General features: G+C 39.7%; 4 protein-coding genes across 12 annotated transcripts in view; 3 read left to right on the top strand and 1 right to left on the bottom strand.

Moving 5' to 3' along the window:
• LOC115837294 (mucin-20-like) overlaps positions 1-568 on the top strand; it is a 12,390-nt gene extending 11,822 nt beyond the window's left edge. Inside the window, 2 exon segments of the mRNA XM_030822804.1 lie at positions 219-341; positions 563-568. Of these exon segments, the coding sequence (XP_030678664.1) occupies positions 219-341; positions 563-568 (129 nt within the window).
• Positions 10-39,233, top strand: LOC115837314 (probable cation-transporting ATPase 13A4). Of its 5 annotated transcripts, none has more exons than XR_004032362.1 (13): positions 10-341; positions 814-870; positions 1,120-1,199; positions 2,676-2,718; positions 3,160-3,269; positions 5,961-6,057; positions 7,788-7,860; positions 23,468-23,639; positions 25,815-26,008; positions 26,308-26,518; positions 27,111-27,199; positions 30,785-30,865; positions 35,320-36,137. XR_004032362.1 is itself a non-coding variant. In XM_030822992.1 (13 exons), exons 2-12 carry the CDS (start codon positions 859-861, stop codon positions 31,365-31,367), a joined length of 1,056 nt encoding a protein of 351 aa, XP_030678852.1. In that variant the 5' UTR covers positions 10-341; positions 814-858; the 3' UTR covers positions 31,368-31,399; positions 35,320-35,391. The 5 variants fall into 5 exon arrangements, 4 of the variants coding, with proteins under 4 accessions (XP_030678852.1, XP_030678849.1, XP_030678851.1 ...); XM_030822992.1 differs by lacking the exon at positions 26,308-26,518 and adding an exon at positions 31,263-31,399 and having other exon boundaries at positions 35,320-35,391; XM_030822989.1 differs by lacking the exon at positions 26,308-26,518.
• Positions 39,234-59,265: 20,032 nt separating this feature from the next.
• ATP13A5 (ATPase 13A5) lies at positions 59,266-185,380 on the top strand. The gene is made up of 30 exons (XM_003256667.3): positions 59,266-59,524; positions 80,091-80,264; positions 81,009-81,155; positions 81,694-81,764; positions 81,870-81,950; positions 90,170-90,239; positions 93,157-93,291; positions 99,345-99,417; positions 100,355-100,483; positions 109,304-109,474; positions 110,500-110,657; positions 113,170-113,358; positions 123,629-123,690; positions 125,656-125,806; positions 128,092-128,172; positions 128,824-128,980; positions 131,561-131,678; positions 135,574-135,698; positions 136,477-136,637; positions 138,727-138,852; positions 139,958-140,037; positions 143,793-143,835; positions 145,486-145,595; positions 150,925-151,021; positions 153,027-153,099; positions 162,259-162,433; positions 175,040-175,242; positions 180,714-180,802; positions 183,350-183,430; positions 184,878-185,380. The coding sequence occupies exons 1-30, from the start codon at positions 59,462-59,464 to the stop codon at positions 185,136-185,138; spliced, it is 3,654 nt and encodes a 1,217-aa protein (XP_003256715.2). The 5' UTR covers positions 59,266-59,461; the 3' UTR covers positions 185,139-185,380.
• On the bottom strand, positions 182,281-225,319 carry PLAAT1 (phospholipase A and acyltransferase 1). 5 transcript variants are annotated; one of them, XR_004032363.1, is made up of 6 exons: positions 224,822-225,319; positions 204,399-204,537; positions 196,931-197,196; positions 189,425-189,585; positions 182,923-183,219; positions 182,281-182,543 (listed from the first exon to the last, which is right to left on the bottom strand). XR_004032363.1 is itself a non-coding variant. In XM_030822993.1 (4 exons), the coding sequence occupies exons 1-4, from the start codon at positions 225,221-225,223 to the stop codon at positions 189,484-189,486; spliced, it is 909 nt and encodes a 302-aa protein (XP_030678853.1). In that variant the 5' UTR covers positions 225,224-225,319; the 3' UTR covers positions 189,302-189,483. The 5 variants fall into 5 exon arrangements, 3 of the variants coding, with proteins under 3 accessions (XP_030678853.1, XP_003256714.2, XP_030678854.1); XR_004032364.1 differs by having other exon boundaries at positions 182,923-182,965; XM_030822993.1 differs by lacking the exons at positions 182,281-182,543; positions 182,923-183,219 and having other exon boundaries at positions 189,302-189,585.
• Positions 225,320-264,846: the final 39,527 nt, after the last annotated feature.

Here is a 264,846-nt window from a genome sequence, read left to right as displayed (position 1 = left end):
CGATGAAAACAGGACATGAGTAAGTGTTATGCTCCTATTCACTAGTTGTCTGTGATGTGCAAAGATTGATCCAGCAAAAACAATGCTTCTCTGAGGAATCAGAGTGACTTTTACAGATAGATCCTGGTCTGTGTTCATTATCTTCTCTCAGATATGCTTGTGGTTCTAACCACTCTGTCAAATGAAAGAGTCTAAAATAACTGTGTCTTGCTTTGTAGGACAGTTACATTAACATCAGGGATGAAGTCTCTGATAATGGCAGAGAAGGAAGTTACCATTTTGCCCTAACTGGAAAATCCTTTCATGTTATAAGTCAGCATTTCAGCAGCCTACTGCCAAAGGTAAGTTCTAAGAGGGTGACAATCTCCCTGTGAAAATGCTGATGATGTCATTTACAGAGCATGATCCTAAATTATTTCAAATCTTGAGACAGGTAAAATATACTCAGTGAGTTTTCTGTATCTTAAGAGAGACAGATATTATTGCAGAGGATACTATTGTCTCATTTCCTACTAGGTTTGAAATAAATAAACTTGATTAGTCAATTTTCCACCATCTATAGGATTGAAGTATCAGTGATTTCTTGAATTATGCTGATGATTTTGGGTGGCTGTCACTATATTGCCATGGTAAGGGGTCTCAAAGTATAGTGGAAACCCTGCAATTATACTGGAAGGCAGACCAAGAATAAAGGAATGCCATTAGTTTTTTGATAGAAGACCTCTGTACTCAAGAGGGTCAAACTTAAAGCTTTAGTGGGGGAAGGTAAGTTTTAGATATATAGTTGTCCCTCAACCTCTTGCTGTTTTGCAGTTCAAGGTTCCGTTAAGCTCAAGATTTTTCAGGACCACATTCCCCATGACAGTTGAGGTAAATTCCTGTAGGCCATTTTCTAAAATATTTTTTGTTAAGTAATTATCTTTACTGATTTTGTGTTTTTCACTGATCACTTATCTGATGACCAAACCCTCAATGTTTGTCTTAGAATCCAAAGGAAGGCCCATTGGAAACTTTTTTTTTCTTCATCATAAGTGTCATGATGCAGTCAACGTTCTGTTATTATTTCGTGTACAACCAGCTGACTTGATAAAACATATCCCCATTTTGCGTTCCTTACAGATACTGATCAATGGGACCATCTTTGCAAGAATGTCTCCTGGGCAGAAGGCCAGTCTGGTGGAAGAATTTCAGAAACTGGAGTAGGTTCTTTGCCAGTGCAGGTGGCATGAACTGCATGGAGGCATAACAGTCAGGGGGAGTGGAAGAGGTACAGGGAGTCACTCAGTTTGGCAAGGGCAGTGGTCCTTCCTCTGGCTGCATGAGATAATCACTTGGGAGCTTTGGAAAAAATAGCAATACCAGGGGATCTCACCATTCAGAGATCCTGATTCAGTTGTTTATATGGGGCTTGAAAAATCAGTATCTTTTTTCACGTAAGTCAATTTTGCATTCAATGTTGAGAATCACTGGACTAGAATCTAAGGGGAGAAATAAGAATGGAAAGGTGGCTTGAGCACAGCTCCTGGAGGGACAATGAGAATTTAGACTTTATTTGTATATGCTGTCATCACAATGATGATATAGGGACATTCATGTGACAAGAGATTCATGTAACACTAAAAATACTAAAATATTTGTGTTTCAAATCATTTTTCCACCCTAAGTCAGAAAAATTATTCTCTTCTAACACAAAGGGTCTCCATTCCTAGACAGAATGGGCAGTCCAAATGAAGTGCCCATCATTTGGGACCCTTTGTTTCCTGTTAATAGAACCCCACGGAGTACCAGAAGCTTTCTCCACCTTGGTCACCGGGTCACAACAACATGACTCCGACTCCTACTCATTTCTACTCTGCCCTCCTATTCATTTGATTCCGTTATCAGGCTAGCTTCTTGGCTCAGAAAACCCTGTCTTTTCAACGTGGCTGAAACCTAGGAAGTCAACGAGTTCCCTCCACATGGCAGTGTGGAAGAAAAGTATAGCATGTTCTATGAATGCTGTCAGAATGCTCATAATTTAAAAAGCTGGCTCTCCATAATCCTTGTCAGTGATTCAAGAGAGTATTCACCCAGCCTCAAAAAGCCATTCTGAGACAGGGATGTGTTTTCTTTCTTCAACTTCTAGGCCTGGCATTACATACTTGAGTTGAGTGACTGTTGACAGGGTGGATTTCCTCTCATGCTAGTATTAACAGCACACACAAGTATGACTTGTTATCATTTTAGACTTTATAAGTACTTTCCCATACAGCACCTCATTTAATACTCATAGCCCTTTGTAGGCAAAATAATAATAATGATGGGAATAATAATAGTGAAAATGGTAAGATGACCAGATCAAAATCTACATCTGGTTTCAAATACTGTGCCCTCTCTGCCATGCCATACTTACATCATAGAATTGCGAGCATCTCTGTCTCACAGTTGAGAAAGCTCTCCCTGCGCAGTGACGTGCGGTGTCTACATGAAACACAGTCAGGAATCACGTTCTGAATTTCTAAATCCATTGTATAAACTGCTGAATCACACTTTTTTCAGTCAAACTAGACTCTTAGGAAAATTCCCTTAAATAATGAGTTTGAACCCCAAGTAATGATGGTCACTTTGTTTTTTTAATTAGAGAAATTAGCAAGATAGCTTGGATCTCATCTACAATTAATGTGGTTCCCTCTTAGTTACTTTGTAGGTATGTGTGGTGATGGAGCCAATGACTGTGGGGTAAGTAGCTACCAGTTTGTGTGGCCATAATCTCACATTCGATTACACTTAAGCCCTTTAGAGTAGCTGCCAGTGTGTGTAGTCATAATCTCACATTCATTTATCCTCAAGCCCTTTAGAGGTATACTCCTGGCATATATACCATTTACATTCCTCTTGATGGATAAACTGTTGCATTGGGAGGCTTTTGACCAAAGTCACATGTTGATTCAATGGTTAGTTTAGGCTACATGGGGTAGAATTTTGTTCTGGAGTTCTCATTTCTTTGGCTAGGTATCCTAATGCCACCTTTTTCTTATGTTCCAGGCAGGGTTAAGTCTCTTGGTTAGAGTTTGGGCACACAAACCACCTTGTGGCCAGCTTAACTGGCCTTTTCTTATGAGGCTTTAGTAGAGATGTACATGAGTCTATGTGAGGAGTAAGCTGATTCTTTGCTTTCAGGCTCTGAAAATGGCTCATGTGGGCATCTCATTATCAGAGCAGGAGGCATCTGTGGCCTCACCTTTCACTTCCAAAACTCCAAACATTGAGTGCGTACCTCATCTTATCAGGTAAGTAGGCGCTTCCTCAAACCTCGTTTTCTCTCTCTTGACTTCTGGTGCAAATCACATTGTTCTGCCTGGGAAAGACTAGAGAAACTTGGTGTCCCTGGGTGTGGAGGGCGCTTTGTGGAAGAATGCTGTCAAGATTCTGCTTCCAGATGGATTTTCCAGAAGTTAAAAATAACACTGGGAGAGCAGTGGCATTTCTAGTGAATTCACTGATTACATTATTCTTAGAAGATTGGAATCTGGAACTTGTCATTGCTTTGAAAGTGTCAGTCATCCTCATTTTTCAAATGTATCTATCTCCTTTTCAATTTTTATTTGAAAAATAAAGTTTTCAAAATCTTTGGCCGGGCGCGGTGGCTCACGCCTGTAATCCCAGCACTTTGGGAGGCCGAGGTGGGCAGATCACGAGGTCAGGAGATCGAGACCATCCTGGCTAACATGGTGAAACCCCATTTCTACTAAAAATACAAAAAAATTAGCTGGGCATGGTGGCAGGCGCCTACAGTCCCAGCTACTGGGAGGCTGAGGCAGGAGAATGGCGTGAACCTGGGAGGCGGAGCTTACAGTGAGCCAAGATCGTGCCACTGCACTCCAGCCTAGGCAACAAAGCAAATCTCTGTCTCAAAAAAAAAAAACAAAAAAAAAAACTTTATTGGCTTTTGCTGCTCTCACTAAAATTTGCTTTGATGCCCCCCACCACCCTGCCGAAAATGTACTTCTGCTCCATTATATTTGAATGATAGAGATAGTGAGCATGGTGGCTGCTCTTGGTTATTGTAACTGACATGTGTTTCTAGTTTAAAAATGCTATAATGCCTACTATCTCACACTTCAAAACAGCCTGGAGATGCAGAAATGGCTATTTTTTTTTTAACAAACAAAAAAATTGAAGTTCAGAAAATTTAATTGATGTGCCCAAGCTCATACAACCATATGAGGTTAGAGATTGTTTTAGAATTAATTTTATTCAGGCCGGGCGCGGTGGCTCACGCTTGTAATCCCAGCACTTTGGGAGGCCGAGGCGGGCGGATCACGAGGTCAGGAGATCGAGACCACGGTGAAACCCCGTCTCTATTAAAAATACAAAAAAAATTAGCCGGGCGTGGTGGCGGGCGCCTGTAGTCCCAGCTACTCCGAGAGGCTGAGGCAGGAGAATGGCGTGAACCCGGGAGGCGGAGCTTGCAGTGAGCCGAGATTGCGCCACTGCACTCCAGCCTGGGCGACAAGCGAGACTCCGTCTCAAAAAAAAAAAAAAAAAAAAAAAGAATTAATTTTATTCAAATGTATTTTATCTACAGATATACTATTTCCACCACATGAAAATAGTAATTTGGCTAGGTCCTCCCAATTTTTTATTTATTCATGCATTTGACAAATATTTAGTGAGTAGGCATTAAGTGCCAGAAACTAAGGGAGATAAGGATGATACCTACTGATTTTGATAGGTGCTGTCCAGGAAATAAAAAGGGCAAAAGGGAATAAGATGGCTATATAGGTAGAAGCAGCTGCTTCAGATGGGGTGGTGTGAGAAAACCTCTCTAAGGAGAAACTACCTCTGGGCAGAGGAAATGTCACAGCAAAACTCTGATACAGAAAAAAACCTGGTTTGAGGATCAGGTTTTAACACCCCAGGACATCATAATGGGCATGAGTTTAAACTTAAAGAAGTATGATCTAGGCTGGGCGCGGTGACTCATGGCTGTAATCCCAGCACTTTGGGAGGCCGAGGTGGGTGGATCACTGAGGTCAGGAGTTCGAGACCAGCCTGGCCAACATGGTGAAACCCAGTCTCTATTAAAAATACAAAAAAAAAAATTTAGCTAGACCTGGTGGCACATGCCTGTTGTCCCAGCTACTCAGGAGGCTGAGGCGGGAGAATCACTTGAACCTGGGAGGCGGAGGTTGCAGTGAGCTGACATCATGCCACTGTACTCCAGCCTGGGTGACTAAGCAAGACTCTGCCAAAAAAAAAAAAAGTATAATTTAAATTTAAAAAGTGTAACTTAAACTCTATTTTTCCCCGAATGAAATAGAAGATAAAAGTGACATTTCATATGTCATCTGTTTCATGCTTTAAATGTGTACTATTTATTCAAATCAATCAACAGTAACACAAATGAAAATGCTCATCCTTTCCAGCCTATTTCAATTTGATATATGACTAATTTGAGTGTGTATACTGTTTTGGTCCAGTTTTAGAAAAAGTTGGGACTGCCAAAATGAAATTTGAATCAAATGTTTGCCAAGCTCCTGAAGCTCCTGTATGAAAATAACCCCTGAATCTGGAATTTTATTTAAATCTGTTAGTTCACAGATGAAGAAACTGAGACAAGGGAAATGATCTTCTGCATCACATTAGTGAATAGGTAGAAGATCTGGCACTAGCTCCACTGATCTGAGTTGAGGAGCTAAAACAATGCCTGCTGAAAGGACAAGAGCAACTGTAAATCTGGACTCCATCACCAGATCAAGGCCCTTGGACCTTGGCCTGGAATTGGCCTTTCTTGAAAATTGGGTTGTTTAGTTTACTGACAGCCAGCATCCACGAGCTCGGGGCTGTCCATTTTCAGACAAACAGTCGTATAATGACTTTTGATTTTTTTTCTCCTGAGCTTAGCTGAACAGTACAGAATGACTGACCTTGTGTCTCTTCATTACTTTCATGTCTTTATCATTTCTTTTCTTACACAGGGAAGGACGTGCAGCTCTCGTTACCTCCTTTTGCATGTTTAAGTACATGGCTCTGTACAGCATGATTCAGTATGTTGGCGTTCTGCTGCTCTACTGGGTATGACTTGGGACTTAGCCTCTTGGTTAGTGTGAACTAAAACAAGAGCGGTGCACTCTCAATTTACAATGCCTCTCAAATAGAGTGCAAATAGGATATCTGAGCAACAATAGCCCCTCCAAAAATATCCTTAAGAATTTTTAAAGTAAATCACAAATAGACAGATTTGTACAGGAAAAGTTGCTGATGTCAATTCTCTGATATAGAAACCTTTTATCTAGTAATAGCTGAGATCATAACTGAATATATTGCTTTTTCTCTTGCTGCTACTTTTACCTGATTGGACAAGGTCTTTGTCTTCTTAATTCCAATGTGGCTGTACCCTAGTCTACCACTCACTAAAGAATTGGTTCTCTGCATTGGGGTGCTGCTAAATGCTTCATTTAGCATGAAAAAGGAAAGACCTGATTATTAATGTTTGCCCATTTCAGTGGTGTAAATACTCCTACCATAACCAGTTTCAAGCTATCTGCCCATTGTCACTGAACATGAAGTGGGGAAAGACGTACAGTAGCATATGATTCTATAGTACTTGCCCCATATAGATGCAAGAGTTGTAAATAACCTTAAGGGTACAGACAGAAGTAAAATGTAGAAAAATATTTAGAAAGTGCTGAGCTTTGAATATTAACTTTGGTTTTAGTGTAACTTATTTAATGGTACACTTGTATAATTTAAGTTTTTATATTGGCTTTGTTTAACAACCAGCTCACAACATCTCTGAAAATTTAGCAATTGACTTTTAAGTGTTAGTATAAGCCAGCATGCCACTGGTTCCCTGAATATAGGGATGTGAAAACTGGCATATCATACCACAAAAAATACATAGGTCTTGTGATCACTTTTGTTATTTAACAAGATATAAAAAGAGAAAAAAACATGCACATCGTCTGTGAACTCAACATGTGAGATTGCCCTATTAACCAACACCAAGAAAAGAAAGTTCATGTGGGTATCTGTGTGGCAGATACCCAGATTCATCTTTATATACTGCCTTCTTTTTCCTGGGTTAAAGGTTTTAGTTCTGTTTCTCTCAGATAAACTATATCTTTTCCTACTCACTGATAAATGGGCTAGAGAAGGATAGGCTATTTCTGGAAATTGGGCTCTATTTTAGAATTCCCAAATTATACTCAAACGTAGAATTAAACATTGAACATTATCTCCTTTCCACTAAGGGGTGGGGAGCAAGAAAGTGAGTTTCTTAAAATCAGTAAGATCTGAGCACTTTTTCCTCTAGAGTATTAAGATGCTTTGCTAGAATTTTCTAACATTTTGTCTAAAAACATTCAAGAATGCAAATAGTGAGTTTACTTATTCTTATTTTCCATTAGTAAAATTTATGTAAGGTTACCACACATTTGTCACTTGGGGATGTATTTTTTTATTGTGTGAAATGAAATCCTAAATTTTCTGTTAACAAGTAGAAAAGAGAGCAGAGATGAATCTGGTAGGGGAAGATGTCCTCCTCAACAAAGTGATAAGGATGCACAAACAATCCCACCCTGAAAGCACATGATGATAGGCTGGATAGAGAGGGTTTCACAGGTTTGGCTCTGATTACTTCAACCAACACCATCACTCACAAACTCAACCAGACCCCGACCACGGCATCTCCACAGTAATTTACTTGAAAAACCCTATGTCACAGTGAGAAAACAAATGTAATCAATATCTAATTTCATCCAGAAGGTCACAACTTTTTTGATCTGCTTTCTTTTTATTTTCAGGAGACAAACAGCCTTTCAAATTACCAGTTTCTGTTCCAGGATCTGGCCATTACAACTCTTATTGGTGTAACAAGTAAGACATTTTAAAACTTTCTTACCAGAGGTGCTACCCTCAGCTGCCCTCCCTCTGCCTTGGAAAGATTTGTCTACCGTGAGGAACAGCAGCTGCAACAGCAGCAATGATCTGGAACTTATTCCCAAATATATACACAGAGAGGAAATAGAATCCTCATTTTTAAGTATTGCAAGAAAGTATTAGCAAAAGAAAAGCTTGCTCGTTATTTTGCTGTTTTCTGCAAAATGTGGAACTTCTATAAATGGTCACTAAACACTTAAAATGAAAAAAGCAGCTTGAAAATCAGGAACACTAACTCCAGAGTGCTTTTAGATACAGTTATAGTTAAAATGTACCCAATTTATAGAAGCCAAATGGCTTTTATATTTCTCATACCTAAATCTTAGCCTCTCAGGATTTAGAATGAAGCTTGAAGGTAATCTTGCCATTATACCTCTCTTACCCTCCACCTTCTAATGAATAAATTGTCTCCCTAATGTCCCTGCAATGGAAAACTTTTTTATTTTTCACTTTGTTCTTTTTTAGGGCTGTCTTAGATTCACAACAAAAATGAGAGGAAGGTACAGAGATTTCCCATGTACTTCCTTCCCAAACACATGCATAGCCTCTGCTGCTATCAACATTCCTCACAAAGTGGTATATTTGTTGTAACTGATGAACTTCCATTGATGAATGATTGAAGTTTTGGCATGTCTTTGTTGTTTTGCTTTTGTCTTACTAGCTCAGCTAAGGAAAATCTCAACCAACATTCATATTGAAACTAATTCAGTCATCAATTGCAATCATAGGTTGATTACGGACACAAGAGTTTGGCAAAACTCAATGAAAGCATTTCGTGAGAAACAATTAATAATAACATCATTATTATCCAAAGTCCATAGTTTACATTACAGTTCATTCCTGGTCTTGCACATTTTATGGGTTTGAACATATGTATAATGACATATATCCATCATATTATCACACAGAGTATTTTCACTGCCCTAAAAATCCTCTTTGCTCTGCCTAGCCATCTTCCCCTCTTCCCCAAAGCTCCTGGCACCCACTGTGATCTTTTACAGTCTCAGTAGTTTTGGCCTTTCTTTTCTTTCTTTTTTTTTTTGTATTATACTTTCAGTTCTAGGGTACATGTGCACAACGTGCAGGTTTGTTTGGCTTTTCTAGAATGTTATATAGTTGGAATTATATGTAGGCTTTTCAGGTGGGCTTTTCTTCACTTAGTAATATGCATTTAAGGTTCCACTATGGCTTTTCATAGTTTGATAGTTCATTTCTTTTTAGTGCTGAATAATACTCCATTGTCTGGGTGTACCACAGTTTATTTATTCATTCGCCTACCGAAGGATATCTTAGTTGCTTCCAAGTTTGGGCAACTGTAAATAAAGCTGCTATAAACATCCATGTGCAGATTTTTAAGTGTAAATAAGTTTTCATTTCCACTGGGTAAAGGATTATGTAGTAAGAATAAGTTTTGTTTTTTAAGAAACCTCTAAACTGTCTTTCCAAACAGCTATACTAGTTTGCATTTCTACTACCAATGATTTAGAGTCCTTGTTGCTTCACATACTCACCAGCATTTAGTTTTGTTAGTGTTCTGGATTTTGGCCATTCTAATAGGTTAGTAGTGGTCCATTTATGCTTTTACTCCTACTTCCTCCAACCTTCTCAAGGATTTTATTCCTCTAATAATCTATTTCTCCATTATTATCAACCATTCTCTTGTTTACTAGATCATTCCCAGTGATGACATATAATACATTCTCATATCTTCTTTCTTTTAAAAATTCTTATTTGACCCTGAATCTACCACTAGCTACTGCCTCCTTTATTCTTAAACTTCCCAAACAGTTATGTGTACCCACTTTCTCCATTCTCATCCCTAATTCTACTACCATTCCATTTCCATTAGCCAGATTCTAACATCCGGGCATGAATTTGAATTTTGGGCTTATGCGGTTGTTCAGTGGGCGGCAGTGGTATACTTGCAAATGTTTAACATGTTGCTCTCCAAAAAAGTTTGAATATACATATAATATATATTTACTTGTTTTCATATATATAATGGAAACATATATATATGGGAAACATATATGTGTGTATATATAAATATATATATATACATATACACACACCCCTATATATTTGGAAACATATTTATATATAGTAAATATACACACACACACACACACACACACACAGGCATATATGGAAACAAGTAACTTTACTGAAAAGAAATGTGTAGTGAGCAATTTGCAAATAATAGTAAAATATACAATACTCTTTTTTTTTTTTTTTTTTTTTTTTTTGAGACAGAGTCTCACTCCATCACCAAGGCTGGAGTGCAGTGGCATGATCTCAGCCCAATGCAACATCTAGCTCCCAGGTACAAGTGATTCTCATACCTCAGCCTCCCGAGTACATGGAATTACAGGTTCATGCCACCATGCCTGGCTAATTTTTGTACTTTTAGTAGAGACGGGGTTTCGCCATGTTGAGCAGGCTGGTCTCAAACTCCCAGCCTCAAGTGATCCACCCGCCTCGGCCTCCCAAAGTGTTGAGATTACAGGTGTGAGCCACTGTGATCGGCCAAATATAAAATACTCTTTATTGCAAATTTCATTTAGCCAATTGATTGTCACGAAATGCTTTCTTTGAGTTTTGCCAAACACTTGTGTCCATAATCAGTCTATGGTTACAATTGATAACTGAATTAGTTCCAACATGAATGTTGGTTGAGATTTTCCTTTAGCTGGACTAGTAGACAAAGGCAAAACAACAAACACTTACATCAAAGCTTCAATCATTCATCAGTGGTATGGGAAACTTACCTGTTGAATCATATTTCCTCAGTTTAAAAAATATCCACAATGTAACGGCTACAGATGTGGCACATTTTTAAGTCTATTAACCTCAAGGACATAGATAATACTAAAATGTACAAGATAATGAGAGCATTATCAGTTTTGAGTATTCATTTTCTTTGGTTTAATACATATATTATTAATTGCACATTTATAAAATTTACTTTTAATAATGGCTGTTTTGAATAACTGCCTTGAAATTTAGCAGCAATTTGCCCTTATGAGCCAATATGAACCAGCTACAGCCACCATTGTCTGACTGTACATTACTGACACATTACAAAGATGCAAGTCTTTAATTGCCTCTTCTACTTGCCTCACGGTCTTTATATCTTCTCATCATAATCTTTATATCTTGTCATCATAATCTTAACAGCTATCATGTCAATTTATTTTAAAAACTTGTGTAAACACTCAAAAGAACTTGCTAAGTGGAGCAACCCCTCTATATTCTTCAACAGCACCTCCCTGACACTGCTCTATCAGGGTCCACCAATGACTTCCTTGCTATCAGCAACAGGAGCCCCTTCTCTCTGTTATCTTTGACTTTCTCAACAGCACTGTCTTTCCTCTGGAGGTTTCTTTTGACGTTCATGCTACACACATTCCTGGATTACCTACCACCTTAATGAATACAGCTTCCCCATCTCTTTTGCTGATCCCTGCTCCTTTACTTGTTCTCTAACTTTTAGAATATTTCAAGTCTTGTTCTTGGATCTGCTGTCTTTTCAGCCTATACCATCTCCATAAGTAATCTCAACCAACCCCATGACTTTAATATTATCTATCTGCTGATGAATTTCAAATTTATATCTCCAGCCTTGATGTCTATCCAAAGCTCTGGAAATGTAGCTACTCTGCGTCTAACCATGGATATTTAATAGGAATTAAACTTCACATTCTTAAACAGAACTCTTAATTCCCCCAGATCTGATATTCAGTATAATCATTACGTACTTACTGGGTCCCTAGTTTGTGCTACTTAGTGATCTAGGAACTTGGGATAATACATCAGTGAAACAAAACAAGGTTTCTTTCCTTATGGAGCTTACATTCTACTGGAATTGCACTATTATCTACCTAGTTGTTCAAGTCAAAGAACTAGAGTCATCCTTTATTTTTCCCGTTTCTTCACCCATCGCATCCTATACATTTGAAATTTCTGTTGGCACTGCCGCCAAAACATACTCTGATTCCCCCCCTCCATTTTCAATGTAGCTGCCATCATTAGTCACTAAGCAATGCCAGCTCTCTTGTGCATTACTGTAACAACTTTATAGCTGATCTTGCTTCCACTGTTGCTGCCCTCTCCTCACTCCCATTTACACAATAGTAAGAGTGTTGTTTTTAAATATAAATTTTATTATTCATTCTATTGCTTAAAATGCTCCAATGGCTTCCCATTTTGACTCAGTTCAAGTCCTACATGATTGGGCTCCTGACTACTTCACCAACTTCACCTCTACCCGCATTGCCACTCACTGATGTGACTACTGCACTGGTCTTACTGTCTCTAGTACATTGTCAAGCTGTGGTCAACTCAAGTACCCTTGCATTGGCTATTCCTTTTGCCTAAAATACTCTCCCCTTGGATCTTTATATGTCTTTGACTTTTTTTCATTATTCATATTTGAGCTCAAATGTCACTTCTTCAGAAAGATCACTTTAATAGTGAACAAGCCAGTTCTCTATCACACAACTCTGCTTTATGTTTTCACAGTACTTTCCACAATCCGAAGTTACTATATTTATCTTTGTTTTCATTAGCTTTTTGCCTGCTTCTCCTCATCCAGAATGTGTGTTTCATGAGAACAACATTTAGTCTGTATTGATCCATGCTGTAATCCCAATACTTCTGACATATTAAAGGAGCTTGTTAAATATTTGTTAAATCTATTGAAAGAACAACCTCGTACAGGCTTTGTTAACTTTGTTAGCAGAGTTCCCCTTCACACGAAGCCAAATTTATCTCTAAATGTGTAACTTTCATCCATCCCAGTTTTGCCATTTGAGGTGTCACAGAAGAGTTTAATTTTTTCTCCAGAACAGTCCTTCTGTTTGAAATTTATTTTGAACAGAAAATTCTATTTGAAAGAATTTGGAAACAGCTCTCATTTATTCTGTGATTGTTCTCTTCTCCATAACAAGTACCTTTAGGATTTTCTCTATTTTTTGTTAAACAACTTGATTCTTTTCTGTTTAACATATATTAAGTGTATATGTTGTTAACATATATTCACTGTGAAAGATGGAAAACATTTCAAGATATAACAGAGAAAAACCTATTTTTATCTTACTATCCAGAGCTAACCAATTAAAGCATTTTGATGTATTTCTGTCCAGTGTTTTCTCTATATAAATTAAGAAATTAGAATTATGTCTTCTATATAGTGCATCTTATTTTCATTTTCATTTTTTTCTTGTGGTAAAATTATATAACATAAAATTTGTCATTTTTATTTTTTTATGTGTATAATTTAGGGACATGAATTACATTCACAGTGTTTGCAATCATCACCACTATATATTTTCAAAAGTTTTTCATCACCTCAAACAGATACTCTATCCATTAAGCAATAACTCCCCATCCTTTCTCCCTCCAACCCATGGTTAACTCTAATCTATTTTTTGTCTCTATGAATTTGCCTATTCAATATATTTCATATAAATGAAGTCAGGCAGTTTGTACCATTGTATCTGGTTTCTTTAGTATAATCCATTTTGTAACATGCATCAGAACTTAATTCGTTTTTATAGCTGAATAATATTCCATTATATGTATATATCACATTTTACCTATCCATTTATTTGTTGATGGACTTGGGTGCTCCTACCCACAGGTTGTTGTGAATAATGCTGCAATGAACATTTGCATAAAATAACATTTTAAGTCCCTGTTTTCAACTCTTTTGGGTATAAAGTGGAATCTGGGTCGTATGTTAATCATATATTTAACTTTTCAAGGAACCACCAAACTATTTTCCTAATGACTGCATCATTTCACATTCTCACTAGCAATATATAAGGGATCTAATTGCTTCACAGCCTCATCAGCTCTTGTTATTTAATGGTCAAAGATTATTTTAACCATCCTAATAGGTTTGGAGTGATATCTTATTATGATTTTGACTTGCATTTCTCTAATGACTAATAATAGTGAACATATAGTCATGTGCTCATCAGCCATTTACATGTCTTCTTCGGAGAAATGTTTATTCAGGTCCTTTGACCATTTGCTAATTGAATTTTTGTCTTCTGGGGTTTTTTTTATTATTATTATACCTTAAGTTCTAGGGTACATATGCACAACGTGCAGGTTTGTTACATATGTATACATGTGCCATGTTGGTGTGCTGCCCCCATTAACTCATCATTTACATTAGGTATATCTCCTAATGCTATCCCTCCCCACTCCCCCCACCCCATGACAGGCCCCGGTGTGTGATGTTCCCCTTCCTGTGTCCAAGAGTCCTCATTGTTCAATTCCCACCTATGAGTGAGAACACGCGGTGTTTGGTTTTTTGTCCCTGCAATAGTTTGCTGAGAATGATGGTTTCCAGCTTCATCCATGGCCCTACGAAGGACATGAACTCATCCTTTTTTATGGCTGCATAGTATTCTATGGTATATTTGTGCCACATTTTGTTAATCCAGTCTATCATTGATGGACATTTGGGTTGGTTCCAAGTCTTTGCTATTGTGAATAGTGCCACAATAAACATATGTGTGCATGTGTCTTTATAGCAGCGTGATTTATAATCCTTTGGGTATATACCCAGTAATGGGATGGCTGGGTCAAATGGTATTTCTAGTTCTAGATCCTTGAGGAATCGCCACACTGTCTTCCACAATGGTTGAACCAGTTTACAGTCCCACCAACAGTGTAAAAGTGTTCCTATTTCTCCACATCCTCTCCAGCACCTGTTGTTTCCTGACTTTTTAATGATGGCCATTCTAACTGGTGTGAGATGATATATCTCATTGTGGTTTTGATTTGCATTTCTCTGATGGCCAGTGATGATGAGCCAGTCTGTTGGCTGCATAAATGTCTTCTTTTGAGAAGTGTCTGCTCATGTCCTTTGCCCACTTTTTAATGGGGTTGTTTGTTTTTTTCTTGTAAATTTGTTGGAGTTCTTTGTAGATTCTGGATATTATCCCTTTGTCAGATGAGTAGATTGGAAAAATTTTCTCCCATTCTGTAGGTTGCCTGTTCATTCTGATGGTAGTTTCTTTTGCTGTGCAGAAGCTCTTTAGTTTAATTAGATCCCATTTGTCAGTTTTGGCTTTTGTTGCCATTGCTTTTGGTGTTTTAGACATGAAGTCCTTGCCCATGCCTATGTCCTGAATGGTATTGCCTAGGTTTTCTTCTAGAGTTTTTATGGTTTTAGGTCTAACATTTAAGTCTTTAATCCATCGTGAATTAAATTTTGTATAAGGTGTAAGGAAGGGATCTAATTTCAGCTTTCTATCTATGGCTAGCCAGTTTTCCCAGCACCATTTATTCAATAGGGAATCCTTTCCCCATTTCTTGTTTTTGTCAAGTTTGCCAAAGATCAGATGGTTGTAGATGTGTGGTATTCTTTCTGAGGGCTCTGTTCTGTTCCATTGGTCTATATCTCTGTTTTGGTACCAGTACCATGCTGTTTTGGTTACTGTAGCCTTGTAGTATAGTTTGAAGTCAGATAGTGTGATGCCTCCAGCTTTGTTCTTTTGGCTTAAGATTGTCTTGGCAATGCAGGCTCTTTTTTGGTTACATATGAACTTTAAAGTAGTTTCTTCCAATTCTATGAGAGTCATTGGTAGCTTGGTCGGGATGGCATTAAATCTATAAATTACCTTGGGCAGTATGGCCATTTTCACGATATTGATTCTTCCTATCCATGACCATGGAATGTTTTCCATTTGTTTGTGTCCTCTTTTATTTCATTGAGCAGTGGTTTGTAGTTCTTCTTGAAGAGATCCTTCACATCCCTTGTAAGCTGGATTCCTAGGTATTTTATTCTCTTTGAAGCAATTGTGAATGGGAGTTCACTCATGATTTGGCTGTTTCTCTGTTATTGGTGTATAAGAATGCTTGTGATTTTTGCACACTGAGTTCTAGCAGTTCTTCATATATCGTGGATATTAAACCCTTATGAGACATAAAATCACAAATATTTTCTCCTATGTTATCTTTTCACTTTTTAAGTAATGTCCAAGTTTTTAATTTTAATGGAGTTCTATTTATTTATTTATATATTTGTTTGTTCATGTATTTGGTGCTATATCTAAGAATCCAATGCCAAATTCAAGGTTATGAATATTTCTCCCTAAGTTTCTTCTAAGTATTTTATGTTGTTAACTCTTACATTTAGGTCATTGATCCATTTTTTGTGTTAATTTTTACATGTGGTATGAAGTAGAGGTCGAACTTCCTTACTTTGTATGTGGAAATCTGGTTGTCCCAGCTTGTTGAAGAGACTATTCTTTCCTTCATGAAATGGTATTAATATGCATTTTGAAATCAATTGGCCATAGATGTATGGGCTTATTTCTGGACCCTCAATTCTATTCCATTGGTCTACATGTATTTCTTCATGTTAGCACCAAACTGGTTTGGTTACTGAGTTTGGGTTTGGGAAGTGTGAGTCCTTCAATGCTATTTTTCTTTTCGAGATTTTTAGAAACGATTTAGGGACCCTTATAATTTCATATAAATTTGAGGACTGACTCCATTTCTCTAAAAATAACTATTTAAATTTTGATAGAGATTGCATCAAATCTGTAGATCACTTTGGATAGTACAGACATCTTAATATTGAGTCTTCCAATCCATTAACATGAGATTTTAATGGGTTTTTCCATTTGTTTATGTCATCTTTAATTTCTTTCAACAAAGTTTTGTAGTTTTCAATGTGGAAGCCTTTCTCTTTCTTGGTTAAGTTTATCTCTAGGTATTTCATTTTTTGGAAATAGAATTGTTTTTTTAAGTTTATCTTTGAATTGTTCATTGCTGGTGTATAGAAACACAATGATTGTTTTTGTGTTGATCTTCTGCCCTGAAACATTGCTGTATTCAATTATTAATTTTATCAGCTTTCTTGTGAGTTTCTTAAGATTTTCAGTATGGGGGCTCTTGTCATCAGTGCATAGAGATGGTTTTACTTCTTTCTTCCAATTGGATGATTTTATTTCCTTTTTCTTTTTAAAAGTTACAACTTATTTTTAATTAACACGTTATTTGTACATATTTATGAGGTACAATGTGATGTTTCAATACATGTATACATTGTGTAATAATAAAATCATGGTAATTAGCATATTTATCACTTTGCACATTTATCATTTTTGTAATGAGAACATTCAGAATTCTCTTTTTTAGCAATTTTGGAATATAAAGCGTGCTATTGTTAATGATAATCATCCTACTGTGCAATGGAACAATAGAACTTATTCCTCCTATTGAACTATAACTTTGTACGTAGTGACAACCTTCTCTCCATCCCCTTCTCCTCTCTATCTCTGTTATTTCCACCCTTAAGAAACCACTATTCTACTCTCTACTTCTATGAGATCAACTTTTTTTGATTCTACAAATGAGTGAGGTCATGTGGAATTTGTCCTTCTGTGTCTGGCTTCTTTCACTTAGCACAATGTCCTCAAGCTTCATTCATGTTGTTGCAATTGACAAGACTTCCTTCTTTTTTAAGGCTGAATAGTATTCCATCGTGTATACCACATGTTCATTATTCATTTACCTGTTGATATATCCTTAGGGCAATTCCATGTTTTGGCTATTATGAATAGGGCTGCAATAAACACGGGAGTGCAGATATTTCTTTGACATACTGATGTTATTTTCTTTGGATATATACCCAGTAGTGGGATTGCTAGATCATATGGTAGTTCTATTTTTAATTTTTAAGGGAACCTCCATGCTATTTTCTTTAATGGCTGTATTAATCTGCATTTTGACCAACAGTATGTAAGGGTTCTCTTTTCTTTACATTCTCACTAATATTTATTATTTTTTGTCTTTTTGATAATAGCTGTTCTACCTGGAGTGAGATTATATCTCACTGTGGTTTTGATTTGCATTTCCCTGATAGTAATGATGTTGAACATTTTTTCATACATCTGTTGGCATATGGCATACCTATTTCTATGGTATTTTTTGGAGAAATGTCTAGTCAGGTATTTTGTCCATTTTTTAATTGAATTATTTTATTATTATTTTTTGCTGTTGAGTTTTTTTTGAGTTCCTGATATAATCTGGATATTAACCCCTTGTCAGGGGCTATTATATTATATTGCATAGTTTAGAAATATTTTCTTCCATTATGTAGGTTGTCTCTTTAATCTGTTAACTGTTTCCTTTGTTGTGCAGAATGTTTTTAGTTTTATGTAATCCCCATTTGTCTATTTTTACTTTTGTTGCCTATGCTTTTAGGGTTTTAGCAAAAAAAATTCTTGCCCAAATCAAAACCATGAAGCATTTTTCACATGTTTTTGTTTAGTAGTTTCATAGTTTCGAGTTTTACATTTAAGTTTTTAATCCACTTTGAGTTAATTTTCATATTTGGTGAGAGATAGGGGTCTAGTTCATTCTTCTGCATCGATAACCAATTTTCTCAGCACTATTCATTGAGGAGACAGTGCTTTCCCTAATGTGTGTTCTTTGCACCTTTGCCCAAAATCAATTGACTGTAGATGTTTTTATTTATTTCTGGAATCTCTATTCTGTCCCATTGGTCTATGTGTCTATTTTATACCAATACCAAGCTGTTTTAGTTACTGTAGTTTTGCAGTATATTTTAAAGTCAAGGATATGTGAGGCCTCTGGCATTATTCTTTTTGCTGAAGAGTCCTTTGGTTATTCAAGGTCTTCTGTGGTCCCTATACATTTTAGGATTTTTTTTCTATTTCTGTGAAAAATTTCTTTGGTGTTTTGATAGAGATTGGATTGAATCTGTAGATTGTTTTAGGTAGCAGGGATATTTCAACAATATTAATTCTTCCAATCAATTAACATGGGATGTCTTTTCATGTATGTGTGTTAGCTTCCATTTTTTTTTCACCAGTGTTTTATAGTTTCCAGTATAGAGATTTTTCACCTCCTTGGTTAAATTTATTTCTAGGCATCTTACTTTTTGTGGTGTAGCTATTGAAAGTGGCATTGTCTTCTTTATTTCTTTTATAGATAATTCACTATTAGCCTATATAAAAGCTACTGATTTTTCTATGTTGATTTTGGGTTCTAAAAATTTACTGAATTTATTTGTTAGTTCTATTAGTTTTCTGGTGGAGTCTTTAGGGTTATCTATGTATAAGAGCATACCACCACCAAACAGGGACAATTTGACTTTCTCCTTCCCAATTTGAATGTCTCTTTTTTTTCTCTTGCCTAGTTGCTCTGGCTAGGACTTCCAGTACTATGTTGAACAGAAGTGGCAAAAGTGGGCATCCTTTTCTTGTCCCAGATTTTAAAGGAAAAGCTTTTAACTTTTCCCCATTTAGTATGATTTTAGTTGTGGATTTGTCATACATGGCCTTTATTGCATTTAGGTGCATTTCTTCTATGCTTAATTTGTTCAGAGTTTTTAGCAGAAGAGAATTTTGAATACTGTTAAATGCTTTTTCTGAATCTGTTGAAATGATTATATGGTTTTTGTCCTTCGTCCTATTGATGTAATGTATCATGTTTATTGATTTGATATGTTGAACCATCCTTGCATCTTGGGGTGAATCCCACTTGATCATGGTGAATTACCTTTTTAACATGTTGTTAAATTCAGTTTGCTAGTATTTTGCTGAGGATTTTGTTTTTTACATCTATATTTACTAGAAATATTAGCCCTTTTTTATTGTGTCCTTGTAGTGGGGGACTCATAGAATGAGTTTGGAAGTATTTGCTCCTTTACAATGTTTAGGGATAGTTTGAATAGAATTGATATTAGTTCTTCATTAAATGTTTGGTAGAATTCAGTGGAGAAGCCATCAGGTACTGAACATTTTTTGATTGGAAAAGTTTTATTACTAATTCAATCTTGTTACTAATTATTGGTCTGTTCATGTTTTCTGTTTCTTCATGATTCATTCTTGGTAAGTTGTATGTGTCCAGGAATTTATCCATTTATTCTAGATTTTCTAATTTGTTGGCATACAGTTATTCATAATAATCTCTTATGATACTTTGCATTTCTGTGTTATTAGTTGTGATGTATCCTTTACCTCTGATTTTATTTATTTTAGTCTTCTCTCTTTTTTTCTTAGTCTGGCTATGGTTTGTTGATTTTGTTTATCTCCTCAGAAAACCAACTCTGTTTTGCTTATCTTTTATATTGCTTTTAGGTCGATTTCATTTGTTACTGCTTTATCTTTATTATTTCTTTCTTTCTACTAATATTGGGTTTAGTTTGTTGTTGTTCTTCTACTTCCTTGAGGTTCAACATTAGGTTGTTGTTTGTTATTTCTTCTTTATTCATGTAGGCATTTATTGCTGTAAACTTTCCTTTGAGTACTTTGAGTACTGCTTTTGCTGTATCCCAAAGGTTTTGCTGTGTTTGTTTCAATTTTCATTTTCTCTAAAAATTTTTTAACTTCTCTTCTAATTTCTTCATTGACTCATTTGTTGTTCAGTAGCACCTTGTTTAATTACCATATACTTGTATAGTTTCTGAAGGTCCTCCTGTCATTGATTTATAGTTTCATATTATTGTGGTTGGAAACAATACTTGATAGGATATTGATTTTTAAAAAATGTTTTAATACTTGTTTTGTGACCTACCATATGATCTAAACTGGAGAATGTTCCATGTGCATTAGAAAATAATGTGCATTCTTCTGTTATTGAATAGAAAGTTTTGTATATATCTATTAGGTCTACTTTGTCTAATGTACAGTTCAGTTCCCATATTTTCTAATTTTATGTCTAGTTGATGTGTCTCTTGTTGAAAGTGGGTTATTGAAGTCCCCTACTGTTATCGTCTTGCTATTTCTCCTTTTGTGCTCATTAACATTTGCTTTATGTATTTTCATGCTTCAATGTTGGGTGCATTGTCTCTTGTGACAGTTTTTGACTTGAAGTCTACTTTATCTGACCTAAGTATAGCCAATCTTGCTCTCTTTTGATTACCATTTGCATAGATGTAACATCTTTTTCCATTGTGTACTAAATAATATGGATATATAAAGTGAAATTGCAAACCAAAAATACACAAATATCAGCATTTATACTTGCTGATAGCTGATATAGTTACCTTTACTAGACATCATTATTTCTACATAAGTGTTTGAGTAGCTATCTTGTATTCTTTCATTTCAATCTGAGCCCTTTAGCGTTTCTTTTAGGGTAGGGTTACTGGTAACAAACTCTTTCAGCTTTTGTTTATCTGGGATGTCTTAATTTCTCTCTCGATTTTTGAAGGACAGGTATACAATTCTTAGTCAATAGTTCTTTCTTTTTCTTTCAGCATCTTAAATGTTATCCCTTGACTTCTGGCTTCCATGGTTTCTAATGAGAAATTGGCTGCTAATCTTACTGAAGATCCTTCATAGGTGATGTGTCACTTCTCCCTCATTGCTTTCAAGATTCTTTGTCTTTGTTTTGTTTCGTTTTTTAATAGCTCAAATATGATGTCTTGATGTGAATCTCATTGGGTTTGACCTATTATAATTACTTGTACTTCTTGGATATGCAGATTTATGCCTTTCATCAAATTTGGGAAGTTTTCTGCCATTATTTCTTCAAATATTCTTTTTGTCTCTTTCTCTTCTCTCCTTCTGATACTCCCACAATGTACATGTTGGTCTGCTTGTTTGTGTTATACATGCCCCTTAGGCTCTGTTCATTTTTCTTTATTATTTTTTTTCTGTTCCTCAGGTTGGATATTTTCAACTGTCCTACCTTCAAGTTCACTGATTCTTTCTTCTGCCTGCTCAAGTTTGCTGTTGAACCCACTTAATAAATTTTTCACTTAACTTACAGTACTTTTCAGCTTCAGAATTTCTTTTGACTCCTTTTTATAATTTTTATCTCTTTACTGACATTCTCATTTTGATCATACATTGTTTTCTTAATTTCCTTTAGCTCTTTGCCTGTGGTTTCCCTTAGTTATTTCAGCATATTTAAGATAGTTGTTTTAAAGTCTTTACCTAATAAGTCTAATATCTGTGCTGCCTCAGGGACAAATTCTGTCCATTTATTTTGTTCTGTTGAATATTATAATGCTCTAACTCTGAAAATTAGATTCTTTTCCTATTTTAGGGTTTGAATTTTTTGTTTTACTCTTTGTTGAAGGCTGTAATAGTCCATTTGTTTAGTGACTTTCCAAAGCTTTTTTTGGAAAGACTGTACTAGTTTTCATGTGAGATCGCATATGTCTCTGTTCCTTCAGCTTTTGTTCAGCTAATGTTTTGATAGAGATTTACTTGACCTCTAGGAGTGAAAAAACAAACAAACAAAACCTTCTCCAGTCCTTACAGATTATTTCTGTGCTGGAGTACTTATTCAACACTTTGCCAGGCTTACATTGAGTCTGGAGATAATCCAAAGCTGCAGGCTTTGGGTCTTCTCTGGTCTTTACTGAGCATGTTCTATAACCTGGGATGCGCATAGCTTTTGCCCTGGGCATTTACATAGCATTCTACATTTCCCAGCATACACAGATGCTTTAGACTGCCCTAATTCCTCCAAGGAAATTTCCTTAGCTTTTCTTCCAGGCTTTAGATGGTTATTTTATGTATCAACTGTAATTTTTTTGCCCTAGGCAACTGCATTTGTTAGCCTAATAATGTTTTCAAGCAATGTGCACTGCTTTTCTGCCCAGAGTGAGTTCTGTGTTAGGTGGAACAGAGATGAGTGCCTGCATCAATCCTTCAGGTAGTTCCCAGACAGGTTGGAACAGACATATGTAACAATTTGTAAATAAGGCCTGCTATGCTCCTTTTGTAACCAGAGACCAGGGTCTCCCACTGGGAATGCAGGCTATCTTCAGGATTGTCACTAAGCTGAGCAGGGGGTGGATCAAGTGCAAGTAGAAATGCCGCAAAACTTTCCTGTGATCCTAAAGTTGTCTTTTTCTTGATTCAATGTTCACTTGGTTGCAGTAAACTTTTCTGTTGTTCAGATTTTCAGTTTTCTGACAGTTTCTGCTTGTATTTTGATATTTCTGTGGAGATGTGGGAACTTGGAGCTGCCTACTTCACCATTTTGCTGGATATCACCTATTATTTGTCATTAACTGTTTTAAAGCATTGCTTTTTAGTGACTACATGTTGTTCCATTGTATAGATGTACCATAACTTATTGTGAATGATGCCGTAATGAACATTTTTTCACATCTCTGATTAACTTTTTTAGCTTAGGATAAATTTCCAAAAGTAGAATAACTAAGTCAAAAGCTATGAACATATTTCAGTCTCTTCACATTTATTGCCAAATTGCCCTGCAGAAGGTTTGCATCAATTTATTTTCCCACAAGCAGTATATGAGAGAGTATATTTCATCCCTTCCTTCCCTGTAATTTAATAGTTTTTCCCTATTTATTAGGCCAAAAATCTCATCTTGTGGCTCTGTCTGCTCTTTTAAGAATTCTTTACAGGACTTGAATTTGAGTTCATTAATTGTTTTATTCCCTCAGTTTGTGATGTACTCCAGTTTGTCCATTTCCTCAAATGTATGGGCCAATGAACTTACGCCATTCTTCTGATCAAGAATACATTTTCCCGCTCTCATAAATATCAAATTTGAATTTATTTTATAGTGAATCTGAATGGTGCCTACCCTAAGCTGGTGCCTTTCAGACCTGCAGGACGGCTGATCTCTCCACCTCTGCTACTCTCTGTGATTTTCAACATTCTTCTCAGCCTGGCCATGCATATTGCAGGCTTCGTCCTGGTTCAGAGGCAGCCTTGGTATTCCGTGGAGATACACAGGTATGAGTACAGTCTCAACTTCTGCTTCTCACATTCTAATTTCTATCAAACATCCTCTGGCCAATATGACGGGAGGCAAACGGGTCTTCATTCTGCCAAAAGTTTTGGCTTTTTAAAGTCCCTTGGGCAAATTTTCAGTGATTATTTCTTCTCTGTAGTACAATTTAATGCTAATGAATGTATCTTTCATTCATTAGCACTTATCTTTGTCTGTCTTATATGATAATGATCTATGACCATCTTTGATATCTAGGGTGGCCATGGATTATAGTTTGCCTGAGCAGCCCCAGTTTAAGTAGCCCAGTTTAAATTAAGTGATGTCCCAGTGAAATTATTAACATCTTTCCTTTTCACCTTCAAAACTATCCTTGTTATTTAAGTTATATATTCAACTCACAAATTATCAGAGATTTGTTGTTGTTGTTTATCGGGGGAACCTGCCCCCAATATTTCAACATAGGTTCTTTCTAATTTCCCTAAGTGTCTGCCGGCTGAGAAATAAAGAGAAAGAATACAAAGAGAGGAATTTTGCAGCTGGGCCTCCGGGGTGACATCACATATCGGTAGGACCGTGATGCCCACCTGAGCTGAAAAACCAGCAGGTTTTTATTAAGGACTCCAGAAGGGGAGGGGGTGTGTGAACAGGGAGTAGGTCACAAAGATCACATGCTTCTGAGGCCAATAAAGATCACAAGGCAAAGGGTAAAGCAAAGATCATAAGGCAAAGGGTGAAATCAAAAGCTCCTGATAAGGGTCTATGTTCAGCTGTGCATGTATTGTCTTGACAAACATCTTAAGCAACAGAAAACAGGGTTCAAGAGCAGAGAATCTGTCTGACCTCAAATTCACCAGGGTGGGGTTTTTTCCCCACCCTAATAAGCCTGAGGGTACTGCAGGAGATCGGGGTGTATTTCAGTCCTTATCTCAACCACATAAGACAGACACTCCCAGAGCAGCCATTTGTAGACCTCCCCCCAGGAATGCATTCCTTCCCCCCAGGATATTAATTATTAATATTCCTTGCTAGAAAAAGAATTCAACGATATCTTCCCTACTTGTGTGTCCATTTATAGGCTCTCTGCAAGAAGAAAAACATGGCTCTATTCTGCCCGACCCTGTAGGCCGTCAGACCTTATGGTTGTCTTCCCTTGTTCCCTAAAATTGCTGTTATTCTGTTCTTTTTCAAGGTGCACTGATTTCATATTGTTCAAACACACGTGTTTTACAATCAATTTGTACAATAGTGGTCCTGAGGTGACATACATTCTCAGCTTATGAAGATAACAGGATTAAGAGATTAAAGTAAAACAGGCATAAGAAATTATAAGAGTATTATTTGGGAACTGATAAATGTCCATGAAATCTTCACAATTTATGTTCAGAGATTGCAGTAAAGACAGGCATAAGAAATTATAAAAGTATTAATTTTGGGAACTGATATATGTCCATATTAAAATGAAATCTTCACAATTTATGTTCCTCTGCCACAGCTCCAGCCAGTCCCACTGTTCGAGGTCCCTGACTTCCTGCAACAGTTGTTGTTGTTGCTGTTATAGAGATGGAGTCTCTCTCTGCTGCCCAAGGTGGAGTGCAGTGGTGTGTTCTAGGCTCACTGCAACCTCTGCCTCTGGGTTCAAGCAATTATCCTGCCTCAGCCTCCCCAGTAGCTGAGATTATAGGCACATGTTGCCATGTGTGGCTAATTTTTTTGTATTTTTAGTAGAGATGGTGTTTCACCATGTTGTCCAGGCTGGTCTCAAACTTGTGGCCTCAAGTGAACCACCCATCTCGGCCTCCTAGGGATTACAGGTGTGAGCCACCACACTCGGCCAAATTATCAGAGATATTATGCCACTTGAGGGAGGAATTGTGATTTACCAATCTCTTTCCCATATAGCCTTAATGAATGTGCATAATTTGTTGAATACGTAGTTGTCTGAATCTGTCTCTCTCTCTCTGTCTCTCTCAATGTATCCAAAATATGGGTCTATCTGTGTTTGTTGTTTTTTTCCCTATTTTTCAGTGTGTGTGTGTGTGTGTTTTCCAAAGCACAGGCAATTATAGAAGCATTGAGTGCCTGCTCTGGACACTGTTTGGTATGGAATCTTCTGGATACAAATGCTCCATAAAGCCTTGTCATCTTACTTCATTAGCTTCTTTGGTTTTCCCTTTTAGTGCCTGCACAGTACAAAATGAAAGCATCTCAGAGTTAACCATGTCTCCAACTGCTCCAGAAAAAATGGAAAGTAGTAGTGCCTTCACAAGTTTTGAGAACACTACAATCTGGTTCTTGGGAACAATCAACTGTATCATTGTGGCTGTTGTGTTCTCTAAAGGAAAACCATTTAGACAGCCAACTTATACAAACTGTGAGTAGAACTGTACTGGATCAGAGGTGAGAAGTCATCAGAGAGTAGAACAGACATGTCCAGGTCACTTAGGGAACAGCTGTAGAGTTGATTCTTATCTAGCATCTCTTGACTTCCACTCTAGGGCTCTGCAAAACACATCGTACAGCCTCATTTTCATGGTTCTTTGCTCTTTCCTTCAAAGCTACATTAACTACTAGGGCTTCTTTCTCCCTTTCCTTCACCAGAAGTTTGCCTCTGGGTGTCTTTCTTGGGATCACTCCAAATTGAAAAGACCAATTTATTTCTCTACTTGTCAGTACTTGTCAGAATTCACTCTGGAAACAATGGAGAGAAGCGTAACAGAACTCAAGTGGATCCTGTCTCTTGCCATGAAGGCAATAGTCAGGGTGGCATTGTTGGTGGCAGGCTGCTAGTGGGTCCAGCCTGGAGGAACCTGACTAGAGAGGGTTATGGAGGCTCTCGGCCAGAGTACCTCCCTCCTACTTCCTTACATTTTGGAGTGGGAAGGTATGTTTGGATGAGAAATGAGTGACCTGTTTAATCTTGGAGACATTTATTTGTATATCATCACTACTCTTCTTATTGAAAAAATTCAAAGCCCAAATTGAGTTCCTTTGTGAATATTTTCATAAACATTTATTTGTTCAGAGAAGATTATTTAGCTTTTCTTCTTCCTGGGATGAGGAAGCAGCTAAATACCTCTACATGATACCAATTTAAAAATTGGTTTATTGACAGGCTTCCTTTTTACCAGAAAATGATTTGAGGCAGATAATTTGCATTAAAGTGACTCAGATACTTGAATGTCTTCAAGGCATTTATTGAACACGTATTTTGTCAATGTTACCCTATGTAGATCTACTACCTTTATTAATTGAAACTTAAAATGTGCATGTGAAAATTTTCACTTGCTTCAAGGACATGCATAGAAATTATAGAAGTAAGACCCATTGCTTAGAAATGAATACCTTCCATCTAGTATTTGGATGTAGAAATCAAGTAAATTAAATCAGTGTTAATCTAGAATACATCCGTCAATATATGTGACATTTTTCACTCTGATTTCTCAAAATAATACCTTGTGTTCTTATTTCCTCAGATATATTTGTCCTTGTGCTGATAACACAGCTTGGTGTGTGTCTATTCATTCTATTTGCTGATATACCAGAATTATATAGACGTTTGGATGTAAGTCTAATCTTTGGGATATGATGATGCTTTACAGTTATGTAACAGTTTAACTTTAAAAAGCAGATCACAATTTCAATTGACCTGATTTTTGGCACAAATTATTCTTTTGGGATGGCAGAGCTAAAAAAAAAAAAAAGTTAAATTTATCTATGTTTTTATTTAAACTGGTGAAGAAATAAAATTCTACCCAGTTTTGATTTCATGAGACTAAAGATAGCCTTTAAGTATTGAATACTTTAATTTTATTTTCCTCTTATTATTTAAGAGACAGGATCTCACTTTTTTGCCCAGTCTGGAGTGCCATGGTGCAGTCGTAGCTCACTATAGCCTCAAACTTCTGAGCTCAAGCAGTTCTCCCACTTCAGCCTCCCGAGTAGCTAGGACTGCAGAAGTGTGCCATGATGCCCAGCTAATTTTTTTAAAACAATTTTTGTAGAGATGGGGGCTTGCTATGTTGCCCAGGCTGGTCTCAAACTCCTGGCCTCAAGCTAGCCTCCTGCCTTGGCCTCCCAATGCGCTAGGCTTACAGGCTTGAGCCACCGCATCTGACCAAAAATTTTTATTTTAAAAGATCTCCTATAAGATGAGAAAACGTTCTTCTATATTTTCTCTTTCAAATATGAGAGAATTTTTTCCTAATTGCTTCTTTTTTTTGAAGTTGTTTAAAACTGTTTTGCCTGTAGCTTTTTTTTTGGTTATCATATATTTATGTATTTTTTTACGGCTTTAAAAATGTTTTCTGTGTTCATACTTAGTGTCTGTAAAACTTACTTTCCAAGAGCCACACTTTTCCTCATAAACTCTCTTATATTTTATAATATTGATACAGCTATAAAAACCCACAAGATACCAAAATTTTACATATCCAAGCCAGGGAAAAACATATTTTGATCCCCTTAACCTATCCTACTTTTATTACAATTTAATCATGGCTAAATGATCTTCAGATCAAGAAATGCAATATTGAAGAGATGACTAAAGAAACAGTTCTTTTAATTGAGTGCTTTGTATATCTGGTTGCCTCTCCATCTCAAAGATGAGTTTCATGAGGTCCAACAGTGTATCTTTTTCATCCTTGTATTACCAGTGCCTTCCATAAAGAATGGCAAAAAATGACAAAGGAACGACTGACGGATCATTGCGTATCAGACTCCTAAATATAAACAAGCACTTAGAGCATACAGTGCGTTCCCAACCAGCAACACCTGCACAAACCCACAGTGACATTTGGCATACTAACTAATATCTTTAGTTTGACATACTAATATATTTAGCATGAGTCTTTTTATTTTTGTAACTACATTACTGTGGTTAGCAGTGTAATTACCACTGTTGTTAAGTGCCTTCGTGAATTAAATTAAGTATTCATGGAAATAAGTGGGCTTTGCCCACTGGTCTTCTAAGTCAGTTAAAACTTCTTAATCCTACAGAAGTTAAGGATGAGATGTGATGAGTTGAATGTCACTTTTTAATAGAAGAAGATTCTTACAGAAAGACTGGGTCGTCTGGTATAACAAAATAGGGAACATATCTAATTTGGAGAGAACCTGGGTAGGGTCATTGCCAGCATGACTGCAAAGGATTCTGCAAAGAATTATTGTTCACTTTATTATTACATAAAAATATATGTTCTTTTTAGAAAATGTAGAATGTGCAGGCAAGGAAAATTATAACATTATTCACTATATTCTTCCTTCTTTTACAATTCGTATATTATAAACGTGTTGATTAATTTTTAGTTTTTTTTAAAAAGGATGGAATCATGTTGTTTTGCAACCTAGAAACTGTTTACTTAAAAATTTATAAATTATTTAAATAGAGAACATATTCATTTGGTTCACAATTCAAATGTTTAAAAAGCCATATAGTGACAATCCCCATCCCATCTTAGATTCCCAGTTACCAGTTCCCCTCCCTGGAGGTAACCAATGACACCAGTTTATTTTACACACTTTGGGACATATTTTGTACATTCTTCTTCCACGTTTTTACATAAATAGTAGACAACTATTATATTTGTTCAGGTCTTCTGAGATGTAGATGTCAAGTTGAGTTTAGTTATGCAAGAGATTTATTGGAGGAAATTCCCGGGGTGGGGGTAAGGGAATAGAAAGCCAGAGGAAGTGAGGAGAGGCATCACACTGTGATGTGGGTTTATCCTCAAAAAAGAAGGGAGGGAAGAAGGAGGGCTGGATGTGTAGCATCTCAGACTGCAGTACACTTCTAAGAAAGTCAGGCCAAAGTTGCCCATCAGGAGTTTCTACGTCTCGTAAGAATGAGTCTGATTAGAATACGTGCTGTCCTCATTTCTTGGCTATGTGCAGCTTATGACTTTAGATATGCTTTACAGTGGATGTGGTGGTGGATTCTGAGCATTACAGTTGGGGTATCCACCATTTATCCTCCCAGCAGCAGAAGATCTGAGTGGAAAATTTTCATGGCTGCTGCAACACATACATTGTCCTGCACCTTGCTTCTTTCATATAACAGTATTAATTGTTCCATATCAATACATACATTTTCCTCATTCTTTTTAACGCTAATATAATATTTTATTTTATATAAATGCATATTATGTATATGTCATTTGTATACCATGCTTCATATGTAGTCCCATATTGATAGACATTTAAGATGTTTCCAAGTTTTTATTATTGCAAACAAAGCTGCAATAAAAATATTATTGTGCATATATCATTTTAGCCATATACAAGTATATTTCTCAGATAAATTCCTAGAAGTGGATTTGAATTTTTAACTTTGAGAACACTGTCCTCTATGGAACTGTTTCAGTTTTTACTCTCACTAATGTATGAGGCAATGCGTAAGTCAGTGCCAGGTACAATGGGATGCCCTTGGCACTTTTTCATTCATTAATTCACCCACTGATTCACTCATTCACCATACGTATATATCAGGCATGTGCCTGGAAGGGGTTGGGGAAGACACAGAGAAAATGGGCAAAGGGACAGGTCATGACAAGCTTGATTTCAGCTCCATTTGCTCCTTTGGCAAGTGCCCTTGTGAGGGTACACTGTGCAGCTGGATGCACAGTCCTGAGGGTGAAGCCCTGAGCCAGTGCTAAAGGCAGGGCTTGGCTGGGGAGAGACGTGACACCAGGGAGAAGAGGGCAATGCTGCCCAGTTGTGAAGGTTTGACATGTGTACCCTCAGGCCTCCTGGGGATAAAGCCACATTCCTGCCTCCCTTCTGAAAACAAAACAAAGCAAGCAAACAAAAAGTGATTTTACTATTTTTTTCTAATCGCAAAGTGACCAAAGTTGTTTTAGGAAATTTAGAAATTATAGAGAAACACACACGTCACAAGAAAAAAAAAAAGATAAAAGAAGAAAAGCAACACTCATAACCCCCAAATCATTAGCATCATGAGTTTAAACTTTCCGTACTTTTTCTGTGCATACAAGCATAGAAGTTCTTTATATATATAAGATTTATATAACATACACACATATATATTACATATGAGATTTATAACTTATGAAAATGTATACTGTGAACGTGTGAACATGTTTCCAGCATCTGCCTGTCTTCAGACTAACTGTGCTTCATCATCTCCCTCCAGCTGCTCTGCACTCCCATCCTGTGGAGGGTCTCCATTGTCATCATGCTCAGCTTGAATTTCATTGTGTCCCTTGTGGCCGAGGTAAGTGTGCTGATCTTGGGCTGCTGGTCTTGTGTGTGTGCACGCATGTGTGTAGGGGGACTTCTTTGGGACTCTGAAAACAACAACTTTAGCTGACATGGACTCAGCAGTGCAGGGGCTCCCTTCCTTCACAGTATAAGCAATGGTGCCTTCCTCTGATGAGTCCCAAGCAGGACATTAGTTTTCCCATCTGTCAAGTAGGGCGAGGAAGAATGGAATTATGATCTCTAAGGTCCTATTCATTTCTACAGTTTCCAAATAAAGACCCAACACAATTTACTTTTTAAAATTGAGATATGATTCACGCACCATAAAATTCACCCTTTTAAAGTACACAATTCAGTGGTTTTTAGTACACTCACTGAGTTGTACAACCATTAACACTACTTAATTGCAGAACATTTTCATCATCGCTAAAGAAATCCTGTACCTACTAGCCGTTGCTCTTCATTGCCCCTTCCGCCTTCTCCTGGGCCTTGGTAATCACTATTCTACTTTCTGACTGTGTAGATTTGACTTCTCTGGACATTTCATGTAAGTGAAACCATACAATATGTGGCCTTTTGCGTGTGGCTTCTTTCACTTAACTCGTATCATTTTTGCCTTACAGATGGGAAATGACATTCATAGTGAGCTTTTCTGGCTTTCATTCTCCAGCTTCCTTCCATTTGCTCCATTTTCCAGCTTTTATTCTTCAGCTCCCCTGTGCTCCATTTCCTCAGTGAAATGAACTTGTGCTCCTGCTTGCCTTCTCCACGTGATTCACGCTCTCCCCACTCAGTACTACCAGACACCATCTCCATTCTTCAAAGCCTGTTGTTAGGCAGGGGTGCCCTGGAAAGGCATTTATGAACAAAGGAGAGGTGAGATGCAGAATTCCATCTGTCTCTATTTCTGCTCTGAGTTACAGAACTAGAATTGTTCCAGCAAATGGAGTGTTCATGGTGAGCTGTGAGAACCTACAGCCTGACTTCCCTGCAGTATTGTGCAGGCAGCACCTTAAAGAGCCCTCCTGCTTACTCCTATGCAGAGTGAAGGCTGCACAGGAGCTGGTGGCAGAACAGGACATAGAATTTCAGTACTGGACCTTCTCTCTATATGCTAAACAAGAGCTTCTCAAACTTGAGTGGGCATCAGAATCACCCGGGAGGCTTGTTAAAACACACATTGCCAAGCCCTACCCGCAGTGTGTCTGATTCAGTAGGCCTAGAAGAAGTGCAGAAGTTAGCATTTCTAACAGGTTGTCAGGGGATTTTAATGTGACTAGTTCAGAGATCACACTTTGAGAAGCAATATGCTAAACCGTATGGTCTCTAAAGCAACCAGATTAATAAAAGAGCATTATCACGGGTGTCCTCAGACCCAATGGCAGAATGATGGTCTTTGCCCTTTAAAGGAGAATCTAATGTGTACATCTTATTCCTGTTCATGATCACAGGATTTCCTCTGTCTGGTGTATCTTTCCTCCATTTCTGCATATTAAAGTGCTATTCCATCCTCTACAGCACAGCTGTGGTAGTCTCTTCATGTATCTTTCCTGATCTCTGGATCAGGTAGGCAAGTAACGACTTAACTAACAGTGGCTTAAATAATAAAGATGTTTATTGACTCAAGAAGATTGAAGGTAGGTGGCTTCAGGACTGGCTTAGTAACTCAGTAGTGTCACTGGGAATCCACACGCTTTCACCTTTCTGTTCTACTATCCTTCCATGTGGTCTTTCATGTTTGTGCTTGTGATTATGGTGCCCAGATAGCTTCCACAGAGCTGGACTTTACATCTGTTTTCAGTGCAGGAAGAAAACGGAAGGAGAGGCCACAGCAAGCCAATTTCCATCAAGTCTGAACTTTTTCTTGGGAAACAAACTTTTCCTGAAGCTCACCAGCAGATTTCCTTTTATGCTTTATCGATTAGACTTGTGTCTCATGGTCATCATGAGTAGAAAAAGATTCTGGGAAAGTGGATCCATGTCAAAAGTTACACAGTTTGGCTTAGACCATTTATTATCATTATTTTTCCCTTTTAGGTGGGCAGGGAAGAGTTGGGAGGGAATGGGCTGTATGGTAATTAAGTATCAAAGTCTTCCTTAAAATCCTCTAGCAGGAAGTTCTTCCTTTTTCAGCATATTTGCAGTTAAGAGCACAAGCTCAGGGGTAATCTACGTGGGTGGGTTCGAATCCTGGCTCTACCACTTTCTTGCTCTCTGACTTTGGGCAAATTATTCCACTTATCTAATCTCTGATCAGCCCTGAAAACAAACAGGTTTGAGTAGGACCTTATCATTACTATGCCAGTGCTCATGATCGAACCTCCAGCTGAGAGGCATGAGAGCTAGTGTGGATAGCTTTAATTGCCCCCACCTTTAAAACAATTATTGATGTGTTTATATAGGTATGCTTGTGTGTATGAGTTATTTGAGTAGCCAGTCAGAAGAGCTCATGTGGTGAAATTTTTTTAAAGAAATGTCTCACCAAGGCTTTTTTTCTAGTTGTATTTTAGTCCATTCTCCCACTGCTGTGAACAAATACCTGAAACGGGGTAATTTATGAAGGAAAGAGGTTTAACTGGCTCATGGTTTTGCAGGCTGTACAGGAAGCATGGCTGGGGAGGCCTCAGGAAACTTTCAATCATGGCAGAAAGCAAAGGGGAAGCAGGCAGTTCCCGAGCAGGAGGAAGAGAGAGAAGGGGAAGGTGCTACACACTTTTAAACAATCAGATCTCATGAGAACTCACTCACTATCACAAGAACAACAAGGAGGAAATCCACCCCTATGATCCAGTCACCTCCCACTCAGCCCTTCCTGCAACATTGGGGATTATAATTCAGCATGAGATTTGGGTGGAGACACAAATTCAAATCATGTCACTAATTCTGCCTTGTATTTATAATGTGCAGTAATAGGACAGATCACCTCTCTATAGTTTCCTCTTCCAGAGCAGCAAGGTGATACAGGTCATCATAGCTCCAGAACTAAAAAACACTCAAGGCAAGACATAGAGATGGAGAGCACTAAAGTTTCTTTCTCTCTCTCTCTCTCTCTCTCCTCTGTGTGTGTGTGTGTGTGGTTTCATCTATTTTGTTTTAAGGCTTGCTAAGGTTTCCTGGAAGTAAGATTTTAAAACCTTTGCTTGATGCTCCTGCCTTATCCCAGCTCTAAGAACTACTGTTTTCATGTTAATGAAGGAGGACAAGAAACCCTTGCTGCAGGAAAGTAGAATAACTCATCTGGCTAAGTTTCCAAGAGGCTGAGATGGCTATATGGATCTTTAACAGCCCGGCAGCCAGCAGATGGTCAGTTATCACAGGAATAATTCAGACCAGCTATTCTCTATCCTTTCATGGGCAGTGGAACCCAAATGGCAAACATGGGTAGATTTTAGGAAAACTACTATCTCTGGAAAAGTTTCTTATAGAATCTCGCAGAATTAACTCTTTCAAATTAGCAAAGATGGACACGAAAATCAGTTCTAATTCTGTGGGACAGTTTCACGTCCCATATTTTTTCTTCGTTTCTTTCACAATAACCTCTAAGATGGTCAATCTTTGTGAGCAAACATGATAAAAGTGGAAAATTAATATGATAACCTCTCATGAGTTATAAGTTATAACTTGGGCTCTATTCAAGGCTCACTCTAACTCATGAAATAAAATGGCATTGCAAAATGTTTTCAAAGAGACGTATCTTTTGTAATCTTAAAATTGTATTTCAGTGAAGGTGAAGGTTAGAGGCATGTGTGAACAGGACCACAGTGCAGAGCCATTTGTTAAATGAGTAGTTCTGAAGGGTAGGCAAAGGGAGAGAGCTATGCCCTGCCGTGCCCTACATTGTAAAGGGAGTTATATAAGCCTTACAACAAACATAAGGAAGGGATTATTCTAATCACTGAGACGTGGATAGAGTGACTAATTTGCTCATAATAGGTGTCAGAGCTGGGACCCAAATCCAGATCTGTTCAACTCGAAGACTGGCCTGTGTGAAATTAAATATGCAGTGATATGTCAGGGTATATCAAAAACATGTCATATATGGGCCACATCTTTATATAGGGTCAATTGTGTTTAGTATTTAGTAGTAAGTAATTTTAAATGTCATTTTATATTAAATAAAATATAGATGTGCTATAGAGTGAAACATAGAATTTGAATGATTTTAAATTTAGTTTAGATGTGAGATTCAAAAGAAACTTCATTTTTGAGGCAAGCCATTTCAAGTTATGTTCCCAGAGTCTTGAAATGTTGTACCTCTTACTTCTCCCACAGAAGTTACTTCAGTAGAAACATTTGAGAAACCAATACCTGTCCAATGAAACCACCTTAGATTGGTCCAGTGGTCAAGCTCTTTGTCAAGCTGAATCTAAGCAACCATTGCAGTAGTGACTTATGATGGCCTGTGGAGGGCTGTAGCCTCAAAACACTCAACCCTTGGTGGTAAAAAGTAATTCTTTTATTTTGCAGGAGGCCATTATTGAAAATCGAGCCCTGTGGATGATGATTAAAAGATGTTTTGGCTATCAGTCAAAAAGCCAGTATCGGATATGGCAGAGGGACTTGGCAAATGACTCTAGTTGGCCCCCACTAAACCAAACCTCCCACTCTGACAGGCCAGAGTGTGGCAGAGGAGTGTCTTATAGCAATCCAGTATTTGAGAGCAATGAAGAACAACTTTAAAGGACATGTGATATCCAAGTTGATATTACAGAGAAAAACAACGACGAAAGGGACCAGTTTCATTGATTTTAAGAAATGAGACTCTTGTAACATCAGCTGGAGTTTTGGGGCTACCTATCAAATCATGGTGACAAACTAAAGTCTATTTGATAAAATGCTTTCTACAGAGAAGAACATTGACCCAGAAAAGTGCTCTCCTCTTGGCTTCTGAAGGTATTGGAGGCATTCAGTGAAGGCAAAAGTGGGCCAAGAATTGCTATGGGCCAAGAGACAAGCAGGCTAAAGGGGAAATGTATGTGATCTTTCCTCTTAGGACAGGACAATACTTTCCTTTTTATAAAAATGAATTGAGGGGAAGTAGTACTGTGTATACTCTTGGAGTTGTAATATGTTAAAGATCATTTTTGAGTTTTTACTTCATCGATGGAAAAACTAATGCATGGGAAACATTACACCAATCTTCACTGTCTGGGTTCCTTTTCTCTGTAGTACTTTTCAGATTTGAGGCTTTTTCTTCTGTTTCTGACCTTACCCAACATATTATTAAGGATAAGCTTAGCCTATGCTGCAATAAAAAACAACTCTCAGATATCAGTGCCTTAACACACAAGTGCTTCTTTCATGATCCAGGTGACACTCTGGAACTGCCATTCTTACAGCAGTGACTGCTTCAACCTGATGGCTCCATCAACTCGATGCAAGGATTCTGTGTTGACTGTGATAGGGGAAGGAATAGGCTGGAGATCACATGTGGGCTCTTCACTGCCTCACCCCAAAAGTGGCACACATTGCTTTCCCTACTCATATCTTGTTAGTCAAGGATTTGGCCAGGGAGCTGGAAAGTGCAGTCTCCTGTGTTTAGGGATGCTTCATGGGCTTATGAGCTGTCACTACACAGGGCCCCATGCTTAGAAGGGCCCCACACTTGCTTTAACACTCTGCTGCTTCCTTCTTAAAATTCTTAATTTTTGAACAAGGGTCCCCATATTTTCATTTTATACCAGGCCCCACAAATGATAGAGTTGGTCTGGAACGTAGTCCTGGGAAGGAGAGGAAAATAACAGATCAGAAAGCATGAGTGCTGTCCACTACAGTCCGCTTCTCCTAACACCAGTAACTTATCCTACGTTTTAGGAATCTCTCATGTCACATGGCCAACTCCAGAAATTTTCACTCCTGTGCTTGATTATTTTTGAGAAACATTAGTTTCATGCTACAGCATTATATGGCACTATAGATGGAAGTTCTTACACAACCAGTACCTTGTTTTTTAAAGTTTGTGGCTTCAGATTCCAGAAAACTAAAATGTTCCTTATTTTATCACTATTACAATTTGGTTATATTTGATTTGTTCAGCACAAGGAAGACTCAGGTTTCTGTTAGCTCAGGAGACAACACTGAAGTCTAGGAGCACACCTACACATGATATTTTAAGGCAAAAGCAAAATTTTTATTATGAGCATCAAATCCTAGGTGAATGTTCTGATCAGGGGATAAGTGGCCTGGCCCAGGCTGGCTTTGGAACTTATCAGTAGCATTTGCAAGCATTCCTTCCCCACAACTGAGCCCTTGAGCAGGGTTGATGGCTCTATGATTGCAGCTGATTCTAGGAACATGGTGTCTCCCAGCCATGAGGGTACCCTGTTACTTCTGGTTTTAAAATAGGGCATGAAGATATTTTAGTGTTTCAAGACTGCAGAATCACTGTCTTTTTTGGTACAGAAAGAAATGTTTCCTTTTGCAAAGCCAGCCTCAGCAATGATATGGCAGTTCTGAATGTCCTTCTCTTAAAGTGTTTCTCATTTTCCGAAAGTAGAGGGTTATAGGCAGGGGCAAGCTAGAGATGGTCTGTGACCTAGTCACGAGCAAGATCCGCCTGCACAGTTCATACTTAAATGTGCCCTTTGCTAAGTGCGTTCACCTCCACTAACTCACCTGAATTGTACAATTGTCCCATGACTCAACAAGGAAGGGCTTATCATCTCCACCGTACGGATGAGAAAGCTGAGATTCAGTAATGGCAAGAGCAGATCTAGGCCTCAAATACAGATCTTCTGAGCAAACCTTATATTGCTTCCAAATACTTCCAAATTCCGGAGTTCCAGCAGGGCAGGTTGCTTAGTGTGATCTCACAGTCAAGCAAAGAATGGGCAGCCCTTTGCTAATACCAGGCCCTCTGTTCAAATGAATGCCAGGCATCCTGCCAGGCCTGGGCTACAGGTGTATTAAAAACCAAACAAAACCAAACAAAACCGAAAAATGATTGTCTTTCTGAGACTTTGAGTTGCTCTTGCCTTGATCCTAAGTGATTCTATCCCTAGCAAAGGCTGGCAGGGAACAGGAATAAAAGAATCTAGTCCACTAGTCAAGGAGCCATAAAATCTTTGGGAAAAGAGACTTGTTTTGAAGACTGTATTCCTGGGATTAACTACATCTTAGAAGCAGTAATTGAAGGAACAGGGAGTGCCTAGCCTGGAAAAAAAACAGTCAGGGGACTGTGAAGGGTTTTCCTGAGAAAGAAGGATCCGACTTGTGCCAGGTGGCATGAGAAGGCAAAATCAGGACAAGTGGGTAAAGATCACAGTGGGGATGGCTTCAGGCCATCTGCCCTAGCCACTGTCCTAACAGCCAGCACTGATAGCAGTGGAATGTACTCTATGACATTGGAGGAACAAGTGGCTATTCAAAGGCCAAGTAGAGAAGGAAGTCAGGTATCAGATGAAACTCAATTACCTGCAAAATCTCTTTCAAGTTTGATACACCCAGTGTCTCAGTCTTATGCTGTAATGTGAACCTTTTTTTTTTTTTTTTTTTTTTTTGAGATGGAGTCTCGCTCTGTCACCCAAGCTAGAGTGCAGTGACACGATCTCGGCTCACTGCCAGCTCCGCCTCCCAGATTCACACCATTCTCCTGCCTCAGCCTCCCAAGTAGCTGGGACTACAGGTGCCCGCCACCATGCCCAGCTAATTTTTTGTATTTTTAGTAGAGACGGGGTTTCACCGTGTTAGCCAGGGTGGTTTCGATCTCCTGACCTCGTGATCCACCTGCCTCGGCCTCCCAAAGTGCTGGGATTACAGGCATGAGCCACCGGATGTGAACTATTTTCTACTGCTACCCACACAGAATACCAGACCGACACTCATGGGAGGATGGGCTCTGGAGGGAGGGCTCCCAGCCTTGTCAGATCCGATTGTGTGGACATATAGACTCAATTGCCCTGTACCTTGAAAGGGGACCCCTGATGGAGATAAGATCCTAGGAAAGAGGTGCAGAGTGGGGGTCCTGATTGTCAGATTGAAGCTGGGGGAATACTTCTGATTTGTGAATTTTCTTAAAGAGAGGTGTTAAAAAACTTTGCATGAAAGAGCATGGGAGAGTGCCCTAAACTTGAGGGCGGAGCAACCTGTTATCAATACACTTTCTTGACCAGAGTCTGAAGGAGAAAAGAACACAGTCACATAGTCCAAATCATTTGAGACGGTGCCCTGTAGGTTCATCCCAAGGCATCTAGCTCTTACCCACAGAGAACCCTGACTCTGGGCTTCCCTCACTAAATATGTCCATGACATCTGTATCCTTATGTGCTTATGGAAATGTTCACATACACACCTGCAGATGTGATGACTGAAAAAAACGATTATTTATTCAGCGCTTTGTATTTAGTTTATGCTATAATAAATTCAGTTGTTATAAAAATCAATCTCTCTCTCTGCAGTGGAGTCTTTCACTTTGTCTAATGGTGTGGTTTACTCCAGTAATGTTGAATCAAACAACATCTTTACAAAGTTCCAGGCATTTTCTAACACCACAGATGCTATTATTCTCTGCTTTATACACAGGGCATTAGAGTTTACAAAATACTTTCATCTTGTTCTCTCATTTAAGCCTTGTTAACAACCTTAGGAGGAAAGAAAGGCAAGGATTACTGCCTTTCTTCTTTTGATGAGGTACAACGCTCTCCAGACGGCTCAGCGACTAGGACACACGGCCCATGGATGGAGGAGCTGGATTCAGATGCAGGTCCTTTATCAGCGAGATCCCTGCTGTGTCACTCTCCTACGTTGTTTTTCCTGAATGAAAAAAAGAAGAAAAAAACCGTAGCATTGAAAAACAAGACGACAGCAAGGCAAATGTCCAGTGTAATTGCCATCATGAGCACAATTTCTTCCAGAAAGAGATTTTGGTGTCTCGTGGAAGTTCTCTTGAACCTGACCATCAATCACAGAAAAGGCCAACTCCCACAGCTGAGGGAGGAAAATCATAACACCAGAGCCCTGTGAGCCCATTTCATGTGATCGGATAAATGTTTCTGACTTTGGTCTCCAGAAACAGAAGCCTATGTCCCTGCTTGATCTCTATTCAGACTTGCTTGGCACAGCTTTTCAGGTTCCTGTAGATTTTCTTTTGGCTTTGGACTGTGCTCACTTCTCTGTGCATAAACACTTGGAACACTGCTGCCCCATAATATTCTGTCTGCCCTTTGGTTTCCATTAGACTTGTTAACAATGGCCTTTAAACTTTATTAGTAAAATGAGTTTCTCCAAAATTAAACAAAGATAAAATTAACAACAAAACACAACTCTCCCGGAGTTGATGAAAGAGCCTTAGGAGCCACATGGCTTTGTCAAACACTCTGAGCTTGCTCTATCCTCAGGAAGACTGCATTTGCCATCCTCTCCGCCTTGAATGCTGCCTGCCACCAACCCCGTTTCCATTCCTGATTCCTTCTCCTTCAGATTTCAGCCCACTCGTCACTTCTTCCAAGAAGCCTTCCCTGACCACTCTGTCTAATGTTGCTCTTGCTCTACTACCATGGTTTGTTTTCTGCATAATGCCTGTGCCACCCTTCAGATGACTGAGGCTGAACGAGTACTACTTGTTCAAGATCACATAATGGGGAAATGAATGAGCTGAGTCTATAATCTAGAAATCAAGGTTCTTTACATTCTTCACATCTAGCCAGATTCTGCTAATTAAATTAGCTAATCTGTCGAGGAAAAGAATGCAGGATGCTGCAGAGCTTTGTCCCTGGTTGGATGAAAGAGTCATCCAGACTCACCCAGCTCTTTTCCTTGCTGTCTTGACTTCGAAGTATTTCAGTGCCATGAAAAATCTGATAAGTCACTGACCTGTGATAAAGGCTGCACACATAGTTGCTATGGAAACTCTGCTGAGTTTAAAATTGTGGTTAAAAGGGGTTACACTGCAGAGAGGTCTCACATGTGTTGTATGTATTTCACACTATACAATCCTAGGAGGCACCATTCACATTGTGCTGCAAGCCCAGGGTGATGGTTTTGCATCATATCAAGGAAGATTTGTGGGTAAATGATGGCTTTTACCTTTGTAATTACAAACACATATATGCAATGAAAAGTCCCACCTGTGCCTGCTACAAGCATTTCCTAAGTCCTAGACCCTCTCTTGGCAGTGTCTCTCATGCAGAACTTCCCCTCCTCTAAGCCCTTAGTTGTCACCACCTGCCTGATTACAAAAGCCTCTTAACTAGTCTCCCTGACTGAGATCTTTCTTCTATTTTTTCTTCTCAAAGTCTCTATCTATTCTATTGCACAACTCTGATGATGTCATGTCCATGACCAGAAACCCTTAATGGTCTGAAATGTCTACCAGATAAAGTACACATTGCTTACTAAGGATTTCAAGTCCTTCTCCACTGGCCACATCTGGTTTCATCTCAGATCTTTTCCCTTATTGCATTCTCTACTTCAGCAAACTGAATTTCCTATTACTCTCAGCATTCAGTCCTCACTTTCCCACCTCAATAGCTGATATCGTTTGGCTCTGTGTCCCCACCCAAATCTCACCTTGAAGTGTAATCCTCATGTGTCAAGAATGTGACCACGTAGAGGTAATTGGATCATGGGGGCAGTTTCCCTCGTGCTGTTCTTGTGACAGTGAGTCTTATGAGATCTGATGGTTTTATAAGTGTCTGGCATTTCCCCTGCTGGCACTCACTCCATCCTGCTGCCCTGTGAAGAAGGTGCCTGCAGCTGGGTGTGGTGGCTTACACCTGTAATCCCAGCACTTTAGGAGGCCAAGGCGGGTGGATCACCTGAGCTCAGGAGTTCAAAACCAGCCTGGCCAATATGGCGAAACCCCGTCTCTACTAAAAATACAAAAACTAGCTGGGCATGAAGGCACCTGTAGTCCCAGATGCTTGGGAGGCTGGGACAGGAGAATTGCTTCAACCCAGGAGGCAGAGGTTGCAGTGAGCTGAGATTCTGCCACTGCGTTCCAGCCTGGGCAACAGAGTGAGACTCTGTCTCAAAAAAAAAAAAAAAAAAAAAAAAAAGTGCATCCTTTACCTTCCACCATGATTGTAAGTTTCCTGAGGCCTCCCAAGCAATGTAGAACTGTAAGTCAGTTAAATCCCTTTCCTTTATAAATTACCCAGTCTCAGGTATTTCTTCATAGCAGTGTGAGAACAAACTACTAGAGTAAATTTGTACCGAAATGGTAGGGCGCTACTATAAGGATACCTGAAAATGTGGAAGCAATTTTGGAACTGAGTAACAGGCAGAGAGGTTGGAACAGTTTAGAGGGCTCAGAAGAAGAGAGCAAGATATGGGAAAGTTTGGAACTTTCTAGAGACCTGTTGAATGGTTGTCACCAAAATGATGATAGTAATATGGACAATGAAGTCCAGGGTGAGGTGGTCTCAGGTGGAGGTGAGGAACTTCTTGGGAACTGGAGCAAAGGTGACTGTTGCTATGCTTTAGCAAAGAGACTGGTTGGCATTTTGCCCCTGCCTTAGAGAACTGTGGAGCTTTGAACTTGAGACAGATGACTTAGGATATCTGGCAGAAGAAATGTGTAAGCAGCAAAACATTCAAGAGAAAGCAGAATGTAAAAGTTTGGAAAATTTGAAGCCTGATGATGCAATAGAAAACAAAAACCAATTTTCTGTGTAGAAATTCAAGCCCACTACAGCAATTTGCCGTAAGTAACAAGGAGCTGAATGTTAATCACCAAGACAATGGGGAAAATGTCTCCATGGCATGTCCGTGGGGAAAATGTCGTTCATGGCAGCCCCTGCCATCACAGGCCCAGAGGCCTAAGAGGGAAAAATGGTTTCCTGGTCTGGTTTCAGGGCCCCCTTCTTCTGTGCAGCCTCCAGACGTGGTGCCCTGATTCCCAGCTGCTTCAGTCCCAGCTGTGGCTAAAAGAGGCCAATGTACAGCTCAGGCTGTTGCTTCAGAAGGTGCAAGCCCCAAACCCTTGCGGCTTACACATGGTATTGGGTCTGTGGGTGCACAGAAGACAAGAATTGAGGTTTGGGAACCTCCACCTAAATTTCAGAGGATGTATGGAAACACCTGGATGTCCAGGCAGATGTTTGCTGCAGGGGCAGAGCCCCCATGGAGAACCTCTGCTATAGCAGTGTGGAAGGGAAATGTGGGGTTGGAGCCTTCACAAAGAGTCCCCTCTGGGGCACTGTCTGGTGGATCTGCGAGAAGAATGCCAACATCCTCCAGACCTCAGAAGGGTAGATCCACTGACAACTTGCACTATGAGCCTGGAAAAGCCACAGGCACTCAACACCAGCCTATGAAAGCAGTCGGGAGGGGGCCTGTACCCTACAAAGCCACAGGGAGCTTGGACAGAGCTGCCCAAGGCTGTGGGAACTCACCTTTCGCATCAGCATGACCTGGATGTGAGACATGGAGCCAAAGGAGATCATTTTGGAATTTTAAGGTTTAATGACTGCCCTTTTGGATTTTGGACTTGCGTGGGGCCTGCAGCCCCTTTGTCTTGGTCCAATTTCTCCCATTTGGAATGGGTGTATTTACCCAGTACTTGTACCCACCTTGTATCTAGGAAGTAGCTAATTTGGTTTTGATTTTACAGGCTCATACCTGGAAGGGACTTGCCTTGTCTCAGGTGAGACTTTGGACTTGAACTTTGGGTTAATGCTAGAATGAACTAAGACTTTGGGGGACCATTGGAAGGGTGTGATTGTGTTTTGCAATGTGAGGACACGAGATTTTGGAGGGCCCAGGGGCATCATGATGTGGTTTGGCTCTGTGTCCCCACCCAAATCTCACCTTGAAGTGTAATCCCCATAATCCCCATGTGTTAAGAGTGGGACCAGGTGGAGGTAATTGGATCATGGGGGCAGTTCCCCCGATGCTGTTCTCATGATAGTGAGTGAGTCTCACAAAATCTGATGATTTTATACATGTCTGTCATTTCCCCTGCTGCCACTCACTCCATCCTGCTGCCCTGTGAAGAAGCTGCCTGCTTCTCCTTTACCTTCCACCATGATTGTAAGTTTCCTGAGGCCTCCTTAGCAATGCAGAACTGTGAGTCAATTAAACCTCTTTCCTTTATAAATTACCCAGTGTCAGGTATTTCTTCATAGCAGTGTGAGAATGGACTAATATAATACCTTGGCTCATGTTCTTTCTTTTGGGGCATCAGTAATTCTTACTTTCATCTTGACACATCCAAATCCCACTCATTTCTCAGTAATAATATCCCATTAGAATACCACCTGACCTGTCAAGCCAGAAAGAAGCTCTCTTTTTCTACACAACCATCACATTCTACATATCTATCCTTTGTGTGGCATGCAGGTTTTTTTTTTTTGCTTGTTTGTTTTTTGCCTTGCATCATGGTCCTGTAGTGCCTTAACTTACCGTATCTCCCACCCACCCAACCCCACTTCAACTAGAGAGTACATTCTCTGAGGTTAGGGGCCAGGCCTGAGTTGTCTCATCTTCCCATCCTTCACCTAGCACAGAGCTATGGTTAGGGGCTCAGCAAGCAGCTGTCACATGATTGCATAAAAAATGTAATCATTGGGATATTTTGTTGATTTATTTCTCATCCTTTGTCTGTGAACATCTGTTTTTCATCCAGTACATTGAAGCTTAACTCAACAATAGGGCTATGAATAAAAACAACTAGAAGTATAAAGTATAGTGATTTCAATGTTGTGCTGAATAAGTTTGGCTATGTATATAGTGAGGATGTAGCAGTGTGGTGTGGAATTGTAAGAGTTAGGCGTGTGCTACAAAGACTATCTCAATGTGCAGAAGACACTACAGGCTTATTTGCATGACAGTGCAAGGGCCCACACAGGCAGATACTAAACCCCAAAGAAGATAAAGAGTTGAGCCAAACAAACTTGTTGAAACCCAAACACTGGATTTAAGGGAACAGGCAAAGTTTGAGGACAACAGGGTAAGAATTTTTCCATCTGTGGCCTGGTTTCACCCTATCTTTAGAACTCTTACAAGGACCAATGGAAAAGAAAGCTATGACAAAAAAAGCTATGTAGAGATAGAGACAGACAGACACACACACATACATGTATGTGTGTGTGTGTGTGTGTGTGTATGTATATATGAAGCATGCGTGAGAGAGATCCACTCTGTGATCTGTGGTCTGTGTGTCAGAGTGTAATAAAAGCAAGGTGGAGAAAATTCCCCTGTGGCCTCTGTCACCTGGCAGTGATATGACTGTGGGAAAACAAGTGAAAGATGTGTGTTTCTTTTTTCTTTCTTTCTTTCTTTCTTTCTTTCTTTTTTTTTTTTTTTTTTTTTTTTTTTTTTTTTTTTTGAGGCAGAGTTTTACTTTTATTTCCCAGGCTGGAATGCAATGGCACAATCTGGGCTCACTGCAACATCTGCTGGGTTCAAGCAATTCGCCTGCCTCAGCCCCCCGAGTAGCTGGGATTACAGGCACCGGCCACCACGCCTGGCTAATTTTGTATTTTTAGTAGAGACGGGGTTTCACCATGTTGGTCAGGCTGATCTCGAACTCCTGACCTCAGGTGATCCACCCACCTTGGCCTCCCAAAGTGCTGGGATTACAGGCGTGAGCCACCACACCAGAGATGCATGTTTCCAGTGGCGGATGCTATCACACACAGAAGTACAGGTGACATAAAGAGTCTTTGCATATCTATCAGTGGCTAAAGGAGAAAGCGGTTAAGAGAGATAGAGAAGAGCCAAGGGTGATACAGGGTATCTGTGCACATCATGGAGGCCTGGGGTCCCCTGCCACCAACCTCAGGGTCAGGCAAGGCCCCCAGGAAGGCTGACCATGGAAGCAGCCACGATAATCTCGAAGCAGTGGCCACGCAGACTGGGAGAGGGAAGGGCAGGCTGTCACAGGAGCACTGCACGCTGTGCGGCACATGCGGAGGATCTCTGTGAACCTCTCAATGACTCAGGAGCGACTCCAGAGCAGCGGGGTTTCCAGGATCCCATTTTTGACTACGGTCCCGGGTTTATATGGCCACGGAAACATAGGTTATAAGATAGGAAAGAAATCTCCCCACAAGGTGAATGCCCATTTGGTGAAAGTCCGCACAAGGACACTCACAGGGAGAATCCTCTCAGAAAGCATCGCAGAGCCTCAGGGCCACCATTTGTTCCTGGTGTGCTCAGGAACTAAACACAATACAAGGTGGAGTGACTCTCAGCTGGCTGAATGCTCTTTCCTGAAAGCCGAGCCAGTTTTCTCTCGACCCAGCCCAAGGTTAGCCTTGAGAATTTCATAAAGGCTTAAATAGCCTCAGGAATTCAGTCACAATGCATAACTAATTGGTAACTTGATCTGGGGATAATTTCGTAGGCTTGGATCCTCCCTAGATGGATCCTGGAATCCAGGTGGTCTGGATGCCAAGAGTTATACATGGGAAAATCCAAATCGTTGTGTCTGCCCACGTCTTAGTCTCATGCAGCAGTCAGGGAGGTTCACAGGTGGCCCAGGGCACCGTGGGTGGCTCAAGGCAGCAGGAGTCTAGCTGTATGTAGGCCTGTGTGAGGGCAGAACTGGCCTTGGGGGCATTGGATGCCATGCTAGCCAAAGCCTCAGGCGTTGACCAGTGTCCCAAGTCTGACCTTATCATTAGAGGCCACATAGTTCTTAAACAAAGTTCATCTCAAAGGTGACTCTTTTGGGGCAGCGGCATATGGCAGGTTAAAGGCACAAGTTTAGGAATCAGACAGATTTGAGTTCTAATCCAGACTTCTCGGAGTTGCTGTTTTGAGCAAATTAGTCACTATCTCTGTGTCTTAGTTTCCTTCACTGTGAAATAGTAAGAAATACTATATTGATGCGCGACCCCAGTCTCTGTCACAGAGCTCCTAAAACCCTTGTAATTTCCTGAGCAACAAGCACGCCAGGAGAACCTTTTGTTCTAATGTTTAGTCTCTGCTCAGGTTCTGAGAAAGAGCTCCTCACACCCGTGCAGGTATGGGTGGCAGGGGAATCCTTTGTTCTAGTATTTGGCTTTTGACCTCGATTCCTAATAAAGAGCCCCTAAATTCCTAGAAATTTCCTGGTGATAGGAACATCTTTTGTTCTAATGAGGCAACTCTTAGTGGGCTCCTGGATAGGAACTGGCCACCAGAAAGACCAAGCCATAGTTAGAAGCTTGGAGCTTTCGGTCTACTCTCCACTCACCAGAGAGAAGAAAAGGGCTGGAAGTGGACCTAATAATTCGTCATGTTTACATGATAAACCCTCCATACAAATGTCTGAACTATGGGGCTCAGAGAGCTTCCAGCTGGCAAACACATCCACATGCAGGGAGGGTGGCGCACCCCAACTCCACAGGGACAAGCTCCTGGGCTCGGGACCCTGCCAGACCTTGCCTGTGTATGTCTTTGTCTGGCGGTTCACCTGTATCCTTTATTATAGTTCTTAATAAACTGGTAAACACAAGTAAAGCAGTTCCCGAGTTCCGTGAGTCATCTTAGCAAATTAATCAAACCCATAGAGAGGGTAATGGGACTCCCAATTTATACCCAGTTGGCTAGAAGTATAGGCGACAACCTACAACTTGCAATGGATGTCTGAGGTGGGGACAGTCTTTTGAGACTGAGCCCTTAATCTGTGGGATTTCATACTATCTGCAGGTAGATAGGGTCAGAATTAAATTGTATCATAGGACATCCAGCTGGTGTCCACTGGAGAACTGCTTGGCTTACATCTGGTGTCAAAAGTGTCATGTTGAGTGGTGTGTGAGAGTAGGAAAAACAATTTGTTTTTTCCTATATCTCCAATTGGCTATTGGTATGAAAATATTGTTTATGATCTCATTCATAATAGCAAAAATCAAAGGAGATTAAATGTGATACGTAATTTCTTTTTCTTCATCTCTCAAACTTCAAGGAAGCTTCTTAAGTCTTGGCTTTACACATGATATAGCTATTTATTGTGTTGTGGGAGTCAGTAAAAGAACAGATTGAAGAATGCATGAATGAAGAATGAGTGAAAGAGTGAACACACTAGCGACTTCCATGAATTGAACGCATTTAATTCTATTTTAATGCAAATGTAATTATCCATGTTTTACTGTTTGCTTAAATTATGTTTTACTTAGAGTATTTATTCTTATTTTTTTAAATAACATACAGAGCAACCTCCCTCTAGCCTTTGTTTACAGATTTAACTACTTATGCTTTGAACGAGTCAACTTTCTTTTGCAGCCCTTCTTATCCCATCATCTGACTATTCTGAATGGTTTTTAAATTGGCAGTTTCTGGATAATTTCCGAATCTATGAGATCTCCCTTGAGATGCAAAGACCTGTGCAGAACAGCCCAGATTTGGACATATTTGTAGGTTATGTTTAGTTTGTTTTTTTTTTTTTGCTATCACGCCCTGTGTTAGCTGACTTTCTCCGTAGAACAGTCCAGAAACAGAAATTCATAGGCTTCTTTTTGGAACATGACTCTCCAACTTGACCCATCATGAAAATCCTCAAGGAGCTTATTAGAAATAAATTCCTGAGCCCGATGAGACATATATTGAATCATAATCTCTAGGATTGGTCTTGGGGAGCTATATCTTTATCAAGCTCTCCAGGTGATCTAACGATGGATCAGGTTTAGAAACCATAGTCCTAAAAGAACAACTTAGATTATTTTCTTTCAAATGTGCTGTCTTGCACTTGTCCCTATGGAGACTCATCTACGATTTTTTTCTGCCACTCACTCTGCATTGAGAGAACTTTCTGTGGTACATTTCCTTTGTAAATTCTGTTTGTCACTGTGCATTCTCTACCTTACACTACAAAAGCAGTCCCTGGTGAAAGGAAATCCTGCTGACAGACTTCTCTCCCTTGAGGTGAGCCCATTTATCCCTGCTCTTTGTTAGAGCTCTAAGTACTGACTTATTGACAAAACAATCACCCGGTGGCTAAGTTCAATGGGGAAAAGCATTGCCATGATTCATGGGCAAAAGCACAGAATGGGGTTTAGTTACTTGTATTCTTCAAATTAGTTGAAAATTTATGCAAAAACTCCACAATTTTTTTTGTTTGTTTTTCAGATGGAGTCTCGCTCTGTCACCCAGGCTAGAGTGCAGTGGTGCAATCCTGGCTTACTGCAACCTCCGCCTCCCGGGTTTAGTCAATTCTTTGCAGCCTCCCAAGTAGCTAGGATCACAGGTGTGTGCCACCATGCCCAGCTAATTATTGTATTTTTAGTAGAGATGCAGTTTCACCATCTTGGCCAGGCTGGTCTTGAACTCCTGACCTCGTGATACACCTGCCTCAGCCTCCGAAAGTGCTAGAATTACAGGCTTGAGCCACTGCGCCCAGCCAAAAACTCCAGTTTCTGAGATACACAAACTAATCCACCCTCCAGATGAGGGAGGAAAAGAATAACTGATCCTGAACCATTCTCTGGTTTGAATATTTTAATGAAATCCTCATCTCTCCAACTAGGTTAGATCATCTGCAATTGAGTAGTAACAAATCAATTTGCCTTGCGACATCAGTTTAGAGATTATTCTCCTTAAGATAGATCTTGTGATCTGACTCATTCTGGAAGGCCTCTGTCCATTCTCCATCTTTGTAACCACCGCACCTCATCACAGCTGTTTTCTTCCTTCTTTTGAATCCACAAATGCAATTGAACTCTTGTTCTTTCAGTAGCCACAACACCAGTTTCAGAAATGCTATTGTCCTCTGCCCTGCACCGTTTACTGGTCTCAATGGTTGTGAGCGTTTTTAGCAGCAGTTAGGGGAGAAGAGGTGGGAGTTTAGTCTTCACCAAGGCATTGACCCGACTACACTGGGGCACCTTTTTGGCCACTGGTCTGACTCAGGTTGGTGACTTAACTGACAAACACAGTTAACACTTGACAGTCTTTCTCACTGGCACTTACTGTTCTCATCATACAAGTCATACAACTGGGAGTTTGTGTGGATTTGTTCTTGTGGCCAGTCATGTGGAAGGCCTTCCAGAATATTAAATTAAGCAGACATTCTGTTCCTCTGCAGCTAATACACAGAGCACGGGGGCAACATGGCATATGCTTTGACAAGCTTAAAATCCTTGACAATAGTGAACAGATTTCCAGGAACAGAAAGTGACCTGTTGAATTATCCTGGAACAATTCTAACACCTTAAGGAGAAAGAATGATCAGACCAAACTCAGCATGGTTACATGGACAATTTTAAATTAAGGAGAAAGACACTGGAGATTTTGAAGTGAGAGAATTGAGTAAGAGGTGAGAGAATGGGACGATACAGGTGGTTTTCCTCCCCAGAGAAAGAATGGGTTGTTGGTACCTACAGATGTAGTGAGTACAAACATTAGACACGCTTAGTTCCTTTCTTAAGTTGAGTTCCCCAGAAGCAGACATCAAGACCTGGATTTATATATAAATATTTTATGAAGGAAGTGTTTCTAGGAGAAGCTGGTAACAGAGTGAAAGACAATAAAAGTAAGAATGTGATTTTGGGCAGAGTCTTTATTTCAATCTGATGCTGCCAGGGAGCTTTGGAATGTAAACATTTCTTCACTCTGTCCCAACTATTGGCAAGGAAACAGCTTCAGACTTCTGCCTTGTCAGTCACTGGCTCAGGGCTGCCTGGGCAGGGTGGGGGTGGGGAGCAAACTTTGGGTCTCTGGTAGAACAGTCAAAGGGGCTCAAGGGCAACCCTCTGAAGAGAGTCAGAAGAATAGGTCATTAGAAGAAAAGCACATAAATGCCTGTGAAGGCATCAAAGACATCCAAGAAGATCTGAGCAGACTGCAGACAGTATCTGTCATTGAGTAACACAGGAAAAGCATATTCCCTAGGCAGGAGAAGAGTCATTTATTCATCACACAATATTTTTTGCACACCTAATCATATATGCCTCTCCCTATGCTAAGTGCTTGGATTTGAAGATGAATGGTTCTTTTCCTTGAATGTGTTAAGAACTATTCTTTACTTATTTATCAAATGTTATGGGAATAGTCCCCAAAGCAAAGTTGTTGGACTCAAGGACAGTGAGGGTGACCCAACCTGGGACATATGAAGCATTTGGAAAATATGATTGACTCCATGAGAAAGTAAATCAATTAATATTTATTTGATGACTGAAAAGGCAGTTTTTTTAAAAATCCAAAACACAAGGAATTAAATTTTAAAAATTGCTTCAGTAATCCACAACATATTAACAGTATTTGTAACATATCAAGCCTCATTTTACAATAAAAACCAAGCAGAACATAGAATTTAGTTCAAGTTCTGGTTCTTGACTCCCATGAGGGGCATGGAAGAGCTAGCTCAGTTACCTAAGCTTGTGTCTCTGCCCCTGTGGAGGGTAGCTATAGCCATTCCTAGAAAAAGAGTAGAAATGAGGTTGGGTGTGGTGGCTCACGCCTGTAATCCTGGCACTTTGGGAGGCCGAGGTGGGTGGATCACCTGAAGTCAGGAATTTGAGACCAGCCTGGCCAACATGGTGAAACTAATTTTAGTCTCTACTAAAACTACACAAATTAGCCAGGTGTGGTGGCAGGCACCTGTAATCCCAGCTACTCGGGAGGCTGAGGTAGGAGAATCGCTGGAACCCAGGAGGCAGAGGTTGTAGTGAGCCGACATTGCCCCACTGCACTCCAGCCTGGGTAACAGAACAAGACTCCAACTCAAAAAAAAAAAAAAAAAAAAAAAAAAGAGTAGAAATGAGAGATCCAGAGAAAACTTACTAGCAGAGGTGGGGGAGTCATTTCTTCACTGATGAGGAGTCAGCTATGAGTTGGTAAAAGGGAATTTTTTTTTCTTTAGCTTCACCTGCTGTAATCAGAAGTCCCTGGGCTGTCTTGCTTTCTAATAGAAGCTGCATATATTCCAAGAATCAATCTCTTTCAAACATCGTAACTTCTGCCAACAGATTCCGAATCATCCAGTTTCTATCAGAGGAATTTACCTGAAAGGATCCTGCTAAACAATGAATGGTCATACCTATATGGGTGGTACCTACATATATCAGTAACAAGCCACGCCTGAACCTGGCAAGGAGAGATGAGCTTGCCAAAGATTCTTTTGTAAAACAGGACACAAGAGCAGCTGGAGGAAGAGTAGAGAATACATAAGACTTGGACTTGAGAGCATGGCTCCTGTAGACTGAGCTCAAGGGCAAGGTTTTACCTTATTCGTCTATGGATCCTCATTTTAGGACCTAGAATAGTGTTTTGCATATGGCAGTTTTCCACAGTTATGGGCAGAATGTAACTGAGGAGAGCTGACTAAGTTGAAAAACTACTATTGAACCTCCAGTGGTTGCTTTTTGGCAATAATATAAAATCTAATTCCCTCTCCACACTGTTCAGACTTCCATTCCCTGGCTCCAATTCAGTCTAGTTGTCTTAGAGGTTCTTCTTCCAAGGCTCTTCTTCACAAATAGAAGAAGACAGAGTGCACATTCTAAGTTGTCATTTTTTTATGGTAACTGCGCATTTTAGTTTGTACTTGAAATATATTTCTGAATTTGAATAATATCTGGGTGGATCACCTGAGGTCGGGAGTTCAAGTCCAGCCTGATCAACATGGAGAAACCGCGTCTCTACTAAAAATACAAAATTAGCCGGGCGTGGTGGTGCATGCCTCTAATCCCAGCTACTCGGGAGGCTGAGACACGAGAATCGCTTGAACCCGGGAGGAGGAGGTTGCAGTGAGCTGAGATCGCGCCATTGCGCTCCAGCCTGAGCAACAAGAGCGAGACTCCATCTCAAAAATAATATCTTTAAAATTGAGATTTATTTTGCTTTTCAAATTTTTGTTCACTTTTTGAAAAAAGTATGGGTCAAGAAAATAAAATGTTCCATGAGTGAAATGATTTAATAATTGCCCAAATTTTACCTTTTGCCTCTGTTTTCATTACATTAAAATTCATTTATTAGTTGCTATAATGTTATTAATTAAAATGTATACCTTTTTCTCCTTTAGTAAAAAATATCTTAGTATAGTTAAAAAGTATTACTTCTTTATATACAGTAATCTTTATATTATTTTTAAAAATCATTTTTACTGGCATAATGACATATACAAAATTCAATAAAAGACCATTTTACTGTCTATGTTTATTTTCTGGCCATTGCTATTAATTCTATCTCACACTTAAAAAATTTATCACCTAGACAAGGGGGACGTAAAGAACGATCTTCTTTGAGTGCCAAATATGTCCACAACGTCGCTTTGCTTCCTGGGATCCTATGACTCTGTTCACTGTGCACACTGCCCTAGGCAGTCTGGCTTCCTTCCTGGCCACCAACTTCGGGGTTTTGACACGTGATATTCCTTTTACTCAGAACCCTCTTTGCCCAGGTAGCCACATGCCCTTAGCGCCTCACATCTTTGTAGTGTCTTCCCTGACCACCTTGTTATTATTAATATTTTTACAAAGTATTTGTATCTTTATTCAATTAAATTAAAACAGACCTGCCAGGTATATTATATAACATTCACTATATACATATGACTTAGGCAATGCAAGATAATTCTAGATATGTTGATTACTTAAGTATGAGTAAAACATGAACAGTGTCAGTGATGCCCGGCGAATGCTCCTTTTCACGTTGGGTGCCTGCATTTCCATGATATGGTTAGAAGGATAGCTACGAGCCACGACATGGATTCCCAGTCAACTTCTGTGGGAGAAGGAGGGAAAATGACAATCTAGCATAGATGAACAGTCTCCTAAATGCAAATAGAATACTTGACAATTAGTTTTTAAAAAAGTTCTTCCATCATGTTAATGACACAAAAATTCTCTTTTTGGAAGACACCACCACCACCTTTTGTTTGGGTCTGTGGGGACAGGTGGGGGAATGCTTTTAAAATCGGTATAATTATCCCTAAAACAGCAACGGGCTGGGTGCGGTGGCTCATGCCTGTAATCCCAGCACTTTGGGAGGCTGAGGTGGGCAGATCATATGAGGTCAGGAGTTTGAAACCAGCCTGGCCAACGTGGTGAAACCCCATCTCTACTAAAAGTACAAAAATTAGCTGGGCGTGCTGGCGGGTGCCTATAATCTCAGCTACTTGGGAGGCTAATGCAGGAGAATCGCTTGAGCCCGGGAAGTGGAGGTTGCAGTGAGCAGAGATTGCGCCATTGCACTCCAGCCTGGGGGACAGGGCAAGACTCTGTCTCAAACGAACAAACAAAAACCAAAAAAGTAGGTCTTTGGTGAAGCCTCAGTACCCATTCAGTTCACGGTAATAATCTGTAATAAAACAGGACTGTAGCACAGCGCTGGGCCTTGATTTCAACAAGCGGACCACCTTACTTAACATGCAGCTCCACATGCCTTTCCACTCCCCACTCCCCTCACTTCTGACCCCCACCAGCATTGCCTCTTCACATTCTTAACCTGATTTCTCTCCATGGCAATATCACTATCTGTCAGACTGTGGGTTTTGCTTATTTACTTGCTTTGTCAGTCAGTTCCTGCTCCCTGAAAAGTCAGCATTATCTGCTTTGATCACTGCTGTCCTCTCAACACCTTGAACAATGTCTAATAGGAAGTAAGTCCTCAATACATATTTGTTCAAGAAATTAATGAAGAAGCATAAAATGAAGAGACCTTTGAACCATCTAAAGCGTAAGGCAAATTTGACGTAAGTAAAATGTTCTGCACATGTGCATATGTGCATTATTCTTGGGGAGGGGGGAAACCTACACATTTCCTCAGATTCTCAAAGTTCTCTGTGACCCCAAGCAGGTAAATAAGCTGCTAGGCTAGACACACTTGTTAGTCCTTTGAGCAGCTAGACTCTATGCCTCTCTCTCTCTTCTCGCCTTTTCTCTGGCCACCCTCTCTGGCCCATTCCATTATTCTTCCTATAGTGGAGTTGTGTTCTTTTATTCTTTGTTTACTGGCCTATCAACTCATTAACAGCAGGATTGTCATCTGATTCATTTCTGCCCACCCCCGCTTCAGTCTTAACACTTGTCTGATAAGCTTAGAAGCTGTTTGTTAAATGAATTAACAGGACAAGTAGAGGTTAAGGAATAATACAGGAAGGCTCCATTTACAGTTTGGGATTTTTGTGTGTGTATACCCAGATAAGATATAATTTTATTTCTACTCATCTAAGGCTTGCTACACATCATCAAATTCTCAATTTGCTGATCCCCAAAATAAAAATTTGAGGTAGGGAGTGGGAAAGGTCACAATCATACTTTCACCTTGAACAGCTCATATTTGTGTTTCTAAAGGGAGCTCCTTCTATTTTGTTCTAATCTGTAGAGAATGTGTGAGTTATTTTGATTCAGTGATGGTTAGGGGTGAAAGAAGCAAGGGTTGGTTGGCTCTGCTTATGAATAGACTGAGTGCAATTAAAGAGAGGGCATGTGATTCCATATTTCAGATAGAGGATAAGTTGTGTATCAAAATTCAAGTATTTTCTTAACCTTTGTGGTTCTTGCAAAGAGCTTATGGCATTGTCACTCAGTTAGGTATCACAGGCCACTCCATACCCTGTTACCAGATGTAGAACCTCTCAGATTTCCACGGATGCTCTTTATTTCAGCAGTAATGCAGGCCTTCATCACTTCTGCCATGTGTGGCAGTCACCTCTGCTTGGTTTTCTTCTCTCACCAGACTCACCAGAGTCCCTTGAGATCTAGGCTGATCTATCTCTTTACCCATCTCTAGGATGACCACTGGGGCTGTGTGACTAGGTAACCCCAAACCCACTTTCTATTCTGCCTGCCACACTGGTGGAGCACATTCCTAGTCAACTTTGCAAGTAGATGTTGTCACCTAACTGAGTTCTAATCAATCTTCTAGTGTAAGTTCAGAGTAACTCTTCCAGGATGAGTCCATGGAAACGTTTATTTACTATCCTCCATGAAGTCCCCCTTTATATAATCAAGGCAGACTTGGAAGCCACGTGTTGAAGATAGTGGAGCCACAGATGGAAGGAGCCTGGATCTCCAAGATAGAATGTTCCAGTAGGACTCCAATTGGTGGGTGGAGAAAAATATCAAGAGAGCTTGAAAATCTAGAGAAGACATCCAAATCTGGATAAGTTTCCCCCTTACTTCATGGGAAAATAGGGAATGAGAATCTTGTCTCTGCCAAATAGGAGGGTGAGGTATGGTTCTGACCAACCTCACCACGTCCATTGTGTCTTCGTTGAAGAAGCCTCATGGACTAGAGGTGGTGACACACCCTGTCTCCCTAATCCATGTCATCCCCATGTCCCTCACCTCTCTAGCATTCAGAGCAGAGTTCTAGAGAAAATACAGCAGCAGAGCAGGTAGCCTTTCTTGGTGGAAATACGCTGGCCTGTGAGGCAGGGAACCAGGCTTGAGCCCTGGATCTGCCATTATCTCACTGTGCCTCCTTAAGCAAACTTTTGCCCATCTCTGTTTCTTTTTGTTTTCTGGAAATTGTGTTCCAGGTCAGGGATTGTGGAAGAAGATGAAACACTCTCTCAGTCATTTACTTCCTCTGGCTTCACTCTGATAGGAAAGCTGTTCAGCGATCTATGACTTGGCTTCTTGAGGAATGAGCAGTTCTTCAGGCCCCTGTGTGAAGTGGACATTTTGTTCCTTTCTGAGTCTCTTCATTGGTCTCTTCCCTCCCTTCTTGTCTCTGAAGGCCTCTGCTCTTATGCTGTATGGTGCTGACAACTTCCTTCTTATTAGGACAGAGTTTGCCTTTGTGGTTCATCAGGATGCACTGTTTTGCTTCTAGTCATAGGCAACAGGGAATCTGACCTCTTCAGATGGAAAAGATCTAAAGAATTCCAGCTTAAGTTATGACCTCCTGAACTCTATGGCTAGAAATACTAGTGTGATCCGGAAGAGGCCACTGCCACCATTCCTGAGGCTGCTTCTCCCAGAAGAGATGCCCTCAACCCTCCAGCACGTGTATAAACACAAAAGGTGACTCTTCCACCCATGTGCCTACAAGGGACTGGCTAAGCCATTGAGGCATGACTGGATCTTCACGTTGCTTATGGGGGTCTGGCATTAGGTCCTATAAGCTATAATGTCTGTTGCAGACCTTCCAGGAGGCAGGGTTTAATGCCATGTGATTACTTTCTTCACAGAGCTTGTCCTCTGGTGGCTAAAGCAAGTGCTCAGTACTTAAAGACCCTCAAGATTATCTAATGCAAACTTTGCCCTGATGAATCCATCATATGGTGAATGGGCCTAATGTCAGCATTCACATCTCTGGGACCTGGAAGCTCAGTGCCTCCAAGATATTTATGAGCATTGGGATTATTCAAAGACTTTAATTTGAAGTGGGTATTTTGTGCTTGTACAGGGCAAAGAGTGCTTGTTCCTCAGTGGGAAGGAGCTGAGGCCTTGGGTCTCGGTTGGTGGAGAGACAAGAGTCCAGCTCGCCATGGTTGACAAGCTCTTCTTGACAGAGCACACCTTTGTTTGCATCTCCATCATAATTATTACTCATCACTTCCCATCTTTCTAGTCTCAAGTCTTACTTTTATTTCCCTTAATGCTCTGAATAGGTGCTCCTTTCCCACCTCTCTTGACCCTTTCCACACATTTTGCTCCCGGCCTAGACTGTGCTCACCAGATGCCACTATCCCCCATTCTTTCTATCTGTTAACTTCTGCTTATCTTTGAGATGTCAGAATAAATGTCACTTCCTTTGGGAACCTGTTTGTATTCCATTAAATCTGAGTTTAGTATATTTCCCAATTAAGAGGCTGCTTAGTTATCTGTCATTCCCAAGTAACTGTAAACTCTCTCAGGATAGGGGCTCTTTCCTTTACACCATTGTATTCGAGGGCCTATCACAATGTCTGGAACATCTGTTTTCCAGTACACAATTGTTGAGTAAAAATGGAATGGAGTCAAGACCAGTGCTATGTATATCTCTGGGCTATATGTAACAGAAAACCCAAGCAAGAGTGGCTTTATGAGAATGTTTAATTGTGTATTTAATGTGGTGTTTAGGGGTAGGTAGGTCCATGAATCAGTGGTGTTATAAGCATACAATTTCTTTTGTCCTTTTCTCACCATAATTTTCATGGTGATTTTCATCCTCCTCACCACCTAAAGATGGCTACCGTGCTCCAAGCATTGCATTCTCATGGATCACTTTCAAAGAAAGGCAGAAAGGAGAAGACAGAAAAAAATGTTCTTCTTTCTGTTTCATCAATAAGATAACCTTTCCCACAAGACCATGTCTTTCTCTTATATTTCATTGTTTAGAACTGTGCCACACGCCCACCTATAGACAAATCATTGACTCATCCTTCAGCTTTTAGCTGAAGTCATGCTGCACAAAGTTGGGGTTCTTTCAGCAAGAAATACAAGTAAATAGCTGATGGGTAAGAAGTGAATGATAGCCACCACTCATGTCTTTAATGAAGTTTTACTAAAATCCAGAACTCCTTTCTTCAAATATGCATTTTACCTTAGATTGGTACTACTTACAAGGCAACATTCACACCGACACATTATACTTCAGTATGGGTACCTCAGGAGCCTCTGGCATGAAGAGCTGTAGTTGTCTTTCTGTTTATTCTCATCAGCCACTTTCTCCTGGGCAGAGAGCATGTTGACCTCTCCTGAACACCAGGTTGGACACTTATGCCTGCTCAAGGCAATCAATGACTATTTCAGTCAGCAGAAACAGCCAAGTATCATCCCTAATAGTTTTCATTCCCAGCAAATTTTCTTCCATAGTCAAAGTGCAAGGATACAATAAGAGCCAATAAAATGACAAGAGTTTTCATCACAAACAAATTAACTGACTCTGGAATGGATCACAGTATACCTATTTTCTAATCAAAATATCAAATTCAGTGGTGTTGAAATTTGGGCTATATCCTTAATCCTCAGTGTTTCTAGCATCTCTTCCCTCCACATACTTTACTCATTTGAAAACTTTTGTAAACTCTAAAGAGAAAATGAAAAGAATCAAGTTATTAATACAGTTTACTTTTTAAAGCCTCTTTCTTCTTGGTTAGTGTAATGATTGTGATGATGATTACTTCTCTCTTAGTGAGTGTGGTGGGTGCTATTGTTGGCCTTTTATGAATATCATCTTAAATCTTTATATAACCGTATAGTTATTATTGACATTTTACGTACTAGAAACCGAAATTCCAGATTTTAAGTGATTTGTCCAGGGTCATCAGTGAAGCAGGGATTAGAACTCAGATTTTTCTAATTCCAAAATGATTCCTACATTCTCTATCATGAGCCTACATCCCTTCCTTCAATTCTCATTGTCACCCCCAATATATTCATTACTTTTTCAGTCTGCAGGGTTTTTATACATCTCCCACTGGCTAATCCTTTTATCTTAGGTTTTTAGCAAAGTGACTATTCTCATTCCTTGGCTGAGACATTTATGGATCGCATACAAAATTATTTATCTTTCTAGTTCGCCAACTTCTTCCCCCTTCATTCCTCAGGTCTTGAGGCACTCATATCAAGCTCAATAAACAAACACTAGGAAAAAAAAACCCACAACAACCAGATTAACAGACCAATCCTGTTCCTGGGAAGATTTTCTCCCTTTCCTTTGTTAGTCTAATAGGCAAGGTGTGTACTAAGAGATTTTAAAAGCGCCTGAGAAGAGCAATCAGAAGTCGTGACGATTCCAAGTTCACAGAAGCCCAAGGGATTTTGACATTTCTCCAAGGAGTTAGCCAGAAGAGATCCTCGCTGGTTGATTTAAGATGGAGGAGAACGGTAAGAAGGACCATCGGGCTTTGCTCAACCAGGGAGAGGAGGATGAACTGGTGAGTCTTCCCTTTATTTTATTAGTCTTCTCAAAGTGCCCAAGGCTGTGAGTACGGGCTACAGCTAAATTAGAAGATAGAGTGTAGCGTTTATGCTTCAGGCTTTAGGACCTTGAAAGGTTTCAGTCTGGTAAGGTTGCTTAAGGGCTGCAAAGCGCCATTTTATTGTGGGGAAACCTGCAGGGGCTGAGAAACTTGTGACCTCTGGATGATAGAATTTTTGCCATCTTCATATACAATGAACCTGTGATGTTTCCTCGGACATTTACAGTATTTGCAGAGCCCCGCATGGTGCTCAATGGGGTGTCTCCCCCTTATTATCTGGATTGCTATGTGATTGAACAAACTCTAGTGAAAACAAGAATTCCTTTTTTATTCTCATGCTTTGGGTATGTATGCATAATCTAGGCTTAGGGGGCTCTGGGCTGAAGTCATACTTTTTATAAGCGCAGAGAGAAGTTTTAAGCATCAATTACTAAAGAAGGAGTAGAATGTGGCCTGGGATTTTTAACACATATTTTAAACATTTCTCATGTCTCCAATTTTTTCCCCATTGCTGTTTTCATCACACACACACACACACACACACACACATTTAAAAATAATAATTAAAAAGTTGAAAACTATAGTGTTTATTTGGTGCTGAGGTGTTTATATTTATGATTTTATATAATCCTCAGAACTCAGTGATGAAAGAACTAATCCTATTTTATTGAAAAGAAATCTGAGACCAGGGAGGTTAAATAACTTGCCCAAGGTCATTAGCCTACAAGGGCTGGGAATCCAGCCCACTCCTTCTCCACATCCTGTGCTGTTCACCATACAACAGTGGCTCCAGTTAGACAATGGATAAAGGAGACAGAGACAGACGGGGGAAGGGTCAGAGTGAGGGCACATTTGGGGGCCCCAAAGAACTTGGAGAACATGGTTTGTAGATTAGAATGATGTCAGTTTCCTGGCTGGCCTCCTGGTTCCCTGTGAGATCTGGGGCAAATCCATACCGGCTCTCCCTCCACCTATCCTTGTTTGCTAATCTAAGGAAAACATACGATTTCATCTACATCTGTGTTGTTCAATAAGGCAGCCATGGGCCACATGTAGTTTCTGAGCACTAGAAAAGTAACTAGTCCACACAAAATATGCTTTATGTGTAAAATACGCACCAGATTTTGAAGAATTTAGTAAAAAAAAGTAAAACATCTTATTAATAATTTTTATATTGTTTACACATTGAAATGACAATATTTTAGATAGGTTAAGTAAAAATTTCACCTGCTTCTCTTTACATCTTTAATGTGTCTGCTAGGAAAGTTAATATTATGAAGGCAGCTCATATTTGTGGCTTGCATTATTGTAGCACGCTAAGCTTGACAATAGCACAGCACTTTAAAATCTTCAGAATTAAGGCTTTTAAAGAATGAAAATCTATTCACCTGTGTTCACTGCTGAACAATTCTGTTAGCTCTGATGTTTTCAACATGTAGATAAGAGTGCAGGAAAAATTACATTGCTCTTTATTCTTCTCTAACTAGTTGCTGTATTTGTAAAGTTTATAGCCTGATACTTTAATTCTCTTACTCACAAAAAAGACATTGGTATCATAGGATTAAATAATGAGCCAGGTGCCCCAATTTTCTTCATTTTTGCAGGTGATCAAACACTTTTACAGACACTCACCAGAAACGTCTATTAGGAATCCAAGTAAGCTTAACTCATTCTGGGGAAGGGGAGATGGTTGTAGATTTCTTTTACAGAATTCTGGGGCGTACAGCACAGATGCAAATCCTACTCTGGTTGATCAGGTAATCCACGGACTCCGGTAGGTCTGAGGGAGCTGGGGTGACCGAACTGTGGAAGCTGTGACTTAGCTCCAGGCAATTGCTGTCCTGATCTTGCAATTGCTGGCCTTTTAGAAGGAAGCCAGATGGGGAACAACACACACTGGGGCCTATCAGAAGGTGGGAGGTGGGAGAAGGGAGAGCATCAGGAAGAATAGCTAATGGATGCTGGGCTTAACACCTAGGTGATGGGTCAATCTGTGCAGCAAACCACTATGGCACACTTTTACCTATGTAACAAACCTGCACATCCTGCACATGTACCCCTGAACTTAAAATAACAATTGGAAATTAAGAAAAGAGACCCCTGGCCAGGCATGGTGGCTCATGCCTGTAATCCCAGCACTTTGGGAGGCTAAGGTGGGAAGATCTCTTGAGGCCAGAAGTTCAAGACCAGCCTGGTTAACATAGCAAAAGCCCATTTTTATTACAAATAAAAGAAAAGAGACCCTAGAGATCTCTCTTGTCCCTTCTACCATGTGAAGGCACGGAGAAAAGATGGCCGTCTATGTACCAGAAGGAGGGTCCTCATCAGACACTGGATCTGCCAGCACCTTGATCTTGGACTTCCCAGACTCTAGAAATAGAGGTTTTCAAAGCTAAAAGGTAAAAAATAAATAAATCGAGGGAAGCCAGAAATCTGACTTTTTATGTGATGTAGCCTGATGATAAATTTTGAAAACAAATTCATCTCTTGAAAACAATCAGTAGGTCAAAGTAAACCTGGGCACGGTTTAGTCCCAGCCTTGGGGGCTGTCACTCTGTGATGTCGACAGCCTCGCCCCACTTGCTCTTCCTTCCCTGAAGATTCCCTGTGGCCCAGTCTAGCTTCTACTTGCATTCATTATTTCAAGTGAACAATCCGTTGTGATCGCGAGAATCACTGTGGTAAAAATTAGAGACAGTCGAGGCAAATAATGAACTCCTTCAATCAAACACCCATGAAGAGCCTAAGTGGACGGAGGGGCGATGCTGTGAGATTATGCAAGCTCAGTCTTGCGTGATTCTGCTGAGCTCAGCATGGATATAAGGCCTTGCACTGGCCTCTAGAGTTGAACCCTGTTATCATTCCCATCTCGCGTTCTCATCCTGCTAGTGCTTACCGGCCCGGGCCTGGTGCGGTGCTAGGTGCCTGACACACAGGTTTGCATCTTACCCAAAACTTTACAACAGCCCTGCAATCGATATTCTCACTGTACAGGTCTTTATCGTTTTTTCCAACCTACTCCCATCCACTTCCCACCCTCCTCACTACTATCTAGCTCTAATAGGTTCCTTTTCTTCACCTGCCTTTTTCCTAAACATCTGCCCTGCCCAGGGGTTTCCCTCAGCCTCTCCATTTGCAGTCAGCTTTTCTTGTCTTCTCTAGAGGTCTCACGACCCATAGCCTCACTAAGAGCCCACAGGAGCCTTCAAAACACAAGACCCTAAATAGATCTGAAGCCTCCAGGTTATATAGCTCCATACTTAATGGAATGGGATTTGGCTTCAGGCTGACCTGGGTTGAATTCTAGTTCTGTTATGCAAGTTATTTGACCTCTCTAATACCTACCATTTGGGATTGTGGTGAGGATTAAATGAGGTAATACAGCTTTTCTAAACATATCTTCTGCAGTAGGTATTATATAAGAAGTTTCCCTGTTCTCCTTCCCCATTAGGTTTGAGAAATACTGGGTGAAACGGGTACGCGGGTAACTGCAGGGCTTCTCAGATCTTGAGTATATTTGTCTTGGTCTGCTTTGTGCTGCTGTAACAGAAGACCACAGACTGGGTGATTCATAATGAAAATAAGTGTATTTATTATGGTTCTGGAGGGGGGGGGAAGTTCAAGGTCAAGGGACCACACCTGGTGAGGGCCTTCTTGCTGTGTCATCCCATGGTGGAAGGTAAAAGGGCAAGAGAGCACGAGAGAGCAGGAGAGAAAGAGGGGGCCCAACTTGCTTTTGTAATGAGCCCACTTTGCAATAACTAACCCACTAGAGTGAAAACAACATTCACAAGGGCAGAGCCTTGTAATCTAATCACCTCTTATTCGCCCCACCTCCCAGCACAAGAACCTTGGAGGACACATTCAAACCATATCAATATTATGGCTTTTTGTGATCTCTTAAGGGGGCATTACAGTGCACTATATAGCACTATGTACGTGTGTGTGTGTGTGTGTGTGTGTGTGTCACGGTCTTACTCTGCCACACAGGCTGGAGTGCAGTGGTGTGATCATAGCTCACTGCAGCCTCAATCTTCCAGGCACAAGCAATACAAGCAATCCTCCTGCCTCAGCCTCCCATATAGCTGGGACCACAGGCATGTGCTACACCAGCTGGCTAATTTTTTTAAATTTTCAGTAGAGATGAGGTCTCCCTGTGTTTTCCAGGCTGGTCTCAAACTCCTGGGCTCAAGTGATGTTCCTGCCTCGACCTCCTGAAGTGCTGGGATTATAGGCGTGAGCCGCCTCACCTAGCCACAGTGCACCATATTTCCCACACTTACGCACCCGTGGAATCTTTCCTCTCTCTCTCTTTCTGTGTGTGTGTGTGTGTGTTGCTGTGTACAAATACATGCACAGATTATCTCCTGGCCACTGTTTCATGGATCCTCCATGGGAAGGTTGGAATGTTCTCAATGACTGATAGGTATTATTTTATCATTATACCTTGCTGGGAGGAAAAATAATCATGATGGCTCTTCTCAGCCTGGTTTGTCTGGGGGCACACTGTGTGCATATCAGCCTCTGTTTCAGCAGCTCCTGTGACCACGGGCTGCATTTGCTTTCTGAAGATGACTTTGATTCTGACCCCACTGCAGCCACAAGTGCTGCTTCATTCATACCAGTTGCAAAGCCCAACAGTTCCATCTGTGTTCCCCTTCTGCACAGACACCCACCAACAAAACGTCAAAATTACAAATCAGAGCAGCCCCAGAAGGCAAAATGGCTGCTTGGTATGGACAAAACAGAACTGACAAAGGTGCATTTTGCTTCTAAGTAATTTTCTTCTGCTGAACAGTGGAGGAGCCCTGGACTCTGAGAGAGCAAACCTGGGCTTTAGTCAAGGCTCTGCTGCTGACCATGTGGTTGTGAACACCTCTTTGGCCTTGACTCTTTACCTAAGAACAATACCACTAGCTCTCCTGACTCACAAGTTTTGTGAGGGTCACATGCGAGATATGGAAAGTGCTATGAAAAATAAGTGGTTCATTTACGTACAAGGGATCAAGAGTTACAAAGTGCAAAAATAATTAGAAAATGCAGGAATACATATATTAAGTGAGATTGGTGTTGAGGATATTTCCCTTTATTCTGGTTAAAATGTAAAGAATGATCATTGTTTGAGGCTATCATTGAGAAAACAAGTAATATGTGATGAGTTGTTAAAAAAAAATCAAGAATTGGCCGGGCGCAGTGGCTCACGCCTGTTATCCCAGCACTTTGAGAGGCCGAGGCAGGTGGATCACCTGAGGTCAGGAGTTTGAGACCAGGCTGGCCAACATGATGAAATCCCATCTCTACTAAAAATTAAAAAAAAAAAAATTAGCTGGGCGTGGTGGCAGGTGCCTTTAATCCCAGCTACTTGGGAGGCTAAGGCAGGAGAATTGCTTGAACCTGGGAGGCAGAGGTTGCAGTGAGCCGAGATCACGTCATTGCAATCCAGCCTGGGCAGTGGAGCGAGACTCTGTCTCAAAGAAAGAAGAAAAAGAAAAATCAGGGATTTTAAACATGTAGATTATTTTACATATACAATGTAATGTATCTTTACATACACAAGGTCGTCCTCCAGTAAAGAACTTCCCCCCAAAAAAACCACTCAAAGGATTAAAACTGAAAAGTAAAAATTGAAACTGAAAGTCAGCCCTGTTGGCTCTCTCCCGTTTTCAGTCAACGTGTATATTATCAGGTTGAATGAGGTAAAGGTAAGCTTATCAATCTTCAACTGACACCTAGCTATCAGGGAAGAACAATAATATAGGTGACAGAATCAAGATTCAAAAATTCCTCTAGGCTGGATTGTAGGTGAGAAATTGGCAAGATGCAATGTAACAGACCTCATTATTGAGTTTTTGTTTTAAGTTATTTTCAAAAAACAAGGTGACGGTATCAGTGACTTGGGTTTGGTAGTTGTACAAGAAAAAGTAATTGAAGTGCTTTATTCGATGTGCTGAATTTTATTTGCCAATGTGATGTAGCTATAAAAAATTAGCCCTGGAATGCCTTAGTAGAAGCCTGTTCTGCAGAACAGAAGAAATAAATAAAAGTTCTGCCATAATCTGTATTTTTTTAGGAAAAATCTAGGAAGTTATATTTAATTCTAAAACTCATACTTAGAGAGAAATTTCAAGAAGTATAGTGTATTTGGAGGAATATCTGCATATTACAAGTAAGAACTGTGTAAAAGAAATTAGAAACAATTTCCCAAAGAACAGTCACAATGTTTGTCTTCCAAGAGTTGAGAGGCTGATGTGGACAACAAAAGTAGGAGTTGGTAGATTCCAGCCATATTTATTTTCCTTATGGCAGAACTTCCCTTTTTTTTTTTGAGATGGAATCTTGCTCTGTTGCCCAGGCTGGAGTGAAATGGCACGATCTCGGCTCACTGCAATGTCTGCCTCCCAGGTTCAAGCTATTTTCCTGCCTCAGTCTACTGAGTAGTTGGGACTACAGGAGCACACCACCACACCCAGCTAATTTTTGTATTTCTAGTAGAGACAGGGTTTCACCATGTTGTCCAGGCTAGTCTGAATCCCCTGACCTCGTGATCTGCCCGCCTCAGCCTCCCAAAGTGCTGATTACAAGTGTGAGCCACCGCACCTGCCAGAACTTCCTAATCATCTGTGGTGGCAGAAACTTAACATACCCCTGTGATCACCGTTCCTTTTGTATAATCCCCTCTAGCTGAGTGTGGGCAGAACCTGTAAATATGAGAAGCTAGGACTCCTATTATTATATTATGTTCTATGGAAAAAGGGACTTTACAAATCCCCGTGAACTCAACGGAGTTAATAAAAACGGAGATTGGGTACACCTGACCTAATCAGGTGACTCATTAAAAGAGACCGGGCCTTTCCTGAAGTCAGAGCTAGTTAAAGCACGAGAGAGGTCTGACGCGAGGGAGGTTCTATGTTGCATTTTTGAAGATGGAAGATGCCGTGTGGTAAGGAGTGGTTGCTAAGACTGAGAGTCGCTTCCAGCTGACTACCAGCAAGAAAATGGGGGCCCCCATCTTAAGGCTGCAAGGAACCGAATTCTGCTAACAACGGTATGAGTGTGAAGAGGTCTCAGCTCCAGAAGGAGCACAGCTCAGGTGACGCCTTGATTTTAGTCTTGTAAGATGCTCAGCATAGGACCCAGCTAACTGAATACCCAACCCATAAAAACTGAGACAATAAATCTGTGTTGTATTAAGACACTGAGTTTGCTACGCAGCAACAGAAAACTAATACACCATCACAGCTGTCCAACAAAAGAGTATGCAGCCCCGTAAGGCAATGAAAAGCCCCTCTTAAGCGGACGATAGGTGCTCATCTGCGAAGAATGCTGTATAGCTGTTTTTTCCTAGAGAGAAATTTGAACCAAATAATCTCTGAGACTCCCTCCCTGGTTAACAATGCTCTTATTTTACAAATGACTTTTAACCGAACTTGCCATGTTGTCCCATGCCCTTGATCTAGGGCAAATTCTGTTTTCAGAAATTGTTTTTGCTAATAGGGCCAGGCATCTCATTATCTTTTGACCCACACTGGCTGCTGTCTGCTGTTAGCCTCACCGAACAAAGGTCCTTAGTTGCACTTTCACTTGCAGGAGGACGATATGTTAGCACTCTTGTGGTAGTAGTGCCAGCTGAAATTATGGGAATACCTGTAGCCAAGAGTGGGATATGTTCATCTCTTTTGTATTGGGTTTCGAATCACACTGCTAGATAGTGAAAAGTTTTTCTTACTCCAGACTGAATGATTTAGTATTTATTTTGAACATACATTTCCAAGACTGTTTTTGTTCTACAAATAATACTTATTTTAGTAAATAATAATGCCTATTTCATAGGGTTGTGGTGAGAATTAAATAACACCTAAGTAAGTACTCAGGAGGATCTTATTATCAAATAGACTCAATTAGTTCTTATTGTCAAATATAGATAAAAGTAAAAGGGATTCAAGACATCATGTCTTATTAGTTTCTAACAATAACCCTAGACAATAGTGACTGTTATTATTCTCATCTGTGGAGGAGGAAATTAAGGCATCAGAAGTAAAGTGGGTCGCCAAAGTCTTATATATGGTTACATGGTAGAGGTATGATTTGAACTTGGTTTTCCCATGCCATATCCTCAGCTTTTAACTGCGACGCCAAACTACTTCTGATGCATTTTACAACCAGTCACATTTTTCACATGGAAAATCTGAAGTTCAGCAAGTTTAAATCACATCTGGTAAATAGTGGAGCAAAGGACAGAAGTGAGAGCTTCTAGAAGGCAACGGGGTGGGGTATAAAGAAAAGAGGTTCTGGTGTCAGACCTGGAAGGGAAGCCTGGCTCTAAGTTGTGATTTACGGCAATAACCTCTGTGAAAAAACGCATGCGTATTTCACTGTTATTCCTAATCCAGACCGCTTCCTTTGTATTCTGGGCCTAGAAAAAGACTGTTAGGGCTGTGGTACCTCTTTCAGAATTCTATAGGAAACAAAAATGTAAAGGAACACCACTGCTTAGACAGAATACAAATCAAGCCTGTGTGAAGATGAGCACGATTTCTGTGCTATTCAACTCAACTAATAGGTGGCAGATCTGGGTTCCTGGCCTCATGGAACACAGGCTGTTTCTATTACCAGTCTTGATCCAGTATATTGCAACTAAAAGCTGAAATAGTCACCTCTTTCCTGCTGTGACTGAACCTATTATAAAATCACCTGTTATCATTGACTGAGCTGCTTTTTCTCTCAACATCTTACACCTGTCTTTAAGCCGCACTGTTTTTCCGGGTGTATGCTATTAATATTCCTTTAAGTACAGAGCTGGAAACTGAGACTTAAAGAAGTTAAATCCTGAGCTCACAGGTAATAGGTGGCAAAACTCACCTTACTACAAGGAACCACGTATAATGGGTTTGGGATTCGGACACTTTCATCCCATTTCCAGTATCTTTACACTAACACCACCTCTGGATACTGTTAATTTTCCTTTTATGGTACAAACACTGCTCCTGGTTCTCTACCCTGCAGTTCTCAGTGGATTTTACTGGGGGTGTGTAAATATTCAGAAAAAATCTGAGTGACTCTGACTACATCAGAAGAATAATCATTTATACAATCTAATTTTCCTCTCGATTAGTTGGTCAAAATACAAACATATATTGTGTGATATAATTTGGCTGTGTCCCCACCAAATCTTAAATTGTCTTGAACTCCTGGGCTCAAACGATCCTCCCATCCTGGCTTCCCAAAGTGCTGGGATTACAGCGTGAGACACCATGCTTGGCCTCTTCAGAGACCTTTTAATCAACTGAAACTTTTAATTTTCTTTACCTTTAAAATTCATTTCTATATATTTTTTAAAAACTTAGAGACAGTAGAGACAGGGTCTTACTGTTGCCCGAGTGGAAGTGGTGCAATTATGGCTCACTAAAAGCCCTAAACTCCTGGGCTCAAGCAATCCTCCCACCTCTGCCTCCTGAGGAACTGGGACAACAGGTGTGCACCATCATTGCTGGCTACCTAAAAAAAAAAAAAAAAAAAAAAAAAAAAACTTGTAGAAACAGCATCTTTCTATGTTGCTCAGGCTGGTCTTGAACTCCTGGCCTCAAACAATCCTCCAGCCTCAGCTTCCCAAAGCACTGGGATTACAGGTGTGTGCCACTGTGCCCAGCCAGAAGCTTTTAATTTTAACAAAGTCAAATACATTTGTTTTGTCTTTCTTTTTATTTTCTGTTTAAGAAACATTTGCCTACTTGAGGTTCATAGAATAATTCATCCTATGGTTTCTTTCAGATGATTTATTGTTTCAGTTGTCACATTTACATATTTATGCCATCTCAAATGAATTTTTGTACAAGCTATAGATCAGTGGGGTGGGGCGGTGTGGGGGTTGTACTCATTTATCTTCCAGCACTATTCCTTTTGCTCCGGCACTATTAGTTGGGAAAATCACCCTTTCCCACACAGATTGCAGTGGCTCCTTCCTTGCAAGTGAAGAAATCATATATTTGAGTGTCTTTTTGGACGTTGTTTTGTTGCTCTTTTTGTTTATACTTGTGTGTATACCTCATTTTCTTAATTACTGCGGCTTTGTGGTAAGCCTTCACTTCTGGTGGCATAATTCTTCCACATTTATTCGTTTCAAAAATTGTCTTGACTATCCTACATCCTTTGCATTTCCATTCCAATTTTAGAACCAAGTTGTCAATTACCATACAAACACACAAAAGTCTGAGGAGATTTTAAATTGGATTACTAATGGCTAATCCCCAAACTTAATACAGCTCTTCATTTATTTAGGTCTTTACTTTCTCTTGGTGATGATATGCACTTTTCAGTTTAGATGTCTTGTACAACTTTGTTAGAATTATTACAAGGTAATCGATTTCTTTCTTTGAAGGTATTATACATGGTATTTAATTAATTTTCAAATTGTTTGTTACTAATATATACAAACACAGTTGGTTTTCCTCTATTGACCTGGTATCCAGCAATCTGAATAAATTCACTTATTAACTCTTATACTTTGTATATTCTTTTGGATATTTTTCCACATTATCTACACATAGAGTTTAGTTCTTGTTTTCAATTGTTATTCCCCTCCCCTCCCCTTCCCTCCCCTTCCCTCCCCTTCCCTTTCCTTCCCTTCCCTCTTTCTTTCTTTCTTGTATAGCATTGGTTAAGACTTCTAGTACTATACTGATAAATATTAGTAGTGATCGTTGACAATCTCATTTTGGTTGTAACTTAAGTGGGAAAATATTCAATATTTCATCACTACACATGATGTTGCTTAAAGATGTTCTCATCTATTTTTAACTTGTTGAGAATTTTTTAAATCATGTATTGGTGTAGAATTGTATAAGTCTTTTTCTCTATCTATTGAGATGGCCTTCTGACTTTCCTTCTGAATATTAAAGTGCATGGAATGGCAAAGTACACTGACTGATTTTTAAATCCTTGCATTTCTAGGACAAACATTATTTGGTAGTGATGTACTAAACTTTAAATATATCACTGATTTAGTTAGATAATCTATTTTAGAATTATTTTATCTACATTCATGACAGGGCTTAGCCTGTAATTTTCCTTGCTTGCGACATATTTATCAGAGTTTGGTGTCTGAGTATGCTGGCTTCATAAAACAAATTGGGAGAATTTTCATCTCTTCTACTTATAAAGAGGTTTGTAAAAGAATAGTATCATTTCTATCTTAAATATTTCAAAGGAATCACAAGTTCTCTGGGCTTGATGATTTCTTTGCAGGGAGCTTTTAAATTGCACATTAATTTTCTGTAATAAACATAAAATATTCGTATTTATTGATGAGTTTATCAATGTTATTAATCTTTTTTTTAAATTTTTTTTTAATTATACTTTAGGTTTTAGGGTACATGTGCACAATGTGCAGGTTTGTTACATAGGTATCCATGTGCCCTGTTGATTTCCTGCACCCATTAACTCGTCATTTAGCATTAGGTATATCTCCTAATGCTGTCCCTCCCCCCTCCCCCAACCCCACAACAGTCCCCGGAGTGTGATGTTCCCCTTCCTGTGTCCATGAGTTCTCATTGTTCAATTCCCACCTATGAGTGAGAACATGCGGTGTTTGGTTTTTTGTCCTTGTGATAGTTTACTGAGAATGATGTTTTCCAGTTTCATCCATGTCCCTACAAAGGACATGAACTCATCATTTTTTATGGCTGCATAGTATCCCATGGTGTATATGTGCCACATTTTCTTAATCCAGTCTATCGTTGTTGGACATTTGGGTTGGTTCCAAGTCTTTGCTATTGTGAATAGTGCCGCAATAAACATACGTGTGCATGTGTCTTTATAGCAGCATGATTTATAGTCCTTTGGGTATATACCCAGTAATGGGATGGCTGGGTCAAATGGTATTTCTAGTTCTAGATCTCTGAGGAATCGCCACACTGACTTCCACAATGGTTGAACTAGTTTACAGTCCCACAAACAGTGTAAAAGTGTTCCTGTTTCTCCACATCCTCTCCAGCACCTGTTGTTTCCTGATTTTTTAATGATGGTCATTCTAACTGGTGTGAGATGGTATCTCACTGTGGTTTTGATTTGCATTTCTCTGATGGCCAGTGATGATGAGCATTTCTTCATGTGTTTTTTGGTTGCATAAATGTCTTCTTTTGAGAAGTGTCTGTTCATGTCCTTTGTCCACTTTTTGGTGGGGTTGTTTGTTTTTTTCTTGTAAATTTGTTTGAGTTCATTGTAGATTCTGGATATTAGCCCTTTGTCAGATGAGTAGGTTGCAAAAATTTTCTCCCATTCTGTAGGTTGCCTGTTCACTCTGATGGTAGTTTCTTTTGCTGTGCAAAAGCTCTTTAGTTTAATTAGATCCCATTTGTCAATTTTGGCTTTTGTTGCCATTGCTTTTGGTGTTTTAGACATGAAGTCCTTGCCCACGCCTATGTCCTGAATGGTATTGCCTAGGTTTTCTTGTAGGATTTTAATGGTTTTAGGTCTAACATTTAAGTCTTTAATCCATCTTGAATTAGTGTATAAGGTGTAAGGAAGGGATCCAGTTTCAGCTTTCTACATATGGCTAGCCAGTTTTCCCAGCACCATTTATTAAATAGGGAATCCTTTCCCCATTTCTTGTTTTTGTCAGGTTTGTCAAAGATCAGATAGTTGTAGATATGCAGCATCATTTCTGAGGGCTCTGTTCTGTTCCATTGATCTATGTCTCTGTTGTGGTACCAGTACCATGCTGTTTTGGTTACTGTAGCCTTGTAGTATAGTTCGAAGTCAGGTAGCGTGATGCCTCCAGCTTTGTTCTTTTGGCTTAGGATTGACTTGGCGACGCAGGCTCTTTTTTGGTTCCATATGAACTTTAAAGTAGTTTTTTCTAATTCTGTGAAGAAAGTCATTGGTAGCTTGATGGGGATGGCATTGAATCTATAAATTACCTTGGGCAGTATGGCCATTTTCACAATATTGATTCTTCCAACCCATGAGCATGGAATGTTCTTCCATTTGTTTGTGTCCTCTTTTATTTCATTGAGCAGTGGTTTGTAGTTCTCCTTGAAGAGGTCCTGCACATCCCTTGTAAGTTGGATTCCTAGGTATTTTATTCTCTTTGAAGCAATTGTGAATGGGAGTTCACTCATGATTTGGCTCTCTGTTTGTCTGTTATTGGTGTACAAGAATGCTTGTGATTTTTGTACATTGATTTTCTATCCTGAGACTTTGCTGAAGTTGCTAATCAGCTTAAGGAGATTTTGGGCTGAGACAATGGGGTTTTCTAGATATACAATCATGTCATCTGCAAACAGGGACAATTTGACTTCCTCTTTTCCTAATTGAATACCCTTTATTTCCTTCTCCTGCCTAATTGCTCTGGCCAGAACTTCCAGCACTATGTTGAATAGGAGTGGTGAGAGAGGGCATCCCTGTCTTGTGCCAGTTTTCAGAGGGAATGCTTCCAGTTTTTGCCCATTCACTATGATATTGGCTGTGGGTTTGTCATAGATAGCTCTTATTATTTTGAGATACGTCCCATCAATACCTAATTTATTGAGAGTTTTTAGCATGAAGCGTTGTTGAATTTTGTCAAAGGCCTTTTCTGCTTCTATTGAGATAATCATGTGGTTTTTGTCTTTGGTTCTGTTTATATGCTGGATTACATTTATTGATTTGCATATGTTGAACCAGCCTTGCATCCCAGGGATGAAGCCCACTTGATTATGGTGGATAAGCTTTTTGATGTGCTGCTGGATTCGGGTTGCCAGTATTTTATTGAGGATTTTTGCATCAATGTTCATCAAGGATATTGGTCTGAAATTCTCTTTTCTGGTTATGTCTCTGCCAGGCTTTGGTATCAGGACGATGCTGGCTTCATAAAATGTGTTAGAGAGGATTCCCTCTTTTTCTATCCATTGGAATAGTTTCAGAAGGAATGGTACCAGTTCCTCCTTGTACCTCTGGTAGAATTCTGCTGTGAATCCATCAGGTCCTGGACTCTTTTTGGTTGGTAAGCTATTGATTATTGCCACAATTTCAGAGCCTGTTATTGGTCTATTCAGAGATTCAACTTCTTCCTGATTTAGTCTTGGGTGGGTGTATTTGTCAAGGAATTTATCCATTTCTTCTAGATTTTCTAGTTTATTTGCATAGAGGTGTTTGTAGTATTCTCTGATGGTAGATTGTATTTCTGTGGGATCAGTGGTGATATCCCCTTTTTCATTTTTTATTGCATCTATTTGATTCTTCTCTCTTTTCTTCTTTATTAGTCTTGCTAGCGGTCTATCAATTTTGTTGATCTTTTCAAAAAACCAGCTCCTGGATTCATTAATTTTTTGAAGGGTTTTTTGTGTCTCTATTTCCTTCAGTTCTGCTCTGATTTTAGTTATTTCTAGCCTTCTGCCAGCTTTTGAATGTGTTTGCTCTTGCTTTTCTAGTTCTTTTAATTGTGATGTTATGGTGTCAATTTTGGATCTTTCCTGCTTTCTCTTGTGGGCATTTAGTGCTATAAATTTCCCTCTACACACTGCTTTGAACGTGTCCCAGAGATTCTGGTATGTTGTGTCTTTGTTCTCGTTGGTTTCAAAGAACATCTTTATTTCTGCCTTCATTTCATTATGTGCCCAATAGTCATTCAGGAGCAGGTTGTTCAGTTTCCATGTAGTTGAGCGGTTTTGACTGAGTTTCTTAATCCTGAGTTCTAGTTTGATTGCACTGTGGTCTGAGAGACACTTCATTATAATTTCTGTTCTTTTACGTTTGCTGAGGAGAGCTTTACTTCCAACTATGTGGTCGATTTTGGAATAGGTGTGGTGTGGTGCTGAAAAAAATGTATATTCTGTTGATTTGGGGTGGAGAGTTCTGTAGATGTCTATTAGGTCCACTTTGTGCAGAGCTGAGTTCAATTCCTGGATATCCTTGTTAACTTTCTGTCTCGTTGATCTGTCTAATGCTGACAGTGGGGTGTTAAAATCTCCCATTATTATTGTGTGGGAGTTTAAGTCTCTTTGTAGGTCACTCAGGACTTGCTTTATGAATCTGGGTGCTCCTGTGTTGGGTGCATATATATTCAGGATAGTTAGCTCTTCTTGTTGAATTGATCCCTTTACCATTATGTAATGGCCTTCTTTGTCTCTTTTGATCTTTGTTGGTTTAAAGTCTATTTTATCAGAGAATAGGATTGCAACCCCTGCCTTTTTTTGTTTTCCATTTGCTTGATAGATCTTCCTCCATCCCTTTATTTTGAGTCTATGTGTGTCTCTGCACGTGAGATGGGTTTCCTGAATACAGCACACTGATGGGTCCTGACTCCTTATCCAGTTTGCCAATCTGTGTCTTTTAATTGGAGCATTTAGCCCATTTACATTTAAAGTTAATATTGTTATGTGTGAATCTGATCCTGCCATTATGATGTTAGTTGGTTATTTTGCTCGTTAGTTGATGCAGTTTCTTCCTAGCCTCGATGGTCTTTACAATTTGGCATGTTTTTGCAGTGGCTGGTACCGGTTGTTCCTTTCCATGTTTAGTGCTTCCTTCAGGAGCTCTTTTAGGGCAGGCCTGGTGGTGACAAAATCACTCAGCGTTTGCTTGTCTGTAAAGTATTTTATTTCTCCTTCACTTATGAAGCTTAGTTTGGCTGGATATGAAATTCTGGGTTGAAAATTCTTTTCTTTAAGAATGTTGAATATCAGCCCCCGCTCTCTTCTGGCTTGTAGAGTTTCTCCCAAGAGATCAGCTGTTAGTCTGATGGGCTTCCCTTTGTGGGTAACCCGACCTTTCTCTCTGGCTGCCCTTAACATTTTTTCCTTCATTTCAACTTTGGTGAATCTGACAATTATGTGTCTTGGAGTTGCTCTTCTCGAGGAGTATCTTTGTGGCGTTCTCTGTATTTCCTGAATCTGAATGTTGGCCTGCCTTGCTAGATTGGGGACATTCTCCTGGATAATATCTTGCAGAGTGTTTTCCAACTTGGTTCCATTCTCCCTGTCCTTTTCAGGTACACCAATCAGACGTAGGTTTGGTCTTTTCACATAGTCCCAAATTTCTTGGAGGCTTTGTTCATTTCTTTTTATTCTTTTTTCTCTAAACTTCCCTTCTCTCTTCATTTCATTCATTTCATCTTCCATCAGCGATACCCTTTCTTCCAGTTGATCGCATCTGCTACCGAGGCTTCTGCAATCTTCATGTAGTTTTCGAAACTTGGCTTTCAGCTCCATCAGCTCCTTTAAGCCCTTCTCTCCATTGGTTATTCTAGTTATCCATTCACCTAATTTTTTTTCAAAGTTTTTAACTTCTTTGCTATTGTTTTGAATTTCCTCCTGTAGCTCGGAGTAGTTTGATCATCTGAGGCCTTCTTCTCTCAACTCGTCAAAGTCATCCTCCATCCAGCTTTGTTCCGTTGCTGGTGAGGAACTGCGTTCCTTTGGAGGAGGAGAGGTGCTCTGTTTTTTAGAGTTTCCAGTATTTTTGGTCTGTTTTTTCCCCATCTTTGTGGTTTTATCTACTTTTTGTCTTTGATGATGGTGATGTACAGATGGGTTTTTGGTGTGGATGTCCTTTCTGTTTGTTAGTTTTCCTTCTACCAGACAGGACCCTCAGCTGCGGGTCTGTTGGAGTTTACTAGAGGTGCACTCCAGACCCTGTTTGGCTGGGTGTCAGCAGCGGTGGCTGCAGAACAGCGGATTTTCGTGAGACCACAAATTCAGCTGTCTGATAGTTCCTCTGAAAGTTTTGTCTCAGAGAAGTACCGGGTTGAATGAGGTGTCAGTCTGTCCCTACTGGGGGGATGCCTCCCAGTTAGGCTGCTCAGGGGTGAGGGACCCACTTTAGGAGGCAGTCTGTCCGTTCTCAGATCTCCAGCTGCATGCTGGGAGAACCACTACTCTCTTCAAAGCTGTCAGTCAGACAGGGACATTTAAGTCTGTGGAGGTTCCTGCTGACTTTTTGTTTGTCTGTGCCCTTCCCCCAGAGGTGGAGCCTACAGAGGCAGGCAGGCTTCCTTGAGCTGTGGTGGGCTCCACCCAGTTCGAGCTTCCTGGCTGCTTTGTTTACCCACGCAAGCCTGGGCAATGGCAGGCGCCCCTCCCCCAGCCTCACTGCCGCCTTGCAGCTTGACCTCAGACTGCTGTGCTAGCAATCAGCGAGACTCCGTGGGCATAGGACCCTCCGAGCCAGGTGCGGGACACAATCTCCTAGTGTGCCGTTTTCCAGGCCCATTGGAAAAGCGCAGTATTAGGGTGGGACTGACCCGATATTCCAGGTGCCCTCTGTTACCCCTTTCTTTGACTAGGAAAGGGAAGTCCCTGACCCCTTACGCTTCCCGAGTGAGGCAATGCCTCGCCCTGCTTTGGCTCGCGCACAGTGTGCTTCACCGACTGTCCTGCACCCACTGTTTGGCACTCCCTAGTGAGATGAAACCAGTACCTCAAACAGAAATGCAGAAATCACCCGTCTTCTGTGTGGCTCAGGCTGGGAGCTGGAGACCAGAGCTGTTCCTATTCGGCCATCTTGGCTCCACCCAATGTTATTAATCTTTTCAGGGTACCAATTTGGCTTTGCTGCTTTTATTTATTGTGTTGTATTTCTACTTTCTGTCTTATTTCTGCACTCATCTTAATAATTTTTTCCTTTTTTGGGGTTTAATTTGCTTGTTTTTCTAAAACTTCTTGAGTTGGAAGCTTAGTTTATTGATTTCAAACTTTTTTTCTTTACTAAGATATGCATCTAAAGCTGTATTGTCTTAATTGCATTCCATGGATTGTCTTAATTGCATTCCATGGATTGTCTTAATTGCATTCCATGAATTTTTATTTCTCAATTTTTATTTTCATTCAGTTCGAATGATTTCCTAATATTTATTGTAATTTTTTATTTGACTTACATGTGTTATTTCAAAATATGTTGTTTACTTTCCAAATATTTGGGAATTTTTAAGTTATTCTGTTTTTAATTTCTAGTTTAAATATAATGTCATCATACTTTATGTCTGAGAATGTGCTCAATTTAGGTAAGTATTTTATGTGTATTTGAAAAATATTTGAATTCCACAGTTGTTGGCTGTAATTTTCTGTATTTGTCAATTAGATCAATGTAGCTAGTGGAGTTGTTCAGAATTCTTGTATTCCTGCTGAATGTTTTGTCTGCTTATTCTGTTGGTTATTGAGATAGGGGGGTGTGCTAAAATCTCCAATGATGAGAGTAGATTTAAATTCCATCAATTTTTCTTTACAATTTTTAAAACTATGTTTTTTAGATGTGCAAAAATTTGGGATTGTTATGTCCTCCTCCTGAATTGATCTTTTAGATTATGAAATATCCTTCCTTTTCTCTCATAGTATTTTTTCCTTAACTATCCTTAAAGAAATATAATTTGTGTGATAGTAATATAGCGATATCAGCTTTCTTCCACTTTTTGCATGGTATATTTTCCCCTTCTTTTCCTTTTTAACCTATCCACTTATTTATGTTTAAAGTGTGTCTCTTGTAAATAGCATACAATAGGTCTTTTATTATCTAGTCTAATAATCTTTGCTTTTAATCATGGCATTAAGGCCATATGCATTTTATGTAATTACTAATATAGTTGGGTTAAATTTCATAATGTTGCTACTTGTTTTCCATTTATTCTACTTGTTCTTTGTTCTTTTCTCCATTGAACATTATGTCACAGTATGCTCCAGGTTTCTACATTAGCATCACAGATTTTGTTTTTAAGGGCTCTACCGTAGTCCATTGTTTTGATGTTTCACAACTTACTGAACCATTAGCTATCATTTGGTTTTTCCAATGATTTTGCTATTACAGATAATGCTGCACTGAACAGTGTATATGCAAAACTTTCTCATTTAGATATTATTTCATTAGGGCATATTTTCAAATGAAGAATTACTGATTCAAAGAGTAGAAATATCTTTACAATTCTTGATACAATTTGCCACCTTACTGTTCCTAAAAAATTATTCCAGTTCACAAGGCTATTAGCACTATATAGCTGTAGTGGTTTCACTGCAGTCTTACTAGCATCGTGAGTTTGTTTTTTAATTTAAAAACGTTGTATAGAAGAGAACTGAAGGGGTACCAGAATTATGATTTTCATTGCCATTACTGTATACAAATAAACAGAAAAAGAGAAAGTTATTTATGAATGAGCTCGTTTCATCTACAAGCTAGACTAAAATTCCAAGTTGTCCTGCTTCTATTTTTGCACACACTTTGACTTTGGCAGTAAGCCCCTGTAAATAACTCTTGGTAAAAGAATGTATATTTATGACACAATATGTAAAGTGGCATATACATTTTATTTGGTCCTAATAAAACTATAATTCACAAATAAAACTAAAGCAGGTTTATAGAATCAGAGGGAACAGAAAGAGAAAGAGGAGAACTAATAGAAAACATGCTTAAAAGCAGGGTGAATGCATATTTCTAATTCAAACCTTATTTGAATAATCTCAAAATAGAGTGGCTGCCTCACTGAACTGAATGAACTTTTTTCTCAGGTGGATGATAGTGTTGAGGGTGAGTGGAAAAAATCTTAAGCCAAGAGATGTTTTATAGCATGATCTAAACTGGCATAAAATGCAGGATATTCCCTCATCAAAAGTGTTCCAGACACTTAGTAGAAACTAAGTTTCTTGACATTATAGTCCTGTGATCTGGACCTGAAAATTCAGAGTTCAGTCATATTTTTAAAAAGCACAAAAACAACAACAGCAGAACCTGAAATAATAGTATAGTAGAGATATTATTCATAATCAGCATCCCTCAGGGGCTTCAAAATGCACTGAAAATTTAGTTTTTCAAATCTAAAAAACAATGCTATGAAATGTCACTGTAGAAGTTGGGAACTAGAAATTGGTGTTGAATAAGCAAATCTATTGTTTGGCAATTTTTCCTTCTAGAATCAAATCTCAAATCTGTATTCAGTTTATGACAAATATTAACTAACCTAGTAAAAGTCCAAATATTTTAGCATATTACTGTCAGGGTAAATAAATATAAGCTGCTTTTTGAAAGTCTTTCCTGTCCACAAGTAATTCCTTAATTTATATCATCATACTGTTTTAGAAAACAGTACAATTATTCACACTTTCAACCATCCTCAATCATGTTATTATAAGACAAAGCTGAATGGATAAAGCTAGATGTATGAGTGTAGATCACATCTGTCATAATTTTATCATCTTCCTACAATAAATTCATATTAACAACGTTTAAAATACCTAATGCCTAAAGAAAATAAATCTGCCTCAAAACATGAAGTATTTTATAAAAATCTGAGGTGACTTATGAATATATAGAAGCAAATAAATTTGCCCTTTCCATACTCTTTCTGTTTAATGTTTTAGTTCCATTTACCAGGGTAGTAAAATAAGTCCTTCTTTTTTGATTTGATCAGCGGACAGCTGCAAGCAGTCAACTTGATTTAACCACCTACAACGAGATTCCTCTCCCAACCAACATTCCTTCATCTAAAGTTTGGTTTATTGAAAGAAAATACTTTGTTTATGTGAAAAAAAGAAAAATAGAGTGATCTTTTAAATTTATTCTCCAGGAGGTGTTTGGTTACCGGGACCACAATGTACGGAAAGCCCTCTGCCTTGTTGCATCCGTGCTGACCTGTGGGGGCCTTCTGCTGGTGTTCTACTGGATACCCCAGTGGAGAGTGTGGGCCAACTGCATCCCATGCCCCTTGCAAGAAGCAGACACTGTTTTGCTGAGGACAACAGTGCGTGCCCTTCTGTTTTCTATTTCAAATGCCATGATCGTGTCTTCTGTATTGCCTCTGTGGCACAACTCTGTGGCTGGTATTATATTTCAGAGGGTAGATTTCCTCTATTTAAAGAGTTTCCATACATCAAAACAGGAGACGGCAAAATTATCTCTGAAATCCAGTTGCTATCTCCCATTTTGACCCAGGAATGAAGAGCATTTCTTCTGCTTCAGCTTGGGGAAATTTCGACCACATCAGGCTAACAGGGAGTGCTGTTGGCCATTACATGAGCAGTGGCTGTCAGTGTTACAGCTTTTAGAGACCATAACATGGGAATGGTTATTCAGTTTTTCAAAAATATGTATTTTGGAGGATATTACACATTTTAAACACCTAGATGTCACTTTAATATAGCTAGAAACTTTTCTGGATAGAAAGCTTTCCTGAAAAGTATTATCTTTCTTTTTATTATCTAGCACAGTGGTTATCAAATTTTAGTGCATATCAGAATCATCTGGAGGGCTCATTTTGAAACAAGGACGCCGGCCCCACCCAGAGTTTTTAATTCAGTAGGTCTGAAGTGGGGCTGAGAATCTGCATTTCTAGTAAGTTCTGAGATAAAGCTGATGTTCTTGTTTGGGTCGAAGTTTTGTACGAAACTTTGAAAACCACTTGTTTAGCACTTGGTAGGTACTTGGTTGATTGAGCACCTTACTGAATAACACTTGAGAATTTCATGAACTGGATTGTCTTTTCCAGGATGAATTTCAAAGATATATGAGGAAGAAGGTATTCTGCCTCTACTTATCCACACTGAAGTTTCTTGTAAGCAAGAAGTGGGAAGAATCCCTGGTGGCTGACCGCCACTCTGTCATAAACCAAGCCTTAATAAAGCCAGAGTTAAAAGTAAGTTACTTGAAGAGTATGGTGTTATGCATGTATGCAGAGAAAGCATAAAATAACTGTTTATTAAATGAAAGTTCCGAATATCACACTTTTGGAATGGGAATGACAGCTATGTATCAAAGAAAGTGAGACTGGCTGGGCATGGTGGTTCACGTCTGTAATCCCAGCACTTTTGGGAGGCCAATGTGGGTAGATCCCTTGAGCCCAGGAGTTTGAGACTAGCCTGGGAAACATGGCAAAACCTCATCTCTATTAAAAAATAAAAAATTAGCTGAGGGTGGTGGTGCTTGCCTGTATTCCCAGCTACTCAGGAGGTTGAGGCAAGAGGATCAATTGAGCCTGGGAGGTCAAGGCTACAGTGAGTGGTCATCACGCCACTGCACTCCAACCTGGGTGACAGAATGAGACCCTGTCTCAAAAAAAAAGAAAGAAAGTGAGACCCACAAGGGGATCTGCATCCTGCATTGAACACCACTCCCCTCTCCCAATGAACTTTATGTTATGAATGACACCTGTTTTATCACATTTGTAATCGTAGCTGCGATGCATCGAAGTGCAGAAAATCAGGTATGTTTGGAACAACCTGGAGAAGCGGTTTCAGAAAGTTGGGTAAGCACAATGTTTTGTCACCCCTAAGTCAGGATATAGGGGAAAAACACTGATTTGTTGAGTGCTATGAACTGAAGTGTGGTTCCTATCCTGACTACATCCTAGGTTGCTAGAAGACAGCAATTCCTGCTCTGACATCCATCAGACATTTGGATTGGGTCTGACCAGTGAAGAGCAAGAGGTCAGGTAAGACTTATTATATGCCTTAAGAGTAAACTCTGCCAGCAGAAAATGAAGTATCAAATCACTTATCATCAGTGCATTGTTGGCATAATGCTTCATCAGCGTGATATACTCCAAGTTCACTTACTGGCAGCAGAGATATCCTAAATTGTTCTCTTTTTAGGCAAACTTATTTTTACAAACACTAAAAGAACAATGCAATCATATAAAATTTGATTTTTTATCTCAGGCTTGTAGAGCAATCATCTTTGTGTTGTCTTTGTATTTTTCCTTTCTTAAAAAAATCTTGAGTCATTCCCTAAATGTCAGCTTAGTAATCCTCCATATCCTTGGAGAGATAGAAAGACAATACTATGATTGCATTTTATTCTGAAGAAATACCCCTGGAGATGAGGATTTTGCTTGCTCAGTTAGTTATGCTATTCACCACTATATCTGCAGCACCTAGAACAGTGCCTGATTCTTTGGTAGGAGCTCAATACATAGTTCTAGAGTAAATGAGTAAGTTAATACATTCATTGATTTGTTAAATAACAAATAGGTACTTCGCAAGGAACTAAGGATCTAAAGATAAAGGTTTAGTCATTGTCCCAGAGACACGGACTAGTGAGAAAGAGAGGCAAAAATGGTGGCACAATCATGAGATTGGTACCTATAGATGCACATAAATTAGGAAATGCTTATGCTATTATTAACTCACAGAGATACAGAGTCCCAGTTTTCTTCAGCTATTATTTGAAATGATGAATCCTGGCAAATCTGAAAGGAAATCATTACAAGTCTTCCCCCAGAATCTTATCATCACCTTTATTTCTCACCCATTTTTAGAGAGAGTGTCTGCTTAACCTTTACAGTCAGCCAGAAATACCTATTCTCAAGCTAAGAAGTAATCGGATACTTTAAAATATGGGTTTTAAGCTCCACCCTCATAATTCTGATAATTCTGTAGAAGCAAGGGGTACTTAGAAGATACACATTTTTAGCAAGCAACCCCCATAATTCTCACACACACCAAGTCTAAGAGTTACTGATCAGTTGTTTATAAGTTTTTCCTCTGTCAGACACTGTGAAAAATGAACCAGACATCTGGACTAGGGCAATATTGCAAAATGCCTTAGAAACGGTATTATTATGTCAGATTTCAGATGTAATGCTCAAAACATTGACACGCAAAAAAGTTTTTAAAGTTCTCAAAATATATTGGTTTAATAGCACTAAATACGAGACATGTAAAGGATTTATCTAGGACATTTAAGACCTCTAGTTGATAGATGTAGACATACTCTGCCTCAGTAACCACTTCCACAGGAAAGATTTCCTGTCAGTGCAGCTACCTCATGTTTTTTTCTTATTTATCAAGCACCAAACTTTAGTAAACATTGTACATAATCTGATAATTTAAATCTGATCCATGACTGGGCGCAGTGGCTCACACCTGTAATCCCAACACTATGGGAGGCCAAGGCGGGTGGATCACCTGAGGTCAAGAGTTCAAGACCAGCCTGGCCAACATGGTGAAACTCTGTCTTTACTAAAAATACAAAAATTAGCCAGGCGTGGTGGCCTGTGCCTGTAGTCCCAGCTACTCAGGAGGCTGAGGCAGGAGAATTGCTTGGACCCGGGAGGTGGAGGTTGCAGAGAGCTGAGATCGTGTCTCTGCACTTTAGCCTGGGCAAAGAGTGAGACTCTGTCACAAAAAAAAAAAAAAAAAAAAAAAAAAAAAAAAAAAAAAAAAAAAAAAAAAAAAATCTGATCCACACAGTATAGAACTTGACAATCTAATAAGCAAGACAAAGAGTATCATTTTCCAAATATGAAGAATGGAGCAGATAATCTACTTATAAACGTAGTCATATTTATGTTATTTGGGGAGTGAAAAGAGAATAAGTAGAATATGGAAGAGTTTTTCATTTCATTTTTTAGGGTAAGGCCGAGGCCTTTAAAACATTAAGTGTGACGGATGGTTGAGTAATATCTTACCAATTTCCTGGTGAATTTGAGCTTGCTTTCATTAAAAAGCAAATGCATAAAATGAGAAATGAACGAGGATACACAGGAATCTCTGATGATGAAAAGCTACAGAGTTTACATGCAAACTTTTTCTATGGGCTCCCTAGCAGCTGGGTAAAGAGAGAAAATGCAGATTTACATAGTTCTCACTTTTCAGTAGCGAAAGCATATCCAAACGTCAGGAGAAATAACTTTACTCTGGAGAGAAATTTCAGAAGGGATCAGGAAGAGGGCAAGTAAATTGTCCCAGGAGTTCCATGTTCCTTAGCTTCACCTGTCATGAACTGAACTCAAACTTCCATCTTAGTGTCTGTCCTAGACAGGTCAAAAGACATTCGAGGTAATTCTTTTACATCACAGAAGTGAGCCCATAAGGGAAAAATAAAAATAAAAAACCTACCTGATTCCTCAACTAGTCAAGTAGTCTTCCTATTAAGATTATCAGTTGAGCATCTCTTCACCTTATTTTTCACTCAGCCCACCCACCCTGCTTCTGTCCCTTTTGTTTAGGCTCCAGAAAATAAAAGGAGTAAATGACTTCCTGGCAGCAGAAATGGAAGGACTCTCTCCCAGCCCTCCTGCACCACCACACACACACACACACACACACACACACACACACACACACGAATACTTGAGGTTAAGTCCAGACCAATCACCTTGCTGGTGACCTAGCTCTCAGGAAGAAAAAAAGCTTTGATAGACAGGGTTTGCTGGTTTCTATGGTAGGAATATTCCATCCATGGCCAACTTAAGCCACCAAGGTGACATCACTGAATGTGAAGCTGGGAAGACAGGCTCCCCATTGATTTAGTGATTCTTCAAGGCCAAATTTAATTCTCAATGTTTACCACAGCCTTGAGAGAAAAGGCATGCTTGTCAGCACCAGAGGAAAGGAATCCGAGTGACAGACAGCAAGAGAAGGTAGGTTTGCCATTAATGCGTAGCTCCAAACTGACAGAATCTGTTCCATTAGAACACAGAACATCAGAAGAGAGAGAAAGAAGCAAAAAGAAGATGGGAGAGAGAGAGGGACAGAGAGAGGCTGCTGTGAGACCCTACTCTCTTACTCCTCAGTCTTGGGGAAAGGAAAAGTTAGAACCCATGCTTATATACCATGACCTCTATCCGCTTTGAAACCACCTCTAGAAAACAGCCCTGTAGTAGATACTCAGCCATCAGATCAGCATTTACAGAAGGATCAAGGAAGGGCTGGTTGGAGGAGAGGAAAGGGGCTTTGCTCATTCTTCTGGAAGCCAATAATATAGTCTTAACTATTAGAATTCAATTAGAAGTTAATGAGTTACTTAAAAATATAACATGTATATATCCTTTCTTTAAAATTTAATGCATAAGCTATTTAATAAAAATTAAATGAACTGAGATCATTTTCTTTTTTAATAAAGTGGAATTATCAGATCCACAGTTCTATGGATCTTGGCCCATTTAAAGTATAAAATCACTTAACTCTAATGCCTTATTTAGAGCAAAGCCTTACAGAGGAACCAGTAAAGCTAAGTCCAGAATCTCCCTGACAGGATCCTGCACTCAGTTTCTTTGTACCCCTATCTCCATTCCTGATGTCCTCCTGGTCCGTTTCCTTCTGCATCCCTATGCCTGGGAATGCTCAAGGCCTTTCCCCAGAAAAACTGACTGGAAGCGCCTCACTTAGCTCACATGGAGGGCTTGAAATCCTCTAAGAGCCCACCTTCTTGAGTTTTCCTGAGGCTATCTGAAAACATGCAATTTAGGCAATGAAAGAAATGGGCAGCTCATAGATGAGGACTAAAGTAAAAAACTAAAATAACTTTCACGTCATTTGTAGAATGGAGATACATTCTCTGTATAAGTGTTTCATTAAAGTACACAAGCAGGTTCAAGCTGTAATGAAAAAGAGATGTTTTCCTTCCATAAAGCAATTTCTCAAAATATACCAATCTTGTTTTTATTATTGTTTTTAGTGGAAGGGCTCGAAGGCCAGCACTCTTGTTGTACAATACAACCACATCCAAATCCCAGAAGTTGGATGCCATGTCCTGTGCATCTGTGAATATCTTAGGTCTTCCTCCCTTTATAAAACAAGAGTGTTAGGGAAGTCAAGAACTCGCTAACAGAATCACACGGGAACTTTCTCAACCTCTACATGTCTGCTTCCTAAAAATTCCTAAGTTCCTGGAAGTGGGTTATGCCAGAATCTCCTGGCTTGACATTGTGTGTATGGAAAACTATAGACGTCCCTGCCTGCCAGAGACCCTGTTGGAAACTTATCAGAATGGAAGCAGTGAGCAAAAAATAGGTGTAGTTTGAAAAAGCTCCACCATAATTCTAACATGCCCTTCCTTCCTCCTCGAGGGCTCCTTCAGTCTTTACGACCTAGAGCCTAAAATGGCTACCACACAGCAACACATTATTAACAATTATTGGTGAGTTAATTGAATGAATGAATGAATGAATAACAAATGAAAAGGGGCATGGATCTCCTCCAAGAGAAAGTCCTCCTAGTCATCTGCATTTTGTTTTCTCAGAAATAAATAAATTCTAACAGACTTCCTGATATCTCAGGGTTGGAGGAAACCTCAATGATTCCCCAAGTTTAGCCCATGGTCCCTGCAGAAATCCCCTCCACAGGTTTCCTGCTGAGAAACTGTTCAACTTCTGGAGAGGGACCATCTTCCTCCAAAGCAACTCTTCTTCTAATGGATAGTTAGAACTATTAGGCAGGCCTGCTTAATTTTATTTAGCCTATGTTGTTCTGTGAAGCTGCTGGGAACAATCTGGGGCCTGTTTTCCCTGCCAGCTGGTCAGAATGTCAGCTCCCTTGTTTCTTAGACCTTTCCTCATGTGAACCAGCTTCAAGTCTTATATTTCTTCCCATTGCTCTGCCATTAGTCAATACTCCTGAATATTCTGCTTGGCTTGTGCTGAAACTGAGATGGGTACATTATCTCTAAACATACAATATTTTTTGGCAAGAAGCAGTAGTAGAGATGAAGCAGGAAGGGGCATGCAAGGCTGTGATTTCAATATGGCTCAGATGAGCCGTAAAGAGGATGATCTACACGCAAATATTGATCCACTGGATCCCCGTCCTCATGGGATCTCTTCTCTTAATGGTAATGTTGCCAAACTTGGAGAGCCAAAGAGCATCAGACTCTAGGCTTGCTTTCTAAACTGCTTTCCATACCCCGTGTACTGCCTTGAACCTCATTAATTAATTCTAATATTTAGGGAATATCCTCTAGGTCAGACACTGTGCCCCTAGTGCTAGATTTTTAGACAGGATTTAAAAATCTCTGTTTCTGGGCTGGGCATGGTGGCTTATGCCTGTAATCCCAGCATTTTGGGAAGCCGAGTCAGGTGGATCACGAGGTCAGGGGTTTGAGACCAGCCTGGCCAACATGATGAAACCCCGTCTCTACTAAAAATACAAAAATTAGCCAGGTGTGGTTGTGTGGGCCTGTAATCCCAGCTACTCAGGAGGCTGAGGCCGAAGAATCGCTTGAAACTGGGAGGCGGAAGTTGAAGTGAGCCTAGACTGTGCCAATGCACTCCAGCCTGGGCCACAGAGCAAGACGCCATCTCAAAAAAGAAAAAGAAATATCTGTTTCTTCCTTTAAAGGGACTCTAGGAAACTTGAGGGAAAAGACATTTAAGTATACATTATAATTTAATGATGTAAGTGCTGTTGCTAAGGAAAGAAAGGTTGTTGGCAAGGAGAAAAATAGAGTTAATTGTGCCAGAGGGAGTAAGACTTCAAAGATAGTTGCCATTTATTGAGAACTAAATGCTTTATGTATTTTTCTCATATGCTACTGGTGGCATTTTTTTTTTTTTTTATATTAGGGTCTCCCTTTGTTGCCCAGGCTGGTCTCAAACTCCTGAGGTCAAGCAGTCCTCCTGCCTCAGCCTCCCAAGTAGCTGGCACTACAGGTGTGTGCCACACGACCACCCCAGCTTGATAGCAATTTTATGGTAGGTATGTTTTATAAAACCCCTTTTACAGATGAGAAGAGTGAGGCTGACCCCTCATTCAGCCATCAATTCATTCATTCAGCATATAATAGGCTCTGTTTTAGGCATTCGGAATATATCGATGTCCTCTGGAAGCTTACATTATAGTGGAGAATGCAGTTTGTTTTTTTTTTGCACGCTTATTAAAATGTAAAACATAACGTGTAATTTCAGATAATGATATGCACTATAATGAAAAATATGGCAGGACAAGGAGATGAAGAGAATCTGAATTGAGAGACAGGGTAGCTATTTTAAGGAGCATTGTTAGGGAAAGCCCAGAAAGGAGGTGCTATTTGAACAGAGAAAGAATGAAATTCATTCACAAGGGAACGCCCTTGTTTCGTTCAGGGGCTGAGCAAGTAAGACATACAAAGTTGCGGGGGAAATTAGTTCCAGGTGGAGGGAACAGCAAGCACAAAGTCTTAGCCGGATTCATATCCAGGTCTATCTGCTCCCACGTCTCTCAACCATTAGGCTTGTCAGATCTGGCTCTCAGAGGCTGAGTGGGCATTTGCAAACTGAAGAACGTGGGAAGGGCATTCAAAGCCGAGAGGGAGAGAGATTGGAGGACCGAGTTTGGGGTCCTAAGTTCTGACACTTGGCTTAACAACAGATTATTGCCCCAGACTGTGTAAAAGAGTCCTGAGTACTGAAATGGTTTGAGTTATGGGCTCTTTCCAGCGGGAGGTTTAGGGACTTAAGAAGTCAAAAAGCGTGACGGGCTGTTTGCCCTCTCTGATTCCCAACATCCTTGAACCTCAGTGTTTTCATGGCATGGAGTCAGAAGACCTCGCTTTGAGTCCTCTCTGTCCTTTGCAAACTACAATTGTACTTGGAAAAAAATATGGCTAAGAAGTCAGATAAACTTGGGCTCAGCTCTCTGTTATACCTCAGTGAGACCAAAGATCTCTCGTGCAGATTCTCCCCCTTGGTCCTTTCTGAGGCAGGTTTGTGAAGTGGAGTCATAGACCGTGCTACAAAGCCTACCTCTTTCTAGCTTTGCGACCCTGGAAAAGTTTCTTGGTTTATTGGAGCTTGAGTTTTTATTACAATAGGTGCTCATAACATGAAATCTCATGGGAATAATGTGGTGATTGAAGGAGTTAATGCACATGAAAGGCTAAGTGCAGTTTCTGACACTGTCAACTCTGTTTAAAAGTTACATTGTAGGCCGGGCGTGGTGGCTCACGCTGGTAATCTCAGCACTTTGGGAGGCTGAGGCGCGTGGATCACCTGAGGTAAGGAGTTCGAGATGAGCCTGACCAACATGGAGAAACCCCGTCTGTACTAAAAATACAAAATTAGCCTGGCATGATGGCACATGCCTGTAATCCCAGCTACTCGGGAGGCAGAGGCAGGAGAATCGCTTGAATCTGGGAGGCGGAGGTTGCGGTGAACCGAGATCGTGCCATTGCACTCCAGCTTGGGCAACAAGAGTGAAACTCCATCTCAAAAAAAAAAAAAAAAAAAAAAAAGTTACATTGTTGTGATTAATACTAGATGTGTGCACTTTTGGCTACATGCCGCACTGAATAATTTCTTCCATTGGCAAAAATAGGGATATTCTCCCTTTCCTTTGGACTATTGTGAGGATCAAATAAATCTTTTGTAAAAACTTTTTTAATGGTAAAATAGTATAGAAATATGCATTCTTGTTGTAATGCACATATGTATTACACCTTGTGTCTAAGGTACACATTTACCAAGTGTTAGCCATGAAGGCCATATCTTCCAGTTCATTTGCTCATTCATTTACATATTCATTCAGTTCATATACTAAGAGCCTTGTCCTAGGCGCTGGAGGTACCAAAGTAAGAGAGATACGACTTCTAACATCAAGGGCAATCTAGAATGCCTGACAAGTCTAGGAACATCTGCATAGCTATGTCTTTTTCGCTGCTTTTAGTATATAATAAAATTATTTTAAAAGTAACTCAAAATGAAAGTGTCTTTCCAACTTTTTTTTTTGAGTTGTACTACACTTAAGATATATTTGTATCAAGGACTACAACTCTGTCCGTCATATACTGACTTTCATTTCAAAAATAGTAGTTTAGAATTACGTTTCAAAAGAACTTGCACATTATTTTTTAATCAAAGTCACAAAATCTCCAAAGAGTAGAAAAATGACTTCTGTTTAGTTTGGCCTGTAGTCACTTATCACTGAGCATCACTAATGGATGATCAATCTCCCACAGAAGATTAGTGTGTGGCCCCAACGCCATTGAGGTTGAAATCCAACCCATATGGAAGCTGCTTGTTAAACAGGTAACTGTTTTCCTTTCTTTTTTTGAAAAAATAAATTTCTGCCCCTTACTTCTTACTTCCTAGAAGGAACGCATAAATACTTTGATGTGAATGACATCTTGTTTCATGCAACTTCTTTTTGTTACTGCTTATTTTAAACTCAGGTTTACTTTAAAATTCCTTTCCAGTGTGAGACAGATTCCTGCTTCATAATCTCCTGTTTGTTTTGTTTTGTTCTCTTTAGTTTGGATGGTGGTTGTGGTGGTGGTGGTGGTGGTGGGGTGGTTAGTCCACTGGGTTGCTGTAACAAAATGTCATGCACTGGGTGGTTTAAACGACAAACACTTATTTTCCCATAGTTTTAGAGGCTGGGAAGTCCAAGATCAAGGTGCTTGCATATTTGGTTCCCGGTGAGGACCCATTTCTGGGCTTGCAGACTACTGCGTTCTTTGTGTCTTCACATGGTGGATAGAGAGCTCTGGTCTCTTCCTCTTCTTACAAGGACACTAATCCCATCGTGGGACCTCTACCTTCATGACCTCATCTAAACCTAATTGCATCCCAAGGGACCCATCTCCAAATACCATCACATTGGGGGTTAGGGCTTCAACCTATGAATTTAGAGGGGACACAAATGTTCAGTCCACAGCATGGGGCAATGTTATTATTTCTATAGTTTTTGAGGATTTGAAATGTATTCTTTTGGTCTTTTTCAAATGGCTTTATTATTTTCATTTTCTTGAGAGTAACTTCTCCCTTTGTTATTGTTTTATTTTTGTTTTTGTTTTAAACAATATTTTCCTTGTGTGCTTGGATTTTTTTTTTTTAACACTTACCTTAAGTGGGACACTTTCCCCATCAATTTTTCTCTTTCTCTCTGTGCTTTCTGTGCTTCTTTGATGGCTTTGTTTGCTTCCAATTGGCCCCTATGTGGTCCCTGAAGGTTTGGGTACTTGTCCTTCGGGGATTTGTCACATGCATGCCCTTAGCCAGCTTGAGGCTTAGCCCAGTTCACAGTTGTCCCATGGACACTCCTCTCCCATTCCACCCTTGGGTGGAAAGCCTTCATTGGTTATGACTTTGTTCAACCTCTATTCTGGAACAGGAAGTATGGCCACCCTTGTTTTCCACCATAAGCCTCATTTCTATCCTCTGCCACCTGAGGGACATGTTCTGTCTCTATTCCTCTGAGAAAGGAGCTCCTAGATTTTGCTGTCTAGTCCTTATCTGGAGCCCATGAATCTGATGATGTGAGCCCCCACTCATTGCTGCATGTTTGTAGTCTATTTCTAACCCATAAAGATGGTCATTTTGTTTTGGAGCATGGACATATCTTTTTAATATTAAAAAAATTATTTACCATTATTCTGTGTCTGGAGCAGAAAACAGGTTGCTTTTTTTAACTTTATTTTTTAGACTAGTTTTCGGTTCACAGCAAGATTGGGTGGAACATACAAAGATTTCCCATATACGTCCTCCCTCGACATATGCATAGCTTCCCTAACTATCAAAAAGTAGGCAGCTTTTTAAACTTCAAGTACGTTTTCAAATTACCAAATATTCTCCAGGGGTCAATGTGTTCTATTTTGAAAGGAGTGCTAGTATTTTCTGGCACCTATTTACTAGCCCTTTAGTAGAAAGAAAAACAAAAACCAAATACAACAGTTTCTTTACATTTGGTTTCAAAAGAATATCAAATAAGAGAACTGAATTAATTAGAATAGTGTTGTTTCTTCTGCAAAAAGCATTTAACCAGTATTCTACTGGATTTGTTTAACTTCGAGATCATATTATCATTTGTACATAATCTACAATCAGAGCATTTTATAATAAGCAAACCAAAAATCTATAATTTGTAAGTAAAGCAGTGGGGATTGAAATAATAAGAAACACTAAGGAACAAAATCTTTTTTAATGGACAAAATATATCCAAGCCTTAAGATACAACGTACTAACTTATTTACCACATGTCAGTTCACTTTTAAGACTAAATTAGAATTGTATTTAGTACATAAGGGAATTATAGAAAACAGAGGTAAGAGAGAATAGCACTGGTTTTAACCAATATTTCATCCAATTCATAATGATTAGAAAGAACACTTTCTCAGAAAAATAATCCTTGCTTTGCTCTGATGGGCTCTTTAGTTCACTTTCTGCATGTATATCCTGTGACTTCTCTCTGGCTTCTCAGGTTTGCCCTCTCTGCTCTCATTATTAGCATGAGTTAGCAGGACCCAAATGGGAAAAATTGAGGGAAGAAAAACAGTTGTAGGTATTCTCATGAGACCAAAAATGTACATGTATGAGTGACCAGCTTTCAGGTTGGTAATACCTCCTGCTCATGATTTGCCCTGCAGCCTTGGGGAAGACATTTCTCTCCAGTCTTCCTCCTTGTTCAAGAGAAGAACTTGACTGACTCTCATGTGACCTTGCTAAGACCTGTGACATGAAAGTTATGCTATTTTTAAATGACCTGAATAAAAAAGTAGAATCTTTCATTTTCATTGCACAACTTGACTAAATCTGCAGCACGTGATTATATGAAAAATAAAACTGCAATTAAACTGTTCCAAGTGGAAGTACATTTTTAAAAGAGACTGAATCATGTACCTCCCCCATTATGAGTAAATCTGTTTAAGAAGGTGAATTGTTAAATTTTGTTATTGGTAAAATATTTTTGAAATACAAAATGAATAAGAATGATCAATTTGTGGGCATGGGTCTGAATGCATAAAATACTTTTGCTTCCACCATATCACATTCTAAGTGTTTGACATTTTCTCAACCCAAATCAATAGAGATCTAAGTAAATTCTTAAATATTAGAGGTTTGTGTATGTTGTAAAAAAAAGAGAAAAAAATTCAATAATGAAATGACATCTTCTTGATTACTGCTAAGGTTCATGCAAGTGACCCAAATGCCATTTTTGTACCTGCAGATTTTAAATCCATTCTACGTGTTCCAAGCCTTCACCCTAACTTTGTGGCTGTCTCAAGGTTACATAGAATACTCTGTGGCCATCATCATTTTGACTGTTATCTCCATTGTCTCAAGTGTGTATGATTTGCGACAGGTAAGACCTGAAATCACAGCCAGATTCTATTTAGCTTCTAGCTAAAGAAGTAAAGCCTATGGTATTTCTACTGAGAGCCAGGAGTTGCTTTGTCAGTCATAAGTCATAAAACAAAAAGTGAGGGCTTACCAAATATGGGATCACGGAAGGAGGACTTTGGAGAGGAGAATTAAATGTGTTTGCAAACCCTGATTATCATCTGAAGCCTTCATTGAATGCTTTGTTTAGAAGCACTCTGAGGCTCTATTTGAGTATGGTGGGAAAGAATGCTGTGATGGATTAATGATGCCAGCCATGGTTTTAGGAGGATGAAGGGTAACATCTCAACTGTGTGCATTAATCAAGATATTATGCCCCTTCAAACATTTCCATTTATTTCCCCTGACTGAAATATTGTATTTGTTCTATAGGTTTCCTATTTAATTGTCTTTGAAAAATTTTAGTCTCCCCCTTAGAAGTCCTTTATAATGTCTATGTGTTCATTTGATATTCGGGTATATCTTTAAGGAAATCCCAAAGAAATGCAGAAATTCCTGTGTGGGAGTTAGGGGATGGGTTGTAGAAAAAATTAGGTTTGATTCTATCCTCAATAAGACAGTGTTTCAGCAAGAGAATTCCCTGACATTTTTGAGCTTCTGGCTTCTTAAATCAAAATATCCAGGGTTGGAATCTTCACTTTTAAAAGTTTTATAACTAATGATTGTTATGCATTCTAAAAGCTTAAGAATGATTATTATAAGGGAACCCACTGAAGGATAAATTCAAACACCAAGATCCCAGATACACGTATTTATTTATTAATGCCATCATCATATTTTTCACTCATTTTTCTCTATTAAGTGCATATATATATTCCAGCTTATGTGGAGACTTATGTCTTTATTAATTTTTAAAATTAAAATAAGATCTTACTATGCACATTAATCTGGAACTTTCATTTTTCACTTTATATGTAACGGCAATTCACCAAGTAAATAAATAATTATAATTCATGTTTTTAAAATAATACTACACTATTGCATGATATATCATAATTTATTCAACTATTCCGTTACTTGTTGAAAGTAATTTCCCCTCAATCTTTTGCCACCACAAATAATGTTGAAGTAAAAGTCACTACTACAGTATGGGCATGTTCTTACATATTCGTGTTTGCATTTTTTAGCATAGCAACCAAAAGCCAGGTTACTGAATCAAGGCATATGTATATTTGGAATTTTAATAGATGCTGCTATATTATTTTCCACAAATGAAATAATTTTTTTAATCAGAAACATACAAGAGTATTTATTTCCCCTGGATTCATCAGTTTCTGGAGTTATATTGATATTTACAACATTTAAAATCTAACGTCTTCAAAAACCGGGTCTCATTGATGTTTTAAGGTACATTTTCCTGATTGCTGGTGAGACCAGACACTTTTTTTTGTCTAATAGTGTTTTGCATTTTCATTTTATATTAAGGACCTCTTTATATTCATCATATATGTGAAAAAGTTTTACTTTTTAGTCTATTTCTCTAGACTTTGACTCTAGCTATGGATGAACATTTATGTGGAGTCAAATATATTTCTGTTTTCCTTTATGGTTTATTGTTTTGCTTATAAGAACTCCCCTTCCAAACTTAGGTAATACCTGTTTTCTAATACTTGTAATTTGCTTATTTAAAAATCCTTGCTGGAACTTAAACATTCAGGTTCTGTATCTTAACAGAATCCCTACATTCCTTTGTTCAAAACAGCGGCTAATATGGGAACTTTAGACTTGGTGGCAGTATTGCAAAAGATTTCCTTAAAAAACAGAAAAGGAATTAGAGGACAAACACTAATCTCATTAGCAGCCAGTATTTACTAATAAAAGGGCACCTAACCCAACCTGTAAAGCACCTTGTAACACTCCACAAAATGAGCCAGTTTACAATTTGAATCGCAAGTCCTCATTCATCAACATCTGTTGAGCACTTTACGGTTTACAATAGGCGCCCACATTCATAATGTATGTGTTTGTATGGGACATGGCAAATTATGAAATAAAACATACATGATTTTTATGGCCTCCTACCACCTGAGAGGGAGGGACAGGGGCAATCCAGGAGGTGAAGGGACTTATTCACACTCACCCAGTAACAGTGGCCATAGACCTTAGCGCCCCAGGTTTTCTGATTCCAAGTCAAGTATTACATACACACTGTCCCATTGAGCACAATCTCAAAGTGACTCATGAATTTCCTTGCAGCAGTAAGATTTGGGGAAGGGCTTTGGCAGGATTGAAAGAAGGAGCATCTACTGCGATCTCCAAATCATTCTATTGAGCTACATTGAAGTTCATTATTTCACTGAATTAAAGACATAGGTAAACAAACACAGGCTTTGGAAAATTGTAAGAGAGTAAGTGCTTGCAGGAGTAGAAGAAGATGTTTTTCTGCATCTACCGGGGCCCCAAATCATGCTACACAAAGAAAGCTTACCTTTCCTAAGCCAAGAAACCCTCCCGCTTCAGTCCCTTTCTAACAAGTTTGGTGCAGGCATGAGTGCAAACCTTGGTACTCAGCTGTATTTACATTGAACTGTATGTGCATACTGTATTGCTGGGCTCCACGGGTGGCTGCTAGAAATAGCATTGGGAGTATCTGGCCCACAGTGCTTTGCCTTCAGTCATGACAGAGCCAAGCTCAAGAGGCACCTGAGTTAATACCCTCATTACTCATGTCTAGAGGAAATCCAGCCACAGCAAACACAAGGACGCACAGCAACAGATGCTGAATAATAACAATATGCAAATTCATCTTGGAAACTGATCCTGGTCCTGCTGAACAGGGACAGAAGAAACTAAAGAGGGGGCTAATGAAAATCAGGCAACAAGCTTTGCAGTCATGGCAAGCATTGCAGCTTTTGCCTCCTCCTAGCTAGTTGGTTGCCATAGAAACCCATGTTTGTAGATTTTCTGAGTGCATTAACTTAAACAGGAGGCTAACATTATCCCACTCCAGTGTTGTTGGGAGAAGTAGAATAATTTGGTTCTAATAAATACATATTTGATAAGGGCCTACTATGTGATAGGCTCTAGAGGAATCCACAGATGCATAATGTACATGGTGCCTTTCTTCTCTCTATTGCCTGACTCACGAGGGAGGCCTGACAAGACAGCAGATAGCTATAATGGAATGTGATCAGTACACTCATACAGGTGGAGAGAGCAGAACAATGAATTCTTCTTGAGAATTGTAGGGACTTGCAGAGTGGAGGTGACATTTGAGTAGGCCTTTATGTGAAGGATTAGACAGAGTTTGCTAGTAGAAAACTGGAGTGGACATTCCAGGGACTAGCTTGAGCAGAGGCATGGAAGCATGACAGGTTACACAGAACGCTAAGTCTAATAAACCAATCCAGCTCTACAGCATGATGAGTTTTGAGAATTACAGTCAAGTATTATTAACTCATACTTCACCACTTCCAAATGTGTTGATTATCATCCTCTTATGCTAAGCTGAATTTATCAGGGCATTATCTAAATGAGTTTGCTAAGCAAAAAAAAAAAAAAATTTGGAAGAAGGATTTTTATCTTCTTAAAGGAAAAAAATGCTATTTTTAAGCACTAGTAGAACAGATTCATCAACAGAAAAGGTTTTAGAGTCAAATGAACCTAGGTTTGATTTACTTAGTAAATGATGGTGAAAAAATTTAACATTTTCAACCCCTTTTTTTGGTTTTTACATGTATGTTAGAGATAACATTTTCATCATATAATTATTTTGAGAATCAAAAAAATTAAATACTGTTGTTCAAGTGCCCACAACAATGCCTGGCACATAATAACTGCTTAATGTTTTAAACTATTTAAAAATAATAAAAATTTGAGCCATTTTATATACCATGTGTATTTCTTCTATGATGCCTTGCAGGTTTTAGATAAATCTCTGACATGCAAAATAAATCAATGTCATATCATTTTAGAGCTTGAAGGTACAACTTCAAAGTGATCCAATTCAATGTTGTCTGTTTACACAGAAAACGACTAAATTCTAAGGCGCAATTTCTTACATACGCACATTACCTGACTGATTAGGGGGTATGCCTGACCTATAACTCAGAAATCCTGACTGACTCCAGTGTTCTTTGCCCACAGAACCACAGCTGACTTTCCCACTATTACACATCATTAAAATGCATGCCCCAACAGTTAAACCTCAGGAAGTCACTTTAGAGCAATGAATATGCACTAAACAGTACTATCGCTTCCACCACTCAATTGATCCAAATTACCGAAGTTTAACTTTTCACGCAAAACTGAAGTATATCATAAATTTTTCCCTATAAATGTGAATGCTGGGTTCATTATGTTTTCTTAAGGGGAAAGTTGCATAATTATGTGTAATGCTTGTCTTAGCCTGGTGACATTTGTAACATTAAATATCACCAACAGAACAGATCAAAACAATTTAACAGCTAAAAGAAAAAAAGTTTTATATTTGAATTAGGTGAAGGTGAATTAAGTATTGCTGACAGTATTCAAATCCACTTCTAGTTAGAGGCATCCAAGTCACTGACATCCAAACAGGAAGAGGCAGTACCTTCCAGGGCTGGCCCAGCATGTAACTTTCGCTGATGTTGCCCCAACAGTCCGTCTGGGGAACTGTATGGATGAAATCATCTCTCACCTCTGCCTTTCTGTCCCCTGTGTTACACTATGAGATGCTTCCTCCACTTCTCCGGGCTCCTTCCATATTCTCCACTTTTCACAGAGTGCTAACTCAATAAACTATCTCAAGCAAGTCTTTCCAGTTAACGTGCTCTCACAACTGTTTTTCCAACAACTTTCTTGTGAATCACGAACACTCATGAGCTCTTAGCGTACTATTGAGTACTACACAGAGAGCTCTATAAGAATAAAATACCTTAAAACTTAACCCTATTATATTCTGTTATAATCTCCCCTTTCTGATGAGCAAAAAGGAGTTAAACAGGCTAAATAACTGATAAACAGTAGCACAAGATTCACAACTGATCAGCATAACTCCCATCTGCAGACTTAACCAACATGAAAATCCCAGTTCATAAAGGAGAGGATGGCTGTCCCACATGCAATCAAAACACAACCCAAACATTCACAGACACTTACAAGCAGAGAGCCACTTACAGAGAACATTTAGCTTTGTTGTTTTACAGACAGGGAGACAGAGGCATAGAGAGGGAAGTAACCTGCTCACAGTCTAATTCTTTCTCATTCTGATTGTGCATCTTCAAGAAATGTAGCTTTGGCTTGTTAAAGTGAACTAAATATGGCCTGAGAAGGACTCCGTACTTCTATATTTGAGTCCTTGTGGACCAACCTTAACCTAACTTAATAGTTAGACAAGATTGAAAACCTAACTTACGAGTATGCGTCTGTTACAATACTTGAGTCTTGGCCAATCTTCAGCAACTCATACAGCAGCCATACTTCCACCACCCATACACTGCTGAGTGTTCAAACCGTTCAAGTAAGTCTTCAGCGACTCATTCAGCAGCCATACTTCAACCACTCATACACTGCTGAGTGCTCAAACTGTTCAAATAAGGCAAACGCCAACCTGTAACCAATCCTGCTGTATCTGTACCTCACTTCCGGGTTCTGTAGTCATTTCCCTTCTTTGTTCTATAAATTTATTCTGACCATCAGGCATCCCTGGAGTCTCTCCGAATCTGCTGTGATTCTGGCGGCTGCCTGATATGCGAATCGCTTTTTTTTTCTTCCTTAGTTAAACTCCCATTAAATTTAATTTGTCTGAAGTTTCTTTTGACAGATTCCTTTGCTTAGGTCCTTGAGGCAGTGGCTGTGCATTATTTTTTCTTGGGAGTGAGATAGCATTAAACTAATGAGCATATTTGCTGCTGCACATAGCGGGTCAGGTGAGGTAGGGGTTGGAGCAAGGAGGCTGAAGCATCAAAAGAAGTTGAGTCCTTTGCCCAGAGTCACTTTAGCTGTGACAGCTAGCCTGATATTTACTGTATTGAGATCATGTGGTTTTCAGAATATGAACTATCTAATGTTTAAATGTTAACTTTTACTTGGTAGCAATCAGTTAAGCTGCATAACCTCGTGGGGGACCACAACAAAGTCCAGGTTACAATCATTGTAAAAGACAAAGGTAAGTGATGTGTTAGGCCATCTTCAGCATCTTAATATTTCAGGGAGGAATTGGTCTCATTTGTCCTTAATTATTAGTCAAGGAGAAAAAGTCTTTTCTGATTGAACCCAGAACTGGGACGAGGGTGAGGCAAAGAAGGCCTCTAAGATAGAAAATTTAAAGAGGCAAGATCATGCCGGTGCTGACCCCACAGCTGCAGGGCCCTGAGAACAAGTGCCTCATTAAATTTTGTACACTAGACATCTTGCTTGCCTTACCCTCACCCAAGCCCTCATTCAATCATTCTTACCCAATGTCTGGGTTCCTTCAAATTCTCTCTCCCATTCATATGTCACTCATTTGAATAACACTGGGTAAACCTTCTTAAGATTCCTTTATTTCCCAATCTAACTATCCCAAACAGACCCTGCATCACACAATTTGAACTGCCATCTGGAACCTAGGCCTGAATGGGGCTTTTAGATAGCTGTCTGGACACTTGGCATCTGTTCTGAGCTAGCCAGAGGTGGGGTGGCTTTTTGCAAGGAGCGAGGAGCTGCACCCTGGGACAGCAGAAGTTATTTGGGCAATTTACGTAAGGCCTCAATCCAAGAAGACAAAGTGTACCACAGGACTCAGAAACCCAGACGAGAGCAAACAGCAGGAAGTTGTACTTCTGCTTTGCCCAGTGCCCTTGTGTATCTGCTGTGGGCAAAGCACACCAGGTACTAGGGTCAAGATGGGATCCTGCTGCTTACCTAATCCTTTTCTGAGTCCCAGGAACCAATTTCCTAATCCTGATTCTTTTGGAATTTTCAATTGACTAAAAAGGGGCTTCAACAGTTGAACAGGTAGGGTAGCTCTTGGCCAACAGGTTGATAAGGATTCTTAGTTGCCTTCATTCTTAAGTAAAAACAGGAAAAGGTCAGCTATTCATGGAAACTTTGCTTTGGTGTAGGTTTGGAGGAGCTGGAATCCCGTCTCTTGGTTCCCGGAGACATTCTTACTCTTCCAGGAAAATTTTCATTGCCATGTGATGCTGTTTTGATTGATGGAAGCTGCGTGGTGAATGAAGGCATGCTTACAGGTAGGCAGTTGTCATGGAGCTTCCTCTTCCCTGTCTGACATCTAATCAGATCAACATTTCCTTACCTACCTTATACCAGACCCTTGCGAAGATATTCAGAGATAGATGAGGGAGACACAGCCAGCCTTTGCATTTATATGGAGACACGATATACACAAACAGGAAATGTTTAACAATATAAGAGTTAAGTCACAATAAATGTGAAATGAAAACAAATGTTTCATATGACATGTGATTAATTGACCAATTAGTGGGGTGAATAGGGTGCTTTGGGTTCAGAGGAGGATGAGAGCAGTACACAGTTTGAAGCACAATCTCTTCATAAATATGAGAATGGTTTATACACATGTACAAAAGAGATACAACCTTGAAAACCATGACTCCAACAATTGGAAGGGCACAGAGGTTTTATCCAACCCTGCACTCTATAGATAGAAAACTACTGAGGCCGAGGTTTCACAGGAAAGGAGTTTGAGTTGAACCTTTGGGCAAAGACGATCTCACAGTTCTGTTCTTTAGATTTATATTCCTGTTGATCTCACTGAGCAGAAACTAATCTTCTGGTTATAGTTCAGGCAGTCCTAGTTCTCATTTGTACTTGTTAAGTCGACTTGAATTTGTGTAATTAGTAAGACACTACTTATAAAATATTCTTTAGGCAAAAAATTAAAATACACAGCACATTGTAATGAGAGAAGAAGAGACTATACAGCAACACAAAAATAGAAACTATTTGCCTTTCATGCTTACGGACGGTTTAGTTTTTTCTGTTTCCAAATGGTATAAAGACAGGGAAAATGTTTTAACATGACCTAAATGTAGTGAGAGTTCATTATCTATCCCTAAATGGTTCAACACAAGCAGCTTTTACATTAAAATGGGTCTGCTTAATTCAAAATTGAGATAAGAAAATGTAGTAAACATAAATATGTTCAGTATAATTACAAAATATTCCTTTAATGTGTTGAAATGTGTCCTATAATGATAGTGATGAGGATTTGCATACTGATCATATCTTTTACCCAGAATGTTGCCATAGTATCCAACCTGTAAACCTCAAGCCCCAGGAAAATCGTCCTTCTCATTCAAACACAGCAGCTGCCTCACACTTCCCAGCAGCCTGACAATGAAGAATGACTTCTCTCATTGGTAACAGAGAGTGTGGCAGTGAGCAAACATGGGGAGGAAACACAGAAAGTCTCAGTGCCCTTGGGCTGCCCTCTCTCCTTTCACTGTAGTGGGTGTACAGAACTTGCCTTGATTCCCAGGAAAACTCAGAGAGTTCCAGAGGAGTAGAAATGACAAACAATGCTGCCTTTCAACAAATGTGCAAAATGGACCCAAATGACCTTAAATGACAAGCGGCTTCTAGTTTCCCTTTTTGGAAAAATGAAGTCATCAGCACTAATACCTGTGTAATTTAAGTACTGATAGAGGCCAGTTTCAGAGACAGACACATGAAGCAAAAATACATTTCTTTTTTGTTAACTTCTTCAGAAAGATCTAAGTCCCAGTATGGTCTAAATACTTTATTGCACAGCCTACATAGATCCTCCCACTCGTGTACATATTTGTGGAAAGGATCTTGATTAAACAATCAGAGGATTAAGGTAAGATTCCTGAAACTGCAAATGTATTCCTAGGGAATTTGTCCACAAATATGACTTAGGTATTTCTTCCCTATGTACGAAATGGTCCTTTACATAGATAGAAGTCTTTATTTATGTAAGAATAAAAATATCAAATATTCCTAGCATCTCTATAGCAACTTACATTTTATAAATAACTTTTATATCTCACTTCATCATGGCATAAAACAAATTAGACTAGGAGCTGTTGGGATACCAATTTACAAATGAGGAGAGTGAGGTAAAAAGACCAGAGCTGCTCAGCTAGCAAGTGAAAGGGTCAGAATTGGAGGTGGCATTTGCTCCCAAATATAGAGGACCATAGGCTTGAGAAAGATAATTCTAAGCTGGAAAAAGCTGCTGACTTCATCTTCCTGCCTCATCACCTTTTTCCCCCTACTTGGTATTCCCATCAATAGTATCCACTTTTTGGTAAGCTCTTCTCCTCCTGCTCTCCTTAGCCTTATGCTATTGTCATAAATTCAGCTGTGCAAGAAGTTTACCTTTATTTTATAACTACACTTAATTTTTATGTCGGCTCCAAATTTTGCCATCCTTAAAAGTGTCCAGTGTGAATATCTAATACGAGTCAGACAGTTGTCCCCATCAGTTAGGTGGTCTTCCTCACCCTTGTCTGACTGTCCTAAGATGTGCAAGACATCAGGGAGAGGGGTCCGATTGAGGGCAGCTCTTCTTCCTGCTGCTCCCACTCCACTCTGAGCTGTCTGAGGCCTATTTACCTGGACAGGGAGGCAGATCCTGGTGCTGTTTGCGCTGTTTCCGCAAACTTATTTCAGGTTCCCATGTTCTACTGTGGTGCACGACTCTTCTCTCAGGGACACACAACATCTAAGTCCCTTTGGATTCTCTTCCAACTCCCAGTATAAGGACTTTGATTTAGCTAGAAATGCAGTAGAGGAAAGGCATGGTGAGCAGAAAAACTTTGTTCTTACTCTCAGATAGTCTCAACAATCCATGATCGAACTCATGAAGGACTTAAAAAACTCAAAAGCCAGTGATCAACTCCCCCGTCCTTTTCTTCTGCCGTCTTTCCTGAAACAATAATCAACTTCTCTAGCTTCTCTCAAATGGGAGGAGTCTGGAGACAAAAGGGAATATCATTTGGGGGGGATCTATTAATATTTAGAAATTATCTCTTGGCACTGTAGCTTTTTTTCTTAGTTCTCATATGTATTAGGCATTGTGCTAACATTTTACATATACTATTTCATTCAATCTGCAACTCTATTAGAGTGGGCAAATTTGAGGCCCAGAAAGGGTAAGTAATTTGCCTAAGGTCACACGGCTTAAAAGTGGCACAGCTAAGATTTGGATTTGTTTGTGAATTCACTCATTCTACAGGTATTTATTAGCCCCTACTATGGAGCAGGAACTCTGCAGGTGACATAGCAGTGAACAAGGCAGATAAGATTTCTGCCCTTGTGGAGCTGATATTCTAGTGACAGAGACAGAAAACATGAAAGTATAAAAATGACACAAATTTTCAACAGTTATAAGTTATATGAAGAAAATAGAAGATATCTATTTTCTTAATAAATAAATTTAATGCCTTAAATACAGGCATTTTGTCCCCAGAACCTATGCTTGTAATCAGTGTTTCCTCATTCTCTTAGGGATAATTATGGCGAAGAGGGGTAGCATGCACTCTGCCACAATCCCCTTCCCTCTTCTTCTCTTCATTAAGCTGCTGATGTATTTGAGATGTGTGTTGGGGGAGAGTGCAGTGATCTGGGCTGGACATGCTGGGATTTTCCTAAGTGATGATCTCACATCGATATCCTGTCAGACAAGCTTGTCATCAGTTGATAGGTCAGATCTTTTTCTCTCTTCCTTTGATCCTTTCATCCTCTCTTTTTATCATCCTCCTTCTCCCTTTCCTTTTACTTATTTATTTGTTCATCTATTTATTCAAAAAAAGCTCAGAAATGCCTACCATTTGCCAGGTACTGGGTTGCGTATTGGTGTCACCAAGTTAAATGAGAAATGGTCTCTGGTCTCAAAACATTTACAGTCTAATGGTTCTAGAACTATAAATTAAAAGGACTTGGAATTTCAAACACTGTCACCATGAGGAGGCACCGTGATACTTGTGGACAACGGAGAGAACCTCCACTTGACAGCACGAGGAGCCAACTGTACAGTTGATGATGAGCAACGACAGTTCTTCCCTCTAAAACTCTCTTCATCTGCCTTGGACCCCACATTTTTGCAGATGAACCATCCTTTCTTGGGCTCCCCAGAAAGGCCAAAACATGAGGCTTCTTATTAATATGCAAATAGCATAAAAGAGACTTGAAAACCATCTCTCTGTAAAATCATCTGACTATTATCTCTGGAACAAATTATCTGCAAATGACTTCCATTTCTGATTGATCAACACATGACTGCCTCCAGTTTCACTGGTTTTTTGTGCAGAAAACGGTTTACTGACGTTAGCCTAAGTATATATTGTGGATTAATATTCTGTGATTCAAAACAAAAAAAAAAAAAAAGGAAATGATCTCTAAGTATTTGCCTCTTACAAAGGCTGATTGCAAAACAATATAGTACCATAATTTGGAGATTTGTCAAAACATTCTAACCCTTCTATGAAGCCATTTAGAATGCAATTGATAAATCTACACAATGGATGAATATCATAATTGTTTTAAAGAAAATGGTATAGGGAGCAACACTTGCCTAAAAGAATTTCTTGAAAAATATTTGAGATTGCTAATAACAATTTTATAGCTTCTTGCACTTAGCATGTAAAAATACATCATGGCAGAAAATGAGTTTTGAAAAACCAATCAGACAACCTTGGGTGTTTTTATTTAATTCATCTGTGCATTTGAAAAAACTGTGTGTTTTCAATATACCAGAATCTCTGGGACACATTTAAAGCAGTGTGTAGAGGGAAATTTATAGCACTAAATGCCCACAAAAGAAAGCAGGAAAGATCTAAAATTGACACCCTAACATCACAATTAAAAGAACTAGAGAAGCAAGAGCACACACATTTAAAAGCTAGCAGAAGGCAAGAAATAACTAAGATCAGAGCAGAACTGAAGGAAATAGAGACACAAAAAACCCTTCAAAAAATCAATGAATCCAGGAGCTGGTTTTTTGAAAAGATCAACAAAATTGATAGACTGCTAGCAAGACTAATAAGAAAAGAGAGAAGAATCAAATAGATGCAATAAAAAATGATAAAGGGGATATCACCACCAATCCCACAGAAATACAAACTACCATCAGAGAATACTATAAACACCTCTATGCAAATAAGAAAATCTAGAAGAAATGGATAAATTCCTCGACACATACACCCTCCCAAGACTAAACCAGGAAGAAGTTGAATCCCTGAATAGACCAATAACAGGCTCTGAAATTAAGGCAATAATTAATAGCCTACCAACCAAAAAAAAGTCCGGGACCAGACAGATTCACTGCCAAATTCTACCAGAGGTACAAGGAGAAGCTGGTACCATTCCTTCTGAAACAATTCCAATCACTAGAAAAAGAGGGAATCCTCCCTAACTCATTTTATGAGGCCAGCATCATCCTGATACCAAAGCCTGGCAGAGACACAACAAAAAAGAGAATTTTAGACCAATATTCCTGATGAACATCGATGCAAAAATCCTCAATAAAATACTGGCAAACCGAATCCAGCAGCACATCAAAAAGCTTATCCACCATGATGAAGTCGGCTTCATCCCTGGGATGCAAGGCTGGTTCAACATATGCAAATCAATAAATGTAATCCAGCATATAAACACAACCAAAGACAAATCCTACATGATTATCTCAATAGATGCAGAAAAGTCCTTCCAGAAAATTCAACAGCCCTTCATGCTAAAAACTTTCAATAAATTAGGTATTCATGGGACGTATCTCAAAATGATAAGAGCTATTTATGACAAACCCACAGCCAGTATCATACTGAATAGGCAAAAACTGGAAGCATTTCCTTTGAAAACTGGCACAAGACAGGGATGCCCTCTCTCACCACTCCTATTCAACATAGTGTTGGAAGTTCTGGCCAGGGCAATCAGGCAGGAGAAAGAAATAAAGGGTATTCAATTAGAAAAAGAGGAAGTATAATTGTCCCCGTTTGCAGATGACATGATTGTATATTTAGAAAACCTCATTGTCTCAGCCCAAAATCTCCTTAAGCTGATAAGCACCTTCAGCAAAGTCTCAGGATACAAAATCAATGTGCACAAATCACAAGCATTCTTATACAACAATAACAGACAAACAGAGAGCCAAATTATGAGTGAACTCCCATTCACAATTGCTTCAAAGAGAATAAAATACCTAGGAATCCAACTTACAAGGGATGTGAAGGACCCCTTCAAGGAGAACTACAAACCACTGCTCAATGAAATAAAAGAGGACACAAACAAATGGAAGAACATTCCATGCTCATGGATAGGAAGAATCAATATTGTGAAAATGGCCATACTGCCCAAGGTAATTTATAGACACAATGCCATCCCCATCAAGCTACCAATGACTTTCTTCACAGAATTGGAAAAAACTAAAGTTCATATGGAACCAAAAAAGAGCCCACATTGCCAAGACAATCCTAAGCCAACATAACGAAGCTGGAGGCATCATGCTACCTGACTTCAAACTATACTACAAGGCTACAGTAACCAAAACGCATGGTACTGGTACCAAAACAGAGATATAGACCAATGGAACAGAACAGAGGCCTCAGAAAGAATACCACACATCTACAACCATCTGATCTTTGACAAACCTGACAAAAACAAGCAATGGGGAAAGGATTCCCTATTTAATAAATGATGCTGGGAAAACTGGCTAGCCATATGTAGAAAGCTGAAATTGGATCCCTTCCTTACACCTTATACAAAAGTTAATTCAAGATGGATTAAAGACTTAAATGTTAGACCTAAAACCATAAAAACTCTAGAGGAAAACCTAGGCGATACCATTCAGGACATAGGCATGGGCAAGGACTTCATGTCTAAAACACCAAAAGCAATGGCAACAAAAGCCAAAATTGACAAATGGGATCGAATTGAACTAAAGAGCTTCTGCACAGCAAAAGAAACTACCATCAGAGTGAACAGGCAACCTACAGAATGGGAGAAAATTTTTGCAATCTACTCATCTGACAAAGGGCTAATATCCAGAATCTATAAAGAACTCCAACAAATTTACAAGAAAAAAACAAACAACTCCATCAACAAGTGGGCAAAGGATATGAACAGACACTTCTCAAAAGAAGACATTTATGCAGCCAACAGACACATGAAAAAATGCTCATCATCACTGGCCATCAGAGAAATGCAAATCAAAACCACAATGAGATACCATCTCACACCAGTTAGAATGGCCATCATTAAAAAGTCTGGAAACAAGAGGTGCTGGAGAGGATGTGGAGAAATAGGAACACTTTTCTACTGTTGGTGGGACTGTAAACTAGTTCAACCATTGTGGAAGACAATGTGGAGATTCCTCAAGGATCTAGAAGTAGAAATACCATTTGACCCAGCCATCCCATTACTGGGTATATACCCAAAGGATTATAAATCATGCTGCTACAAAGACACATGCACACGTATGTTTATTGCGGCACTATTCACAATAGCAAAGACTTGGAACCAACCCAAGTGTCCATCAATGATAGACTGGATTAAGAAAATGTGGCACATATACACCATGGAATACTAGGCAGCCATAAAAACGGATGAGTTCATGTCCTTTGTAGGGACATGGATGAAGCTGGAAACCATCATTCTCAGCAAACTATCGCAAGGACAAAAAACCAAATACCACATGTTCTCACTCACAGGTGGGAATTGAACAATGAGAACACTTGGACGCAGGAAGGGGAACATCACACACCGGGGCCTGTCGTGGGGTGGGGGGAGTGGGGAGGGATAGCATTAGGAGATATACCTAATGTAAATGACGAGTTAGTGGGTGCAGCACACCAAGATGGCACATGTATACATATGTAACAAACCTGCACGTTGTGCACATGTACCCTAGAATATAAAGTATAATAAAAAAAGAAAACTGTGTTTTGAACCTATTACATATCACTAGGAAAATGAAGAATATACAAATTTATATACGTCAAAGTTCTTGTTCCCAGTTATTACCTAGAAAGAGAGATGAGACCTAAATTTGTATAACTATGATTGATATAATACTATTTCCAAATTAGAAATGTGACAAGTTATCTTGCTAATTGAACATTTAGTAAAAGACTGATGGAATTTTAAATTCATTCTAATACTCTTTAAATCTTGGAGCCAAAAATTATTATTAACATCTTTATTTTGTCTCTGAAATGTATCCTTTTTGAACTCTGAGCTGATTTCTTTGTACCTTAAATATTCTGTGTTATAGCCACCAGGGAAAGGAAAACAATTGCTACCTGCAAAGAATGGGGGCCAATAAAAGGAAATGCAAGTGGCCTGGTTGAGCTGGAGCTTGTGTAGGGGAATGACAGGCAATGATGTTTGAATCGTGGTAGGCTTTGACAGTCTAGTAGGAGAGTTTGGTCTTTATTCAGTAGTGGCAATGGAACAGCCTAAGGATTTTGAGCAAAAGAATGGGATGATAAAAATGGGACTTGGATGGGCTCCATCTGAAAATGATGTGGAATAACTACTATTTTCTCACCTTGCTCCATGAGCTTATGAGGGCAAGATTTCTGTCTCTCTTGTTGTTCATCATATTCCTAGCACCTAGCACAGTTCCTGGAGCAGAATAAGCACCTAAAATAGTTGAATGAATGGGTGAATGAATGAACAAATGAATAAATGAGTGAATGCAAAGCAAATAGTAATTACTGTTCATGTGCTGGAAAGCTCCTTCATTGCCTAAAATAGTGCTGGGCTTAATGAATACTTGGGAGAATGATTCAGTGGTAATTCATCTATAATAGGCTGCTTTTAAAATTATGACAACAAACCATGCAGGCCAGGTATAGGATAGATAGGCAGATCTAATCTAAATATTTGCAATAGAATCAAGTCTGCCATTGCTTGTACCACCAGCATCTCTATGAACAGTCATCTGACTCACGGGATAGGCATTAAGACCGGATTAGTTGTGGTTTGTATAATTTCTTGAAACTGGCATGCACCAGTTCTAACTAACTACCTGAGCTTACATAGATTCAACAAAATACAATCCTTTTTAGGAGAAAGTATACCTGTTACAAAGACACCATTGCCCCAGATGGAGAACACCACGCCTTGGAAATGTCACAGCTTGGAGGATTATCGGAAACACGTCCTCTTCTGTGGAACAGAAGTTATCCAGGTCAAGCCCTCTGGGCAGGGGCCTGTAAGAGCAGTCGTTTTGCAAACAGGTTAGTGGATTCCACTTTTGTAAGTTTAATTCATGCTTGAACATGGGGAGAGTTGGATTAGGGAAATTTCGTTTAGGATTATGGAGTTTGCCACATTCTGGTAGTAACAACATGCTTTTTTCCAAACAGACCCTTATTATTCTAAAGTATCACTATTTTTAATTAAATGGTTTATTGTTAAAACCCTTCTATGTGATGAAGGGTATGTGTAGGTGAAGTAAAATTTGTCAAAGGTAAAACTATGCTCTTCTTTTTGCTTGTGACCATACGCTGCTTCTATCTCCTCCCTTGACACCTCCTCTGAGTGATTACCAAAAAACAATTTCAGCCACTACGACTATGAGGATTTTTTCCTTTCAAAGAGTTGCTTGCTAGGCTGTATGACAAACTCACTAGTAAAGAACTCCACCTGGGTGCCCTATAGACAAGTTAAAGTCAACGAATCTGAAAGTATTCACCCTCCTGTATTGACTTTCTCTGTTAATATCATCACCATCATGCTGGTCTCTTAATAACATCTCCAACTCCTCTTGTTTCCCTTACCAAATGTGGCACCAAATCTGGATGATTCTGCAAAGACTTCCTGAGTCCCAGTCTTTTACATGACATGACACAATGAAGGCCTCCTATGACCTAGTCCTAGCTCTCTGTTCTAACCTCTGACCTCTGTTTCTGCCACCCGACTTATTCACAGACACAAAATACACTTAACACTGTGATACCTTTATGCTTTGGTTTGTTTTATGATTTAGTTGTTCTAGCTGATTTTTTAAAATTAAAAATATCAAGTTTTTTTTAAATGTTCAAACTAGTTAGCAGGCACTAGACACTAGAGCATCACGCAGCCTGTGGCCTACATGGAAGCTCATGTTTACAAATCATGAAAACCACCTGAGTACTTATAAAATGATTAGGCAGCAGGTTAGAGGAAACTCTACGCTTCTCCTCAATGACAGTAAAGCCATTTTTAGAAGACCAAGTGTCCATCAAGCAGCCTTACTTGATCTATGACTATCTTTATGTAGGTTACAATACAGCCAAAGGGGACTTAGTGAGATCCATCCTGTACCCCCGGCCTCTGAACTTCAAACTATACAGCGATGCCTTCAAGTTCATGGTGTTCCTGGCATGCCTTGGTGTCATGGGTTTTTTCTATGCCCTAGGGGTATATATGTACCATGGAGTAAGTACTGGGGGTAAGGCTTTTCAGTAGTATAGTTTCTGCAAAGAGCTTGACCTAACTCAGAGGGTTGGTTTAGGTTACATCTTGATCCTATCATTCTGTGAATCGTTACTGTCCAAAAGAGCTTCTTAGACAGCGGAAATGTTCTCATGCCTAGTTTGCCCCCAGTGTTTAGGTAATACCTAAAACACTATGCAATCAGTGGGTTTCCCATGTGTTCTGGTTAGGGTCTGAAATGAAATTAAATTTCCACTTTTACAGAGCTGGTACTGCATGAGATACCTACTTCTCTTTAAGCTACAGGGTGTCAGGTTTCATTTAGATGCCCCTTGTCATAGCTTGGTGGCTAGGGAGGGAAGGGTTGTCAATAAAGACCTCTGAGGTCCCTTCCGGTCCCGAGAGTCTGATTTTGCTGTGAACCATGCAGTCTCTATGTAAGAAAGTCTGGGATCATAATAGTGTGAACTGGTGGAGAGGAAGAGAAAATTGTGAATAAAACATCCAAATAGGTGAAAAACTGTGTGAGTGGCTTAATTACAATGTCCAAATTGGTGGCATCAATGAGCGTGTGTGTGTGTGTGTGAGTGTGTGTGTGTGTGAGAGAGAGAGAGAGGTGGGCAGTGAATATTGGTGGGCAAAAGACATAGTTACAAGAATTTCAAGGCAATGTTCATGCCAAAACTTAACTGCTGAGTAGTTATTTCAATCTGAAATAGCTCCCAGGCAGCATGTCTGGGTCAAGAGAGGCCCGCGATGGGGACTGTGAAGAGCTAGGCAGAATGTGAAGGTCACTGGGGCTGGAATTTGAGGGAGTACGCCAATTTAATCTGGGGAGCTGGAGCACTGGGCAGAAAAGCAGGAAAAAAGCTCATGGAAGCCCTGGCAGTATTTGGGAATGAGGTTTCCTGGGAAGAACTTAACATCCAATACACACTGAGGCAACAAGACTAATAATCCCAGACCCCACCTTCTTGTGGGTCAGAACCTGTGGCTCTGTTGGCTGCCTCTGTCTGCACTGGTTCAGTGCTAGACCAGGCTGAGTCCTTAGGGTCAAAACTCTTCTGTGTCTGCGGTTGGGAAGAGAAGGGAGTAATGAATTTTGTGATAAATTAATATTGGGCAAAAGATGTCCCCAGCAGACTTTGCTACTGAACTGGAATCCCATGTTTCCAATACTCAAAAAAGGATTTATGGCTAAAATGATGGTTAATTTAACAGAAACATAGGTGAGGTTCTAGAGGGTAGAATCATTAATATCTAGAGCATGTGAGGAAAACAAAACAATCAGTCAACCCTGTGATTTGACCTCTTCCCTGACCTTAACTGTGTGAGCCTCCTCTGGAGACCTGCTGTATTAGTCTGTTCTCACGCTGCTAATAAAGACGTACCTGAGACTGGGTAATTTATAAAGGAAAGAGGTTTAATGGACTCAGAGTTCCACATGGCTGGGGAGGCCTCACAGGCAAAGGAGAAGCAAAACATGTCTTACATGGTGGCAGGCAAGAGAGTTTGTGCAGGGGAACTCCCATTTATAAACCATCAGATCTCACGAGACTTATTCACAATCATGAGAACATTATGGGGGAAACTGCCCCCATGATTCGATTACCTCCCACTGGGTCCCTCTTATGACAGGTGGGAATTAGGGGAGCTACAATTCAAGAGGAGGTTTGGGTCGGGACACAGCCAAACCATATCACCTGCCGGGGATCCTGAGTTCACGAAATTGACTTGATAATAAAACACATTGGTCATGGGTTTGTACCCTACAGTAAGACAGAATAGGGTTCAGATTTTTGTCATTTACCTACTATGTGGCCTTGGGAAAATTATTTAATTGTTAAAACCTCAGTTTCCTTACCTGTTAAATGGAGAAAATAATAGTATTTACGTCATAAGGTTGTTATAGCGAGCAACTAGATAATACATGTAGCCTAATACAGTTCCTGCTCCAGAGTTAGTATCCAGTGAGAGCAAGCTAATTTTATATTGGCTTCTCTGTGGTTAATAATATATGCTGAGATCTTGGAAGGATCTTGGTCCTAGTTTTTAGTTATATTGCCATCCATTCAATCTAGGTACTGAGCACCTCCTCTGTGCTAAATCCCATGCTAGGCTCTGTATCTAGAGATCAATAAGGTAGCTTCAAAGATGAATAAGCCATAGCTGCTACACCCAAAGAGTTTGTCGGCTAGTGGGGGAGAGAGATTCATAAGCCAACAGTCAAGCTTGGGCAGAGGGAAGCTAAGTAGAGGGAAACAGAGCCAGGAAAGGGGATGGTGGACTAGTAGTAAGGATCAAAGGTCTCCTTTGCTCTGCGGTAGGAGACAATGTGCTCATTCCTTTGACACAGCCAAGAGAATACTGAGCCTCACCAAGAGAGCCAACTCACTATTAATATTCGGAGCATAGGCCTCTAGAGCTACCTTGGTGTTGTAGGAGCAAGGTGCTAGGAAGGGTGCCAGTCTGCTGTGCTGGGCTATCCTGTATGAAAATGTCTCTCCTTTCCCAGGTCCCTCCAAAAGATACTGTGACCATGGCCCTGATCCTCCTCACCGTGACTGTCCCTCCAGTGCTGCCGGCTGCCCTGACCATAGGCAACGTGTATGCTCAGAAGAGACTGAAGAAAAAGAAAATCTTCTGTATCTCCCCACAGAGAATCAACATGTGTGGGCAAATAAACCTCGTGTGCTTTGACAAAGTATGATCCAGACTTCTCAGGCTTAACATTAATGATTTCAAGTCACGGTGGAGCTGGGAAGAATCTCAGAAAATGTCTAGTCCAGTGTTCCCATTTTACAGGTGGGAACGTTGAGGCCAGAGAACATCACAGAGTGAGCTAGTGTAAGATCACATTCTAGGAGCCTGCTCTGCTGACTCTTAAAGTTAGCGGCTTAGCCACCACATCATGATTTTTTTTTATCTGTGAAACTTAATAATTTGTGTGCCTGGTTTGTGGTTTTTTAAAACCATCTCTTGCTATAGTAACTTCTTTTTTTTTTTATTTTTTTTTTAATTTTTTTTTTTTATTATACTTTAGGGTTTTAGGGTACATGTGCACAATGTGCAGGTTTGTTACATATGTATCCATGTGCCATGTTGATTTCCTGCACCCATTAACTCGTCATTTAGCATTAGGTGTATCTCCTAATGCTGTCCCTCCCCCTCCCCCACCCCACAACAGTCCCCGGAGTGTGATGTTCCCCTTCCTGTGTCCATGAGTTCTCATTGTTCAATTCCCACCTATGAGTGAGAACATGTGGTGTTTGGTTTTTTGTCCTTGCGATAGTTTACTGAGAATGATGTTTTCCAGTTTCATCCATGTCCCTACAAAGGACACGAACTCATCATTTTTTATGGCTGCATAGTATTCCATGGTGTATATGTGCCACATTTTCTTAATCCAGTCTATCGTTGTTGGACATTTGGGTTGGTTCCAGCTCTTTGCTATTGTGAATAGTGCCGCAATAAACATACGTGTGCATGTGTCTTTATAGCAGCATGATTTATAGTCCTTTGGGTATATACCCAGTAATGGGATGGCTGGGTCAAATGGTATTTCTAGTTCGAGATCCCTGAGGAATCGCCACACTGACTTCCACAATGGTTGAACTAGTTTACAGTCCCACCAACAGTGTAAAAGTGTTCCTATTTCTCCACATCCTCTCCAGCACCTGTTGTTTCCTGATTTTTTAATGATGGCCATTCTACCTGGTGTGAGATGGTATCTCACTGTGGTTTTGATTTGCATTTCTCTGATGGCCAGTGATGATGAGCATTTCTTCATGTGTTTTCTGGCTGCATAAATGTCTTCTTTTGAGAAGTGTCTGTTCATGTCCTCTGCCCACTTTTTGATGGGGTTGTTTGTTTTTTTCTTGTAAATTTGTTTGAGTTCATTATAGATTCTGGATATTAGCCCTTTGTCAGATGAGTAGGTTGCAAAAATTTTCTCCCATTCTGTAGGTTGCCTGTTCATTCTGATGATAGTTTCTTTTGCTGTGCAGAAGCTCTTTAGTTTAATGAGATCCCATTTGTCGATTTTGGCTTTTGTTGCCATTGCTTTTGGTGTTTTAGACATGAAGTCCTTGCCCACGCCTATGTCCTGAATGGTATTGCCTAGGTTTTCTTGTAGGATTTTAATGGTTTTAGGTCTAACATATAAGTCTTTAATCCATCTTGAATTAACTTTTGTATAAGGTGTAAGGAAGGGATCCAGTTGCAGCTTTCTACATATGGCTAGCCAGTTTTCCCAGCACCATTTATTAAATAGGGAATCCTTTCCCCATTTCTTGTTTTTGTCAGGTTTGTCAAAGATCAGATAGTTGTAGCTATGCGGCATCATTTCTGAGGGCTCTGTTCTGTTCCATTGATCTATGTCTCTGTTGTGGTACCAGTACCATGCTGTTTTGGTTACTGTAGCCTTGTAGTATAGTTTAAAGTCAGGTAGCGTGATGCCTCCAGCTTTGTTCTTTTGGCTTAGGTTGACTTGGCGATGCGGGCTCTTTTTTGGTTCCATATGAACTTTAAAGTAGTTTTTTCCAATTCTGTGAAGAAAGTCATTGGTAGCTTGATGGGGATGGCATTGAATCTATAAATTACCTTGGGCAGTATGGCCATTTTCACGATATTGATTCTTCCAACCCATGAGCATGGAATGTTCTTCCATTTGTTTGTATCCTCTTTTATTTCATTGAGCAGTGGTTTGTAGTTCTCCTTGAAGAGGTCCTTCACATCCCTTGTAAGTTGGATTCCTAGGTATTTTATTCTCTTTGAAGCAATTGTGAATGGGAGTTCACTCATGATTTGGCTCTCTGTTTGTCTGTTATTGGTGTACAAGAATGCTTGTGATTTTTGTACATTAATTTTGTATCCTGAGACTTCGCTGAAGTTGCTAATCAGCTTAAGGAGATTTTGGGCTGAGACAATGGGGTTTTCTAGATATACAATCATGTCATCTGCAAACAGGGACAATTTGACTTCCTCTTTTCCTAATTGAATACCTTTTATTTTCTTCTCCTGCCTGATTGCTCTGGCCAGAACTTCCAGCACTATGTTGAACAGGAGCGGTGAGAGAGGGCATCCCTGTCTTGTGCCAGTTTTCAGAGGGAATGCTTCCAGTTTTTGCCCATTCAGTATGATATTGGCTGTGGGTTTGTCGTAGATAGCTCTTATTATTTTGAGATACGTCCCATCAATACCTAATTTATTGAGAGTTTTTAGCATGAAGGGTTGTTGAATTTTGTCAAAGGCCTTTTCTGCATGTATTGAGATAATCATGTGGTTTTTGTCTTTGGTTCTGTTTATATGTTGGATTACATTTATTGATTTGCGTATGTTGAACCAGCCTTGCATCCCAGGGATGAAGCCCACTTGATCATGGTGGATAAGCTTTTTGATGTGCTGCTGGATTCGGTTTGCCAGTATTTTATTGAGGATTTTTGCATCAATGTTCATCAAGGATATTGGTCTGAAATTCTCTTTTTTGTTTATGTCTCTGCCAGGTTTTGGTATCAGGACGATGCTGGCTTCATAAAATGTGTTAGGGAGGATTCCCTCTTTTTCTATTGATTGGAATAGTTTCAGAAGGAATGGTACCAGTTCCTCCTTGTACCTCTGGTAGAATTCTGCTGTGAATCCATCAGGTCCTGGACTCTTTTTGGTTGATAAGCTATTGATTATTGCCACAATTTCAGAACCTGTTATTGGTCTATTCAGAGATTCAACTTCTTCCTGGTTTAGTCTTGGGAGGGTGTATTTGTCGAGGAATTTATCCATTTCTTCTAGATTTTCTAGTTTATTTGCATAGAGGTGTTTGTAGTATTCTCTGATGGTAGATTGTATTTCTGTGGGATCGGTGGTGATATCCCCTTTTTCGTTTTTTATTGCATCTATTTGATTCTTCTCTCTTTTCTTCTTTATTAGTCTTGCTAGCGGTCCATCAATTTTGTTGATCTTTTCAAAAAACCAGCTCCTGGATTCATTAATTTTTTGAAGGGTTTTTTGTGTCTCTATTTCCTTCAGTTCTGCTCTGATTTTAGTTATTTCTAGCCTTCTGCTAGCTTTTGAATGTGTTTGCTCTTGCTTTTCTAGTTCTTTTAATTGTGATGTTAGGGAGTCAATTTTGGATCTTTCCTGCTTTCTCTTGTGGGCATTTAGTGCTATAAATTTCCCTCTACACACTGCTTTGAATGTGTCCCAGAGATTCTGGTATGTTGTGTCTGTTCTCGTTGGTTTCAAAGAACATCTTTATTTCTGCCTTCATTTCATTATGTACCCAATAGTCATTCAGGAGCAGATTGTTCAGTTTCCATGTAGTAGAGCGGTTTTGAGTGAGTTTCTTAATCCTGAGTTCTAGTTTGATTGCACTGTGGTCTGAGAGACAGTTTGTTATAATTTCTGTTCTTTTACATTTGCTGAGGAGAGCTTTACTTCCATCTATGTGGTCAATTTTGGAATAGGTGTGGTGTGGTGTTGAAAAAAATGTATATTCTGTTGACTTGGGGTGGAGAGTTCTGTAGATGTCTATTAGGTCCACTTTATGTAGAGCTGAGTTCAATTCCTGGATATCCTTGTTAACTTTCTGTCTCGTTGATCTGTCTAATGCTGACAGTGGGGTGTTAAAATCTCCCATTATTATTGTGTGGGAGTTTAAGTCCCTTTGTAGGTCACTCAGGACTTGCTTTATGAATCTGGGTGCTCCAGTGTTGGGTGCATATATATTTAGGATAGTTAGCTCTTCTTGATGAATTGATCCCTTTACCATTATGTAATGGCCTTCTTTGTCTCTTTTGATCTTTGTTGGTTTAAAGTCTATTTTATCAGAGACTAGGATTGCAACCCCTGCCTTTTTTTGTTTTCCAGTTGCTTGATAGATCTTCCTCCATCCCTTTATTTTGAGTCTATGTGTGTCTCTGCACGTGAGATGGGTTTCCTGAATACAGCACACTGATGGGTCCTGACTCCTTATCCAGTTTGCCAGTCTGTGTCTTTTGATTGGAGCATTTAGCCCATTTACATTTAACGTTAATATTGTTATGTGTGAATCTGATCCTGTCATTATGATGTTAGTTGGTTATTTTGCTCGTTAGTTGCTATAGTTTCTTCCTAGTCTCGATGGTCTTTACAATTTGGCATGTTTTTGCAGTGGCTGGTACCAGTTGTTCCTTTCCATGTTTAGTGCTTCCTTCAGGACCTCTTTTAGGGCAGGCCTGGTGGTGACAAAATCACTCAGCGTTTGCTTGTCTGTAAAGTGTTTTATTTCTCCTTCACTTATGAAGCTTAGTTTGGCGGGATAGGAGATTCTGGGTTGAAAATTCTTTTCTTTAAGAATGTTGAATATCGGCCCCCACTCTCTTCTGGCTTGTAGAGTTTCTGCTGAGAGATCAGCTGTTAGTCTGATGGGCTTCCCTTTGTGGGTAACCCGACCTTTCTCTCTGGCTGCCCTTAACATTTTTTCTTTCATTTCAACTTTGGTGAATCTGACAATAATGTGTCTTGGAGTTGCCCTTCTCGAGGAGTATCTTTGTGGCGTTCTCTGTATTTCCTGAATCTGAATGCTGGCCTGCCTTGCTAGATTGGGGAAGTTCTCCTGGATAATATCTTGCAGAGTGTTTTCCAACTTGGTTCCATTCTCCCCATCATTTTCAGGTACACCAATCAGACGTAGGTTTGGTCTTTTCACATAGTCCCAAATTTCTTGGAGGCTTTGTTCATTTCTTTTTATCCTTTTTTCTCTAAACTTCCCTTCTCTCTTCATTTCATTCATTTCATCTTCCATCAGCGATACCCTTTCTTCCAGTTGATCGCATCTGCTACTGAGGCTTCTGCAATCTTCGCGTAGTTCTCGAAACTTGGCTTTCAGCTCCATCAGCTCCTTGAAGCCCTTCTCTCCATTGGTTATTCTAGTTATCCATTCTTCTAATTTTTTTTCAAAGTTTTTAACTTCTTTGCTGTTGTTTTGAATTTCCTCTCGTAGCTCAGAGTAGTTTGATCGTCTGAAGCCTTCTTCTCTCAACTCATCAAAGTCATCCTCCATCCAGCTTTGTTCCGTTGCTGGTGAGGAACTGCGTTCCTTTGGAGGAGGAGAGGTGCTCTGTTTTTTAGAGTTTCCAGTTTTTTTGGTCTGTTTTTTCCCCATCTTTGTGGTTTTATCTACTTTTTGTCTTTGATGATGGTGATGTACAGATGGGTTTTTGGTGTGGATGTCCTTTCTGTTTGTTAGTTTTCCTTCTACCAGACAGGACCCTCAGCTGCAGGTCTGTTGGAGTTTACTAGAGGTGCACTCCAGACCCTGTTTGGCTGGGTGTCAGCAGCGGTGGCTGCAGAACAGCGGATTTTCGTGAGACCACAAATTCAGCTGTCTGATAGTTCCTCTGAAAGTTTTGTCTCAGAGAAGTACCGGGTTGAATGAGGTGTCAGTCTGTCCCTACTGGGGGGGTGCCTCCCAGTTAGGCTGCTCAGGGGTGAGGGACCCACTTTAGGAGGCAGTCTGTCCGTTCTCAGATCTCCAGCTGCGTGCTGGGAGAACCACTACTCTCTTCAAAGCTGTCAGTCAGACAGGGACATTTAAGTCTGTGGAAGTTCTTGCAGAGTTTTTGTTTGTCTGTGCCCTGCCCCCAGAGGTGGAGCCTACAGAGGCAGGCAGGCCTCCTTGAGCTGTGGTGGGCTCCACCCAGTTCGAGCTTCCTGGCTGCTTTGTTTACCTCAGCAAGCCTGGGCAATGGCGGGCGCCCCTCCCCCAGCCTCGCTGCCGCCTTGCAGCTTGATCTCAGACTGCTGTGCTAGCAATCAGCGAGACTCCGTGGGCATAGGACCCTCCGAGCCAGGTGCGGGACACAATCTCCTAGTGTGCCGTTTTCCAGGCCCGTTGGAAAAGCGCAGTATTAGGATGGGACTGACCCGATATTCCAGGTGCCGTCTGCTTCCCCTTTCTTTGACTAGGAAAGGGAACTCCCTGACCCCTTGCGCTTCCCGAGTGAGTCAATGCCTCGCCCTGCTTCGGCTCGCGCACAGTGCGCTTCACCGACTGTCCTGCACCCACTGTTAGGCACTCCCTAGTGAGATGAAACCAATACCTCAAGCAGAAATGCAGAAATCACCCGTCTTCTGTGTCGCTGGGGCTGGGAGCTGGAGACCGGAGCTGTTCCTATTCGGCCATCTTGGCTCCACCCCCCTCCTATAGTAACTTCTTAGACTGACTGACTTGGCAAAAATGTGAGGAACACTTCTGTTTCCTGAAATGCTTTGTCCAGAAGATAAGTGAATCTGTTTCCTCTCTCCTCCTCTGCTTCTTTTAAGGAAAGGAAGGAAGGAAACAATGACCCTGTCCTGTCCCTTTGCTCCTCAGGGCTTGTGACTCCAGGCTAGGTTGTCTCTGTGCTTAGGGACCTGGAAAGGTGGCAGAGGAGGAGCATATGCCACATGGGGAAGACTGCGCTTACCAAGCAGGTCCTGACACCACCCCCCCGCCATGACGTGAGTCTCCTATGGGGAACCTGGAGGACTTCAGCATTAGCTGCCTGCTGTTTGGATCCTGCCCTCAGCTTGGACAGACCGGTTTAACTGCTGTAAAGCAGTGGGCCTGGCTGGGTCCCTCTTGTCTTCAATTCACGTGCATTTGAATAATTTATTAGGGCTTTTGCCATTTTTTGGCAGACAGCCACTGCTGTGTACAATGCTGGTAGAGAGTCCCATAATGAGTCATTCCTAGCCCTTGAGAAGCTTCTAGTCTAGCTGAGAAAGCAGGAAAATGGGAATGTAGATGGCAATCATGCTGTGAGATGTGTGTTTAATAGAGGCCTGAGAAAGCATGGGGCACAGTTACCTGCCACGGTTGGAGGCCACCTTTGAGCTGCAGCCTTGGTTGTTAGATAGAATAAGCCCCAGGCTCAGAGCTGAGCAGCTGACAAGCACAGGGGTACAAGGGGCCCACCGCATGTGGGGAACAGAGGACCATGGGGTGTGGCTAGAATATGGACTGGTAGGTAGAGAATGAAGCTGGGATGAGGGCAATTGTTAAGGGCCTCATATGCCACGCTAAGGAGTGGGTCCTTGTCTTGAAGCAGAATAGGAGCCTTCACTTTTTAAGAAGACTGGTGACATTTCTATAGGTGTTTTCTATCCCACCAGGGGCAACTGGTGAGATGGGATGGAAGGGAGATGAGACTGAAGAAAGAGGCCGTCTAGGGACAACAGAAGAGGGCATTGCTTGTCCCAAACAAAGAGGACAAGAATGGAGAGCAGAAGGCAAATGGGAGTGACTCCAGTGAGTAGACTTGACCAGGCTTGGTCCCCAGGTGAAAGGGGTATATCTCTTAGTTTATGTCAGTTCTCTTTCTGTTTGTATTTTGTTTGGCAAAGAAAGTTCTTGATCACCACCAGTCAAGAACCAACAAGGTTAACTTCATTTTAGATTCAGGGCCAAAGAACACCCCCTTGGAAGTTCTCTAATAGGGATTCCTGTTACTTCCTCATGAGCCTCACTGGTGTCTAGAATACAAGAGGGGGATTTATGAAATATGGTCATTACATATTCATCTGTTTCTAAAATTAATTTTTCCAGAGGCTGTTCATTTTATTTCCTGTATAAAACCTCTCCCTCCACATCCTCACATCCTCACCTGCCAGGCTGTCGGTGAGGCTGCTTTTGGGTGTCCTTGGTCAAATTCTGCAGGGCATGATGACAGGTGACAGTGCAAAAAACTCTTGAATGAAATTTGGCAAAATGAGAAATCTACCCCAGAATTTGGTACTAAGTCTCTGTGTGACTTTTTTTTTTTTTTTTTTTATGGAGTCTCGCTTTGTCACCAGACTGGAGTGCAGTGGCGCAATCTTGGCTCACTACAACCTCCGCCTCCTGGGTTCAAGTGATTCTCCCGCCTCAGTCTCCTGAGTAGCCAGGATTACAGGTGCGCACCACCACGCCTGGCTAATTTTTGTATTTTTAGTAGAGACAGGGTTTCAACATGTTGGCCAGGATGGTCTCAATCTCTTGACCTCGTGCCCCACCCTCCTTGGCCTCCCAAAGTGCTGGGATTACAGGCATGAGTCACCATGCCCGGCCCATCTCTGTGTGACTTTTTAAGAAAAGAAGATTCAACCACAATCATCTCTGAGTTTCTTTCCAGCTTTCACGTTATAAGATTCTATCACCACCATGTTGGAAGGAAGCACTCTGCCATTAACTGAATTTTCATCTAGTGTTATTTCCAGTTTCGGAGATATCTGTCACTGGGTTTCTGAGTCCATTTGTTCTCATATATATTTCTATTTTCTATTGGTTTGTTATAACTTCTGTAAGACAAGTTCGTTCTTTTTATTCAATTCAGCCCAAGCCTGGGCTTGTGTTTATGCTAAGAGGTTTTCTCTTTCTATCTTATTCCCCTTAGAACCTCAACTGTAATTTAGTTTTCTCTCTATTTATGGTTAGTTTTATTGTTTAGGGGTCATTTTCATAGAGAGATAACATGGTCTAATTTCTTTTTTGCTGCAGTATCATCTCTGTTTTCATGTTCAAAATATTGATGTTTAAAAACATCAGGAAAACATATCAGTTTGAATTAAGTTGCAAACTCTTTTTGAAATGCAACAACTTGAGGTGATTTGGAAACTGAACATGGTGGAGTCCTTTATAAAATGCTGCAGGAGAGAAATGAAACAAATAGCTCGTTTTCAAAAAGTTGTTGTTTAAGAAATAATTTACTTGTGTGTTAGTGCCTTCTTTGTGAAGTTCAAATAAATGAATGAAACAAAGTTTTCTTAATTATTTAATCTAGAAACCCAGAGAGAGCTTTGTCTTTCCACGTACCCTGTATGATTCACTTAACATTTTCTAGTTTGGTGGAAGACTCCAGAAGGGCTGGATCTGGGTTCTGCCTCTCCAACCTACAGGCCACTATGACCTTAGGCTCCACATTTCACCTCTAACCTGCCTCCACCCTGTTAACTCAGTTGTGAAATGGAAAGCATTGTAAACACTTTCCTGTAAAGCATTATGCTAATGGATGTGCTGTAATGACGGAGGTTGCCATTTTATAGAAAACTAGAAAATTCAGTGTCTTCTATAGAGATAGTCTTGAAAAGTAGTGTCAGAGACTTGGATCTTAGTGTTGAAACAGGGTATTCTGCCATTCTTTGTAAAGCTCTGGTGGGCCCTGGCGGTGCTGAAGCAGCTGTAGCCAACTCCACTTACTCAGGGTGTTAAGCAGACCTAAAACTGTTAGCCTACTGCATCAAGACACCAGAGTCTGTAATTAATAAACGCCTGGGAAGCAATGAGGAAATTAAAAGTGCTGTGATAGTACTCAGTTCCATTTTTCTTTCTCTGTTACATTATCTAACAGATACTCTCCCATAGTATGGCGAATCAAATCTCTGAACTATTTTTCCCTTGATCTAACGATAAAACTCACTTACGGACATTAATTAATATTTATTATTAGCATTTACTTTCTCTCTATAGTCTCAAAGCCCTTTATCAACATTTCATTATCAATCTGGACAGTCACTGTGTCACCCATATTTTTGGAAAATTACTGTGAACCAGATGGCAAACTGTGAACTGAACAGTCTTGAAAATGAAGAAAAAAAATGTCTGAGCTCTGCTTCAGTGAGATAGCAGGTGACAACTAAAAGTCAGACTCGAGCTGGTTCTTGTACTGAACCTCTCCTGATTAACAACAGCAACGGTCATAGCAATACACAAACCAAACCAAAACAAAACACTTTCGTTTTTTCCTCATCATTAGTAACTGAAATCACCTAACTATTGACATGATCTTTTGGGGATCATGTATCACCTGCTTAATTTTTCTTGTGGGTACTCTTCTTTGACTTAAAATTTGGTACTTGCAAACAAGGTATTTAGACTACTGGATCTACTATAATATCTTAGAAGCTTGAGTTTTGTTTACATTACAATATAATTAAAAGGTTTAAATCTTATGCTAATATTGATTTTAATTTTTATTCAGACTGGCACTCTCACAGAAGATGGGCTGGACCTCTGGGGGACTGTCCCTGCTGCTGACAACTGGTAGGCCTCTTATGTGAAAATGGAAGGTGTGTTTGGTGGAGTTACCTGGATGATACTCAAATCCATCTTTTGGGTGTTAAGGGATGAATGTCACAAAAAATATATACAATAATTGGCTGGAACTAGTTCCTAATTATTCTAACTTGCTTAAATGAATTCTAATTTCAGAATGAGAAAGAAAAAGTAGGTTTTCAAAATCTCCATGAAAAATGGAGTAGGATGAGGTGGATAATTAAGAAACTAAATGAATAAAACAGAGAAAAAAGAGTGAAATGAAGACCACGCTTAATTAAAAACTACAAAGCTTCCTGGGTGGCTAGTGCAGGCAGGTGGCGTTTCACAGTCTAGTGGGATAAAAAGGTACAAATACACACACCTTTGATGTACAACACAGGCCATGAAAATTGTTACTATTAAGGCAGAAATGTCAGAATGGAGAAGAAGAAATAGAGATTATTTGATATAACACAAAGTCCTGACTTTTATATAATTACATGGTGGATAAAGAAAAATTAATTTTGAAATTTAGTGAATCAAAGAAAGCCACCTGAAGGAGATGGCACTTCAGATAGGTTTTGAGGGACGTGCGGCTAGAATTTTTACAGCTGTGGGCTAAAAGTTGGCACTAGGGAGAGGAGAGGACAATCATACAGATGTCTACTCCAGAAAGAGCTACAGAAGGGAAACAGAGCCCCTGGAGGATGAATCTCCTCATGGTATCTCCCTGTGGCTTCTAGCTCCTTCCCTAAAGGCTAAGACTTGCCTTCTCAATTTGAGCGGTGATGGCCTCTGCTCTTAAGCTCTGAGTACCCTATTTTGGTGCCAACAGTGGCTGAGGCTGCTGTCAGTGACAGAAGACACTTTGCAGGGGACTCCCAAGATGATGAAGGGGCCAGGTAAAGCATGGCACAAGGTAAGAGCAGACAAGCAGTGTGATGTTGCAGAAGATACCCTGGACTGGGTGACAAGGAACACCTGAGCTTTAACCCTACTCATGTGTCTCTGGTCCTGGTGCTCAGATGTCCCAGCCAGCCCTTCGTCCAGACAGGCAAGGAATCTATTGGTCAGAGCAGTGAAAGGGAAAAAAGATGTCCACAGTTTCCACCACTCCATCTTCCTCCCTTGTCCCTGGTACTCTGAAGGTTTTCGGAGACTAGAAACAACTATACACAATCACTATTCAGCTGTAAGGTGGGAGGAGAGGAAGGTACAAGATACCAGTTTGTATTATCAAAGAGAAAAACCGGCTTTAGAGGTGGGATGTCCAGGGTGCTTCAGGAAGTAGGGGCAAACTCTAAAGGGCTGAGTAGTGAGAAACGCTTCCGCATCCATGCAGCCTTCTTTTCTATCCCTAGTTTCCTGCTCCGTAAGTAGCCCTAGAGACTTCTTGCCTCGGGTGTGTGGCTTTTTGTGGACAGCTCTGCAGAGTTTGCAGGTATGACTCCGAGCTGCCTGTTCATGTGCCTTCCCACAATGCTGCCATTATGTGGGCTGGCTTCAAGTAATATGACAAAAGTCCCTGTGATTCTATCCAAAGCCTCTGAAACTATGTTATTGATTGTCAGTGGTAAATTCTGTTGAGAACAAAATTCATATCCAACTCAAAGAAATGTTTTTATAAAGATAATTCTGTAGGCAAAACACCCTGTTTAAAAAATAAAGAAACCAAGTGGGCAGGGACTTAAGGACAAGCATAGCAATAGCAAGAACTTTAATCTGGATCTAGAGTACAGGGCATAAAGGACATTAGTAGGAGTGGACACTGTAAGGTAAGGTAGATCCGAAGTGGGCAGGACTTTGAATACCAGGCTAAGGGGCTTGAACTTTATCATTTGGAGCATGGGGAGCCATGGGAAGGTTGTGAGCATGAACGTTAGGTGTTTGGAGCTCCACTTTAGTAAGATTTAAGGGACAGAATGTGCAAAATGATTTTATCAAAGACTTTAACGTTACCTTCTCTACCAGCTTCCAGGAAGCCCACAGCTTTGCCTCGGGCCAGGCTGTGCCATGGGGCCCACTGTGTGCGGCCATGGCCAGTTGCCACTCTCTGATCCTTCTCGATGGGACCATCCAGGGAGACCCTCTGGACCTCAAAATGTTTGAGGGCACTGCCTGGGTAAGGTGATAGTTTAATGGAAAGATGAGAACCTGAAGAAATCTTTACTGGGAGTGCTGAAACTTTTCTAATTTTTGTTAAAATACGGAGAAGGTTCATAATAATGTATGTATGAGTGTGTAACACTATCAGAACTTCCCAACCTGTGCCCCAAAGAGCTCTGTTAATGGGTGCTGCATAAAATAGGCATCCATTATTGAACAAACTTGGGAACTGTTGCTTAAACAAAGTTAAACTCATTTCTTGACTAAATGATTTCTTTAACATACTGTGGTGTTTTGTGAATATTCAAGAGGGAATATGAAATGCAGCATTTACCAAACCTATCTGACCTCAAAAACCTTATTGATACCCATAACCCAGCATGTTCTCTAAAACATCAGTGTTTTCCAAAACACTATCAGAGAAACAGTAGTCCAAAGCGGTGTTCTCCGGTAGAGCAGCCACGAGCCATATGTGGCTACTCAGCCCTTGAAATGTGGCTCTGCAACTGAGAAACTGAATTTTTAATCTGATTTAATTTTAAATAGTTTAAATTTAAATAGCCACAAGTGGCTGGTGGCGACTGTGTATTGTAAATCATGTCTAGACACCAAACTGGAGGGCTACATTCCAACTGGTTCAATCTCCTGAGCTGAGTGTGAATGAAAACGGAAGGATATAAACCCATCCTGGAGGCTGCCATAGTGGAAAACCCTCTGCATTTACCACTCTCCAGCTGTGTGATCACAAAGCCAGAGCCAGGACTGAGTCTGTGACCTCATCTGTACATTTGGGGTAATAATGCCTCTTTCACAGACTTGTGAGCACTGAGACTATGAATCTAAAGGGGCTTTGAGCACAATGAAGAGCCAAACAAGTAGAGGGTGTTCACTAATTAACCGGTTAGTTAATTACATCCTGCTGCCTCCAAAGAACATCCTAAAGCTATGTACAATGATGTATAAAATACAGTACAGCAGTTAAACATAGCTGCAAAAGAATGGAAACAAATGATTGCAGGGAAACGAAGCACACCTAACAAAGAAGCTAATACAAAGATGTATAATAGGGAAATTTTAGCTTTCTAGAGGGCAAATCAATGAAAGAGGAAACCTGGTAAAAAGGGAAACTTCTGATATCAGTAAGTTAAAACAGAGCATTTGCTGTGGAAAAAAATTTGACGTAGTGACCAATTCTCTGGATCTCAACGGAGAGGAATCAGTGTATTTACTATAAGCAGTGTCCTTAACAGAATCATTGGGATTGACACGGTGATGAGTTGTGCAGGGTCATTTTATATTTGGCTTTGGTCCTGGCCCTAACTACATCCCCCTCTCCGTTATAGGAGGGCTGATCTATCTTTGCAAATAACATACTTGTTTGGGAATATAAATCTTTAGTATTAGCTCTGTAAGAACCATCTGTAAGAATAGTTGTATCCATCCCAAACAAAGCATAAAAATGCACGATTATTCACTGAGTTTAGAGCTGTGTCAGAAGCCATCTTGAGTATCTTTTGGTAACTGGGAACCTTTCACTCTACATACAGAGGAGGGAAACTGTCCTTTTAGACTGTCAAGAATTTTAGCATTTGAAGGGATGTCAGAATATTTTTCAGAAGAAATTGAGATCTACAGAAATAAAGTGGTGTCCCCAAGATTAAACAGGTTAAGTGGCAGAGTGGAAACCAGATACTATCTCCTGTTTTCTGACCTCTACTATTTATATATATGACTGTCTTTCCCATATTTTAATATTGGTTAATGTTGGATTCTCAGAGGTATTAACTTCTGTTGTAATATCCAAAGAATACAAGTCATTTTCAAACAGGCTTTCTAATTTGCTAGCAGCTGACATACCAACTCCCTAGTTAACTCAATTAGGCTAGTAGCATAGGTATAGTATGAAGAACTAGTCCCATGTTTATCTCAGGACCCAATCCTACCCCATATGAGAGCTATGGTGCTCGGCAATGTTGGAGACTACATCTCTACTTAATCCCTCCTCCAATTACTGGATATAATCATTTAGAAAGATCCACGGAGCTGTAGCTAGCACTTCTTCCATCAATTACTTCTTAAAATGAATTCACAATATTTTTGGCTTTTGACATTCTATAATAAGGCCCCTAATATAAATCGACACAACAGAAATTTGACAATGACAGTATTAAGATAATTGGCCTGGAAGAGAAAATATGTAAAAATGGCTTTGAAAAGATTAAAATATTGTGCAAATGAGAGATATTTCTTTCTTACAATTTTTCTTCAAAGAATCTTATGAATGTTTTCATTTTATAACAGAAAATGGAAGATTGCAATGTAGACTCCTGCAAATTTGGGATGTCAGTTTCAAACATAAAACCAGGACCAAAAGCCAGTAAGGTATGATTTCCTTCTTTACATCACATAGCTCTTTCCCCATAAAGCTGGTAAAACATTTCTGACTTTCACATATTTTTATAGTCCTATTATTTTGCCTTATCCTAACAGTTTCCACGGTTGGTTTGCTGTTTCTTTCGTTTCTGAATTTATCTATTAATTTATTCCACAAACACTACCTGTGTACGCTAGGGCATTGTGCTAGGTGCTAGCAGATAAAGAGGCTTCAAAACAAGACACGCTTGGCTCTGGGTTGGAGGAACAGGTAGACTCATAGAAAAATCAATATAGGTGCAAATAAGTGCAACGCAATGTGCCAAATGCTATAATCAAGGCTGAAGAAAGAGTTTCAAGAGTCCTGACATGGGAGTGAATACTGTTTCTGGGAGATAAAAGCACCACAGAGGAGATGACCTGTGAGCTTGGCCTGGAAGGTGATTAGGATTTCTCCAGGGGAAGGTCCTTGCAGTCCAGACAACTTGTTGAAGGAGTCACTTTAAGGCAGCCACACACACACACAAAATCACTATTGTGACAAATATACTACATCGAGATGTCTCTGGGCTCATTGCACAGTAAAGCCTTTTTGTTGTTATGCATTTGGAAATATCACTTAGCAGCTTGTTAAGCTCCCTGTCATTGATGGGCTTGCAGAGTCCAGTGGAAGCCATCATCACCTTGCGCCAGTTTCCATTTTCCTCGAGCCTGCAGAGGATGTCCGTGATCGCTCAGCTAGCTGGGGAGAATCATTTCCATGTCTACACGAAGGGTGCCCCAGAAATGGTGGCCAGGTTCTGCAGATCTGAAACAGGTACTAACACTTTTCTCTTTCAAGAAGTAAAATACTTTTTTTTTCTTTGAGACAGAATCTTGCTCTGTCCCCAAGGCTGGAGTGCAGTGGCACGATCTCGGCTCACTGCAGCCTCTACCTCCCAAGTTCTAGTGATTCTCCTGCCTCAGCCTCCCAAGTAGCTGGGGTTACAGGAGCATGCCACCACACCCGGCTAATTTTAGTATTTTTAGTAGAGACGGGGTTTCACCATGTAGGCCAGGCTGGTCTCAACCTCCTGGCCTCAAGTGATCCGCCTGCCTCAGCCTCCAAAAGTGCTGGGATTATAGGTGTGAGCCACTGCAGCCAGCCGAGACCAAATGCATAAAGCCAACAAACACAGAAAGCTTCACAATCAATGAACGTGGAGCTGCTTGTTTCCTGGGTAGGTGCAAAGTAGGCCCAGTAGATCCTAAGAAGCAGGGGTGATAATTTCAAGGCTCGGAGGCAGCGACTAAATATCTGGCTGTGGGTGCAGTAAGAAAAGTACAACCACAGTGGAGCATCTGGGAAGGAGACAAGATGTGAAGCTTGCATCAGGAGCCAGAATAGGGAGCTACTGAGGGTCAGAGAACTAGGGGAGGTGTGAATGAGGGAAATGGAGAGGTCTGGACGCTAGGTAAGTTACGCAGACACGGCTGCTCTGTCACCTCCAGGGAGAATCAGATCGATGGGAGAAGAATATAGAAAAGATAAATATCTTAGAAATAAAAGTGATCAGAGTAAATTCAATGGTATTAGAGCAAGATAATTTATCATTTTCACAGCAATTTCATCTTTCTGGGCCAGACTTTGAGCTGATTTGTATTGCTTTTTAGTCTTATAAACATATGCACTCTTTAAGCGGCAGCCAGATTTATAAGAATGTTGTTGCATTCAAATGAGTTCATTTGGATAAAATTGGTCTTTTGTCTTCTGATTTTCATGTAGACTCTCCTTATGATTGCTGATGGCCATCAACTTGTGCAGAGAATTCTAGATTTGGCAAATGATTCCTTTAACTTCTCTATTGGGAGTCTTTTTTTAAACCTTAGAAGTAGCCCCTTTTCTTCTGTCTTTGATCTTCAGCATAGGTCTCATTAACTCTGTCCTTCACTGATTACAACATATACTGTGTTTGTTTTGTTTCAGCTACACGGGTACAACTGAGCATCTTCTTGACATTTAAACTGGTATCTATTGTCCCTGCTCTCTCAGTAAGGATTTGGGCCTGTCACTTGGCACTTATTTTCCTGGCAGCTCTTTCAGTCCTGTTTTCCCAACTTCCAATCTTTGACTTATGCTAATACTATCTTCAGTGATTTCCACCACCACCCTACCCCATTTTTAGAAATACAGAGCTAAGAACTTTCTTGAAATTAGATTCCCACCTCCATGAATATTTTAGAATTACAGAAAGTCTGAAATGAATGGAGACAGAGAGATCTGGAACTTCTCATTTTATGGATGAGAAACTAAGGTGCAGAAGGGAGACTGAACATGACTAAGGTCCACACGGAAGTGGAAGGGAGAATAGAACTTAGTCGATTTGCCACCTAAGCTACTATACCTCCCATTGTTCTGTGGTTCCCTCTAATACCCTTATAGGTACATTATAAATCATGGAGATTTTATAAACATAGTTGTGACTGCCATGCTAAAACACACAGATGTTGGCATTGTGTCATCTTTCACCTAAAGCAGGAGTTGGCAAACTTTTCTGTCAAGAGCAAGATAGTTCTTACTTTAGGCTTTGCCAATCATGTGGCGTCCATTTCAATTCCTCAACACTGTCACTGAAGGCTCAAAGCAGCCACAGACAATGAACAGTCAAATGGGCATGCCTGTGTTTCAGTGAAATTTCATTTATAAAAACAAGCTATAGACCAGATTTCGCCTGTGTATCCTAATTTTTTTTTGACCCCTGATCTAGAAGATCAGCTGTTTCTCTCATTTTATCCAAGTACCCCTAGTCCTGAGGTCTGTTCTTACTGAACCCAGTCGGTGCATTTGACACCCTGTTTGCCTGAGTCAGCTTGTGCTATTATAACAAAAGACCATAGACCGCATGCTTGAACAACAGAAATTTATTCCTCACAGTTCTGGGGGCTGGAAAGGCCAGGATAGAGGTGTTGCCCAGCATGGTTCCTGGAGAGGGCTTTCTTTCTGGTTTGCAGATGGTTGTCTTCTTCCTGTATCCTCACATGGTGGAGGGGGATGTATTTTCTTAGGGCATCAATCTCATTCACAAGGGCTCCACCCTCATGACCTAATTACCTCCTGAAGGCCCCACCTCCAAATACTATTGCATTAGAGATTAGGCTTCAACATATGAATTTTGGAGGGACACATTCCATCCATAACGCAGTAAATGACCAGCATGGCTTTGACATTTTTTCCATCAGAACAATAAGAACACACTGATGAAGTTGTTTGTGGCCTTTAGCTGAAGCTCTAAGTTTTCTATTAAAGCACTTTTATGGAATGAAAGTTAAGACAAGGTACAATGGCTGTGTCCTGGAGTCTTGCTTAGACCAGCCTTCAACATGACCTTACACTTACCTGTTTCTTCTACCCTGGCAGTGCCCAAGAATTTCCCACAGGAACTGAAGAGTTACACAGTGCAAGGATTCCGTGTCATTGCTCTTGCCCACAAAACCTTAAAGATGGGGAATCTTTCAGAAGTGGAGCACTTAGCCAGGTAAGCAACTCAGAAATTGGCACTAGAGCAGGCTCCATGTGCATGAAGTGCGAGTCCTGGAGATGGACAGATGAACAGTTCTAATCACCTGGAAGGCTCACAGAGACAGAGAATTAATCTTGTACAGTCGCCTGACTCAGAGATGGACAATTGTAGGTGATACTGGAGACGACTTGCTCAAGTCACAATGCTGGTTGGTGGAAGAACAAGGATGGTACTTGAGAGCTTCTGACTCCAAGATACCAGTGTGTTATCTCTGCTTGGCACTATGTTATGTCAACTTTAGTCACAGCTCTCATCCCATCAAAACAACCAACGCTCCTTCAACCTCAGAGCATTATGTGACCAATCGACTTGGGTGGCCCATACACAGAGAGGTTGAAAGAGGCACTTTGAAAGATTTTGAGAATCCTTTAGACATGTTTTTTTCAGTGCTCAATACTACAACACCTCCTTCGTCTCTGAAGGGTAACAAGTGCAAAGTGAATTACTTATGAGAAATAAAATTCAGTATTCTTAATTACATTACAGGGATAAGTTGTCCTCATTAGAGGATAATTTATAAATTATTATTTCTTTCAATGTTCTTCAGTTGTTAAAGGCTATTTTCAAATTATCTATGACAAAGGAGTAAAAAAATACTGCGGAAAACTGAATAGCAGAAAATCTATTTATTTGTTACATTGGATTTGTGTTGCTGATAAATGCTAATTTATATATAGCTAGCCCCTTCATGTAAAATACTGATATCCTTGGTTTAACATTATTATTTGCAACCTAAGTCCATTGACTCTAAGTTAATTAGTAAACACAGTCCTTCCTTACTCTGTGCTTGTTTCACCATCTATAAAATATGCAATTGGATGATCTCCAAGGAGGCCTTCAGCCATGACATTTTAATATTTGAAACAGGATCACAAAGCTCATTTTGAAATATATGAATGTCATTCTCAGATTTAACATTCCAGGTGTTAGCTATTCTTGAGCAAACATAAAGGTCCAGACCACATAGGATTTGTAATTTTCTAAACACAAATTTGAATAATCAACGTTAAGGACATGTGTGAAGTAAAGATCTATGTAGCTAGTGATGGAGTGTAGCCATCAGCCAGTGTCACATACAAACGCAGCTGTGTTGTTCTCATATAAGAGCCACTGGTGGCATAGACATTATAAATATAACAAAATAAGAAAATGAAGATAAAATGTGCTATATTTCCAACCATTCCAGGTTTTTTCAGGGAATATCAGGAACTTATTATACTTCTTAGAATTTAGTTACTATTTTCAAACAGGGTAAAAAGATAGGGTTTTGATTTTTCTTAGAATCAAATTCTATTTAGCAAAGTTTTCCAACTAGAAAAATTTAAAACTTCTTAAAAATTGGAGTCATAATGGGGAAGTAGAAAAGTTTTTTGAGATGACTTAAAAAGTCACCCCAAACTAAAACAACAGGATAAATACTCCATCAAGTCTCACCCCTTCACCGGTTTAGCAAATTTGCATTGAACTTAACTGTATGTCAGATGCTCAAGGAATTGAGAATTTATTTGGAAGTGAATAAAATAAAATCCTTGCCCTCACGAATATATCCTAGTTGGGGAAATAGATTAGAAAATAAACCCATACAATATGGTCCCACTAGCGGTTCTTAAATGACCTGAGGGGGAAAGTATAAAGTAAGTGAAGAGGACTTTTTAAAAAAGACAGAGAATGTCATTTTGCTTAGGCAATCAGCAAAGTCCTCAGAGGAGCAACATTTTAACAGACATCTAATAAAATAAGAGAGAAAGACACGCAGATATCCAGAGGAAGAGCATTGCAGGGAATAGAAATGGTGGGTACAAAGGCTTTGACACAAGCACTGCTGGGAATGTTGTAGGGTAACAGGCAGCCAAGTGCCTAAAGTAGTGAACGAGAAGAAGCATCATAAAAGAGAAACAAAGAACATTTGCCTGTTTTTGCTTTTGTTGCCTGTGTTTTATGTGTCATAGCCATGAAATCATTGCCAAGACCAATGTCAAGAAGATTTCTCCCTATGTTTTCCTCTAGTAGTTTCACAGTTTTAGGTCTTATGTTTAAGTGTTTAATCCATTTTGAGTTGATTTTTACGTATGGTATAAGATAAGGGTCCAATTTCATTCTTTTGCTGGTGGATATTAAACTGAAAAGCTTTGCACAGCAAAGGAAATAACAGAGTGAAATAGCAACCTGTAAAATGGCAGAAAATCTCTGCAAACCATATATCTGATAAGACATTAACATCCAAAATGTACAGAGGACACAATTCAATAGCAAAAATCAATAAATAATCCAATTGAAAAATGAACAAAGGCCCTGAATAGACATTTCTCCAAAGATGTAAAAATGACCAACAGATATATGAAAAAGTGCTCAACTTTACTAGTCATTAGGGAAATGCAAATCAAAACCACAACAAAATACCACCTCATACCTGTAAGGATGGCTATTTGAAACAAAAACAAAAGAAAACAAGTGTTGACAAGGATATAGAGAAATTGGAACCTTTGTAACATGGTACAGCTTTTATGGAAAACAATGTGGAGGTTCTTTAAAAAATTAAAAATAGAATGTTTTTAATTTTTTAAAACATTGGATCACCGTGTGATCCAATGATCCAAAATCCCACTTCTGAGTATATATCCAAAAGAACTGACACTGGGATCTCAAAAAAAGGTATCTTCACCTTTATGTTCATTGCAGCATTATTTATAATAGTCAAGATATGGAAACAACCTAAATGTTCATCAGTGGATGAATGGATTTTAAAAACGTAATATGTACATATAATGGAATATTATTAAGCCTTAGAAAAGGAGAAAATCTTGCCATATGAGACAACATGAGTGAAACTGAAAGACATCATGCTAAGTGAAATAAACCAGTCACAGAAGGCCTAATACTGTGTGATCCTACTTATCTGAAGCATCTGAAATAGACATATTCATAGATGTGGAGAGTAGAGAGTAGAATGGTGATTACCAAGGGCTAGGGGGAGGGGGAAATAGGAAGTTGTTGTTAATGGGTATAAAGTTTCAGTTATGCAAGATGAATACATTCTAGAGAAGTGATTTTAACATACATGCACACACACACATAAAACAGGGTAGAAGGAAACTTTTTGAGGTGATGGATATGTTTATTACCTCGATTATGGTAATGGCTTCACAGCTGTATGCATATTGTTCAAATCTATCTCCCTGTAATCTTAACACCACGGTGCACAGCAAAATGAACAAAGATCAAAAAAGTGTTCTTGGCCCCCAAATTTACTTTTTAAAAAGCCACCCAAGAATCATTCCATTTCAGAGGAACGTTCCTACATAACTAATGCAACCCAGTTGGACTATAAGCCATCACTTTCACATTCTGAAAACTGTTCAGAGCCCCGTCTGATGCCAGTAAATATTATTCAAGGTGACAGATGGAGACTAAGAAGAATGACACCATATTCAACTACTACTATCGTGTCTTGTATGTATGCAGAATGCCTTTAATAAATGCCAAATAAACTGAAACGATTGCAAGCTCAAAAAAGACAAAGCTCTGAGAAATTAAAAAATAAAGTATATTTGATTAACGTATTTAAAAACCAACAGAAGAGTTGGAAGATAAGCACATTGTTTTTAAAAATAAAGTTGGAAACTGGAAAAAACAGATTTAGAAGTGGTTGCCTCTAGGAAGGAGTGGGGTGAGGTGGTGTGGAGACACAGACTATTGGTTTTCATTATAAGCTTTTAAGTTCATTTTGATTTTTAAAATGTGCCCGTATTGCATTAATAAAACTTACAAAGAAATTTTTAAAAGAAGAAATAAATTGAACTTTGAGCCTATATAGATATACTTTAATATTGATTTTCTCCTGGATACAAAGAGAAAAAGTGGAGTCAGAGTTAACATTTCTGGGACTTCTCATCATGGAGAATCGCTTGAAAAAAGAAACCAAACTGGCCTTGAAGGAACTGAGTGAGGCCCGTATCAGGACTGTGATGATTACAGGTATGTATTTGTTTCTAGGGGACTGGCAAGTTTATTGTATCCTAGGCATAAGAACAAGATGTGTGAGCTGAGTGAGTTCATGTGTCAGACACAGGGAAAAATGTTCTGTTGTCGAATTTGTTATCCTGTAGCCCCTTACCTAAAAACATGTGCAGGTGCCCTGACAGGACCAGAAGCTTTGGAGGTAAGGACCGTATCTCATCCTCTTTGTCTAATGACTACCCCTCCTAGCCAGGATCTGTGTGGTGCCTCAAGGCTCACAGTAAATGAGCCAGAATGGGTGTGTTCTCATCAAGAAACCCAGTGATCCCTCTGCACAGAGGATTAAGTCTCTGGTTGATGGTCCTCTAGGGCAGTAGGGCCAGGCATGGTGTATGATTGTCAAACCCTAGCACAGCCTGACCCTGTGTGTTCTTTGCTTAGTTGGTTTCCAGATCCCGTGGATGGTTTTATGCTATCAGGCTGAGATCATGCTATATTCTCCACTAAGAGTTGTCTGTCTTCTGAGGAGTAGTCATAAATGCTTCAGTATTTCTTTATTAATTCACACATGTTTTGAAATACACATGGACAGGATATGATGCAGAATATGGAGAAGGAGATGGGAACATAGTGTTTGCCCACTAGGGGCAGTCTACAGCAGAGAGGAAGACAAAATAAGGCAGAAAGCAGTAAATGCCCTCAAAGAACACCAAGCAGAGTGGAAAAGGGAGACCTCAGTTCTTGTTGCTGAGGGGAGGTTTGTACATACAGCAAGCAAAGTTTCTTTGTCTTCTAGGTGATAACCTTCAAACGGCCATTACTGTTGCAAAGAATTCTGAAATGATCCCTCCAGGAAGCCAAGTGATTATTGTTGAAGCCAATGAACCAGAAGAATTTGTTCCTGCCTCTGTGACCTGGCAGCTGGTGGAGAACCAAGAGACCGGACCTGGGAAGAAAGTGAGCAAATGTTAGAAGGCCCCTCCTTGGGCCTAGACTGATGGAATACAGTCCTGGCACTGCTCAGCCTTCTCTCAACTCCAGGAGTCATCTCAGTAATGATCCCTCACATCTGTCCAGAGTTTGACAGTTTGCAAAGCATTTCCGCCAGCTCTGGTTGCCTGTGAAAATCACCTGGGGGAGTTTCTAAGCTTCGAGTGCAGGCTGCATCAATTAAATCAGAACCCCTGGGGTAGGAGGTGGCATCAGGTGCTTTTCCCAGTGGTTCCAGTGTGCAGTCGTGGCTGAGAACCACTGATTTACACTCATATTTTCCACTTGGTCATTAAAATAACTCTATGCAATTGGGCAAACCATTAATTTTTACAGATGAGAAAACTGAGGCTCAGAGCAGTAAGCTTGCCCAATAAAAAAACTGGTGAGTTGCAGAGCAGGAAAGCAGACTTAGGCCTATTTGATTCCACACAGATCCATGGGCATTTAGATTGTACTATACCTATGGCATGAAGCTAACAGAGGCTGGGCTTCTCTAGATAGAAAGCTCCCTCTGCTCTTGTGACAGAATAGCTTTTTCATATGACGACAATGGGCTGTAGCTGTACATTCCATCACTAAAGGTAACACCCATGCTTTTGTGTGAATTCAAAGATATGGCCCTGCAGGTGATGAATTACAAAAATGCTGCCTTCCTCCAGGCTGACCAGCCTTTCAGATTAAGTATAGAGTGGGCCTTTGTGCAGTCAGGAGTCTTTGTGCAGCACACAGACTGCACAGCTATACAGAACGGCCCTGCCCCTACCCTGGGAGGAGGTGGGTTAACTTGCCTCAACCTCTAATTGCATGGGCTGTGAAAGATGACAGCTCTCCCTCTGCTCTCAGCAGATTTCTGGTGCTTATTTCCTTGTGAACCTACTTGCTTCTACATCGGTGCATGCTGCCTGAATTTCACTGCATGCTGTAACCCAGGTCCTTTGTGAATTTTAACTAACAGTCCACTCACACTACTCATTCATGATTTAATGCCTCTGATGAAATTTTAGTCCTCACCAGGAGAAGTTGTATCACAGTTTCAGGCCTTCCTCCTCTCTGGGTCCCTCCACCATACTTCGTCTCCCCACATTCCCAGTGCAAGCAAAAGGAATTCCTGCCCTTGTCTCAGGAGGGATGCTTTAGAACATGTCTTTTGTTGGTTATTTTGCAATTGGAGATAGAAAGGGAGGGGTGTGTCATCTTGCCTCCCAATTCAGCACAGCAATTTCTTTTTGTTTCAAATACAATGCTTTCCCTGAGATGAAGTCATCTGATGAATAAAATTTTCTCACCTCCTGCAATATTTGAATTTAGAGTCCTAAACACAAATGGAAGTCTCTCTGAGGAATGTTGCATGAAAAACCATGATTAATTATTGATATAATGAATGCACAGGCATTCATCAGATGCTTTCTCCCTAACTGGGAACCAGGTAGGTCTAGAACCAAGCCAGAGAAACACCTTGACAGGTGAAAGGTAGGAGGGAAAGGGTTTCAGAAAAGGATTACTCCTGCAGTGGGATGTACAGTATGGAAGAGAATCTGGGAACCATGATAGAAAGAGTTACCTGTTGAGGTGGGGTCATAACAAAGGTCAGAGGCTGGGTCCTAAAAGGAGTTAGGCACCGAAGAAAGAGTGCCTACTTTACAGTGAAGACAATGAGGGTGATTTTGGAATAAGTGAATGGTAAGAGATCTTAGAAAATATAAGCCTGCATGAGGAGGAGAAGGAAGGAGGGAAGAATTTTCCTATTCTTGTAATAACTAATTGGGACCTAAGAATAGTTAGATTTCTTCAGTAGACTGACATCACACATATTGTCTCCCAAGACAGGATCCAGAGTACCATACTGTCCAAGCATCATATGTTTACATAATCTTGGGGAGAATGTTTTGAGTGTTTTTTCCTATGGGTAGAAGTGCTGTAGGCAAATTACACATTATTTTGTTGCTGACCTTCACACTGTTAGGCAACATGAAAACTCTTCCTTCAAGAAAGCATAGGAAAGCAGAGACACTCCTTAGGAATCAATGTAGAAATGATGCCCTTTTGATTTTAGGAAACCTACATGCACACTGGAAGCAGTTCAACCTCTCATGGGGAAAGAGGAAGCTGTTACCATTTTGCAATGAGTGGGAAATCATACCAAGTGATAGTTCAGCATTTCACCAGCTTGCTTCCAAAAGTAAGTACTGAAGAAATGAAGTGTTTTGCTTTGCTCCTCAAATTAGCGAGGTGAAAGGAGGAGGAGAGTATTGAAAACAGTGATCACTGAGGTTGCCTCACAGTTACAGACTAAACACCCCCAAAGGAGTACTGCTCCTGAAAAAGTTTTCTGGCCCCTTTTATGCCTTCTCGGTCCCAGGCAGACCCACGGCCTCCCGTTCAGAGTTTGAGTTCGAGTTCTGGTACCTTCTCTCACCCCTGTGGCCAGTTCAGCCTTCCTCCTTCTTTCCCTCCCCACCCAGGAGAATGGCAGAGTTCCAAACATGCTGCTTGTTTTGAGGGCCAGCTTGTCTCTGAAACTGACCAGCTCATGTTAGGCTAAGCTCTATTCCCCTTCTTGTCTGGATTCTTAAATTACAGCAAGAGGAAACAAAGGCCCCATGGTTTATTTTCAGAGTCATTTGTTATCTTGTCCTCTGTGTGTCCTGTTTTAAAATAGTGCTGTGCAGGGTTGCACTGTCAACGTGCAGGAGATTAATGGAGCACAAGGGGAGGGCAGCAACTATCTGTTAGCAGTGTCTTAAAAATTCTGTCATCCTAGCAGTCAAAGACCACAGAATCTAGACCCCAAAGGCTTCTAGAAAGCTCTTAGTTCAGTTCATGGAAAGCTGAGACTCAGAGAGGTTAATCTGCTTGTCTAAGGTGTGCACAGCTAGCTGGCACAGCTGAGAATAGAGCCTTGTTTCTCAGCTTCCAGCCTTTCCTCTGTCTATGCTATGATTATGGAGATGGTGTCTATCAGGAAAGAACTGTGTTTCCTCAAGCATTTTTATTCCATATGCTCTGCTGCTTCTTAGTTACTGTAGTATTATTGATTAATGGTCACCCCATCTTGGAAAAATGGTCTGGGAAAAAAGTAATGGAGTTGTGATGGAGGACTTTAAGTGAAATTTCAATATTATAGTGTTAAATCTCCTTCTTTCCCTTCCTGGTATTGGTCTAATGACATACCATCCAATGCTGTATTAAATTAGTAACCAGGAATGATTTTTCAGGGCTGTTCTTTTATTTTTGAAAGTTTTCTTCTTCTCAGTCATATTGCAGTGGTTGTTTTTTCCTTTTAGATTCTGGTGAATGGAACAGTTTTTGCAAGAATGTCTCCTGGGCAGAAATCAAGCCTTATTGAAGAATTTCAGAAATTAAAGTAGGTGTCATGGCATGAAAGAAGAGTATGCTCATTAACTATTGCTACCTATGGGTCAATAATTCAGGTGTGAGTCAGAATGGCTATTATTAAAAAGTCAAAAATAACAAATGTTGGCAAGATTGCAGAGCAAAGGGAACACTTATACACTACTGGTGGGAGTGTAAATTAGTTCAGCCATTGTAGAAAGCAGTATGGCAATTCCTCAAAGAGCTGAAACAGAACTACCATTTGAACCAGCAATCCCAATGCTGGGTATATACCTAGAGGAATATAAATCATTCTACCATAAAGACACATGCATGTGACTGTTCATTGCAGCACTATTCACAATAGCAAAGACACAGAATCAACCTAAATGCCCAGCAATGACAGATTGGATAAAGAAAATGTGGTACATACACACCATGGAATGCAGTGCAGCCATAAAAAAGAATGAGATTATGACTTCTGCAGGAATACAGATGGAAATGGAGGCTATGATCCTTAGCAAACTAACGCAGGAACAAAATCAAATACTATGTGTTCTCACTTATAAGTGGAAGCTAAATGATGAGAACACATGGACACAAAGAAGAAAAACACAGATATTGGGGTCTACTTGAGAGCAGAGGGTGGGAGGAGGGAGAGGAGCAGAAAAAATAACTACTGGGTACTGGGCTTAATTCCTGGGTGATGAAATAATCCGTAAAACAAACCTCCGTAACATGAGTTCCCTTGTATAACAAATCTGCACATGTTCTCCAAACCTAAAATAAAAGTTAAAAAAAGGGGATTAAAAAAAATTCAGGTGTGGCTTAGCTGAGTCTTCTGGCTCAGGACCTCTCTCAGAGATGTAACCAGGTGTTGTCCATGACTACAGTCAATAACAAATGTTGGCAAGATTGCAGAGAAAAGGGAACAGTTATACACTATTGGCATATTGGTATATTGGTATATTCCCCACTCAAGCCAGTGCTTGAGTGGGGAGAAAAATCCCTCACCAGCCTCACTCACATGTTGTTGAATGCTCAGTGCCTCATGAGCGGTTGGACTGAACCTCAGTTTTTCACTGGCTAGTGGACAGATGCCAACCTCAGTTCCTTGTGACAGGGGCCATTTCATAAGGAAGCTCACAGTGTGACAGTTGACTTCTAAAAGAGTAAGCAAGCAAGAAGAACCAGAGACAGAGCCAACAAGACGGATGTTGCTGTTTTTTATATACCAGTCTCATCACCCTTGCTGTATTCCCTTCCTTAGGAGCAAGTCACTAGATCCAGCCCACTTCCAGGGGAGTGGATTACACAGGGCATGGATGCCAGGAGCTGGGGATCACTGAGGGCCATTTAGAAGTTGCCTATTCCAGAGAGCATTTGTTCTGTGGCCCATAAGGCATATATCTTAGAGAACCCTCCCATGCTTAGATGTAACAGAAATAGTGGGGCAGGTTGTACACCTTAGAATCAGAAAAATGGGGAAGTAGGTGAGTTATACTCTGGAATTATTTTAGGTTGGTCCATTAGAAGATATGTGAATAATTTCTGGTCCTCTTAGCAAGAGGTGAAATAGCATTTTCCCTTTGTCTGGCCCCAGTAGGGAAAGTCAAGAGAATGTCCTTTATTACCCCCTTCAAAAATAAAGATGACCAAGTTACATTATAGTGAAATGGTACTTCTTGAGACCATACTTCTACCTATTGCTTGCTGGGAATGTAATAGTTTGGGACTGCAGAGTCTAGGAAGTGAAAAGGAACATAGGGTAGTGAATCTTTAGATGATGGCTGGTGAGTTGTTGGTGATATCAGGAGACACCCTACTACTGTTAGATTTTGTTACCCAAGCAATCATAGGGAAGTCTTAAAAACTGCCTATTAACTTCCAGAATGCCTGAGGCTGGGTAAGTAACCAGTGACTAAATGACTATTTCATTCACATGATCATTATGTGATATTGCTGAAGAAAGTAATTTTACCTTTTTCAAATGCCTGAGAAATTCTGCCAACTAAAATGCCTAATTTTGAAAAGCCATATTCCCCTTAAAGAATGAATTCAGGAAGACACACACTGTCTCAGAATGAGCTGTCTTCTCAACATCCCAGTCTTCCTCCTCATGCCTTTGTCATTGGCAATGTGTGTAAGGCTGACTGCATTCTCTTTCTGAATTCAGGGAATACTAGAAGATGATAAGATTCTTGATGTGATGTAGAGACTAAATGTGTGCTTTAAGCCTGAATGGCTTTAAGCCTGAAAAAAGCCATTTTTCAACAATTGTGGGTAGTCATGACATGAACATATATAGCATGATTATTTTCATCTACACAACCCAGTATCGGATTGAACCATAGGGATATGCCTACATTTGACTTGTTTTTTTTTTTTTTTTGAGATAGAGTCTCGCTTTGTTGCCCAGGCTGGAGTGCAACGGTGCAATATCGGCTCACTGCAGCCTCCGCTTCCAAGGTTCAAGCAATCCTCCTGCCTCAGCCTCCCAGGTAGCTGGGATTACAGGAGCGCACCACCACGCCCAGCTAATTTTTTCTATCTTTAGTAGAGATGGGGTTTCACTGTGTTGGCTAGGCTGGTCTTGAACTCCTGAGCTCAAGATCTGCCCGCCTCAGCCTCTCAAAGTGCTGGGATTACAGGTGTGAGCCACCGCACCTGGCCACATTTAATTAACTATTTTTGACCTATAAAAGTGGTTCTTTCTTATGCATTAACTAATAATAACGAAATTCTAACAAAACTTTATTTTTTCTCCTTATTGATTTTATAACTCTGTTTTTAGAAAAATGCAGCTAAGTCTTTAAGAATATTGTCATTTATCAATACTTATAATCAATAACTTATAATAGAAGGCAGGCAGTGCCTTACATCTGAAACTCCTTTTCTTTGGCAGCTGTATTAACTTTTACTCTTCTATTTGTATTGTGCTTGCACACCAAACTGATATGGATGGAAAAACATCTTATTTTCACCCTGACATGCATCAAAAATATGAATATACGTCTCTAGTTATATCTGTTAAACTGTTTTTGAAATTTATCATCCTGGTATCTGACGTACACATTGCATGCATGTACACACACCACTTTTCTACCTCTGGGTCATTGTTAGTGACTTTGTGGATCAGGGGAGAGAGGGCACTCCAGGTGGAGGGACAGCATAAACAGAGACCCAAAGATGAAAGAGTACAGTGCTATACCTGTATGATGTGAAGAACAGCCTCTTGGTGTTTTAAGAGGTAAAGTCTAACCTGAAAAGTCATGGGTGAGACATGGGCTTATCGTTCCAGGCTTTGAAGGTGGCTCATGCAGGCATTTCATTGTCAGAGCAGGAAGCATCTGTGGCATCCCCTTTTACCTCTACTGTAAATGCTCAGCAACAGTCAGTGACTAAAATGCAGCTGGATTGGGTTATGATCTCTGCATTAGGTTGTGTGGGAAGTGCTCTGCTCATAACTGCATACTCTTAAGCTTGGCCTTGGTACGTATCATCAAGCAGGACTTCTTTTAAAGTATGCAATCACTGTTTTGCCGATGTCCTTGGTTATATCGCTACCATTTCAATGTGATTGATTGAAACAACTTAAATAATGCAACGGCCTTTTCCCTCTGGGAATATGTCTCTCCAAACCATTTTTCTTCAGCCTGATTCCAGGTGTGTTCAGGGGACACACACATACACACAAATCACATGTGATTTAGTTATGATGGAAAATACTCAAGTGAGCTGTTCACTTTTCTTACCTATTAATCCTTCTTCTCCTGTCTCCCGCAGTTACTATGTGGGCATGTGTGGAGATGGAGCTAATGATTGTGGGGTGAGTAGAAATGGCTTTTGCTCAGGCAAGCCGCTCACTAATATCCCTCTGGAGGACCTCAGGCTCTCCTGGAGTTTGTCTCTTCATCTTTCCACCAGCAACCATTTGATTATTTTGCTGTTTATATCCACCTGTACCTGTGTGTAGGTTGGAAGTGGAGGGGAGTAAAGGGAGATGAGACACTTCCGATGCTTTCTGGAAACTCCTAGAATAATAAACACAAAGGAAGGCCACTTAGACTCCCATATTTCAGGTTCCAAAGATGGAACTTTACAAGTCTATCTGCTTTAAATCTTTCCTGTTATCAGTAATGAAATGATTTCTCAGGAGGTGATTTCTTCCCCCCTCCCAAGGTCACACAACTGATAAAAACTCAATGAAACAGTTTGAAACTGATGATTAAAGTTTTGAATTATATGTAAATTATATTTATTCCTGCCAAACTTTCATTCTCTGGTTAGTTTTTAAAAGTTTGCTTCACCCAGAACTCTTTCACTCAGTAAAATCCTAGACCAAACTATTTCGTTATTTTATGCTATAGAAAAAGCTAAATAAAATGATTCTCAGCAAATTATTTTTCATATGCAGTAGAAGGGCAGTGAATGCTTTATATTCTGAGTTTTAAAGACAGGAAGGAAACAAATAGTCTACCTTCAATATTATGTACTTAAGGAAATATTTCAGTAGCTGATTTATGGGACAAGAAGTGAAGAAGATTTCTTTGTATTTCCAAAGCTTCTTAGAGATTTAAGATCTTGGTATTTGTTTTATTTCTCTCTTAAATATTATTTCCAAATTTCTGAAAACTATGTTTATAGCTAGAGATTTATTAAGATGTTTTTTGCTTTATGTTTCATGAGAAAAAGCTAATTTTTAGTCTGTTCTTTCAAATCTAGAATGTGTATCCTCTCACATTAATTATGTGGAGTTTAGAATAAAACAAAAAATCAAATGCTAAAAGGGACATAGTCTCTGCCTCCTAAAGAGTTCATTGTCTGATGAAGAAAGAATCATGAATAAAACTAACCCTAACATAAAGTAGATGGTCCTAAAGTATATAATAGAGATAAGAAATAGAGATCAAAGAGGAAGAAGAAAATGTCCTAATATTTATTAAACCTGAATCTAGTATGTACGGCTCATGGTGCCAGGTACCCTGTAGCTCTATGGAACTACAGATATATAAAAGTTCATTTGATGCCCACACAATTCTTAAAGGATTGGCCTAGGAATTCTTTCACCTTTGTTCATGAAGATTCCCACCAGGTACCAGAACTGAAATGGTGAAGGTCCCCAACCAACGTCCATCCAAATTCTGTCATCTTTTTAATTGACTTTTTGAATGAGGGCTTCTATCTCCTTTTCACATCTATACTCCCCACAGGCAGGGCCCTTGTATGCACACGCCCACATGCACACACACATGCATGTACACACACCACTTTTCTACTTCTGGGTCATTGTTTAGTTAGTGACTTTGTGGATCAGGGGAGAGAGGGCACTCCAGGTGGAGGGACAGCATAAACAGAGACCCAAAGATGAAAGACTACAGTGTTCTACCTTTATGATGTGAAGAACAGCCTCTTGGTGTTTTAAGAGGTAAAGCCTAACCTGAAAAGTCATGGGTGAGACATGGGCTTATCATTCCAGGCTTTGAAAGTGGCTCATGCAGGCATTTCACTGTCAGAGCAGGAAGCATCTGTGGCATCCCCTTTTACCTCTAAAACAACCAACATCCAGTGTGTGCCTCATCTCATCAGGTAAGTCATTTTTTCCTCTTCCACCCCTACAATCAATGGGCCCATTGTCTGGCTCTGCAGACAGAATTCAACTACAAGCTAAAGTGATAAATGCTGCAACAGAGGTACGGGTGAAGTGCTATTGGAGAACTAATGAAGGGGGCCATTAGTGTTACTCAAGAGTGCTGGTAAAAGCCACAGAAAAGTGACTTTTGCTGAGCCTTAAAGGATAGGTGGGTATCATGTAAACAGTTGAAAACTTGCCTTGATGTTTTAAAACTAACTATTTCTTACTTTTTCTCTCCTCTATTTGGTATGTTGGATGCTTCCTGTAACATTTATCTCAGGAATTTTGGATGGATGAGGAAGGAGAAAGGAAATACTTCATTAGATAGCTTCCCTAAATACTATTACATGTCTCCAAAATGCAAATTAGTAAATATCCAATGTCTTTTACATAAAAGTTGATTGACAGTGTCAGGGAAGGGGAAGTGAGATGGTTTGGCTTTGTGTTCCCACCCAAATCTCATCTGGAGTTGTGGTTCCCAACCTGTTGCCTGGTGGGATGTGACTGGATCATGGGGGCAGTTTCCCCGATGCTGTTCTCATGATAGTGAGGGAGTTCTCATGAGATGTGATGATTTTTAAAGTGGCAATTTCCCCTGTGTGCTTTCTCTCTCTTGTCTTGTGAAGAAGGTGCCCACTTCCCCTTCACCTTCGCCATCATTGTAAGTTTCCTGAGGCTTCCCTAGCCATGCGGAATTGTGAGTCAATTAAACCTCATTTGTTTATAAATTACGCCGTCTCAGGTAGTAATCTTTATGGCAGTGTGAAAATGGACTAATACAGGAAGGCATTAAGAGACGTTTATTTTCACAGCATGCTTCCCTCACCTCCACTCCACTCTCATTTCTGATCTGTCTACTTATATTTTAAATGTAGTTAAGAACAAAATACCCAGTTTTATGTTTTATTCATAAATCTGATTTCTCTTTTGTTTCCTATAGCACTTAGGGATAATTTCTGGGTATTTTCATGGGCAGTGATCTGAAAGCCATTGCCAGATTTTGAGATTCATACAAAAAAGACAGCCGTGAAGTTCCCCAGCATGTCCTTTGGTGCATCAGAATAAACAGGTCACTGGGAGGAATCACTGACCTAAAGGTAGCAGGTCTAAAATTCCACACCCCTGGTTGGCTGCATATCAGCAAGACAGCTTTGCACAACACGCTGAACACTGGGTGTCTGCACTTGTGTCCTTTCACACCCTCAAACACGGTCACTTCCCCCACCTCCGAGGCAGCTCCTCTTCCCAACTCCCACTTTCCTTGCTTCTAAGAACAGTTTACTCCTTGGAGTCTGCCATTGAGGTCCAGACCCTTAGAGTGCATTTAACTCCTTCCTCTTCTTCACCCATCACCAAACAAGCATTATGTTTTACTGATTTATTTTGCAGAGTATCTCTAAGCCATTTGGTTACTATCTCTAGTGTCTTAACCTTGGTTTGTGTCATGGTGACTACACGATGATAGTACTCAGAACCCTCACCTTATTTTATGTTTTTCATTGTCAATACAACTCATGGAGCTCTTTACAAGTGTGCTTGGAAATGTAAAGCATGAGAGAGTCTTGCCCCCGGAGAATTTACATTCCAGCAAAAATTGTGTGTGTGTGTGTGTATGTATGTATATGTGTAACATGTTACACATATTTACATACATATATACATATATATGAATGTCTATATAAATATGTGTGTGTATATATATGCATATATACATATATACAAATTTATTGAGCACCTCCCATGCATCAGACATCGTATATATATATAATTTTGTGTGTGTGTGTATAAAGCATGCCTGACGCATGAGAGGCAATAAATAATGTATATATTTGTGTGTATGTGTGTGTATATATGTTAATGTATGTATATATGTATATATGTAAAGGAAATATTTCTCCTTTAAAAAAATTCGGTCTTAGCTGTTAATGCAGTAACAGGTTTTCTGAATGGTGGATTATGACAGGTTAAAAGAAAACAATGTGAGGTAGCAGCACGTGATGCGAGAGTGGGACCTCAGCAAACCAGCTCTCCTTCAGCCTCCTCTGGTCAGGGCAAAAGCAATCCACATGGGACGTGACCCACATCCACTTCATTTATATGTGTGTGTGTATATATATATACATGTATATATGTATGTATGTATATATACACGTGTATGTATGTATATATACACGTGTATGTATGTATATACACACGTGTATATATGTACATATATGTGTATATATACACACGTGTATATATGTATGTATATACGTGTGTATATATACGTGTGTATATGTGTATATATACGTGTGTATATGTATACATACATATATACGTGTGTATATGTATACATACATATATACGTGTGTATATGTATACATACATATATACGTGTGTATACATATATACGTGTATATATGTTTGTATATGTATACACACGTATATATACACATACACACGTATATATACACACGTATATATACATATATACACATATGTGTATATATACACACATATACGTGTATATGTGTGTATATATACACGTCTATATATACATATATATACGTCTATATATACATATATACACGTCTATATATACATATATACATGTCTATATACACGTAAATATATACACGTCTATATACACGTATATATATACACGTCTATATACATGTATATATAACGTCTATATACACATATACACATGTATACACGTGTATATATACATACATACATATATACGTGTATATATATACACACACACACATATAAATGAAGTGGATGTGGGTCACGTCCCATGTGGATTGCTTTTGCCCTGACCAGAGGAGGCTGAAGGAGAGCTGGTTTGCTGAGGTCCCACTCTCGCATCACGTGCTGCTACCTCACATTGTTTTCTTTTAACCTGTCATAATCCACCATTCAGAAAACCTGTTACTGCATTAACAGCTAAGACCGAATTTTTTTAAAGGAGAAATATTTCCTTTACATATATACATATATACATACATTAACATATATACACACATATACACACAGATATACACATTATTTATTGAGTGTCTCTCATGCATCAGGCATGCTTTTTACACATACATACACACACAAAATTATATATATATATACGATGTCTGATGCATGGGAGGTGCTCAATAAATTTGCTTGAAATAAATTAATGTCCAAACAATACAGCAAATGTTCTGGCAGTTGAGTGTGAGAACTCAAGCCAGGAGGGAAGGTTTCAGTAGGGGAGTTGCAACTTGAAAAATGGATGAGACTTATGTGAACAGAAAGGAGGTGAGAAGGAATTCCAGGTGGGGAAAATGCGGCAGCCATGTTTAGACACAGTGTTGTAACTGGAGAATGCTGGGGCCAGTTGGCGCAACTGGGCTAGAAGACTTCTCAGATGAGAATTGTGGTGGTTAAGCTAGAGAACCAGAGATGGAGGACTCGCAGGGAGTTTGAGCTCCTGGTTAAGCTAGAGAACCAGATGTGGAGGCCTCGCAGGGAGTTTGACCTCCTGGATAGTAGTGCAAAGTGCCTACTTGATCCATTCAACATGCAGTGGCATTTGAACTTCAGATGCTCCTCCTCATGCATGTGGCCCAGTGCATTTATGAGTGCAGTGTACTGTTACAGAATACAAGTCATGATGTAAAATTTCTCCAGTGGCAGATGGCTCAGTAAGACTCCAGGGTAGAAACTCCTTGCTTTTATATTTCATGGACTCATAAAAATTAGATGTGGTTCAGCTCTGTTAGGCTCATTTTACTTTTTCTATCCTTGATGCATACTTAATCCTGAGAAAGCACTCCAGAGAGGCAATGAGATACGGTTTTAGATGCATAGGTTCAAATCCATGGATTTTCATCTTTGTCTTTTGAAACATGATTTACTTGTTGCTATAGTTCAAGTCCTTTAGGGCAAAGACTGTGTCTTAGTGATTTTTGTATCAAGCATTATGCCTAGCACTATGCTGGGTATATCAGATCATTCAGTGAACGTTTGTAGAATGCATAGATAAATGCATGAGCTACTTAAAATTCACAATCATTAGAAATAGCAGTAATTTTGGAGGCCTATTTATCCTTTACTTAGAATAGTTTCTTGTACTTTCCTTTGAATCTGGGTGTCTTAATTTTCCTGGAACTACCCACGATTGCAGAGAAAAACAATGAAATAGCAATGTTTATATCAGACTTGGTAAAACGATCCATATTTCACATGCTTGCCCCTTCTCAGCTTGTCTTCTGCATCATCCTTGGTGTTGAAAACAAATGACAGCACCTCACAGCTTGGTAGAAAATATCTTCCCAAAATATCCTGGCCTCTCTCCCACCCTTGCCTTCTCATTTTGCCTGAGACAAAGTGGTTAGTAGTTTGGCTTTTAGGTTCTTCTTTTCATGTCCCTGTTCTGTTGACCACATCTTTGAGCAGAGCAGGTGTCCATGTTACTGGGGACTAGAAATGAAGTGGATGTGGGTCGCGTCCCATGTAGATTACTTCTGCCCTGACCAGAGGAGGCTGAAGGAGAGCTGGTTTGCTGAGGTCCCACTCTCGCATCACGTGCTGCTACCTCACATTGTTTTCTTTTAACCTGTCATAATCCACCATTCAGAAAACCTGTTACTGCATTAATAGCTAAGACCGAATTTTTTTAAAGGAGAAATATCTACTTTTTAAGCTGCATTTTTTACTGTCGTCTTGATCTCTTGATCTTTATGGCCCACTCAGATTATTACCCTGGGGTCTTCCCGCAATATCAAAGCCAACGTTACCCATTTCATCTCAAATATTAGAGTCACATTCACACTTTCTAAAATGTCAAAGCACCTATCCTTTAGCTTTATGTCTCCAAGGACCTCTAAAGCACACACAATGCAATTCCCAGGAAGCATGTATTGTTAAGATGTAATGAGTCACAAGCAAGTCAATGCTTGAAATTTTGCACCTTGTCATAATGTTGTATTGTGTTTATGATACACAGAGTAATCTTCTCACTTAACTGAAAGCTTGTTGAAAATGAGGAGTGTGCCTGATTCATTTTATATCCTCTATGACTCTTAGCATAATGTTGGTACTTCATAAGCCCTAAATAAAAGTGAGTAAATGAACCAGTGAGTAAGGTAATGATTGAAGGAGAGAATGAATGAATGAGTGGTTAAATAAATAGGAGGATGAATTCATGATTAAGTGAATGTATGTCAACAGGCTACTAAAAATATAACTCGTTTTAAATATAAAAGAAGTTGAGAGACATCTATCATACATAACCAATTTTTATTTTTATTTCTTTTTAAACAGAGAAGGCCGAGCTGCTCTGGTTTCATCTTTTGGAGTATTTAAATACTTGACCATGTACGGCATAATCCAGTTTATCAGTGCATTACTGCTCTATTGGGTATGAACCAAAATCATTTTGTCTCAGCTCTAATTGCATTTATGTCCCTAATTTATTATTCAGGGTGTAGCTCCTATACAAGATTTAATGTTTTATAAATAAATGACATTTCTCAAAATAGGTGTCTGCAAACTCAGGAACCTGGTATAACTGTGCATGAAATGTGGAACTAGAAATAAGTAGATGTAGGTGAGTTTTCTAGTGTGTTGTTTTTCTCTTGATAACCTGAGACTCTTGACCTCTCCAAAACCCTGTTTCTTCTTTTGGAGTATGAAGAGAGCTTCAAAGCAGCCTAGATATAATTCAGCAGGAAATGGATGAGTCTCCAATTGTGGAATATTTTCAACAGAAGACTAAGAAGAGATAAAAAGGAAGATAAGTTGTTGAATTTGCTTTGAAGGACTAGAATGCTAAAGACCTTTCACAATGGACCCTTATTCCTGAAGGTACCTAGAATTTATACAGTCAGGGAAATCATTAGTAAAGAATCGGAAATTCTTTGAAACTAAAAAAGACTCAAAATTAAATGATGAAAATAGCCATTTAAAAATTAATTAGCTGTATGGAAGAACTATGTATAGGCTAAAAATAATCTTCATTAGTCCAGTCATAGCTTGTACTACAGTAAAATGATTCAACAGGCTCAAGGAACACTTCAGGAGGGATTATTCTATTGCTTTCCTGGGAGGTTTGAGAAGTGAATAAGAGGGCCACAAGATTATACCATCCAGTGGGCTATTGCTTGCAAGGATCACACACAGAGGGCTCAAAGGCAGCTTGGTGGGAAGAAACAAGAACTGGACTGGGAGTCAGAAAACCTGGATTCAAGTTCTTCATCCAAAAAAACAAATTAGGTCTTGCCTTTGGCCAAAACCTGCTTCTGGGAAGCTGATTTTTCAGAGCCCTCCATAGTTCCATGAAAGCTTCTCCTAGAAGAAAAACTAAAGCTGCAGTTGGAAATTTCTTCCTGCTCCATCTCATTCTGAATATATAATTTTACCACTCTCAGGTGAAAAGAAGAGGAAAGGACATGAGAAAGAAAAGTAAAGAAGACAGAGGAAGAATTGGAGGTTGACAGGGACACTGAGGAACCAATGGCAGCCTTTCAAACATGTGAAAGCAGAAATTCATTTCCAAAGCCTCCATGGATAGAGGTAGAAACCATAGTCCACTCTGCAGCCATTCATTCTAGTGGTCTAGACCTAAATGAGAGTGTTGCAGAAAAACCTTAACCTGGTACCTTCTGGGACTTGGATTCACTCTCTGAGAAGCCAGCAATACTTTCCATGTGCATAAATCTGGTCTGTAATGTGCTCAGAACCAGTTTATAGTTTGGTGCTTAGTCGACAGATATGAAACAGATAAACAGACCTGGCTGCAAGAAATATTGCAAGGCAACTTCCTGGAGAGTAATGATTTGACTTTCATATCTAAATACTTCAACTCTATAATGTGAACTTGAAAGAAGTTCTGTCTACACAAACCTTAAAAAGGCAGATGTACCAGACTGAATTCTGCAATGGGCTTACTTAGGGTAGGAGCCTTTGCTCAGTTTGTGAAAGTGAATGGACTCCAAGAGACCTATGTTGTAAACTCATACCATGGGTGAGGATGGAAAGCAATGCCTAGTGAATGAATTGCACCTTCACTTCGAATTTTAAGTATAACATTTCTAAGGGAACATTCAGGCTTTAATATCTTATGTTGAGAATTCAACTGCCTAGTCTGAGACTACAGCTGTCAGGTAATTAATGCACCCAATAGGAGGGTGGTTCTCAAATAATTGACTTTTGTCGCTAATATGAAGTAGGTTAAATGCAGGGAAAATAGTCGTCTGGCCTCATTCTATACAATAAGATGCTAATAATTTTAGGTTAGTCATTTTCTTCTGAAGAGGAGAAAAAAGTAACAGCTGCCTCCTAATGACTTAAAAAGAATGTAGGGAATAATAAAAAGGCTATGATGGCAGATGCCACATTTATATTTGCTTTTGTTTCTTTTTCAGCAACTACAACTCTTTGGAAATTACCAGTATCTCATGCAAGATATAGCCATTACTTTGATGGTCTGTTTAACAAGTAAGCTCTTTAGCAAAGAAAACTATTGTTTTTATTTATCTGTGAAATTCTAGAAACAGTCACACAAAAAGGAACTTTTGAGAAAGAGGCACCCTTATTTCTAAAACCTCATTATTTACGAATTTTTTAAAAGTGATATTGGGAGTAAGTTGAAAGTCGAAATCCCGAGACTTGGCATTAAAACATTCTGATAACAAATAGGTCTTAGTCACAAAAAAATTGTCAATGTAGTCCAAGTTCTTTGTAGTTTTATGTCTTGTGCATAGAAAAATGAATACAAAATCTAGAAAGGGAATTTTTTAAAACCCAGAGGTCACTTTCCATTATTCAGCTATGCTTCACGTTGACGTGAAACCAGATTTTTGCCAGGTCTTTGATGTGTGAGAACAAATGCTAACATTTTATTTTAGTAGAATTTTCCAAAAGCAAGGTATGGCTTTCAACAGCAGCTATTGCTCATTTCCCTCCTTTGAGATGACACTGATAAAGTATTTCCTATCAAGGAACTCAGGGCTTGATGCTAACTCTTAATAAGTGAGAAAGGTGACTGCCTCACCAGACAGCAAGGAAAAAGAATGGCATTGTCATCTCTTTTTCCTTGCTCAACAATAGGCATGTTATGAAAAATAACAGATAAAACATCAGTCAATGTAGGATATTAATAACCTTGAGAATTTCATGTAGCATCTTAATACATAAAACTGATATGTTTTATGTATCAACCCAATGACTGAATTTATCAGTATCAGAGATATAAGCACTAAAATATCAATTTTGATTCTTAGGGTTGAAATGTCTATTCATAGTTCATTAAAATATTTTTCTACATGTTATTAATATTCATATGACTGAATAATTTTGAATCAATGCAATTGCTTCTACAGTGTTGGATATTTTAAGCAATTTGAATGATTTATTTGTGAATGATGCTAAAAAGAGAAAAAAACACCAAGTGATTTCAAGAACCAAGCTTTCATGCAGCAGCATGGAGGTGAAGGCCATGGCTATCGTGGCCTGTTTTCATGACCTCTGGCTAACTGTCCTCATAGAATTGTGAGGATCAGATACAATGATTCTGGTAAAGTGTGCATCACAGCACAGGACACACTGAATACTCATTACAATGTGAACCATATCTCCTCCTTTTCCTCTTTTGAAAAGACTGACTAGCTCTCTGAGCACTTGAAGAGCATTAGAATGTGTACAGGTAGACCGGTGTCATTAGAAATCCAAAAACATGGATGATCTTCCTAGTTCTAGTCTTGCCTCAGACTTGCTGTATGACACTGAGCAAGTTATTTGGAGCTTTTGCACACTTAATTCCATGATATTAGTTATGTGGTAATGGGGGCTGCTTAACTCTTTCCCACAGCAATAGCTGGTTGAGCCTCATGCCAGTTGGTAGCCCTGGGAAACTCAGTCTCGCATCTCAGAACGGGTTCTATGGGAGTGCTGGGATGACTCACAGTGGGACCATTATTACCACTAGGAGAAAAAAAACTTCAGAAGGGTGACGATAGACCAGAAGCATAACATTCTATCAGAATGACGGCACTTTAATTATTACTCAGCAAACTGTAGCTAGTAAATGGGCTAAACTCAGGGAGATTGGTGAAGGAGAGTAGAGGCAGAAACCAGCTATGTTTGTTAGTTTGCTTTTACCTTCTCCTGCAAACATCCTATTGTTTTCCCATCTCTGCAAGCTTACTCATCCCACAGGCTTATCATTTCCTGGTCAAGTCTAGGTATTAAGATGATCTTATCCTTAGACATGAAAAGTCCAGGTATTATAATTATTACTTCACATTTTCATCCAATTCAAAGCTTTTCTTCCCTTACTTCAAGCCTGAACTATGGGCTTGGGGCAAGCAGCAGACGAGAAGGCCATGGTCTCTTCTTCACTTCCCTTGAGTCACCTACTCTCCACCCCTGTTTCTGGGGAAGAAGAGCAACAAGAGCAAAGGACTTATTTTTATGTTATTTTTTTTCTGCTGCAAATTTTAAGTTCCAGGGTACATGTGCAAGATGTGCAGGTTTGTTACGTAGGTAAACGTGTGCCATATTGGTTTGCTGCACAGATCAACCCATCACCTAGGTATTAAGCCCAGCATCCATTAGCTATTCTTCCTGATGCTCTCCTTCCTCCTTGCCCTTCCCAACAGGCCCCAGCATGTTTTGTCTCCCACCATGTGTCCATGTGTTCCCACTGTTCAGCTCCACTTATAAGTGAGAATATGCAGTGCTTGGTTTTCTGTTCTGGCATTAATTTGCTGAGGAACAAATGGAAAAACACTCCATGCTCATGGATAGGAAGAATCAATATCATGAAAATGGCCATACTGCCCAAACTAATTTATAGATTCAATACTATTCCCATTAAACTACCATGAATATTCTTCACAGAATTAGAAGAAACTATTTTAAAATTCATATGAAACAAAAAGAGCACAAATAGCCAAGACAATCCTAAGCAAAAAGAACAATGCTGGAGGTATCATGCTACCTGATTTCAAACTATACTACAAAGCAACAGTAACCAAAACAGCATGGTACTGATACAAAAACAGACACAGAGACCAATGGAACAGAAAAGAGAACTCAGAAATAAGACCACACACATACAACCATCTGATCTCTGACAAACCTGACAAAAACAAGCGATGGGGAAAGGATTCCCTATTTAATAAGTGGTGCTGGGAGAACTGGCTAGCCATATGCAGAAAATTGAAACTGGACCCCTTCCTTACACCTTACACAAAAATTAACTCGAGTTGGATTAAAGACTTAAATGTAAAACCCAAAACTATAAAAACCCTAGAAGAAAATCTAGGCAAAGGACTTTTTACTTAAGTAGGAGTATGCAGTGCTATCCTGTCAAATGCCCTCAAACATGGCAACCACCTACATTTAGGCAATAGGCACGGGGTTCATTGGTGAATTCATCAGAGCTTCCCTGTGGATAGTTGTGGACTAGACCACACCCTGACATAGTGGTGCTCTCTCCTTCTGACTTCTCAGGATTCCTTTCTGCAGCTGCCTCCCAGTGGTACATACCATGAAGCCCTTTTCTACTGCTGGGCCCTCCAACCCCAGCAGGCTGCCACATGGATAAACTTCCAGAATAGCTAGCTCTAGCCTGGCTAATTTCCATGGCTTCTACTTAACCTACCAAACAGTAAATAGCTTGCTCTCACTGCTGCCTGCCCTGTCCCTCTGCTATTACCTTAAAGGGAGTGAGCAAGGCCAATATCCTCTCTTAAAACCACTTCCAGTCTCTCTAACAGTGGCTCTTATGACTTCCCCTCATGGGGTTGTGATGCTGAGAAGAAAACCACAGTTTACATTGCTCCTAACAATTGTCTTTAAAGAATTGCTTGATAATCTCCATAAGTTTTCTCTTATAGATTAGCATGCAGCGAATGAGGCAGGAACAGACAAGCTTATAGTTAAATAACCAATATGGATCTCTCTTGCTAGGTACTATGGAGATATGGCGATAATCTCTCTTCACAATAAACTGGCACTTGCAATTCACTGTCCTCACATATAAGGCTCAGCACAATTCTCTAGACAAGAGAAGCACCATTCAACATTCCCTTATACAAGTGTTCATCTCTCACTGTGTATTAGCCACATAGGTTCCTGGGGCATGAGAAGGCTGATTGTTCAAGTTCAGAGTTTAGTGGGGGATTCACATACATGAATAAATAAGATGCAAGTTGAAAGTAGTGAGTAGCAGAAAACAGCAGATGCTTTGGGAGTTCAGAGAAAGAAGAGATGGCTTCCAATAATCTGGGGTTAAGGAGGAGATAGCAGTGGAGAAAGGAGAAAGATACTAGGCATGGATGCATGAAAGAAGTAGCATTCACATCAAAATAAGAAGGATGGATAAGTTTCAAATATCTTTTGCTAAAAGAAGAGCATTTCAAGTAGAAGGAAGCAGCATGAGCAAGAGAAAGCTGATAAATATGGGGTATGAGCTTTTAATGTGACCACACTGCAGCGTATGTGAAATCTTTTATTGAAAAATTGAAAAAGTGAATTGGGTCAAATCACAGAGAATCTTGACTGCTGGTCTGAGAACTGTGGACATTTATCTGCAGCCCTTAGGAGTCATCAACAATTGATGATCACTGTAAAATTACAGATGTCCCCGATTTACGATGGTTTGACTTATACGGTTTTTGACTTCACAATGGTGCGAAAGTGATGCACATTCAGAAGAAAGTGGCATGATACCCTCAGGATGCTGGGCAGTGGCAGCAAGCTGCAGCTCTCAGCCAACCAAGCAATCATGAGGTTAAACAACAGATACTCTACATTGTGCTGTGTTGCTAGATTATTTTTTTCAATTGTAGCCTAATTCAGTGTTGTGAGCATGTTTGAGCTAGGCTAGTCTAAACTATGGTATTCGGTAGGTTAGATGTACAGTATAAATGTATTTTCAACTTAAAAATGTTTTCAATTTACAATGGGCTTATTAGAATGTAGCCCCATTGTAAATCAAAAAGCATCTGTATTCTCATTACGGCTTCTTACATTTCCAGGTTTCCAGGTTAAGGCTTTTGGCCTTAACTCTGACTTGGTTCTGGGAAGAGACAATACCATCACATATTTAATTTATTTACTTATTTATCTATACACACCTTGCCTTGTTCCCACAAGGTTTTAAGGCAACATACGGAGACAAATTATAATACATTACAGAGAAAATCTAAAAGAAAAGTAAGATGAAGTGAGGAGGGATGTTGATCAGGCAATGCATGTCTGGAAATCCAATTTGACTCTATTTTGTGTAGCGGCATTTTTAAGGAGCTTGTTTTGCCATATCTCTGTCCTCTTCAACAAGAACTCCTCAAACTAGATCAAGAAAATAGAGGGAGGGTTTGTTTAACAACATAATTCTCAAAAAAATCTAAGAACAGGAACTCGGAAGCACCTGGATCTCAGGAGGACTAGAACACTGAAGGGTAAAAATGGAGGTCACTTTCTTTATTTCCAGGTGGCCACCTTGTGTCTCTTCTTCTTTCCATTCTTACTGTTTCCATCTGTCTTCCATTTATTCACCTTACAGCTGTCCTCATAAAATAACACTAGGACTGGGGCTCTGCAGCCTTTATGTTTGTCTTCTTATAGCTAATGAGCTCAGCCTCTCATTGTCCCATTTGCAAATATCTTGGAGAGAAAATTTATCGACCTGATGTGGGTTAGATGCCCACCTCTAGGCCCCTCATTTCTCCGAATGAAGGTGGAATCATGAAATTCAGATCCATTTAGGCCAGCCATTCCAGCCCCTAGGAGAAGGCAGTATCCAGAGAAGAGGTGCAGGAGGGACTCACCTATTATATAAGTGCATCTTGTACATCCTATCTGTGTTTCAATGACTCCTAACCTTTTCTAGGTCTTGGTCCCCTTAAATAATCTGATGGAAAATACAAACCATTTCATCTTAGAAATCTCACGATACCTACTTGAAATTCTGCATGTAGTTTAGGTGGGTTCATGAACCTCCTGAAATTTGTCTTATATGATTTTCAGTGTTTGGAATAAAAAGTAAACGAACTACTTAGGAGAAACACAACTACGAGATATCCAAATGATGCCAAATAATTAAAAACTATAAGAATAGAATTTGAAACTGTGAAGTCTTCCTGTGCAATAGATCCTGTGCTGGGTTTAGTAAGAAACAGAATGTGGAATGAGACAGGATTTCTTCCTTCAGGGAGCTCACAGTCTGCTGAGTGCAGATGTAAACAACTAGATTTAATGCAAGACACCCTGCACTATAGCAGCAATGTGAGTAATGTGTTGTGGGAACTCAGAAGGGAGAATGATTAATTTTGAATACCATATAACACTTCAGAAGTTAGTATTCCTCTGAATGCAATCTGATAGCATATATCATCATCATTTTAAGGAAACCCAAATAATGCAGAAAAGTTTTCTGGGGGGATCCTCATAAACAGTACTACTATCCAAGCTTGTATTGCAGGGCTTGTCATTTTGTTCTTTTAATTTTTGAGATGCATCATACTGCAATATGCTGTAGAGCAGAGAACATAGGGCTTCACAATCAGAAATACTGGGGTTTCCAGTGCCATGCTGTCACTCACTAACTGTGGGTCTTTCAGCAAAGGAAACTACTTTTCTGAGCCTCAGTTTCTTCACCTGTAAAATTTACCTATTTTGCTTTCAAGGAAACAAAAATTATGTTTATAAACACTTAGTACAGCCTCTGGAACCTAATAGATGTCCTACAATGGTAGCCATAAAATTGTTTTATTTATAATCAGGTATACAGATTCTCTGTTAGAAGTAGTAAGAGTCTCTAACATGGAAAAAGTCAGAATATTCTGTGTAAGAACCCTGTATGCATTAGGTATTGCCTCAATAGTGCTGCATAACAACCCACCCCCAGAACTCATCATTTATACCATCAGGCAGTTATTCTCCCCATTCATGGGTCTGTAAGTTGATTGTCATTTAGCTGATCTAGGTGAGCTCAGCCGGGCCAGTCCACTCTAGTATGTCAATCAGTTGATCTTGGTTAACGCTTTTGGATTTGATTCAGGTCTACTCCACATTTTTCATTCTGAGGCCAGGTTGAACGGACAGATTTGGTATTTTCTCATTGTGAGTCACAGAAAGCAGAGCCGTAGGGCAAGCCCGGCTGTGCAAGCATGCTTGAAGTCTATGTTAACATCTCTTTGGCCAGAGAAAGTCACACAGGGAAGCCCAAAATTAAGGGGTGACAAAGTACACCCCACCACTATGAAGCCAGCAATTCAGTCTACCACAGTTACTGTGTAAAAGAAAGGCACGAAACTATAATGAGCATGAGAGAGAAGACCAAAGAGGTAGAAGCCAGATGCACAGAGAGGCAATTTTACTCTCTCCACTACCTGCAGCCTCTTTATGAATTTATAGCTACATTCTGCTTTGGACACTGGAATACAGAGAGAACTCCAAGCACTAAAGCCTCTGCCTTCCATGACCTGAAAGCACAATTTCCTTGCACTTCTCCTGAGCCCTGATCACAGTCCACACTGTGTGCCCCTTCTTTGTGGACCCAAGCAGTGGCTTCTGACAGCAACCACCCAGAATTAGGCCAAACTTTACAGATTAAGGGTACAGCCTCCACAAGAATGCCCTCACTTCAGACACCAGCCACAAGTGTGGGGCTCTCGATACCACCTGAACTTCTGATTAGTTCGCTACAAACCTAGGAGTTCCCATTACTCCCTTGGGTTCAACAATTTGCTACAATTTACAGAACTCAAGAAAGTGTTATACTTATGATTGCAGTTTTATTATAGCAAAAAGACATAAATCAGAACCAGCCAAAGGAAGAGACAGCTAGGGCAAGGTCTATTAGGGGTCTCAAACAAGAGAAACACTTCCATTGTCCTTTCCCTGTGAAGTCAGGATGCCTCACCCTCTTGGCACATTGATGGGTGACAATATGCAGAGTACTACCAACCAGGGAAGATCAACTGAGCTTCGGCATCTGGAGTTTTTATGAGGGTTTCATTATGTAGACATGATTGATTGAATCATTGGCTGTGAGGTCAAATTCAGTCTCTAACCCCACTCCCCTATCTGGAGGTCAGGCTGATATCTTGTGGATCAAAGTTCCAACCCTCTAATCACATAGATGGTCTTTTGGGCATTGGCAGGACCCTTCCTGAGCCATCTTAACACTAACGCTCTTCATTCCCACCATGAGTCATCTTGTTAGCATAAACTCTCAAGGCCCACCATGCATAAGAAAAATACTCCTATCACTCAGGGCATTTCAAAGATTTAGAGGATACATCCCAGGAAAAGCCAGCCAACTTCTTTATTACACAATCTGTCTGTGTCTTTCATGGACTTTCAACTCTTTGAAGGCAGGTAGAATGTCCTTCTCATCTCTGCATACCCCACAGACTCTAGCCCAGCACCCTGCCAGGAAAACATTGATTGATCTGGTATAGGTAAAGACTTAGTCATAGAGCTTTAGAATAAAAGAGTTGAAAGGGCCTTTGGGTACCATTTACGCATTCCAACACATTTTATATGTGAGAAAATGAAGGACCAAGGAGTTTACATGATTACCCCAGAACACATATTGAACAAAGCAAAGACCTACTCTAGAGTTTTATCATCCCACATTGGACACTCATTTACCACTATTCTACCTGTACACTCATAAATACAAACTTAAATATGCACACCCCACTTTTTCCCTTACATCAAATAAACCAGTGATAAGCTGTGAGAAGGGAAGAGGTGACAGGTATGAAGACAGGAACTGAAACATGACTACAATATCATTCTTTAAATTCAAATTCCTGTCCTCCTCATGCTTCCTTCCTGCTTTGCCTTGAGAAGCAAATACATTTCATTTTCATCAGCATGTTCAAATATGTAGCTATTAAGGATGTAGTCGTCTTTTTAAAATAGTTGTTCTTTTTAATTTCTGCCCATTTCCAAATGCTTTAAATTAAAGAAAGCTCTGAAATCAAAAATACAATATAGTTTAACACTCTCATCTAGAAGCAATATTTTTAATGAGTTCTTTTCCTTAATGTAATATACATCAGCAGTCCCCCATTCACCTGTGTATCCAGAGAGATACTTAACGCATCTCTAGCATCTATCACAGTGCCTGGCTCATTGACATGCTCAGAGAAAGTTGGCTGAATGAATAACAGAGTGAGTGTTTTTTTTTTTTAATTATCCAGCATATGAAGATGAATCTAGCTATATTCCTCCTTATTCTCCTCATTCTAACTCTCCACTTTCCTCTCATCACTGAGACATAATATTAGTATTGCTTATCCCACGAGCAAGGCCATTTCCCTCTTTTACACATAATTTCTGGTCAGTCTGGTTATGGAGAAAATATTTGCACCATGCGATATGGTAAATATATTAATTACATAACTTCCTAACCCACTTTTTTATTTCTGAAGGTGAAGACAGAGCATGGAAGAGACAAAGGCTGGTAGAATTGGATTTGCCACCAGGCAATGTGCTTACCTAGGTGTAAATCTTCTGTTCGTGTTTGCTTAGTCTGAATCCCAATGCCAGACTCAAGATAATATGCATCTCAATCTCAACCTTTTATTCTCGATGATAAGATTGTAATAGGAAAAAAATGCATTTGTCTTTCAGTGAGTTCAACTCATGCCTACCCAAAGCTCGCTCCATATAGACCAGCAGGACAGCTCCTTTCTCCCCCTTTACTGCTCTCAATATTTTTGAATTCCTGTTTCTCCTGCATTGTGCAGATCAGTGCATTTCTCTATGTGAAGCAGCAGCCTTGGTATTGTGAGGTCTACCAATACAGGTAAGTTCATTTTCTTAGTGCTCCTTTCGAAAGCTGATTTAATAAATATCCAATGACATTGCATAACTTGGCTTGAACATATGTCCTAAAACGTTTAATTAATAAAATTGTGTCGCTGCAAAACTCAAATGATGGGACAGAACACAGTTAATCCATGGACTACTGGGGTGGAGTGGGTGGGAAGAGATCTGTCACACTGGTTGTTAATGTATAGATCTAACAACTGGTTGGCTGAATGAATATATTAATTCCCTGGTATTCTGTATATTTTATAGACCAGGGGTGGCAAACATTTCTTGTAGAGGGCCAGATAGTAAATAGGCTTTGTGCACTACATGGCCTCAGTTGCAGCTAGTCAACTCCACTGTTGCAGCACAAAAGCAGCCTTAGACAATAGGTAAACAAGTGGGTGTGGCTGTATTCTAATAAAACATTATCTACAAAATCAGGTGATGAATCAGATTTGGCCTGTGGACTGTAGTTTGCAGGCCCCTGATATAGACATGTGAGAGAGATTTGTTTATTTTGTTTTTTTCCAAATAAATGTTAAAGTTAAAATGTGAATTGATGGTATCCTTGTTCTGATTGAATTGGAACACTGGAATCAGGACTAGTCTCTTTACCTCCCTAGGCTTTAATGTTTTTGTGGTAGGCTATAGCGTCGATGGCTCAAGCTTTATTTTGCTAACAAAGCCTTTCTGCCGATAAAAGAAAAGGCAGGAAAAGAGCTGCTCTCTTTGAAATAGCAAGTGTGCAAACTGCCCCTCACTCCACAGAGCACCAGAAATCAGTAAAACAGATTGAAAACTAGCAAATGATCAGATTGTCATTTAGATAAAAAACTCAGCAATTTAAGTATAACTAGGAATATAGAATCTCATTCTGTTTCAACACTAGATTTTTTCCAAAATTGGAGTGCATATACTCAGAGAACTCAAGTTTTGACTGAACTTAGAAGACAATATATTGTAGCCAAAGGAGGATGGACAGGAAATCAGGAATTCTAAGAATTCCTGACACTATCACTAACCAGATGTGCCATACTAGCCCTCAATTTTATTACCTTAATGTAAGTATATTGGACTAGATACTCTTTGGTTTTAAACTCTATAATTCAGGCCATCTAGTCTGTCTGTTCCTCCTTTTGTAAAAATGCTTTGTGACTATGGAACATCTACTACAGGCCTACGTCAGAGATATTGTGGGTTTGGCTCCGGTCTACCACAATAAAGTGAATATTGCAATAAAGCAAGTCACATGAAGTTTTGGGTTCCCAGTCCATATAAAAGTTATGTTTACACTATACTGTAGTCTATCAAGTATGCAATAACATTATGTCTAAAAAAGTACATGCCTTAACTTCAAAATAATTTATTGCTAAAAAATGCTAATGATCATCTGAGCCTTCAGCAATTCATAATATTTTTGCTGGTAGAGAGCCTTTTGAAAGAGTGATGCTCAGACTTAAGACCACGGCACACCGGCACGGCCAAGAGATCTTTATTGGAGGCAGCAGGCTGGGCTGGGCAGGAGACAGAGAGAGAGAGAGCGGTGGGGGGTTTGCTTCTTTTATGCCCAGGAGGGCTGCGTGGATGTTTGTGATTGGTTGGGGTGGGGCTTAGAGCGAGGTGGGAAAAACACCTCTCTCTGATTGGTTTTTCCTTTGGTGGGCTTGCACTGAGGAAGAAGAACCCGGAACCAGCGCCATTAGGGTGCTCTAGTTACCTAACATTCCTCCCTTTTTTGTTTTTTAAGAAGTGGGGAGGTGGGCGTTACTGTTCGTCTGGCTACTTCCTGCTGAACGGGGGCATCGTGGGAAGGGATATTGGAGGACTGTAGGGGCAGAGCAATAGCAGGAGGCCAAGGAAGACAGCGCTGAAGGTGAACACTTCCCGGGGTGTGAAGTCTAAAGATGTCCCTTGTAAGTAGAGGTCATCTGTGGACGTGAGCCATCCGTATGGCAGGGAAGGATCTGCTATGAGCCACGTATCTTCTTGGAGGGCCTGGAGGAAATCTAAGAAATTACAGGTCCTGGAGGTGGAGGCCATGGGTAGGTGAGTCCTGGTCATCTTCTTCGGTTGCTAGGAGTTGGTAGTGCCTGATGAGAAGCTGGTTAAAAGTCTGGTTAGATAAGGAGGAGATTCGTTGTTGCATGAACTTTATTAGGCAAGGGAGGAGGGTACAAAAGGCCGCTATTCCTAGGAGGGGTCCAAGAAATGGAAGGACCCAAGCTAAAAAAGGCATTTTTAGAGTGTCCCAAAGTGAGAAGCCTGTATTCGTTTCGAGGAGTTTTTGTCTTATGTCATTAAGATTTTTTATGTTAGTCTCGACAACCTGGGACTCATTAATAAAGTAACAACAGCTTTCTTGGAGGAAAATGCATGTGCCTCCTTTTTCAGCTGTCAGGAGGTCTAGGGCTCTGCAGTTTTGGAGCACTACTCCGGCTAAAGAGGTGATTTGCCGTTGCAGGGCGGCTAGTGACCGCGCAGTTTGTTCAATAGTGGATTCTAGGTGTATCTTTAATTCATTAACCTGCGAGACTCCATATCCGAGGGAGGTGGACCCTAGAGCGGAGCCTAGAAGGGAGGTTGCAAGGGAGAGGCCAAGGATGGCAGGTATAAAGACAGCCCATCTTCTTCTTGGGGCCTGATTTATGGGAGGGTGGTTAAGGTTGAAGGCGGTGGTCCCTTTGGAAAGGGAGAGGAGGGTAAGTTGTGGCAGGAGTGTGACAGGGAAGCAGATGGTATTGATGGAGGAATTGATTGTTTTGTAAAGAGTGTGGTTACACCAGAAGAAGTATCCATTGGGGGCGGAAGAGTTAGGGTAGGAGGTGGAGGTATTGCAGAAGGAAAAGGATTCAGGGGAGTCTGTGTAGCAGTTTAACAGCCTGGGACGTATTGAAGAGGGGAACACCGGATATTAAGGGGGTGTTGGGGGGTGGTGAATGATCAGAAGTGTTGGTAGTGTTTGGGAGGGCGACAGGAACAGCAATAAGCGGCGGTTTATTAAGGCTGGCACATAGGAAGCAGTTGGAGGGAGAGATATTAGAGGCGTTTAACAGTTGGATTCCTTCCTGTAGAAGTAAGAGCCAGGACTGCTGTACTGAGATGGAAACGGAGGAGGAGTCTAGCTGCTGGAGGAGGTCTTCAGTGGCTTGAGAGATGTCACCGGAGATGCCGGGAAGCGAGATTTTGGGGGGGGGGGTTTGTAAGAGTGGGTGATGGTAAGGGTCTGCACTGGGTAGGAGTATGCATTGCTAGGGTAAATGCCTCCAGTCACTCCTTCTCCCCAGACTGAATTGGCTGGGTCAGAAATGTGGATGCCACGGCTAATATTCATAAACCCTTTACTTCGTGTATAGTACAGAAAGGGTTGAGCTGAGGGCCGGTTGGATTTGCTGAGGGTCCAGTCCATTGCCCAGTTCATGTGGCAATAGCGCCAGGGACAGCCATAGCATTGAGGCCACTGTGTTTTGCACTGTTGGTTGGTCTGTTGGTGTTTGAAGCACAGTGCAAATTTAATTTGTGTAGCCGTGGTCCAATGGTTATCTATCATGGTTAGATAAGGGATGGTGAGATTTATGCTGGAGGCATTGAGAGAACAGTTGGTATAACTAAGAACATTTGTGTGAACCCTACGGCCTTGAGTGTATGTCTCCTTGAGAGTGAAGAAGTAGTATGGGGCCTGCGAAAGGGAGGGGGAGTAGAAGAGTAAGGCTGTAGAGATGAGGAGGAGGAGCAGCATGTTAATCTTCGGGGATAGGTGGGAGGGAAGGAACCTTGGAAATGCGGATTTTTAAGGGTTGGTTAGGTATAGGGGTAGAGACGTAGCGTGAGGCAGAGGTCCTGGTTCTTGGGCTGTCTGGACCTGCGGCTGGTTTCAACCTGGAAATGTGAAGCCAAGGAGTTAAGCGGTGAGGAGATTCTTGGAGCCTGGCTGCGGAAGGGGTACAAAGCGTTACCTGGAGAGGCCCCGTCCATTCTGGAGTTAGTTGAGGGGTGTGGGAAGGCTGGGGGAGAAAATAGTAAACCCATTGGCCTGGGGATAGAGGGAAGGGGGGGTGAGGGTTGGACGTATCCAGGAGTGTGAGATCTTGCTGCTTCCATAATTGTGACCAGATAAAGGTAAGGAGGGGAAGGTGCATGTCGGAGGGGAGAGGACTGGAAGATGGGGTGATACCTGGAGGAAGAGGGGGGCGGCCGTACATGATCTTGAAAGGGGAGATTAGAGAGGGTTTTTTTGGGAGTGCTCGCAGCTTAAAGAGGCCTAAGGGTAAAAGTTTAGTCCAGTCTAGACGTAGTTCGAGAGAGAGTTTAGTGAGAGTTTCTTTAAGGGAGCGGTTAGTACGCTCTACCTTGCCTGAAGATTGAGGATGATAGGGAATATGGAAGTGCCAGGGGATGTTTAGGGCTGTTGCAATGTGTTGTGAGATCTGGGAGACAAATTCTGGGCCATTGTCTGACTGGAAGGAGGAGGGTATTCCAAACAGTGGGATAATTTCGGTGAGGAGGAGTGAGGCGACTGTAGTGGCTCGCTTGTTGGTGGTGGGGAAAGCTTCGACCCACCCAGAGAACATATCCACTAAGACTAGGAGGAATTTGAATTTCTTGACTGGGGGCATGTGGGTAAAGTCAAGTTGCCAGTCGCTACCAGGGATATGTCCTCTGGCCTGGTGGGTTGGAAAGGGGCCGGGTTTTAAGGGCGTGTTTTGGTTTGTCCTCTGGCAAATAGTGCAGTTGGAGGTGAGGTCTTGAAGGAACTGAAGATCAGAGGGTGTTAGCGTGAAAAAGGAAGACAGGAAGGTTTTAAGAGCCTGGGGGCTGGTGTGAAAAATGGAATGTAGATGAGTGAAGAGGGTATGTCTAGAGACGATGGAGGGGGAAGGGTCGAGTGGGCTTGAGAGTGTTGCTAAAAAGGTGGGAGGGAGACTAGAGAGGGCTGCTCTTCGGGCCTGATGATCAGCTTTGTTGTTACCTTGAGTGATTGGTGAAGAATCGGTCTGGTGGCTTTTGCAGTGGACAATGCCGACCTTTGAAGGGAGTAGTGAGGCTTTAAGGAGGTGGGAGATGAGAGAGGCATTGGTGACTGAGTTTCCTTTGGTCGTGAGTAATCCTCTCTCTCTCCAGATGGCGGCATGAGAGAGCAGAATGTGAAAAACATATTTGGAGTCTGTGTAGAGTGTGAGTGTATGATCTGCCGCCAGTTCGAAGGCATGGGTAGCCGCAATTAGCTCTGCCTGTTGGTTGGTGGTATGTGGCGGCAGAGGCTTGGCCTCAATGGTTTTGGTCAGTGAGACCACAGCGTATCCCGTGAGGCGTTGGCCTCGTGATATGAAGGAGCTGCCATCTGTGAACCAGGTGTGATCAGAGTGGGGTAAGGGTCCTTCACTGATGTGAGATGGGCAAGGAAGGAGAGATTCCAGAATTTCATTACAATTGTGTTGGGGGAGGTCATGGTTGACTGGCAGGAGAGTGGCCGGGTTGAGGGGGGCACATGCCTGGAAGGAGATAGTTGGATCGTGCAGAAAGGAGACTAAGAGAGAGAGTATACGGCAAGGGGGAAGGGTTTGTAGGCTTCTATATGTGAGGAGATCTTTAAGGTGGTGAGGGGAGGCAATGACTGTGTTTGCCCCGAAGGTGAGTTTTTTGGACTCCTTGAGTAAAAGGTAGGCTGCCGCCAGGGCACGGAGGCATGGAGGCCAGCCTTTGGCTGTGGGATCTAATTGTTTGGACAAGTATGCGATGGCGGCAAATGAAGGCCCTTGCAACTGACCTAAGACACCTAGGGCCAGTCCCTTTTGTTCATGTATGTATAGGGTGAAGGGTTTCTGGAGATCTGGAAGATGTAGGGTGGGGACCTTGAGAAGTGCCTGTTGGAGGGCCTGGAAGGGTTGAGTAACAGCAGTGTCTAGGGGTTCAGACGGGGCTCTGAGGGCCAAGTCATAGAGGGGCTTTGCTAAGAAAGAGTAGTTAGGAATCCATGTTCTGAAATACCCTGCTAACCCGAGGAACGAAAGAAGTTCCTGCCTGGTTTTGGGAACTGGAAGGCTCCGTATAAAACATTTTCGGTCTAGGGTTATGGCCTTGGAGTTGTGGGACAGGAGGACCCCTAAATAGATCACCTTGGGGGAGGAGAGTTGGACTTTGAATGGAGATACTCGATATCCTTTGTCTGCCAGAAAGTTGAGGAGAGATACGGTGTCAGTCTGGGAGACTGCTAGAGAAGGACTACAAAGGAGGAGGTCGTCCACATATTGCAGGAGGGTGGACTGAGGGAGTTGCAGTAACCTGAGATCCACAGCTAGGGTTTGTCCAAAGATGTGGGGGCTGTTTTGAAACCCTTGGGGAAGGACTGTCCAGGTGAGTTGTTGTGATTGTTGAGTGTCTGGATCTGTCCAGGTGAAGGCGAAAAGATCCTGAGCTTGTGGGGAGAGGGGGATGGTAAAGAAGACATCTTTAAGGTCTATGACAGAAAAATGTGTTGTGTCAGGCGGAATAGAGGAGAGGAGGGTGTAGGGGTTAGGAACTAGTGGGTGGATAGGCCTGACAGCGTCATTGATGAGACGTAGATGTTGAACCAGGCGAAATTTTCCGTTGGTTTTTTATACTGCCAGTATGGGAGTGTTGAACGGAGAGTGTGTAGGCCTGAGGAATCCTTTCCGTAAGAGTTCGGAAATGAGGAGCTGCAGGCCTCTGAGGCTAGTAGCCGGAAGAGGATACTGAGGTTGACTAGGGAAGTGGTTGGGGTTTTTTAGGGAAATTTTAACGGGTGTGCAGTGAGCTAGGGAAGGGGTGGTTACATCCCAAACTGTGGGGTTAACGGAGGCCGGCAGAGGCAGCAGAGAGCTGGGTGGGTCTGGGGGACTGGAGATTACAGCGAGGAGAGGGGTGGAGTCTGGGAGCACTGTGGGGTTGAATGTAATAGCTGCCCCAAATTTGGAGAGGATGTCTCTACCTAATAAAGGAAGGGGACACTGGGGCAAAACTAGGAACTTGTGAGAAAAGAGATGACCAGAGAAAGAGCATGCTAGGGTGGGGTGGTCTTTGGCCGCATGGTCTGGCCTCCTACCCCGACTATGGGAGGGCCAGAGGTGGAGACAGCGCCCCAATACTCCCGCAGAACCGAGAAAGTAGCTCCGGTATCAAGGAGAAAAATGACGAGACGCCCATCCACTGTAAGAGGTACCCTGGGCTCCTGCATGGTGATGGTGTCGGGGAAGAGGTCCCAGGGCCCCGTCAGTCTTAGGCTGCCAGCCCAATGAGATCAGCCTTGGGGCGGGGGTCTGGCCCAGCTCCCCCCGGGGAAGCTGGGGCAGTCGGTCGCCCAGTGGCCGGACTGTTGGCACTTGGGGCACGGTCGTTTGGGTGGCCTAGGATTAGGACATTGACGGGCCCAATGACCTTCATTCCCACATTTAAAGCAGGGTCCGGGGGGTTGGCAGTGAGTGGTGGACATAGAGGCATGGCATCTGATAGGCTGGGTTGAGGCCTTGAAGGCCTGAGCCAACATCTGGCACTTCTGCCTCCTTGCCTGCTCGTCACGGTTGTGATATACCTTGAATGCGGTGGCCAGGATCTCGGTCTGCGGGGTAAAGGGACCTCTGTCTAACCTTTTTAGTTTGGCTCGAATATCCGGGGAGCTTTGTGCAAAGAAGCGGGACATGAGAAGTTGCCTGCCGTCGGGGGCTTCGGGGTCTATATTGGTGTATTGCTGGAGTGCCTGTGTAAGGCGGGCGAGGAAGGCGGACGGGTTTTCATGTTTTTCTTGGATGATTTCATGGAGTTTTTCAAAATTGACTGCCTTTTGAGCGGCCTTTCGGAGACCTGTTATTAAACAGGTGGCAAAGTGGTCTCGGCTGTGACACCGTTCTGGGAGTTATAATCCCAGCCAGGATCGTGCTCGGGGACTGCCTGCGCTCTGATGGGTAGGGCTGGGGTTGTTTGGTGAACCTGATCTGCATAGGTACGGGCCTGCTCCCAGACTCACCTACATTCCTCGGGAAGGAGGGTGTTGGAAAGAATCATATAAATATCATGGAAGGTAAGACTGTAGGCTTGGATAAGGTATTGGAATTCTTTGATGTATGAGGCTGAATCGGAGGTGTATGAGCCTAGGCGTCTTTCAATTTGTGAGAGATCTGCCATGGAGAAGGGCACATGGACGCGAACAATACCTTCAGCACCTGCAACCTCCCTGAGGGCAGCCAGGACGGGGAGATGGGATCGGCAGCGGGTGGCCGGGGCGACAGGACATACAGAGGTGAGGCTTATCCTTTAATAGGAAAAAGCCAGAAATATAGGGGATCTCCCGATTTTCCCGTGCGCTCACAGTAATTGTAGAGATCCTGGAGAATTCCAGGGTCTAGGGACCCGTAAGGGGGCCATTTACTTTGGTTGTCTAAGGGGTAGGTTGGCCAATCTCGTGTGTAGAATTTGATTAGGCGCTTGGGTTTAAGGTCAGCAGCAAGGCCTAGGGTAGCCAGATTGTCTAAAAGGCATTTTAGGGGAGAGTCGGCTGGCAGGGATGCGGAGCCTCCCATGGTAGAAAGGGCAGTGATGGCAAAGAGGGCGTCCCCTACTTAGCCGAGCACTGTAATCAGGTTCAGAGCCTTCAGTTGGTCATCACCAAGGTGAAGGAACTGAAGGGCCAACAGGATGGCCGAGGGACCGTGAGCCACCTGGTACCAGAATTTTGTATGTAGCCAACAGTATGGCGCGGGGTGGAGGCTCAGGCCGGAGGGGCAAGGAGGAGAGGGAGAAAACTCCGTTCCCTGCAGGTCGAGGAGGGGAAGCAGGAGTCTGTCGCCACAGTATAGGACTAGGCGGCAGACTACGGAAGGGGACTTACCAAACAGGAGCCAGTGGTGGATGCGCTGTTCGGCAGACGGGAAATTGGGCGAAGGCCGGCTGGGGCCTGGTCTGAGTCTGAGGGGGACTGGGGTCCCGCCGGAGGCAGGGAGTCCCAGTCTGAGTCATGGCACCAATGAAAGAGTGATGCTCAGACTTAAGACCACAGCACACCAGCTTGGCCAAGAGATCTTTATTGGAGGCAGCAGGCTGGGCTGGGCAGGAGACAGAGAGAGAGAGAGCGGTGGGGGGTTTGCTTCTTTTATGCCCAGGAGGGCTGCTTGGATGTTTGTGATTGGTTGGAGTGGGGCTTAGAGCGAGGTGGGAAAAACACCTCTCTCTGATTGGTTTTTCCTTTGGCGGGCTTGCATTGAGGAAGAAGAACCCGGAACCAGCGCCATTAGGGTGCTCTAGTTACCTAACACCTTTACCTCAAGCTGAGTGGCTGCTGACTGATCAAGGTAGTGGTTGTTGAAGGCTGGGGTAGCTGTGACAATTTCTTAAAATAAGACAACAATGAAGTTTCCTCATTGATTGACTCTTCCTTTCATGAGATACTTCTCTGTAGCAAGTGAGGCTGTTTAATAGCATTTTATCCCATCTCAGTACTTTCAAATTTGAAGTCAATTCTCACAAACCCTGCTGATGCTTGGTCAAGTAAGTTTATATAATATTCTAAATCCTTTGTTTTCATTTCAACAATGTTTACAATATCTTCACCAGGAGCAGATTCCATCTCAAGAAACCACTTTCTGTGCTCATCGATATGAAACAACTCTTCATCCATTCAAATTTTATCAGGAGATTGCAGCAATTCAGTCACATCTTCAGGCTCCACTTCTAATTCCAGTTCTCTTGCTATTTCTACCATATCTACAGTTACATCCTCCACCTAAGTCTTGAACCCCAAAAGTCATTCAAGAGGGTTGAATCAACTTCTTCCAAACTTCTGTTGATGTTGATGTTTTTACCTTCTCCCATAAATCATGAATGTTATTAATGACATCTAGAATGGTGAATTCTTTCCAGAAGGTTTTCAATTTTCTTTGCCCAGATCCAATAAACGAATCACTCTCTATGGCAGCTATAGTCTTACAAAGTGTATTTCTTAAAAAATAAGACTTGAAATTTGAAATTACTCTTTGATCCATGGGCTACAGAATAGATGTGTATTAGCAGGCATGAAAACATTAATTTCCTTATACATCTCCATCAGTGCTCTTGGAGGGTGACCACGTGCATTGTCAATAAACAGTAATATTTTGAAAGGAATCTTTTTTTTCTGAGCAGTAGGTCTGAACAGTGGGCTTGAAATATTCAGTAAACCATGCTATAAACAGATGTGCTGTCATCCATGCTTTGTTGTTCCATTTCTAGAGCACAGGCAAAGTAGAGTTAGCATAATCCTTAAAGGCCCTGGGATTTTCAGAATAGCAAATGAGCATTGGCATCAACTTAAAGTCACCAGCTGCATTCGCCCCTAATAAGAGAGACAGCCTCTCCTTTGGAGCCTTAAATCCAGTTATTGACTTATCTCTAGTTATTAAAGTCCTAGAAGACATCTTCCAATAGAAGAGGCTGATTCATTTCCACTGAGAGCTGTTTAGTGTAGAAACCTTCATTAATTGTCTTAGTTAAATCTTCTGGATCACTTGCTGCAGCTGCTACATCAAGACTTGCTGTTTCACCTTGTACTTTTACATATGGAGACACCTTCTTTCTCTCAGTCTTAGGAACCAACCTCTTGCTAGTTTCAAACTTTTCATCTGCAGCTTCCTCGCCTCTTTCAGCCTTCAAAGAATTGAAGGGAGTTAGGGCCTTACTCTGGATTAGACTTTGGCTTAGAGGAATGTTGTGACTGGTTTGATCCACTATCCAGACCACTGAAATTTTCTTCATATCAGCAATAAGACCATTTTACTTCCTTATCATTCATGTGTTCACTGGAATAACACTTTTAATTTTCTTCAAGAACTTCTACTTTGCATTCACAGCTTGGCTAACTGGTGCAAGAGGCCTAGCTTTTGGCCTGTCTTGGATTTTGACATGCCTTCCTCACTAAACTGATCCATTTCTAGTTTTTTATTTAAAGAGAGAGACATGTGACTCTTCCTTTCACTTGAACACTTAGAGGCCACTGTGGGGTTATTAACTGAACAGATTTCAGTATTAGTATCTCTCAAGGAATAGGGAGGCCCCAGGAGAGGAAGAGAGATGCGGAAACAGCCAGTCAGTGAAGCAGTCAGACACACACAATATTTATTGATTAAATTTGCATTCTTATAAAAAGCACAGTTCGTGGCATCTCAAAACAATTACGATAGAAACACCAAAGATCACAGATCACAATAATAGAGGTAGTAATTATTTCAAAAAGTTTAAAATATTGCAAGAATTGCCAGAATGTCACACAGAGATGAAGTGAGCACATACTGTTAAAAAATGGTGCCAACAGATGAAAGGTTGCCACAAACATTCAATTTGTAAAAAACACAATATCTGGGAAGCACAGTAAAGTGAAACACGATAAAGCAAATGTGCCTGTATGTGCAAAGCACATTTCTAGACTACAGGGAGCCCAGGATAATAAATATTAAGTCTTGCATTTGAGTTCACAGTTAGAAAATGAATCTTATTTATAAACAGTTGTAATAGTGGTTTAAAAGTTTCAAGCTGAACAAGAAAACTGGTGGAAACTAATTTATAGGTTTAATTATTGAAAAAAAAGAACACTGGAAATAGATCAATCAGGACTGGGAAAGCTCATATCTTGGACAAATATTTTTTGAGTAAATATTATGTGACCTCACTGTGCTAGGTGCCAAAAATTTATTGTAAATCTGATTAAAACCAAAAAACAAAACCACAAAAAAACCCATATTCTAGGAACTCACATCCCAAAGATGTAAAATAAAATTATGCAAATACAGAATTGCAAAACAATGAGCTTGCTAAAGTACTTGTTTTGCAATTCTTTATTTATATGTGTCATTGCCTTTAACTGAGATAACATTTTTTTAAATGTCTTTACTTTTGTGGGCACTAGTACCACTTGCCAGCAAAAGTAAAGGCATTTTAGATGCAGAGGGTTTGAAGGATGGATGTTAATTGCAGTTAAAGGCAACAGCACATGCAACCCAACAGGTATGCAAATTGATACGTAGGGAACAGGGAATAAACCTGTATGTTTGGAGGGTATAGAGCATGGGAGGAGTGGCAAAAGGTAAGACTGAAAAGGTAGATTGAGACAAGGATGCAAAGATCTCATAGGCCAGTTGGAGAAGTTTGAGCTTAATTTATCAGCAAAATAGAGCCATAGACCCCTTATAAGCAGCAGATTGTCATGTTCAGATTTTCAAGAAGATCCTTTGGCTATCCGAGGGAAGTAAATTGGAGTGGGAGACTCAAACTCAAAACTCGTTAGGAGTCTTGTTTAGTCCACGAAAGAGAAAACAACACACACACAGTTTAATTGACACGGTCTACTCTTTGAATTGATAGGAATTCATAAAATATTGTCATCCAGGCCCTTTCAAGGTAGATCACTTGTTCTAAATGGAGTGCCGGACAAAGAACAATCTTCACTTCCTTTTATTTCTGCTTTGCTATAGCAAGAGGTGAACAAAGTATGTCTTGGTAATTACTGGCTGGCATAGTTTGAAAGCTAAAATCCCATGGTAGTGATTAAACTATCTTTTTTTTCACCTAATGGATAAAAATGGAACAAAATGTTTCATAAACACTGGCGATTCTTTCGTAGTGAGTGTTTTCTGGCCAACCAAAGTAATTTTTCAACAAATGTGAGTTTGGAAAGAAACTGGACTGGAAATGCAACTCTGACTCCTGGTTCAATTTTAAGTTTTGAGACCACCACACTGTGGCCCATCACCACCATCAACTGTATCACAGTAGCATTCATCTTTTCTAAGGGAAAGCCATTTCGAAAACCCATCTATACAAACTGTAAGTATATAAAGTTTCATTTTTCTTTCTGAATATTTTCCCATTCCCTTTCTCACCCTAGAGTTGTACCTCACTGGTGAAATGAGGAAGAAACAATTGCATGACTCTAAAATTGTTGTTGAATGCTGTGGTCATAGTTGGTAGAGCCCACGTCAGAAAATCTGCTTGTTTGCAGATAAGCACAGACATTATTTAATTGTCACATGAGTCTTGTCCTATTGTGAGTCATCAAGAATCATTTTAAACACATACATGCATGTGAAGATATTTTATTAAAGGCTTTCTAACCAATTCAAATGCAAATTGACCTCTTTAGCCTTGTAACATTGGGCAAGTTACTTTAACCATTCTATGACCTTATTTCCTCATGGGCAGAATGGGAGGGAGTATCCTTAATTTGTTAAGTCCTGAGGGAAGGACTAAACAAAGCATTTCGTGGAATGGGCCTAGCACAATTTATGTAAAGGATCTGGCACTTACAATAGGGGCTCAAAAAATCTTATTTACTTCCCCTGTATATTAATTTAAGTAGAGTTTTTAAAAAATTATTCGAAGCTACAATTAAGATCCTCCCAGCTAAGGCTGGGAGTGGTGGCTCACTCCTGTAATCCCAGCACTTTGGGGGGCTGAGGTGGAAGGATCGCTTGAGTTCAGGAGTTTGAGACTAGCCTGGGCAACACGGTGAGATCTTGTCTCTAAAAAAAACTTTTACAAATTAGCTGGGCATGGTGGCTCTTCCCTATAGTCTCAGCTACTTGGGGAGGCTGAGGTGAGAGGATTGCTTGAGCCTGGGAAGTCGAGGCTGCAGTGAGCCAGAATCACACCACTACACTCCAGCCTGGGCGACAGAGCAAGACTCTGTCTCAAAATAATAATAATAATCATCATCATCCTCAGGCCAAAGAAGTCAGAGAATATGCCCCATCATTATTGACCAGACTGGGACACTCTTTAGGAATGAAGTGAGACACTATTAATAATTATGCCAGGCTTCAACAGAGAATGTCAAGGCAAACTAGATACATGATACCTATCCAGATATTGCATGATAAAGATGGTCACCCTGTCTATCATGCAATTGGCTTCAGTATGATAAATAATGCTATAAAAATATACTTGTGTAAATTACTTTGACTTAGCCTCTTATTTCCTTAGGATAAGAAAATTCAGTTAACTGGTGGAATAGTGTGAAAATGTCAAAGCCTGGAATACACAATTTAAAGTTGCTTCCTAGAAAGTTTGTACTGATTTTCACTCTTATCAGTTGTTTTCGAGAGAGTGTGCTTCTTAATAATATATCCAACATGAAGTACTAGTTAAAACACAAAATTTGTGCTGGTCTGATAAGATTTTAGAAAATAGTGTCTCATGTGGTTTTAGTTTGCATTTCTTTGATCACCAGTGAGGAGGAACGTATTTTCATGTCATTAGCGATCTCTTCTTCTGTGAATTGTGTGTTTACATTTTTAAACTTGTTTTTTTCTGTTGGATTGCTGTTATGTTTCTCATTTATTTGTATGAGCTGCTTATTTTTTGTGATCTTTTTTCCATTGTCTTTATGCACAGGGAGTTTTTTCTAATTATGAAATAGGATAGATTATCATGACTAGTTTTAAAGTGCTTTTAAAATCTAATGTTAATTTTGGTGTATAGTTTGAAGTAGGGATTGAAACAAGTTGCTCCAACTAGTCAACCGGTTCTTCTAGCAGCTTTTGTTGACTGAGTTTTTAATACTCATTTAATTATTTTTCCACTGAATATACCACCTTTATCACAACTATCTTCATATATGTGTTTGTGCATCATTTATATTATGCATTATGTTTGTATATGTATGTCTATATAGTTTCCAGACCATCTTGTTTTTAAATATCAGTCTATTCTTGATTTACCACTATACTTTAAAACTTATAGTTTTATAATAAGTTTTATTTAATAAGTGGCAAGATCAGTGTATCCTTGTTATTCCTCACTGTAAAAAATGTATTTATTTCTCTCCTGTTCATTCTTTAAGATAAACTCTAGAATAAATTGCCAGGCTTTTAAAATTTCCCTTTGGGATTTTGATATTTTGGGAAGAATTTACATTGATATATAACTTAATCTTCCCATTTAGGAACATGTCATGTCTCCCTATTTATGCTTGCTTTTTGTCAATGTCTCTTAGTAAATATTCGTTGTTTTCTCCATTACAAATCCTGCCTGCACATTTATTTAAGAAACTAATCGGGCCAGGTGCGGTAGCTCATGCCTGTAATCCCAGCACTTTGGGAGGCCAAGGCGGGCGGATCACCTGAGGTCAGGAGTTCAAGACCAGCCTGGCCAACATGGTGAAACCCCAGCTCTGCTAAATAATACAAAAATCAGCCGGGTACGGTGGTGGGTGCCTGTAATCTCAGCTACTTGGGAGGCTGAGGCAGAGAGAATTGCTTGAACCTGGGAGGCGGAGGTTGCAGTGAGCTGAGATCATGCCACTGGACTCCAGCCTCGGCAACAGAGCAAGACTCCGTCTCAAAAAAAAAAAAAAAAAAGGAAACTAATCCTTTGTATTTTATATTTTGCTTATAGTGTGAAAGACTTTCCCATTATATTTTCTAACGGGTTATCACTAATACCCAGGAAACGTATGGTGTTGTTATACATTAATAATTTTTAAAATTATAAATGTATTTTACAAGCAGAATATATTTGTTGTCTAGTACTTTAATTATTATTATTATTATTGAGATGGAGTCTTGTTCTTTCGCCCAGGCTGGAGTGGAGTGGCACGATCTCGGCTCATTGCAACCTTCGCCTCCTGGGATCAAGCAATTCTCTGCCTCAGTCTCCCACGTAGCTGGGATTACAGGTGCCCGCCACCATGCCTGGCTAATTTTTTTGTATTTTTAGTAGAGGTGAGGTTTCACCATCTTGGCCAGGCTGGTCTTGAACTCCTGACCTCGTGATCCACCCACCTCAGCCTCCCAAAGTGCTGGGATTACAGGAGTGAACCACTGCACCTGGCCTAGTACTTTAATAGTAGCTGCAAAGTCCTTTTACATGAATTGAGTGAATTAGAGGTAGATTAGTTAACTCACAGTGACTTAAAGCTTGTGGGTAAATTCAAACCCCTATACCAAACGTAACTGATAATTTTGAATGTAAAATGTTTTACACTTTAGCATACAGGTATGCTAACAAATGTGATGTGATAACAAACATATACTCTCAGGTTGTAAGTCAAAAGCCTTTGGAACTACTATTAAAATATACAAGCAATTTTATTTTGATATAACAGAAAACTCTTTGCCCTTTTTAACAACCGTTGACAGAAGCTCGACTTTAGGATGAGAAGACATAGAAAAAGTAGAGGCTTAACTTTTCTGGAAACAAGTGTGAACATTTACTAACCTTACCTGAAAATGTAATGGCTTACACAGGATTTGCTTTCCTAAAGCACCTGCGTTAACAGAGCCCTATTCTTTCATGTTTCCTCAGCAGGAGCAACTAACCAAGAAGAGCCAACATTCAGCTCTTTATTACATCTTTTCAATCAAAGCTGAATTTTAAAAGATGACCTTATAATTTTGTTTCTACATTGCTCACTTGTGCACAGGCGAGGCTTAGTTTTTAGACCATTAGACAGTGATGTGCACACCACTCAGCCCCAGTTGCTAGTGAGGTCCAGGACTTCATCAGAACAGACCTTTCAGGCATCCTCTTCTTCCCAGCTTCTGGGTTTCTGGGACTCCAAATCCATGATGTAAATGAAAAATCCAGACAGCCATTTCCTGAAATCGTTATCACCAAGCCATTTAGATTGCTTTATCCTGAGAGATGCAATTCCTACTTTTCTTCTGTCTGCCTCATACCCTTCCCAAGCACTTCTGAGAGGTGCTGCATTTATTTATATACATAAAGTGAGGCATGAATAAATATTGAGGGTGTGTGTAGGTGCTCAAGGATGAAAACAGAACTCTGTTCGCTTCAAAAATAGAGCCTGCTATCAAGGGGCAGTTCCCTCAGGTTTCTGGTTGGTATAGGCCTGTAGAGAGTTGGGGGTGGGGGGAGTAGACCAACACTGAATAAATGAGGTTGAGTGTAAGAGAAAACCTAGTTTGTTCATTTATTTATAACTTTATAGGATTATCAGAATCATTTGTATCATGGCAATGCTGATTAAATGCTATTGTTTGGGCCTGAAGGTGATAATTCTATTAAAAAAAATATTTCTAAGTTACCATCTCTAAAGTGCTCTGCTAAAAGCTCTGACAGAGGAGTGGGTGAGGTTGGGAATAAGAACAGAGATGCTGGCACAGTGCATCCAGAAAGTTTAGCTCCCAAAATTAAAACAATTTGGGCAGGATGGAAAGAAGGAATGCAACAGATGCACATGCTAATTTCTCATTTACTTTTTCAAGTCAGAGTTCCAGAGAACCAGAGACAAAGCCACTTTCAAATGGTCACAGTCCAGTTGATACGTGAATTAAGATCATGCCAAGCAGAATATGCTACCTACTATATGAAATAAGCTTTTGTAAGGGAGTATTACTCTTTGAAGAGGAAGTGGTATTTTAACTGGGTTAAGAAAAATTGGAGGCCAGGTGTGTGGCTCATGCCTGTAATCATAGCATTTTGGGAGGCCAAGGCGGGTGGATCACAGGTCAGGAGTTCGAGCCCAGCCTGGCCAATATGGTGAAACCCCGTCTCTACAAAAAATACAAAAAAAAAGTTAGCCATGCCTGGTGGCGGGTGCCTGTAGTCTCAGCTACTTGGGAGGCTGAAGCAGGAGAATCACTTGAACCAGGAAGGCGGAGGTTGCAGTGAGCCAAGATCATGCCACTGAACTCCAGCCTGGGCAACAGAGTGAGACTCTCTCTCAAAAAGAAAGAAAGAAAAATTGGAGCATGCCAAGACAGGAAGATTATTATGTACACAGGGCTTTTTTTTTTTTTTTTTTTTTTTTTTTAACAAAGACACAGAAGCTGGAGAGTGTTGGGCCTCCGTGGAAGCTGGAGGTTTTATGGTTTACCTTTCCAATTGTCCATAAGGAAGAGTAGTCAGAGACCAGGTCAGAAAGGCTGATTGGGACCAGATTGTGCAAGGCCTTGAATGTCAATAGAGGATCCCTGAATTTTATTCTCTAGGCAACGAGGAAGAATGAGATGGTGCCAAGAAGACTGACTGTTTATCCCATGCAAGCACAACTCACTGGACAGGCAGTGATAGTGCACCAGGGCAGCTGCTTTATGCAGGTTACTGTAATACATTCGATTAACAGTCTTCTACTTCCAGACTTTCAAGGAAAGATTCTAAGATATTACCTTCATCTTATAAGCATTAGAACATATTTCAAAACATATGAGGATATATCAAAACATCTGAAGATATATCTGGTATTTGCCCAACAGAGAGAATTGATTCTGCAATGTGTGCCAAATTATATGAAACATTCTTTTAACATCTAAAAATAATGTTTGGTATTTCCTCAGATATATTTTCGTTTCTGCTGCTAGCTGCCTTGGGCCTCACAATTTTCATTCTGTTTTCTGACTTTCAAGTTATATACAGTGGAATGGAGGTAAGTGGCATTCATTTGCATATCTGGCATGACTCATGTACATGGACCATGTATTCATTGTAATTCACAAGTCAATTATTACTGTATTCTCTTTGACCACCAAATACTGTGAGGCTATTTCTATATACTAGAAGGGCAAATAAGATACCTGGATTTCACCTATACTGGCCTCTAATGGCTTTCATATTATTAATATTATTGGGTACATTTATCCTGTACCTACCTGAAATATTATGTTTGGATACTTTATTATGCTATGTTATACCAATACAATAAAATTAATGCAATAATACAATGATGATTTTCCAAGTACAATTTTCAAAAAAATAAACTATATCATAGAAATCCTTTATAATGTAGTTATAAAGGGAAAGAAAACATAGACTTACAAGACAGTCATGTTTTGTCAGGTATTAACTACATGAAGTTTTTTGTCAGTGCATATAATTTGATCCAGGATGCCCTGGGTTAAAATCTAATTCATCAAGAGGCTACTGAACTAATTCTTGGACCCCATATTGTGAGAGAAATAAAAGAAAGAGAAAGGTTGGCTCCTGATCTCCGAGTCATAGATTTGTCGTGAAAACAAGACATACTTGAACGCTACCTGAGGCTATCCATACTTGAAGAGTGTGTGAAGATAGACAGAACTGGGAAGAACATAGAAGGAGGAGGCCTCACTGTGGACTGTGGCTGTCATGGGAGGCATTTCATGGATGAGATGCAACTTGACCTGGGTCCAAAAGGATAGGCCACATTTTGCTAGGTAGGAGGTAGTAGGGATATTCCCAATAAGAACAGCCTAAGAAGCAGAGAGGACTGAAAGAGCTTTTATCTTTGAAATGCAAATGAATGTAGGGTGGCAGAGACAGAAATCAAAAGCAAGGCTTATCCAAGCACTAGAAGACTGGCTAAAACTGAGGCCATGTGCTGTGGAGTATGAACAAGAATGAATAATAAAGGCAGGCATGGATGGATGGAGGCAGCTAAAGCAGTTTAGACTTTATGCCAAGAGCAACATGGAGTGAATGAAGCTATCTGAGCAGGCTTCTCAGCAGGGCACGGAAGACAGACTAATTAGATGATGGCAGGAAGACTACATGTTAGAGGAGAGACAAGCATTAGGAAATGAAAACCCAAGTCATTCATTTATCAAACACGAAGTTCCAGAGTGAGTTTGGTACTAGAGTTACAAAGATGAATAAGGTGTGGTCACTGCTCTCAAGTAGTTTAGAAGCAAGGAGAGAAGACCATTGCATAAGTAAATAATGCCAGGGTCAGGCATGGTGGCTCATGCCTGTAATCCCAGCACTCTAGGAGGCCAAGGCGGGTGGATCACTTGAGGTCAGGAGTTTGAGACCAGCCTGGCCAACACGGTAGAACCCCGTCTCTACTAAAAATAGAAAAATTAGCTGGGTGTCATGGCAGATGCCTATATTCCCAGCTACTTGGGAGGCCGAGGCAGGAGAATGTGGCAGTGAGCTGAAATTGTGCCACTGCACTCCAGCCTGAGAGAGCAAGACTCCATCTCAAAATTAATAAACATATCATTCAAAATCAAGTGCCTTCCAGGTCAAGGGATGGAGAAGAGTTAGTTCTCCTGGATCGGAGTGGTGGCAGCCGTGAGAAAAAGAGCCAGGTTTTCTGCTAGACTCTGACCCAGCTTTTCCAAACAACCCTTTAATCCAAACAACCCTTTACAGTTTGCTGTATTTCACAACTTGATAAAGACTGTCTCCACCTGGGGAAAAAAATGACAAAGTATTACTTTGAAATAACCCGTATCAGCATAGGGGTGAGAATTAGGGATGAGCATTTAGATACTATGGAGGGTCAGTGGGTTTTGTTCTCAAGGGAGTTCAGTCCCACACACAGTCAGCCATAAATATTCTTCTCTTGGGTGGGGTCTCAGAAAAAAGGCTGTGTAACTAGCCTTTTGCTATGGATGCAGCCGTGGGAAGTTATGGCTCTCACACTTTAAAATAAGTGTATTTAATGATTAATGTGTACCCTTAAATTTTAAAAACTGGTGGGTTTGGAGGGTTCATTCAACTTTCATTAAGCCATCAGATATAGGGCCAGGAGCAATCTGCATCTAGCCTCAATCAAAATATACTTACATTTCTCTGTCCTCCTTGAAGAATGAATTCCAGGTAGAATTTGCTTTGGGAGAATTAGAAATACTAACATTATTTGATGAATGATTTAATCTTAGGCTTCTCTCTGTTTGAAAAGATAAAAATGAAGAGAGACACATAGCCTCCAAAATGTCCTGTCTCATATTTGTGATTCAGGGCACATTTCTCAGTAGACACCGTTAGGCTGTCAAAGGTACACAGGCCAAGAGGTAGTCCATTCTCCTTTGAATTCTGGCTCTGCCATTTATTTATTGGCTTTGAGTCCTTCAGTTGTATTATCTGTAAAGGGACAAAGTAATGCCCACCTCTCAGCTCAGAGAGGTATTACAAATATATAAATTAAATAATATGGTCTTTTTTCAAAGTGTAAAGTATGCAAAATATAATAATGGTATTTGTTTTTCAACAGTTGATCCCAACCATAACATCGTGGAGGGTTTTAATTTTGGTGGTAGCCCTCACCCAATTCTGTGTGGCTTTCTTTGTAGAGGTAAAGTAATCTCTATTTTTTCTAGGAAGATAAACAAATTAAGGATCTCATTTTCAACAGGTGCTTATTTTCTAGAGCAACAATTCTGATCCCCCAAAATGATAGTTATTAAGGGTTTATTAAAATGGTACATATTCTTTTGGAGGAAAATTTTGGGGGGAATGATTTAAAATTATTTGAAGTCTGCATAGAATGCTCTTGATATCTTCTGCATAGAAAGCAAAACATGAATGAACTCTAATTTTGCTTCCATGAATGCACTGTATTGCACTTTTCTAATATTTTCAACAGTCTAGTAAAGACTAGACCAGGTGACCTTCCAACCCTAAAACCCAATGAGACTTTTTAGAGTGAAGAACTGCCTTCTGGAGGGTTGCTTATTCTAGTCAATTCCTTTTCTTGAAGGTCTTCCCCTTACAGTGTTTCTTTTCTACTCAGTATCACTAAATGACTTCACCCACTTAGTAAGAGGCTCAAGTACTATCTTTGTAAAGGAAGAGTTATTTTTTGTAAAAGAGTTTTATTTTAACTCATGTGCTTTAAGACTTTTTGGAAAAGGGATCAACCAAATTTTAAAATATATATACACCTCATTATATATAATATGTTTAAAATTTCTCACTCTTTATCTCAGGGATTCCATTTTTGAGACTATATGTTTTAATAACCCAAAAGAAGAGAAAAATACTACATGTATGAAGGCACTTATCATAATATTATCTACAGTGGCAAAATATTACATTCAACTCAAGTGTTGTTGAGATACTGTTTGTTTAAATAGCTATACAGCAATTTGAGGAAATGCTAAACAGTCACTACAAATGATTTTTAATCATATTGTACCTACATTCTTACCATAATAACATTTTTAAAAGGCTAAAGCTACATAAAAATTGTTTACCACAGAAAGTTTAGCATAAATAAAAGTGGATGCAAAATTTGACCAATTTCATTACTATAAATGGATAAAAATTGTGTGGGCATGTGAACAAAAGAAAACTCTCAAAAAATGAAAACCAATAACCATTTGATTTCTAGAGCTCAACACTTTATTCAACAAACACTTATTTGACACCTTCTACATGGCAGGTGGCAGGTAGCAGGGCTAATGGTGATTTTTCTTTTCTTCATTTTGAGCACGTTATTGCTGTTATCATTTCAGTCTGAGGGGAAAATCATTCTAAGAAAATCCCTAGCCAGGACTTAACCAGGAAATGTGTGGAAGGGAAATGCTGGAAGCTTCTGGCAGATTTCCGTGAACACAAGCACCCTCCTGCTTCTTAAGGGAACAATTCCAGGACTTGGGAAAGGAGAGGTAGACGCAGCAGCAATGAGCACACCTCAGAGGAAGGCCTAGGGACCTAAAGGAGGCGGCTGTGGTGGCCAGTGGCCTGGCTGCAGGGGGACCTGTGCAATAAATTGATTGTTTTCCCACCTGATTTTTCAGGATGCCATCCTTCAAAATCATGAGCTCTGGCTGTTGATCAAAAGAGAATTTGGATTCTACTCTACAAGTCAATATAGGACTTGGCAAAAGAAGCTGGCAGAAGACTCAACCTGGCCTCCCATAAACAGGACAGATTATTCAGGTGATGGCACAAATGGATTCTACATCAATGGGGGCTATGAAAACCATGAACAGATTCCAAAAAGAAAACTCAAATTGGGAGGCCAACCCACACAACAGCATTTTTGGGCCAGGTTGTAATCAGAATTGTTGTTGTACATGCTGAACAGCATTGCTTTTTTCCCCAAAATTAACACATTGTGGAGAAGTGATGATACTCTCCCCTTACCTTTCCTCTCTCCATTCAAGCACTCAAAGTATATTTTCAATGAATTAAACCTTGCAGCAAAGGACCTTAGGCTTATTCTGACTGCATGCTTTACCAATGAGAGAAAAAAAATGCATTTCCTGTATTATCCTTTTCAATAAACTGTATTCATTTTTCACAGCATTATTTTGTTTGAAATGAACAGCTTTCATGGTACTGTAGTCAAATTAGTAGTATGAACATCAATAGAATAAAGAAAAATTGAGCAACATTTGGTCTTTGAAAGTTTCACTATTAGTTGTCACAAGTTTACCTAAATCTTTGTGAAGAACATTTACATGTATATCTTTTCCCAAGGTCACAGTTCCTCTTTTTGTTTCACTGGTATGCTTTTCACAGAGAAACAAGGACCAACATTTACTTCAGAAATTCAACCCTTTCGGAAATTCAACCCTAACTATAATAAGCCAGAATTGTGTGGAAGTGGTAGAATGAAGGAGATGTTTGTTAATTCCATATAATCTTGGCATGGGCACAGTTAATATATAAGCAAATTCCACCAAAGTTTGGCATCATTCAATGTATAGTGTTTGGGGGCCAGTGAACAGCAAAGTTTACAGTAGATCACAAAGGTAATGAAATAAACTGTAAAAACATACTTTTACTTAAGCATAGCAACATTATTTACTGCTTGTTACTGACACATGAAAACCTCAAGCTTTTTTATTTTTTTTGAGATGATGGTGTCTCGCTCTGTCACCCAGGCTGGAGTGCAGTGGCACAATTTTGGCTCACTGCAACCTCCGCCTCCCAGATTCAAGCAATTCCCCTGCCTCAGCCTCCCGAGTAGCTGGGATACAGGCACCCGCTACCATGCCCAGATAATTTTTCTATTTTTAGTAAAGATGGCGTTTCACCATGTTGTCCAGGCTGGTCTCAAACTCCTGACCTCAAGTGATCCACCTGCCTCAGCCTCCCAAAGTGCTGGGATTACACACGTGAGCCACTGCACCCAGCCTCAAGCTCTAACTTTAAAAGTTGTCCAGAACTCAACATTACTCATCTTAAAAACAATGCTAGAAAAGGGACTCATAATATTTGTAAGTGCAGCATGACAATTCTCAGGCTACTAAACAACCTTAAGTTCTATTTCATCTTTTAATTATCTAAATCATCTTATTAGATGCATATTAAATACCACATGAAAGGGTGCATCCTTTACAAATATATTCTGTGCACTATTACCTTTTATATATCACCCTCACCATAAACTTGAGAGAAAATTTATTTCTAGTGAACATTTTAAATTACCTACTAGTCTTTCCTTATAACGATAAGTCTAATTTTGCTAATTTAACAGATCATAGGCAATTAGTTAACCAGTTCCATTACATGAGTGCCAATTATGTGCCTAATAAATACCATGATGTACGGATTCAATATATGACAGCCTTCAGTTTACAATTCTGAAATCTTTAGAAATGATAAATGTTTTCAACATGAAATTTGCTACTGTAAAACGTATTATAAATGTTACACAAACCACCAGCATAAATGCAAATTCCTATAAAAACAATCCCTCTGTGTTTACATTTTGTTTGCTTTTTAACCTTTTCTTGTATTCACAGCTCTCTGGAGAGTAATAATTTCTACAATGTGTATAATTTAGCAGCTACTGGTAACAACAGTTTTAAAAAGAAGAGATTTTTAGTTTATGATTATAAACTATGTATCAAACTAAAAAATGGTAGTTCAAGTTCCTTGAGCTGACATCTGCATTTAGTAATTTGACTTTTAGAATGAAAAGATTCAATTGATACACTGTATAACATTTCAATAGCATAAAAAGATTTTTTTAAAAATAGATTCAATCAAGTTATAGGCTTTTTTTCCCCCCCAGGTTTTCCTACAACCTATAAGGTTTCTGGTGGATGATGATCTTTATTTCAGAATTTTTATTCTTGGAATGTGATAAAGTTGAACTCCATTCCTGACTGTTAAAAATATGCTCAGAGAAAGGTTTAAAAGTCTTGGGAAAATCACTTCATAAAAGCACAATGAGCATGATATCAAATAATCACCTATAGGAAAAACAAGCTGGACAGTGTTAAGCTGGCCATCATCAAGAGTAACCATTTTTATGGGAAACTGATGGCTAACTTTGTGAGCTAACCTCTAAGGGTGAAAACTACCACACCCTCAAACACTACCAATGTGAACATGAATCCATGAATTTAATTTAAAACTGCATTTATGACATTATCTAGCACAGACAGGACTGTCTTCTGGAGTGGAGACATCCAGAGTTCTCTAGAAAGGCTGCACTTGAGGCTCTTAGGAGGTTCTTGACTTCAAATTTTGCTCCTTCTCCCACTGGTGGGTGTAGTAATTCCCCTGCTTCAGGTTAAGATTTGCCCTGTGTAGGCATCCTTTACTGAAAAGGGTACCTTGGGAAAGGTAACACATTATGCTACTGCCAGTCTCATCTTAACTTGACAATACTAGAAAACTGGGTTTTTTTTTTTTTTTTTTTTTTGAGGCAGAGTCTCGCTCTGTCACCACCCAGGCTGGAGTGCAGTGGCATGATCTCGGCTCACTGCAACCTCTGCTCCTGGGTTCACGCCATTCTCCTGCCTCAGCCTCCTAAGTAGCTGGGACTACAGGCGCCCGCCACCACGCCCGGCTAATTTTTTGTATTTTTAGGAGAGACGGGGTTTCACCATGTTAACCAGGATGGTCTCGATCTCCTGACCTCATGATCCACCTGCCTCGGCCTCCCAAAGTGCCGGGATTACAGGTGTGAGCCACCGCGCCCGGCCTGTTGTTGTTGTGGTTTTTAACTATTACTCGGGAACAGGGCATAAAAGGAACAGAGACTTGAATTTAGAGTAAAAATGAAAGAGAAATTTGCTCTCATTGGTTCCTGGTAGGAGACACTCACACCCCCACAGAAGATCAGTGGAAGACAGTGTTTGAGGGTTACTGGAGACAGAGTTGGTGCCATAAGAAAGGGAAGGAATTATTGAAAAAGAAGGGACAAGATATAGGGTCTCTGTGGCCCAGACTGCAGCACACAACTCCTTCTATTACCATTATTATTAACCCTGCAATTAGCTTGTTGAGTATTTCTGGCCCTGGGGTAAAATCTAAATCAGTTTAATAGGTACAAGACTTTCACCGAGTCTTCTGTTCAGTTACATTATGTACTGTATTCCTAGCTTTCTCACTGTACCAACCCCCTAATATTAACTTGAACATTCCCTTTATTTAATGCCAAGCTTTTGATGATAGCATAAGATGGATGTCATTGGCTGGTGGTGTGGTTTATGGGGTCATGTTACAATGTCTGATGTAATCCTAGGTTAGAGAGAGCTGCACTCCCCCTTTCCCCACCTGCTGCCACCAAGAATTTCACTGGAACAGCATAAAAAGCAGTGTCGTTAATTCAACACATAATAAAATGAGAGAACAAAATTATGACACTCCTTGGCCTGTAGAAAAAGTCTTAAGAATATGAGATATTGTTTTCCAAATATGGCATTTTAAACAAACATTTAATGATTGCTTCTCAAGGTTAAAAGGTCAAATCCCTGAAATACTTCAAAATCCAAAGGGAATAATATGTAACACTGTAGAAATCTTAAAGATTTCTTACTTGTCATGTCCTCCTGACAAGCAAGTAGATTCCACACAAATCACCAGAACTGAAACCCTGAAGCAAACAGCCTCTCCTCTTCCCATCCACCCTCATCTATACAGGCGCAGGAAGAAGATGAGGGTGCATTCCCCAAAAGGCTTGTAAATTAGAGTCCCTCAAACTGCCTAACCAAAATGCTAAATTTCCCAGTTTCTTTTCCAACAAGAAAAGAAACATGAATTTAGATGTCAACTCTAACAATCTGGGGTTCTTAAAATTTCTTTCAAAACCATATATAAGTAGTCTTTCATCCCTCTGGCAAAATGGCCACCCTCGGGGAAAAGGAAAATAGTATTTATAGTAGAAATAAAATGTGATGAGATTTTGTTAAGATCTTCTGCTGGCTCACTGAAAAGGCTACTGCTTTTCGTTCAAGCTGCCACAGTAAATCTATGCTAGCAGGGGAAAAAAAAATTTCATTGGCTCAATGATAAGATAATATCAGTAAGCAATTTATTAAAGAGCCTGCCATCCATCATAGGAATCTGGAACAGTGATGATGCACTGAAAATAAGTACTCACCCCAGGTTTTTTTTCCTCCTCCCAAATTCCTTCAATATCAATATCTCTTTGGTAAATTGTTAATAGTATTTTGCTCTTTGTCCTTTTGGAAACAAGCCCAGGAATGAGAAGACACCAACAGCAGCTGTCACAAACTCAACAGTACTTATCGCTCGGTTGGCCTATAAGGAAACAAGAAGCAAACAAAAAATATATCATATTCTAAAGACATCTCAGTGTCCTAAATGAAGCTTTAGCCTGTTTCCTAAACTGAACATCTGTTTTAATGTATAATGGATACATTTAAAGTTCAATGCAAAATTAAAATTCTGCATAAAGATGAAGAAATAAATTTATAAGTTTTATAATTATGTCAAAGATGTAGATACGTACACATGGGTATATATTCCTCATATTTTTAAAGCACTCTGACAAGTTTATAAACTCATTATGAACACAGTTCCCATTAATCATAATAGTACACTGGTGAAAGAGGTTAATATTCCACTCTTGTTTTGCAAAACTTGGGATATCATAAGTAGTTTGCCTGAGATCATTCCACGAAGATGTTTACAGGCTGAGTCTTCCAAAATGCACGTTCTTCTCCTATGCAGCTCCTGCCCCTTAAATAAACACTTTGGATTGGCTGGGTCTACACCAGGGTAAGTATCGTGTAAGAGTGTGTGTGTGTGTGTGTGTGTGTGTGTGTGTGTGTGTGTGTGTGTTTCAGGGATGTCAAATAGCAAATAATTCAGGGATATCATCTGAGCTAAATACCCATAAGCTCTTATTTGGTAGACACAATTTCTCTTCTGATAAACAAATTTCAAAAAAAGCCAATACTGATGTTAACTATCATGTCAAAAATCAATTTCTCATGTAGACAAACCACTCTCAAGATCAATTGTCCATAAAGGAATTCAGACATTTATAGCTTTAAGGGTATTAATCATCATGACGATGAGGGAACTAATGAATATTCATGGTATTCTTGGCACTCAACTAATATTGCCTTCCATTCAAATGGGTTTGAGTGCAATTTGATGACCCAAAGGTCACATTCAGATACTTCAGAATTATCAAGTACTCTGAACACATTTGTTCTCTCTGGGATTGAAGAATCAGGTCTTTCAAATAAAGCAAAATATTTTTCCCAAATGACTCTGAGGAACCAGTCTAAGAGCTGGAAAGCCTAACCCAGGTCATATTTGAGCATGCTCTCTGTCTAACCACAGCCTTCCACCGTGGAGCCTGCCACCCACGTATTACTGCAACACAATGCTACCTCCCTAACTGCAGCTTCCCTGTTACGAACAGTCACAAGGGCCAGGGCCAGGAAAGAGGGACACAACAGGAGTCTTAGCTCCATGTGTTTGCAGCATGTGTTCATTCCACTACAGCATCCTGTGGTGGGAAGAGACTAGGCCTGTAATTGTGGCCCACTGTCTCTGCTCCAACCCCCAGATGCCAGGGAGAATGGTAAGGGCAAAGAACTTGGCACTAGCCCTGACGAATCCTGCTTTACTTTATAATTTTGATTTTATTTGATTTCTTATCTATTTTATTTATATTTTAATTAATCCTTACCTAAACTATTTCCTAGGAGATAATCAGAATTCACTGTAGCACAGAGCTACCCACATGCCATATTGGGGGAGCGGGGGAGAAGAGGCAGGGAGATGCAGGATATAAGATAAAATCCCAAAGAAGGGGAAGAGTCACTAATTAGACAGGGATCAAGCCCAACCCTAGTACAATTCCAGCAGATAGTGATATCCCAAAAAGGTCTAATAGAGAGAAATGGGGTAGTCAATAAAAAAAAAAACGAAGGTGCAATCAGTGTCTTTAAACAGAGGTGTCAAATGGTAGCAGGTTACGGCCCTTGGAAAATGGCAGGATCCTATAGATGGTGTGGCCCCAGCTAGGTGCAGACCTAACTGACTAGGTATCTTTCAGCCACTAGAAACACAAGATGTTAATGAAAGCTGACAAATTTAAGAGGCCTGGTTGGGGGACGGGCAACCTGATCCCAAACCAAAATCCCTAGAGATGACACAGGCCAGATATCATGATCATAAAGCCACTTTAAGCAGTGTCACTTTAAGACAGCTTCCCCAATTCCAAATGTTCATTTATTTCAAGTCTCATTCTAGATAATGAATCTCATGTAATTGGGACAACCCATTGGAGTTAGGAGTAATGGGATGTGACGTGCAAGATTACAACATCTCAGGATGTTCTTGGTGAACCAACATGAACAAGAACTTTTACTTCATGGCTTACTGTGGATTACAAGGTCACCAAATCCAACTCTGCATTCTTTAACCTTTAGAGGGCTTTCTGTCCATGGGCCATAATAAAGGCCTCATTCTGGGGATCTGTACCTGGCCTAATGAAACATTAGCTGAACCTGGAGTGGCTGTGTCTAGACAGCAGTGTAGCGGGGACACAGATGTGTGGCAGGTTTATAAAAACGCTCTTTCCTAAGGCCTCCTAAGGCTGCAGTCATATGCACTGAAGCACCATCAGGATGTGTTCATGTGTTGCCTTGTCCAGGCCTACTGCAGAGTGTGGGCCATCTTTGACAAAGATAGAGACATTTTCATAATTTGTTTGGTCTATGAGAGTAAAATATGTTCTTAGAAATTTTGAAAAATACATAAAAGATAAGACACAAACTGAGAGAAAACAACTGTAAAAGACAAATCTGATAAAGGAGTGTTATCTAAAATATATAAAGAACTCTTGAAATTCAACAACAGGAAAATGAACAGCTGAATTAAAAAATAGGCAAGATCATCAAGAGACACATCATCAAAGATGATATGCAAAGAAGCATGTAAAAAGATGCTCGAAATTACATGTAACTAGGCAACTGCAAACTGAAACAAGATGCCTATTAAAATGGTTAAAATTCCAAATACTGATAATCAAATGCTGGCAAGGATGTGGAACAACAAGAACTCTCATTGCTGAGAGTGCAAAATGCAAAATGATGCACTCATTCAGGAAGACAGTTTGGCAGTGTCTTACAAAACTAAGAATATTCTAACCATATGATCTAGCGATCATGCTCCTTGGTACTTACCCAAAGGAGCTGAATACTAATGTCCACATAAAAACCTGCACATGGAGGTTTATAGAGGCTTTATTCATAATTGCCAAAACTTGGAAGCAACCAAGATGTCCTTCAGTGGTTGAATGGATAAATAGGCTGTGGTAAATCAAGGAAATGGAATATCATTCAGTGCTAAAAAGAAATGAGGAATCAAGCCACAAAAGTACATGAAGAAACCTTAAACACATATTATTACATGAAAGAAGCCAATCTGAAAAAAGCCACATACTACATGATTTCAGCAACATGATATTCTGAAAATGGGAAAACTATGGAGATGGTAAAAAAAAAAAAAATCAATGGTTGTCAGGGATTTGCAGGGAGGGAAGGATGAATAGGTGGAGCACAGGAGTTTTAGGGCAGGAAAACTATTATTTATAATACTATAATAATGGACTGTGTCATTTTAAATTTGTCCAAACCATAGAATTCATAACAACCAGCGAACCCTAATGTAAACTATGGACTCTGGTTGATAACGATGTATTAATGTTGGTTCATCAATTTTCACAATGGTATGGTAATGATGTGAGATATTGATGAAGGAGACGGCTATACTGGGTGGGGAAGGAGGAGAGAGTTCTATACTTTCAGCTCAATTTTGCTATGAAGCTAAAAACTGCTCTAGAAAATTGAATCTATTTTTTTTTTCAAATACAGAAAAGCACGAAGAAGAAAAAAAGATGAAATCATAATCCTACCCTTCTCACCTTTTTTGTGCATTACTAGTTTTTAAACTTGGGAAATACATAGCCATTCCCCAAGAAAACACTTCTAAGCTCAAGGGCCCTAAGCTTAAAGGGATTCAAAAAACTAACCTAATATTAGCTATTATTAGTAGTAATACTATTAGTTATTGATAGTAATATATAATCCAGTTGCTGCTAGATCAAGATTTTATAAACTATGCTAACAAAGATCTATAAAATTCCTGGATACTGTTATGAAAAGTAATATCCACCATGGGCATGCTATTTATTGGGATGGATAATACATAATACAGTATGCTGAGAGACCTCAAATATCTCCAAAATCTTTCAAACGACCTGTGTTGATCAGAAGACTGATAAACAGTGGGTCCAAGGACACTCCACTAATAATGGTGATGATGGGGTTCTCACTGAGGTCCGTGAACACCAAAGCTTAGGTAGACTCTTAAGGCTGTCACTGCATCATCTTCATCAGAACCTGCCAGAGACAGGTTCTTACTATTTGTTGAAGAAAAATTAATTTTTCATGGGTCTTGGGTCTAGATGTGAAAGGTGAAATGATGATGGATTGCAAGTTATAGTCAAGTAAGAAGATGGCTCTCTTTTTATTTAACATTTAAAAAATATTGCTTATTTGTAACCACTTTACTGAAGACTGACTGACATGCAAAAAGCTGTAGATATTTAATGCATTCAACTTGATGTATTTGGAGATAAGTATACCCCCATGAAACCATCATCACAATCAATGCCATAAACTTATCCATCACCTCCAAAAGCTTCCGCCCACTCCCTCTGTTGGTTTGTGCTAAGAATACTTAACATAAGATCTAACCTCTTAGCAAATTTTAAAGTAGGCAACATAGTATCATTAATCATAGGCCCTGTGTTGTACAGTACATCTCCAGAACTTATTTGTCTTGCATAACTGAAATTTTCTACCCTTTGACTAACATCTCCTCATTTCCAAAAATAAAATAAGTAAACAAATAAAAATTCCTTGGTTAGTGCAGTGAAAAACTTTGTCATTAACAAAGAAGAGGAATGGAACCTATTTCCTATCTACACGACTAATTTTCAACGCAAAAGTGAGCAGGAATTTGTGTGTACCCTCTGTTCTAGCTCAAAAGCGACTTATTGTTAAATGTGAGCAGAACATTCATTATGTTAATACATTTCCTAATGAGAATGAATTTCCAATTATTTCCTAATGAAAACAAATATATCCTTTCATTATGTTCTATCTCCCATTTTCCCAAACCTTTTTATTTAAAAAAAATTTTGAGATCTAATTAGCATACCACATACTTACCCACTGAAATAATGTAGTTCAATGTTTTTTAGTATATTCATAGACTTGTGCAACAATCACAATTTTGAAACATTTCATCATTCCAAAAAGATACCTCTTACCCTTTAGCAGTCTCCCCTCATTTGCCTCAACCCCCTCAGCCCCAGGCAACCACTAATTGATTTTCTGTCTCTATAGATTTCCCTATTCTAGGCATCTCATATAGATGAAATAATATAATATGTAGTCTCTTGTGATTGGCTAAGTAGGCAACTTGGCATAATGTTTTCAAGGTCCATACTGTAGCATGTATGAGTACTTCATTTCTTTTTATTATTGAAAGATATTACATTGTATGGATATATCCCATTTTGTCTATCCATTGCCCATTAGATGGATATTTGAGTTGTTTCTACATTTTGACTATTAGAACTGATGCTGCTATAAACATTCATGTGCAGGTTTCCATGTGGACATATGTTTCATTTATCTTGGATACATACCTAGGATTACAACAGCTGAGTCATATAGTAATTCTACATTTAATTTTAGAGGAATTGCCAGACTGGTTTCCAAAGCAGTTATATCATTTTACATGCATACCAGAAAGGCACGAGAGTTCCAATTTCTTCACTTCCTTGCCAACACTTACCATCTTTTGTATTATAGCAATCCTATTGGGTGTGAAGCGAAATTTCATTGTGGCTTTGATTTGCATTTCCCTGATGAAAAATATGTATTCTAGATACGTATCTGAAAAGCGTCCACTATCCAGAGTACATAAAGAAAACTTACTACTGAACAATAAAAAGGCAAATAAACCAATTTAAAAACGGGCAAATAGCCGGGCGCGGTGGCTCACGCCTGTAATCCCAGCGCTTTGGGAGGCCAAGGCAGGTGGATCACGAGGTCAGGAGTTTGAGACCAGCCTGGCCAACATGAGACCAGCCTAGCCAACATAGTCTCTACTAAAAATACAAAAAATTAGCTAGGCATGGTGGTGGATGCATGTAATCCCAGCTACTTGGGAGGCTGAGGCAGGAGAATAGACTGAACCCAGGAGGTGGAGGTTGCAGTGAGCTGAGATCATGCCACTGCACTCCAGCCTGGGCAACAGAGCAAGGCTCCATCTAAAAAAAAAAAAAAAAAGAAACAAACAAACAACAACAAAAAAAAACGGGCAAATAATCTTAATAGGCATTTCTCCAAAGGTGATATACAAATGGCCAATAAGCACATAAATTGATGCCCAACATCATTAGCCATCAGGAAAATGCAAATCAAAACCACAATAAATTTGAATCATGGGTATAGGGCACAATAAGTAGGATTTTGAAAAATTAGGCTCAAGAGGTGCAAGGTTTAGATAACACGAGGCTTTGCTAGCCTTCTTATAGCTGCCATTTTTCCAAGCTTTTGTGAGAAGAATTATAACCTCATTTCTTACTTAGGATAGAAATGTATAACTGATCCACCATTTCAAAATACTGGAAGTCTTCAATAAATGTGAATTATTAAAATATTATGGTATTATCCTTAAATTTTTAGTTGCCTTTTAAAAAGTTTTCATAGGTAACAACATCCTGGAGTTTAATCTATTAAATTATTTTTCATATTTTAATATTTTAGATGAACACTTTTATATGTATTTTGGATGAAGAGGACTTTCTTTTGATAGTAGTTTTATATATCCATTCTCTTTTATCACCTTAATATTCATTTTCAGCTTACTGGACTGGTGGGACAACAGGACAACAGGCAGGGAAAAGATGAACATGCTGTTAGCTAGAAATTTGTCATACTACAAAACAACGGTAGTAACTGACAAAAATTGTTAAGTACTTTAAAAATAAAGTCAATTAATCTATCAAAAGTCATCCAAAAGCTCAGTGAATCAAAGGATCTACTTAAAGGCACAAAATTTCATTGAAATTAGCAATTGCAAGGAAAGAGAAAACATTCACAAGCCCACTAAGATATGTCATTAGTTAGCCTCTGTCCACCAATGAAAAATAATTTAAGAACAACCGTCTGTGATATTGGTAAATAAACTCCCATTCAAAAAACTCAACATCCTTTCTAGCATATTCTTTTCAGTATATGAGATCACTGATGTGAGACTGCTGTAACAGGAAAAAAAAGAAAGACTAAAGGCAATAAGACTGGAAGAATGCTATGGTCTTGATTCTACTTCAAGTCCCTTCTAGCTCAAAATTCATAATATTCATGTGTTAGTCTCAGTTTGGTTATTAACTTGTTGCAGGACCTTGGACAACTCAAGTCCCTTCTCTATCCTACAGTATTCTCATATTTTCTGGTTCTTTTCATTTGGTTTGAGGCCTGGGAAACTTATCATTGCCAATGTTATTCTTTTCTCAATGTAAGAATATCTCCTAAAGAAAACTTACCTGCTCTGAAACTCCTTCTCCATAGCGAAGCAATGTCACAAAATGTTCACAGTTGTTGACAAGTAAGTTATAGGCCACCTCCTGTCCAATTACAAACTCTGACCGCTTTATGATTTCTTCCACAGGGAGAGGGGGGTATGTTTCATCGTATTTATTGTTTATTCTGTATGTGTCATTTCCCACAACATCCTTCAGGAGCTGCATTTTCACCAGGGCCTTACTGCTGAATACAGACTTGGCGCTTGTAAAGGATGCAGGAATGCCATCTATAAAGGAGAATTCTGGTTAGTAAGGTATAGTGACCCAGTCCAACGAACTCTAATGCCATCTAAAGACTTTGGAAATGCTGGCGTGTCTAAACCTAGCCCTGTTCCTAACTTAATATCAAACCAAAGTCATTTAATCTCATCAGCCTTAAGCAGTTATTCTATAACTTGGCAGTAACACTTACTCACTATTGTATGAGTGAGAATATAAGAAAAACTTTTTGAAAATGTATGATGTTCCCATAGAACAAATTGGATGAGAATACCCTACTCATCCTTGGGAAATAAATTCTCTGTAGATTGGTATTATATTATTAGAGATGTTGGTATGTGTGTCTAACATAGATACAGATAAGATTATTGTCCACTTTTTCTATAAAGCAGTTTTTTGCTCAGCATCTGAACCCTTCCAAATTAATACTGTAGAGTACACTGTTATTAGTAGGCTCATCCTAGTGTCTAAGCTCCCTAAGCGTCTGAAACTTGTTTTTCAACTAGGCATCAATTTGGGGTCCAATTTCCTATTCCGAAACCTGCATGGTACCTCAGTCCTGTGATAGGATGGCTGAAGTCAGGCTGGGGCCCTGCTTTTTTCCTGCCAGTTCCTTTGGCCAAAAAAAAAAAAAAAAAAAAAAAAAAAAAAAAAAAAAAAAGCCCCCTAAGTCCTGAGCCTGAAGCTAACTTGGTAGGCACTGTCTACCAGACATGGCCCCCGGCAGTGACCTACCCACTTACAACAATGCCCCATGCCCTACCACTCCACCTTGGCTGCCTCTGCTCATAAGCATTTGCCTAGTCTGCCAGGAACTACTGTATCTTTGGCCTGAGAATGTCAGTACTTGAGGTTGGACAGATGATTCCTCAGGGTACAGGTCTAAAGCCAGGCTCCAGTCCTTGTCAAACTGCCTACAACTGCTATGCTTGGCCATGTTCAGGTCAATCATGAGAGAAAGAGTCTCCACATAACTAGTGTTTAGAAACTTTCTCTTTTAGTAATGACTAAAAGCAAAACTTATTTTCCACTATCCTTCTGTCTGTCTTCCTCACAGAATGTGAGATGTTCCAGTGAACATCTTACACATTGCAAGTTCTCACACATTACAAGTCCTCAGAGCATATATATCCCAGTTAGAATTACTAAACATATTTTTAATAACCACATGCAAAAATTAGAAAATTAAAATTTGGAGAGGTAAACTGGCTTGGAAAATGTATCACAGTAGTTAACAATATAATTGAATATCAATCTACAGGATCAAAGCTGAATGCTCAAACCACAATAATATGGAATTTAAGGCATGAAAATAAGAAAACAGCATGAAAATCTCATATTATTTTCCAGGTATGAAAACTGCAGAGATAATGCAGATGTAGAGGGTTGCTTAGTATTAACCACTAGACTCTGGAAGCTCTGAATCATAAATATCATTTGTCATTTTCACTTATAATATTCTAAAACAAGAGGCAAATACTTTAAAATGTTGCAAAAAACCACTTCATTAAAAAGTCTCAGAAGTTCCCAAGATAATAAAACTTAGCTCTATAAATACTTCTCTTTAAACATAACCTGAGGAAAATATTCCAGGTTATTTATTTGTTATCTGCATACACTTTTTTTTTTTTTTCATGGAGTCTTGCTTTGTTGCCCAGGCTGTAGTGTAGTGGCACAATCTCAGCTCACTGCAACCTCTACCTCCCGGGCTCAAGTGATTCTCCTGCCTCAGCCTCCTGAGTAGCTAGGATTGCAGGTGCCTGCCACCACACCTGGCTAATTTTTGTATTTTTTGTAGAGACAGGGTTTCGTCATGTTGGCCAGGCTGGTCTTGAACTCCTGACCTCAACTGATCTGCCTGCCTTGGCCTACCAAAGTACTAGATTACAGGCGTGAGCCACCACGCCTGGTCTGCATACGCTTTTTGTTAATAAATTAATTTGTGCTCATTTTTAAACATTTATAAAATACAGAAAAACAAAGCATATAAATGTATACAGGAATCACCCATTATCCCACCATCCAGAAGTAACTGCTAGTAATATTTTCAATAAGACTGATTCTATGTCCTTCCTATGCAAATAATGCTGTGATGAACATTCAAGTACATGTGTCTTCTTGGTAGAATAATTTATTTTCCTTTGGATATATACCCAGTAATAGGACTGCTGGATCAAATGGTAGTTCTCTTTTACGCTCTTTGATAAATCTCTAATCTGCTTTCCACAGTGGCTGAACTAATTTACATTCCCACCAACAGTGTATAAACATTTCCTTTTCTCTGCAACATCACCAGCATCTGTTTTTTTTTTGACTTTTTAATAATCACCATTCTGACTGATGTGAGATGGTATCTCATTGTGGTTTTGATTTGCATTTCTATGATGATTAGTGATGATGAGCATTGTTTCATAGGTTTGTTGGTTGCCTGAATGTCTTCTTTTCAGAAGTGTCTGTTCCTGTCTTTGCCCATTTTTTAATTAAATTATTTTTTACATGTTAATTTAAATTCCTTGTGAATTCTGGACACTAGACTTTTGTCAGATGCACAGTTTATGAATATTTTCTCCCATTCTGTAGACTATTTACTCCGTTGATAACTTCTTTTGCTGTGCAGAAGCTCTTTTGTTTACTTAGGTCTCACTCATCATTTTTGCTTTTGTTGCAATTCATTTTGGAGACTTAGACATAAATTATTTGCCAAAGCTGAGGTCAAGAAGGATGTTTCCTAGGTTTTCTTCTGGGACTTTTATAGTTTGAGTTCTTCATTTAAACTTTTAGTCCATCTTGAGTAAATTTTTGTACATAGTGAAAGGTAGGGGCCCAGTTTTTTTTCTTATGCATATGGCTAGCCAGTTATTCCAGCACCATTTATTGAATAGGAATACCTTTCCCCATTGCTTATTTTTGTTGAATTTGTTGAAGATCAGATGGTTTTAGGTGCTTGGCTTTATTTCTGGGTTCTCTATTCTGTTCCCTTGGTCTGTGTGTCTGTTTTTGTACCAGTACTATGATATTTTGGTTACTACAGCCTTCTAGTAGAGTTTGAAGTTGGGTAACGTGCCTCCAGCTTCTTTTTAGTTTTTGCTACTCGGGCTTTTTGGTCCCATATAAATTTTAGAATATTTTTTCTAATTCTGTGAAGAATGGCATTGGTAGCTTGATAGAAATAGTGTTGAATCTGTAGGTTGCTTTTGGGCAATATGAACATTTTAATATTATTTCTTCCAATCCGTGAGCATGGAATGTTTTTCCATTTATTTGTCTCATCTCTGATTTCTTTTGGCAGTGTTTTATAGTTCTCCTTGTAGAGATCTTTCACCTTCTTGGTTGGATGTATTCCTAGGTATTTTATTTATCTGTGGCTATTGTAAATGAATTATGTTTTTAATTTGGCTCTCAGCTAGAATGTTACTGGTGTATAAAAATGCTACTTATTTTTGTACACTGATTTTGTATCCTGAAGCTTTACTGAAGTTGTTTATCAGTTCCAGGACGCTTCTGGTGGAGTCTGTGGGGCTTTCTAGGTACAGAATCAAATATTCAGCAAAAAGAGGTAATTTGACTTATTCTTTTCCTATTTGGATGCCTTTCATTTCTTTCTCTTGCCTCACTGCTCTGGCTAGAACTTCCAGTACTATGCTGAACAGGAATAGTGAGAGTGAACACCCTTATTTTGCTTCAGTTCTGAAGCGGAATGGCCCATTCAGTATGATGTTGGCTGTGGGTGTCTCATAAATGATTCATTATTTTGAGGTATGTTCCTTCAATGCCTATTCTCTTCAGGATTTTCATCATGAAGGGATGTTGTGTTTAATCAAAGGCTTTTTCTGCATCTACTGAGATGATCACATGGTTTTTGGTTTTCAAAGGGTTTATGTGGTGAATCATATTTATTGATTTGTGTGTGTTGAACCAATCTTGTATCTCAGGAATAAAGCCTTCTTGATTATGAATTAACTTTTTGATGTGCTGCCAAATTTGGTTTGCTGGTCTTTTGTTGAGGATTTTTGCATCTATATTCATCAGGAATATTGGCCTGAAGTTTTCTTTTTTTGTGTGTCTCTCTGATTTTGGTATCAGGATGATGCTAGTTTCACAGAATGAGTTAGGAATGAGCCCCTCCTCCTTGAGTTTTTGGAGTAGTTTCAGTAGGATTGGTACCAGTTCTTTGTACACCTCCTGGAATTTGGCTGTGAATCCATCTGCTCCAGGGCTTTTTTCGGTTGGTAGTATTTTTTTTTATTATTGTTACTGATTCAATTTTGGAACTTGTTATTGGTCTGTACAGGTTTTCACTTTTCTCCTGGTTCAATGTTGAAAGGTTGTATGTTTCAAAATTTGTCCATTTCCTCTAAATTTTCTAAATTGTGTGTATAGAGGTGTTCATAATAGTCTCTAGGGACCTTCTGAATTTCTGTAGGACTGGTTATAATGTCATCTTTGTCATTTCTGATTGCACTTCTTTGGATCTTTTTTCCTTTGTTAATTTAGATAGCAATCTATCAATCTTGTTTATCCTTTCAAAAAACAAATTCTTTGTTTCGTTAATTTTGTATGGATTTTTGTATCTCCATTTCTTTCAGTTTTTCTCCAATTTTAGATTTATTTTGTCCTGCTAGCTTGGGGTTGGTCTGTTCTTTTTTTCCTAGTTCCACTATGCGCAATATTAGGTTGTTAATCTGAGCTCCTTCTACCTTCTTAATGACAGTGTTTAGTGCTATATTAACATTGATTTAGGCGCATCCTAAAGATTTTGGTAAGTTGTGTCTCTATTTTCATTAATTTCAAATAACTTTTTGATTTCTGCCCTCATTTCATTTTCCACCTGTATTCTTCAGGGTTCTCTAGAGGGGCAGGACTAATAGGATAGATGTATATATGAAAGGGAGTTTATTAAGGAGTATTGACTCACACGATCACAAGGTGAAGTCCCACAATAGGCCATCTGCAAGTGGAGGAGCAAGGAAGCCAGTCCAAGTCCCAAAACCTCAAAAGTAGGTAAGCCGACAGTGAAGCCTTCAGTCTGTGGCCAAAGGCCTGGGAGCCCCTGGCAAACCACTGGCGTAGGATCAAGAGTCCAAAAGCTGAAGAACTTGGAGTCGGATGTTCAAGGGCAGGAAGCATCCAGCACGGGAGAAAGATGTAGGCCAGAAGACTTAGCCAGTGTAATTTTTCCACGTTCCTCTGCCTGCTTTTATCCTAGCCTCACTGGCAGCTGATTAGATGGTGCCCACCCAGATTGAGGGTGTTTCTGCCTCTCCTAGCCCACTGACTCAAATGTTAGTCTCCTTTGGCAACACCCTCACAGACACACCCAGGAACAATACTTTGCATCCTTCAATCCAATCATGTTGACATTAGATATTAAGCATCACACATCGATACTGAGGACCAAGCTGTTTAATTTCCACGTTTTTATATAGTTTTGAGAAATCTTCTTTGTATTCATTTCTGTTTTTATTGCACTGTGGTTCAAGAGTGTGCTTGGTATGATTTCAGTTTTTTTGACATTATTGAGACTTGCTTTATGACTAAGCATATGGTTAATCTTTTTCAAATAAATATCATATTAAGACCATCTTCCCTGCAATAAAACATGTCCAGATACAAGATTTTTTATGGCTGTTACGGATGCTGTTATTTATATCTATCCAGCACCAAATCCCACCATTGCCTACTTATTCCTGGAAACAATTATGTCTGAGCCAATCACAGTATTCCATTCTCTCGGGCACAGTGATAGTCCAGCGATGAACATGGGGCTCACACTGGAGCGATGGTGGAGTCTGTCTCCGTGATTCTTTAACTGTAACAGGTAGTTACAGTTAGTTCTTTCGTGTTGGGTCAAAAGAACCTAAGAGTCAGAACCTAAAGCTGCTTATGGTCATCAGTTTAGTTTTTTAAAGAGAGATAGTCTGGGAAAATGAAGACAGCATATAGAAAAAAATGCAGATGTGTGACAGAGAGTCTAAATAGTGGTTAAACCCCTAGATATAAGGCATCTCTGAGGCCAGAACCACCTCTGCTCTTTCTGCAGTTTCCCTCCATGAAGCAATGAAGATTCCTCAGTAAAGAATATTAGATAACTAATATTATGTGGCTAAATCTTAATTCATTTAATCATTCCACTATTGAAAATATGCCATTGTCTACTTTAACCATTAAAAATGACACAGAAGTGAATATCTTTATACAGAAATGCTCATCTAATCTCTAAATGTTTCCCCAGAATAGATTCCTGGAAGCACAATTAAAGGGTCAGAGAATACGAACCCTTTTAAGGTCCTAGTCCTTATCAATTTATATTACCATCAACAATACCTTTATGTTCATTTCACTATATTCTTATCAACACTGATCGTTATCACTTTTTAACCTTTGCTAATGAGATAGGTATGAAATATTTTATTGGTTTATTTTACAATTCCTAGGCCAGAAAGTTGAAATTTTTTCAAAAGGTGCATTAGCTTTTGCTTTTCTTCTTTTACAAACTGTTCCTAATTCTTTATCCATTTGTTTGTTGAGGTTTTAGTGTCTGCTGTCCCCTTGACCTGGGATACTCCTTCTCCAGATAGCATCTGACCGGTTTCTTTACCTCTTTTACGTTTTTCCTCAAATGTCACTTTCTTAAGAAATTTTCCTGACCACTTCATTTAAAATCACAGCATATCCACCCACCACCTTCTGCCCTCAGCACTCCTCATCCTACCTTCTTATTTTTTCTGTATCACTTATCACAATTTTAACACTTCCGTAACTTGCTCATGGTCTGTCCCCACTTACTAAAATGTAAACTCCAACATGCAGGGAGACGTCTGTATACCCCCAGCACTTAGAATAGCATTCAGAACATACAAGGTGATCTATAAATAGGTGTTGAATAAATTGAAATAACCTATTTGTGTGATACATAAAGACACTGAACCTTGCCATGTTTGTGGCAAATATTTTCCCCAGCTGGTTATTTACTTTTTAATTGTGATTTTTTAAATCCAGAGGTTTTAAAATTTCATGTGAATTGGCCTTTGTGATTTCTTCAACGCTGCTTTGGTTTTAGAATATCCTTCTCTAAACCTAGATTAGTTGGATTTATCTGCTTTCTATATTTTATTTCGATTTTGTTTTGTTTATTATTTCACCCATGATTCCTTCCTGTAACAAGAATACTAAAAATTTGCTCCCAGGAGCCACTGGAAATAAACCTCACCTACAGGCGCTATGTTGATAACATAACCATCACCCAAGTACAGGGCCCAGTGCTGATAGCCAGGACGGAACACTTCAATCAAGTCCCCTGGGCAGGGGTTGCCAGGGTAGTTCAAACTGAAGCAATCATTAAACGCCATCTGTAATGACAAATACAAAGAAAAGCTAACTAATACAACTTGCCAAAAGAAAATCAGTTTAAGACATCCATAAAAGCAGAATGATACAGAATTTATTGAGACTGCATTCTATATTAAAGACTTAGAATCACGACCCTGTCCTTTTCTTTGAATGATTCCAACACTGAATTATGTGTGCACAAGGGGACAAGTAGAGAAATAATTTGTCTTGTATTACTTAATTTTCTATAGTAATGCTTCTCATCCTGATCAATTTCAGAGCCCCTTTATAATAACAAGCATTCTGTAATTTTCTCTTTCAATCTAGAAATCCCTGGAAAATATAACTTACACAGATTTTAAAAATATCAAGGATTAAATATTTAAAAATGGTCTATTTAGGATAAAAAGGGGAAATAGGAAAGTAAATTTACAATATCTGTTTACTAAGTAAATGTTCAGTCTATGACTATACTAAAGGATATAAAAAAGGGTTTATATGCTTGCACTTATTTAGCATGAAAAAGTCAGAATTCAGGAGCAATAAAATCAGATCAGAAGTCTTTCAACCTTTTATACAGCAGTATAGTAAAATCAAGAAGCAGAGGTAGGGGTGGATGCTAACATCTAATATTTTGTGAGTACTAAAACTCTGCAAAAATACCATGTATTACAAAATCTACTCTGTCATTTCATTTAAGCAAAGTTAGGTTCCAGGCTCAGATGGATGTCCAGCCAGATGTTCAAATTAATGTACGACATGGAATATTTCTTTATTGTTTAAAACTATACTACGTAGTGTAGCATGTATAGGTACTCTGACTTGCACCCACTAAATATCAGTAAATGCCCTTTGTCATTATAACAATCATAAATGCCATCACAGATTTTCATGACTCTCCTTCCTGCCCCACTTATTGTCAGATTCCTCACTTACTGATTCCAGAAGCCATGCTAGGTGGTCAACAGCAGACACAGGACAACTTGGAAAGCTGGGTAGTTCATCACATTGTTGAACATGTTTGAAATTCTAAGTTTGGTAATTTTTTTTAAGTCAATACTTTTTAGAAAGAACACGTAAGTATCTGACAGTTGATTCTTATGAAAGGTTACATTTTCTATGTACGGAATAGAAGTAGAATGACTCAGCAAGAGGAGATTATGTACATCTATCAACAAACAATGGAGGATTTAAATGCTGTATCTATGTTGAATCTCTAATTGACAACAGGGTGTTCCTCATCATTTCACTCTAATGCAGATATTTACGCTCATTTACAAAACAAATCCAAGCACCAGATATAGAAACTTCCAAATCATCTAAATTATAATTATAATAGCAGAGACTAAAGACTTGGGAATATAGACTATCATTTTTCTGGCACTCTAAGAGTCTTTTTTATAACAATTAATATTAGAAGGGTGTTTTCCCAAGTGTTTGTATGCCATCTGTTGAAAAGTTCAATCATCACACTGTCACAGAAACGTGGCCAAATGTAAGCTGTCCATCTGTTGAAAAATAACTATTAAAACAACTTTATGAAAACGATTAAGTCTAACCACCCTCTCAAATATGTTTGCATCTTATTAATATGGCAGTTCATAATTTGGCCACATGGGTATTAAAAGGAAAAATAGATAATACACTGTGATATAAACAAACACATTTCCCATGAATAGGAATCAGCAAACACACAAAGCTGCCTGCTATGATTCCAAGATGCAGCCAAAGTATAAAATAATAACCACCATTTGAACGGGGAGCACTTTCTAGTGCAATTTTTTTCAAATGTACTATCTCAACCCTATTTAATTGAAAAAAAGAAAAAACATGCAACTATTCGGGTGTGTTATATTATCATCCCACTTTATAGATAAAAAGCTAAAGTAGCAAATATCAACTTTTGGAAAATACCCACTGAAACCCTAATATATAAAACATAAAGGGAAAATAACTTGACTAGGTGTTAATCATGTGAACTCTTCTCTTAGTCTTCTACTTGATACTTGTTAGTTCTGTAACTTTGGGCAGGTCACTGGATCTTAGTCTGTTTCCTCATGTTGAAAATAGGTATGAGCACATAAGCCTGATTTTGTTTATCTCAAAAAGCTGTTGCAAGTAACCCTTAGGGAGCTGGTAAAAAGCTGTTGCAAGTAACCCTTAGGGAGCTGGTAAAAAGCTGTTGCAAGTAACCCTTTGGGAGCTGATAAAAAACTGTTGCAAATGCTCTGTGAATTGGCAAGAGCCAGACAGGTGGATGGTAAGAGAGACATTGAGATTGGTACATGGTTTATGTAGGATTTTAGTTCCTTATGCTCTCTTCCAGGCATGATAATTCTGTGAAATAAATGATTCAACTGTAAAATTCTAATATATTTAACAAATTTTCAATTTGACATATAAATTGATTCATAAACTGTTAAGTTAATCGATTTCATAAAGTCTATCATATTTATAAAGAGAAATAAGATTTCATAAGAGTAAACCCTCAAGAAACTAACAGAGGAACCTGAAGGCTAATATGCAACGTAAAAAGTGAGTTATGATACTGAACACTTAGAATCATAGCAATGGACTACAGAAAGGTACTTCAGATATAATCTAATCTAATGGTTTCCAAACTTGTTTACAGCAGTGGGTACCATGTCAAAACACATATCAAATAGAACCATAAAAATATAAAACCTAAAAAGCAGCACTGCCCTGAATGAAGTCAGGGACAACATGAGAGCCCTACTCACCACTCACCCACATTGCTGCTCCTATTGAGGCTTCCTGGACCCCAGAACTTCCAAGAATGCAGCTTAAACGATACCCATCTAGTCCTAGTCCAATCTCCTCATTTTTAGACAAAGGAAACAAAACCAGGCAGGTAGTTTAACTGGTCAAGGTCATACACTATTATATAAAAGATTTTTGACAACTGGTGCTGAAACTATTAGACATCCATAGGCAAACAAATAAACTTTGACCTAAATTTCATATCTAATACAAAAATTATTTCAAAATGGATAACAGACTTAAATGTAAAACTACAAAATACAGAGAAAAACACAGGAGAAAAATTTTTAGGGTCTAGGGTAGACAAAGAGTTCCCAAACTTGATACCAAAAGTACGATCCTTACCAGGAAAAATTGGTAAATTGATAGTCCTTAAGATTAAAAACTTTTGTACTACAAAAGATCCTGTTAAGATGAAAAGACAAGACTACAGAGTGGGCGAAAATATTTGCAAACCACATATCTGTGAAAGGACTAGTATATAGAACATATAAAGGACTTCTCAAACTCAACAATAAAAAAGCAAACAATACAATTAGAATGTAGGTTATATGGTTTGGATATTTATCACTGCCAAATATCATGTTGAAATGTAATCCCCAGTGTTGGGGGTGGGGTCTGGTGGGAGGCATGTGGATCATGGGAGTGGATCCCTCATGAATGGCTAATGCCAACCCCTTGGTGACCACTGAGTTCACAAGAGATCTGGTTGTTTAAAAGAGTGTGGTGCCTCCCACCACCCCTTGTTCCCATTCTCATCGAGTACACCTGGTCCCCCACTGCATTCCACCATGATTGTAAGCTTCCTGAGGCCCTCACCAGAAGCAGATACCAGCACCATGCATCCTGTACACCCTATGGAGTTGTGAGCCAATTAAATCTCTTTTCCTTATAAATTATGCAGTCTCAAATATTCCTTTATAGTAATGCAAACAGACTAATTTCACCAAAGAAAATACATAGATGTCAAGGAAGCCATCAGTCATTAGGAAAATGCAAAATTAAAACCACAATGGGGGGTGGAGCCAAGATGGCCGAATAGGAACAGCTCCAGTCTATAGCTCCCAGCCTGAGCGACACAGAAGACGGGTGATTTCTGCATTTCCGTTTGAGGTACCGGGTTCATCCCACTAGGGAGTGCCAAACACTGGGTGCAGGACAGTCGGTGCAGCACACTGTGCGCGAGCCAAAGCAGGGCGAGGCATTGCCTCACTCGGGAAGCGCAAGGGGTCAGGGAGTTCCCTTTCCTAGTCAAAGAAAGGGGTAACAGATGGCACCTGGAAAATCGGGTCAGTCCCACCCTAATACTGTGCTTTTCCAACGGGCCTGGAAAACGGCACACCAGGAGATTGTGTCCCGCACCTGGCTCGGAGGGTCCTATGCCCATGAAATCTCGCTGATTGCTAGCACAGCAGTCTGAAATCAAACTGCAAGGTGGCAGCGAGGCTGGGGGAGGGGCGCCCGCCATTGCCCAGGCTTGCTTAGGTATAAACAAAACAGCCAGGAAGCTCGAACTGGGTGGAGCCCACCACAGCTCAAGGAGGCCTGCCTGCCTCTGTAGGCTCCACCTCTGGGGGCAGGGCACAGACAAACAAAAAGTCAGCAGGAACCTCTGCACACTTAAATGTCCCTGTCTGACTGACAGCTTTGAAGAGAGTAGTGGTTCTCCCAGCACGCAGCTGGAGATCTGAGAACAGACAGACTGCCTCCTAAAGTGGGTCCCTGAGCCCCGAGCAGCCTAACTGGGAGGCACCCCCCAGTAGGGACAGACTGACACCTCACTCGGCTGGGTACTCCTCTGAGACAAAACTTCCAGGGGAACTATCAGACAGCTGAATTTGTGGTCTCACGAAAATCTGCTGTTCTGCAGCCACCGCTGCTGACACCTAGCCAAACGGGGTCTGGAGTGGACCTCTAGCAAACTCAAACAGATCTGCAGCTGAGCGTCCTGTCTGGTAGAAGGAAAACTAACAAACAGAAAGGACATCCACACCAAAAACCCATCTGTACATCACCATCATCAAAGACCAAAAGTAGATAAAACCACAAAGATGGGGAAAAAACAGAGCAGAAAAACTGGAAACTCTAAAAAGCAGAGCACCTCTCCTCCTCCAAAGGAATGCAGTTCCTCACCAGCAACGGAACAAAGCTGGACGGAGAATGACTTTGACGAGTTGAGAGAAGGCTTCAGACGATCAAACTACTCCGAGCTACGGGAGGAAATTCAAAACAATAGCAAAGAAGTTAAAAACTTTGAAAAAAAATTAGAAGAATGGATAACTAGAATAACCAATGGAGAGAAGGGCTTAAAGGAGCTGATGGAGCTGAAAGCCAAGTATCGAGAACTACGCGAAGATTGCAGAAGCCTCGGTAGCCCATGCGATCAACTGGAAGAAAGGGTATCGCTGATGGAAGATGAAATGAATGAAATGAAGCGAGAAGGGAAGTTTAGAGAAAAAAGAATAAAAAGAAATGAACAAAGCCTCCAAGAAATTTGGGACTATGTGAAAAGACCAAACCTACGTCTGATTGGTGTACCTGAAAAGGATGGGGAGAATGGAATCAAGTTGGAAAACACTCTGCAAGATATTATGCAGGAGAACTTCCCCAATCTAGCAAGGCAGGCCAACATTCAGATTCAGGAAATACAGAGAACGCCACGAAGATACTCCTGGAGAAGAGCAACTCCAAGACACATAATTCTCAGATTCACCAAAGTTGAAATGAAGGAAAAAATGTTAAGGGCAGCCAGAGAGAAAGGTCGGGTTACCCACAAAGGGAAGCCCATCAGACTAACAGCTGATCTCTCGGCAGAAACTCTACAAGACAAAAGAGAGTGGGGGCCAATATTCAACATTCTTAAAGAAAAGAATTTTCAACCCAGAATTTCATATCCAGCCAAACTAAGCTTCATAAGTGAAGGAGAAATAAAATACTTTACAGACAAGCAAACGCTCAGTGATTTTGTCACCACCAGGCCTGCCCTAAAAGAGCTCCTGAAGGAAGCACTAAACATGGAAAGGAATAACCGGTACCAGCCCCTGCAAAAACATGCCAAATTGTAAAGACCATCGAGGCTAGGAAGAAATTGCATCAACTAACAAGCAAAACAACCAACTAACATCATAATGACAGGATCAGATTCACACATAAAAATATTAACTTTAAATGTAAATGGGCTAAATGCTCCAATTAAAATACACAGACTGGCAACCTGGATAAGGAGTCAAGACCCATCAGTGTGCTGTATTCAGGAAACCCATCTCACGTGCAGAGACACACATAGACTCAAAATAAAGGGATGGAGGAAGATCTATCAAGCAAATGGAAAACAAAAAAAGGCAGGGGTCGCAATTCTAGTCTCTGATAAAATAGACTTTAAACGAACAAAGACCAAAAGAAACAAAGAAGGCCATTACATAATGGTAAAGGGATCAATTCAACAAGAAGAGCTAATTATCCTAAATATATATGCACCCAACACAGGAGCACCCAGATTCACACAGCAAGTCCTGAGTGACCTACAAAGGGACTTAAACTCCCACACAATAATAATGGGAGATTTTAACACCCCACTGTCAGCATTAGACAGATCAATGAGACAGAAAGTTAACAAGGATATCCAGGAATTGAACTCAGCTCTGCACAAAGTGGACCTAATAGACATCTACAGAACCCTCCACTCCAAATCAACAGAATATACATTTTTTTCAGCACCACACCACACCTATTCCAAAATTGACCATATAATTGGAAGTAAAGCTCTCCTCAGCAAATGTAAAAGAACAGAAATTATAACGAAGTGTCTCTCAGACCACAGTGCAATCAAACTAGAACTCAGGATTAAGAAACTCAGTCAAAACCGCTCTACTACATGGAAACTGAACAACCTGCTCCTGAATGACTATTGGGTACATAATGAAATGAAGGCAGAAATAAAGATGTTCTTTGAAACCAACGAGAACAAAGACACAACATACCAGAATCTGTGGGACACATTCAAAGCAGTGTGTAGAGGGAAATTTATAGCACTAAATGCCCACAAGAGAAAGCAGGAAAGATCCAAAATTGACACCCTAACATCACAATTAAAAGAACTAGAAAAGCAAGAGCAAACACATTCAAAAGCTGGCAGAAGGCTAGAAATAACTAAAATCAGAGCAGAACTGAAGGAAATAGAGACACAAAAAACCCTTCAAAAAATTAATGAATCCAGGAGCTGGTTTTTTGAAAAGATCAACAAAATTGATAGACCACTAGCAAGGCTAATAAAGAAGAAAAGAGAGAAGAATCAAATAGATGCAATAAAAAATGAAAAAGGGGATATCACCACCGATCCCACAGAAATACAATCTACCATCAGAGAATACTACAAACACCTCTATGCAAATAAACTAGAAAATCTAGAAGAAATGGATAAATTCCTTGACAAATACACCCTCCCAAGACTAAACCAGGAAGAAGTTGAATCTCTGAATAGACCAATAACGGGCTCTGAAATTGTGGCAATAATCAATAGCTTACCAACCAAAAAGAGTCCAGGACCTGATGGATTCACAGCAGAATTCTATCAGAGTTACAAGGAGGAACTGGTACCATTCCTTCTGAAACTATTCCAATCGATAGAAAAAGAGGGAATCCTCCCTAACACATTTTATGAAGCCAGCATCATCCTGATACCAAAGCCTGGCAGAGACATAACCAAAAAAGAGAATTTCAGACCAATATCCTTGATGAACATTGATGCAAAAATCCTCAATAAAATACTGGCAAACAGAATCCAGCAGTACATCAAAAAGTTTATACACCATGATTAAGTGGGCTTCATCCCTGGGATGCAAGGCTGGTTCAACATACGCAAATCAATAAATGTAATCCAGCATATAAACAGAAACAAAGACAAAAACCACATGATTATCTCAATAGATGCAGAAAAAGGCCTTTGACAAAATTCAACAACCCTTCATCCTAAAAACTCTCAATAAATTAGGTATTGATGGGACGTATCTCAAAATAATAAGAGCTATCTATGACAAACCCACAGCCAATATCATACTGAATGGACAAAAACTGGAAGCATTCCCTTTGAAAACTGGCACAAGACAGGGATGCCCTCTCTCACCACTCCTATTCAACATAGTGCTGGAAGTTCTGGCCAGGGCAATTAGGCAGGAGAAGGAAATAAAGGGTATGCAATTAGGAAAAGAGGAAGTCAAATTGTCCCTGTTTGCAGATGACATGATTGTATATCTAGAAAACCCCATTGTCTCAGCCCAAAATCTCCTTAAGCTGATTAGCAACTTCAGCAAAGTCTCAGGATACAAAATCAATGTACAAAAATCACAAGCATTCTTGTACACCAATCACAGACAAACAGAGAGCCAAATCATGAGTGAACTCCCATTCACAATTGCTTCAAAGAGAATAAAATACCTAGGAATCCAACTTACAAGGGATGTGAAGGACCTCTTCAAGGAGAACTAGAAACCACTGCTCAATGAAATAAAAGAGGATACAAACAAATGGAAGAACATTCCATGCTTATGGGTTGGAAGAATCAATATTGTGAAAATGGCCATACTGCCCAAGGTAATTTATAGATTCAATGCCATCCCCATCAAGCTACCAATGACTTTCTTCACAGAATTGGAAAAAACTACTTTAAAGTTCATATGGAACCAAAAAAGAGCCCGCATCACCAAGTCAATCCTAAGCCAAAAGAACAAAGCTGGAGGCATCACGCTACCTGACTTCAAACTATACTACAAGGCTACAGTAACCAAAACAGCATGGTACTGGTACCACAACAGAGACATAGATCAATGGAACAGAACAGAGCCCTCAGAAATGATGCTGCATATCTACAACTATCTGATCTTTGACAAACCTCACAAAAACAAGAAATGGGGAAAGGCTTCCCTATTTAATAAATGGTGCTAGGAAAACTGGCTAGCCATATGTAGAAAGCTGAAACTGGATCCCTTCCTTACACCTTATACAAAAATTAATTCAAGATGGATTAAAGACTTAAATGTTAGACCTAAAACCATTAAAATCCTACAAGAAAACCTAGGCAATACCATTCAGGACATAGGCGTGGGGAAAGACTTCATGTCTAAAACACCAAAAGCAATGGCAACAAAAGCCAAAATTGACAAATGAGATCTAATTAAACTAAAGAGCTTCTGCACAGCAAAAGAAACTACCATCACAGTGAACAGGCAACCTACAGAATGGGAGAAAATTTTTGCAACCTACTCATCTGACAAAGGGCTAATATCCACAATCTACAATGAACTCAAACAAATTTACAAGAAAAAACAAACAACCCCATCAAAAAGTGGGCAAAGGACATGAACAGACACTTCTCAAAAGAAGTCATTTATGCAGCAAAAAACACATGAAAAAATGCTCATCATCACTGGCCATCAGAGAAATGCAAATCAAAACCACAGTGAGATACCATCTCACACCAGTTAGAATGGCCATCATTAAAAAGTCAGGAAACAACAGGTGCTGGAGAGGATGTGGAGAAACAGCAACACTTTTACACTGTTGGTGGGACTGTAAACTAGTTCAACCATTGTGGAAGTCAGTGTGGCGATTCCTCAGGGGTCTAGAACTAGAAATACCATTTGACCCAGCCATCCCATTACTGCGTATATACCCAAAGGACTATAAATCATGCTGCTATAAAGACACATGCACACGTATGTTTATTGCGGCACTATTCACAATAGCAAAGAGTTGGAACCAACCCAAATGTCCAACAACGATAGACTAGATTAAGAAAATGTGGCACATATACACCATGGAATACTATGCAGCCATAAAAAATGATGAGTTCATGTCCTTTGTAGGGACATGGATGAAACTGGAAAACATCATTCTCAGTAAACTATCGCAAGGACAAAAACCAAAACACCGCGTGTTCTCACTCATAGGTGGGAATTGAACAATGAGAACTCATGGACACAGGAAGGGGAACATCACACTCCAGGGACTGTTTGGGGTGGGGGAAGGGGGGAGGGACAGCATTAGGGGATATACCTAATGCTAAATGACGAGTTAATGGGTGCAGCAAAACAACATGGCCCATGGATACATATATAACAAACCTGCACATTGTGCACATGTACCCTAAAACCTAAAGTATAATAAAAAAAAAAAAAAACCACAATAAGGGGACCTCAGGAAAATGGTGTAATAGGAGGCTCCCTAACTATCCCTTCTCCTACAAACACACTAAGGAAACACCTACCCACAGATCATTTCTCTCCAAAAGCAAGGCAGAATCCAGCTGAAAGACTCCTACACACTAGACAAAGAAAATATCCACATCAATATTGGTAGGAAAAGTGGAGATACACTCATGCAAAAACCCCACCCTGTGCACAGAGCCTTATAATCAGGAAGGAAACCCCAACTCCTAGTATGGTCCCAAGGAGTGAGGGGCTTGTGTCATACACCTAATGTTCAACTTTCACCATCCTTTTAAAAGGGCTTGGCTCTTAAATCACTGTGTCTGAAAAACAGCAGGGAAAAGGCATCGGAGGATTTCCCTCAAGCACAAAAAAACAAAGGGAGGTTTCAAACCTTGTAAGCTCTGTCAGCTGCTGTAGTGCCCAGGATCAGCCCAGCTTCCAGTCTCTCCCTGGAAAGGGTTTGGCTATATTCTTTTCCAGTAGTTCAATGTGGTTCTGGTCTCTAATACACCGGTATCTGGAAGCCTATACAGCAAATAAAGAATAAACCTCTTCGAGCCTAAACAAGGATAACATTCCCATCTTCTTCCTTAAGTTTGTTCTAGTGACAATTCCAGCCCTACAATTTCTCAAGGGAAAGAGGTTGGAGGCCTCTGCCAGCAAGAACATGCTTTCTTGCCTGGTTTGCTCCTGAGATAAATTTCTGCAATCTCTCGTGAGAGTGAAGCTGGGGGATCTCTCCATGCCTGAGAAGCAAAAAGGGCATTCCTGTATCTTTTTCCCTGGCTTGCTTCTGTGATAACTCCAGACTAGAAGACTCTACCTGCAAGAAAGATCTGAGACTTCTTGCTTTAACAGGAGACAGGCACTCACTGCACTTCTTTCCCCTGCTTGCTCCAGCAACAATCCAGCCCAGCAATCTCTCTGTTGAAAGAAACTGGAGACCTCTGCCAGCAAGAATGGGAGGGATGGCACTCCCAAACCTTTTCCCCTAACTTGTTCTGGAAATAAACTCCTTTAATCTCCAACTGGAAAAAGGCGGGGGGCAGGGGGATAGGGCAGGGCAGGGACTTCTTCATGTCTGAAAGGGACAGTGAGCACTCCTTGCACCTTCCCCTGTGGCTTGCTTTAGTAATAACTCTAGACCAGAAGTTTCTCCCTGCCAGGAGGGTGTGAGATTTCTGCTTGTTCAGACAGGAGAGTGGTCACTCCCCCTACACCTTTTTCTCTGGCTTGTGCCAGCAAGAAATCCAGATCTGCAGACTTTCTCCGGAAGTACTTTCTGCACACACAGAGTGCTCTAACTTTTATAGCCTTCACCCAAGAGACAGGCTCCTAGTCTGGGAGTTGGCAGAGTTCTTCATTTTTGAGTCTCGTAGACAACAAAGAACAAAAACGTGGCTTTTTAAGTTGAAAATGTTCAGGAGCAATCTCTCCAGGTTCAATGTGAGCAGTCTATCAAGCGTACAGGCATCCGCCTCAGACATTCTCCTTGGTATAGGGCACAATGAGTGGGAGATTAAACTCTGCTCTAAGCTTCTCTGCAAAGAAAAAAGAAGCTGGAACACACAACTAACACCTCAGTCTCTCCAGCTTAATTTCAAGGGACTGGCTTCTATCCCACCTCTCTCAAGGCAATGACTTGAAACTCTTTAATTTGGGTTGGCGGCAGGGGGCAAGGGACACTAAGAATAAAAAATAGCAGATTTTACAAGCACAAAGAGGTTAGTGGATTCTAACAATCTTTGATGAGGCTGATTGGAAAGGAACATCTCCTACACAAGACCAGTCTACCAAGACTGAGAAAGGTGGTTCTTTTATCTAATGTGCAGAAAACAACATAGGGAATGGAGGAAAATGAAGAAACATAGAAATATGTTCAAAATAAAAGAACAAGATAAATTAAATTTCCAGAAAGTGACTCTAATGAAATGTAAATATGTGATTTATCTGACAGGGAATTCAAAAGGGCAGTCATAACAATGCTTATTGAGGGAAAGCAATGCATGAAAAAACTGGGAACTTTAACAATGAGACAGAAAATATTAAAAAGTAAGAAACAAACCATCAAGCTGAATAATAATATAACTGAACTGAAAAAACCAATAAGGAGGTTCAACAGTAGAATAAATCAAGCAGAAGTAAGAATTAGCAAACTTGAATACAGGTCGTTGGTAAATCATAATTTGAGGACTGAAAAGAAAAAAGAATGAAAAAGAGTGAAACAGCCTAACAGCCTTAGTGGACAGCATTAAACAGAATATGTGAATTATTGTTGTACAAGAAAGGGAAGAGAGAAAGGGACAGAAAGTATATTCAAAGAAATATAGCAAGTCCTCATTTAATGTCACTGATAGATCCTTGGAAACTGACTTAAAGCAAAACAACATATAATGAAAGGAATTTTTTTCTCATCAACATAATGAAATGACATTGAGTAAAATGATGTTATTCAAAAACCTGCTATAAATCATTTTGCTTAAAGTTGCAGTTTCCAAGAACCTATGAACATTAAATGAGAATCTACTGCAATTGCGAAAACCTTCCTAAGTGTGGGGAAGGAAACAGAAATCCAGAAGCTCAACAAACACCTAACAGGATGAATCCCAAGCAAACCACATCAAGATACATTATAATCAAATTGTGGAAAGCTAAAGACAACCAGAAGATAGGAAAGCTGTAAGGGAAAAGCAACTTGTTACATAAAAGGGGACCCCCATCAGATCTTTCAACAGAAACCCTGCAGGGTAGAAGGGAATAAGATATGGTCAAAGAGCTAAAAGAAAAAAAACCCTGCCAACCAAGAATACTACACTCAGCAATCCTGTCCTTCAGAAAGGAAGAGAGGAAGGGGAGCTTTAAAAAAAACTTTCTCAGATAAACAAAAGCTGAGGGAATTTATCACAACTAGACCTGCCTTACAAGAAATACTAAAATGGGCACTTCACATTGAAGGAAAATATCACTAAGTAGCAACATGGAAATATATAAAAATAAAAACTCACTGGTAAAAGTAAGTATATAGTCAAACACAGAACACTCATACTGTAATGGTAGTATGAAAATAAATTATACCTCTAATATAAAGGTTAAAAGAAGAAAAACTATTCAAAACATATATAGCAACTATACTTTGCTAATGGACATGACAAAAACTATTTAAAAATTGTCAATAAAAACAAATTGTTGGAGGGGATAGTAAAAGTTTAGAGTTTGTACAAGTGATCAAAGTGAAGTAATTCTAAGTTTAAAATAGCTTGTTATTAGTACAAGACGTTTTATGTAAGCCTCCTAGTAATCACAAAGGAAAAATTCTTAGTAGATACACAAAAGACAAAAAGAAAGAATTCAAAGCATACCACTACAAAAAACCATTAAATTGCAAAGGAAGCAAGCAAGAGAGGAAAACAGAAAACAAAAGATCTACAAATTAACCAGAAAACAACAAAATAGCAATAGTAAGTTCTTACCTACCAATAATTACTTTGAATGTAAGTGTATTAAATTCTCCAGTCACAATATATTGAATGGTTCAATGGATTAAAAAAAAGACCCAATCATATGCTGCCTACAATAGATTAACTTCACCTCTCTTAACCTTTAAGAACACACATAAGCTGATAATGAAGGGATGAAAAAAGATATTCCACACAAACGGAAACTAACACAAAGTGGGAGTAGCTATACTTCTATCAGACAAAATAGACTGTAAGTGAAAAACTGCAGAAAGATATGAAAAGTTATTATATAATGATGAAGGGGTCAATTCATAAAGAAAATATAACAATTATAAATACATATGCACCCAATATCAAAGCACCAAATATACAAAGCAAATATTAATAGATCTGATGAGAGACATGGGCTGCAATACAATAATGTCCCACTTTCAACATTGGACAGATCTAGACCAAAAATCAAAAAGGAAATATTGGACTTGAACTATAAGCCAAACGGACCTAACAAATATTTACAGAAAACTTCATCCAACCACAATTGAACATACATTTTTCTCAATTGCACATGGAGTATTCTCCAGGGTAGATCATATGTTATATAACAAAGCAAATCTCAACAAATTTAAGAAGACTGAAATCTTATCGAGTATTTCTTCTGACCACAATGGCACAAACCTAGAAATCAGTAACAGGAGGAATCTTGGAAAACTCTATGTGGAAGTTAAATAACATGTCCCTCAACAACCAATGAGTCAAATAAAAAATTGAAAGGAAAATTTAAAAATATCTTGAGACAAAAAAAAAGAGGAAAAACTCCAAAAAAATCCAAAATGAAAGAGGAGACATTACAACTGATATTGATGCAGGATTTTTTACTCTTTACCTCAGCTAGGTCTGGGCTCTTGTCTCATGACCAGGAATAATTAGGCACGCAGACACTTGAAGAGTGACTGGAGTAGAATTTATTAAGCAAAAGGAATGTTCTCAGCAAAGAGAGGGGTCCTGAAAGCAGGTTGGTCATTGCCCCCTCACAGCTGAATATAAGGGCTTTATATATAACCTGATGAGGCTGAGCTCCCTATCTGTATAAGGCGTGAATTTCTGGTGGCTCCACATATTCCTCCAGTGTACATGTGGGCCCTTAGTCCACTGTGGGCATGTTTAGACAAGCTCCCTGTACAAGTTCCCTTATCTGCACAAAATATCTGGTGTAAGCACTTGTAGGGTGGGTCAGAGGTTCTCTGAGGATCCTTTACTTACTGTCTGCCTAAAGCAAGCTAACTCCTTTCAATATCCCAGAAATATAAAGGATCATAAAAGACTACTATGAACAGCTATATACAAAGAAATTGGATAACACAGAAGAAATGGATGAATCCCTAGAAACATGCAACCCAAGACTGAATCAGGAAGAAACAGAAAATCTGAGTAGACCAATAATAAATAAGGAAATTGAATTGTAATAAACAATCTCCCACCAAAGGAAAGCCCAGGACCTGATGGCTTCACAGGTGAATCCCATTAAATGTTCAAGAAGAAATACCAATCCTTCTCAAGCTTTTCCAAAAAACTGTAAAACAGGGACTACCTCAGAGCTTATTTTATGAGGCCAGTATTACCCTGACATGAAAGCCAGGCAAGAACACCACAAGAAAACTACAGGCCAATATCCCTGATGAACACAAATGCAAAGATCTTTAACAAAATACTAGCAAACTGCATTCAACAGTAAATTTAAAAGATCACTCACCATAATTAAGTGGGACTTATCCCAGGGATGCAAGGATGGTTGAACATATATAAATCAATAAATATGAGCCAGGCACTGTGGCTCACACTTGTAATCCCAGCACTTTGGGAGGCCGAGGCAGATGGATATCTTGAGCCCAGGAGTTCCAGACCAGCCTAGGCAACATGGCTAAACCCCATCTCTACAAAAATACCAAAAGCTAACATGGTGGCATGTGCCTGTGGTCCTAACTACTTGAGAGGCTGAGATGAGAGGATAGCTTGAGCTCGGTGTGGGTGGAGGTTGCAGTGAGCCAAGATCATACCACTGCACTCCAGCCTGGGTGACAGAGTGAGACTCTGTCTCAAAAATAAATAAATAAATACATTAATAAATAAATATACCATATTAACAAAACGAAGGACAAAAACCACACAAGTATCTCAGTAGATGCAGAAAAAACATTTGACAAAATCCAACACCCATTCGTGCTACAAAACTCTCAAAAAATAGGCATAGAAAGAATGTACCTTAACACAATAAAGGCCATATACGACAAGCCCACAGGCACCATCATGCTCGGTGGTAAAAAGTTGAAAGTTTTTCCTCAAAGATTAGAAAGACAACAATGATTCCCACTCTCACAGCTATTCAACATAGTCTGGAAGTGCTAGCTAGAGCAATTAGGCAAGAAGAAGAAATAAAAGGTGTTCATATAGGAATGGAAGAAGTGTATTTCTGTTTGTTGATGACATTAGGATTCTCCTTGCACATGAATTGGGAGAAAACATTTGTAAACTGCACATTTGATATGGGGCTAATATGAAAAATATATAAGGAATTCATATAACTCAGTAGCAAGAAAACAAGTCAATTAAAAACTGCGCAAAGTATCTGAACAGACATTTTACAAAAGAAGAGACACAAATAGCCAAAAGGTAGATGAAAAAAATGCTCAACATCTCTAATCATCAGGGAAATGCAAATTAAAGCCACAATGTGGTATCTCCTCATGCTTGTTAGAATGGCTATTACCAAAATGATGAATGATAAGTGTTGGTGAGGATGTAGAGAAAAGGAAACCGTTGTATATTGTTGGTGGGAATGTAATTTCGTTTAGTCATTTTGGAAAATAGTATGGAAGTTTCCTAAAAAACTAAAAGTCGAATTACCATATGATCCAGAAATCATCCTTCTGGGTATATAACCAAATGAACTGAAGCCACTACGTTGAAGAGATATCTGCACCCCCATGTTCATTTTAGCATTGTTCATAATAGTCAAGATACAGAAGCAACCTATTAATGGATAAACGGATAAAAAAGTGGTACATATACACAATGAAATAACTATACAGCCTTTTACAAAAGGAAATTCCGTCACTAGTGACAACATGGATGGAACTGAGGAACATTGTGCTAAGTGAAATAAGCCAGAAACATAAGAGAAATACAGTATGATCTCACTTACATGTGAAATCTAAAAACGCTGACCTCATAGAAACAGAGTAAAGAGGTCATTACCAGAGGCTAGAGGGAAGAGAGAGAAATGAGGAAAGGGAAGAAGTGGATCAAAGGGTAAAAAGTTTCAGTTAGACTGAAGAAGTAAGTTTTAGTGATTTATCGCATGGCATGCTGACCACACATTATAATGTACTGCATATGTTAAAACAGATTTTTAACATTCTTACCACCACAAAAAATAATAAATTGGTGAGATGATGTGTATGTGCTATGGTTTGAATGTCTGTCTCCTCCAAAATGCATGTTGAAACTGAATGCCTAATGTGGTAGTATTGAGAAGTGGGGCAGGCCTTGAAGAGGTGATTGGATCAGGAGAGCTCTGTCTTCATGAATGGATTAATCTATTCATGGATTACTGGATTAAGGAGTTCATGGATTAAAGGATTATCATGGGAAGGGAACTAGTGGCTTTACTACAGGAAGAGAGACCTAAGCTGAGCAAGGTAGCATACTCAGCTCCCTTACCATGTGATACTCTATACCACCTTGGGACTCTGCAGAGTCTCTACCAACAAGAAGGCTCTCACAAGAAGTGGTCCCTTGACCTTGGATTTCTCAGCCTCCAGAACTGTAAGAAATACATTAATTTTCTTTATAAACTACTTAGTTTTGGTCATTCTGTTACAAATCTGTTATAACAGAAAATGAACTAATACATTAATTAGTTTGATTATTTCTATAATGTATGGATAGATTAAAACATCACATTGTACCCCATAAATATACATCATTGTCAATTAAAAAAATGAGATATCATTACACATCTATCAGAATAGCTAAAATAAAAAACCGTGACAACATCAAATGTTGACAGTGATGCAGAGTCATCGTTGTCATTAACTGGATCACTCATTCACTGCTGGTGGGAATGTAAAATGGTGTAGCTACTCTGGAAGCAGTCTGGCAACTTCTTTAAAAGTTTAGCTTGTAACTACTATATAATCCAGCAATTGTACTTCTAGGCATTTACCCCTGAGAATAAAGACAATGAGGACTTATATCCACCCAAAAACCTGCACACAAAAGCTTATAGCAGCTTTATTCATCATATCCCAAAAGTGAAAACAACCAAGATGACCTTCAAAGCGTGGTTAAAAAAATAAAAAATAAAAAAACTGCGTGCAGGCCTACCATGGAATACTACTTAGGAATAAAGGAAAAAACTATTGACATATGCAACAACCTGAACGTACCTCTAGAGAATTATACTCAGTGGAAAAAATAAAAACACACAATGCCAAAGGGTCACACACTATATGATTCCATTTTTACAACATTCTTGAAATGATACAATTATTTAAAAAGATAGTGAACATACAGTGGTTGCTATGAGTTAAGGAAGTGGAGGAGGCAGTGGGAGGGAAGTGGGTGTGGCTATAAAAGGCCAACATGTGGGATTCTAGTGGTGACAGGTTGTTCTGTTAGACTGTTCAACAACTGCGAGCTGATTATTGCGGTGACCATTTTACAGATGAGGAAACTGAGACTCAGATGAGTTAAGTGCCAGACCTGAAGTCGCACAGGTAGTAAGCGACACAACTGGAATTCAATTACAGGTGTCCCTTCTTATTCCAGAGTCCATGCTCCTTTTTTATACCATTGATTAACATCATTAAACGAAGGAATTTCTACTAAGCAACATTTCATTTTTTCCCCTTCTCAAATACTATTAGATGGAGCAGCTGCAAAAGCACGCAAATACATATTTCATATAACGCCACAGGAAGTTTTTAAATATTCATATGCAGAACCAGAAGGTAAAGTGAAGTGGAATCTTGCTCCAGAATCCCTGCACCTTTCCTGTTGGGGAGTTTCCGGGTGAGGTTAGAACATCTCTAAGGTGCCCAGGCTCAGATTTTAGGCAAATATCTGTAACCTGTCTAAGTGGGTAAATTTTACATGGAGCACATCTACCAATTTCATTCAGGCATATTGTGTAATGTAGTGCTTCATAAGTATGAGAAAACACAGAACCAATTAAGGACTCATTTATAAAATCATCTACTACAATCTTTAAGGTAAAAAATGCTTCATTTTAAGAGTCCATCTGCAAACAATTGTATGAATAGTTTATAATAAAGAGTGGCATGAAGGTTAAGTCTGTAACCTTTGTGTAAGAAATTTCCCATTTCAGCTGGCCAACTGGCAAAACAGGCTGCTGTCTTTATAGCTCTATGTTGGTCCCTGGGGATGCATCAAAAGAAATAAATGTTCCCTGCCTATAGGGACAGGCTGATGAACGTCTGCTTATGCCTAAGAGGCCACCCAAGTTACAGGAACAGGAAGAGCCCTTTTTTAACAACTACTCCCAAGAATGTTACTGGAAGTGTGAAACACAATCACAGGTGATCACAGGCTACCCCTAGTCCAAGGCTTCTAATTTGGTTTGGACCTTTTCCCATTCCAGCTGCACTTTCCATCCCTAATCCTCCTACACTGAGATGTTTCCATGAAGCCCTGTATTCCCAGATTGGCTAATTCATAGATTCTCAGGGCTGCAAAGATCCTTGGTCCAACACTCTCACGCTATAAATGAGGGTTCCACTCCTTGGCCGAATTAACTATCCACTGCCACAGCACTGTCATGCCCTGCTTGGAATCTTCCAGGGCTTCCCACCACTGACTCCCCATCTTGGTCCTCCGCCCTAGACTCCTGGCACCCTTATTAATCCCTACATTCTAGGCAAACCAAACTATCCATTATTCTTCACACGCACAGTTTTGTTTTGTTTTTGTTAATACTGAACCTTCTACCCGGAATGCCCACTTCCAAGTGCCCCAAATGACTCAATCTTAAAAAATCCAGGTGGATGCCACCTCCTCCCCCTCTCTCCTCCACTCCCCAGGTCAGATTGCCTTCCTCCGATTCGCCTTCTTTAGCTTCCACAGGCATCTATCAAATGGCCCATCCACTACCTACACCTGCCTCAGCTACTGGTCTCGGGAATTGTCTCTTGTGGGGCATACGCTATGGAAGGATGCTTCTTGTTTTTCTCTATACCATGTGTCCGATCTTTTGGCTTCCCTGAGCCACACTGGAAGAACTGTCCTGGGCCACACATAAAATTAACACTAATGCTAGCTGATGAGAAAAAAAAAAGCCCCCCCCCAAAAAAAAAAAATTCTCATAACGTTTTAAGAACATTTACAAATTTGTGTTGGGCCGCATTCAAAGCTGTCCTGGGCCACACGCGGCTACTGAGCCACGGATTGGACAAGCTTGCTCTATGCTTTCAGTATCCGGTTAGAGTGCCTCGCACAAATAACTGCGGAGCAAATGTTCACTGAATGAAGGAATGAGGAATCCAAGCCCAGAGAAAACATGGGTGACTTTTTCCAGCACGAGTCATATTAATAGTCTCGAATGCCAAAGGAGTATCACCATCCAACTTTCCAAAATCCAATACAATAATAATTACTTGTATTATTATTCGTATTCACTTCAGTCAGGACAGTAGGTTTAAAAAGCCTTAAACAGATTGGGTTTCTAGTCCCAGCTCTGCCACTTACTAGCTGTGTAACCTAGGAAAGCAAGTCTCTTGCCCTGTGGACTGAGTTCCCCAGTCTGTGAAAAAGAGGAAGGTGGATAAGATCCGTTGTTCTCTAACCATGTCAACTTTTCCCACTTGCCAGTTGGTTAGAACACGGTTGGTTGCCGGGGCACCTCGAGGTCCTCCCCACTCCGCCCAGCACACCTCACTCTCAAGCCGGGGTCGTCTTCTCGCACCGGGAGGCAGCTGCGTGTGTCCTGGGGTCTCCCTTGGCCTCGCAGCTGCCGACCTTGCCGCTGGCGGCCGCGGGACGACTCCATCTGTAGCCGGGAGAGACCCGGGAGGCAGGCGCCAGCCACCACTCAGGGCCGTCCTCCAGGACCAACGCCAGCACCAGCGCCGCCACGCTGAAACGGTCCCGGCGGTCCCTCCGCGGCTGTGAGACGCCCGCACGCCAGGGCGCCGACGCGCTGGGCCCGGCGTCCGGGCGCTGCCGAGCCGGCACGAGGCTCTGACCATGGGGGAGCCGCCCGCTCCGCCCAGGAGGCGGGGCACAGTCGCTCCGGCTAGACCTGGCTTGGCCCAGAGCCCCCCCTTCGTCCGCCCGCCCGGGGCCCGCACCTTCTTGCTCCCCGACGCAGCCGCCTCCGCGCGCGCGCGCGCGCGCAACGCACACGCTCCAGCGCCTACGGTCAAAGCGCAGCGCCCGCGCCGCGTAACCAATTATGCCGTCCCCGGCTCCGCACCCGCGTCTTGGACGTTCCCGCGGCAAACTTTTATGGCACCAGGCGCTGTGCTAGGCGCCGCGGTTATAAAGATAATCGGTTCTGTTGAGCCCAGAAATGTTCAGGTACACCCATCATGAATACACCCACTCTAATAGCTCAACACAAATTCCCTTAGGGCCCAAGGGATCATGGTACCTGCACCCCAAGAAAGCCTCTCGGTCTTTGAGTCAGCAAAGTGGCGGAGGAAGGACTGGCCCTAAAACAACCTCACTGCTTACACACACCACACACCACACACCACACACACGCCAGATAGCCAGCAGAGACCTCCAGGATATGGCTGTGAGTTTAAAAATAAAGCTGGGGCAGGGAGAGTATCCTTTTTCTCACTGCTAAAAAAAGAGGCCAGGAATACTAACCCAGCTAAGTAAGCAACCCTTGAAGACTAAGTGAACTTTATGGAGCGCTGCACAGGACGTTGCTTCAACCTAGTCATAACTTAGATTTTTATTCTGATGTAAATGGAATCGCAGCTAAAAGGATTTTTTTCCCACTTATTTGAAGGCTAAAATATCTCACTATTTTTCTGTGTTTTGTCATAATGGGATAACAACTACCTAAATATGCAACTTTTTTCGTAAAGCTATTGGGTTGTGTTATGAAGGTTAAGGGTGAATCTGAGTGATCTGAAACTTCGGGTCTGGATTGGCATCTTTGGAAACAGTACACAGAAGGACATTGAAAACATGTAATTATTGACAAAGTGGAAACTAGAACACTTGAGAAGTTGTAGCTTTTTTTATGCATTAATATTTTCTTACATGTTCCTTAATGTATATCCAGAGTTATAAGCTGAATCAGATATGCCTTTCGATACCCTTTTAATGTCTCAAAGAGAGCCAGAAACATGCATTTGCTTTATGTTTCTCAACTATTTCAATTGAGTCATCACTGTAGGAAGTGGTTCATGATTTTATACAGGAGAGTTATTGTGAGCATTTGTAAAGCCATCCTGCTTATGAGCTAAATTTATTATGTTTGCTGGGTTAATCTGTTTTCTCTAATCAAACACTTAATCATCCAGTCTCCTCTCTGCGTTATGGATTCATGAATGTGAAGTGAGGAGAATTGCTCAGTCAAGGTAAAATGATAAATTATCTTTTCATTTTCAGAGTATTTGTGATCAGATGCTTCATAATAGAATTAAAATGAAATAAATCTTGTAATTTTACTTCTAGATTCCTGCCAGGTACAGATAAAACGCATTTGGTTAAGAACAAATTCAATACAATGCCTGAGTGGAATTTATAGGAGAAATGTAGAAAGCGTTGTAGTTCAGGAGAGCCCTGAGTTCTCTCTTCATTTCTATGGAATGGAGAGAGAGTTGATCAATCGGTGGTACTCTACGGATGAGCAGCAGAGAATTAAGATTTCCATTAAGAAAGAATGAGGACTTAGCCTTAGACAGTAATAGGCAAAGTTTGTCTTAATCTAGAGCTGTAATCTGAGACCTCAGGGGCTGTGATTGGAGCAGATGTTCAATTACACTTAAATAAACAGTTCCTATTATTTTGGCCATCATTAAGTGAAGCCCTGTGTGTCTGGCATTCTCTGTTGCTGCCTAATTTTATAGTAAGAGTTGAAACATATTGAAAAAAGCATGATGGAGATGACTTAGTCCTGTTTGTTGTTGAGTGAATAAAGTTCACATTCCAGAAAAAGCCCTAGAAGGTAACAAAAATTACAATTGGCCTTTTTTAACACACGGAAACTCGAACCAATTGGCATTGTGTGATATTAGACAGAGGCCTCAAACAACCCTGTATGTTTTGTGCATATTTTACAATTAGCAAAGTGCTTTGATTCTGTTGTCTCATTTGATCCTCACAGCAAACTTGTGACTGCTCAGGTCCTGGCAGTTGGTGTGAGGCCTGAGATGTGGAGCTCTGTATTCCAGGTCTCCTGGGGTAGAACTGAAGTCAGGCTTCTTAGGCAAGAGCTCTTCCCCTACCCAGACTCCCTCTTTTATCAGACGGCAAAAGAAAAACCTTTTTTTTAATAGGTTTTCGAAACCACAAAAATAAAAGAGCTGCACAAATAACTGAAATATTTGCCAAGATAATGCAGAGATGGTTGGCTACGTTTTACGTGAGCTAGTAAGAGTTGAGACAATCATTCCAATAGTTCCAACCTCAGCCCCTAAAATCTATGCTGTAAAAGTAAAAGCTTTTTTCTTGACTTGAATGTCCAGGCCACCTGCCTGCTCAGACTGGATTTTTTTCTGTACAAATTACTTAACCCTCTAATTCAATCTGCTTTGTATATTTTTGGTCAATATCATTGGAACTGAAAATCTGTTTGCTTACAGATTTTTCACGTAGTGCACATCCAAGCTAGGTAATGTCTCTGCAACTGCTGCTTCCTGATGATTATATTCATTTGAAATGACTAAGCTTGGTAAATTAGGCTAAGTCAAGTCTGTGGAGCAGTCAAGGGACGAATGAAGAAAAGAATAATGTAATGGAGGCTACACCAGAGACACAGAAATCTATCAGCATGTGGCAAGGAAGGAAGAACATGGCTATGTCTTCTATATAAAGAGTTGCCTGCATTCTTCTCAGAAAAAAAAAAAAAAAAAAAGACAATGGAAAAGTAATGAGTCATGAGTCTTGGGTTCTAAGCCTGGTTCTACCATTTGCTAGTATGACAAGAGGCATGTTTGTTAAACCTCTGAGCCTCAGCTTATACATATACGAAACAGGAAAAATAGTAACATAGCCTGCCGTCTTCACAGGTTTGTGAAAAGGTCTTTTAAATATCCAAAAAGCTTAGTATGTATAAGAAAGATTAAATTTAAGCTATGGGTATAACACAAAAATATACTTGAAAATTATTCTTAAATTTCACCATATTTAGGAAGCGGCTAAATATAAACATAATATTCCTACTTCTACATTTCCTATTTCTCTCTTTGCATTTTAAATTCAGAGGAAGTTATCTTATTTATTACTTGTAACATTTAAATAGTATACATTTCTGTCATTTAAAAGCGGTACTGACAATGTTTTTAAACCTTTATTATCTTTTATTGGTCTAGTAAAGAAAAGTGCATGACTAAAAACAGGCCACAAATATCGATGATTTTGGGGATTTCACCCTACAGGAAAATCATACAATGCATTTGGAAAAAGGTAATTCTGACTTGTCCTCTACAAAATGCTAAATTTCTGCACAAAATCTTAAAGCACAAGTGTTTACAGGATTCTTGGTGACAAGAAAAGTGGTAGTAAAGGTGCTTTAGCACTAAAATTCATGTATCCATGGAAACCTGTGAAGTTCTGTAAGCACACACACACATGGCCTGCAGTATATATTGAAGAGCTAAGACAGCGATCAGTGGGTTACTATGCTGTGAAAAGCCGACTGATTGCTGGGAGCTGCTCTGCGCAGGCCTGGATGAGGTTGTTTTTCCCCTGCTAAATGTAATTACAGAGAAATTCAGAAATCTCAGATATCACTGAGAAAAAAAAACATGTTTACTTATTTATACGTACTTGTACCTTTCAGAATACAGTGTCCTTTTTTTACAGTGTCAGATTTTTTAATCAGAAAAGCCTTGAAAAGTCATCAGCATTTCCCTTTCCCACACATTTGTAGCCACAGTCAAAAACTCTCTAGTAGATTTTCCATGTGTGCAAAGAAAGATATTTCTTGAATGTTAGGAGAGAATATCCCCAGTTTTTTCCAAACTGATTATTCCTGGGTATTTAAATATGTTTCTGGTATTTTCTAATGTATAATGATTTTGAAAGCAAAGAGCATGATGATATTTGGGGGAAAGAATCACCTGCAAATATCTGAAGTGTTTATTTAACCACAGACTGATACTCTAATAAAATAAAGAAGTAATGCTATTTCATAAAGGCATATTCATACAGCATTCTTTTATTAAAACATACATCTCATCTCATTTAATCCTTACATCAATCTCAATGAGTATTATTATGCCCACGTTCTCTTCCATTGCCAGGTCCCGGATTCTTTCTCAAATCTTATTCTAAATTTTAATAACTTGGAAATGGTCTGTTTTTGGGTTGAAACAGAGGTAAAATTATTGAGTTCTTAAAAGTACTTCATGTTTTATCCCCACACTTTTCCTTTAAGTTTTTTTTTTTGTGTTTGGTCTTCTAAAGATGGACTGTTCAATATGATAGCCATTAGCCATATGTGATTACTGAACACTTAGGGGCTCACGTGAAATAATATTTGAATATATTCATTTAAATAGTAAATGCTAATTTCACCTGTTTTAAAAATTGTTTTAATATGCTTACTAAAATATTTTAAAATATATATGTGGCTAGCATTATATTTCTACTGGACAGCACTGCTATTATCCAGAGCTTTCAAAAGGAGTCTCGTTTTTAAATCATTTAGTATATGCCAGACTTTCTCAGTCTTGCAACTGACTTGCCATACTTTTCACCAGAAACAATGAGATTAGTTCACACTGATTGTTTTCACCTAAAAGAAGTGCTTTAAATTATCTTAATTTTATGGGCCAGATTTCTCTTCTTTTCTCCCATACGATTCTCCGGCAAAATCCAAGTAAGCAAATCAATCTTGTTTTTTTTGTTGTTGTTGTTTGTTTGGTTGTGTTTTTTTTTTTTAGCTCTCTGGGCCTCAGTATTTGTTTATTCTAATATATTTTTAATGGAGTTTAATAATTAAGTAAATTATGTAGATAAACTCTCGTGCAAGAGTTTGTAATGATCCAAGACTCTGGTGATTTAGTTTGAACTCATAAGACTGGGGGGAAAAAAAGAGAGCACATTGAAGAAATAATAGTTTGCTTCCAGTTGTATTAGGAATACTTTCAGCTACAAGTAAGAGAAGACCACATTAACAGTGGCTTAAACAACAGAGGTTTATTTTTCTCATATATTAAGAAGTCTGAAGATAGGATCTTGCTGGATTGATACTTTGCATCAAATCCCTCAGAAAAACTTGTTGGTTTAACCTTTAAAATATATCTAGAGTCCAACCTTTCTGCCTACCTCCATCACTTCCACTTGTGTCCAGAAACTCTTCTTTTAGTAACATTTTTCTAGCTTATCTGTCTGTTTTCTTCCTTGTTCTCATTTAATATTTGCTATATCCAGCAGCCAGAAAGGTTCTGTTAAAATTTAATAGCATGGGCTGGGCACTGTGGCTCACCCCTGTAATCCCAGCACTTTGGAAGGCCAAGGTAGGTGGGTCACCTGAGGGCAGGAGTTTGAGACCAGCCTAACCAACATGGTGAAACGCTGTCTCTCCTAAAAATAAAAATTAGCCAGGCGTGGTGGCACGCGTCTGTAATCCCAGCTACTTGGGAGACTGAGGCAGGACAATCGCTTGAACCCAGGAGGCAGAGGTTGCAGTGAGCTGAGATTGTGCCATTCCACTCCAGCCTGGGCAACAGGAGCCTAACCCCGTCTCAAAAAAAAAAAAAAAAAAAAAAAAATGTATAGCTTCTTGCTGTCTGTGCTCAAAATCTTCCAATAATTTCTTGTCTTTCAAAATAAAATCTAAAATCATTACTATAGCTTCCAGGCCTCTAGAAGATCTGAACCTTGGTGAACTCTCTAATCTCATTCCCTTCATTTTCCCTGTTGTTCACTCAGTTCTTGCCACTCTGGTCTTCTTGCTACTTCTTGAATATGCTGAGTCCGTGCCTTCCTTCAAGGCTTTTGCATATGCTGTATCCTCCTCCTGGAGCACTCTGCCCCGCTTTCCAGTATCTGCATGATTTACTCTCTCATTTTCTTTATGTCTCTCAAATGTGATTTTATCAGTTAGATATTCCTTTATAAACCTACATAAAATATCACCCCATCGCTCTTCAGCTCCCTTACCCTGCTTCATTATTTTAACTACAGCTCTAAACGCTACCTGATATATATTTATTATTGGCTGTCTTGCTCCTTATTAAAATGTAAGCTCCCTGAAAACAGGGGCATTGTTTTTACATTTGAATTCCTAGCACTAGTGCAGTGCATGGAATGTAATAAGCATCCAATAACTAGTTGTTGAATGAATACTTCAACACCTGGAGGATATCAAGTGCTTCTGTCAGTGTCCCTTGACCTTCTTCTCCTTGCTTCCAGGTGGCTGCTGCAGTTCCCACCATCATGTCTTCATACAACCACCTTCAGAAATAGGAAGCAGTGGTTGGGAGCTGAAAGCCTGAGGGTCATGACCAACTCAGCATTCCACTGGAGGCTATATGATCAAACAGCAGACTGTTTATCATGTATGCAGAATGTGGACAAACTCATTTCTGCTCCTGCTGCCAGAAGGTATGCTGAGGGCAGTCACTCCCTGGCACCATGCTCCTTGAGGTTATCTACTGCAACATCTGGAGCCTACCGAAAAAAAAGCCTTTTCCTCCAGTACTTTTAACAGGGAGACAAATACCTCCCCGAGAATCTTCTATCAGATTTCCCTTTAAATTTTCTTGATTAGAACTAGGTCATATGGGTGGATAGGAGGAAGAAGCTCTTCTATTCTATTGTATAGTAGGGCAACTATGGTTAACAATATTGTAGTTATATTTAAAATGTACATTTTAAATATTTTTTAAAGTGTGTATATTTTTAAATGGCTAGAAAAGAGGATTTTGAATGTTCTCATCACAAAGAAATGATAAGTTCCCTGATTTGATTATTACACAATGTATAACTATATCAATACGTTGCACTTTCTCTCATAAATACGTACAATTAGTATGTGTCAATTAAAAACAAAAAAAAATTATTCTTCAAAGACCTGGATCAAGGGCTACCTTTATTTGCAAGAGAGGTTGGGAAAGTATTTGATTTTTCTAAACTTTAGCAAAGGAGACAGACAAGATAAAATAGTATGATTAATAAAAGCACCATCCCAATAAAATGCCATGATTAGGACACCTTATGCATATCACATGGCTGATTAGAGATTTGGTAAACCATGAGATTTAAAAGCACTCAATTGAGTGTTTTCACTGTGGATTGCCCCTATTTTTTTCCACCCTTTACATCCTGAATATGTAACCATTTATATGACTTATCATTCCAATTTAATTACTATTTTGTTAAAGGAAAACATTTTCAAATAATTATGTGGAAAAATTATGTATATAATTTTATAATTAGGGAAGGTTGATAGAAGGGTATATCAGATAGAAGGCAGACGAGGAAAAATGGCCAAAGCCATGCATACTTCAGATTAGGACAGACGGAGAAAAGCTGAGAGAAGGTTGGCTGAGAGACCAGTGCAGGTGTGTGGGTGGGAGTGGGGTTGGGAGTGAGAGCAGGCCAGAGGGAGTACTGTCATACTTGATTTTATATCCCAATTTATGCTTTGCAAAAGTGCCAAGACTTGGTTTTTCTGTAACATTTGTAAATCAGACACTCAGAGTGTTACCTAGCAATTTACTTTTCCTTTTGAATAATTCACAAGAGCTTGATTTTTGGCAGGTTGATGGTGTGGCCCACAACAGTGTCCTCCAAGTTCTAAGGGAGTCTAGAAAAGACACTAGGATTTAGATGCCCAAATAAGCTCCCTTCTTCATGTCTTCCATGAGCTATCCATAGCCTAATACGTCAATCATGAGTGAAGGCATGTATTTCAGGCCTGACATGTGGGTCACTAGGCAAGAAAGCAACCTGTACAGGACCCCAGGGTAGAGAGAGAGGAAGTGGAGAGACCCTCTTTACCTTGTAATTTCAAATATTTTGTGTCCCATGATTCCAATTTTCTGGCCCAAAAGAAAATAATGACTCAGAATCCCAGAGTCCTAGAATCAGAGGGTGTGAAAGCTTGGACCTTAAGACATAGATGCTTGCCCTACCTGTCGGGTAAGCTCTGCATTGTGTGATCACACAGATATTGTGTAATGCTACTGTTTTCTCCTGTAACTATTTAAAGTGAAAAGAGAGCTTTTCACATTTTGTAATGATAAGCAGCCATTCTAAAATAAATTACATTTGAATACTTAAGTCACTCAGATATCTTTTGCAAAAAAACATGAATGAGAAGCAGGTGAGATAGGATTCATTAAAATCACCACTGGCCGTGAAATCCTTTGTCAAATGCAACATCTGGGATAGGGACACAGGCCTGTTGCCCCAAGTTCACATATAATGCATCGTAGTATTGAATTGGCAGGTTCTCCAATCCATTAGAAAATGGCTTCCAGTTCTTTCTGTTAAATTATCAAAAAAGAAGAAGAGCTTGACCATGAAAAGTGAACACATTGCCCTTGAGATAATTTGATTTTCAACCAAATTATTGTGCTTGCCATGGATGAACTCTTGGCTGGGACATGCCCTAAGAGGTAAGCAGGACTGACTGCCTGGTTTTATATTCCAGCCTTGCCATGTGTAGAAGTGTGATGTTGGCAGATTACTTAACCTCTCTATTCTCCTATTTTCCCATCACCTCCTATGAAGACCTACCTCTTTAGGTTAATGTGAGGATTAAACAACTTAATAAATCATAAATACTTAGAATAATGCCTGGAAAATGCTACGTAGGTGTTAGCCATTATTGTTTCTACCCAAGTTGAAATGTGATCATTCCAAGAAACTTGGAAGAATACGGTGGAAATGAATCTTTGACAAAGTAGATTTAAGGATATAAGGGGGACAAATATTTCATTTCTAAGTAAAAAAGAATTGCAAATCTATTAATAAGAAATTGTAGCATGATATTTATTTCAAAAGATAAAAAAGACATTGCCTCATATAAAGTGGATCACACCTGCCCATTTCTCTCTTGCTCAAACTATAAAAAAAAAGAGAGAGAGAGAAACCAAGTGACCTTTTGTCTCTGCCCAAACATTGATTCCATTAGGACCATAGAGCCAGTTGAACCAGTGCCCTATAGGCTGGCTAGAACAGCCTCCGTCCTCTTTTTTTTTTCTTTTCTTTTTTTTTTTTTTTTTAAAGCAGATAACTAATCTTTACTCTTCCTAGGGCTTCCCCAAGCTCAGCTTCTTAATGTTAAACTGTGAATAGTGATGCCATTCCCTGTGGCTTATTAAGAAATGTCAAGAATCCTTGAGCTACTGATTCTCAGTATCTGTCTAATCCAGCTAACACTTGGAAGCTTAGAAGCCAGAGCCTGGAATTTTATATATAAAGCACAGTGAGGTTATCTGAGGCAAACTGGCCTGTGATGGACCTAAAGGCAAAGACATGCCTGGACGTGCTGTGGCTCCATGGCATGGCTGCAGCACAGCAGCCCCTCCGTGTTTGCGTGAGGGACTTTGCAGCGTGCCCCAGGACTCTGCGGATCACTTTTAATGACTGTCTAATGGAATTAACATGGCGTCTCATGAATATACAGGTTGGCCATTTGAGGTAACTCCTGGGCTAGTTGGAAATAGTACTAATAACTCCAGAGTGCCTGAAAACTACTGAAAAAATACATAAAAGAATAGAAGCAAGTTTAAGGGAAAGGAAATGTAAAAAAAGAAAAAAAAGCTCCACTACCAGCAAAGTGTTCATTTTCCTGCTGAGTTACTTTTCCTGCCCACCCCACACCACCCATCCCATTTCAACCTCCACCGGACCACCAGAAGTTTGTAACGCTGATCTGATCATGTCACTCCTCTGATTAAACCCTTCTCTAGCACCTGTAAGATGAAGTGAAGTGTAAATTTCTCAGCCCTTCATTTTGACGTGGATATCAGGTACCCATTATACCTTGCAAGCTTTATCTCCCGTCTCCACCTCCCTGTCTGACCCAACCAGCCCCAGTCCCTATACCATATGTTCTAGCCACATGGAACTACTTAAAATTCCCTGAGCATGACAGATGGCATCTTGTCTCCATGTCCGTCATGGCCTTATGCCTCCTGTTTCAATGTAAATGCTCCTAGATTTCAAGGCCTAGTTCAAACCACTCCAAAAATGAAGCAGCATTTTCCCATTCTTTTTTCTCATTGTGTTTCTTTCAGAACTTTCTAAGATAATGTTTATCATAGATGCTTTTCTCTTTCCTGCAGTAGACTGTAAACTCCTCAGTATCAAGCCTGGATATTATTCACATTTCTGTTCATAATACCTAACTCAGAACTGCAGGTGTATGCAGTCACAGAGGAATGAAAAAATGAACAAGCTCGCCTCTCTTTCATTTTCTATCCCCTTTTATTATTGTTCTCACCAGGGAGTCATTTTGCTAATCACAAGTGGCAGTTCTCACTACTCTGATACTGCATCCCTGCAAGACCTCCGATATAAATGAAAGTAAGGTACATCTCAGTGACTCCTTGAGAGTAAATGAAGGATGATCTATGGAAGCTCCTAACACAAAATTATAACCTTATAAAAGCAGCTGCCCTGCCTCACCTGCTATCGTCACTGCTGTTCCAGAAGCTGCTAGCAAATTCAGCTTTCTGATAACTCGGAAGCTATTCAGTAGCCTCCCTGCTGATTTGCTTTCTGGTGGAGCTGAATAGAAACCAGCTTGTAGTCAGAAGGCCTGAATTCTAGTCTTGGCTCTGTGGTTGAAATTCATATGACTTCCTATAGGAACTGAGTCTGTTTCCTCGTGTGCAAAATATGGAAAACGATCCTTTCTCCTGCTCTGCTGACCTTACTGGATTCTTACGAAATTCAGAGGACATAAAGGACTTGAAATCACTTTATTGAAACAGAAAATTCACCAGAGGGACAGAGGATTATAATATAGTATTGTTTATATCTTAACCCTGCATTGTCTGTTTTCCTCAGGGAGGTCAAGTTAAATACAATGCCTGAAATACAGGCACTTATTTATTCAGCAGTATCAAGTTGAGTACAATGCCTGAGACACATTTTATAATGCAAGTGAAAGACCAACCTAGACCACCAGTAACCTGGAACCTTTCCCACACTGTCCCCATTCAAAGCACATTGACCAGTTGTCACCATTGGTAGCATTTATTTGTGAGGCCACATGTCCAGACTTTGTTTAGCTGCATGGGACCTGGGTATTGACTACAAGGTAAATAAAAGCCATGTCTACAAATATCTGTGCACCTATCAGAGAGGTGACTCACTAACCTGCATGGACAATCCTGGTTGTATCCTTAGAGCAATGGTGTTGCTCTATGTTATTAGACATACAAAAGGACATGTAGTCTTATTCTGCTTAGAATAGAATGATAAATGTATTTTGGTTGAAGTCTTTAAAAGCCTTTCGGTATAAATAACAAGGAAAGCTGCTGTAGAGAGTAATAATAACAGCTAACTCCTACAGAATAGTCACTATATACTAGGCACAATCCTTAACAATTGTCCTGCATTTTCTTAACCCACACCAATCCTTTGAGGAAGCTTCTCTTGATAGCTGCATTTTACAGTTGAGAAAAACGAAGTCACAATGCTTGAGTGTGCAGAGCCTGACTCCACAACCTGGGTGCCTAACTCTCAGTCAGGTCCCAGCCTTTGTGAGGTCTACTAGCAGGTAAAATTTCTCTTAGGATTGTTGAGAGAGATATTTGGGTAAAAAGTGTCAGGTATACATTTTACCCTGCATGGTTTCTCTGTACACTCAACTTCAATAGATTGAGGTGGGAGGAAGCAGGGGTGTGGATGATTATTTTTCGCATTGTTTTTATAGTGAGTAATTGCCCAAGTAAAAGGCTTTCTCTGCTTCTTTCTCCACTTTTACTTGAACTGGCAACGTGCACATCTGAAACTTAACGTTTACCAACCTCCTTTAATGCTATGTGTGATTATGTGATTATGTTTTAAGCAATAAGATGAAAATGGAAGCATGACATAGAATAATCTTGTGGTATTGAAATGGGAGAGTTCCCTGATTTCCTCTCACAGGACGCATCAGGGATATGGCTCACCTGTTTGTGTCATCCCACAGCTCAAACACCTAGGAGGAGCATGCAGACGGGCAGGTGCAGAGACCGGGATAAGTGCTTTGGGCTCTCGGCCCTGGGGTAGTGTCTAGGGCTGGGTGCTGCAACCCCAGTGTTACAAAACTCTTTCAGCTTTGCCATCTGCAGACGGCTTGAGTGTTAATCAGCTCAATGGACCCTCTGCCTTATCGTAAGGGCAAAGGGCCAGTGTGACAGCCTTCTGTGTCCTGAGCTCTTGCCCAGTGTCCCAGAAGAATCAGGTCACACACAGGCTCAAAGGATGAGTGCAAAGTTTTACTGAGTGGTGGAGGTGGCTCTCAGTGAGATGGATGGGGAGCCAGCAGGGGGGATGGAGTGGGAAAGTGATCTTTCCCTGGAGTCAGGACACCCAGCAGCTGGACTCTTCTCCAGCCGCCCCCAGCTGAACTCCCCTCGGTGTCCAGACATTCCTCCTCTTCTCTCTTTCTCTGCTGCGTTGTTCTGCCATCACTGGTCTGCTGGTCTGTTGGTTGGCTATGGAGCTTTGGGTTTGGGGTTTATATGGGGGCAGGATAGGGGGTGTGGCCGGCCAAAAGGCAGCTTCTGGGGCATGAAAACAGAAATATCTGTTCTTACTTAGGGCTCCAGGTATCCAGGCTTGAGGGTGGGGCCTTTGCCAGGGAACTGCCCTCTTCTACCCAGTATGTCCCTGTCTCCTGTCTGTATCAGTATTTACAGAAAAGGGAGTTGATGCAGCTGAGGGGAACATCCTGCTTTCCTCCTGCTTCTTCATGTCTGTTTCATGACATACAAACATGAAGGCAGAGTCTGGTAGTTGTATTGGACCATGAAGCGACCTTATGCAGAGAGACAGAAAAAGCCTGAGTTCCCAATTATTTTTTTGGAGCATTCATGTCAGCACTGCTACCCGCTTTACCTTCTTTTATGCTAGAAGAATAAATCCTGAGAGTTTAAGTAAATGCTATTTTGGTTTTCCTCTTATGTGCAACTACCACTAATCCTAATTGAGATGAAGATTACCTGGTTTGGCTTCTGTTTCATAGACATTTCACTGGGGATTAGCATTTCAACTATAGGGAAGTTGCAAAATTAATCCTGTTCACTTTGTTTGCTGTTTAATAAAACTGAGAAGAAAAATTTTAGTCAGAAAAAAGGCTGAATGTATTGATTAAAATAAAATCTGGAGGCTCATTTCTTTTTCTAGACCAAATTAAAATAACCAGTCAAGAACTAATTGGATTTGTATTCTACAAAGAGAAAGACAGCCCTTTTCATCTTCTGTACTCACATGGTAGTGTTGTAGAAAAAATCCAGGTTCTTGTCACACAACCAGGATAATTTAGGCACGTGGACACATTGTAGGGTGAGTAGGGCAGCGTTTATTGGGTGGAAAAAAAAGGGAAGCAGGAACCCTCAGCAAAGTGCGATAGTCCTGCTAGCAGGTTTCCCGCCTCACAGATTGCATCCCAGATTGCTACACAGAACAGGAGAGGCCAAGCTCCTCGCCCCTGCAAACAGCACAAACTTCTGGAGGCTCCACTGCATCTTCCCAGTGTGCATGCCAGTCAGAGATTCTTCAGCGACCCCTTTTTACTTGACTGTCTCAGTAGGAGGTTTGTCCTTCCTTAGATTACAAGTATTCTCTATTCTATTGTTGTGAATTATGCAGATTGCCCACGTTAAGCCTAGTTATGTAAATTGATTACTGCTGGCCAATAGTCAAACTGGAATTTCCCGGGGTCTAGGATAAATTATGAAATTATAAAACTCAAGTCCATTTCTGAGGTATCTCCGACTTTTGTTTCAGAACACTGTGAAGTATATCCATTAACACGTGCTTTGAGGAGCCTGACTTCTGGCACAGTAGTATGAGAAGCTCCAGTGACCTGTTTTCCAATAAAACTTGCGAAAATTATTTTTTAAAAAACAAAACAAACTTTTGAAGCCTCTCTGGAAATGATCGTAAGGGTAAATAGCAAATGAAGAAACATCTATGAACATTTAGTCAGAAAGATGAGAGTCTCTGGTAGCTGAGCAAAGACTACTTTTTTCCTTTCCCCTCCAAGCTAAGCCAGGTGGAGATTTCTGCAACCAAGAATACAGGGCCCCCTCTCCCTTTAGCTCCCAGCCAGAGAGCTTCTTCCAGGGAGAAGCAGGAATTTATCATTCTGTCTTCAGCTGCCCATTGCTGAGCTTAAATCCCAAGTCCGTGTGATCACGTGGAGGCTCCATTTCTCCACCCAATTTCCACTCTACCTTGAGTGTGATCTGCTTAAGATCTGAGACACACTCTACCTTGAGTGTGATCTGCTTAGAGATCTGAGACTCTACCTTGAGTGTGACATGGTTAAAATACTGCAGCCCCCTAAAAGCTCTCTGCTAGTGAGGTGCTAGTTTCACACTAAAAGTGACAAGCCTAGAGGACCCCAGAGTATTGAATCTCTTCCCCTTCCACGTAGCTCTCAGCTTCTAGAGGGGAGTGTCACTTGGAAAAGAGCTTGCCATTGTCTCCGCCTCCACTTCCAGAGCCCTGGCTCAGAGGTTTTGCCTGGGAGCAGAAGCCAGCCATATAACAGATCACGCCTAATCTCTTCCCCCAAACGGACTTTAGATGCAATGATATGTGGGGAAGTTTAAACCTAAGGCCACTCTGCAGATAGTAGAGGTTGGAGTAATAGAAAGTTGGGAGGAGATCCATGGGTCTAATGGAGATACAACCTAGACTGTAAGCCAGCTACTTTGCAGGAGAGAGCCAGGGAATAGGGCAGCTGGGAGGAACGCTTCTAGGGTCAGGACAAATATCAGACTTTTACCTCAGAAAGTGTTCTGTCAAGGGAACTGAAAGTTGATTAGACTGGTTTGAAGAAGAATTTACCCTCAGGGCATTGTTGAAAACAATAGAACTCTCAATGGACAAGTAACAGCTGAGAAGCTCAGTAGAGATTAACAGCTGGATATGGTCAGGAAAAGAGTAGAGGAGTCCTGCAAGTGCCACTGTTACCCGAGGGCGACTGTGAACATGGACCAAGTTCCCTCTCCCTGAGCACAAATATCAGAGGCTGAACACTATGGAGCTGACAGGCTAGATTTAACTAAACCTAGGGAGTCACTCAACGGATAAACAAATAAATAATAATTATAAGCCCCAGAGGCCTGGCAGTACCCAGAATTGCTACAATATATTATCTAAAGTGTCCAGTTTCTAATAAAAAATTACAAGGCATGAAAAGAAACAGAAAACTATGATACACCTAAATAAAAGAAGACAAGACAAACTGCCTTTCAGAGTGACCAGATGTTGTAACTGCCCAAGGGGTTCACCTTGCCCTCTGCCTAGACAGAGTTGATTTATCAAGACAGGGGAATTGCAATAGAGAAAGAGTAATTCACTCAGAGCTGGCTGTGCAGGAGACTGGAGTTTTATTATTACTCAAATCAGTCTCCCCGAAAATTCGGGGATCAGAGTTTTTAAGGATAATATGGTGGGTAGGGGGCCAGTGAATCAGGAGTGCTGACTGCTTGGCTCAGGGATGAAATCATCAGGAGTTGAAGCTGTTCTCTTCTACTGAGTTAGTTCCTGAGTGGGGGCCATAGAATGGGCTGGCAGGTCCAGGTGGGGCTATCTGGTTGTTAGAAATGCAAAAACCTGAGAAGACATCTCCAAAGGCCGATCTTGGGTTCACAATAGTGATGTTACCTTGAAGAGTAACTGGGAAGCTACAAATCTCGTGACCTCTGGAATTGTGGCTGGTAATATTTAAAATTCCAGCTCCTCTCATCTTGACTTGGTGGCTGGTGGCCTTTCATTTGTTTTGCTAGAACAGTTTAGCCTTTTGGGAAGGGCTATTATATAAACTATACACTAAATTCCTTTCCAAAGTTGGTTTGGCCTATGCCCAGGAATGGACAAGGACAGTTTAGAGGTTAGAAGCAAGATGAGGTCAGCTAGGTCTGATATTGTTCACTGTCATAATTTTTCTCAGTTATAATTTTTGCAAAGGCAGTTTCAATGTCAGACTAACAGAAAATGATTTTAAGGTAGTTATCACAAATATATTCACAGAACTAAGGGGAAGCATAATTAAAGAAGTAAAGGAAGGCATGATGACAATATATCAAATAGAGAATACCACTAAAGACATACAAGTTACTAGAAATAACCAATTGAAAATTCTGAGGTTGAAAAGTTCAATAATTGCAATAAAAATAACTAGATGGGCTCAACAGTAGATTTTATCTGGCAGAACAAAGTACTAGTAAAGGAAATTAAGAAATGATAAAATAAACTATAAATGCATATTTTTCTTCTTTCTTCTGCTAATAGATTTAAAAAGCAATTGTATAAAATAATATGTATCAGCTGGGTGCCGTGGCTCACACCTGTAATCCTAGCACTTTGGGAGGCCAAGGTGGGCAGATCACCTGAGGTCAGGAGTTCAAGACCATCCTGGCCAACATGGTAAAACCCTGACTCCACTAAAAATAGAAAAAATTAAGCAGATGTGGTGTCACATGCCTGTAGTCCCAGGTACTCAGGAGGCTGAGACAGGAGAATCGCTTGGACCCGGGAGGCAGAGATTGCAATGAGCCAAGATTTTGCCACTGCACTCCAGCCTGGATGACAGAGCAAGACTCCCTCTCAAAAAATAATAATAATAATAATAATAATAATATGTATCTAATGTATTGTGGAGACTATAACAAGCATATAGAAATGTAATGCATGTAATATATTTGCCAATCAGAGAACAAAGAAGATGAATGGGAGCAAAACCATATTGCCTAAGGAAATAATGATAGACAATAAATTAGAATTATAATAATATATTGTCGGGTTTTTAACATTAATAGATATGCATGACAATATCGCAAACAAGGAGGAAAAGGGAATAGAGAGCTAACAGAAGTAACATTTCTTTACATTACTAGAATTAAGCTAGTATAAATCTGAAGCTAATTCCAATAAGTTAAGATTCATGTAGTAAACCTTAGAGCAACCATTTAAAAAAAAAAAAACTTCAAAATATATGATGGAAAAAATAATGGAATTAAAATGCTACATTAGAAAACATTCACTCAGTGCATAAGAAAGCAGTAAGGGAGGAATAGATTAACAAAAAAGACAAAAGACATGGAAAACAAAAAGTAAAATGGCAGACATATCTAAATAGATAAAAAATAAAATGTGAATGGATAAATAACCCAATTAAAAGGTAGTTATTTTCAGACTAGATAAAAAGCATAATCCGAAGCCTGTCTTATTTAGATCACATATAGTAGATGAGTGTGTCTTCTGTAGATGACATATAGTAGATGATAGTCTAGATAGATAGATAGTCTAGATAGATAGACTATCATCTACTATATGTCATGTACTATATGTCATCTACAGAAGACACACTAGTCATATCTAGTAGATGACTATATGTCATCTACATAAGACACACTTTGGATTCAAAGACACAAAAAGATTAAAAGTAAAGGAAAGGGAAAAGATATATTATGCAAACAGCAATCTCAAGAAAGCTTGAGTGGCTATATTAATGTCAGACCAAATACATTTTAGAATACAAAAATTACTAAAGATAAAGAGGGACATTTGATAATGATAAAAGGATCAATTCAGGAGGAAAATATAACCATTATAAATATGTATGCACCTAATAACAGATCACAAAAATACATGAAAAAAACTGACAGAAATGAAGGGAAAAGGAGAAAGTTCAACAATAAGAGTTGGAGACATCAACACCCCCCTTTCAATAATGGGTAAAAGTAGACATAAGGTTAACAAGGAAATAGAAAAAAACTATAACTATACCTAGAAGACATCTACAGAGTATTTTACAAAACAACACAATATGCAGTTTTCTCAAGTGCACATGGAACATTCTCAAAGATCAATCACAGTAAAACCATGAAACAAAGTTTCAGTAAATTTGAAAGAATGTAAATAATGCAAAGCTTGTTCTCTTACCACAATAAAATACAATTAGATGTCAATAATGGAAAATTTGGGGAAACTCACAAATATGTGGAAATGAAACAACACACTCCTAAATAATCAATAGGACAAAGAAGAAATTAAAGAGAAACAGAAGATACTTTGAGATGTATGAAAATGAAGACATAATATAAGAAAGCTTATAGGATGCACCTAAAGCAATGCTTAGACAGAAATTTATTACAATAAAAGCCTGTATTAAGAAAAAAAGAAATAAATCAATAGCCTAATTTTGCACCTTAAGACACTGAAAAAGTAACAGCAGACTAAACCTAAAAGAAGCAGAATGAAGAAAATAATAAGAATTAGAGTAGAAATTAATTATATAGAAATAGAAAAAAATAGATAAAATCAGTAAACCCAAAAGCTGGTTCTTAGAAAAGATCTACAAAATTGACAAACTTTTACTAGTTAGACTAAAAAATAAAAAAGAGAGAAGACTCAGATTACTAGAATCAGAAATGAAAGAGAGGACATTACCACTGACCTTATAAAAATAAGAAGGATTATAAATAAATACTATGAACAATTGTACGCCAACAGATTAGATAAATGAAATGGGCCAAGTCCTAGAATAACACAAACTACTAAAACTGACTCAATATGGAATAGTTATTCTGAATAGGCTTATAATAAGTAAAGAGATTGGATCAAGAATTTTAAAACTATCCACGAGAAAAGCCCAAGCCCAGATGGCTTCACTACTGAATTCTACCAAACATTCGAAAAAGAATTAATACCAATTTTTCACAAATTCTCCCAAAAAATAGAATGAGCAAGAACACTTTCCAAATCATTTTATGTGGCCACTATTACTCCGATACCCAAACCAGAGAAAGGCATTACAAGAAAATTAAAACTACACAACAACATCTCTTATGATTGTGGATGCAAAAATCTTCAATGGCATACTAGCAAACCAAATCCAGCAACACAAAAAACAAATTATACTTTATGACTAAGTGGGATTTATTCCAGGAATTCAAAATTGGTTTAACAACTAAAAAATTAATTAATGTAATAAATCATACCAATAGAACAAAAAAACTCACACGGTCATTTCAATAGGCACAGAAAAAGGCATTTGACAAAATCCAACACCTTTTAATAATAAGAAACCCTCATAAAACTAGGAATAGAAGGAAACTTTCTCATCCTGATAAAGACAACCCATAGAATAGGATAAAATACTTGCAAATCACATATCTGATAAGGGACTTCTCTCCAGGATATATAAAGAACTCCTACTAAAAAACTCTTATAATAAAAAGACAACCAAATTTTAAAATGGGCAAATGATTTGGATATGCATTTCTCCAAAAAAGATATACAAGTGGCGAATAAGCATATGAAAAGACACTTGACATTAGTGATCAGCATCCACTAGGATGGTGAGAATGAAAACTAACAAGAAATGTTGGTGAGGATGTGGAAAACTCAGAACTTTCATATAGTCATAGTGGGAATGTAAAATGGTACAGCCACTGTGGAGAAAAATCTAGTAGTTCCTCAAATGATTAAACCTTGAGTGACTATATAACATAACAATTTCACTTCTAGATATGCATCCAAGAGAGATGAAAACGTATGTCCACACAAAAACTTGTACAGAAATGTTAATAGTAGCATCTTTCATAACAGCCAAAAGGTGGAAACAACCCAAATGTTCATCAGTCAACAAATGGATCAACAAAAGTGGTATCCATACAAGGAAAATTACTTAACAAGAAATGAAGTGCTGTTACATGCTATAATGTGGGTTAACCTCGAAAACATTATGCTAACTAAAAGAAATCAGTTACAAAAGCCCACTAATTACATGACTCCATTTACTTATAAGTCCAGAATGAAGAAATCTATAGAGACAGAAGTATATTAATGGTTGCTTAGGGTCAGGGGTAGTGGAAGAGATGGGGGAATTGTGGAGTGATAGCCAAAGAGTAAGAGATTTCATTTTAAGGTGGTGGGAAATATTCTAAAATTGACTGATGATAATTGTATGTGTCCTAGAAACCATTGAGATGTACACTGGAAATACAATTTTATAGACTGAATTATATTTCAATAAAGCTATTAAAAAGTTTTTAAATCACTTGTCTAATTTTGTGTTTCTTTTCTAAATATATATATAGACAGATATCCCTCTTTATATTTTCTGACAAATAATATCACCAACTATCACTTATCTATGTGTAATATAATATTTGCATGAGGAAATGTTCATTTGAAGCAGATTTTTCCTATACAAGAATCTTAGAGCTAAATGAATATAGTGTTCAAAGATAGCGAATCACTCAGCAAGCGTCTAGCATTGTGACTAGCCATAGTAAGCAACCAATAAATAACAGCTATCATCATCATCAGGACCAGCGTTGTCATTACCTCCACCACCGCCCCAGGTTTTTAACATCTAATTTATGCCTCTCTTCTGCTTGGTTTCTGGTATTTTAACCTGAATTTACTTATAGTTGTTCCATAGTGTGTGTAATATATGTGCATATTCATATGCATTTGTGCCTGTGTTTCTATTTATCTATGTGTTTGTGTGTGAATTGAAAACTTTCCAAATTCCTTAAAGAAGCAGTTGAATTATAATTAAGTAACCTGATTGAGGAATACTACAAAAATCTGTTATCGACTACAAAAAGATTTTTCTGTAATTGTTTTCATTTCCATAGGTTATTGGAGAACAAGTGGTATTTGGTCACATGAGTAAGTTCTTTAGTGGTGATTTGTGGAATTTTGGTGCACTTATCACCTGAGCAGTATACACTGCCCCCTATTTGTAGTCTTATTCCTCACCCCTTCCCACCCTTTCCTCCTGTGTCCCCAAAGTCCACTGTGTCATTCTTATGTCTTTGCATCATCATAGCTTAGCTCCCACATATGGGTGAGAACATGTGATGTTTGGTTTTCCATTCCTGAGTCACTTCACTTAGAATAATAGTCTCCAATCTCATCCAGGTCTCTGCGAATGCCATTAATTCATTCCTTTTTATGGCTGAGTAGTATTCCATCATATATGTATAAAACACCACAGTATATTTATCCACTCCTTCACTGACGGGCATTTGGGTTGGTTCCACGACTACAAAATTTTGATAATTTTACAAAGAAGCTCAATTGTGTTCTCACTTTTTTTTTTAGCTGTCATGTATAATAGATTTCTGCTTCATTTATTTCCAGATAATTGTTAGGTGTCTATGCTAAGCCTTGCAATGAGTTACAGCTCCCTATTTGGAGGAGAGAAGTAAAGAATGTGTTTTTCTCCTGTTAGATTTGTAACAGGTGATTAGGAGTGTCTATTTACGAATATGGCACAGATGAGTTTGCTCATGGTCCACTTAAAACAAAGGATTTTTTAAAAGCCACTAGTTAAGGAAAGCTTAGAATTTCTCAGGACAAAACATAAATGTTGATACTGTTTAATCTGTCTCACTTGATAATATGCCCTCTTGCCATCTACATCCTTCTGATTCTCCAAAAAAAAAAAAAAAAAAAAAAAAACAGCAAAACAAAATGAAATCTTAGTTGAAAGTTTGAAAGTTCCCATTAGATAAGTTTGGTTAAGCAGGATTTTGCTGTTCTTGACTATTATAGTACTCCTAACTCAGGCATCTGAATAATTAATTTCTATTCTCATAACGCAATTAATTTTTTACTAGTTTCACATTGAATTAGTCATTAAAGCAAAGCTCATTAAAATGCTGACATATGTTGTGTTTAGGTTGCTTTTGAACAGTAGAAAAAAATTAAAATTTTTCATCTAAGTATTCAAAAGAGAAGGTAAGATAAAAAGACATATGAATAAAGTCAACCAACTATGTGCCAAGATAAATATCTCTATTTTCTAAAAGATGTAAATTGACATTTTTTAAAGAAAGTGGACACAGTGTTTCATTGTTACAGTAGATGCTCTATGTTGCTAAGTATAATAGTGTTCCAAAGAGTAATAGTTGTACTATTAGTGGTAGTTATAATTGAAGAGTAATAGGAAAGAAGTAGCTAAAATTTAAGTAGTAATTTTTACTTCTTTGAAATTTTTCAGGAATATTGCTAGTTATAACCTCAATTCTAAGAAGCAATAAAGATGACATGATTATACATTGTTTAGATTTCTTACTGATATATGGAACTAGAAGTTATGCACTTTTATTCAACCTGAATAGTTAAGTGCTAAACTATAGACCATCAAGGTATTCTCTTGTTATGATTTGGCTGTGGATTTGCTGCTTTTTCTTGAACAAATCAATTCAATGTTTTGTAATTTGGGTTTGTCTCTCAAAGACTGAGAATAGAAATGTTGAACATTCTCTCCAGATTGTTTTAAACGTTAATGGAACCTTCAAATAGTTATTATTAATTTTGTATTTATAATTGACTCATGTGCATATTAAAGGAGTATAGTGTGAGGTTTCAGTACATCTATATATTGTTTAACGATCAAATCAAGATAGTTAACCATATTCATCACTTCTAACATTTATATTTTCTTTGTGGTGACGGCAAGAACACCAGAACTTATTCCTCCGATCTAACTATGACTTTGCACCCACTGACCGATCTCTTCCAGTCCCCTTCTCCTTTTTACCTTCCCCAGCCTTTGGTAATAAATACTCTGCTCTCTAATTCTATGCGATCAACTTTTTAAAATTCCATATATGAGTGAGACAATGTGGTGTTTGTCTTTCTGTGCCTGGCTTATTCACTTAATGTAATATCCTTCAGGTTCATCCATGTTGCTCTAAGTGACAGGATTTCATTCTGTTTTATGGCTGAGTAGTATTCCATTGTGTACGTATATACATCACATTTTCTTTATCCATTCATCTGTACATGTGTATTTAGGTTGATTTCATATCTTGGCTATTGTGAATAATGCTGCAATAAACATTAGGGTGCAGATGTCTCTTCAGCATAGTGATTTCATTTGTTTTGGATATGCAACGAGTAATGTAATGGGACTGCTGGATCATGAATTAGTTCTATTGTTAACTTTCTGTAGAACCTCCATACTGTTTTCCATAATAGCTGTGCTAATTTACATTCCCACCAACAGTGTATAAAAGTTCCCCTTTCTCTGGATTCTCGTTTTTTTAAATAATAGCCATTTTAACTGGGGCAAGGCGATTGGGGTAAGGTCAGTGGGGTAAGGTCACTGTGGTTTTGATTTACGTTTCCCCAGTGATTAGTGGTGCTGAGAATTTTTTCATATATCTGTTAGCAATTTGTCTGTCTTCTTTTGAGAAATGTCTATTCAGGTCTTTTGTTCATTTTTTAATCTGATGATGATTATTATTGCTATTGAGTTATTTGACTCCCTTATATATTCCGTATGTGATGGTTAATATTAAGTGCCAACTTGACTGGATTGAAGGATGCAAAGTATTGTTTCTGGGTGAAACAATACTACACGAAGTATTGTTTCTATGAAGGTGTTGACAGAGGAGATTAACATTTGAGTCAGTGGACTACTAGAGGGAGGCCCACCCTCAATGTGGATGGGCACCAGCCAATCAGCTGTGTGGCTAGAAAAAGCAGGTGGAAGAAGGTGTAATAAGCCGGCTTGCTGAATCTTCCGGTTTTCATCTTTTTCCCATGCTGGATGATTCCTGCACTCTTGCACTTACACCAGTGGTTCACTAGGGGCTCTCCAGCCTTTGGCCACAGACTGAAGGCTGCACTGTCGGCTCCCCTACTTTTGAGAGTTGGGGACTCGGACTTAGCCGTTACTGGCGTCCTTGCTCCTCAGCTTGCAGACAGCCTATTGTGGGGCTTCACCTTGTGATTGCGTAAGTCAATTCTCCTTAATAAACTTCCTTTCATATGTACATATATCCTATTAGTTCTGTCCCTCTGGAGAACCCTGACTAATATGCAGGATATTTACCTCCTGTCAAACGCCAAGTTTGCAGATACTTTCTCCCATTCTGTAAGTTGTCTCTTCACTATATTGATGGTCTCCTTAGCTGCACAGAGGCTTTTTAGTTTGATACAATCCCATTTGCCTGTTTTTACTTTTGTTGCTTATGCTTTTGAGGTCTTATTAAAAACAATCTGCCCGGTCCAGTTTCACAAAGCCTTTTTCCTATGTTTTCTTCTGGTAGTTTCACAGCTTCAGGCTTTCCGTTTAAGTATTTAACATATTTAGATTTGACTTTTATGTATGGTGAGAGATAGGGGTCTAAATAAATAACCTCTTAAATATATAAATATAGATACACATATAAATATATAAAAATCCATATTTATATATGTAAATATATAAAATCCATATTTATATGTAAATACATAAATACATATTTGTGCTATATGCTATGTAAATATATAAATACATAAATGTGCTCTAATTCCTAGAACATTTATATATTTACATATATAAATATGGATTTTATATATTTATATATGTGTGTGTATATTTACACACACACATACTCACACAATGGATTATTATTCAGCCTTAAAAATTAAAGAACTACTGACTCAAGCCACAACATGGATAAACGTGGAGGACATTATGCTAAGTAAAATAAGCTAGTCACGGCCAGGTGGGGTGGCTCACGCCTTAATCCCAGCACTTTGGGAGGCCGAGGCAGGTGGATCACGAGTTCAAGAGATTGAGACCATCCTGGCCAACATGGTGAAACTCCGTCTCTCCTAAAAATACAAAAAATTAGCCGGACGAGGTGGTAAGCGTCTGTAGTCCCAGCTACTCGAGAGGCTGAGGCAGGAGAATCACTTGAACCTGGGAGGTGGAGGTTGCAGTGAGCCGAGATTGTGCCACTGCACTCTAGCCTGGCAACAGAGCAAGACTCTGTCTCAAAATAAATAAATAGATAAATAAATAAGCTAGTCACAAAAGGACAAATACTGTATGATTTCACTTACATAAGAAAGACAGAGAGTAGAATGGTGGCTGTTAGGGGCACCATCCAATCAGCTGGGCAGCTAGAAAAGGCAGATGGAAGAAGGTGTAAAAAGCTGGCTTGCTGAGTCTTCTGGTTTTCATCTTTCTCCCATGCTGGATGCTTCCTGCCCTTGGACATCAGACTGCAGGTTCTTTGGCCTTTAGATTCTTGGACTAAAGAATCCTTTGGATTCCCTTTAGGGCCAGTTACGAATGGGGAGTTGGTATTTAATGGGTACAACGTTTCAGCTGGTGAAGATGAAAACTTTCTGGAGACGGATGGTTGTGATGGTCGCACAACAATGTGAATGTATTTAATACCACTGACCTCTACAATTTAAAAAGGCTAAAATGGTAAATTTGATGTTATATGTATTTTAGCACAATTTTCAAAAAGAATGACAATAACTAACATTTACTGAATGCTTGAAATGTGGCAGATGCCCTTCTAAATTCTTTCCAAATAGAATCTCATTAAATTCTTGCAGCAAGCCAGTGAATAATTATCATTATTCCTCTTTCACAGGTGAATAAACTGTGCAGATAGAGGTGTTGAGGGACAATTTTCACGGGACTCTCATGTCTCTCTATGTTTTGTGAGCAGAGGTTACCCTTTTTCGAGACTATCTTCTCAAGAATACATGTATAGCAAACAGACTGGGAAAATAAGCATAGTATCTTCTTTCAGGGCAAAAGCAGGTTTGTTTATGTCCAGTATAATAAAGATAATGTCTTCCTTCAAGGCAAAGTTCAGGCAGGCTGACTGTCCATTACAAAAGATCTGGGTTCCCTATACCAGGGAGTCCTCTCCTATAACACAATCCACTGCATGTGATGATATCTCCTGCCTTGTTTGCATCACCCTGTAAGAACTGGGGCTCAGGGAACTGGCACAAATGCTGATATTTTGGCTACTGATGTTGCCTTGAGTAATAAAGTCCATTGTTTTTGACTCAAGAATCTCATGTCTTCTGCCAATATCCATGAAACTGTGGCAGTTAACTTGTTAGCTTGCAAGTAGGGTGAAATATCAGACTCTTCACAGTTCTGACAATAGGTTCAGCAAGTTTCCCAAGATCACTCAGCCAAAAAGTAGTAGAGCTAGGAATTGGACCAGCCCATTTCTAATTCTCAGCACATGCTTCCCCCACCCATCTTGCTATACTGAAAGAAATGGTGGCCAGAAGACAGGAGATAACACTCAAATATGTTATTTAAAAGTTAATAAACCATATGTATCCTTTAATAAGCCAGTCAAGTTATATTTGATATACTTTGCCTCCACTAATTATGGCCAATTTACAGGAAATGAAAATGTATCCACAATGATTAGTATAGTCAATGTGTCAGACAGAACTGCTCTTCATTCTGTCCTGATCTTTCCAAGCCTATAGTTCTCTGCTTTCATAATTCTTTCAAGGTGTCATTTAAAATATTATATCTTGCATGAATTCCTTCCTATTCCCTCACTGAAAAATAATGTGACATTTCTCTGAATTCTGGAGTATTTTGCATTTCTTGCTAAGGTCAACACTGCAGACCAATTAAGAACATGGTTTCTGGAGCCAGGCTGCCTTGATTCTAAACTTGACTTGCCATTTCCTAGCTATGTGACCTTGGGCAATTCACTTAAGCTTATGAGTCTGTTTCCTCACCTGAAAAATGGAGATAATAATGTTGATAGTAGGTCATAGGTACAGCCATGATAAAGCAAATGCATCTGTGTGTCACTATACCCTCATAGTTTAAGAAAAATGCACATTTTCTATGAGTACACTTTAGCTTATTTTGCTTTGCAGCCAGTTTTATGTTGTTTGCAGCCCAACATAAAATGTCCTGTGTTATGAGATTAAATGAGTTCCTCCATTTAAAGCACTCTGAATACCACCTGGCATATCATTAAGTTTTCAATAAATGTCTGCTATCATTATCCACCTCTTACAGCCCTTTTAAATGCTACCTGGCTTCATGGCTACAAGTGTATGTTACCTCCAGTGAGTACGGATGTAGTCCCATCTATTCTGCCAGATATCATTGACCGTGACCCTCTTCCTGATTGTTTTAGAAATATCAAAGGAAAATCACAGTTCCTTCTAAATTATCCTCAAAACTGTTTCCGTGTTTCCATAATCAAGTCCTGATTAAACATCACCCTCTCAATCAGCCTGAGCCTCAACACTTCCTCAGTGGTGTCACTTAGAGTTGGAACTCTGCGACACACCAGCAGCACTGCCATGACCTGGGACCTGGTGGAGCTGGAAAGCGGCTACGTTCAGTGTTGGTAGAATGAGAACAACTTAACCACAGAGATGTCTGCTATCACTCTTATGTAAAAGAGACAACACACCTACTGTGTGATACTTGGGCAGATAAGAGATCCTCAACAAGATTGCCTGCACATGCTAAGACTTCAGGCTTCCGGGATGTAACAACTCTCTCTGCTGTTTACATACACAAAACTGGAGCAAGATGAGTCTGTTTTCTCAACCACGTGGTTCTCAGGACTTGCATTTTCCTCTGGCTCTGTTATTAAGGATGGCTCCCTGTGAAGACTACTTTCTCTGTGATAAATTATTTTCAATGATTCACTTTGTCTCTCCCTCTGCAGATATCAGGCATATCTGTCTAAATGCAAATGGCAGATGAGATTCAGGTTTTTTCCAAAGTGGCTACCATCCTCTCTGTTTGTCAGTGGGTATAAATGTATATATATGAATGAAAACTTTTGGAATAACTGAAGTGAAAAAAGATTGACCAAAAAGACTGACCATACCAATTTTTGGAAAGGTGTGGAACAACTAGAACTCTCATACATTGCTGATGAGAATTTAAAAAATGGTACAGCCATTCTGGAAACAGTTTGTCAGTTTCTTAAAAAGCTAAATATACAGCTACCATATGACCCAGCCATTCCACCCCCTAGTATTTACTCAAGATAAATGAAAGCATGTATCATTTCCATATGTCCATGTAAATAAAGACTTCATAAATATATGAATATTTATACCTTTATTTGTAATAATCAAAAACTGGAAATAATGCAAATTTCCCACAACAGATGAATGGATAAACAAGTTCTGGTATATATTTAGTAGACTATTACTTTGCAATAAAAATAAAGAAACTATTGATACAAAACAATGTATATGGACCTCAAAATAATGACGCTGAGTGAAAAAGAGCCAAGCAAAAAAATAGTACATATAGTATGATTCCATTTATATAAAATGATGAAAATGCAACCCAATCTATAGTGACAGAAAGCAGGTCACTGTTTTCCTAGGGATTGGGCAGTGGAGCCCAAGAGGAGCAAGAGGGAGGGATTACTGAAGGCACTAGCAATTCTGTGGGGTGATGGGCATGTTCATCATCTTGACAGTGATCATGGGGTGTCTACATATGTCAGAACTTATCAAATTGTCCCTTACATTGTATGTGGTTTATTGCATGTCAGTCAAACCTCAATAAAGCTGTTTTTACAAAATGAGTACCGAGGGAAAATGTGCCACCTAACCCTTTTCTCCAGAAGTGACTGAGTGCTGTCCTCTCCTACTGAATCAAAATTCCCTGCTGAAGTGTGTAGAGGGAAATTTATAGCACTAAATGCCCACAAGAGAAAGCAGGAAAGATCTAAAATTGACACCCTAACATCACAATTAAAAGAACTAGAGAAACAAGAGCAAACACATTCAAAAGCTAGCACAAGGCAAGAAATAACTAAGATCAGAGTAGAACTGAAGGAAATAGAGAGACAAAAAGCCCTTCAAAAGATTAATGAATCCAGGAGCTGGTTTTTTGAGAAGATCAACAAAATTGATAGATAGCTAGCAAGACTAATAAAGAAGAAAAGGGAGAAGAATCAAATAGACGCAATACAAAATGATAAAGGGTATATCACCACCCATCCCATAGAAATACAAACTACTGTCAGAGAATACTATAAACACCTCTATGCAAATAAACTAGAAAATCTAGAAGAAATGGATAAATTCCTCAACACATACATCCTCCCAAGACTAAACCAAGAAGAAGTTGAATCTCCGAATAGATCAATAACAGGCTCTGAAGTTGAGGCAATAATCAATAGCTTACCAACCAAAAAAAGTCCAGGACCTGATGGATTCACAGCCGAATTCTACCAGAGGTACAAACAGGAGCTGGTACCATCCCTTCTGAAACTATTCCAATCAATAGAAAAAGAGGGAATCCTGCCTAACTCATTTTATGTGGCCACCATCATCCTGATACCAAAGCATGGCAGAGACACAATCAAAAAAGAATTTTGGACCAATATCCTTGAAGAACATCGATGCAAAAATCCTCAGTAAAATACTGGGAAACCAAATCCAGCAGCACATCAAAAAGCTTATCCACCATGATCAAGTGGGCTTCATCCCTGGGATGCAAGGCTGGTTCAACATACATACGCAAATCGAAACTGGATCCCTTCCTTACACCTTATACAAAAATTAACTCAAGATGGATTAAAGACTTAAATGTTAGACCTAAAACCATAAAAACCCTAGAAGAAAACCTAGGCGATACCATTCAGGACATGGGTATGGTCAAGGACTTCATGTCTAAAACACCAAAAGCAATGGCAACAAAAGCCAAAATTGATAAATGGGATCTAATTAAACTAAAGAGCTTCTGCACAGCAAAAGAAACTACCATCAGAGTGAACAGGCACCCTACAGAATGGGAGAAAATTTTTGCAAGCTACTCATCTGACAAAGGGCTAATATCCAGAATCTACAATGAACTCAAACAAATTTACAAGAAAAAAACAAACAACCCCATCCAAAAGTGGGCAAAGGATATGAACAGACACTTCTCAAAAGAAGACATTTATGCAGGCAAAAAAACACATGAAAAAATGCTCATCATCACTGGCCATCAGAGAAATGCAAATCAAAACCACAATGTGATACCATCTGACACCAGTTAGAATGGCCATCATTAAAAAGTCAGGAAACAACAGGTACTGGAGAGGATGTGGAGAAACAGGAACACTTTTACACTGTTGGTGGGACTGTAAACTAGTTCAATCATTGTGGAAGTCAGTATGGTGATCCCTCAGGGATCTAGAACTAGAAATACCATTTGACCCAGCCATCCCATACTGGGTACATACCCAAAGGACTATAAATCATGCTGCTATAAAGACACATGCACACGTATGTTTATAGTGGCATTATTCACAATAACAAAGACTTGGAACCAACCTAAATGTCCAACAACGATAGACTGGATTAAGAAAATGTGGCACATATACACCATGGAATACTATGCAGCCATAAAAAATGATGAGTTCATGTTCTTTGTAGTGACATGGATGAAACTGGAAACCGTCATTCTCAGTAAACTATTGCAAGGACAAAAAACCAAACACCGCATGTTCTCACTCATAGGTGGGAATTGAACAACGAGAACACATGAACACAGGAAGGGGAACATCACACACTGGGGACTGTTGTGGGGTGGGGGGAGTGGGGAGGGATAGCATTAGGAGATATACCTAATGCTAAATGACGAGTTAATGGGTGCAGCACACCAACATGGCACATGTATACATATGTAACAAACCTGCACGCTGTGCACATGTACCCTAAAACTTAAAGTATAATAATAATAAAATTTAAAAAAAGTTCCCTGCTGAATATCCATCACTTAGTTCTTAAAAAACTAGGAGCTAGCTTGTTGAGGGCAGAAGTGGCTTTACCAACCGTTGTGTTTCACAGGAAGCTTACCCACTTTTACCTACGTTTACCTACCTTTGTGTTTCCCAGGAACCTTAGCATAATATCTTGCAGGCATCACAGGCACTGCATATAAACATATGAAATGAGTGAAGAATAAATTAACTAATGAATTGAATAATTATCAATGGTAACAGTTATTTTGTTATTTGCATGTAGCTCTACAATTGCTAACTTCCCTCTCCCTAGGATAAATTTTTTCTCTTGATAAGCCAATACTTGCCACTCCAGATTATCAAGCAACAAACCTTTGTTTGAAGATCTATGTGTATAAATGATGCAATTCATAAAATAAGAAGCATTATTAATTTCTCTTTAAACAGAGCACTGAGGTAGTCTCTTATGTGTCCTTTCAGCACCATTAAAACTTGGAATTATAGTTCAGTATCTCCTCGATTCAGCTGATAAATTACTGCCAACATTCAGGAATCTGAATGTAAATGGAAAAGGGTCTGTAAATAGAAGGAAAGCTTTAGACCAGGAGATGGGATCCTAGCGTTTCATTCCAGAATCCACCACTTACTGACTGTTTGCTTCATCACTCTTGGGCTTAAATTGCTTCATCACTCTTGGGCTTAGTTTTCCAGTCCCCCAAAAAAATGATGAAGCAAAATTACTCATGGGGCTTTCCTATGCCAACATTCTGTGATTTTGATTCCAGGAGGGATCTATAGACTGTACCAGGGCCGAAGCGTACTCTTTTGGGGAGGAGATAAAATGAGGTAGGCAGTTGAGGGATTAAATGGAGGAGGAGAGGGTTAAATTTGCAGGATATTTCTACTCTTAGAAAATGCTAGGCCGGGCGCGGTGGCTCACGCTTGTAATCCCAGCACTTTGGGAGGCCGAGGCGGGCGGATCACGAGGTCAGGAGATCGAGACCACGGTGAAACCCTGTCTCTACTAAAAATACAAAAAAAATTAGCCGGGCGTGGTGGCGGGCGCCTGTAGTCCCAGCTACTCGGAGAGGCTGAGGCAGGAGAATGGCGTGAACCCGGGAGGAGGAGCTTGCAGTGAGCCGAGATCGCGCCACTGCACTCCAGCCTGGGTGACAGAGCGAGACTCCGACTCAAAAAAAAAAAAAAAAAAAGAAAAAAGAAAATTCTAGTACATGGATGGGGTCATTCAGGTCCTAGTTCTTTATTATTGAACTGTGTCCTTGGAGTATACCTCTCTTATCACATTATACCTATTCTGGGGAACATAGAACATTAGCTGTGTGTCCTATCTACTTGCTATGAATAAACTGTATAATGAAAAGAGCATGGCAGCTTTGATCTGAAGGAAGTATGAGCCACTCATTCATCAGCTTTTCCCTGCATGTTTTGTATTTAGGGACATCAGGCAGAGATTTGGCATAGTCTATGTTCAATCACTGTCAGAGACCAGAATTGCATTTTCTGCCCTGTTTCTACTTGGCAAGAGTCCTTTTTGTGCTGATGCCTAATGGGATGCAGTTTCCAGAAGAGTGATTGATTGCCAGGTGCAGGCATGATTAAGCCAGTGCAACTGTGGGTCACCCCACCCCCATAGTGTAAGAAGCAAAGCACACATTTCTGCAAGGACACTGTAGCTTTTTTTGGCTTTGTAGCTCATGACCAACACCCTGTAGTAAAAAATAAATAATAATAACCTATGCATATACTCAGTAAACTAGACTCCTTCATGGAAGCAGAAAGTGAAGAAAATAAATACATTACTGTCAGGACTTGGGGTCAAAACCTATATATAAAAAATGGAAGCATAAAGGTCATTTGAAAAGACTGCTTTACTAGTGGTGTCACTCCCACGTTGTACTTATTTAGCCAAATTAATGTGATATGTGTGTAGCCCAGTTATATCTCAGTCTTTTGTTCCAAACTCGAAGTCTATCTCTGTCTCAAAGAAAAAAAAATCCATTTCTGAAAGTCTTGAAAAGCCGAACATTCTTGGAGAAGAGAAAAAGGATAATTGAACGCAATTTAGCACCAAGATCTCTTGGTGATATATATTTCTTTCCATCCCTTCTGGCTATGGCAACTTGCAGTTTGACAGTGTAGAAAAGACAAATTTCTGCCACTCCACCTCCTATCTCACCACACAGGGATGGACCAAGGCACAACATCCAAAGAAAGATTCCTTTTCAGGATAAGAAAGTAGGGGAAGCAGGACTCACTGGTCTATGGCAGGGATGGAATACTGATGGATGGCTCTTATAAAGGACTCTTGTTCTATCATGGAGAAAATTTGTAACAAACCTTGGACTCAATTTCTGGGAGGAATTCCCTAGGCTATTGTTTTCTATGGCCCCTAACTCTCCCATCTGGGAAGTTGGAGGCTCAAAAGTTTTCACAGTCAAGACTTTTAAAGTGCAGGCTCGTAGTTTCTTTTAGCAATGCATTTCCTTCAAAAATATAATGGACTTCTGATCTATTTACTCCCAGTCAATTCCATGTGCAAATTACCATACCCAAAGTTATTCTCTAGATAGAGTGCTCAGGCCTCTGTATTTGCTTCCTTACCCCTATGCTGAACTCTCTAAACTTAAAGCATACCTAAGTATATCTAAAACAGGCTTGGGCAGGAAGAGAACATTCTTAACTTGATCTATGCTACAGTATTGAGTTTCTTCATAAGTCCTTATAGGCCTTTTCTTGTTCAAAGTCTTTATATTTCTTGCTGTTTGGATTCCAGAAGCAGTTGGCTTTTCGGATCCAAATTTCTAGATTGCTATCACCTTTTATTTATGCTTTTAAATCAGCCAACCCTTATAGGTACTTATTTCCTCTTTACAATACCTTGCTGATATACTAACACACACAATGCATACACAGATGCACTGGCTTTTTCTTACCTATTCCTCTAGAACTAAAGATCTAGAAGGCACTTATTTTGACTTCCAAGTTACTGAAAGTGACAATATTACCAAAATTTTTTGCCACTTTGTGCCAAGGGTTGTCATCTTTCTAGCGTCTGAATATTTGTTTACTCCTCAGCAGATGCTTGACCACTAAGCAGAACCCACATATTTTCAGTTTTTGTTAAAGTAGAGCCCTACTTCTGATGTCAATTTCTAGTCAGTCGTTGGGAGACATAAAATAATCATGCCAACAAAAAGACGATTCCACACCAATATTGAAGAAAAAGAGAACACTATTATTGGGAAGCATTAGCGGATTTATACACATGTAAGTTCATAAAAATGTAACTACAAAGTCTGGACAGAATTTCACACAAATTTGTACATTAAAGTAGTAGAAAGAGCAATTAAAACTTCCCTTATTTCCTCAAGAGACAAAGATGCTAAAGTGTGTGACAATTTCCACTCACCTCCTGAGATGCTTCTGAGGTAATTCCAGGGTTACACTTTTACATAAACAGCTATCTCATGACTTTAGAAATATCTCTATATTGTAGAACCTGAAGATTAAGCTTAATATCTAAAAAGATTTATCTTTATTACAAAGGTTAGAATAAAAGCTCAGATTTATTATGGCTCCAAGAAAACATTTTAAGAGAGAAGGCAGAAATGGTCTCTTTGCCCTCTATAAGCAGAGAAAAACATCTTTATTTATACTTACACTAGTTAAAGTCATGATAACAAATAGACCTAACATGACTATGGCTCTAAAACAGTAGAAGTTTGTTTGTTTTCACATAATAGTCCAAGACAGGTGTTCCTGGTTTGCAGGTCAACTTTCCTCCACGCAGTTATTCAGGGGTCCATGCCGACAATGCATCTGCCATCTTCAGCCTACGATTGGCAAGATCATCCCGGGGATTGCCATCCCAGTTAACCATAAAAGCATGGAGGAGGCTTTCCTCTTTTTTAAAAGCCTTAGCTTAGAAATGATACCTATCACTTATGCTCACATTCCATCAACTCAGTCCTATGGCCACACTTAACCTACAAAAGAGTCTGGAAAATGTGATCTAACTCTGCCCAGGAAAATTAATTGGCTGAAAAAACTAATTTGGTAAACAGCTAGCCATGTCTACCACAGGAAATTAGACAAAGCAATATGAGAGCAAGATCACAGGACCTGTAGATAAATTAAGTAAAAGGCAATGTTTTTCAGAAGTGTTCACTTTTCCAATAGCTGGCGCTGTCTCTAACCCAACTGATCCACTCCTAGAATTACAACCTGGGAACACTTTTGGTAGCTGTTCTGCAACAGTATCTTTCGTACTGCATTCTTCTTGCTCATTTAAAAGTCAGTCTCAGTCAGAATGACCTTGATTCTGGAGGAGTAACTCGATATTGCTCTTGACCCCACCAGGTCTGCTCTGAATTCCCCGGAATTTATATTCCCCTAGCCAAGCCTCTCTCCACATCAGTTACTGGCCTCAGCACATGGTCAGACACGTTATTTTTTGCCACCCTTTTAGTAGTCTTTCTGGACTTGAAAATGCCAGTTGCTTATTTCCAGGCACTCATTCAATTGTAATGTAAGTGTGTTGAGAGCAGGGTCCTTGTTTATCTTGACACACGAAGAAGTTTCTCAGACATATCTACTAAAGTATTTTTGTTTGAAGATATGAATGGCACCAATCTGCAAGTGTCCGTAGCTTCCCCCTTTCTCACTTGTATTAACCACATCTCCTTATTTTCTGTATTTTGATGCTATGACATCTGGTGCCTTGCTCTCTCTGGAAGGACTACAGCTCCAGAGAGCTACTAATTGGAAGATTAGCCAATTCCTAGAGATAATAAATAACTTGCCCAGGAGCATGCTTTCCAAATGTAAACTAACCATTCCAGAGCCACACCCAACCACTTCCTATATTGATCTTTCTTACTGCACACCCCTATCCATCTGTCCTAATCACTCTAGCTCCAGTGTATTAGTCAGAGTTCTCCAGAAACATAACCAAGTGGACAGAGGAATACACATGCTGCTTCACTTATTATGGAGTTATGTCTCAATAAACACATCATAAGTTGAAAATATCATGTCAAAAATTCATTTAATATACCTAACCTACTGAATATCATAGCTTAGCCTACCCTGCTTTAAGCGTCCTCAGAACACTTACATTCACCTACAACTGGGCAAAATAACCCAACACAAAGTGTAGAATATCTCACATAATTTAATGGATATTGTACTGAAAGTGAAAAACAGAATGGTTGTGTGAGTACATTAAGTATGTTTTCTACTAAATGCATATCACTTTTGTGCCATTGTAAAGTTGAAAGATTGTACTTGGAACCATTGTAAGTTGGGGATTGTGTTATAATACAGAGAGTTTTTTAAAAACAGAATTTGTTCATGTGATTGTGGTGGCTTGATAAATCCAAAATCTGCAGGGTAGGCCAGCAGACAGGTATATTGGTCCATTTTCACACAGTTATAAAGATACCACCTGAGAATGGGTAATTTACAAACAATAATTTATAAAATATAAACAAAAGAGGTTTAATTGACTTACAGCTCCACATGGCTGGAGAGGCCTGAGGAAACTTACAATCATGGTGGAAGGCAAAGGGAAAGCAAGGCACGTCTTATATGGCAGCAGGAGAGAGGAGGAGAGTGAAGGGGTAACTGCCAAACACTTTTAAAACCATCAGCTCTCATAAGAAGTCGCTCACTATCATGAGAACAATATGAGGAAAACCATCCCCATGATACAATCACCTCCCACCAGGTCCCTCCCTTGACATCTGAAGATTACAATTTGAGATGAGATTTGGGTGGGGACACAGAGACAAACCATATCAGCAGGAGACCCAGGGAAGAGTTGCAGTTCAAGTCCAAAGGTAGTCTGCTGTCATAATTCCTCCTTGCTCAGGAGAAGTCAATCTTTATGCTGTTAAGACCTTCAACTGATTGGATGAGGACCACCCACATTTTGGAGAGTAATCTACTTTATGCAAAGTCCACAAATTTAAATGTTAACTTCATGCAAAAAACAGCTTCCTGAAAGTACCTAGAATAATGTTTCACCAACTATTTGAGCACCACGGCCCAGCCAGGTTGACACATGAAATTAATTATCACAGCCAGGTACCAATAACTCAAGACAGCTCCTATGCTCCAGAGCCCATGTTTTCCCCTCACTCCCTCCGCCTCCTGACGAATCTCAGTGCTTCCCCATGTGAGTCCCTACGTGGCATGCCATGCCTCCTGTTTCTAGGAATCTGTGAGTATAACAAATTATTTATTCATGACAACCATGTCTGTGTTTCTTACCATACTTAATCAAAAAAAATCCTGGTTACCCTTAAAACATCACTAAATAGGTGAGGCAGGTGGCTCATTCCTGTAATCCCAGCACTTTGGGAGGCAGAGGTGGGCAGATCACAAGGTCAGGAGATCGAGACCATCCTGGCTAACACAGTGAAACCCCATCTCTACTAAAAATACAAAAAATCAGTTGGGCATGGTGGCACATACCTGTAGTCCCAGCTACCCAGGAGGCTGAGGCAGGAGAATTGCTTGAGCCTGGTAGGCAGAGGTTGCAGTGAGCCAAGATTGCACCATTGCCCTCCAGCCTGGGTGACAGAGCAAGACTCAGTCAAGAAAAAAAAAAAATCACTAAATAGGATGTTCCAGGTATTTTTCCTACAGGAGAAATTGTATTACTGGAAAACCATCCCCAATTCTGGAACTTAAAATCTTTATCATTTTTATCATAGGCTGAATGGCTTTTGCTCACTTTCTGTTAGTGCTTGCCTCTGAGCCTCATATTTTCAGGCTGACAAAGTAGTAGTATCTGGTACCCCAATTATGAGAGCAAAACCAACCATTGTGAGCTTTTCCTTCTCCAAGAATTAAACTCTGAGGCCTAAACATAGCCCTATTCAATCTCAAAGCCATCTTGAAGCCTTCAACCCCTGAACTTTTGAAATATAATAAGCTAATTAGAGCTCTTTGGAGGTACTGTTCAGACCTCATTCTCACTCTTTTCAAATCCAAAGCCTGTGTTTTTAATGACCAATGAGTTGGCAGAACAATGTTGGTTGCTGTGCGTGAACTTAAATAAGTGACCCTTACCAAATCTGGCCATCAGCTTTTGTATCTCTTCGGTCCTTAATGAAAATGCAGGATACATGCTGAAGGCTCTGCTGGTTATTTCTCATTTTCCATGCCCACTCCCATATTGATTCTCTGCTCTTCTCTGACTTGTTCCATGCTCCAGGAAGCTCTGACTGCATAACCTAAGCTACCTTGCTCCTGGGTCCTGCTTATGTTAAGCCAGTGGAAGGCACTAGCAAAAGAGAGAAGGAATGGATGTGTCTCTCCACATCCCTCCTGCTCCACCAAAGCATTTCTGACAATTGCTGCGTGTCTTCAACAGCCTAGTTTCTGGAAGGCAGCCCCTCCACCAGGGTTCCCGTTCTCACTGATTCCAATAAAGGTTAATTTCTACCCTTATTCCATCAGCTCTGGGGAGGGCTGGCAGTGGCAGTGGTAATGGCTTGCCATCGTTGCTGGTCTCTGGGTTCCTCGCCCTTACTTTACTGTTTCCCTAATCTGGCCCACATCTCTGGGAATAGTCCCTTCACTGAATTCTCTTCTTTTGAAACATTTATGCTCCCTGACTCAGATAGGACCTTTGCAACCTACAGTAGTTGTGACAAGAGAAGTGAAAGAGAAAAAAGCAGCTCCTAACATGGGGAACTGGCCTAACACAGCTAAGCCTCAGTGTTGTGAAAGCAGGCCTGGTACTCACAGCTACACCGGGTGTTCTCTTATTGGACAAAAACTATCTCACGGACCTCCAGCATCAGACAAGATCACTCTGTGACCTTGACGAAGTGAGACTAAACAGGATCACTTCATAATGCTTGTCTAAACACAGACAAAGACAAGGTCTTTATGCAAACCACAAAATGTGAAACCTCCCTCTCCTGGCTAATATGAGTGACAGTTGCTTTTCCGCCAATTATAGCTTTAGCCTTGCTTTAGTCTTGCCCTCCTTCTACATAAGATTTATTGAGATGCCCAATTATAAGATTCTTCCCACTTTCTAACAGCACTCAATCCTGAGCAAACCCATATTTCCTGGGACCCTCTCCGAAATCACCTAACCAACACTTATAGGTCGTTTCTAATATTCTTACTGAGGCGCAGTTCCCCATGGCGGCAGTCTCGCTGACTTCAACAAGGAATAAAACCACTTTGCTCAACTGCACATATGTTTCTGGTAGTCTTAGAGCAGATTCTGTAACCAATGCAAATGCCCTGTGCCAGATGGCCTGAAATCTTTGATTTAAATTCTCCCTTATCTTTGCTCCAAGCAAAAGTGACAGGCAGAAACATTACAAGAGCCCTCAAATGGGAGAGAGCTGAGGTTGCCACATCCAGATAAATACTTTTCCTAGAAAACTATGTAGTCATCTAGCCCACCCCAATCCTAGGAAAGCAAGACAATCCAAACCAGGCCATCACTAATGCATATGCATAACAATGCCTGGTGGAAATTCACGGCCACACAAAGGCAACTGGTCTAGTTGTGACATCTACCAACATGTCAGGCCACCAAGCCTAGTAGAAGCCCAAAACATGATCTTAGGTTCTTCCAGTACCTCATGGGGGCATGCTTCAAAATACCCAAGTATTTAGAATGGATACCCTTGGATTACAGATGGCTCAGAGAGGCCTAAAGACTTGTCACATTTTCTGTCATCTCAAACATCCTGGGATTTTATCAGAAAGATATATTTTAAGTGCTTGGCTTCCTGATGGCCAAGACATCATCCCAATAACGTTAAATGCTTTTGCCAAACTGGCATCTTTTCTAGGTACCGATATCCCATCACTACTCATCTGTATCATCTACAACAACTGTCTTCATCAAAAAGATCTACTTTCACAGACTGCCCAGCTCTCTGATCTCCGACTATGCCCTTTGGTTTCTTGTTTTGGTTTCTTGTTTCCAA

This window comes from Nomascus leucogenys, chromosome 11, assembly GCF_006542625.1.
Source record: "Nomascus leucogenys isolate Asia chromosome 11, Asia_NLE_v1, whole genome shotgun sequence".
Classification (NCBI taxonomy): domain Eukaryota; kingdom Metazoa; phylum Chordata; class Mammalia; order Primates; family Hylobatidae; genus Nomascus; species Nomascus leucogenys.
This window is presented reverse-complemented; position numbering and strand designations above follow the sequence as displayed.

Bases quoted from the DNA above. Each gene is read 5' to 3' on its own strand.
- LOC115837314 (XM_030822989.1), top strand. The intron at 6,058-7,787 runs GTATGACTTGGG...TTTTATTTTCAG, and splicing joins GCGTTCTGCTGCTCTACTGG to GAGACAAACAGCCTTTCAAA. The intron at 7,861-23,467 runs GTAAGACATTTT...TTTATTTTATAG, and splicing joins AACTCTTATTGGTGTAACAA to TGAATCTGAATGGTGCCTAC.
- ATP13A5 (XM_003256667.3), top strand. From the start codon at position 59,462: ATGGAGGAGAACGGTAAGAAGGACCATCGGGCTTTGCTCAACCAGGGA. The intron at 81,765-81,869 runs GTAAGCACAATG...ACTACATCCTAG, and splicing joins AAGCGGTTTCAGAAAGTTGG to GTTGCTAGAAGACAGCAATT. The intron at 140,038-143,792 runs GTAGGTGTCATG...TGTCTCCCGCAG, and splicing joins GAAGAATTTCAGAAATTAAA to TTACTATGTGGGCATGTGTG.
- PLAAT1 (XM_030822993.1), bottom strand. From the start codon at position 225,223: ATGGTCAGAGCCTCGTGCCGGCTCGGCAGCGCCCGGACGCCGGGCCCA. The intron at 197,197-204,398 runs GTGAGGTTTATT...TCTCCTTTATAG, and splicing joins TATCAACATAGCGCCTGTAG to ATGGCATTCCTGCATCCTTT. The intron at 189,586-196,930 runs GTAAGTTTTCTT...GTTTCCTTATAG, and splicing joins GAGAAGGAGTTTCAGAGCAG to GCCAACCGAGCGATAAGTAC.